Source organism: Pristiophorus japonicus, chromosome 17, assembly GCF_044704955.1.
Source record: "Pristiophorus japonicus isolate sPriJap1 chromosome 17, sPriJap1.hap1, whole genome shotgun sequence".
In the NCBI taxonomy this organism is placed as follows: Eukaryota; Metazoa; Chordata; class Chondrichthyes; family Pristiophoridae; genus Pristiophorus; species Pristiophorus japonicus.
In genome coordinates this window covers 113,868,660-114,157,017 of record NC_091993.1, presented here as the reverse complement: position 1 = coordinate 114,157,017, position 288,358 = coordinate 113,868,660, and the positions used below count along the sequence as shown (strand labels likewise).

Below are 288,358 nucleotides of genomic sequence, written 5' to 3'. Positions count from 1 at the left end.
ATGGTATATATGATGATTGCTGTGGATGCTGAATCGTTGAGTATATTCAATGCCAAGATAGATGGATTTTTGAATTCTAGGGGAATCAAGGGATATGGAGATAGGGCAGGAAAGTGGAGTTGAGGTCGAAGATCAGCCATGATCTTATTGAATGCAGGCTCGAGGGGTCATATGGCCTACTCCTGCTCCTAATTCTTATATTCTTGCATGTTGCATAAGATTGATAGATAAATGAATAGAACAATTGTTGAATGCTGTAAAATGTGATTTTGTAATGCTATGATGAGGGTGCTGAAAGATAAGATTGCTGGGTGCTGTATAATAGTATTCTTGGATGCTGTACAATGGTTAGATGCCGTATAGTATGATTGCTAAATGCACACTATGATTTCTGGATTCTGTATATGATGCACACTATGATTTTTGGACTTTGTATATGATTTCTGGGTGCTCTATAGCAATGTGCCCTTTAATTGTTTTTGGATGCGTGGCCCCTTTAAGGTGCTAGGCAGCCCATTCAAATACCCCGTGGGTGCAGTTTTCCCCATTGAAACGGTGGTGAGCCGGTTACACGGGAGCTTCAGAGCATGGCACGGTTCCGCAGCTTAAAGGGAATATTAGTGTACGGTAAGATTGCTGGATAACGTACAGTTTATTTGCTGGATGCTTTCCATTATGGCAGCTGAATATGGTACATTTTGATCACTGCATTTTGTGGTGCGATTTCTTGGAGCCATATTGGTACGATTATTGGATTCTGTTGGAGCCTGTTTAATAATATTGCTGCCTTTCTTACATTGTGCTAGTTGCTGTACAGTATGATTGCAGGATGCTTTATATTAGCTTGGTTCTGCAATCGAGTGTTATTGCCGGATGCAGTATGGTGTAATCACTAAATGCCATGTGGCATGATTGCTTAATACATTTGAGGGATGCTACTTTGGATGACTTCTGTATAAAGTACAAATTGATTGCTGATGCTGTACCGTGTGATTGCTGGGTGGTGTATAATATGAATAATATATGATATGTTTAATTGATGTTATATAGGATGATTGGTGGAAGCTGTATAACAAGTTTGGTGGATGTTGTATGAAAGAGTGGTGGTTCTCAATGTTCTATCTTACTTTTTTGGGGGTGCACAGTCCATTGCCCATTCAAATTTTCGCGTATGCCCGGTTTCTCCCATAGAAAAGCCGGTGAGCGCCCTGCGTGGGACCTCCAGACCGCTTGTGGGAACATTGGCTGTTGTTGTATAATATTCCCAGATGGTGTATAATGTGATTGCTGGATGGTGTATAGTGTGATCGCACTATAGCGTGGTGGCCTCGATCTGCGAGAGACCATTAGCGGCAGGTCGGGGCCATAAAAGGAGCGGCAAGTGGTGGCCTGGAGCAGCGTGGCCGCGTACCACTGCAAGGTACAGCGCGAGCTGGTGCAGGAGGGCGACGGCAATCACCGAGGGACATCATCAAGATCCAGGTCGGTGATTGGAGCGTGGGTAGATACAGCAGGAGCGGCGAGGTCGGGGCAAAGGAGCGGCGAGAGATTGTAGAGGGATGTGATCAGGGCCCAGGTCCGTGCAGCATAGCTGATCTCCAGTCGTCCTGGTTAATCCTTGCCACTGGACCAAGACCTAGCTCTGTCAAGCCCGTGCGGTGGCTGGTGTGCAACGGCCACCACACGTTAAAAAAATCCACGCACAGGCATCTTCCACCCTTCAGGATGCAGTTCGGGACCTGGAATATTAGGTCCTTCATTGAAACACCTGTGAACTCATCCTTTTTTGGCATGGAAGCAAGTTATCCTCATTTCGAGGGACTGCCTTTGATGATGAATGTGATCGCAGTATAATATATGATGTGATTGCTGGATTCTGTATATCATCATCATCATAATCATCATCATAGGCAGTCCCTCGAAGCAAGGATGACTTGCTTCCACGCCGAAAAGGGATGAGTTTACAGGTGTTTCAATAAAGGACCTAATATTCCGGATCCCGAACTACATCTTGAAGGGTGGAAGATGCCTGTGCGTGGATTTTTTTAATGTGTGGTGGCCATTGCACACCAGCTTGACAGAGCTAGGTCTTGGTTCAATGGCAAGGATTACCCAAGATAACTTTGTCTTCTGGATTCTGTATAATATGATTGCTGGACGCGAGATAACGTGATTGCTGGATGGGGTATAATATGATTGCTGGATGGGGTACAATATGATTGCTGGATGGTGGATGATATTTTCATTGGATTCTGTATAAGGTGTTTGCTGCTGCCGAACATCACATTTGTGAGTGCTGTATAGTAGGAACTCCAGCTGCTGTATCTGCAGAAAAACATTATACAAAAACATCCTTATAAAATAACGGTCTATTAATAACATATCAAAAATTTTGTCTTTCACAGACAGAGACTGTGCCCACACTTCCTGGCACCACAAGTTAGGGCTCATTCATCAGAAGATTACATTAAAATGACTTATGTTTTTTGTATTTTTTACTAAAAAGTCCCTTTTGAATAATCAGTCATTTCTTAAATTGAAAAAATTACAAAAAAATTCTCAACTGGTAAATAAATACACCCACCTCAAAATTTTCCATTGTGACAAGCACTGTTGGTACAGAAAGTACCTCTGTACCTTAGGTATAAGATTAACGGCATAGAGTTTCATAGAGAGAACTCCTCTTCACAGCTGTAAGTCTTTCACTGCAAACACAAATAGGAGAATCGGTTTGAAAAACAGTTTGGCTAAAATCTTCCATAACAACTTGTCATTAAATACAAAAGCTAAATACTGCGGATGCTGGAAATCTGAAATAAAAATGGAAACTGCTGGAAATACTCAGTGGGTCAGGCAGCTTCTGTGGAGAGAGAAACAGTTAACTTTTCAGGTCGCTGGCCTTTTGTCAGAACTGGAAAAAGTTAGGGATGTAACAGGTTTTTAAGCAAGTACAGAGGCAGGGAAAGGGGGGAGGAGGAAAGAACAAAACGGAAGGTCTGTGATTGGGAGGAAGGCAGGAGAGATTAAATTGCAAAAGGAGATTGGAGATGCTGGGTCTGTTTTCTTTGCAACAGAAGAGGCTGAGGGGAGACCCGATTGAGGTGTATAAAATTATGAGGGGCCTGGATAGAGTGGATAGGAAGGACCTGTTTTCCCTTGGCAGAGGGGCCAACAGCCAGGGGGCATAGATTTAAAGTAATTCAGGGAGATTTAGAGGAGATATGAGGGGGAATGTCTTCACCGAGAGGGTGGTGGGGGTCTGGAATTCAATGCCTGAAAGGGTGGTAGAGGCAGGATCTGATCTGAAATGATTAAATAGTGGCTTTCGTGTAGAAAACATTCCAAGGCATGTTATGGAAAGGGGAGGGATGGGACTTACGAAACAAAATAGATAATGGCCCCGAACTTGATGGGAGCTAAGTGCCACGGTACTTTGAGCGGCAGTTTGTGGAAAAGTCCTGGAAAGACCGCCCGGCGGCAAAAAAGCGACTTACGCCCGGAATGTGGGCGGCAGCGGACAGGACCTCCCAATCTCAGCGCCAAATGCAATCCTCGGCAAAGTGTCACCGAGGATTGAGTCGGGCCCGGGGTGGGGGGGGGGGGGGGGGAACCGATAAAATTAAAAATTTCCCCCCCAAAAAACACTGGAAAACCTTGAGGGGACCCCATCCACCTGAATCTCTGGAAAAAAAATGTAATTAAAGAAGTTTACTAACCTTTTTTTGCAGGTCTTCATACTCACCGTTGAGGTTAGACCTGCCTCCACATGGCGGTCCTTCCCCCTGCCGCCGCCGACTCCCGCCCGGACCAAACTGGCAGCTCGGCGGGTGGGAGGACACTTACGTGAGTTGCACACCGACGGACATTAGCGGGCGGTTCCCAGCGGTCTTCCCTCCCCGCCAGCGGGAGGCCGCCACAAAACTCGCTCGGAGGAGGAGACTGCCCAGAAAACTCGGTGGCAACGGGCGGTGAGTCCACCAAGTTCGGCCCCAAAGAAACAGGAGCCAAATTGTGGAGGGAGAGTTAGAGGAGGCGGTGAAAAGCATGGTCATAAAAGAGGGGGGTTTACGAGATTATTAATGGCGGTAAGGGAAGTGGAGAGGTGGGAAGTTTTAGGGAGGGAGTTTCAAAGAATAGGGCTGAGTTGGATGAAGTGAGGGAAGGGTACACGAAATGTTGGATTCAGAGGACTGATGGATGAGGGAAGGCATATAAAGCTAAAGGATTCTGCCGAGATAAAGTGAAGTGAAGCTGTGGAGGGATTTGCAGACGAGGCTCAGGATTTTAAATTCAATGTGTTGGGGGATTGGGAATCAATGCAGGTGAGTAAGAACAGGCATGATGGACAAGAAGGACTCAGTGCAGAAGAAGATGTGGACAGCTAAGGTTTAAACACGCAGGGTCAATTTATACATGTTGAACCTCCCTTATCCAGAACTCCCTTATCCAGAACCACCCCTCGTCCAGGACCATTCCCGGCCACCGGGTGGCGCCTGCGCAGAACTCTGAACAAATTGAAGTCCTTCCTCGCTGCCAACTACCGCAATCGCTGGCATGACCACGCGATCCACCACTCCCTCCCCCCGCCATGATCTATCTGCCACACTCCCAGCTCCAAGCCAGCCAGCCCCGATATCCCCTTGCTCAGTATCTGTACCATCCAATTTAACGTGATCACCCCTCGTCCAGAAAAATTGCTTATCCAGAACAGGCCAGGTCCCGAGGGTTCCGGATAAAGGAAGCTCAACTTGTACAGTTAAAATGGAGCAGGGCACTTACCCAACCCTTTCCGCTATGATAATTTTAAATTGCAGGCTATAAGGACACCCGCTCCAAGCCAGAGGGGTCCTCTTTAAATATGCAGAATGGACTCTGATGATGTCACTGTGGCCCGATCTGCCAGTTTAACCTGAAGCCCGAGCAGGGGAGCAATGGTGGCTTTCCCAGCATTCAAAACCTGCCAGGGCAGGCAAAGTAAGTGTTTACATTTGTTTTCCCATTTCCTAGTGGACCAGGGAAAGCAGGAATGCTCCTCCGGGACCCCCAAGGAAACTTCATGTCTTCCGTGGTCCAGATCACCGCCCTCCTCCGACCGGCATTCCCCTGCTGGAGAATGTACCTGGATCTGGGGATTATCCCCCAGGCGGAGGCTCCTGCTACTCTATTTTAATGGCCGGGCAGCCGCTTCCCGTTGTCTTGGTCGTGAGGTCAGCAAGCAGCTTGCTAATGAGGCCCTGCTGTTAGAATTTGCTGAGGCTGCCTGCTGGCACTCGTGGTGGGCAGAGCGCGCGCTTTGCAATTTCCCACCTGGGAGTTAAACTCGAGCCCACAGTGGTGTCTTAATGTTCATATTTCTTGACTCCACATCATGTTGGGGAAGTCCAGAACCAGGGGTCACAGTCTAAGGATAAGGGGTAAGCCATTTAGGACCGAGATGAGGAGAAACTTCTTCACTCAGAGACTTGTGAACCTGTGGAATTCTCTACCAGAGAAAGTTGCTGAGGCCAGTTCGTTAGATATATTCAAAAGGGAGTTAGATGTGGCCCTTACGGCTAAAGGGATCAAGGGGTATGTAGAGAAAGCAGGAATGGGGTACTAAAGTTGCATGATTAGCCATGATCATATTGAATGGTGGTGCAGGCGCGAAGGGCAGAAGGGCCTAGTCCTGCACCTATTTTCTATGTTTTTATGATCAGGTTACAACAGCATGTTTTTGTTCTTTTTAACTAAGCTTGAATAATCAGTTATTTCTTCAACAAAAAAAATCATCAACAGGTAAATAAAAATCCCATCACGAAACTTTCCATTGTTGGAGTTTATGGGGATTGGACAATGTGAAATCAACAAGCGGAATATTGGAACAATCCAGTCCCAAGGTGACAAATGTTTCGCTCAGAGTTTCAGCAGCAACGGAGACGAAGGAAGGGGCAGAGATGGGCAGTGTTTTGGAGGTGAACATAAGCAATCTGGTTGAAGGAAAGAAGGTGGAGTTTGAAGCTCAACTCTCAGTCAAATGGGATATCAAGATTTTGTGGAGTTGGGTTCAACTGGAGCATGTGGCCGGGGAAAGGGATGGAATCAATGGAAAAGGCTGGAGTTTATGGGGGAATCCAAAAACAATGACTTTGGTTTTCCCAATGTGCAATTTGAAGAAATTTGCTGAGGAGCAGGAGGATAACAGTGGCAGTTTTGAACAAGGTGGATGGTGCCTGATACAATATCAGCAACCATGGGGCCAGGAGCAATCACTGAGTAGTCAAGAGCTGAATGGGGGTGGGATCAAGGGAGCAGGAAATCGGTTATCATGGAAGAGATAAGCTTGTAGACAGCGGGAGTTAATGGAAGAGAAACTGCAGTGCTGGGGGATTGGAGGTACATTCGGTGGAGACTGGGGAGGTCACGAGCAGGAGGGAAAGAATGGAGCATTAGTGGCAGAAGCACAACGTTCAAATGTTTTTAGGCCTGTGATTGGAGAAACTAGTCTGATATAATACTTTTGCCTCATATTTATAGCAATGCTTGGGAGATTAATTTTGCTCCACACAGATTGGTTAGTAGACGTGCATACTGCACAAAGTGCTTTGACTTGCCCTTCGGTGAATAGGACCAAAAGGCCTTTTGATCCAACAGTGTGAGAGAGCATTGCAATTGAAACAAGCCAAAATATTTATCGAAACACAAAATCAAACTCCAGTCCCGAGAGTCCAGTGTGACGTTTTCTTCCCTGTTTTTGCGGGGGGGGAGGGGCGGGGGGGGGGGAATAAAAGAAAACGGAGATATGCGGTCCTTGAAGTTCCACGACTGATATCTATTTTCCACTGCTGCTTCCAACATGGCTGCCAACGCAGAGCAGAGCAAAGCACAGGCTGTGTCCCTGCACACCTGTTACACGAACGTATCGTAAGAATATCGGCTCACCCTGGGAGGTGAAAGCATCATATGTGCTGGCATAAAAAGCTCAACCGAAGGCACCATTAAAATAGAACTTCTATCATTCCTATTGTGAGCTTACAGTAAAGGTACTGATGAAGCTACAGGATTAATTCAGTGTGTTGTTCCTCTCCATTGAAGGACAATCTAGTTGAGCATTGAAGGGCTGAGACCCATATCCCAAACTAACCCTTGTTTGTTAACCCCGTTACTTGTTTGCCATTTGCAAGAGCAGGGGAGTTATCCCCGGTGTCCTGGCCAATATTTATCCCTCAGTCAACATAACAAAAAGCAGATTATTTGGTAATCATTAAATTGCTGTTTGAGGGAGCTTGCTGTGCCGAAGAATCAAGAAAAGGTTAATTTTTATGACTGTACTAGCTCAAGGAATCAAAAAAAATTACAATAATTCTGCTAAGTACTTTTGCATGGACAGTCACATTGTGGTGTTTCTAACAGCTTTTGATGTTGTACCTGTGTTGTGTGACATATTTCGGACTGGAGAATATTCACAGAATCAAAATATCACATGGCCATGTTTGTAATGGTATGTCTATCTCTGAGCAAGTAAGGAACAAGGTGTCTTTAGGGCGATGGCTCTGTCTGGGCACTGCCTTTAACCATGAATTTCCCCACCCTCCACAAGTCAGCAATGGCTCTTCAGTCATTAAGCTGATGGTAGAACAAAACTGAAACTAGTAAGTTATGAACAATTGAGACAAATATTGAAAGTTGCAGAAGTTATGCACACAAATAAATGGGGGCAAAAGTCAATACTGAGAAGGACTGCAACAAATTACAGGAGGACATTAATAAACTTGCAAAATGGGCATATAATTGTCAAGTGAACTTCAACATAGATAAATGTGAGGTATTACCTTTTGGTAGGAAGAATATGGAGGTCACTTATTACTTGGAGGGTACGAGTCGAGGTGGGGGAGAGGAACAAAGGGATCTCGGAGTACAAATACACACATCGCTAAAAGTTGCAACACAGGTTCGCAAGGCCATAAAAAGTAAACCAAGCACCAGGGTTTATTTCTAGAGATGTAGAATTGAAAAGTAGTGATGTTAGGCTAAACCTGTATCAAACCTTGGTTAGATCACACTTAGAGTACTGCGTACATACCTCTATAAACAGGATATAGAGATACTGGAGAGCTTACAGAGAAGATTTACAAGGATGATACCAGAAATGCGAGGGTATACATATCAGGAAAGGATGAACAGGCTGGGTATCTTTTCTCTTGAAAAAAGGCGGCTGAGGGGGTGACCTAATAGAGGTCTTTAAAATTATGAAAGGTTTTGATAGAGTAGATACAGAGAGAGTGTTTCCACTTGTGAGGAAGAGCATAACTAGAAGCCATCAATATAAGATAGTCACCAAGAAATCCAATAGGGAATTCAGAAAATTATTTACCCAAAGAGTGGTGAGAATGTGGAATGGGGAGTGGTTGAAGTGAATAGTATAGATGCATTTAAGGGGAGGCTAGACAAGCATATGAGGGAGAAAGGAACAAAGGGTTACACTGATAGTTAGATGAGGAAAGACGAGAGGAGGCTCGAGTGGAGTATAAACACTGGCATGGACTGGTTGGGCCGAATGGCCTCTTTTTGTGTTGTATATCCTATGTAATCCATGAACTAGGGCCAAGGGTTGAGTGATTGGAATGAGGATTTATGCCTGTTATTTGTGATACCAGTACATATAGTTCCTGGTCTTGTACAGAGCTAGCTAGCTACCTGTCTCTCAGTGGGTATGTTGAAGTTCAACCTACCTATATAGTTTTGAACCTTAATAGCCATTAGTGTTTCTTATCTGCTAACCACATGCCCTTTAGCTTGAGGCTAAAGTCCCCACCCAACCCTAGTTGAGACTTATTCTTGGTATTGACATTGCCTAAAGCCCCTGTTTCACTTTTGATTGGATTTCTTTTATGTCTTTAAGTGTTTGAATTTCCCTTACCATAGTCTGTAGCGTTGAAAAGATCCTCCCCTCAGACAACACTTTTGAAATATATTTAAATTGTCTTCTTTCTGTGCCTGAAGGGATAGTTGAAAAGATGCCAGCTACCCTCTGGTGCTTTGTTCTCGATCAGGCCAACATCCCCAGCATCGAAGCACTGACCACACACGACCAGCTTCGCTGGGTGGGCCACATTGTCCGCATGCCCGACACGAGACTCCCAAAGCAAGCGCTCTACTCGGAACTCCTTCACGGCAAACGAGCCCCAGGTGGGCAGAGGAAACGTTTCAAGAACACCCTCAAAGCCTCGCTGACAAAGTGCAACATTTCCACTGACACCTGGGAGTCCCTGGCCAAAGACCACCCTAAGTGGAAGAAGAGCATCCGGGAGGGCGCTGAGCACCTCGAGTCTCATCGCCGAGAGCATGCAGAAAGAAAGCGCCAGGCAGCAGAAGGAGCGTGCGGCAAACCAGACTCCCCATCCTCCCTTTCCTTCAACCACTGTTTGTCCCACCTGTGACAGAGACTGTAATTCCCGTATTGGACTGTACAGTCACCTGAGAACTCACTTTTAGAGTGGAAGCAAGTCTTCCTCGATTTCGAGGGACTGCCTGTGATGATGATGAGGTGCTTTGCCCAAGCAACCATTCTTCAGATGTGAACATGGACGATGTCTGTCAGCAGGAGATGGTTCTAGCATGGAGTCAAAGCTATTCCCGTCTTCATCCAACATTCATACACTCACACACCAACTTTCCCAATGTACACCGCACCTTTTCAAATAATAATGTAGCAAGTCTTTGACCACTCAATGAATTTTTCAACTTTTAGGATATTCGCTTTTTTTTCCATCAAATAACTTATCTATGTCCCTACCTTTGAGTTACTACTGTTCTATCTTTTGTTGCTCACAGGCAGTCCATGCTCCCAACCCTAATTGCTAAAGTGGCCACAACTCCTGTTAATCTCCTGACATGGCCCCCAACTTTCACTTGCCCTCCCACCTCCCCAACAGCTCGCTAACTATTTCTGACTCTCTCTTTCTGACTCTCCTTCCATTTCACTTCCCTTTCTCTGTCTACGTAACGAGCTACCTCTCATGTTTCTATTTCTCTCATTATCTATTTCTACATTAGTTTTTCTGTCTCTATATTGCTCTCTCTCTCTCTCTAATATAATTCTCTACCGATTTATCTTCATATTTTTCTCCTGATCTATTTTTTCCACTGTCTATATATTTCTCCATTTCACTTTATTTCTATCTTTGTCTCTCTGTCTATACTGAAGTGGCCAGGCAGTGGTCATCTTCAATTGACATGAACCTGATCAAGTCTATCCTTGGAGCTGAGAGTATCAGACGCAGCAACTTTAGAGAGTTGACTTCTGCACTCTCGGAATAATTGGCGTTAGGCTTCCTGCTGCCTTATTTGGGACCATTACAGACCTGCATGAATGAAGTGTTGCCCTCAGAGCTAGAAAGCCAATCCTTGCAGTAAGGATGGTGCAGCCTGCAGAGCTTTGTACAGCAAGTAAAACGAATTGCATTTTAGAAAGCGTTCGTGACATTGGAATGAGAAGTCAAAGCATGAGGCCAATTAAGATCAGAACATTCGGAGGGAAACGCAGAGGAAATGCCCAGATGAAGAACGAGAGGTTGGGGAAGGAGTAGGGCAGGCTTTTCAGGGGGGAAGTTATTGCCAGCATTGGAAGATGAGAGGGATAAGTTTATGGGTAAGTGTTAGTTTCTTTAGTTTATTCTGTTACAAATGTTATGCTTCAAGGTCATTGCTTCATGAATGGATTTTTTAAAATAACAGATAAAGTAAATGTTTTCTTAAGACAGTGATTCTTTTACATGTAGTGCTTTTGATTTTCGTTAATGAGAAATGCGAAACAATTAGCGTGCTTTGCACCCTGCAGACTCAGAGGGGAATAAATTCGGTTGGATAGCGCCCCTCCGTGAGGGGAGCTGAAGGGTTAACTTCGGTGTGCCGGTACCGGCGGCGCTGAGGAGTATCGCCCGGGAGCGTAGCGCCGGTAACGACACGGAAGCAAACTTCGGTTTGCTCGCCAGTCTTAGCGACCCGCGGTGATCTCACCAGAGAAAGCCTGGCGTGCAGAGCTGTCCCGGGGCGCTACGGGAAGGCAGGGCTGCATCAGGTGGGTGAGCTTGATTTTGGGGATTTTTTTTGTTGGGATTTAACTTTATTTGGGGTGAGTAATGAATAGGGAATGTTTTTTGTGAATTTTGGTCCGATGTTTTTTTTGCTGGGAGGCCTCTCTCGGGGCGCTACGAAGCTGGTTCTTTAGCGCGGGATATTCAGTTGCTCACCCGGCCTAGCACCCTAAGAGAAGTGTGGAATGCCTCCTTTCACGCTCCGCTCAACTCTCAGGGCGCTGAAACTGAATTTTGCAGGGCCCGGCGCTAAGGATCTTACGACGTGAAATTTAGCGCCCGGGCGATATTAGTGCCTTCGGAGCCCTCCAACGGAATTCCTAGCCCTCGCTTGCCTATGCCCTACAGACTCAGTGGACACACACCCCATGCAAAACTTTCAGTTCTAAATATTTTCTATTTTCTTTTACGTTCCATCAACTATTCCCTCGAGAAAGATCATGGGCAGTCAAATTTCTCTCGATCACTTTGTTTACTTCGCTCATTAGCCAGAGCGAGGAGGTGCATTCGAGTGGTTTAGGTTGAAGTTGCTGAACTGACTGTGAGGAAGTGACTAACCTCTGCTTGATGCTTCCTACTAATGGTACGGCCAATATTAGGAACTCAAATGTGGGAACCGTGGTTGAGTGCCCACGTACACCCGGTCTGTGCGCACAGTGTATTGATACACAGAAACATTCATCAAGGCAGTTCCCATCCTTGTATCTGACAATGGCTTCTCATGGCTCTGTGAGTAGCACACTCACCTCTGCGTCAAAAGGTGGTGAGTTCAAATCCCACCCCAGGAACTTGAGCACGAAGATCTCGGCTGACATTCGAGTGCAGTGCTGAGGGAGTGCTGCACTGTTGGAGGTGCTATCTTTCGGATGAGATGTTAAACCCGTCTGCTCTCTCAGGTGGGCATAAAAGATCCTATGGCACTATTTCGAAGAAGAGCATGTGAGTTATCCCTGGTGTCCTGGCCAAAATTTATTCCTCAATCAACATTACTAAAAAACAGATTATCTGGTCATTAACACATTGCTGTTTGTGGGAGCTTGTTGTCTGCAAGTTGGCTACCGTGTTTCCCACATTACAACAGTGACTATACTCCAAAAGTATTTCATTGGCTGTAAAGTGCTTTGAGACGTCTGGTGGTCGTGAAAGGCGCTATATAAATGCAAGTCTCTCTTTCTTTTGTACAGCCACAATCAGCACTCAACTGTCGGGAATCACACACTGTGCTCCACGGCACAGTGCATTGGACCTCCAACTGCTTTGCCATCATGTAAGCTGCGTGTGGTATAATTCTGTAATCGCTACTAATCTTGGATGGAACTTGTAGCCCTGACTTGAGTGTTGAAATAGTGCTGCGGTTCTGAGAGGGTTCGAAGAAAAACCCAGGTGCTTTTTTTCAACGGAATAGATAATGAACATGAAGAATCATTGTTGAAAGGTTTGGCTGAGTATAAATTCCCAATATAAATTACCCTACGTTATAAATCATTTACAGATGAAGTGTACACACAAGGTGTCAGGACCGATGCAGGTACAGTGTGGAGAATATGAGGGAATTGGGTACTTTCCATTTCAGGAGTTCATGCTGGATTTCTGTGGAGCATGCTGATAATTGCAATTTATGAATGAGCTCACTCAGTCCATGTATAGTTAGCACCCGAGGTGTGAGCTGTACTATCCATGGGATGCAATTAGTTGCTTTAAAGTAAGCATTCAGCTAAAGTTGAACAGAGCTGGTGATGCCTTACGAAGGTTTTCTTTTCAAAAATTCATCTGATTTTCTTTTCTTTCCCCCTTCCTCTCTCTGCATTACCCATCTTCCCCAGCCAAAGAAAGACTTGCATTTATATAGCGCCTTTCACGACCACCGGATGCTCCAAGTCACTTTACAGCCAATGAAGTACTGTTTGAAGCGTAGTCACTGTTGTAATGTAGGAAACGTGACAGCCAATTTGTGCACAGCAAGCTCCCACAAACAATAATGTGATAATGACCAGATCATCTGTTTTTTAGTAATATTGATTGAGGGATAAGTATTGGCCAAAACACCGGGGATAACTCCCCTGTTCTTCTTAGAAATAGTACCATGGGAATCTTTTACGTCCACCTGAGAGGGCAGACGTCAGGTTAACGTCTCATCCGAAAGACAGCACCTCTGACAGTGTAGCACGCCCTCAACACTGTACTGGAGTATCCGCCTAGATTTTTGTGCTCAGGTCCCTGAAGTGGGACTTGAACAAACCAAGAGCACAAGCTTGAAATCTTCTCCCTTACCTCCATCACTGTTGTTTAACAGTTTGCTGGGAGGTATGTGAGAGCAGACCAGAGCCTCTGGTCCTTCCATTCTCTTTGTAGATACGCCTGGTCTTGGTACTAGGTGCAGGTCTTCTCAGCTTCCTTGTATTTTTTATTTGTTATTGAATGGTTATTTTTGTGCTTTATTTTGTGCTTGGTGCTTTAAATGTACTTATGCTTCTTCAATGTTGTTGTGAAGATGTTTAGTGCTTTGCAAAGTCCTTTCACTTCCCTTCCCCCGCCCCACCACCCCCCTCCCCGGCGCCATCTCTGGCTACCTGCGCTGATTTCTTAGCTCACCGCAAGATTTTTCTGTGAAGACACAAGTGGCCACATACGCTGGCCTAAGTTAGTTTGGAGTAACTTTTAGCTGTCTAAACTTGCTTAAATGGCCAAAACAGGCATAAGTGGCTGGTAACGCCCCCTTTTGAAAAAAAAAACTAACTTAAAAAAAACCTAACTAACTCACTTACACTGGAGCAAATTAAATAGGCAGAATTGCGATTTTTAAGATACTCCAAAAAAAAATCTAGTTCCCAAAAAAACAGAGCAACTCCTGGGGAAACTTGGACCCAATGAACTATATCTGGGAATTCACCACATCATGGGAATCGATGAGAACAAACTTGTATAGTACTCCCGATCATACTGCATTGGAATTGTACTGTCCAATCCTCTATTGTTCTAAAGAGAGATCAGAAGGTTATAAACATGGAAATAGGTTTTGAAAGTAAATATTACTGTGATAAAGAAACTCCTTCTACAACTGTAATATTTAGTACAACGCTATCCAAATTTTAAAAAGTAGAACCACACCCTTTGTTATTTCTCTTGAACGCAATAGTGAGCGTGTGCAATAGTGAAAATGTGTACAGCGAGAATGTGCATTTGTGACAGTGTGAATTAATATATAGAATATATTTTCTTCTAACCCTCTCAGAACTGCTGCACTATACAAAATTAAAGATGACATTTTTAGGATGCATTTCCAAAATACCATACATATTAATTTCAGTGTGATGTTAGTACACAGAGCTGCAGAACAAAGCACCAAGTGTCTGTGTAAATTCTTAACACAAGGATGCACCTATTGGAAGAGTATACATAGAACATTACAGTGCAGTAAAAATGCATTTGGCCATCAACTGTACAGCATTGTTTATCTCCATGAGCTATCTCGTCGAAACTCATTCTCCTCCTCACTCCCCTTACCCTTGTAGTGTCTCTCTTTTTCGAGCAACTATCGAATCCTCTTTTAAAGGTATTTGTGCGTTCTAATTCAGTAGTGTGTGGCAGAGAATTCCACACTCAAACTTCCGTGTAAAGATTTTTAAAAATCTAACCTCACCTCTAATTCTTCTTGTGCCTGTCTTAAGTTTGTGTCCTCTCATTCCAGTCGTCTTCTCTCGTATGGTGGCAGTAAAGCAAATCAAACGTCAATATCCAAGTCAGATATCCAGGCTAAAGCTTCCGGTGTAAGCGTGGATATCTTGTAGGCTGCCTGCAAATTCCCTCTGAGGGCATTGCTCGATGATGTGCTCCAGGGTCTGATTAGGAGCTCCACAGTCACATGATCTCATAGAAACATATAAAATTCTGACGGGATTGGACAGGTTAGAGGCAGGAAGAATGTTCCCGATGTTGGGGAAGTCCAGAACCAGGGGTCACAGCCTAAGGATAAGGGGTAAGCCATTTAGGACCGAGATGAGGAGAAACTTCTTCACTCAGAGAATTGTGAACCTGTGGAATTCTCCACCACAGAAAGTTGTTGAGGCCAGTTCATTAGATATATTCAAAAAGGAGTTAGGTTAGATGTGGCCCTTACAGCTAAAGGGATCAAGGGGTATGGAGAGAAAGCAGGAATGGGGTACTGAAGTTGCATGATCAGCCGTGATCATATTGAATGGTGGTGCGGGCTCGAAGGGCCGAATGGCCTGTTCCTACACCTATTTTCTATGTTTCTATGATGGGGATGCTTTAATCTTCCAGCTAATGGCAGCATCTACCGTGACCAGTTCTGAGATGGTTGATGGTTGTCCACTGTTTGCGAGGAAGGTTTGATCCTACAGGTTGTTTGGTGGGGTCATTCCAGCAGAAACAACCGATAACTTTTGAACTTAAAGCCATTCTTTATCTTGAGGATTTCTGTCAGGTCACCACTTAATCTCCTCAGTGCCAGTGAACAAAGCTCTAAATTCTGAAGTACCTTCACAAAGCCCTCATCCTTGCTGGCTTCCAAAACAACCTACAACTGTAACCTCTCAAAATTGACAATCCTTTTACTGTTGGTATTTATTTGAATATCTACATTACAAAATGTATTATGTATCAATTATAATTATTTTGATTTTTTTTTAAAGTCCAGTTAACAAAATAAGACTTAGTTTAACTGAATGACTCTTGTGAAAATGATAATTATTGTAATTCCAGGCTTACAGGAATACAATCTTTGTTCTGTCTGCTTTGATTTGCGTGAAGGAAGTGGAAACACTCAGTTCTCACTTCGTCCGTTTTCTATTGTCACCAAATAGGTAAAGAAAAACTGGCAAAATGACCAGCGATCACATTGTCTTAATATTCTGTAACTATTTGCTATTTTGACCGACAGATTCCAAACTAAGTTTATCCCTAGGTTAAGTTTGTGCTTCAACAGCAACAACAACAACAACTTGTATCTATGTAGCCCCTCCCTATCTCTGCAATCTCCTCCAGCCCCACAACCCCACCCCTGTCCCGAGATATCTGCGCGCCTCTAATTCTGTCCTCTTGAGCATCCCTGATTATAATCGCTCAACCATCGGTGGCCGTGCCTTCTGTTGCCTGGGCCCCAAGCTCTGGAACTCCCTGCCTAAACCTCTCCGCCTCTCTACCTCTCTTTCAAGACGCTCCTTAAAACCGACCTCTTTGACCAAGCTTTTGGTCACCTGCGCTGATTTCGACTTATGCAGCTCGATGTCAGTTTTTAAAATCTCATAATACCCCTGTGAAGCGGCTTGGGACGTTTCACTAAGTTAAAGGTGCTATATAAATACACGTTGCTGTTGTTAACGTAGTAAAATGTCCCAAGGCGTTTCACAGGAGTATTATAAAACAAAATTTGACACCGAGCCACCTAAGGAGATATCAGGTCAGATGACCAAAAGCTTGGTCAAAGAAGTAGGTTTTAAGAAGCATCTTAAAGGAGGAAAGAGAGGTTGAGAGTGATGTTCCTTCTAAGTTGTGCAGTCACACAGCTCTCTGCCGCGACCCGGGACTGGCTTTTCCAACGTTAAGTTTCATGCATGCAAAACTGTGAATGGGCTGCGCAGCCCCTTAAAGAAGCCACACACCCAAAAAAAATTAAGGGGAGCATTGGTAGAGAGGCAGAGAGGTTTTGGGAGCTAATTCCAGAGCTTAGCGCCTGGCAGCTGAAGGCACGGCCATCAGTGGTGGAGCAATTAAAATCAGGGATGCTCAACCTATCAGTGATTTAAAAAGCCATTTAATCAAATGCCATAGAATGGATTAAATGGTTTGTGTAGCAAGTAGGAATTGTGTAAACTAATGGTGTGTGCATTCCATTTATATACAACATGTGTTGTTAAATTTGAAAGTGATATCTAGATCAATTGGTAGGTAGCACAGATTACTGGATTTTTGAATGGAAATGTCATCACTGATTCTGGCATTTAGATTTCTGTTCTTCAGTAGGGTAGGTGATTCTGGAGTGCAGCCATTTGGGGATTATTTGTTGGGAATAGTACAGCCGGTGTCACAAATATTATTTAAAATTATTTTTCATTCGTGGGATGTGGGCATCGCTGGCAAGGCCAGCATTTATTGCCCATCCCTAATTGCTCTGGTAAAGCTGGCCGCCATCTTGAACCGCTGCAGTCCGTGTGGTGAAGGAGCGCCCACAGTGCTGTTAGGTGGAAATTTCCACGATTTTGACCCAGTGCCGATGATGGAATGGCGATATATTTCCAAGTCAGGATGATGTGTGACTCAGGGGGGGAACTTGGAGGTGATGGTGTTCCCACCATGGAACCGGAGTATAATTGTCAGCAAGACAAAGATTCACGGTGACATCAGAGACTGCAGACGCAATACCCCAAGTGGCTTGTACACATGACTAAATGTTGTTACCATCTCTACCCCTGTCTCCTGACACTTATTATTTCCATCCGACATAATTATTATTTATAGAGGCTGTAAATGATTGTGACTCACTGCCATTCTCGCTTGAGTCAGCTCAACACATGTTTTGAAGCCTTTACAATACCAAAGTGTGACACAGACTTGTCAATCTTTTGTATTTAGTCAGAGATTCCAGTTTTTTAAGTCAACTCCGAGTCTCGGAGCTTTCTCTGAGTTTCTCCGTGCTTGTAGTGTGAAGCAGATACACTGTGCGAATTTGCGATCTTGAAATTGGAATGTTGCACTGCAAGTTATATAGCGCTGGACCTTCGATGCATTGCTGCCTCTGTTTTCACCCCGGAAGGGCGGCAATGGCGGCGGTAAGCTCTTCCGGGCGGGCGGCCAGCTTCCGGCTCCCCGCCAAGATTTTCGAGGCCGGTTTCGGCGGGGGCGTGGAGCATTACCGCCCGGAAGAGGCGAGCCGGTGTGCAACGCCCCTGGTTGTGACACTGGCTCGATGTTTGGCTCCCGCCCGACCCGTAGCGTCCCGCAGCGCCCCCTGCTGGGTTTGCCTGTGAAAGCGGGCGCTCCAAGCTATAGCGGCTGCAGTGAGGTAAGTAATGTCCGCCTCAGGTAAGTGTGATTGTTTATGTATGTTTTTTTTTTGCGATTTATGTTGTGGTGACACAGGTTATTTATTGGGAATGTTTTTGGTGGATTTTTTCAAGTTATTTTTTTTCTACCCAGACCTCTCTCAGAACGTTCCGAGGCCGGCTGTTTAGCTCAGAATTTTCGCTTACTCAGCCGGCCTAGCGCTCTAAAAGAGGTGTGCAACGCCTCCCTTAGCGCTCTGCCCCACACTCAGGGCCCAGTTTCCAAATTTTGCTGACTGAAGCGCAAACTGTCCCCGGGCGCAAACTTTACCGCCCCGCCGCCATTACCGCCCTGAAATGAACAGAACCGAAAATCCCGCCCCATCGCCTCTAGCATGAGGGGCAGCAATAGAGGTATGCAAATACCACAATGCAAAGTGAGTCAGAAAATGTTCTGGGGCTGAAATTCTGCACAAGCTCCACCGGTTACGGTGGGAAATCAGTGAAAGTACTGCGGAATTTCAGTGCCCCCGACTTCTAAAGTGGGCTGGATTGCGCCGTGTGAAAGCATTCTGTATTGGCAGAAGTTAGGAGTTTGCCAGCCATGGCCTGATCCATCCCATTGCTGGTAATGACACCCGCTCCTTCCCATCCGCCATGTTTTGTCCATTATCAAGGTCTTGGGGATGAGAATACGAGGGAGAAAAGGCAGAAGGGTCGGGAACCAGAGGAGACAGATTTACGGTGATTGGCAGAAGCACCAAAGGCGACATGAGGGAAACCTTTTTTACGCAGCGAGTGCTTAGGATCGGAAATTCAGTGCCTGATAGGGTGATGGAGAATGATTCAATTGTAGCTTTCAAAAGGGAATTGGATAAGTACCTAAAGTAAAATAAATTGCAGAGCTACGGGAAAGGGAGGGAGGAGTGGGACTAGCTGAAATACCCTTACAGAGAGCCGGCACGGGCTCGATGGGCCGAATGGCCTCCTTCTGTGCTGTAACCATTCTATGATTCTATGAAAAGGAGAATTACACAATGACTGCCCTTCAAAGGTAATTGATTGGCTGTGAAGCACTTTGGGGTGTTCAGAAGGCGTGAAAGAGGCAAATTATTTCTTTTGCTGCAGCTATGAAAAGTTGAGGTGAGCAAGGATGGCAAAGAGGTGCAAGAAATAGTGTTGAAATCTTTTACTGCAAAAAGAGAGAGTAAATCATTGCCAAGATAGGAAAACCTATAGGAGCCTATAGGAGCCACAGTTTATATTTAGGTGTGTTCACTTACAACAATGTATTTGACTGGTACCAAGGAATGTAAATATAAATGTCCAATCCATCTGTCCCCCTTCATTATCATTCATTTGCCGTATTCAAATACCATTAATTCCTGCCCCCTACCCAGCTCAGTCCCACCTCTACCTGAGCCCATTTGCTAATATACCAGACTGTATCGTCCTCTCCTCTTAGTGCTGCTGCTGACACTAGAGAAGGGATAGCCAAGTGTCCATACCATATAGACAGGAACTCTTGTTCTCAGGACACCTCCCGTAGTCAGCAGCTGGAATCGGGTCGAGTTGCGGGGCAGGCGGGGGGGGGCGGGGGGTGGGGAGTGGGGGACTAGAGGGGAAACAAGGGCCTGTTTTGCACTAATTCTATTCTACCCTTGATTCTATTCTATGATTGATGATTCTATCCTATGATTAGGATTTATTCTATGATCTCATTGAAACATACGGAATTCTTACAGGGGTTGACAGGGTAGATTTAGGGAGGATGTTTCCCCTGGCTGGGGAGTCTAGAACCAGGGGTCACAGTCTCAGAATAAGGGGTCGGCCATTTAGGACTGAGATGAGGAGAAACCGCTTCACTCAGAGGCTGGTGAATTTTTTTAATTCTCTACCCCCAGAGAGCTATGGAGGCTCAGTTGTTAATCTCTGTCTTGGATATACTCAATAGATATTAAGGGAATCAAGGGATATGGGGATAGTGCAGGAATGTGGAGTTGAGCTAGACAATCAGCCATGATCTCATTGAATGGCGGAGCAGGCTCGAAGGACTGAATGGCCTACTCCTGCTCCTATTTCTTATGTTCTTAAATTGGGTTAACAGTTTTGCAAATATTTGTCCTAGATCCGTGGGTATGTTAAGTGGTATCACTGCAAAAACAACTGTAACTGGAAACTAAACTTTCACTTTTTAATGATTTTCACTCTCCCGGGAAGAGTTAAGGGAAGTTTCTCTTGTCTGACAATGTTCCTCTTGGATCTTTACCTGCAGAACAATGGCATGAAATTTAACAAGGAAGCAGAAATCTACATGCCCAAGTATACAATTCCTACTCTTTTCATTTAAGAACAATCCTTACTGCATCATATCATCAGTTAAATCACATCACCTTCGATGTTCCCATAATAAGAGACTACCCCTTATATTCCCAAGCTATTGCATTACAATTTAACACCATCAGTTACCTGTGTCCCATCATGAAAGGCTGCCCCTCAAAATCGAGGAAGACTCCTGTGTCTATTCTGATCCATCAGCAACATGTCACCCTTGTACAAACTGAGTTTAGGCGCTCTTTACTTTGGCTTTAGGGTCGTGGATGTTCTCAATGGTAGTCAGATCAGGATTGGGCAGTTTGCAGTGTCCTTTAGCTGGAGATTACAAGAGCTAAAATTTGTAACTGTGTTGCAGACAAGCACTTTCTTACCAGCAGTTTGTGCCTGATTGTACCCATCCCTCAAAACATTTTCAGAACTTCCCTTCCAGCTACCAGCAGACATACCAATGAAATGTTCGCTTTACCTCGGGTGTGGGGTTGACAACTACAGGGGCAGGCAAAGTTCTTCCAGCTGCAGAATTGGGCAGCAGGTTCCTGCTGGGTGGCTTAGTGGGTGGCTAGTGCAGCTCCAGCCAGGAGAAATAGCAAAAAAGTAGAAAGAAATCAAAAGCTGACGTCACAGCCAAAGGGGTAAGTAATTGGCTGGTGATTGGTGAGTAGCTTTTCTTTTTCTTTTTTATATCAGTAAGTAACCTGTTAACATTGTTGTTGCCAAATTAGTGTATCTAAGGGTTAAGTCATGGCAGGAGAGCTCGGACACGTGATATGCTCCTCCTGTACCATGTGGGAACGCAGGGACACTTCTGGTGTCCCTGACGACTACGTGTGCGGGAAGTGTATCCACCTCCAGCTCCTGACGGACCGCATTGTGGAACTGGAGCTGAGGGTGGATTTACTCTGGAGCATCCACAATGCTGAAAATGATGTGAGTAGCACGTGTAGCGAGTTGGTCTTACCGCAGGGAAAGGGTCCACAGCCAGATAGAGAATGGAAGACCAGCAGGAAGAGTAGTGCAAGGAAGGTAGTGCAGGGGTCCCCTGTGGTCATCCCCCTGCAAAACAGAGACACCGCTTTGAGTGCTGTTGGAGGGGATGACTCATCAGGGGAGGGCAGCAGCAGCCAAGTTCAAGGCACCGTGGCTGGCTCTGCTGCAGAGGAGGGCAGGAAAAAGAATGGAAGAGCGATAGTGATAGGGGATTCAATTGTAAGGGGAATAGATAGACGTTTCTGCGGCTGCAACCGAGACTTCAGGGTGGTATGTTGCCTCCCTGGTGCAAAGGTCAAGGATGTCTCAGAACGGGTGCAGGACATTCTGAAAAGGGAGGGTGAACAACCTGTTGTCGTGGTGCACATTGGTACCAACGATATTGGTAAAAAACGGGATGGGGGTCCTAAGAGACGAATTAAGGAGCTAGGAGCTAAATTAAAATGTAGGACCTCAAAAGTAGTCATCTCAGGATTGCTACCAGTGCCACATGCTAATCAGAGTAGGAATCGCAGGATAGCTCAGATGAATACATGGCTTGAGCAGTGGTGCAGCAGGGAGGGATTCAAATTCCTGGGGCATTGGAACCGGTTCTGGGGGAGGTGGGACCAGTACAAACCGGATGGTCTGCACCTAGGCAGGACCGGAACCAATGTCCTAGGGGGAGTGTTTGCTAATGCTGTTGGGGAGGAGTTAAACTAATATGGCAGGGGGATGGGAACCAATGCAGGGAGACAGAGGGAAGCAAAATGGAGGCAGAAGCAAAATGGAGGCAGAAAGGAGATGAGTAAAAGTGGAAGTCAGAGAAACCCAAGGCAAAAAACAAAAAGGGCCACTTTACAGCAAATTCTAAAGCGTCAAAATGTATTAAAAAGGCAAGCCTGAAGGCTCTGTGCCTCAATGCGAGGAGTATTCGGAATAAGGTGGACGAATTAACTGTGCAGATAGCAGTTAACGGATACGATGTGGTTGGCATCACGGAGACATGGCTCCAGGGTGACCAAGGCTGGGAACTCAACATCCAAGGGTATTCAACATTTAGGAAAGATAGACAGAAAGGAAAAGGAGGCGCGGTGGCATTGCTGGTTAAAGAGGAAATTAAGGCAATTGTAAGGAAAGACATTAGCTTGGATGATGTGGAATCGGTATGGGTGGAGCTACGGAATACCAAAGGGCAGAAAACGTTTGTGGGAGTTGTGTACAGACCTCCAAACAGTAGTAGTGATGTTGGGGAGGGCATCAAACAGGAAATTAGGGGTGCATGCAATAAAGGTGCAGCAGTTATCATGGGTGACTTTAATATGCATATAGATTGGGCTAACCAAACTGGAAACAATACGGTGGAGGAGGATTTCCTGGAGTGCATAAGGGATGGTTTTCTAGACCAATATGTCGAGGAACCAACTAGCGGGGAGGCCATCTTAGACTGGGTGTTGTGTAATGAGAGAGGATTAATTAGCAATCTCGTTGTGCGAGGCTCCTTGGGGAAGAGTGACCATAATATGGTGGAATTCTACATTAAGATGGAGAAGGAAACAGTTAATTCAGAGACCATGGTCCAGAACTTAAAGAAAGGTAACTTTGAAGGTATGAGGTGTGAATTGCCTAGGATAGATTGGCGAATGATACTTAAGGGGTTGACTGTGGATGGGCAATGGCAGACATTTAGAGACCGCATGGATGAACTACAACAATTGTACATCCCTGTCTGGCGTAAAAATAAAAAAGGGAAGGTGGCTCAACCGTGGCTATCAAGGGAAATCAGGGAAGTGGCATACAAATTGGCCAGAAATAGCGGCGAACCCGGGGCCTGGGAGAAATTTAGAACTCAGCAGAGGAGAACAAAAGGTTTGATTAGGGCAGGGAAAATAGAGTACGAGAGGAAGCTTGCAGGGAACATTAAAATGGACTGCAAAAGCTTCTATAGCTATGTAAAGAGAAAAAGGTTTGTAAAGACAAACGTAGGTCCTCTGCAGTCAGAATCAGCGGAAGTCATAACTGGGAACAAAGAAATGGCAGACCAATTGAACAGGTACTTTGGTTCAGTATTCACGAAGGAGGACACAAACAACCTTCCGGATATAAAAGGGGTCAGAGGGTCTAGTAAGAAGGAAGAACTGAGGGAAGTCCTTATTAGTCAGGAAATTGTGTTGGGGATTGAAGGCTGATAAATCCCCAGGGCCTGATGGTCTGCATCCCAGAGTACTTAAGGAGGTGGCCTTGGAAATAGCAGATGCATTGACAATCATTTTCCAACATTCCATAGACTCTGGATCAGTTCCTATGGAGTGGAGGGTAGCCAATGTAACCCCACTTTTAAAAAAAGGAGGGATAGAGAAAATAGGGAATTATAGACCGGTCAGCCTGACATCGGTAGTGGGTAAAATGATGGAATCAATTATTAAGGATGTCATAGCAGCGCATTTGGAAAGAGGTGACATGATAGGTCCAAGTCAGCAGGGATTTGTGAAAGGGAAATCATGCTTGACAAATCTTCTGGAATTTTTTGAGGATGTTTCCAGTAGAGTGGACAAGGGAGAACCAGTTGATGTGGTGTATTTGGACTTTCAGAAGGCTTTCGACAAGGTCCCACACAAGAGATTAATGTGCAAAGTTAAAGCACATGGGATTGGGGTAGTGTGCTGATGTGGATTGAGAACTGGTTGGCAGACAGGAAGCAAAGAGTAGGAGTAAATGGGTACTTTTTAGAATGGCAGGCAGTGACTAGTGGGGTACCGCAAGGTTCTGTGCTGGGGCCCCAGCTGTTTACATTGTACATTAATGATTTAGATGAGAGGATTAAATGTAGTATCTCCAAATTTGCGAATGACACTAAGTTGGGTGGCAGTGTGAGCTGCGAGGAGGATGCTATGAGGCTGCAGAGTGACTTGGATAGGTTAGGTGAGTGGGCAAATGCATGGCAGATGAAGTATAATGTGAATAAATGTGAGGTTATCCACTTTGGTTGAAAAAACAGAGAGACAGACTATTATCTGAATGGTGACAGATTAGGAAAAGGGGAGGTGCAACGAGACCTGGGTGTCGTGGTACATCAGTCATTGAAAGTTGGCATGCAGGTGCAGCAGGCGGTTAAGAAAGCAAGTGGCATGTTGGCCTTCATAGCGAGGGGATTTGAGTACAGGGGCAGGGAGGTGTTACTACAGTTGTACAGGGCCTTGGTGAGGCCACACCTGGAATATTGTGCACAGTTTTGGTCCCCTAACTTGAGGAAGGACATTCTTGCTATTGAGTGAGTGCAGCGAAGGTTCACCAGACTGATTCCCGGGATGGTGGGACTGACCTATCAAGAAAGACTGGATCAACTGGGCTTGTATTCACTGGAGTTCAGAAGAATGAGAGGGGATCTCATAGAAACGTTTAAAATTCTAACGGGTTTAGACAGGTTAGATGCAGGAAGAATGTTCCCAATGTTGGGGAAGTTCAGAACCAGGGGTCACAGTTGAAGGATAAGGGGTAAGCCATTTAGGACCGAGATGAGGAGAAACTTCTTCACCCAGAGAGTGGTGAACCTGTGGAATTCTCTACCACAGAAAGTTGTTGAGGCCAATTCACTAAATGTATTCAAAAAGGAGTTAGATGTAGTCCTTACTACTAGGGGGATCAAGGGGTATGGCGAGAAAGCAGGAATGGGGTACTGAAGTTGCATGTTCAGCCATGAACTCATTGAATGGCGGTGCAGGCTAGAAGGGCCGAATGGCCTACTCCTGCACCTATTTTCTATGTTTCTATGTTTCTATGAACACACCTCATTTCCTTGACAATAAAAATAAGCAAACACAATCGGATTTAGCCTGGTCTGTATGCCAGTGTTTGCTGATAATTAAGAACATAAGAAATAGGAGCAAGAGTAGACGGTTCAGTCTTTCGAGCCTGCTGCACCATTCAATGAGACCATGGCTTATCTTCTACCTCAACGACTGAGCCTCCAAAGCCCTTTCGGGTTGCGATTCACCACCCTCTGAGTGAAGAAATTTCTCCTCATCTCAATCCTAACTGGCTGACTCCTTATTCTGAGACTATGTCCCGCTGGTTAACACATTGAACATAAGAACATAAGAAATAGGAGCAGGAGTAGGCTAATTGGCCCCCTCGAGCCTGCTCCGCCGTTTAATAAGATCATGGCTGATCTGATTTTGGGCTCAGCTCCACTTCCTTTCCCACTCCCTAAAAACCTTGACTCCCTTATCGTTGAAAAATCTGTTCATCTCCACCTTAAATATATTCAATGACCCAGCCTCCACAGCTCTCTGGGGTAGGGAATTGCATAGATTGCCGACCCTGAGAGAAGAAATTTCTCCTCATCTCAGTTCTAAATGGGCAACCCCTTATTCTTAAACTATGACCCCTAGTTCTGGATTCACCCACGAGGGGAAACATCCTCTCTGCATCTACCAGGCTGAGCCCCCTCAGCATTTCATGTTTCAATAAGATCACCTCTCATTCTTCTAAACGCCAATGTGCATAGGCCCAATCTGCTCAACCTTTCTTCATAAGTCAACTCCATCATCTCAGGAATCAACCTAGTGAACCTTCTCTGAACTGCCTCCAATGCAAGTATATTCCTCCTTAAGGATATCCCTCCTTAAGGATATCCCTCCTGAAGAAGTGGCAAGGTCGGGACAAATGAGCGGCAAGAGAGGGATGTGATCGGGGCCCAGGAGAGGCGAGAGTTTGGGGCCCAGGAGAGGCGAGGGCCCAGGGGCAGCACGGGCCTGCCCACACTGTGCTGTGTGTACTCACTAGGTCCGTGCAGCAGAACTGGTCTCCAGTCGTCCTGGTTAATCCTTGCCACTGGACCAAGACCTAGCTCTGTCAAGCCCGTGTGGTGGCTGGTGTGCAACGGCCACCCCACGTTAAAAAAAATCCATGCACAGGCATCTTCCACCCTTTAGGATGTAGTTCGGGATCCAGAATATAATTGAAACACCTGTGAACTCATCCGCTTTCGGCGTGGAAGCAAGTCATCCTCGTTTTGAGGGACTGCCTATGATGATCCCTCCTTAAATAAGGAAACCAAAACTGTACACAATACTCTAGGTGTGGCCTCACCAATACCCTGTACAGTTGTAGCAGGACTTCCCTGCTTCTATACTACATTGGTCTTCCTGATCACTTGCTGTACCTGCATACTAACTTTGTGTGTCATGCACAAGGACCTCCAGGTCACTCTGTACTGCAGCATTTTGTAATCTCTCTCCATTTAAATAATAATTTGCTTTTTTATTTTTCCTGCCAAAGTGGATAACCTCACACTTTCCCACATTATACTCCATCTGCCAAATGTTTGCCCACTCACTTGGCCTGTCTATATCCCTTCGCAGATTCTTTGTGTCCTCCTCACAACTTGCTTTCCCACCCATCTTTGTGTCATCAGCAAACTTGTCTACATTACACTCGGTCCCTTCATCCAAGTCGTCATTAATATAGAATTTACTGAAACGTTAGTGAATTAATATGTGAAAAATATGAGTAATTCATTCTAAATCAGAGTGTCTTTAAATCTCTGCGTACTGTATTTTGTTTTCCAGGGCACTAGTATAGAGCACAGGAGTTGCAAAGCACATGTTCCTTCGAACACTCATCCATAGAAAAATCTTAGTATTTTGATATATTTAATGTTGGTGTCTCTCTTCATGTTAATTATTTATCTCATGATAAAGATATTCTTATTTTAACTAAAGATATATTATTTCCACATTGTGTACAGTGCATTGACCTACATATGATATAAAAATCCCCCCAAAAATTATAAAAATATTTTTTAAATGTAAAAATATGTTCTCAGGTGATACGGCAAATCTGCATTTAAGCCCCATCCCTAGTTGTCCTGAGAAGGTGGTGCCTTCTCCTTGAACCGCCGCAGTCTTTATGGCGATGGTACTCCCGTGATGGTGTTAGGCAGGGAATTCCAGGATATTGACCCAATGATGATGAAGGAACGGCAATAGATGCTCAAGTCAGAATGCTGTGTGACTTGGGAGTGATATTTGGAGGGGATTGCTGCTGAAAACAACATTGCTGCATTTGTAAAAGGAACACAAGAAAGACTTGCATTTATATAGCGCCTTTCACAAGCACCGGACGTTCCTAACGCTTTACAGCCAATTAAGTACTTTTGGAAGTGTAGTCACTGTTGTAATGTGGAAAACACGGCAACCAATTTGCACACAGCAAGCTCCCACCAACAGCAATGTGATAATGACCAGATAATCTGTTTTTTTAGTGGTGTTGATTGCGGGATAAACACTGGCCAGGACACTGGGGATAACTCCCCATGATCTTATTCAAAATAGTGCCATGGGATCTTTTACGTTCACCTGAGAGAGCAGACAAGACCTCGGTTTAACCTCTAATCTGAAAGATGACACCTCCGACAGTACAGCATTCCTTCAGCACTGCACTGGAGTGTCAGCCTAGATTTTTGCGCTCAAGGGTGGGACTTGAACCCACAAGCTTCTGACTCAGAGGCGAGGTGCTACCCACTGAGTCACAGCTGTAGCTCTCAGCAGTTGAGGTCACAGGGGAGATAAGCTTGGTTGGGTAAATTGACACCAGATGTGTTATGTTCAGAATAACTCCCCAAAACTGTGAGCTGTAAGCTCAAACTCTTGTGACCTTGGTCTCTATGTAAGAATGAGGAGGCAGCATGGTAGACTGCCTTTTATACCTGCTTGCCCAGGGTGTGCAGGTGACCCTTGGATCTCCCACAGGTGTGCCCACTGGTGGCAAGTCTGACACATTAGTAAAGTTTACATACATAACATCACTCCCCACCAAAGTCTGAGATACAAGTTATTTACAAGTTGAGGCGATCCGGGGCTCTGCGTTCCCTGGTTGATCGCCTGAGTTGAAGTCCTGGCAAAGGGTGAGTCGGTCGGATCATTGCTGCACTGCGGTGTGGCTGGTCTGATCGGACTGTCGGGCCTGGTGGGTTCATCCTCGTGGTTGACCGCGAGGTCGATTGCTGGTTGGGTGTGTGTAGGTGGATCAATGATGGTAATGTCCTCTTCAAACTGTTCTTGGTTGTCAGTGAATCGCAGTTTGGCCTGATCCAAGTGCTTTCTGCACATTTGTCCATTCAAAAGTTTGACAACAAACACTCTATTCCCCTCCTTGGCTAAAAACAGTGCCAGCAACCCATTTGGGACCATGACCATAATTAAGAACAAACACAGGGTCATTAACCACAATGTCACGCGATACAGCCACGCGATCGTGGTACACGTTATGCCGGTGACGCCAGGTTTCTATATGATCACTGAGATCCGGGTGGACTAAGGAGAGCCTGGTTTTGAGTGCTGTCTTCATTAGCAATTCTGCAGGGGGAACACCAGTAAGCGAGTGGGGTCACGTACAGTAGCTGAGCAGAATCTGAGATAATCGGATCTGCAGGGAACCGTCCATCACGCATTTCAAGCTCTGCTTGATAGTTTGGACTACCCATTCTGTTTGACCATTGGATGCGGGCTTAAACGGGGCAGACCCGACAAGCTTGATGCCATTGCGGGTCATGACCTCGTTGAATTCTGAGCTGGTGAAACATGATCCATTGTCACCAACAAGGACGTCGGACAAACCATGGGTGGCGAACATGGCCCGGAGGCTTTCAATGTTGGCAGTAGACGTACATGATGACATTATTATACATTCAATCCATTTAGAGTAAGCATCCACTGCTACTAGGAACATCTTTCCTGGAAAGGTTCTAGCAAAATCTACATGGACCCTGGACCACGTTTGGGAGGGCCATGACCACAGACTCAGTGGGGTCTCCCTTGGTGCATTGCTCAACTGTGAGCAAGTGTTACATTAGTGTACGCATGACTCCAATTCCGAGTCAATGCCAGGCCACCAAACGTGCGACCTGGTGATAGTCTTCATCATGACTATGCCTGGGTGGGTACTGTGCAGGTCGCACAGTATAAAAGTTTCCCTACCTTTTTTTTGGCAAAACTATGCGATTCCCCCATAGGAGACAATCCGAATGGATGGACATTTCATCCTTGCGTCAGTGGAACGGCTTAATTTCATCTTGCATTTCCCCGGGAACTGCCGACCAGCTCCCATTAAGGATAGCACACGGTCCTGGCTAGTCCAGGTCCTGATCTGGCGAGCCGTGACTGGTGACCCCTCACTCTGAAAAGCATCCATTACAAGAAGCAAGTCTGCGGGTTGTGCCATTTCCACCCCGGTGGTGGGCAATGGTAGCCGACTGAGGGCATCAGCACAGTTCTCAGTGCCTGGTCTGTGGTGGATGACATAGTCATGCGCAGATAACGTTAGTGCCCACCTTTGGATGCGGGACGAAGCATTGGTGTTAATACCTTTGCTTTCTGAGAACAGCGAAATGAGCGGCTTGTGGTCGGTTTCAAGCTCGAACCGGAGTCCAAATAGGTATTGATGCATTTTCTTAGCCCCGTATACGCATGCTAAAGCTTCTTTCTGAACCAAACTGTAGGCTCTTTCAGCCTTAAATAAACTTCTGGATGCATATGCAACCGGTTGCAGTTTGCCTGTCACATTGGCTTGCTGTAACACACAACCGACCCCGTACGAAGATGCATCACAAGCTTGTACGAAATGTTTACACGGGTCATACAATACAAGTAACTTGTTAGAACATAGCAGGTTTCTGGCCTTATTAAAGGCTGTCTCTTGAGATTTACCCCAAACCCAGTCGTCACCCTTGCGTTGCAATAAATGCAAGGGTTCCAGCAAAGTGCTCAACCCCGGTAGAAGGTTATCAAAATAGTTGAGGAGTCCCAGGAACGAATGCAGCTCCGTCACATTCTGTGGTCTGGGTGCATTCTTGATGGCTTCCGTCTGAAGTCCGTGGGTCTGATGCTGTCCGCCGCAATCTTTCTCCCCAGAAAGTTGACCTCTGACGCTAGGAAAACACACTCAGAACGTTTCAGCCCGAGTCCCACTCTGTCCAGTCGCTTTAGAACCTCTTCCAGGTTGTGCAAGTGTTCGGTGGTGTTGTGACCAGTGATCAGGATGTTGTCTTGAAATACCATGGTGCACGAAACCGATTTCAGCAGACTCTCCATGTTCCTCTGGAAGGCATCTGTGGTATATGAACAGTCCTTTGTGCGTGTTGATGCACGTCAATTTTTTCGAAGGTTCAGCCAGCTCCTGTGTCATGTAAGCAGAGGTTAGATCCAGCTTGGTGAACGACTTCCCTCCTTCGAGCATTGCGAACAGGTCATCTGCTTTGGGTAGTGGGTACTGGTCCTGTAACGAGACTCGGTTTATCGTTACCTTGTAGTCCCCGCAGATTCTGACCGTCCCATCATTTTTCAACACTGGAACAATTGGACTGGCCCACTCGTTGAACTCAAGCGATATGATTCCCTCTCGTTGAAGTCTGTCCAGCTCGATCTCGACTTTCTCTCGCATCATGTATGGAACCGCTCGGGCCTTGTGATGAATGGGTCATGCATCAGGGACTAGATGGATTTGCACTTTGGTGCCTGTGAAGTTGCCGATGCCTGGCTCGAATAACGACGGGAATTTGTTTCGCACTTGGGCGCACGAGGCGTCATCCTCAGAAGACAGTGCTTTGATGTCATCCCAGTTCCATCGGATCTTTCCTAGCCAGCTTCTGCCGAACAGTATTGGGCCAGCGTCTGGTACAATCCATAGTAATAAATCATGCACAGTTCCATCGTACGATACCTTCACTGCCACAGTGCCAATGACTGGTAGGAGCTCTTTGGTGTAAGTGCGCAGCTTGGTGTGGATTGGGCTTAGTTTTGGCCTTTGTGCCTTGTTGCCCCACAGTTTCTCAAAAGCCTACTGGCTCATAATTGACTGACTCGCCCCAGTGTCCAACTGCATGGAAACTGAAATGCCGTTTAATTTGACTTTTAACATTATCGGAGGGCTTTTGGTGGTGAAGGTGTGTACCCCATAAACTTGCTCTTCAGCCTCGGGTTGAGTTGCCTCTCTTACTCGTTCAGCATGATCCTCACCGGATCGGTCATCTTCTGCCGACTCTGCCACGTGGTGAGTCGCAGCGCGTCTGCACATTCGCTGGAGGTGCCCCATTGTTCCGTAGCCTTTGCACACGTAGTGCTTGAATCGGCATTGATGGACTCGATGTTTACCCCCGCAACGCCAACATGGTGTTAATGGATTCACATTCACGCCCCACAGCAGACTCTGAGTCATCCTAGGTCTGGCCTCTTCAGGCGTGTCGGCCCTGCCAGGTACAGTTCTGCCTGCTGAAGGTGTTATTTTATGCACAGTACTTGCCGGTGAACTTTGATGCTGCAAAGATATCTGTTTAGTGTTATCATTCGTGGACATGAAAGCCTGGGCTATCGTGATGGCCTTACTCAGATCTAGGGATTCGGCAGACAGCAGTTTGCGAACAATGACCTCGTGGCCAATTCCAAGCACGAAAAAGTCCCGCAACATTTCCCCCAAAAATCCAGCAAATACACACTGTCCCATAAGGCGTCTTAGGTCGGCGACATAGCTCACCACGTCCTGGCCCTCGGAGCAATGGTGCGCATAAAAGCGATACCCGGCCATTAAGATGCTCTCCTTCCGCTTGAGGTGTTCCCGAACCAGCGTGCACAACTCTTCATATGTCTTCTCCGTTGGTTTCGTCGGTGCTAGCAGATTTTTGATGAGGCCATATATCGTGGACCCGCAAACAGTGAGGAGAATCGCCCTGCGCTTGACCGCGGTCTTTTCCGTATCCAGCTCGTTGGCCACGAAGTACTGGTCAAGACGCTCAACGAAGGCTTGCCAATCATCACCCTCAACAAATCTCTCAAGAATACCAACGGCAGCCATAACCGCGTGAAAGTTCATGATCTGTTACTCGTCGCCAATTGTTATGTTCAGAATAACTCCACAAGCCTGTGTGCTGTAAGCTCAAACTGTTGTGATCTTGGTCTCTTTAATGTAACTCCAGAGTGAGGAAGCAGCATGGTAGACTGCTTTTTATACCTGCTTGCCCAGGGTGTGCAGGTGACCCCCTTGGGTCTCCCACAGATGCGCCCCCTGGTGGCAAATCTTACACACTAGTAAAGTTTACATACATAACAAGATGCAAACAAAGTTGATGAAAAGCCATTTGTATAAAGAGCCTACATTTCCCCTTTTGTAACTTTGTGGCTAATTGGGATTGCTGATAAAGACTGACCTCCCTGCAGTCTGACTCAAGCAGTGCTGCAATGGAGTGGCACATCATTGTTTCTCCCTGCAGAAAACCATTAGTAAGACATGTTCTTGCAATTCTTAGCTTCACAATGTGCTTGAGAGACAGAACTTTATTCCAATGATATCAAAACAGAAAATGCTGGAAACACTCAGCAGGTCAGGCAGCATCTGTGGAGAGAGAAACAGAGTTAACGTTTCAGGTCGATGACCTTCCGTCAGAACTTTATTCCAATGATACTGGGAATGCGGGGAAAATGTGACCTTTCCACATGTGAACCTTATCTATTTTGTCCAATTCCAATATTATCAATCCCACTGCTATTAGTGGTTGAATGGACTGAGATTGTTTTGACAACAGTTACACAAACTCATGACATTTCTTATGGAGATAAGAGGCAATCATTTATAAAGTTTTACAGAAAGCAGTAATAGATTCTGCCCTCAATGTTTTTCCCATGTCCGTCACATTTTCCAAAATTCTAATTCCCTCCTTTCTCCACCCTCATCAGTCAAAATGGAAGCACGTTTTTGTCTGTTATTTCCTGAAGAAATATTTATCCTGGGTAAACCAAGCATGAACCATTTATTCCAACACCATTCTGAAGAAACGTGAACTCTAACATCAGTCATAAAACCTGGAGGGCATGTCCTTTGCAGTCACTCAGCAACAGTATTTACACTGTTCAGCACCATTAGCAAGATTGATGGCTTGAGCTATGTAACCGTTGGTGCGGCCATGTTAATCATAAGAAAGACAATAGTATATATTTCTAAAATAAATAGGTAGATATTCTCTGTTTCTCCAGCAGGCTGGTATCATTGAGCATCCAATCACCTCTTGGTGGTAATTTTGGTATAGAATGCAGACTAATCCAAAACTGATGCCATTTGACAGAAGGTAGGCTTGAAGTAGGGGCAGCTAACCCTCACTTTACTTTAATCCCCCTAATGGATGGTGTCAGTTTGCCATTTCACCTAATGGTTAGGCCAAGAGCTGGTGAAACTCATCATCAACGATGAAGGGCCAGCTTGAGTGACAGGCAGCAAGAAGGCACAAACCCAAGACTTGTGTTGTTCTGCCTCTAATAGACAAAACATAGCAGCAGTATCCTTCCAAACAAGGCTTAAAATGGAGAGTAGTTTGTTCTTTTTATTAGTTTGACTGAAGTATTAGAGCCCAAATTTTCCTCTTCTTACCACCCCCAATTTCAGGAGGGCATGTGAGATGGGGCAGGGGTCCTTTATGGGGCAGCCCACTTAGCTACTGCCATTTCAGGAGGGCGACCGAACCATCCATACTTAAATGGGCTGGTCCATTTAAGTGCAGTAGCAATGACGCATTGATGTCATATCATCCATTTTCTGTCATTAAGGCATCAAGTATGCTCGCTGGTAATCACGCCTATATATCATCCATGGGCTAAGCCGTCTCCTATCTGGCACCCAATACCTCTATGACAGCAGTCTAAGCATCCATAACGGAAGCACTGCCCCAGGGACTCTGGTGTAGGGGACCCCACTGCAACTATGCCTGCACCTCCCAAAAGCTTCAAGTGGACTGCATTGCTGCATCACCATGCTGCACATGCACTTGTGCCATCTGCAGCACACTCTCTGCCATAGCCCCACATGCCTGCACATACACCCGATACTTTGCACGCATCATTCTTTTAAATACAGGCCTCATGAGATCAGGAACATCTTCCTTCTCACGTCCCCACCTCCAGCTGCCCCTGTTCACTCATGCTTTATGTAACATAAGAATATAAGAAATAGAAACAGGAGTAGGCCATTTGACCCCTCGAGCCAGCTCCGCCATTTAATATCATGGATGATCTGATCATGGATTCTCCACTTCCATACCCGCTCCCCATAACTTTTTATTCCCTTATCGCTCAAAAATCTGTCTATCTCTGCCTTAAATATATTCAATTATCCAGCCTCCACAGCTCTCTGGGCAGAGAATTCTATAGATTTACAACCCTCTGAGACGAGAAGAAATTCCTCCTCATCTCAGTTTTAAATGGGCAGCCCCTTATTCTGAGATTATGTCCCTAGTTTTAGTTTCTCCTATGAGTGGAAATATCCTCTCTGCATCCACCTTGTCAAGCCCCCTCATTATCTTATATGTTTCGAAAAGATCACCTCTCATTCTTCTGAACTCCAATGAGTATAGGCCCAACCTACTCAACCTATCTTCATAAGTCAACCCCCTCATCTCCGGAATCAACCCAGTGAACCTTCTCTGAACAGCCTCCAATACAAGTATATCCTTCTTTAAATACAGAGACCAAAACTATAACTATAAACAGTTCTCTAGGTGTGGCCTCACCAATACCCTGTACAGTTGTAGCAGGACTTCTCTGCTTTGATATTCTAGCCCCCTTTGCAATAAAGGCCAACATTCCACATGTCTTCCTGATTACTTGCTGTACCTACATACTAACTTTTTGTGTTTCATACACAAGGACCCCTAGGTCCCTCTGTACTGCAGCACTTTGCAATTTTTCTCTATTTAAATTATAATTTGCTTTTCTATTTTTTCTGCCAAAGTGGATAACCTCACATTTTCCCACATAATACTCCATCTGCCAGATTTTTGCTCACTCACTTAGCCTGTCTCTATCCTTTTGCAGATTTTTTGTGTCTTCCTCTGAATTTGCTCTCCCACCCATCTTTGTATCATCAGCAAACTTGGTTACATTACACTCGGTCCCTTCGTCCAAGTCATTAATATAGATTGTAAATGTTCCAGCCAGTGCACTCAACTCTAGCTCATACTTTAATTCCTCAAGACTGATCTTTGTGGAAAGATCACAGGACCGAAATTCAGGCCCTTTATTGCCGTTTTGCGGCGGAATCGAGTGTCCGCTACGTTGCAGTTGATGGGCCGCCCCAACCCAAATTTAACTCGGGGATTTTTCGGCCTGTCCCCACTTCCGCCCTGCTGCTGCCGACTGCCGCAAGCATGTCATCAAAACACGCATCGCCGCTTCCCCGCACCTCCAGAACACTCGGACCCAAATTCAGCGACAACAATCACCGATCCGCCGCGCAGTGTCCCCGACAGCTTTCTCTGTCAGTGCAGCTTCTCTTGACTGTGTGGCCTGGCAGCGTGCGGCCCGTCAAAGGGCGGGCACACTGCCGCAGCCGGCATGTATTTATTTTTGCCGGCTGACTTCGCGATCGGCCGGCCAATTATTATCCCGGGTTCAGCCAGGCTTACAACAGGTAGCCTGGCAGCCCCTCTTGGTCCGAAGGCTGCCTCATCCCTCCCGGCAGGAACAAAAAACAGATAAAAAAATGGTTGGAGCACCAGTTTTCTGGTGTGCCTGAATTTCAGCCCCCCAAATTTTCCCACCATTCCCAGTATTACGATTAGATTTTAAACTTGCTGACTAGGCGTAAAATTGGCGTTGCAGATTGCCCGCCCATTATCGAAACCGTCCAATTTTCATTTCCATTGTGAAAATGAAAATCGATCAGTTTCTATAAAGTATGGCCAATTCACAATGTCAGTTTTACATCTGGGCGGTGGGTTGAAATTCTACTCCAATGAATGTCTCTGGATTGGTGCTTGGGAGGGAAAGAGTGAACAGCATGCTTACTCTGAAGTGCTGGTAGGGCCAGATGCAGAATGGACCTGGCTGTTCTTCTTTTGCTTCTTCTTCCTTTGCCACATCAAGAGGAGGAAGAGAGATTAGTATTGGCTCCCGAGAGTCGGAATTAACAGCGGAGGTTGTCCAGGGCCTGTGCCCAGCTGCACTGAATAGCAGAAAATCGGGCAGCCGAATTAAACCAATGGCAGGAAAATCAGATGCTCTCCTTTACAGGAATGTGCTTTGATCGATTTGATTTTCTGCTATTTGCTGTAGTCAGGTAACCCGATGCACCTGGGCACTGACCCAGGAAAATGCTCCCTTTCAGTAGAAGTGATGTGAAGGTTTAATGAAAGTTTCCTGATGGGTAATGCAAGGTGGAATAGGGTGAGAAAGAAGAGAAGCAGAGCTCCGCAATGAACCTGGAGCTGCTATCTGCCCTCCTACTCCCCCCATCTCCGACTCCCTCTACAGCCTCGTTCCCTAGAAGCTCTAATGTTCCCTCCTCGTAGGCATGAGAAAGTGGAGGTTTGAGGGCTCATCCTTTATCAATCTCTGCTGCTATGGACTGGTTTCTCCTTTAAAAAGGATGCAAAAAGTGACACCGACCTGTGGTTGCTATGAGAGTCAGTCAAAGCCACGTCTCCGATTGGGGCTGATGGCAGGTGCATGAATCAAACAAACAGTTTGATACTGTGTGAGATGTTTAGTAGGTTGAAAGAATGCAAGGACGTGAGTAAAAGAAGACATGCAGGTGAAGGCTGGGGGTGTAAAGGGCGCCGTGCTACCTCATGGGCAACGATGGAAAACTAGTCAAGCATTGTAACAGTGAGGGGGAGTCATTGTAAGTTGCAAGCATGTGTGTTCTTTGAAAGTATGGGTGACCTCTTTGTCAGACCTGATATGCTCATTAAAGTTTTTCTCGCACTGAGTTGCTGGGTGTGGGGTCATAAGATCACAGGATATTATGGATAAGGCTCAGTCCATCTGATTTAAACCCTCCAATTGGTTCTTTAATGATTCCAGGATTTTCTTCCCAGCTACTCTATCCAGGAATCCATTCCATCTCTTGATCGTTGTTTGTGAAGAACTTTCTGATATCAGTGCTAAATGTGCCTTTTATTAGTTTGACCCTGGGGCTTCTTAGCAGGAACATAGGAACAGGAAGAGGCCATTCGGCCCCTTGAGCCTGTCCCGCCATTCAATTAGATCATGGTTGATCTGCATCTTAACTCTGTCAACTTGCTTTGGTTCCATCATCTTTAATACCCTTGCCTAAGAAAAGTCTATCAGTCTGAGTTTTGGAATTTTCAATTGGCCCCCAGCCTCAGTTTTACGGCGAACAAAGTTCCGTATTTCCACTGCCCTTTAAGAACACAAGAAATAGGAGCAGGAGTAGGCCATACGCCCCCTCGAGTCTGCTCCGCCATTCAATAAGATCATGGCTGATCTTCTACCTCAACTCCACTTTCCTGCACTATCCCCATATCTCTTGATTCCCTTAGTATCCAAAAATCTATCAAACTCGGTCTTGAATATACTCAAACACTGAGCATCCACAGCCGTGGGGTAGAGAATTCCAAAGATTCACCACCCTCTGAGTGAAGACATTTCTCCTCATCTCAGTCCTAAATGGCCGACCCCTTAGCTTGAGATTATGAACCCTAGCTCTAGTCTCTCCAGCCAAGAGATATAGCCTCTCAGCATTTGTGTGACCAATGCTTGCAACTTAATTTAAATTTGGATTTACCTTTTCCGTACTTTACTTATCTCGATAACTTCACCTCTCAGAGACCTCCTTTCAAAACTGAAAGCCCAAAGGACTAGTATTTCTAGTCGTAAAGGGTCAGGGCAGGACTTCCGTTCCAACCATGTCATTACCCTGACCCGGTTTCATGGGTCAGGGGTCATTAGCTGTTCATGGTTGGCTCCAGACAGGATTCTGGCCAGAGGAGCCATGGACTATCCAGGCAGTGCTCCAGCAGAACCACCATTATGGCAGCTGAAGAGGCAAGACGAACATTAAAGGAGCCAAAGTGCCCCAAAGGGTGGAGGTGTTCAGTGGCCGAAGGCCTCGACTGAAACCAAGGCTTCCACTAGGTAAACAGTCAGAAGAAGAGGTGCTCTACCTCCACTTGATGCATGCGAGGCCAATCCTGCCACTATCCTGGGACCACCACCACGGTTCATGTTTGGTCTTGTTCCATCAATTTAAAAACAATTATTCAGAAAAAATCCAGAGCTGATCTGCTGTTCTTTACTTTTTACTGGATTCTGAAATCAGTTCAGACTTAAAAGCTGGTGAGTATTTGGTTTATTGCACAACATAAAACTCTATCGGAGGGGTAAGGGTCAGAATGACATTCCATTACGAATGGGCAATATGAAATCAATTCACTGTGTCAGTAACAAGGATTTAAAAAAATTCCCAACACTGTTCTACCTCTGGAGATCGAGTGAGAGCCTTGTATGTTAACAATTCTACAATTACGTGTTCTAACTCGCACCAAGTCCAGCTCACCAATCATCCCTGAGCTCGCTGACCTACATTGGCTCCCGGTTAAGTGAAGCCTCGATTTCAGAATTCTCATCCTTGTTTTCAAATCCCTCCATGGCCTCGCCCCTCCCTATCTCTGTAATCTCCTCCAAGCCTCACAACCCCCCCCTACCCCCGAGATAGCTGCACTCCTCTAATTCTGCCCTCTTGAGCATCCCTGATTATAAATCGCTCAACCATTGGTGGCCGTGCCTTCTGTTGCCAAGGCCCTAAGCTCTGCAATTTCTTGCCTAAACCTCTCTACCTCTCTTCCCTCCTTAAAATCTATCTCTTTGACCAAGCTTTTGGTCACCTGTGCTAATTTTTCCTTCAATGGCTCGGTGTCAAAATATTTTTTGTCTTATAATACTCCTGTGAAGCGCCTGAGAACATTTTACCATGTTAAAGGTGCTATATAAATACACGTTGTTGTTGTAGAATTAGTCAAGGCTTCTGTATTCTATTTCTCTACCTGATTTTGAAAATAAATTTGATTCGGTGTTTTAACCTGCAAAATTTCCAGACTGTGTGTAATAAAGTGCGATTATAGTGCAAGACCATGTTTAATTCAATAGCAGAATTGTAAGTGGGAAATGAACTATATGGAAAAGAACAGGAAAAGACCATCCAGCTGGTGTTATCCAGACAAGATCCAGCTTACATGCACCATATAGCAGGCCCCTCCCCTCCAGTCATATAATATCCTGAGAGAGGTAAGCTTAGGTCAATTGCAGAAAAACCTCTGGCCAACTCCTCTCCAGCCAACAAAGGCAATCAAGCAAACTGCAGGAGGCTGTAATATCACTAATTACCTACCTTCTACAACTCACGATGATCTCAATGCTCAGGATCTCCCTTAAGAGCCTTAATTCCATCAGGGATTATTTGTGCGTTGACTTGCAAGAATTCAATTCTGTTAACATTTCTATCGGTCATCACTGGTAAGCATCAACTTTGGTAAAGAAAGTGGGTGTAAAATACCCATTTAACACCTCAGCTCTAACTTGGTAGTTTAGCTTATTCTGCCCTGCAGAATCTCTCAACGATCCTTTGTGGTCCTCGATTTCTTACATAAACTGAAAAAGACCACATTGTAACTGCCGCGCCTTGCCTCAGTTCTCTTTTCCACTGCTCTTTTGGCCATTCTAATAGTAGATTGTTAACCTCAACTGAATTACATAGAAATTACAGCACAGAAACAGGCCATTCAGCTCAACTGGTCCATGTCAGTGTTTATTCTCCATATGTGCCTCCTCCCACCTTACTTTATCGACCCTTCTATTCCCTTCTCCCCCATGTACTTACCCAGCTTCTCCTTAAATGTATCTATACTATTCACCTCAACTACTCCGTGTGGTAGTGAGTTCCATATTCGAACCATTCTCTCGGTGAAGACGTTTCTTGAATTCCCTATTGGATTTATTACTGACCATCTTATATTTATGACCTAGTTTTGGACTGCCCCACAAGTGGAAACATCTCTATGTCTACCCTATCAAACCCCTTCAAATTTAAAAGACCTCTATTAGGTAACCCCTTTGCCTTCTCCTTTCTCGAGAAAAGAGCCCCTTTGAATATGCCTATCCATATTCGCCATCTATTATCTTTCTATCTGGTAAAATACTCAAGCTTAATTGTATATGAATATCCCTAGTAAGCTATTTGGGTTTTAGAAACATAGAAACATAGAAAATAGGTGCAGGAGCAGGCCATTCAGCCCTTCTAGCCTGCACCGCCATTCAACGAGTTCATGGCTGAACATGAAACTTCAGTACCCACTTCCTGCTTTCACGCCATACCCCTTGATCCCCCGAGTACTAAGGACTTCATCTAACTCCCTTTTGAATATATTTAGTGAATTGGCCTCAACTACTTCCTGTGGTAGAGAATTCCACAGGTTCACCACTCTCTGGGTGAAGAAGTTTCCCCTTATCTCGGTCCTAAATGGCTTACCCCTTATCCTTAGACTGTGACCCCTGGTTCTGGACTTCCCCAACATTGGGAACATTCTTCCTGCATCCAACCTGTCCAAACCCGTCAGAATTTTAAACGTTTCTATGAGGTCCCCTCTCACTCTTCTGAACTCCAGTGAATACAAGCCCAGTTGATTCAGTCTTTCTTGATAGGTCAGTCCCACCATCCCGGGAATCAGTCTGGTGATTTTACTTCACAATATAGCTGCCGTTTAATGCAAGTCATATAAATGACTTTCCAGTCCCTGAGTTTTGCCTTAAATAAACTCCTTGTTTCTTCTGTACTACAGTTATGCCTATCCAACAACATTCCCTAATTAACCTTCCCCAAAAGTTGTAGACTGCAGGAAGATATCAGTGGACTTGACAGCTGGGCAGAACAGTGGCAAATGGAATTCAATCCCGAGAAGTGCGAGGTAATGCATTTGGGGAGGGCTAACAAGGCAAGGGAATACACAATAAATGGTAGGACACTGAGAAGTGTAGAGGAATAGAGGGATCTTGGAGTGCATGTCCACAGATCCCTGAAGGTAGTAGGACACGTAGATAAGGTGGTTAAGAAGGCTTATGGGATACTTGCCTCTATTAGCCGAGGCATCGAATATAAGAGCAGGGAGGTTATGCTTGAACTGTATAAACCACTAGTTAGGCCACAGCTAGAGGGCTGCGTGCAGTATTGGTCACCACGTTACAGGAAAGATGTGATTGCACTGGAAAGTGCACTAAAGCGGGTACAGAGGAGATTTACGAGGATGTTGCCTGGACTGGAGAATTTTAGCTATGAGAAAAGATTGGATAGGCTAGGGTTGTTTTCTTTAGAACAGGAGGAGGCTGAGTGGAGACCTAATTGAGGTATGTAAAATTATGAGGGACCTAGATAGAGTGGATAGGAAGGACCTATTTCCCTTAGCAGAGGGTGGTAGAAGCAGAAACCCTCGCCGTATTTAAAAAGTACTTCGATGTGCACTTGAAGTGCTGTAACCTGCAGGGCTATGGATGAAGAGCTGGAAAGTGGGATAAGGCTGGATAGCTCTTTGTCGACCGACACGGACACGATGGGCCTCCTTCAGTGCTGTAACTTTCTATGATTCAATGAAGTACCCTCTAATTCTTGAAAAGTGAACCTCCTGAAATCAACAACAGCTTATCTTCAGCAGTAACATGCCTAATCAACTGAAATCTGACGATGCTATGATTATGTTGCCCAGATGTTCCCCCACATGGAGGTCAGATACCATTGCAGGGTCACGGCGAAAAACTACATCCAGTAAATGATTTTCCTTTGTATTCTCTCCTGACATGCTGAGTTAATCCCCGGGTTCACACACTTCACTAGGACAGAGAGTGAAAGGACACAGATTTCAGAGTGTCGAGATCACAGTTTGCTAACAGAAATTAGTCGAAAATAACCCAAAACAACAACAGTCTGCAAGAAACACAAAAGGATACTCAAAATGAAATTGAGGGAGGGAAGATTAGAGCAAAGATGGTGAAAAAGAAGCAATTTAATGTTAGATACAACAAATGAAGGTGCTCCAACAGCAGTCTTGAAATCGCATTAAACGTTGTGGCTTATTTTTATTTGAAGTCAATACTCCTATATGTAACAAAAAAAGATTTTGAAAGAAATTTCTTCAAAGTGATAATCGTGTTCATCAGGTTACACACTCGTCGCTGCTACAATTGAAGCTAGTCATCCTTGCTGGTTTGGCTTATTTATATTCCTATAAACTGTTCAATACAATTAATCTCCAAAACAATCGAGTGATAATCGTTACCAGTATAGCTCCACACTTTTGCCTCCTTGCTGTCATTTGTCATTCTATCTTCCTTCAGCCTGATATAGATCTGATCAAAGCTGGTATCATTAATGATTTGATGGGGTCCAGAAGGTTTTTCGTAAGTTTCTCCTCTTCTGTGGAGGCCGAGCCATTGAATATATTCAAGGCGAAGATAGACAGATTTTTGAACTACAGGGGAGTCAAGCGTTATGGGGAACAGGCAGGAAAGTGGAGTTGAGGCCAAGATCAGATCAGCCAGGATCTTATTGAATGGCAGAGCAGGCTCGAGGGGCCAAATGGCCTACTCCTGCTCCTATTTCTTGTGTTTGAGATGGAATGCCCCAGTGCCACACAAAGTTACATCAAGCAGCTTGGAGACGAACTGACCAAAAGAAAACTTAGATGAGGTACCAGATGGCAGAACACTACTGCAGTAGAAGCCTGGAGTAAAGGAAGGCAGAAAATTGGAAACTAAAAAATAAATTCAACACCAATGTAGCCAGGACTGGAGAATTTTGGCTTTGAGGAAAGATTGGAGATGCTTGGTCTGTTTTCTTTGGAACAGAGGAGGCTGAGGGGAGACCTGATTGAGGTGTATAAAAGTATGAGGGGCCTGGATAGAGTGGATAAGATGAACCTGTTTCCCCTGGCAGAGGGGCAAACAACCAGGGGGCATAGATTTAAAGTAATTGGGGGAGGTACAGAAGCGATATGAGGGAAAATTTCTTCACCCAGTGTGTGTTGGGGGTCTGGAACTTACTGTCTGAAAGGGTGGCAGAGGCAAAAACCCTCACCACATTTAAAAAATACTTGGATGTGCACTTAAAGTATCGTAACCTTCAGGGCTACGGACCAAGAGTTGGAATGTGGGATTAGGCTGGATAGCTCTTGGTCACCGGTGCGGACACGATGGGCCAAAATGGCCTCCTTCTGTGCTGTAAATTTCTATGATTCTATATATGATGACAAGTTAGCCCAAACATCAGCCTGGACCAAGAGGCGCAATAAAAATTTGGGCTTAACAAAAATGATCTGTCGTTGGAAATGTGAGCAGAGCTTAAACCATTGAAGGAACAGTAGGTTTTTTTCTATGTTTCTTCCAACCAACTGGGAATTAGGAACATTCGGGGCACGGAAAGGCCATTCAGTCCCTCACGCCTGTTTCGCCATTCAATTAGATCATGGCTGATCTGCACCTCAAATCCATTTTCCTGCCCTTGCTCTATATCCCTGGATACCCTTATCTAACAAAAATCTATCTATCTCAGTCTTGCATGGCCTCATTTGGTCAAGTTATTTTGTGCCATATCTCTGGAGTGAATGGAAAGGCATAATGTTTCCAAACTATCAGAATTATCATTTTGTACTCCACTGCGCACACGTGTCCAAAAGGTCCTTTTCCATTGAAGACGCTGCCAATACTACGAGCAAATACAGACCATCAGTATCAGAGTGGCATTTCTGGCCATCAAAGTGGACCAATGCACACTGGAAGGGCTTTTTGTTCTCATCTGTTCGAGTTGTTTTTGACACCACTTAGACCCTCAATTGCATAACCATTGCATCATTCAGCCGACTGCTTTCAGAAGAAATTTCTGGCCTTAGCATTTGTAACATAATATGAGAGGGATTTAAGAACTACATTTAACTCAAAACAAGCTAGACTGATGGTAAAAAACAGAGTACTACACACTGAAGCTTCTCTTAGAATATGCTGAATATGTGAGATAACTAGGTATATCATATAAACAGTCAGTTATGAGTAATTGAAGCTGCTTCACTGAAAGAATAAAGGTTGTGACAGATACTTCCATATATGATAGCCTTTATTGGCGGATTTCAGTTGCTTCATCTGAAGTCCGTATTCCTAAAGTTGAAATATTGGGGTATTACTGCATCCAAGATAAAGAAAAAAATATAGACAAAACTTGCATTTATATAGCACCTTTCACAACCCCAGGACACCCCAAAATGCTTTACAGCCAATGAAGTACTTTTGAAGTGTAGTCACTGTTGTAATGTAGGGGAACGTGGCAGCCAACTTGTGCACAGCGAAGTTCCCCAAAAAAACGCAATGAGATAAGCGACCAGATCATCTGTTTTTAGGTGTTGGTTGAGGATTAAATATTGGCCAGGACACTGGGAGAACCCCCCAGTTCATCTTCAAATAGAATCTTTTACGGCAACCCAAGAGGGCTTAAGTGGACTCTGTTTGATGTGCGAGATAGTTTGACATCTCATCTAATGGTTGGCACCTCGGACAGCGCAGCACTCCTTCAGCACTGCACTGACTTGCCAGACTAGATTATGTGCACAAGTCTCTGGCTCAGAGGCACGACTGCCACCAGTGAGCCAAGCGGAGACTCAATACAAGGGGGACGAATTGATGGCCTTACCTCCCACTGCCGCCGAGATCCGCCAACATTCTTCCTCGGGTTCCGCCCTGTGCGAGTTTCCATTTGGTCTGGAGCGGGGGGGGGGAAGGGGAGAACCGCTCGCTGACGTTAGCGGACAGCCAAGTGGCGCGAGTGACCTCCCACCCACCGAGATGCCAGATTGTGCGGGCAGGAGTTGGCGGGAGTTGGCGCCAACATGGGGAAGGACCGCCGCGAGGAAGCTGGTCTATCCCCGACGGTAGGTATGAAGTTTAGTAAACATTTTTAAATGTTTTCTTTACAGCGACTTACCTGGATGGGGATCCCCTGAAGGTGTTCCGATGTTTTTTTTTAAATGATTTTTATTTCCAGCTGTTCGACCCTCCCTGGGCCTGACTCCATCCTCGGTGGCACTTGGACGGCAAGTGCCTTTGCCGCCGAGAATGAAAGCTCCCGCCCACTGCCGCCCAGATTGACGGCGTAAGTCCCTCTTTTGCCGCCGGGCACCCTTTGAAAGGACCTTTTGCCGAAACTCCCGCCCAAAGTACTGTCCGGTATATCGGCGGCCATTGACGGTCCTTTAGGTGGCACTTAGCCTTCACCAATTTCGGTCCCAAGGTTACTTTTCGGAAGCAAAAGCTTTTTAAGCAAGAGGTGAAGTTTCCTTCCATTTGCTTCCAAATATTTCAAAGTCAGATCTTCCTTTATGAAGCCGCTGCAAACCGGATAGAGCCAAGCGGCTTGTGTTCTTGGCAGTGGTATCCTTTCCACTGGGCAGGAAGACCACATAGAGAAGCCCACTTCCTTTAGGCCATTCTATTCTTAGTGTCACTTGCTGCAGCCATTGCATTCTCCTATTACCCTGCACTTGAGGAGAAGGGATATGTCATTCCATAACCAGTGGCGGTGTATCAAATTCAGCAGAATATTCTTTAAATGTGAAATTGACAAGAGAAACACTCAGCTTTTATTCCACTTTTCATATAAACAGTCAATGAGCTACTAATGTAATGTATGCACCTGTGAGTATGCTCACAGCTTTGTAGAAGTGTTGAGTTCAGCCTGACTACCTGCCTCGCTTCCGCGGTTACATCTGAGTCAGGGTGCCCCTGGAGATGGAGCACGCGGTGTCCACGTTATGCTTGCGGCCTTCCGCGAGAGGTGGGCGCCGGAGGGACTGGAGTGCATCATCACCCCCAGCAATCAAGTTTTAATTTGATCCATTAATCATGGGGCACTTGATTTACGTTTCAATTAAAATAGTTGGAGAGCTGTTGAATCGTGAGTGGCTTAGCCAGTCACATGATGTTCACAAGATTCAATAAAACCCCAGCCAGTTGGGTTCAGGCATCCACGATGAGGCTTGCAGTTGTGAGCTTGGTAGAGGAACGGGAAATGTGCAGTGTAAATTTTGAATCTTTGCTAATAAACCAACTAGTTCTTAGCAACACATTGCTATTATGAATTCTTAAGCAAAGAACCCATGAAACAAATACATTACAACTAAGTACCTGGAATTCTGATCGTCAGAAATGTTGATGACTTCATCATCATCATTATCATAGACAGTCCCTTGGAGTCGAGGATGGCTTGCTTCCACACTAAAAGTGAGTTCTCAGGTGACTGAAGAGTCCAATGCGGGACCCAAAGTCTCTGTCACAGGTGGGGCAGACAATGGTTGAAGGAACAGTTGGGTGGGGAGCCGGGATCTCCTAGAAAAAGATCCTCTCGGAATGAGTGATCACAGTATGGTTGAATTTGTAATAGAGATTGAGGGTGAGGAAGTAGTGTCTCAAATGAGCGTACTATGCTTAAACAAAGGGGACTACAGTGGGATGAGGGCAGAGTTGGCTAAAGTAGACTGGAAACACAGACTAAACGGTGGCACAATTGAGGAACAGTGGAGGACTTTTAAGGATTTCTTTCATAGTGCTCAACAAAAATATATTCCAGTGAAAAAGAAGGGCGGTAAGAGAAGGGATAACCAGCCGTGGATAACCAAGGAAATAAAGGAGAATATCAAATTAAAAACCAATGCGTATAAGGTGGCCAAGGTTAGTGGGAAACTAGAAGATTGGAAAAATTTTAAACGACAGCAAAGAATGACTAAGAAAGCAATAAAGAAAGGAAAGATAGATTACGAAAGTAAACTTGCGCAAAACATAAAAACAGATAGTAAAAGCTTTTACTGATATATAAAACGGAAAAGAGTGACTAAAGTAAATGTTGGTCTCTTAGAAGATGAGAAGGGGGATTTAATAATGGGAAATGTGAAAATGGCTGAGACCGTAAACAATTATTTTGCTTCGGTCTTCACAGTGGAAGACACAAAAACCATGCCAAAAATTGCTGGTCACGGGAATGTGGGAAGGGAGGACCTTGAGATAATCACTATCACTCAGGGGGTAGTGCTGGACAGGCTAATGGGACTCGAGGTAGACAAGTCCCCTGGTCCGGATGAAATGCACCCCAGGGTATTAAAAGAGATGGCGGAAGTTATAGCAGATGCATTCGTTATAATCTACCAAAATTCTCTGGACTCTGGGGAGGTACCAGCAGATTGGATAGCAGCTAATGTAACGCCTCTGTTTAAAAAAGGGGGCAGACAAAAGGCAGGTAACTATAGGCCGGTTAGTTTAACATCTGTCGTAGGGAAAATGCTTGAAACTATCATTAAGGAAGATATAGCGGGACATCTAGATAGGAATAGTGCAATCAAGCAGACGCAACATGGATTCATGAAGGGGAAATCATGGTTAACTAATTTACTGGAATTCTATGAGGATATAACAAGCATGGTGGATAGAGGTGTACCGATGGATGTGGTGTATTTAGATTTCCAAAAGGTATTCGATAAGGTGCCACACAAAAGGTTACTGCAGAAGATAAAGGTACGTGGAGTCAGAGGAAATGTATTAGCATGGATAGAGAATTGGCTGGCTAACAGAGAGCAGAGAGTTGGGATAAATGGGTCCTTTTTGGGTTGGAAATCGGTGGTTAGTGGTGTGCCACAGGGATCGGTGCTGGGACCACAACTGTTTACAATATACATAGATGACCTGGAAGAGCGGACAGAGTGTAACAAAATTTACAGATGACACAAAGATTAGTGGGAAAGCGGGTTGTGCAGAGGACACAGAGAGGCTGCAAAGAGATTTAGATAGGTTAAGCGAATGGGCTAAGGTTTGGCAGATGGAATACAATGTCGGAAAATGTGAGGTCATCCACCTTGGAAAAAAAAACAGTGAAAGGGAATATTATTTGAATGGGGAGAAATTACAACATGCTGCGGTGCAGAGGGACCTGGGGGTCCTTGTGCATGTATCCCAAAAGATTAGTTTGCAGGTGCAGCAGGTAATCAGGAAGGTGAATGGAATGTTGGCCTTCATTGCGAGAGGGATGGAGTACAAAAGCAGGGAGGTCCTGCTGCAACTGTATAGGGTATTGGTGAGATCGCACCTGGAGTACTGCGTGCAGTTTTGGTCACCTTACTTAAGGAAAGATATATTAGCTTTGGAGGGTGTACAGTGACGATTCACAAGGCTGATTCTGGAGATGAGGGGGTTACCTTATGATGATAGATTGAGTAGACTGGGTTTTTACTCATTGGAGTTCAAAAGGATGAGGGGTGATCTTATAGAAACATTTAAAATAATGAAAGGGATAGACAAGATAGAGGCAGAGAGGTTGTTTCCACTGGTCTGGGAGACTAGAACTAGGGGGCACAGCCTCAAAATACGGGGGAGCCAATTTAAAACCGAGTTGAGAAGGAATTTCTTCTCCCAGAGGGTTGTGAATCTGTGGAATTCTCTGCCCAAGGAAGCAGTTGAGGCTAGCTCATTGAATGTATTCAAATCACAGATGGATAGATTTTTAACCAATAAGGGAATTAAGGGTTACGGAGAGCGGGCGGGTAAGTGGAGCTGAGTCCACGGCCAGATCAGCCATGATCTTGTTGAAAGGCGGAGCAGGCTCGAGGGGCTAGATGGCCTACTCCTGTTCCTAATTTTTTTTTAAACGCTCCTTCCACTGTCTACGCTTGGCTTCAGCATGGTCTCGGCAATGGGACTCGAGGTGCTCAGCGCCCTCCCGGATGCTTTTTTTCCCCCACTTTGGGCGGTCTTGGGCCAGGGATTCCCAAGTGTTACATTTTTTCAAGGAGGCTTTGAGGTTGCCCTTGAAGCATTTCCTCTGCCCACCTGGGGCTCGCTTGCAGTGTTGGAGCTCTGCGTAGAGTGCTTGTTTTGGGAGTCTCGCGTCGAGCATGCGGATAATGTGGCCTGCCCAATGGAGCTGATCGAGCGTGGTCAATGCTTCAAAGCTGGGGATGTCCCAAAGGGGGGGGGGGATGAGCCAAAGGTGGGCAGAGGAAACGTTACAGGGACACCCTGAAAGCCTCCCTGAAAAAGTGAAACTTCTCCACTGACACCTGGGAGTCCCTGGCCAAAGATCGCCCTAAGTGGAGGAAGTGCATCCGGGAGGGCGCCGAGTACCTCAAGTCTCATCGCCGAGAGCATGCAGAAATCAAGTGCAGGCAGCGGAAAGAGCATACGGTAAACCAGTCCCACCCACCCTTTCCCTCAACGACTATCTGCCCCACCTGTGACAGGGACTGTGGTTCTCGTATTGGACTGTTCAGCCACGTAAGGACTCATTTTAAGAGTGGAAGCAAGTCTTCCTTGATTCCGAGGGACTGCCTATGATGATGATGTTAGGGATGATGGCCTGAGCGAGAACACGAATGTTGGTGCATCTATCCTGCCAGTGACTTGCTTTGTCATTAACTGCCTCCTGACTCCCTGCAATTGAGCTTTTATCTTCTCTCACCACTTCAAGATAGCAACTGTGGCTGTCTTCATGCCTAACAAAGGGTATTGTCGCAATGAGACGGAGGCCTGCAACGTAATTTTCAACATGCAGAAAGCTCCGTAGCAGCATGAGGGAAAAAGATTTTCAGCCTTGGCTCAGTGGGTAGCACTCTCGCCTCTGAGTCAGAAGGTTGTGGGTTCAAGTCCCACGCCAGGGACTTGTGCACAAAAATCTTGGCCGACGCCCCAGTGCAGTGCTGAGGGAGTGCTGCATTGTCGGAGATGCCTTCTTTCAGATGAGACGTTAAACCGAGGCCCCATCTGCTCTTTCAGTTGAATGTCAAAGATCCCGCGGCACTATTTCGAAGAAGAGCAGGAGAATTATCCCCGGTGTCCTGGGCCAATATTTATCCCTCAATCAACATTACAAAAACAGATTATCTGGTTATTATCACATTGCTGTCTGTGGGAGCTTGCTGTGCGCAAATTGGCTGCCGTGTTTCCCACATTACAACAGTGACTACACTTCAAAAATACTTCATTATCTGTAAAGTGCTTTGAGACGTCCGGTGGTCGTGAAAGGTGCTATATAAATGCAGGTCTTTCTTTCTTTCATGATTGGACAGGTCTCTTGATGAGTTGTTATTTAAAAAAATAAAATTAGCTTTCCACTTGCTCAAAACTGGGGCTTGACTGTAAACTGTAGAGAAGAGAGAGAGAAAACAATGATACAAAGGAACTTGTGTACGTTTGGTCGAAGGGAAGACAAAAAAGGAATCAATGCCAGCAGGAAAGGGGAGAAAGAACAATGAGGAATCAGAGATGGAAGGATAAAGGCACTAATGCAAGATGATGGGTTGCTTCGTGTTCTAGCTCACCAAAGCTGGAATGTCACTTGCCTCTGGCTCGCAGGTCTGTGGAATGTTTCCAACCTTGTCCCATCTACCAGTGCATGGTGTTACCCAAGGTTAACGGAAGTGGAGGGATTGTAAGTTCTCGCCATTATTTTTTCTTCTAAAGCCAGCCTCCATGGATTCAGCGGTAGATTGTCCAGATTTCTAACCTCGGGCTAGCTACCTAATACTTCGGCCCCAATTTAAAAGATATGGAAATTTGTTTCAAGTCTAAAGATCCAGATGTATGCAAAGAGAAAAGTTTAGCCTGCAATCACTGGTGAATGGCACATCAGCAGCCTAAAACTCATGCAGTGCCAGATTATACATTAGCAAATCTACATTTATGCTGGCGATGTTCAATAAAGCAGAATTTAAGGATTATAGTATTCTGTTCCCTCCCTAATCATTAGGGTTTGAGTGTTAAATAGCCCGAGGTAGCCAATCTGGATGGTTTTGTAACTCCAGAGTAAAAAGGTGATTATCTGCACGAACGGGATCCGCCCCTAACACCCACCGGACCCAACCACAAACCCCCATTCTCACGCTTATTAGCAAATCATAAGTGGAACTAGCTCATCAATTAGCACTTGAAATGGGTATCATCCCACCTCGAGGACAAAGACTCTTTAGCCTGCCCCCAAAACAGAGCATTCATTATTCATCTTGTAATTATGCCCATGGAAATGATATCAGCTTGATTTAATCCCGAAGTGTCAGGAAACTTAAGCTATTTCTGCCTGGAAGAGTTCTTTCACATACTTTTAATAACCATTAGATTCATCCGCAAACATTGCTATTGCATTTCACTCTGTAGTAACCTTATTATTGTGTTACATTCATATTAAAAGTTTTAAAAACATCTTGAATTATCCTCCCCCAAAAAAAGAAACTTATCATTTTTACAACTCCATTCACTTCAAGTTAATGCTCAAAAAAGGCTCAAATTGAACCGACCATTCTTTTCTGATGAAAACAGACCTAGCGTGCATTTCTTAATATTGTCTTTTTCCCACTCTCATCTCCACAGGGGGAAATTACAGCATAAGTTTAAATAGGCTGTTTCTAATATAACTGTGAACATAGGAATCTATAATGGATAAACTTGCGTGCGGACATAAGATTTTTAATATTTATATATAAATGCACATTTTCTGTACACTCAAGCTCATCATTTATGAAAACTAAATAAACATGCTATTGTAACAGAAATTTAAAATGCAATTAAAACTACTGATGTAAATTCAGTTCATTAAAACAGCCCACATTTTTGGAAAACGATATAATGAGAAAAGCAAGATTAGAGCAATCACTGGAATTGAAGGTTACAGAGATATTTTAACACTGCTTGAATTTTTTCCTGGAGATGCAAATTGGTGTTAATTAATGTAGGTGATCAACAGATGGTATGGAGGGCAGTCCAAACGAGCCTAAACAACAATCACTTGCATTCATATAGCGCCTTTGACATGGTAAAACGTCCCAAGGAGCGTTATCAAACAAAATTTGACACCGAGCCACGTTAGGAGATATTAGGACAGGTATAAGGAGCATCTTCAAGGAGAGGGAGAAGGAGAGGTTTAGGAAGGGAATTCCAGAGCTTAGGGCGCAGGCGGCTTAAGTCACGGCTGCCGATGGTGGAGCGATGGAGATTGGGGATGCCTCAAGAGGCCAGAAATGGAGGAGCGTGGAGATATCGGAGAGTTGTAGGGCTGGAGGAGGTTGCAGAGATAAGGAGGCTTGGTGAGTTGAGCAACCTGGCTTTTCTCCATATTTTCTTATGTGTCATTCAAATAAATAATTTTGTTATAATACACTCAAACACTCAGCTTTAAATTAAATATCAGTCAATAAACTTTCAGGGCTACCCACAGCAAAGTAAAACCAACAACAACAACAACTTGTATTTACATAGCGCCTTTAACATAGTGAAACGTCCCAAGGCGCTTCACAAAAGTATTATGAGACAAAAAATTTGACATCGAGCCGCATAAGGAGAAATTAGCGCAGATGACCAAAAGCTTGGTCAAAGAGATAGGTTTTAAGGAGCGTCTTGAAGGAGGAAAGAGAGGTAGAGAGGCGGAGAGGTTTAGGCAGGGAGTTCCAGAGCTTAGGGCCCAGGCAACAGAAGGCACGGCCACCGATGATTGAATGATTACAATCAGGGATGCTCAAGAGGGCAGAATTAGAGGAGCGCAGATATCTCGGGAGGGAGTTGTGGGGCTGAAGGAGATTACAGAGATAGGGAAGGGGCGAGGCCACGGAGGGATTTGAAAACAAGGATGGGAATTTTGAAATTGAGGCATTGATAACCGGGAGCCAATGTAGGTCAGCCACGTTGTAAAAACCAATGAACACCTAGACACAAAGAATTATATCAAACTAAAGTAAAATGTAGCCCCTTGATTGCATGTAGTTTCTGATTATAGTCAGTCAAAGCATTTTAGATATTATGAGTATTTTGCATATTTTTAGCAAAATATTATTACTGGACATAGCTTTCATCAAAATTTCAAATGTACACTGAACTTCTACAGATCTGAAGTTTGGCCTTTCTAACTTCTCCATTTACTGCCCCACCCCCTTTTGCTCATTTCTGGGCAACTTGGCACTTCCCTCAAGTTTTCTCCCTTTTCTCTAATAAACAGACATTACAGGGGAAGCTTTAACCCATGATTATTGCATTTGTGAGCCCTTTTTTATTTAAAGTTCTAAGCTTGAGTTAAGACCTAAATGCTTCAGTGTTAAACAATTCCCCTTCACAACAAAATGGAACAGAAATTCACGCCGGGTCAGGTAATCTGGTCAATATCTCCAACCTGGAATCCTGATTCACAAGGATAATAAATGAAGGATTGAAATAAAAACAGAAAATGCTGGAAATACTCAGCATCTGTGGCGAGAGAAACAAAATTGGAAAACGTTAGAGATGTGGCAGGAAAAGGGGGGAGGGGACGAAAGAACAAAAGGGAAGGTGTGTGATAGGGTGAAAGGCAGGAGCGATTCAATGACAAAATATTTGATGGTGCAAGGCAAAAGGAGATGATAATTGAACAAGTAAAGAAACAAAAGATGGGTCTAAATTGGGTGTAAATGGGAATGGCAGAATCATCAACAACTACCGTGTGAAAAAATAGGGGCCGAGGTTATGGTTTGAAATTGTTGAACTCGATGTTGAGTCCAGAAGGCTGTAAAGTGACTAATCAAAAGAGGAGGTGCTGTTCCTCGAGCTTACGTTGAATGTTGTTGAAACAGTGCAGGAGACCAAAGACAGAGAGGTCAGAGCGGGAGTGGAGTGGAGAATTAAAGTGACAGGCGACCGGAAGCTCGGGGTCACGCTTACGGACTGAACGGAGATATTCCGCAAAGCGGTCACCCAATCTGCATTTGGTCCCCCCAATGTTTTTTTTGAATCAGAGATTGAAGCTTCTTATCAATATTATCCAATAAATTTGGAAACAGCAAACAAAATCAGAGATGAGTACGAAGTTACTGAGGGTAGACACAAACTTAATTGAGAATTGCAAAAAGATCAGCATTGTTCAAAACTGCTTTTCTCCCTCGATTGCCCAGCAGGTAAATGCCTGGCCTGTGATAGATTCACCCATCCCACCTAGGACAGCAATTAGCCTGGAGTTCAATGTGGGGAAGTGTGAGGTCATCCATTTTGGATCCAAGAAAGACAAATTAGAATATTTTCTTAATGGCGGAAGACTAGCAACTGTGGCGGAGCAGTGGTTTGGGTGTCAATGATACACTAAAAGCCAGTGCACTGGTACAAAAAGTAAGGCTAATGGAATGTTGGCCTTTACCTGAAGAGGGCTGGAATACAAATGGAGAAAATTGTGCTTCAGTTGTACAAAGCCTTGGCTCGATCCCATCTGGAGCATTACATTCAGTTTCGGGCATCACACCTCAGGACGGATATATTGGCCTTAGAAGAGGTACAGCGGGGATTCACCCGAATGGTATAGGGCTTAAAATTATGAGGTTGCATAAACATGGCTTGTATTCCTTTGAGTTGAGAAAGTTGAGGGGTGATCTAATTGAGGCGTTTAAAAATGATAAAAGGATTCGATAGGATAGATACAAAAAAATGATTTCCTCTGGTGGGGAATCCAGAACAAGCATATAATTTAAAATTAGAGATAGGCCATTCAAGGGTAAAATTAGGAAACACATTTTCACACAAACGGTAGTGCAAATGTGGAATTTACTCCCCCAAAAGGCTATGGATGTTGGGTCAATTAAAAATTTCAAGACTGAATTTGACAGATATTTAACCAGGTAAGGGTACCAAGGGATATGGATCCAATGGTGTTGAGGTACAGATGATTTAACTGAATGGTGGAACAAGCTCAATGGGTTGAATGTCCTACTCCTATGTTTCTATGCTACATTTGGGCTCAGGGCCTTTGGGCTAGGGAGGGGAGGGATGAAAATCAGACAGAGCATTCATTCCTAATCAGCATTGACTAACTCCTGCTAGTGTGTGTCTGTGCGCGCGCGTGTGTGTGTGTCTGTGTCCACGACAACATGCAGGTCGTGATCCTTACCAACATGATCCATCACAGGCCAATCCAGGTCCGGACCGGGAGTCAAACAGGGCTGTGTCATCACCCCAACCCTCTTCTCAATCTTTCTCGCCGCCATGCTCCACCTCACAGTCAACAAGCTTCCCGCTGGAGTGGAACTAAACTACAGAACCAGTGGGAAGCTGTTCAACCTTCGCCATCTTCAGGCCAGATCCAAGGCCATCCCAACCTCTGTCGTCGAGCTACAGTACATGGACCATGCCTGCGTCTGCGCACACACAGAGGCTGAACTCCAGGACATAGTCGACGTATTTACTGAGGTGTACGAAAGCATGGGCCTTATGCGAAACATCCGTAAGACAAAGGTCCTCCACCAGCCTGTCCTCACTGCACAGCAATCCCCCCCCCGAAGTCATCAAGATCCACGGCGTGGCCCTGGACACCGTGGACCACTTCCCATATCTCAGGAGCCTCCTATCAACAAGAGCAGGCATCGACGATGAGATCCAACATCGCCTCCAGTGCAGCCTTCGGCCACCTGAGGAAAAGAGTGTTTGAAGACCAGGCCCTCAAAACTGCCACCAAGCTCATGGTCTACAGGGCTGTAGTAATACCAGCCCTCCTGTATGGCTCAGAGACATGGACCATGTACAGCAGACACCTCAAGTTGCTGGAAAAATATCACCAATGATGTCTCCGCAAGATCCTATAAATCCCCTGGGAGGACAGGTGCACCAACATCAGCGTCCTCATTCAGGCTAACATCCCCAGCATTGAAGCACTGACCACACTCGATCAGCTCCGCTGGGCAGGCCACATAGTTCGCATGCCAGACACAAGACTCCCAAAGTGCTCTACTCAGAGTTCCTTCACGGCAAACGAGCCAAAGGTGGGCAGCGGAAGCAGTACAAGGACGCCCTCAAAGCCTCACTGATAAAGTGCAACATCCCCACTGACACCTGGGAGTCCCTGGCCCAAGACCGCCCTAAGTTGAGGAAGTGCATCTGAGAGGGCGCTGAGCACCTCGAGTCTCAACGCCGAGAGCATGCAGAAATCAAGCGCAGGCAACGGAAAGAGCATGTGGCAAACTTGTCCCACCCACCCCTTCCCTCAACGACTATCTATCCCACCTGTGACAGAGTCTGTGGCTCTCGCATTGGACTGTTCAGCCACCAAAGAACTCACTTCAGGAGTGGAAGCAAGTCTTCCTCGATTCCGAGGAACTGCCTTTGATGATGATGACGACAGCAGAAAGGATTGAGCTTGGTTGCAATATGCATCATCGTACAATAGTTGTATCGAATCAAATTCTGCTGACACTAGCTGTCTAGATTTGCACAGGAACAGTGGCCATGTGGATGTGGTACCTGTTATATATGCAGACTACAGATACACTCTCTGTGTAGTCACTGTATAGTTGCATAAGATGGAGACGTGTTACCTGATGTACTATCAATAAGGTTTACACTGTGTATATACTATACTGGCACCACAAGAGGGTGCAACTGGTGGAGACCAGGGTTTCCTGCCCCTGTGGCAGAGGCTGTCCACCAGAGGGCACTGTGGTGGGAGACCTGAGGGTCCCCCTGCATAGGTGTGCAGGGCCCAGTATAAAAGGCTGCTCTTGTGCCTCACTCTGGAGTTACAAATAAAGAACCAAGGTCACTACAGTTTGAGTGCAACACATTGCCTCGTGGAGTCATTCATAAGTGCATTGCAGACATAACAGTACCGATGTATCTTACCCATGGAACTGTACCCCTGCAAAAAGTCAATAGGGCATATTGTTCCATTATTGCACTTGGTGCAAAGTGTTTCCTGGGTGCAATACATAAAAGGAAAATAAAGGGGAAATATTGCACGCTGTAAGAGTGTCTGTCTCATTTTCTATGCATTTAAAAGAATGGATAGAAGGTCTTCCTTATCCTGAATTTCCTCTACACCAAGTGCAATAACAGGAAAATCTGCCCCAATATCTTCAGGAGAGGAAGGGAGGAAATTTAATAAAAAGTAGACATACTTTGCTATTTTGTTCACTTCCTCAGATTCTCCTACCTGTGGTGAATCACGGAAACTTGAGCGTAATTTTGTGCAAAAACAAAATTAGTGAATTTCAATTGTGCTGAAACTTATTTCACAAATGTTATTCATGCAGCATATTGTTCCCACTGGTCTGTGTTTGTGTGTAGTCTTTTCTCTTTTCAGATTTTCTATCTTCTGAATATATTTGAAGTCTCCAGTATAAGTTTAAAATGGAATAACTTGCGAACTCTGAGATAGCCAGGTTTCACAGAGGAATGCTTTAAACAGCAATTTAAAAGGAAAATAGGATGAAATAATTGGGAGATAGCCAACCATTCAGCCAATGTGCTTTTATTACTGCTGTTCCTCACAATATGAATGTCCAATTTCTGTTAGGCTACATTGAACTGAGTGAAGACACGACATTTCCCCCAACGAACTGGTGTGAAAATTAGAGGGTGAGTCGCCACGTATTTCTCCGATTATATATGGTTGAAAACAGTATGGCTCAGTGGGTGTCACACTTGCCTCTGAGTTGGAAGGTTGTGGGTTCAAGTCCCACTGCAGGAACTTGAGCACATAAATCTAGGCTGACACTCCAGTGCAGTGCTGAGGGAGTACTGCACTGTCTGAGGTGCCGTCTTTCAGATGAGAAGTTAAACTGAGGCCCCATCTGCTCTCTCAGGTGGATGTTAAATATCCCATGGCACCATTTCGAAGAAGAGCAGGGGAGTTATCCCCGGTGTCCTGACCAATATTTATCCCTCAATCAACATAACAAAAACAGTTTATCTGGTCATTATCACATTGCTGTTTGTGGGAGCTTGCTGTGCGCAAGTTGGCTGCCGCGTTTCCCACATTGCAACAGTGACGACATTCCAAAAGTACTTCATTGGCTGTAAAGTGCTTTGAGACGTCCGGTGGTTGTGACAGGTGCTATGTAAATGCAAGACTTTCTTTTATTCTTTCTTTTTTAAGAGCGTCTTCGCTATAGGACACGGAGTAGGTCAGCTAAGTCTACTCTCAGTTGGGGAATGTTGGAGATTGTGGAGGGAGCTTAAAGAGAGCGAGAGAAAATATCGGAGCAAAATAGTGGAGAAGGATTTCAAAGTTGCCAAAGAAGGACTGGGAGAAAGCAGGCAAGTTTGTAAAGCTTCAGGGAGGAGGGGGGCGGAAAACTCCACTGTCAAATCAAAAAAAAAAAGTGAACCATTCAGGGTTTCGCAGCCTTTGAAGATTTAAGCCTATGTGTTATTTGCTTCAGTAAATTGCTGTCATCACTACTGTGTGATGGTTTTCCATGATCCTGTGTTCTGGTACAGTTGAATACTGAACACTAACGAGATGCAAAGGAGACAGAAAACTGTAAACATTTGCAATTTTTGGCAAGTGCATTCGTACCAGGATACTGGTGGAATTCACCGTTGGTTCTTGCAATAGAATTCATTTTAAAGCAAGTCTGAAGGCAATTTAATTGTGACTCTTATTAAATACCGAGGATATTTATTTAGGGTCTCCGTGAAGCCAGGCACTTGATCAAATTTAGCCAAATATGGCCCGGACAACTGGCATGGCTTAGACCTTTAGTCTGCTGCTGTTAATTTGTATTTGTTCCAAATTTACAACTGTTTAGAATCCAGATACATAGTGAATATGATGCACTTTACACGAGTCGCCACAAAGCTGTTTGATATACAGTTCCATAATCTCACATATAAAGTATTCTTCATGGCTTTGTGTCTGAGTTTCTCTACATACGTCCCCTTCACTACGTTTGTAAGGATTTGCGTTATTCATGGCAGACCGCTTGCGTTTGGAAGCTGCCGCTGAATCAAAATCTAGCTACATTGGGGGACTTTTAAAGGATGGATCAAGTTGGACCTCAGGCGACTGAGAGCCATTGTTAGTGCTTCACCAATACAGCTTTTTGGGCTGTACATTGAAAAGCCTTACCCTGCAGAATATAGTTGAGTTCTTAAATAAAACTTAAGTAGGTCAAGAAATGTAGTGCTGAATCAAAGTCACCAAGTGTTCATTCCTAATGAAGGGCATTGTCATATTTCAAGATTGTTTATTTTGGCCTAGAAGGAATTTTGGGGTTATGATATTAAGGTAAAAGCAATCCACAAGAGGATAACTGTCAGAAAAACACTAGCTACCTGGAACGTGGCTTAGATCCATTAGCTGGGGTCAGATAAAGTAGCTCATAGAAGTGTGTTTCTTGCATATCATATCAGTTTGAGTCCATTTTGTACATTCCATCATCATAGACAGTCCCTCAAAATCGAGGAAGACTTGCTTCCACTCTAAAAGTGAGTTCTCAGGTGACTGAACAGTTCAATACGGGAATTACAGTCTCCGTCACAGGTGGGACAGACAGTGGTTGGAGGAAAGGGTGGGTGTGGTGTCTGGTTTGCCGCACGCTCCTTCCGCTGCCTGCTCTTGTTTTCTGCATGTTCTCGGCGACGAGACTCGAGATGCTCAGTGCCCTCCCGGATGCTCTTCCTCCACTTAGGGCCGTCTTTGGCCAGAGATTCCCAGATGTCATTGGGGATGTTGCATTTTATCAAGGAGGCTTTGAGGGTGTCCTTGAAACGTTTCCTCTGCCCAGCTGGGGCTCGCTTGCCATATAGGAGTTCCGAGTAGAGTGCTTGCTTTGGGAGTCTTGTGTCGGGCATGCGAACAATGTGGCCCGCCCAACGGAGCTGGTCAAGTGTGGTCAGTGCTTCGATACTGGGGATGTTAGCTTGGTTGAGAATACGAATGTTGGTGCGTCTGTCCTCCCAGGGGATTTGCAGGATCTTGCAGAGACACCGTTGGTGGTATTTCTCCAGTGATTTGAAGTGTCTGCTGAAGATGGTCCTTGTCTCTGAGCCATACAGGAGCCATTACAGAGAGGAATTGGCTATAATGCTAACATGGTTTCGTTCATTTCAGCACTCCAGGAGTTGGGTGAATGGGCAATACAGGTGCCATGGGGAGCAGGCTCCGCATTGGAGGTGGTAGTTTTGATGGGCAGCACAATGACTACACACAGAACTGGAGGAGGGGCAGAGAATTAACTTTTATTTATCGATCTTTTTCTGGGTGGATAAAATGCAAGTCTGAAGTAAGCTTAAATTGAAAACAAATCAATCAGTGAAGTAGAGAAGTCACTTTTTAAAATGAGCCAGGGAGAGATGGAATTTATTGGTTGAACTCTGAACAGATAGCGTACAGTAAATGAGGGTTAGTTCCAGGCAGTTTCAGGGGTTGGTATCCTGTAAAGTCAGATAATCCTGTGAACAGTGGCAGAGTGGTGTACTTTACCCATGTTATGAGTAGTGATATGAAATAGATTGAATTTAACTGAAAACTATATTCTGTTCAGTCATGTACTTCACGTAAAAGAAACCAGTTACTTTGCTTTCAGTTGGCCTCATCTCACTGGGGTGCTTATCAGTCGTTTTAAGGAATATATGTGAAATGCACATGGGGCATGTGGAAGATCATGGAATCCAATACTCATGTCTTATTGCTTTGACCCTAAGCTACATCAAATAACTAGATAAGGGGCAGTAAAGGTTTACACTGATTAATCAGGAACGCAGAATCCACTAACAGGGAGACCGACGATGTTAAACTCGAGAGAATATCAGGTGCGTGCCCGGAATTTGTAACACGTGTCACAGAGAAGCGTCACTGTTATCTGCCTCAAAGAAATATTGGAGTTAAACTCCAATCTCCTGAAATTGGTCCTAAAGCAATCACAACAACAACAATTTGTATTTATATAGCACCTTTAACATGGCACTTCACAGGAGCGGTATCTGTGTTTGCCTAAAACCGGCTACATCCATCACATTTTCCAGTTCTGACGAGACGTCACAGACCCGAAACATTAACTCTGCGTCTCGCTCCACAGATGCTGCCTGACCCACTGAGTATTTCTAGCATTTTACTGCTCATCGCCCATATAGTTTCATAGAAATCCACTGAGGAAATAAGGAGAAACTCAGAGAGTGGTTACTCACTACCTCAAGAAGTGGTTGAGGCAAATAGCTCAGATGCTTTCAATAGGAGGGTAGACGAGTACACGAGAGAAAGGAAAAGAGAAAGATTTGCTGAAAGACTGAGATGAGATAGATGGAATGGAAGGAGACTCGTGTGGCTTATAAACACCAGCACAGACTAGTTGGGCCGAATGGCCTGTTTCTGTGCTGTATATTTCATGTAATTCTATGTAATAATGACTTACATAAATGTATAGAATCACAGCAAGACTTTTCCATTTTGTCGTCAATTCTGAATTTTGTCCACTTATTATATTGTCCAAAACGCACTGCAACACAGTCATCACAGGGTTAATTGTTTTAGCGGCCACTTCCTTTATCATTCGAGCCACAATAGTATGTGAACAATTTACCTCATCAAATCAGCATCAGTGGCAACCCTGCAATTCGGCCCTCGTCACTGGGCAATAAATGCAAAAGTCTGCCAAAGCAGGCATCTGTTTGGGTTAGAAACAATGTGAAAATTTGTCAGGTACGGTCCACGTCTGTTGATGCACACCACATTTAGAGAATCGGAGCTTTGAGGATCTGAGCTGCATCTATCTCCGGGACAAGTGGATTCCTGCACAGCAGTCAGGTTTCAAAGGGAGATTTGTCACAGGGGTGAAAGGCCAGGTTGTCTTTGAGTGAATTAATGGTGAAAAATATTTAAAAGGTCAATAAATCAGTTTTGTATTGATAGTTCTGTGACACTGTTTCCTGACATTACGCAGGTTTTGAGTCCCGGGCAATTGCTTTCTCTTTGCTTGAGTAAAGGGTTTGGTTTTGTTTCTGCCCGTGCCTGAATTTCACGTGGTTCCCATGAAGAGAACACTCGGCTTTGGTGGTAACTTTTAGAACTAGAAAGACGAGCATTTATAGAGCGCCTTTCAACACCTCAGCACGCCCCAAAGTGCTTTACAACCAATCAAGTACTTTCTGCAGTGTAGTCACTGTTGTATTATAGAAAATGTGACGCAGCCTCGGTTTAACGTCTCATCTGAAAGACAGCACCTCCAACACTGCAGCAATCCCTCAGTACTGCGCTGGAGTGTCAGCCTAGATTTATAGTGCTTACGTCTCTGGAGTGGGACTTGAACCCACAACCTTCTGACTCAGAGGAGGGAGTGCTACCACACTGAGCCACAGCGGACATCGGTGCTGCACCACTAAGCCGTTTGGGCTGGATTTTTGGTTGGAGGATTCTTCGGGCGCTAATGATGATCGGTTGTTGATTTTTACGCTGGGAAACTGTTTGCGACGAGAGCCAACAAATTCGGTTGTTGCGCCTCGAGAGCGGAGTGGAGCACTAAGGGAGGTGCCTCTCTCAGGGCGCTAGGTCGGGTGAGCAACTGAAAATCTGTTGCTAAAGAGCTGGCCTTGGAGCGCCCCGAGAGAGGCCTCCCAGCAAAAGAAAAAAAAAATCGAGGCACAAGGCACAGAAAATATTCCCAATATATTACTGACCCAAATAAAGATAAATCGCAAAAAGAAAACAAATAATCACACTTGCCTCAGGCACTCATTCCTTCTCTCACCGTCTCGGACCGCCCGCTTTCCCAGGCGAGGTCTCACCACGGGGCACTGTGGGTGCCGCTCCAACCAAATCTCACACCGCTGCCGAAAGCGGGGGTCTTTGCACACTGGCGCCATGCTTCCGGGCGGTACTGCTCAGCACTGCCCCAAAACCGGCACCGAATGTCCGGTGTGGGGCGCTGGAAGCTGGCTGCCCGGGCGGGAGGGTAACCATTTCCAGACCCATTACCTCCCCTCCGGGGCACAAACAGAGGCGCAGTCACAACAAAAATCCAGCTCAAAAAGGATAATTCAAGATTCAAAGTAAATACGCAGCGAAACCTGCCCGTTCAATAAAACAGATGAATTATTGAAGACGTCGACATTTCTCTCAACCAGCGGGGGTTTGATTTATTTAAAGTTGCAGTGTCCCTGTTTGGGGAGGGGGGGGTTGGGGAGCTGTGCGTACTGTCTGCTATATAAAGCCAAATAATCGAGAGGCAGGTCGTCATCAACTTGTATTTATATAGCACCTTTAACGTAGTAAAACATCCCGAGGCGCTCCACAGGAGTATTATGAGACAATAAATTTGACACCGAGCCACACAAGGAGAAATTAGTGCAGGTGACCAAAAGCTTGGTCAAAGAGGTAGATTTTAAGGAGCGTCTTGAAGGAGGAGAGAGAGGTAGAGAGGCAGAGAGGTTTAGGCAGGGAGTTCCAGAGCTTGGGGCCCAGGCAACAGAAGGCACGGCCACCAATGGTGGAGCGATTATAATCAGGGATGCTCAAGAGGGCAGAATTAGAGGAGCGCAGATATCACGGGGGGTTATGGGGCTGGAGGAGATTACAGAGATAGGGAGGGATTTGAAAACCAGGATGAAAATTTTGAAATTGAGGCATTCCACTAAAATGGAACTATTCCGTCTATTTCCTAATAACCATTTCTTTAACAATTTTGCTGGCAAAATATTGAAACCTAAATTTCTTATTTTACAAATTTGTCTCATGCAATCGGTATGTAATAAATAAACCTCATAAAATGACTAGGTGCAACCTAGTGATAGTAATCTTATTTAAGACAGATACCTGGATGAGATAGGAACCAAGAAAATTGACTGGCAAAGATATACAGTCAAATCCTGTCCTGTGAAGTTAGTCATAATGCAAAAGTGCTACAAAGCCTGCAGAGTTGCCGTTGAGCAAGTGGCCGTTACAGACTATTACCAACATCGGCTGTGTGAGCTGCAACATTGTAAACTATTTGCATATATCTGAACATTGCTTGGAATTTACTCAAATAACATAGCAGCGAACAAAGAGGCGAAAAGTCAAAATAGCAAACACTGAAAATCAAACAACAACAGAAAATGCCGGAGGTGCACAACACGTCAGTCAGCCTCTGAAAGAGAAAGGTGGGCTAATGCTTCGGGTAGGATGCTCCATCAGAACTGGTGAAGAGTTGTGCTTACAATGTTAGCTTATCTTTGTCTTTCAGGCGCTGTCTGACCTGCCAAACATTCCCAGCATTTTCTATGTAACAAACTGAAGCGCTATTGCCTGCAAGTATTTCAATCATCATTGGGTGACTGCAGGTTTGCTTTGCATCAATGGGTAGCACCCTCGTCTCTGAGGCAGGGATATAGAAAGGCTAAGTGAGTGGGCAAAAATTTGGCAGATGGAGTATAATGTGGGAAAATGTGAGGTTATCCACTTTGGTACTAAAAAAGCACATTATTATTTAATGAGGAGAGATTACAAAATGCTGTGGTACACAGAGATCTGGGGGTCCTTGAACATGAAACACAAAAAAGTTAGTATGCAGGTACAGCAAGTAATTAGGAAGGCAAATGGAATGTTGGCCTTTATTGCAAGGGGGATGGAATATAAAAGCAGGTAAGTCTTGCTACAACTGTACAAGGTATTGCTGAGACCACACCTGGAGTACTGCGTACAGTTTTGGCCTCCTTATTTAAGAAGGGATATTCTTGCATTGGAGGCAGTTCAGAGAAGGTTCACGAGATTGATTCCGGAGATGAAGGGGTTGTCTTACGAAGAAAGATTGAGCCTATACTCATTGGAGTTCAGAAGAATGAGAGGTAATCTTATTGACGATTCAGAGGGGGCTTGAAAGGGTAAATGCAGAGAGGATGTTTCCCCTTGTGGGGGAATCTATAATTAGGGGGCATAGTTTCAGAAAAAGCCCCTTTAAAACAGAGATGAAGAGGAATTTCTTCTCTCAGAGGGTTGTGAATCTGTGGAATTCTCTACCCCAGAGAGCTGTGGAGGCTCAGTCATTGATGATATTTAAAGGTGGAGATAGACAGATTTTTGAACGATAAGGGAGTCAAAGGTTATGGGGAGCAGGCAGGGAAGTGGAGTTGAGGCTAAGATCAGATCAGCCATTGGATCAGTCAACTTCCGGAAGGCATTTGACGAGGTGCCACATAAAAGGGTACTGCACAAGATAAAAGACCACGGGGTTGGGGGTAATATATTAGCATGGATAGAGGATTGGCTAACAAACAGAAAACAGAGAGTCGGGATAAATGGTTCATTCTCTGGTTGGCAACCAGTAACCAGTGGGGTGCCGCAGGGATCAGTGCTGGGACCCCAACTATTTACAATCTATATTAACGACTTGGAGGAAGGGACTGAGTGTAATGTAGCCAAGTTTGCCGACGATACAAAGATGGGAGGAAAAGCAATGTGTGAGAAGGACACAAAAAATCTGCAAAAAGACCTAGACAGGCTAAGTGAGTGGGCAAAAATTTGACAGATGGAGTATAATGTTGGAAAGTGTGAGGGCATGCACTTTGACAGAAAAAAAATCAAAGAGCAGGTTATTATTTAAGTGGAGAGAGATTGCAAAGTGCTGCAGTACAGTGGGACCTGGGGGTATTTGTGCAAGAAACACAAAAGGATAGTATGCAGGTACAGCAAGTGATCATGAAGGCCAATGGAATCTTGGCCTTTATCGCAAAGGGGATGGAGTATAAAAGCAGGGAAGTCTTGCTACTGTTGTACAGGGTATTGGTGAGGCCACATCTGGAATACTGCGTGCAGTTTTGGTTTCCATATTTAAGAAAGGATATACTTGCTTTGGAGGCAGTTCAGAGAAGGTTCACAAGGTTTATTCAGGGGATTGTCTTATGAGGAAAGGTTGAGTAGGTTGGGTCTCTACTCATTGGAATGCAGAAGAATGAGAGGTGATCTTATCGAAATGTATAAGATTATGAGGGGGCTGGAGAAGGTGGACGCAGAGAGGATGTTTCCACTGATGGGGGAGACTTGAACTAGAGGGAAAAATTTTAGAATAAGGGGCCGCCCATTTAAAACTGAGATGAGGAGAAATTTCTTCTCTGACGGTTGTGGATCTGTGGAATTCGCTTCCTCAGAGAGCTGTGGAAGCTGGGACATTGAATAAATTTAAGACAGAAATAAACAGTTTCTTAAACGATAAGAGAATAAAGGGGTTATGGGGAGCGGGCAGGGAAGTGGAGCTGAGACCATGATCGAATCAGCCATGATCTTATTAAATGGCAGAGCAGGCTCGAGGCGGGTATGGCCTACTCCTGCTCCTATCTCTTATATTCTTATGTTCTTATGAAAACAGATTATCTGATCATTATCACATTGCTGATTGTGGGAGCTTCCTGTGTGCAAATTGGCTGCCGCATTTCCTACATTACAATAGTGACTACACTTTAAAAAAAAGTATTTAATTGGCTGTAAAGCACTTTGAGACATCCTGAGGTTGTGAAAGGCACTATATAAAATGCAAGTCTTTCTTTCTGAAACTGGAGTAACAGAATAATTCTGTCCTTGCCACTAAATCACAACATGTGCTTAGGTGCTAATCTTGGGAAATTAGACAAAGAACTGGTCGTTGCCAAGTTAATCACTCCCTGATACCCAGACGGCAAAATGAACATCTACCCCTTGTTGTCTAGACTAATGCATGAAGAATGGACACTTGAATGAGGTACCTGAGAGTAGCCAGTGCCAGTGGAATCATATCTCTATATGAATCAGCGTCTTCTCCCCCAAATCAGCAAATGTAGGCTAAGTTTTATTGAAGCATGCTAAAAGTCATAAAGAAACCAATTGATTGGAGTTTCAGTTTCTCCAGTAAACACACCCCAGACTATAATGATGCTGATGTGGTTCTCACCCTGACAAAAGGCTATGGGAAAATGCCTTTTGAAGCATTCTTCAGTGCTTGCATTTTTGTGACAATGTCAAAAGTGCCCAGCTGACCTGCACTGAGGTAATAAGTTAGAGATTACATATTCTGTGAGACCATTTTCTTGAGCCAGCACCTGCGATTAAGAAGGGCCGTTTTACATTCGTTATCAGCATTGAATAATTTAGCCTTTGCCGAAACTGATACTTACGGGCTACAAAGGAACTATAACTTCAAATGCTAAAAGATGCTTAAACAAACCAATCTATCTGCAAGCAGGTGTCAGCCGTGACTCAGTGCTAGCGCTCCTGCCTGTTGAGTCCCACCCCAGGGTCTCCAGCACAAATTCGAGGCTGACACTCCAGTGTAGTACTGAGGGAGGGCTGCACTGTCGGAGGTGCGCTCTTAGTAAAAGATGTAAGGATCCCATGGCACGATTTTGAAGAAGAGCAAAGACCTTTCCCCCTCGCGTCATTTACCATTCTCCATAAAATCCTACACATTGAGGATGCTTACAACAGTGACCACATTTTAAAAGTACTTCATTGGCCGTAAAGCACTTTGAGACATCTGGTGGTTGTGAAAGACACTATATAAATGCAAGTCTTTCTTCTTTTTAGGGGGCATAATCTTAGAATAAGGAGCCGCCCATTTAAAACGGAGATGAGGAGGAATTTCTTCTCTGAGGGTTGTAAATCTGTGGAATTCGCTGCCTCAGAGAGATCTCGGAAGCTGGGACATTGAATAAATTTAAGACAGAGATAGACAGTTTCTTAACCGATAAGGGAATAACGAGTTATGGGGAGCGGGCAGGGAAGTGGAGCTGAGTCCATGATCGGATCAGCCATGATCGTATTAAATGGCGGAGCAGGCTCGAGGGGCCTTACGGCTTACTCCTGCTTCCTATTTCTTATGTTCTTAAATATATGCATTTCTGCCGAGATCTAAAGATTTGACTATAATTTTTAGTTTATTATACTGCACCAATAGGCAACTCCACACACACACACACACACACACACACACAAAAAACTGAAAGAAAATAATTTTCGGCGAATTCATTTAAAAAAAATAAGTTTTTTTGTTTCTTAAAGGAAGTGAAGCATTCAGGTTCCCCCTTTCCCTCCCTTGTCACACAGCAATTTGTAGATGTCTGTAAGCTCTCCGCTTACTATGCAAGTTGCAGCAATTGTGCATGCAACTCAGTGGTGCAATGGATAGGACTTCACAGCTCTGTGGTCACATGGCCCGACACCTGAATCCACCAGTCGCAATCCTGGCGAGTGCCGTCTGTTCTTATTCATACCACCAGGGGGACATCTTGTGATATTACCTGTGTAAACAGCCTCAGGGAAGGAAACCTTGGCACATACTGCCTTGGCCCATACCTCACACGCCTGTCGTCCCCACTTCCCCTGAAGTCGTGTATAGATCTGTGCCTTCCTTGCTTGCCCTCTCATAGATAGAAGAAATATTGGCCGGTAACAACAAAAAAAATCACCAAATAAGCTGGAAAACAATGCCACAACTATATTGTGTATTAGTCCAAATAGGCAATATATGTGTGTATTTTTTAATCTATTTTCTCATCTGTCACTCTCTCTATTTGTAGGTTTCTTTCCACATTATTGAACTTATTTTTTAAAACAATTGATCCTAGGAGGCCGAGAATTCCCACCACTCAACTAGCTTGTCACATAAGAACATAAGAATTAGGAACAGGAGTAGGCCATCTAGCCCCTCGAGCCTGCTCCGCCATTCAACAAGATCATGGCTGATCTGGCCGTGGACTCAGCTCCACTTACCCGCCCGCTCCCCGTAACCCTTAATTCCCTTATTGGTTAAAAATCTATCTATCTGTGATTTGAATACATTCAATGAGCTAGCCTCAACTGCTTACTTGGGCAAAGAATTCCACAGATTCACAACCCTCTGGGAGAAGAAATTCCTTCTCAACTCGGTTTTAAATTGGCTCCCCCATATTTTGAGGCTGTGCCCCCTAGTTCTAGTCTCCCCGACCAGTGGAAACAACCTCTCTGCCTCTATCTTGTCTATCCCTTTCATTATTTTAAATGTTTCTATAAGATCACCCCTCATCCTTCTGAACTCCAATGAGTAAAGACCCAGTCTACTCAATCTATCATCATAAGGTAACCCCCTCATCTCCGGAATCAGCCTACTGAATCGTCTCTGTAACCCCCTCCAAAGCTAGTATATCCTTCCTTAAGTAAGGTGACCAAAACTGCACGCAGTACTCCAGGTGCGGCCTCACCAATACCCTGTACAGTTGCAGCAAGACCTCCCTGCTTTTGCATTCCATCCCTCTCGCAATGAAGGTCAACATTCCATTCGCCTTCCTGATTACCTGCTGCACCTGCAAACTAACTTTTTGGGATTCATGCACAAGGACCCCCAGGTCCCTCTGCACCTCAGCATGTTGTAATTTCTCCCCATTCAAATAATATTCCCTTTTACTGTTTTTTTTTCCAAGGTGGATGACCTCACATTTTCCGACATTGTATTCCATCTGCCAAACCTTAGCCCATTCGCTTAACCTATCTAAATCTCTTTGCAGCCTCTCTGTGTCCTCTACACAACCCGCTTTCCCACTAATCTTTGTGTCATCTGCAAATTTTGTCACACTACACTCTGTCCCCTCTTCCAGGTCATCTATGTATATTGTAAACAGTTATGGTCCCAGCACCGATCCCTGTGGCACACCACTAACCACCGATTTCCAATCCGAAAAGGACCCATTTATCCCAACTCTCTGCTTTCTGTTCGCCAGCCAATTCTCAATCCATGCTAATACATTTCCTCTGACTCCGCGTACCTTTATCTTCTGCAGTAACCTTTTGTGTGGCACCTTATCGAATGTCTTTTGGAAATCTAAATACACCACATCCATCGGTACACCTCTATCCACCTTGCTCGTTATATCCTCAAAGAATTCCAATAAATTAGTTAAACATGATTTCCCCTTCATGAATCCATGCTGCGTCTGCTTGATTGCACTATTCCTATCTCGATGTCCCACTTCCTTAATGATAGCTTCAAGCATTTTCCCCACTACAGATGTTAAACTAACCGGCCTATAGTTACCTGCCTTTTGTCTGCCCCTTTTTTAAACACAGGCGTTACATTAGCTGCTTTCCAATCCGCTGGTACCTCCCCAGAGTCCAGAGAATTTTGGTAGATTATAACAAATGCATCTGCTATAACTTCTGCCATCTCTTTTAATACCCTGGGATGCATTTCATCAGGACTAGGGGACTTGTCTACCTTGAGTCCCATTAGCCTGTCCAGCACTACCCCCCTAGTGATAGTGATTATCTCAAGGTCCTCCCTTCCCACATTCCCGTGACCAGCAATTTTTGGCATGGTTTTTGTGTCTTCCACTGTGAAGACCGAAGCAAAATAATTGTTTAAGTTCTCAGCCATTTCCACATTTCCCATTCTTAAATCCCCCTTCTCATCTTCTAAGGGATCAACATTTACTTTAGTACTCTTTTCCGTTTTATATATCTGTAAAAGCTTTTACTATCTGTTTTTATGTTTTGCGCAAGTTTACTTTCGTAATCTATCTTTCCTTTCTTTCTTGCTTTCTTAGTCATTCTTTGCTGTCGTTTAAAATTTTCCCAATCTGCTAGTTTCCCACTTACTTGGCCACTTTATACGCATTGGTTTTTAATTTGATACTCTCCTTTATTTCCTTGGTTATCCACGGCTGGTTATCCCTTCTCTTACCGCCCTTCTTTTTCACTGGAATATATTTTTGTTGAGCACTATGAAAGAGCTCCTTAAAAGTCCTCCACTGTTCCTCAATTGTGCCACCGTTTAGTCTGTGTTTCCAGTCTACTTTAGCCAACTCTGCCCTCATCCCACTGTAGTCCCCTTTGTTTAAGCATAGTACGCTCGTTTGAGACACTACTTCCTCACCCTCAATCTGTATTACAAATTCAACCATACTGTGATCACTCATTCCGAGTGGATCTTTTACTAGGAGATCGTTTATTATTCTTGTCTCATTACACAGGACCAGATCTAAGATAGCTTGCTCCCTTGTAGGTTCTGTAACATACTGTTCTAAGAAACAATCCCGTATGCATTCTATGAATTCCTCCTCAAGGCTACCCCGTGCGATTTGGTTTGACCAAACGATATGTAGGTTTAAATCCCCCATGATTACTGCTGTTCCTTTTTCACATGCCTCCCTTATTCCCTTGATTATTGCCCGCCTCACCATGAAGTTATTATTTGGGGGCCTATAAACTACGCCCACCAGTGACATTTTCCCCTTACTATCTCTAATCTCCACCCACAATGATTCAACATTTTGTTCATTAGAGCCAATATTGTCTCTCACAACTGCTCTGTTATCATCCTTTATTAACAGAGCTACCCCACCTCCTTTCCCTTCTTGTCTATCCTTCCGAATTGTCAGATACCCCTGTATGTTTAATTCCCAGTCTTGGCCACCCTGCAACCACGTTTCTGTAATGGCCAGCAAATCATACCCATTTGTAATGATTTGTGCCGTCAACTCATTTACTTTATTTCGAATGCTGCGTGCGTTTAGGTAGAGTGTTTTACTACTAGTTTTTAAACCATGATTTTTAGTTTTGACCCCTCCTGCAGCCCCTTTATATTCATACATATTGTCCCTTCCTATCACCTTGTGGTTTACACTTACCCCAGTGCTACTCTGCTCTGTTGCCTCCTGCCTTTTGCATTCTTTCTTGGGGTCCTGTTCATCTGAGCTCTCACCCATTCTAACTAGCTCAGAGCCCTCTCCTGGGTTCCGAATACTCCTTGCATTGAGGCACCGAGCTTTCATGCTTGCCTTTTTATTACACTTTGACCCTTTAGAATTTTGCTGTACAGTGGCCCTTTTTGTTTTTTGCCTTGGGTTTCTCTGCCCTCCACTTTTACTCGTCTCCTTTCTGTCTTTTGCTTTTGTCTCCATTTTGTTTCCCTCTGTCTCCCTGCATTGGGTCCCATCCCCCTGCCATATTAGTTTAACTCCTCCCCAACAGCACTAGCAAACACTCCCCCTAGGACATTGGTTCCGGTCCTGCCCAGGTGCAGACCGTCCGGTTTGTACTGGACCCACCTTCCCCAGAACCAATTCCAATGCCCAAGGAATTTGAATCCCTCCCTGCTGCATCACTGCTCAAGCCACGTATTCATCTGCGCTATCCTGCGATTCCTACTCTGACTAGCATGTGGCACTGGTAGCAATCCCGAGATTACTACTTTTGAGGTCCTACTTTTTAATTTAGCTCCTAGCTCCTTAAATTCGTCTCGTAGGACCTCATCCCTTTTTTTACCTATATCCTTGGTACCAATGTGCACCACGACAACTGGCTGTTCACCCTCCCTTTTCAGAATGTCCTGCACCCGCTGCGAGACATCCTTGACCCTTGCAGCAGGGAGGCAACATACCATCCTGGAGTCTCGGTTGCGGCTGCAGAAACGCCTATCTATTCCCCTTACAATTGAATCCCTTATCACTAGCGCTCTCCCATTCTTTTTCCTGCCCTCCTGTGCAGCAGAGCCAGCCACGGTGCCATGAACTTGGCTGCTGCTGCCCTCCCCTGATGAGTCATCCCCCTCAACAGTACTCAAAGCGATGTATCTGTTTTGCAGGGGGATGACCGCAGGGGACCCCTGCACTACCTTCCTTGCACTGCTCTTCCTGCTGGTCTCCCATTCCCTAACTGGCTGTGGACCCTTCACCTGCAGTAAGACCAACTCGCTACACGTGCTACTCACGTCATTCTCAGCATCGTGGATGCTCCAGAGTAAATCCACCCTCAGCTCCAATTCCGCATCGCGGACCGTCAGGAGCTGGAGGCGGATACACTTCCTGCACACGTAGTCGTCAGGGACACCAGAGGCGTCCCTGATTTCCCACATAGTACAGGAGGAGCATAACATTTGACCGAGCTCGCCTGCCATGACTTAACCCTTAGATTAACTTAAATTGGCAACAACAGTGCTAAAAGTTACTCACTGATATTGAAGAGAAAAAAGAAAAACTACTTACCAGTCACCAGCCAATCACTTAGCCCTTGGCTGTGACGTCACCTTTCTATTTCTTTCTACTTCTTTTTGCCTTCTCCCTGTAGCTGCACAAGCGCGGCCTTTTGTCGGCCTCTCTGACTCACGGACTCCCGACTCAGCAACGCACCTCCCGACCTCACGGCCTTTTGTCGGCCTCTCTGACTCACGGACTCCCGACTCAGCAACGCACCTCCCGACCTCGCGGCCTTTTGTCGGCCTCTCTGACTCACGGACTCCCCACTCTGCGACGCACCTCCCGACCTCGCGGCTTTTTGTCACGCAACTCCTTCCTTTGAAAGACCTCACGAACAGTTTCATATGTATTTATATGGATGAGCACTTAAAAGAAAGACATTTCCTTCTCATGAAGAGTGAGTAACATTATCTCATTCTCCAGGAATCTGACCTCAGGTCCTTTCCTCACAACTTAATCCTTACACTGTCAACAGCATTTGAATCCTCGTTGTATTCGATGTTCTCCCCGATATTCCTAACATTTTACAGTTTGAAAAGGAAGAAGAATAAAAATGAGGCGAGTGAAAGGGTTTATAAACAGCAACTAGACTGGAGGCTGAAAGACTGACGTGAACCATCAAACTGTGTAGGTTTCGTGTATGTACTTGTGCATCATGAAGAGTGAAACACTGGCAGGAATGGTAATATTTATTCAACTTTGTTCTTGATAACAGCATAAATACTCACTGACCTGTGCTGGCACATCGCTCGTCAAAAGTTACACCTTCTCCAACAATGCAAGAACTTGCATTTATATAGCGCCTTTGCTTGACCTCAAGACGTCCCAAAACGCTTTAGAGTCAATGAAGTACATTTTGAAGCGTAGTCACCATTGTAATATAGGTTAACGCAGCAGGCACTTTGCACACACCAAAGGATAATGACCAGGTGACCTGTTTTAGAGGTTGGTTTGAGGGATAAATATTAGCCAGGACACCAGGAAAACTCCCCTGCTCTTCTTCGAATTGGACCTTTTGCATCCACCTGAGGTGGCAAACAAGCCTCGGTTTAACGTCTCATCTGAAAGACGGCACCTCCGACAGTGCGGTGCTCCCTCAGCACTGCACTGGAGTGTCAGCTTAGATTATGTGCTCGAGTCTCTGGAGTGGGGTTTGAACCGGCAAGCCGCTGACTCAAATACGAGAGTGCTACCCGCCAAGCCACGGCTAACAGCTCAACCCAGATTTTAGAAAACCATCTGAAAACCATTGTATGATCTGCAAATTTTCCTCAGTGTCTATCTTTATGACTGACCTCCCTGAAATAGTATTACAAAAAAACCTACTTCTAATATAGAGGGCAGGTTTGCACAGTGAATGAATGACTACCAGCAACGGAACTGAGAAACCCAGTTTCACTTCACATAGGGTCCTCAAAAGGACAAAACTTGTTGCAACAAATGAATTTGCTCATTGGTCAGTCGAAAGGCAATATTCTCAAGTTCTGAGTGATCCAGCCTTCTCATAAAGTAGCCTTTAATAGCAGGCAGTATTGCAGTCACTAGGGAACTCGGTAGTTTTATTTTAGTCTCTGTTGAACATGACACTTCAGCCCATTTATTCTCAGGAATAAAAGACTTGCATTTATATAGCGCCTTTCATGACCACCAGATGTCTCAAAGCGCTTTACAGCCAATGAAGTACTTTTAGAAGTGTAGACACTGTTGAAATATAGGAAATAGCTGAAGACATCACCTTAGAGAAAAGAAAGCAAGAAAGACTTTAATTTAAAAAGCACCTTTCATGACCACCAGACGTCCCAAAGCGCTTTACAGCCAATGAAATACTTTTAGAAGTGTAGTCACTGTTGTATTGTAGGGGGGAAAAATTGGACGATAAAAGAGATTTGATCCTTATACTGTCAACAGTGTGTGTCACTAGAGCACTCCTCTGTCAAAAAGGAAAGTTAATAGCCTTGGACATAATCTTTAGGTTCAATGAGGATGTGAAGAAATTAGTAAGATGCTGGAAGAAGAGAGAATCGCAGTCAAGTCAAAGGATCTTTGGATCAAAAGCTCATCAGGAGCGGAATTATTTTAATAATAACTAAAGACCTCCTGTGTCATTGCTCATGCAAAGTTACATGATGCGTTGTTTTTAAATGAGAGGAGCATAGAATCATAGAAATTTACAGCACTGAAGGCAGCCACTTGACCCATCATGTCCGTGCTGGCCGACAAAGAGCTATCCAAACTGATCCAATTTTTCAGCTCTTGGTCCGTCGCCATGTAGGTTGCGGCAACCAAGTACTTTTTAAATGCTATGAGGGTTTCTGCCTCTACCACCCTTTCAGGCAGTGAGTTCCAGACTCCCATCACACTCTGGTTGAAAACATTTCTCCTCAAACTTCCCTCTAAACTTCCTATCAATTACTTTAAATTTATGCCCCCTGGTTGTTGACCCCTCAGCTAAGGGAAATAGGTCCTTCCTATCCACTCTATCCAGGCCCCTCATAATTTTATACACCTCAATTAGGTCTCCCCTCAGCCTCCTCTGTTTCAAAGAAAACAAACCCCAGCCTATCCAATCTTTCCTCATAGCTAAAATTCTCCAATGCTGGCAACATCCTCGTTAATCTCCTCTGTACCCCCTCTAGTGCTATTACATCCTTCCTGTAATGTGGTGACCAGAACTGCATGCAGTACTCCAGCTGTGGCCGAATTCGTGTTTTGTACAATCACACCATGAAATGCTCCATCTAGTATTTGGTGCTTGGAGGCAGCGGTGATGATCTTCAGCCATCCTTCTAAGCCTTATTGCTTACATTGATGGGCATCCTGAAGTCAATTATACTTTAATTGTTATTGATGCAGGAAGTTTGCAGAATGGCAGGTGCTTGTAAATGTCTGGATCCAGGTCAGAAGAAAGTAGTATAAAATGACTGGTTTTCCTTCTCCTTTTATTACTTTTAACACTTTGAACTGTGGTATCTGAAGTGTGGAAGATTCAAAAGTTATATCATATTTGTAGCTTCAAGGAAGGTCTAAATAAAACTAAATTAAGAGAAATTATTTAGCTGCCTAAAACAAGCCTCCTTCATGTCGGTGATGTCACCATTGGAAGCTTGGCAAGGTATCTGCAATTTATCCGATAGAGAAATGGAATCGATTTCAAGCTATATTAACAAATATTTGTAACTATTATCAATCATCCTGGTCTACTCAACCAATCAAGAACCTCTTGGAGTGGCGTAAAAGACAGCTCAAATCACTGGGACATGAGAAGCTCATCCGCACTGAAGAAGATTGAGAAAGCAGGATAAAGGTTAAAGACCCAAGGTATCGGATAGCACCAAAGCTGAAAAGAATAAAAAGAGAAGACAAGATAAAATGAGGAAGCAGGGTTCACTTTGCACAATACATTAATATATATATATATATCCACAATTGCAATTTTAGGCAACACTTTCAGAAAATGACTCAATGTTTCTGCACACATTTGATGCTCTGCTTTATGCTATTGGGGAAATGCAAATATTGTCACTGTTGATTTCTGTAATGTATTTGCTTCATGGATTCTTTGCTTAAGAATTCATAGCAACAGATTGCTATTAAGAACTAGTTGGTTTATTAGCAAAGGTTTAACAATCACACTGCACATTACAGCTCATCCACCAGGCTCACAATCACCTGCCTCATCGTGGATCCCCAGAACCCAACTGGCTGGGGTTTTATTGAGTCTTGTGAATATCACGTGAATGGCTGAGCCACTCCCAACTCAACAGCTCTACAATTCTTTTGGGGAAAACATAATACATTAAATCAAGTGCCCCCCCGATCTGGGGGACACTCCAAACACTTTTCACGTGCCCTTTTTTTTGTTGGTTTTTTTTGGTGATTTTCAACAGCTCTACAAGCCCATGAGCATACACACAGGTGCATACATTACAATATCACTGTGACCAAGACAAATACGATGGTTGAAGCATTGTGATGGAACGAAGCAAGCTCGGCAGCAACAACCAGGCTGTTACAAGATTACTTTTCGCAGTGTAAAAGCAGATGTATCACTACTTTGTATAGGTCATAAAATTATATCACAAGATTTCAGGTTCCCTAAGCAGCGATATCCTCAGCTACCTGAGTTTTTATTGCAACCCCCGCTTGCTTGTGTTTCTCATTGAATTAGTTGTGAATGGAGTGTTGTAAACAGTTTGCATGCTTGCTTTAAAAAAAAAACAGTGCACAAAGGCCACTAATTAGTAAGCGGAACTGTAGCTTTATCTTATTGGGATAAGTATATTTACAAGGAATTACTGATAGACAGTAGTGATGCAGAGGTAGCAGACTATACTGGGGCAGCAATTGCACTGGGAGCAACAGGGGTCATGAGTAAAAGTCTGCAGAAAGACATTGTTATCTTAATTGGGAGGTTCTAAATCCACATGTTTTTCTAAACTATCAAATAATGTGATTGAACAAAACTGATACAATTCCTGCACTATAAAGAGAGTGAATGAAACATAGATTGGACGAGTTTGGTATCTTTAATAGGTGCTATCATATCACCCTGTACCCCATTTATACTGTCAGGTTTCTCATGGAACTATAACACTTTTTGTAGGACTCTAGGATAAACTGAGTTTTAGAAATCCACCAAATTTTATACTCAGAAAAAAAAACACACCCCTCCACTGGACTAGAGGTGATGCCCGCATGAGTTAGCTTGCTATTGTGTAAAACATTGCAAGTCTCCCAGGCGGTAAGTCTATCAAGTCATTCTCTGGAAAAGAGAAGCTGGAAGTAAGAGAGCGAACCGCAGGAATAGAAGATAGAGGATAATGATGAAAATGCATGAACATAAGAAATAGGAGCAGGAGTAGGTCATACTGCTCCCTGAGCCTGCTCCGCCATTCAATAAGGTCATGGTTGAACTTCTACATCAACTCTACTTTCCTGACCAATCCCCATATCCCTGAGATTCTCTTTGTGCCCAAAACCGATCAATCTCAGTCTTGAATATATTCATCGACTGAGCATCCACAGCCCTCTGCGGTAGAGAATTCTGGCATAGTACTGACATAGGTCTTGTTATTAGAAAACATGTTGAACTGTAAAAATACCTGAACCAATGTTTCACAGACATACTTGTTAACTAGAAAATTTAAAAAGTAACTCAATGATAACATCCTATCAGCAGAAAGGACAAGAAAAATAAGATCTATAGCAAAAAATTTGTGGAATGAGAAGTTTGTCCTATAAGGAGATATTGAGTACATTTGGCCTATAGTATCTGGAGTTTAGAAGAATGAGAGATGATCTCATTGAAACATATCAAATTCTGAGGGGAATTGACAAGGTAGATGCTGAGAGGTTGTTTCCCCTGGCTGGAGATGCTAGAACTAGGGTGCATAGTCTCAGGATAAGGGGTCGGTCATTTAAGACTGAGATGAGGAGGAATTTATTCACTCAGAGTTGTGAATCTTCAGAATTCTCTGCTGCAAAAGGCATGGATGCTGAATATATTCAAGGCTGAGATAGATAGATTTTTGGACTCTAGGGAAATCAAGGGATATGGGGATTGGATGGGAAAGTAGAGTCGAGGTCGAAGATCAGCCATGATCTTATTGAATGGTGGAGCAGGTTCAAAGGGCCCTATAGCCTACTCATGCTCCTAATTCTTATGTTCTTATGCAAAAGTGATTCAGAAAGCAATACGGAGAGTACTTCTGAACACAGGAGGTGGATAGCTTAGACAGAGTCAGTGTGCTTGCATTCCAGGCTGGTGAACCATGCTCTGTAGCAGTCTCTGAGTGCGGAACATTGTGCTGGAGGGGGTAACTCCACTTTAATCTGTTCCAGCAAAATGATTTCAGAGATTGAATTAAACCCCAGGTCTCACTGTAAACAAGGTAGAAACTAGAAAGGTATGATCAACATAAATTACATGTGCTATTAATGGACAGACGCAGGTTCATTTTACTCTCACTAATCTTGTGCACAGTTCAGGTACTTGGAATCATCAATCACTATTATTTTCAGGCTTTACAAGGACGGAGGACCAAGCCACAAAAATCACCATCACTAAAACAGATTATCTGGTCATTATTACATTGCTGTTTGTGGGAGCTTGCTGTGCGCAAATTTGCTGCCACATTTTCTACTTTACAACAGTGACTGCACTTAACTGTATTTCATTGGATACAAAGCACTTTGGGGTATTCGGAGGTCATGAAAGGCGCTACATAAATGCAAGTTCTTTCACTCGTTCACTCTTGATTTTCACCTCCATTTCTAATGAGGCCTTAAACAACTCGTGACTAAAATATCCCATCCATCGGTGTACGTGTGTGTGAATGTATGTGAAAGAAAGAAAGAAAAGATAGATTTGCATTTATATCGCACCTTTCATGACAATCGGACGTCTCAAAGTACTTTACAGCCAATGAAGTACTTTTGGAGTGTAGTCACTGTTGTAACGTGACATCCAATTTGTGCACAGCAACTCCCACAAAAAGCAATGTGATAATGACCAGATAAACGGCTTTGTTATGTTGATTGAGGGATAAATATTGGCCAGGACATTGACGTGTGTGTATAACTGAGATTGATCATGGATCTAATACTGGATATTAAAACAAGAACTTGCTAAGACAGTAAGTAGGTTATTATTATATATATATATATATATATTTGTGTATTATTCATCTTGAACAATGTTTATGGTTGGGTAGATGTTGATGATGTTTTAAAGGGATTGATTTACCTGGAATTGTCTCACCAAGTTAATGTTAGAAAATATCCCGAAGGGTGGGACTGTGCATTGAGTCCTGGTGCCCCAGAGAAGAATGTAGATTTGGAACTGAAGCACTGAACTGCCCAGACAGTTATCTCGAGTGGATGGCCTGCAAGGTCGAGATGTTGAATACATCTTTGGTATCAAAAGTGCCAAAAAGATAAAAAGAACTCAACCAAGTTTAATAGTCTGAAAGTATCACGATGTTCAGCATGACCAAAGGCACACGCTGATGCTGAGAGAATGGGGTTATTTAGGAGCATATTATAAAGCACTGGCATTTAAGAATTGTATTAGTATCAGAATTAATACATGGATCCAGAGTTAAAATGGTATAGCATGAATAGTTCATTTCAAAGTCACTTTTGCAGTTTATGAGGATTTTTTCAAGCTGGCATCTGTGTTATCAGTTTCGGATAAAACAAGGGTTTCATGCCTTGCAACTCCTCTGCATTTATTTTATTCCTATTAACGAAAGAAAGGCTTGCTGTTAACATATTCACATTTGTAGTTTGCTCCCTCAGCCATGGATTGCAAAATCAGCTATTATAGATTTTAAAGGAAGTTGTGTGGAAACCACTGTGGGACTGAAGCCCAGATGTCACGGCGTTTCCTATATTTTAGAGTGTGTCAGTAAAGGCAGCAGTACACGTGGCAGAATTCACCGAGACCTGCACATGCTGCCATCGAGGCGAAGAATGTCGGTTTTGGAACTCTACCATTGGGCGGAGAAACCAACGAGGCAATCTTTCTTGACGAGAAATGCAGCTCTTTAGTTACTTCCACTGCCGTTCCTGCATCTGCTTTCTTTCGCTTTATGCATTCGGAGCAGAACAAAATTGGTTAGGGACAAGGTGGATTTAGAAATTGCCCTCCCATTTTAAGTGACCAATGATTTGCAGTTGGAGCTTGCCATGGGGTTTATGCTGGTGAGTAGTGCTGGCATGACATCAGACCACTTTGAGCACATTATAGAAATGGAGGGGTGCCATTTGAAGATTTTCATCCTTGACTGTCAAATTTGATATGGTGCTTTGTGATATTCTCTCTCATTGTCTCACTTTGTCTTTTAATTCCTCTGCCTGTCTTTATTTATATGTGCACCACTTTCACTCAAGTTCCTTCCTCTTTTGTGGGAAGTTACGTGACTATGTTTTATCATGCAACAACACTTTCATTCACAGGGTGGGGACAAGGACTTTTTCGATTCCTTCCGAATTCACTTTTTTTTTTAAATTGAAGTTTTCTTCTGCAACAACCTATCAAAAAAAAAGCTTCCAAGTGGACACTGATAAAACAAAGCTGTTACAAGGCACATCAGTGAAAGTGGTCAGGGCCAAAGAACAGTCAGCTATTATCCTCGGTTACGTCCTCATGCTCATCAAGGTGAGGAGCGGACAGCGCAGGGGAATGAAAACGGTCTCCACGTTTCGCCAAGTGAGTGCGACACACATTCTCAGGTCAGGTACCATTTGTGAATTACAGCCAAAGCGGTTTCAACTCCTGCACAGCTCCAGCAACGCGCCTCCAACCAATCTCAAAAGGAGTACCCCATATTGCGACAGTGTGACATTTCCATTTTCCACACTCTTTATTCATGCAGCCTCTTGGAGAGAAATTTCCAAATGAGAATCTATGACAATCAGTGCCAAATTTTGGATTTTTGTGTTTGTTTATGGATTCTTGTCCCCAGGGAAGTGGATTAAGATTATCACAGCAAGTGTCAAATGCTTAATTTTATTGGCTGACTGTTATTTTTAAAGGGAATGTATATTCTTATCCTCCTGGTCTTTTTCTTAAAAACAGGTTTTTAAATATAAATCTGCACATATATAATCTGTTAACTTGTAATTGCCACCATGATCGCAACATCTGTAATTTTAACCTGCTCTCCGGAGCAGGCAGCCAGGACACACACCCGGAGCCAACAGGGTCCTTCTTTACATTTGCATGTTGCACCCCGATGACATCATTGAGATCCGACTGAAATTTCAACTCAGGCCTTGGCGAGGAATCCACCTGGAGTTAAAATCAGGGCCGTTTATGTTAAAGGAGCTATATGAATGCAAGCTGTTGTTATAAAAATACCTGTATATAGGCTGAGGGAGCGCTGCACAGTCAGAGTTGCCATCTCTCAGGTGGACGTAAAAGATCCCATGGCATTATTTCGAAAAAGAGCAGGGGAGTTATCTCCCGTGTCCTGGCCAATATTTATCCCTCAATCAACATAACAAAAAAGGACAGATTATCTGGTCATTATCGCATTGCTGTTTGTGGGAGCTTGCTGTGCGCAATTTGGCTACCGCGTTTCCTACATTACAACAGTGACTACACTCCAAAAGTACTTCATTGGCTGTAAAGCGCTTTGAGATGTCCGGTGGTCGTGAAAGGCGCTATATAAATCCAAGTCTTTCTCTCTTTCTTTCTACCTAGGGTCCTTAGCCTGCACTAACTCTACTGTTTCCTCCCCCCTCAACCGCCCCCTTTTGAAAAGGCGCTATATAAATGCAAAAGATAGATAGATTTTTAACCAATAAGGGAATTAAGGGTTACGGGGAGCGGGCGGGTAAGTGGAGCTGAGTCCACGGCCAGATCAGCCATGATCTTGTTGAATGGCGGAGCAGGCTCGAGGGGCTAGATGGCCTACTCATGTTCCTAATTCTTATGTTCTTGTTCAATCTATAGTACAGAAGCAAAATACGATGTATGTTGGAAATCTGAAATAAAAACAGAAATTGCTGGAAACACTCAGCAGGTCAGACAGCATCTGTTGAGAGAGAAACAAAGTTAATGTTTCTGGTCGATGACCATCTGACAAAGGGTCGTCGACCTAAAATGTTAACTCTGTTTCTCTCTCCACAGACGCTGCCCAACCCGCTGAGTATTTCCAGCATTTCCTATTTTTGTTGTATATTTTAAACCTTGATCCAGAACATCACACTAGGTTACTTATAGTGGGAAAAATATTAGCCCCGATATTTTTCTAACACACCCGGCAGCAACAGGCCACCCAGATTTTGCACCCTGTCCAATTCAAAAAAAGAAAAAGAAGAAAAGGAAAAATTTATATAGCGTCTTTCACAACCACCAGACGTCTCAAAGCGCTTTACAGCCAATGAAGTATTTTTGGAGTGTAGCTACTGTTGTAATGTAGGAAACACAACAGCCACTTTGTGCTCAACAAGCTCCCACAAACATCAATGTGATAATGACCAGATAATCTGTTTTTTGTTATGTTGAATGAGGGATAAATATTGGCCAGGACACCAGAGATAACTCCCCCTGCTCGTCTTCGAAATAGTGCCATGGGATATTTTATGTCCACTTGAGAGAACAGACGGGACCTCAGTTTAACGTCTCATCCGAAAGACAACACCTCCGACAGTGCAGTGCTCCCTCAGTAGTGCACTGGAGTGTCAGCCTAGATTTTTGTGCTCAAGTGCCTGGAGTGGGACTTGAACCCACAACCTTCTGACTCAGAGGCAAGAGTGCTACCCACTGAGCCACAGCTGAAGGGCAGATTGGGTTAAAATCAGGGCTGGAATATTCAAACCCAGCTGCTGATGACGGGAAAAGAAGACTGAGCCCCAGTCTTTCAGGTATTTCATATTTTCTTGCTTGGTCTGTTGACACACAATGCACCATTTCACAGTGAGGAGGGCAGGTGGGTAACTTACTTCACATCCCGCACCAATGCTGTTCTGTAACAAGACACTAGAAAGGACGCAACGACTCTCTGGGTTAACTCTCCTTCTGGTTTTCCCTCCCTTCCCTGAGGAAATCCTGTGGAATCTAACTGCGCGCAACATACCACCACGTTGGTGCAGTGGAGACTCGGGAATGGTGAGCATCAATCCACATTAGATGTCGTGCTCACATCCTCCATCACCTGGCTTCCTAATCCTCAACTTCTAATGACAATTATCTTCAAAAACCAAAGCCTCTGTGGGGAGTGTTTTAAAACGACGAAACATTTGTTCCCGTGGACTCCCTCAGAATAGTAGCCGCATTCGTCCACAAATTGCTTCGTACCACTTTCAGCGAAAGGGTTAAAGCAATCGAGCTTTCCTGAGCAAAGTGGCGTGGTGCTTCTGAAGATTTTCTGTGTCCGCTTATTTTAAATCCAGATGAAAGGGGCCCAGCCTATCCTGATGGACACAAGACAAAAGATTGCCCAGTGCACAGCAAAAAGCAACTGTGAAATATTGATAAGCTTGTCCCAAAAGCCCCGAGAGCAATTCACACTGCCAGAAATATTCCCAGTGGCTATAGTGTGCTGGTGACAATATCCAGCCACCAGCATGCTGCAACTCACAAAGCTGCTATGGTGCTTTGAATCAATTAAGTATTTCTTTAGTTCTACAGTGACAGTGGGACTAACAAGCAACTTACTGCCACTTTTGTTCGCGATGAGTCTTTCATACGCTTGAAAGAATACTTGTATTCATCCATCAGCGATGGTATATGTTATATGATTATATGGACTATCAAACTTTGTTCTGTTGCATTCTTGTGTGTGAAATGCATGCGAAGAACAGATAATTCAATAAACTTCTATTGCCGAAAACTACAAAACAATTAATAGCCATAATTCAAACACAACTTCACAGTAAACAAAACATTTCAGAATAATTGATTTTCAGAAACCCTATTAACAGCATTGTTAATAACTATTTTACACTGTTTCCTTTGTAAGCTGTAGGCACTTTAACTTTTCAAAGCCCACATGGATAAATGATCCGAAAACCAATAGTCTAGAAGGTAACGCACATCCCTGATTTTTGGAGATACAAGTATTCGGACAAAAGGTTCTGACCTAAAATGTTAACCCTATATTTCTCCTTCTGCCTGTCCTATTGAGTGTTTCTTGCATTTTCTGTTTTTATTCCATTCAGAACTTATTGTCCAACATTTGCCCCGATTTCCCCCTCTTTCACGGAGCATGCTTTTCTTCTTTCAGTCCATGTTAGAGAAGAGGGTATAACGCTTCTGATAGTTGCACTGCTGCCCAGCGCTCCATGCCAGAGTAAGAAGTCCAGTCAGTGGGTGTGCGGGTGTGTGGCGGCAGGGGGAAGGAAGGGAACTGGCGCTGACCATTGCCTGAATGAATCGTTACCCCTACCACTGTGAAAGCCATTTATAAAAGGCTGTGTGAGAGTCAGTGGTCTAGACTTTCTCCTCTCCGAACAGTGGGCAAGTGAGGCAGGGGGCAACAGGGGTTCTGTGTTTGAAAACTGACAATGCTTGAGAAAAAGGAAAATCAGCAAAATATCAATGCAAACATTTTGGGGAACTGGAAGACACAAGTCTCGTATCTGGGGACCAATACCATCCAATGATTTGCTGTTGGAGGCACAATTATAAAAAGGGGTCGAATGGATCCAGTCAGTTTTTCCCTTGCCCGATTATTCTCCACCAGATCAAGAGCTACCTGAACTTACCTTAACTTGGACCAAGGTCAGACAGCCGAGGGAGCTGTGCTGTGCGACACATTTCACAGAAATTTGACATTTTTAGTTGTCTGTGTAAGTGGTTGTTACTTCCCTTAAAACAAAAAGAGTTACTTTCACCTCACAATTGGATTGCATTAGAAACTAAGGAATGGTGACTTGGTACCAATGGTCCTAAAAAGTTCAGCTCCCAACTTGGAAACTGGAGCCTGAATCCCAGCCCTCCGATTTCTCCTAACCCACAGGGGGAGTTTTGCCAGTCTCTGGTGGGTTGTTTGTGGAATTGTGAAACCCCACCCCCCCCCCCCACTGTTTCCCATAAAGCAGACGTAATACCTGTGAAAGGCTGACCAAGGAGTGACATTTATGATGCCCAGGGAGATATCTTTAAACCTTGATGTCCCACCCACCCAATTGAGGAGGATAGCGTAGTCATGGGAGGAGAGCTTGTGAAAGGGAAAGTAGTAAATGGCGAAAAAGGGTGCAACATTGCTATAGATCAATTATAGTCTTAATGCATTTATTAGAAGTAAAATAAAGCAAGACCGTTTGAGGATAAAATGGTTTCCCTGAAGAATTCCGTGTTGAAAGAGTCCAGGAAACACTACGGAACTCTGTTCGGAGAGCACTGAAGAAGAGCTTGTGTAAATCAGATTCCACCAGGTTTAAAATACCGCCCGTGTTGACTGACAAAAAGGAATACTGCTTCTTTAAGCGGAATTGACTGAACAGACACTTTCCTCTTGAGTGCATTGATGCTGTAACCTGCAGGCTGGTTCAGAACAGCAGCAAGAAGGATACTTGCCAGCTGCCACTTCTAACTTCCTCTCTTAGCTCAACTTGCCAACTGTCTTCCTGGCCTTCGCTTAGGATAAGGGTTGGTACGTCAAGCAACACTGTACATCAGCTGAAAGGAACTGGTTACCTCATAGCTTGTTCAAAAGTGAAGAGAAACTTACAAAACTGGTTTCGTAAAACCGGCACTTTACAAAGCACCCATTATTTTTTTTTAAGTAATAATAATTCTGATTGGGGGAAGGAATTTTTCCATTTTAAAGGGCTACAAATTTGCGAACGTCACTTTGGTCTAAGCCAAAAATAACCTGCTCTTGTGAATTGTACAGTTCTTGTATTTAATCTGGTCACTCACAATTTAGCAATAGGTGGTCTGATGACAAGGCTGCAGTTGCTGTCCATCATATATGTAATACCATCGCCAGACACTTGCCCATGCTACTTATCTGAGAAAGATTTGGGGCTTCTCAACCATTGACCATGCTTCAAATTTCCAGCTATTGATAGTCAAGTGTGGTTTGGACCATTTGACAATCTCTCAGAGCTATCTTGTCTGCTAAAACTACCATTTGTTTCTTTTTGCAAAACCCCAAACCATTATTTTTTTTTATTTCGAGTCTATTTCGAGCTTGGTTTATCTGCATACTCTTCACATGCGTAGCAAGCATTGGCAATTGATGGGCGCTAGCACCGTCATACTGCAGCCTGCCAGTAGGGGTGCTGAAGCACAATCTGAGGCAGCATGTTTCCCATGTACCTGTACACAGGCCCATACAGGTTTACAACACAGAAAGAGACTATTCAGGGCATTGTGACTGCGCAGGCTCTTTACAATAGCATTCTAAAACTATTCCCAACGCCCTTCTCTTTCTTTATAGCCCTGTATCTTCCGATACTTTAAAACCTTATCACTTTCCTCTTAAAAGATGCAATGCTCTCTACCTCAACCATTCCCTAGGGCAAATCATTCCATAATCCAACGACTCTAAAAAAATGAGTTTCTCCTAATTCCTTATTCTCTGATGAGGTTCAACACCACCACAAGTGCGCCAGTGCAGCCTTCGGCCGCCTGAGGAAAAGAGTGTTTGAAGATCAGGCCCTCAAATCTGGCACCAAGCTCATGGTCTACAGGGCCGGAGTAATACCCACCCTCCTGTATGGCTCAGAGACATGGATCATGTACAGTAGACGCCTCAAGTCGCTGGAGAAATACCACCAACAACATCTCCGCAAGATCCTACAAATCCCCTGGGAGGACAGATGCACCAACATTAGCGTCCTCGACCAGGCCAGCATTGAAGCACTGACCACACTTGATCAGCTTCGCTGGGCAGGCCACATTGTCCATAACCCAGACACGAGACTCCCAAAGCAAGCGCTCTACTCGGAACTCCTTCACGGCAAACGAGCCAAAGGTGGGCAGAGGAAACATTTCAAGGACATCCTCAAAGCCTCCCTGATAAAGTGCAACATCCCCACTGATACCTGGGAGTCCCTGGCCAAAGACCGCTCTAAGTGGAGGAAGTGCATCCGGGAGGGCGCTGAGTACCTCGAGTCTCATCGCCGAGCGCATACGGAAATCAAGCGCAGGCAGCAGAAAGAGCATGCGGCAAATCTGTCCCACCCACCCTTACCCTCAACGACTATCTGTCCCACTTCTGACAGGGACTGTGGCTCTTGTATTGAACTGTTCAGCCACCTAAGGACTCATTTTAAGAGTGGAAGCAAGTCTTCCTCGATTCCGAGGGAATGCCTTTGATGATATTCTCTTCATGACAGTTTTTTTTTAAACTTTAATTTATTTGTTCCTGGAATGTGGGCGTCGCTGGCAAGGCCAACATTTATTGCCCATCCCTAATTGTCCTTGAGAGGGTGGTGGTGAGCTGCCTTCTCGAACCGCTGCCATCCTTGTGGTGAAGGTACTCTCACAGTGCTGTTAGGGAGGGAGTTCCAAGATTTTGACCCAGCGACGATGAAGGAACGGAGATATACTTCCAAGTCAGGATGGTGCGTGACTTGGAGGGGAATTTGGAGGTGGTGGTGCTCCCATGCGTTGTAAATTGATGGTCCCTCTCATCGCTGACTCCCTAAGCAGAGACTACACACGCGCATTTAAGTTTTCACCCTTCTATCGGAACGTTTCAGCTTAGCACTGCGGCTGACAATTCAGCTGAATGATAACTCAGTACCTGGAGTAAGCCCAAGCATGAATCCAGTTCTCCTAGGCTACAGCACATCAAACTAAGACGTTCAGTCACTAGCCTGCTGAATCTATTCACAGCTTACAAGAGGCCATGCGCAAAAATTGATTTCTTTCATAAGAATACAAAGGCTATCCTTTTGCTCACTTTATCCCCTCTCAAAGAGCATTCTGTAGAATTTATTAAAAAAAAGTCATCATCCTTTGTTCCGTTATAACAAATTCCGTTAGTTATAAGTGGCTGATAGCATCATCTCTTTGGGAGCAAAATCACACCTTCTCAAGAACGTGTTGCTACGAGAGAACATACTGAGGCATAGCATTGAAAATCAAGCACAATCAATTAGATATTAGCCTAGAAATTGCTATTGGTAATGTCATGTGACATTCCCCTGTCAGCCATTTGTAATGCAAACCTTATGGCATATATTTTAAATGGGTTAATGCCTTCAAAGGAATCTCAAAAGAATGCTTTAAGCTTTTGTCCAACAATATTGCCAATAGTCATTTTTAGGCTATTGCGAAGTATTGCACAGGTATTAGCATATGCCAAAACAAATCATTAGGACGATTGCTATTTGTTGATATGGGTTTAGCTGAAGCAAAACTGGAGCAAAGATGATTCTCCTCCAGTTACAACTTCCTTATCACAGAGTTTTCTCCTGCAATAACCACAGGATAGTAATTTTATCTGGTTTTCTTCACTAATATTTTCTCATGGAGAAGTATAACTAATCGCATCTTCTGTCCCGTCTGCTCTCTCAGGTAGACATAAAGATCCCACGGCACTATTTCGAAGACAAACAGGAGAGCTATCCCCGGTGTCCCGGCCAATATTTATCCCTCAACCAACATCACTAAAACAAATGATCAGGTCATTATCACTTTGCTGTTTGTGGGAGCTTGCTGTGCGCAAATTGGCTGCCGCGTTTCCCACATTACAACACTTCAAAAAGTATTTCATTGGCTGTAAAGCACTTTGGGATGTCCTGAAGCCGTGAAAGGCGCTATATTAATGCAAGCCATTTAAAAAATATATATTTTATTGGAGATGTGCCATCAGCAAGGCTAAATGCTAACGGTTTAAATATTCCTAATGACATTATGTTGAGAGTGGTACTTGAGGGGTCTCCCCTCCCCATTCACTATAAGGACCATCTTTTAGATAAAATCTCTGAATGGTCATTGTGCACAGGCTTTTTACTGTAGTTATGGCATGCACTGCAGGTTAACCAGGACTATTGTGGATCTGGGAAAGCAATCACTGCCTTGATTTGGGACCATTTTACCCGGAGTGATGTGAACAGGGATCTTCCAGCTTCACTAAGTTGTTACTGGCACATACCGAGGTTGGCAAAAATCAAGTTAGTGGTGTCCATGCTCAGTGTTAGAAATGTTCTGTCTGCTTGCTGGTCTCAGCCAGGATACCAATTGATACGCCACAATTGATGTCAGTCCCCTGGACTGGGGAGAGGAAAGGTCAGTCGGGTTCATAAGAACATATGAAATAGGAGCAGAAGTCGGCCATACAGCCCCTCGACCTGCTCCGCCATTCAATAAGATCATGGCTGATCTGATCTGATCTTGGCCTCAACTCCACTTCCCTGCCCGCTCCCCATAATGCTTGACTCCCTTATTGTTCAAAAATCTGTCTATCTCCACCTTAAATATATTCAATGACTCAGCCTCCACCACTCTCTGGGATAAAGATTCACAACCCTCAGAGAGAAGAAATTCCTCCTCAGCTCAGTTCTAAATAGGTGACCTCTTATTCTTAAGCTATGCCCCCTAGTTCTAGATTCCCCCACAAGGGGAAACATCCATTCAGCATCTACCATGTCGAGCCCCCTCAGAATTTTGTATGTTTCCATAAGATCACCTCTCATTCTTCTAAACTCCAATGAGTATAGGCCCAATCAACTCAACCTTTCCTCGGCTCCTGATCTAAAGTACCAAGTGATCACTATTGGAAAGAGCATATGTTAAGTGCAAACAAGATTGGACTCATAAGAACATAAGAAATAGGAACAGGAGTAGGCCATACGGCCCCTCGAGCCTGCTCCGCCATTCAGTAAGATCATGGCTGATCTGATCATGGACTCAGTTCCCCTTCCCTGCCCGCTCCCCATAACCCCTTACCGTTTAAGAAACTGTCTATTTCTGTCTTAAATTTATTTGATGTCCCAGCTTCCACAGCTCTCTGAGGCAGCGAATTCCACAGATTCACAACCCTTTGAGAGAAGAAATTTCTCCTCATCTCAGCTTTAAATGGGCGGCCCCTTATTCTAAGATCATGCCCTCTAGTTCTAGTCTCCCCCACCAGTGGAAACATCCTCTCTGCATCCACCTTGTAAAGCCCCTCATAATCTTATATGTTTCGATAAGATCACCTCTCATTCTTCTGAATTCCAATGAGTAGAGGCCCAACCTACTCAACCTTTCCTCATAAGTAAACCCACTCATCCCCGGGATCAACCTAGTGAACCTTTTCTGAACTGCCTCCACAGCAAGTATATCCTTTCATAAATATGGAAACCAAAACTGCATACAGTATTCCAGGTGTGGCCTCACCAATACCCTGTACAGCTGCAACAAGACTTCCCTGCTTTTATACTCCATCCCCTCAACTGTGATGCGCTCTATGTTAGAGTAAGCGGGTATCAATCATTGCCTAGACACACACTGAAAGAATGATCCTTTAGGTGAGGTACCATAGGGTTGCTAGTGTCTGTGGGACCATTGTCCCTTCCAGATAATAGTGAGAAAAGGGGAATAAACACATTGTAAACGTTGTGTCTAAAGTTTGGCAGGGGGACACTTTGGGTGTCACAGGGAGAATCCAAGCAACAACCTTGGCAAAAGAACCAAAAGTAATGCAAGAAAAAGCTTTTTTTATGCAGCAAGTGATCTGGAACGCACTGCCTGAAAATGTGGTGCAGGCAGATTCAATCCCATCTTTCAAAAGGGAATTGGATAAGTATCTGAAGGGAAAAAAAATGCTGCAACCATTCTATGGGCTAGAATTTTCTGTCAGCTCACCAGCGCCTGATCACCGCCCAAAAGACCACTAAGACTGGGAAGATTAACGGCGGCAAAAACTTACCCCCCCAAAAAATCAAAAAATCCGCCCAGTGAAAAACATGGGCCTTGCACCCCCATTTTGGGCGACCACGTGCAATTTAGGGTCGATTGGGCGGTTCGTAAACAAAATGGGCGATAAATTAAAAAATCAATAAAAATCTACCCCGAGGCTGCGGGTTGGGCCTAACAGCAGAAAAACAATAAAAATACTTTTTTAAAAAAACATTACCTAAAAAAAATCAAAAAGCATTCCCAAGACACTTTAAACTAAATCACCACAATAGATTTTTTAAAATAATTAGTAAAAAAACAATCACTAACCTTTTTCTTGAAGAACTACTCACCTACTGCCCAGCTCTGCTGATCCTCATGGGCATTTTTTCATACTCACCTACGGGTCACCGTTGAGCCAAATATCGCACCAGGGCGATCTGAGGACGATGCACACCGACAGTCCGCTCCCTAGCGGAACCTCGAAACCCCCGGCGTAACTCAGGTAAGGAATTTCTCGCTCACCTGATTACCGCCCACAATGGCCAATACTGCCCAGAAACCGTGCGGTAAGCCGTTGGAAATTCTAGCCCTTTGATTCTATAAAAGACAGGTATATGGAGTTAGGTCACAGATCAGACAGGATCTCATTGAATGGTGGAACAGGCTTGAGGGCCTACATATTCATAATCTCAGGATAAGGGGGTCAGTCATTTAGGACTGAGATGTGGAGAAATTTCTTCACTCAGAGGGTTGTGAATATTTAGAATTCTCTACCATAGAGGGCTGTGGATGCTCAGTCATTACTCAATAATGAGATCAACATATTTTTGAACACTAAGGGGGAATAGATGGGAAAGTGGAGAATTGGGTCTGGAACTTCATGCCTGGAAGGGTGGAAAGTAGCCTGGATGGCAGTAGCTTGCCGACAATCCAGGTCACTTAGAGCAAAGGAAACAGTAGCAGAAGGTCGCACCATGTCTTGACTCCATTTACATCAGCCCATCAATTGGGCAGACAAACCTTCCAACTGACCCTTCTCCCCCGCAACACCAAAATGAATTCCCAGAATGACCTCTTTGAGGCAGAGTCCTGGCATTTCTAGGTCCTTCCCTATTTTCCGCTCCTGTTACTTCTCTCACACCTCTTTTACACTGGAACCCTACCCCAAGTTCGAAGGAAATTCAAGATCGCTATGTTCACTCCAAGACAAACATTTATAACTTTATAAAAAAGATACTAACTAAAGCTAAGCTTACCAGGCTTGATTGGCAAATTGATGGAGTTATCCCATTGCCAATCATAGCCTTTTTCCTATTTACTCATCCACTATCTACCAGAGGAAAATGGTTGAATAAAATAGGACCCTAGACTTCCTTTCCAGCTGTGCCAGGCTATTCTAAGGCCATTTCTATTCTCCTGCATTGCTTGTAGATGCTATGCACTTGCAAGTTATTTACATGCATCGGGATTGTGGGACTGCAAGTGATAGGATTGTTGTCTTTTGGCCAAGTGCAGAGAAATGTTGCAATCAAATAATCACAAGCCCTCCCTGCCCTGTGATCCTTCCACTGTGGTTGCTTGTTGCTCAACATGGCGAATGTTACAGGGATTTTTAATTTGTTTCATGCTTACTTATTTTTGCAAGAAAACACTGCTATTTCCTTGGCAAAACTTTAAAAATGGCCATGTTAATTTGACGGGTTACTCTTTGACAAATTAGGTCAACTAGAATGTTCCAAAGCAGCGCGTCATGACTTCCACAAGGAGTTAGGATGGCCAAGTGGTCTAACGCACTGCCCTGGAGATGAAGGTTCAAATTCCACTTCTGCTATTCAGTCCTTCATCATAGAATGGTCACAGCACGGAAGGCGGCCATTTGGTCCATCGAGCCTGTGCCGACTCTCAACCAGTCGCTTTCCCCATAGCCCTGCAATTATTTTTCCCTTCAGAACTCCCAACTCCCTTTAGAAGGATAAAATTGAGTCTTCCTCCACCAGCCTTTCAGGCAGTGCGTTCCAGATCTTAACCACTCGCTGTTACATATACAAAACTATTATCATTGGATTTCTCAATCGCAGAGGGCTGTGGATGCTCAATCGTTGAGTATATTCAAGGCTGAGATCGATAGGTTTTTAGATTCTAAGCGGATCAAGCAATATGGGGATCGGTTGGGAAAGTGGAGTTGAGGCCGAAGATCAGCCATTGAATGGCAGAGCAGACTCGAGGGGCCATATAGCTACTCCTGCTCCTATTTCTTATGTTCTAACTTACCAAACTGTTCCCCTTACACAGGGTCAATAACATGACACATACACACAGGACATTTCTCTAAAAACCTGGAAGTAGCAAATGGTTGACAATAAATGTAAATTCCCCCAAAATACCAAATACAAGTTCTGTTTGCGCTGCACTCTTTTTTCTAAAATTAGAGTCTAGGATACAAAACATCAACGAACCTCATCATCATTATCATAGGTAGTCCCTCGAAACGAGGATTACTTGCTTCCAAAAAAGGATGAGTTCACAGGTGTTTCAATGAAGGACCTAATATTTCAGGTCCTGAACTACATCCTGAAGGGTGGAAGATGCCTGTGCGTGGATTTTTTTTAACGTGTGGTGGCAGTTGCACACCAGCCACCACACGGGCTTGACAGAGGCTAGGTCTTGGTCCAGTGGCAAGGGTTATCCAAGACGACTGGAGACCTGCTCTGCTACACGGACCTGGTGCGCACACATATCGCAGTGTGGGCTGGCCCGTGCTGCCCCTGGGCCCCTCGTCTCTTCTGGGCCCGACCTCACGCCTCTCAATGCAGTTATCCTGCGAAGCACAATGATCCATCCCCAATATTCTGCAAATGTTCTGCATAGCCACACAGAGAGGCCTGCATTTGGAGGAGGCAGAGCAACAGCAGCAGACCTCATCAGATGAGGAAGACCAAGGAGAAGGTAAGCAGTGTCTGTGCTGGTGCTTGGGATGGATGGAGCACATGACAGTGCATCTTCAGGAAGATTGTCCTCCTGACAAGGTGTCTTCTTCAGGAAGCTCTTACTGCTGAGAGGACCCAAGAACGTACACTGCGACCAAACTCAATTAGTTGGCAGAAAACTGGGTCGGAGGGCCTGCAAGGGTTCAAAGTGCAAAGTCGCAATAATAGTTTTCAGGAGGCGGTGACTACTGTTTCTAGAAAGTCAATGTTTGAGAATTAAAACAAATAAAAGCAGTAAATATCCTCCTAAAGATTCTACCCAGTCACAACTTTACATTGGACAGAATATGTGCAGTGCGGCTGGGCTGATTTCTGACAAGATTTCCAACAGAACCTTGCTCGTTGTGAAGTGTATGGGTCCCGTGTACAGGCTTGGTTCAGTATTAATGGAGGTCCCCTAATCCCCAACAGCAACAAACAGATTGTGAGCACTCCACTGGGAACATGAATGAGTAGACACTGTAGGTATTTATCTTGGTTTTCAATCACCAAACACAAATTAAATAGCTCCATCCCCTAGAGCTATTGCCACTGATTAACACCCACATATCCCATTCATCATTGCTTTCTAATGACATTTGAGAGGGTGGAACCATCAACCACGGCAATAAATTTGTGGTTTTAAAATACCGTCGTATTTATTGGACTTTAATGGCATTTCTACTACATTATTATTAGGTAAAACCTGTACAAATTCTTTTTTTTGTGCTGGGAAATAGCATGTTGTATATATTTTTCTATCAAGGGGTATGGAGAGAAAGCAGGAAAGGGGTACTGAGGTGAATGATCAGACATGATCCTAATGAATGGTGGTGCAGGCTCGAAGGGCTGACTGGCCGAACTCCTGCACCTGTTTTCTATGTTTCTATGTTTCGAATTCATCAAGTCAATTTAAATTAAAGTCCCCCAAAAAATGAACAGATTTATAATAAATTTAAATGTTATAGTAATTGAAACATAGATGTACGACCAATTCTTTGCATCAATTGTAGTGGACCATAACCCCACCATTGAACATTATCAATTTTGCTTCTAACATCCAACCATCTCTTACCTTCATGTGCCACCTTCCACAGCAGAACTTCAAAATGTCTTCCTTTTTCCTCAGCCAAGGAATCCCTTCCACTGTGGCTGACTGTGCCCCTGATCATGTCTGTCTCATTTCCCACACTCCCCCCTCCCACCCCTGCCCTGCCCCGCCCCCACTCCTTCTCCCTTCATGCCAGGGTACTTAAATTCCAGTTCACCCGTCTCCGTATTCAACAGATTATCCTCCGCCATTTTGGCCAGCTCCAGCTGAATGCCACCACCAATCACATCTTCCCCTCCCCTTTCAGCATTCCTCTGTGACCCCCTAGTTCACTGTCCCATCAAACCCAACAAGCGCTTCCCTTCCCAGGCAAGCGCTGGAGATGTAACACCTGCCCTTTCACCTCAGCCCTTCCCACCGTCAAGAGCACCAAACACTCCTTCCAGGTGAAGCAGCGATTTACTTGTGCTTCTTTCAATTTAGTATACTGTATTCGCTGCTCACGTTGTGGTCTCCTCTACATTGGCGAGACCACCTTCTTCTTAGCCAGTTCCCTGGAGTCGAGGATGACTTGCTTCCACACTAGTATGACTACTAAGGTGACTGATGAGACAATGCGGCATCTACAGTCTCTGTCGCAGGTGGGGTAGACGGTGGTTGGAGGGACGGGTGGGTGGGGTACGCTCCTTCCGCTGTTTGCGCTTGGCTTCCGCGTGCTCCCGGCGAAGAGACTCCAAGTGTTCGGCCCCTTCTCGGATGCTTCTCCTCCACTTTGAGCGGTCTTCGGCCAACAGTCGGTGGGGATGTTACATTTTTTCAGGGAGACTTTGAGAGGGCCGTTGAAGCGTTTTCTCTGCCCTCCTGGGCTTGCTTGCCCTGGCGTAGCTCGGAGCAGAGTTGGCGAGACCAAACACACAGATTGTTTGATCACTTTGCCGATCACCTCCATTTAGTTTGCAAGCATGGAACAAGAGCTTCCAGTCACTTGCCACTTTTTATTCTCCGCCCCACTCCCACTTGGACCTCTCCGTCCATGGCCTTCGACAGTGTTACAATGAAGCTCAATGCAAGCTTGAGGAACTGCACCTCATCTTTCTACTCAGCACTTTACAGCCTTAACATTGACTATAACAACTTTAGATCTTAACCACCGCTCCCGTTTTCTCTCATACAGCAGTTGCTGGTAACGCAGGATGGGCACACCAGAGCCAGAGGGAGGTAGTGTGAGCTGGTGCTTGGGGTGGGGATCTCCTCTCAGTACAAGGCTGATGGGCTGGTCCACACCCCTGGGATATGCCCCACTTTCTTTCAGCATGTTCCTGGGCCACAGGAATTTTCTCCTCTTCACCAGATTTCTCATGCTTCTTTCATCCTCAGCTATTCTAACCATTTAGCCATCCTCCAGACCCAACTTATGTTTCTATACTGGCCTTACTATCACCTCCATTTGACTTGCACCATCATCACTTTCGTCCTGTATAAATGCCAGTTTTTCTTTCTTTAATCACTCCTGCCCTCCACCCTATCACAGACCTCTTTGTATTCTTTTCCCGCCACATTTTCTCTGAATATACTTGCTTAAAAGCTGTTCATCTCCAACATCTTCCAGTTCTGATGAAAGGTCATCGACCTGAAATGTTAACTCAGTTTCTCTCTCCACGAATTTCAGATTTCCAGCTTTTGTTTTTTGTTTAATTATAGCGTGATTTTTAAAAAATACCACACTGCCAACTTCTGTGGCTAGGGTCATGCGACTGTTTATACACGTGCTCACTTCCTGAAAACCAGTAATTACCTTGAGTGCAAGTACTTGTGACATTTAGCAAAGTATGTGGTGTTCTCTGCCCTTAATCCGTATGAAATGTTTTGTGCTAGATTTGTATACGTGTCTGTGTAATACTATGATTCAGTTTTCCCTTCTACCTCAAAAGTAAAATTTGTTTAAATGTTTTTAAACTTGATTCTCCTTGGGAGTTTCTCTATTTTTTATAAAGATACTTATCCTCTAATTCTGCCCTCTTGAGCATCCCTGATTATAACTGCTCAACCATTGGTAGCCGTGCCTTTTGTTGCCCAAGCCCCCCAAGCTCTGGAACTCCCTCCCTAAACCTCTCCGCTTCTCTTTTCTCCTTCAAGCCACTCCTTAAAACCTACCTCTTTGACCACCTGCCCTAATTTCTACTTATGCGGCTTGGTGTCAAATTTTTATCTCATATCACTCCTGTGAAGCGCCTTCGGACATTTCACTACATTAAAGGTGCTATATTAATACAAATTGTTGCTGTTATTGTGTCAATCTCAGTGACTCAGATTCTCACTGGAATTCAGCAGCTCAGTACTACCTGGTGTGGAATTGGACCATACAGAGCAAGAAGGCTTCGAACTCGATCACCTTCGTTGGCGGATACTGGCCAAGGTGATATAGCAGTAACCCCAGGTCTGATCTGGAGTCCGCAACTCACTTTTTGTTTCGGGGGCAGATTTCCCTCCCAGCCCCCCACTCTCTTCCTCAGGCCAAGTTGGACAATGTGCGTCCACCTGACAGGATTTGAATCCGCCCTTATTGGTGAGTTCGGGAATTACATTGGCCCAGATGCTCCCCAATTGCAGGAACACGTGCTGTCAAAAAGGGGCGGTTCGGGGGTAGGAACCTTTAGTGTTAGTGCAGGCTGAGGGCACTGGAAAGGAACAAAGACTTGGATACATATAGCGCCTTTCACGACCACCGGACGTCTCAAAGCACCTTACAGCCAATGAAATACTTTTTGGACTGCAGTCACTGTTGTAATGTGGGAAACGCGGCAGCCAATTTGAGCACAGCAAGCTCCCACAACAGCAATGTGATAATGACCAGATTTTTTTTTTAAGTGATGTTTGTTGAGGGACAAATATCAGCCCTGATCATATTGAATGGTGGTGCAGGCTCGAAGAGCCGAATAGGCTAATCCTGCACCTATTTTCCATGTTTCTATGTAACGTCTCACCTGAAAGACAGCATCTCTGACAGTACAGCATTCCCTCAGCACTGCACTGGAGAGTCAGCCTCGATTTATGTGCTCAAGTCCCTGGAGTGGGACTTGAACCCACAACCTTCTGACTCTGAGGCAAGGCAAAAGAAAATCATGTAGCATTATTGCAGGGGAGATAAAAGGGCTAATTTTATACTGATTTGACTTTGGAGTAGGTTCGATTCCCAGGCACAAAGCAGAGGAACAAAGGCAAGAGACCTGCAATGGGACTCTGCCCCCTTTGGCACTTCACGTGCCTGTGGGAGTTGCTTTGAAAGGGGGTGTGGAGAGCTTTTGCGTGGAACAGGAGGAAGCAAGTAAATAGATTGTCAGCACACCTCATTTCCCTGGCTTCCTGCTGGTTGAGGCCCAAATGGAGCAGTGCTCACAGGAAGCAATCCTTCGTGTTTGCCTCCAGTGTCTTTCGGATGAGACGTTAAACCGAGGTCCCGTCTGCTCTCTCAGGTGGAAGTAAAAGATTTCATGGCACAATTTCGAAGAAGAGCAGGGGAGCTATCCCGGCGTCCTGGCCAATATTTATCCCTCAATCAACATCACAAAAACACATTATCTGGTCATTGTCACATTGCTGTTTGTAGGAGCTTGCTGTGTGCAAATTGGCTGCCATGTTTCCCACATTACAACAGTGAATACACTTCAAAAAATACTCCATTGGCTGTAAAGTGCTTTGAGGCGGTCAGTGGTCGTGAAAGGCGCTATATAAATGCAAGTCTTTCTTTCTTTTCTGGCCTTTGACAGGGCCGTAATGTAGACATTTTTTCATTAGTTTTCTTGAACACCATTTTAGATAGGGGCAAGGCTTATAGTGGTACAAAGGGACAAAAGACTGTTACCATATTCCAACATCCTGGATTTCTCCCAACCTCCTTCATCGTTAAAATTAACTCCATGGGGAAAAATCCTTCCCCAGACTTTAAAAGGTGGGCTTCACAAAATCTGTAGAATCACACTCCTGTAAAGCGCCTTGGGACTTTTTCCTACGTAAACGGCGCTGTGACAATGTACGTTGCTGAATACATGCTACTGAATTTTAAGTAAGCTTTACTTTATTTGCTTATTTATCGAGACTGTACTTCCACTGGGGGAAAGAAAATCAACGAGAGTAAGTTATAGGTATTCTCCACCCAGTTTCGCGATCTTATCAGTAAGTTTTCTGCAAAACGCAACAGGTTGAACTGTAAAAGGTTTATTGAAATTCAGCTCGATGTTGACAAACCTCTCCAATTCAACAGTAAACAAGATTTGTATTGATTGCTTTTATTTCTGAATATTATCTCCTAGCAGTGCAACTGTAGAGATTTCCTGCTGTGATGCACACATCCGACCTCTGCTTCCTCCCACACACACGCATATCCCCACACCCACATATTCCTCTCCCCACACCCACACACACGCATATCCCCACACCCACACACACACACACACATATCCCCCCATACACACCCCCCCATACATACACACGCATATCCCCCCCACCACACACACACACACACACATATACCCCCCCCACACACACACACACATATACCCCCCCCACACACACACACATATACCCCCCATACACATACACGCATATCCCCCCCATATACACACACACATATTCCCCCCCCATACACACACACACACACATATCCCCCCCACACCCATTCATATCCTACACACACACACACACACACAGGCAAATCCCCATATATCCTCCACACACACACACACAGCCCACACCGCCCACACCAACAAGCATGCGATACACCCACATACACTCGGGAACACCTGGTCTAAAAACATAAAATGCTGGAAATGTCAGTAGTTCAGGCAGCATCTGTGGAGAGAAACAGAGTTAACATTTCAGGTCTGTGACGCTTCGTCAGAACTGGCAAAAAAGTTCGAGATGTAACAGATTCTTAAGGAAGTGCAAGGGGCAGTGGAAGGGGGAGGGGAGGGAAGAACAAAAGGGAAGGTCTGTGATTGGGTGGACGGCATGGAGAGATTTGAGGCAAAAGGGATGATGGTCCAAATTGAGATGGTAATGGGACAAGTTAGGAAACAAAAGATGAGTCTAGATAGGGGGTGAAAGGCAGGATAATTACCAGCTGTCATGGGGAAAAAAAAGAGATAAAAATAAAAAGGGGAGGGGGGCTGGTTGTGCGAGTGATATGCTTCCTTGGGAATCTGTTACATTTCGAGCTTTTGACGAAGGGTCATCGACCTCAAACATTAACTCTGCTTCTCTCTCCACAGATGCTGCCTGACCCACTGAGTACTTCCAGCACTTTCTGTTTTTATTTCAGATTCCAGCATCCGCAGTATTTTGCTTTTGTATTAATCACCTGGTCGTTCGACTACACAAAGAAGGCAAGAACCATTGCCGTATCGCAGTCCATATGATGACTAGCGCTAAATGATATATAGGCTGTGAACCCTTTCGCACTCAAATGCCCTGCCAACACTCACCATCTAGGCTTATAATTGTCAGTTGAGCAAGGTACATCCCAGCGTGAATCAGCATCCTCAGGAGAGGAAAGCAACAAAAAAAAACCTGAAGGGCGGCATTTTAGAATCGAATGTCCGTCCAAGAGTTAGTGGTAAAGATGTTTAAATTTAGCAGTTTGCCTCAAGGTATCGTGCATTAACTTTGGCGTTAGTTCCAAAAGTTCCTCCTGAAAATAAAGTAGTGCAGTGCACAGTAATGTTTTTTTTATTCCTTCACGGGATGTGGGAGTCACTGGTAAGGCCGGCATTTATTGCCCATCCCTAATTGCCCTTGAGAAGGTGGTGGTGAGCCGCCTTCTTTGTACAGTTTTGGCTTGCTAGGTCATTTCAGGGGAGAGTTAAGAGTCAACCACATTGCTGTGGGTCTGGAGTCACTTATCAGACTGGATGAGGCAGATTTCCTTCCCTAAAAGTGAACCACATGAGTTTTTACAACAATCCAGTCATTTCATAGTCACCATTACTGACACCAGTTTTTTTTTTAAAAGCCAGATTTATTTAATGAACTGAATTTAAATTCCCCAACTGCCACGGTAGGATTTGAACTCACATCTCCAGATCAGACTTCTGGATTACTAGCACAGTCACATTAGCACTATGCTACTGTTGCCATGTACTTTTTGTAACATGTAACATGAACAGTTTCTCCATTCCCTGCCTTTTATGCTGTATTTGCATCACATTTGCAGATGAAGTCAAGTTGACGTCTCCTTGGGCCACCTTTGACAAATATAAGCAACGTCCATATATAGCTATATTGCTTAATTGTAAAGCAGATCCATATATTGTAATGTAATGTAATTATCCTTGAAACCTATGTATTGATAAGTAAAATAATTATGACACAGACCCATATATAGAGGATAGAATTTTCTCTCATCTCTCCATAAATAGCAATATCCAACATCCATTCATGCAAACTTCTTCTGTGCACTATTGCTAGTGAATTATAAGTTACCCACAAAAGGAAGATTATGATTTTGTGTGAAGTACCAAAAACAGAGAATCGTCATGAACAGATTTACTGCGTCCTTACACAAAGTAATCAGAGGAATTCTTAACCCACCAGAGTGCAAGATAAGCAACGGTCATACTTACTTTGGCATTTTTCTTCAGATCAGATATCTTCTTCCAGATACCTCCTATGTGTGGTGGCTGAGACATCAGATGACTCCTGTTGTTTATTAGCTTCCGTACCTTCTGGACCCACTGTTTGTTTTTATTGAAGTATAGTATAATGTGGATAAATGTGAGGTTATCCACTTTGGTGGTAAAAACAGAGAGACAGACTATTATCTGAATGGTGACAGATTAGGAAAAGAGGAGGTGCAACGAGACCTGGGTGTCATGGTACATCAGTCATTGAAGGTTGGCATGCAGGTACAGCAGGCGGTTAAGAAAGCAAATGGCATGTTGGCCTTCATAGCGAGGGGATTTGAGTACAGGGGCAGGGAGGTGTTGCTACAGTTGTACAGGGCCTTGGTGAGGCCACACCTGGAGTATTGTGTACAGTTTTGGTCTCCTAACTTGAGGAAGGACATTCTTGCTATTGAGGGAGTGCAGCGAAGATTCACCAGACTGATTCCTGGGATGGTGGGACTGACCTGTCAAGAAAGACTGGATCAACTGGGCTTGTATTCACTGGAGTTCAGAAGAATGAGAGGGGACCTCATAGAAATGTTTAAAATTCTGACGGGTTGAGACAGGTTAGATGCAGGAAGAATGTTCCCAATGTTGGGGAAGTCCAGAACCAGGGGTCACAATCTAAGGATAAGGGGTAAGCCATTTAGGACCGAGATGAGGAGAAACTTCTTCACCCAGAGAGTGGTGAACCTGTGGAATTCTCTACCACAGAAAGTAGTTGAAGCCAATTCACTAAATATATTCAAAAGGGAGTTAGATGAAGTCCTTACTACTCGGGGGATCAAGGGGTATGGCGAAAAAGCAGGAAGGGGGTACTGAAGTTGCATGTTCAGCCATGAACTCATTGAATGGCGGTGCAGGCTAGAAGGGCTGAATGGCCTACTCCTGTTTTCTATGTTTCTATGTTTCTATGAATGCTCTTCAGATTCCTAAAGGGGCATTCCTTTTCACTGTCACACTGTTAAACACAATCTGCAGGGCATCATCAGTAAGCCTAGCCTTTTCACATTTCATCCCTCCACTGCATTTCAGATTTGCAGGTTCCACATCTCTCGTTACTCACTGTGCATTATTTGTAACCCTTCCATCCCAATTGTGCTGATCAAAGGCCAATTAAGCAATTGTGCAGCATGTGTGAGCCGACTGGCTGTTCACCTTGAGGAGGGGCTGTTCACCTGCTCCGTGTGTGGGAAGGGATTCACTCAGTCATCCAACCTGTTGACACACCAGCGAGTTCAAAAGTGATGTCGGGGTTTGGATTCTGCTGTTAATCGCATCCAGGACTGAGTCATGTTCATTCTGACAGTTGGAGCTTGTTTCTGCTGATGTTAAACTCCAGCCCAGTGATAGGGTTATTAATATTCTGGTAAATGTCAAATAAATCAGCTTTATTTGTCCATTCAGCAAAATTCTAAAGGGGCAAAGTATGTTAGAAAGATAAGCCTGAAGGCTCTGTGCCTCAATGCGAGGAGTATTCAGAATAAGGTGGACGAATTAACTGCGCAGATAGCAGTTAACGGGTATGATATAATTGGCATCACAGAGACATGGCTCCAGGGTGACCAAGGCTGGGAACTCAACATCCAGGGGTATTCAACATTTAGGAAGCATAGACAGAAAGGAAAAGGAGGCGGGGTGGCGTTGCTGGTTAAAGAGGAAATTAATGCAATAGTAAGAAAGGACATTAGCTTGGATGATGTGGAATCGGTATGGGTGGAGCTACGGAATACCAAGGGGCAGAAAAGGCTAGTGGGAGTTGTGTACAGACCACCAAACAGTAGTAGTAAGGTTGGGGACAGCATCAAGCAAGAAATTAGGGATGCATGCAATAAAGGTACAGCAGTTATCAAGGGTGACTTTAATCTACATATTGATTGGGCTAACCAAACTGGTAGCAATGCGGTGGAGGAGGATTTCCTGGAGTGTATTAGGGATGGTTTTCTAGACCAATATGTCAAGGAACCAACCAGGGAGCTGGCCACCCTAGACTGGGTGATGCATAATGAGAAAGGACTAATTAGCAATCTTGTTGTGCGAGACCCCTTGGCGAAGAGTGACCATAACATGGTAGAATTCTTTATCAGGATGGAGAGTGACATAGTTAATTCGGAAACTAGGGTCCTGAACTTAAGGAAAGGTAACTTCGATGGCTGGAGGCGTGAATTGGCTAGAATAGACTGGCAAATGATACTTAAAGGGTTGATGGTAGATAGGCAATGGCAAACATTTAAAGATCACATGGATGAACCTCAGCAATTATACATCCCTGTCTGGAGTAAAAATAAAACGGGGAAGGTGGCTCAACCGTGGCTAACAAGGGAAATTAAGAATAGTGTTAAATCCAAGGAAGAGGCATATAAATTGGCCAGAAAAAGCAACAAACTTGAGGACTGGGAGAGATTTAGAATTCAGCAGAGGAGTACAAAGATTTAATTAAGAGGGGGAAAATAGAGTACAAGAAGAAGCTTTCCAGGAACATAAAAACTGACTGCAAAAGCTTCTATAGAAATGTGAAGAGAAAAAGATTAGTGAAGAAAAATGTAGGTCCCTTGCAGTTGGATTCAGGTGAATTTATTATGGGGAACAAAGAAATGGCAGACCAATTGAACAAATACTTTGGTTCTGTCTTCACGAAGGAAGACACAAATAACCTTCCGGAAGTACTAGGGGACCGAGGGTCTAGTGAGAAGGAGGAACTGAAAGATATCCTTATTAGGCAGGAAATTGTGTTAGGGAAATTGATGAGATTGAAGACCGATAAATCCCCGGGGCCTGATAGTTTGCATCCCAGAGTACTTAAGGAAGTGGCCCTAGAAATAGTGGATGCATTGGTGATCATTTTCCAACAGTCTATCGACTCTGGATCAGTTCCTATGGACTGGAGGGTAGCTAATGTAACACCACTTTTTAAAAAGGGAGGGAGAGAGAAAGCGGGTAATTATAGACCGGTTAGCCTGACATCAGTGGTGGGGAAAATGTTGGAATCAATTATTAAGGATAAAATAGCAGCGCATTTGGAAAGCAGTGACAGGATCGGTCCAAGTCAGCATGGATTTATGAAGGGGAAATCATGCTTGACAAATCTTTTGGAATTTTTTGAGGATGTAATGAGTAGAGTGGACAAGGGAGAACCAGCGGATGTGGTGTATTTGGACTTTCAAAAGGCTTTTGACAAGGTCCCACACAAGAGATTGGTGTGCAAAATCAAAGCACATGGCATTGGGGGTAATATACTGATGTGGATAGAGAACTGGTTGGCAGACAGGAAGCAGAGAGTCGGTAAAAATGGGTCCTTTTCAGAATGGCAGGCAGTGACTAGTGGAATGCCGCAGGGCTCAGTGCTGGGACCCCAGCTCTTTACAATTTATATCAATGGTTTGGATCAAGGAATTGAGTGTAATATCTCCAAATTTGCAGATGGCACTAAACTGGGTGGCGGTGTGAGCTGTGAGGGGGACGCTAGGAGGCTGCAGGGTGACTTGGACAAGTTAGGTGTGTGGGCAAATGCATGGCATATGCAGTATAATGTGGATAAATGTGAGGTTATCCACTTTGGGGGCAAAAACGCGAAGATAGAATATTATCTGAATGGTGGCAGATTAGGAGAAGGGGAGGTGCAACGAGACTTAGCTGTCATGGTTCATCAGTCATTGAAAGTTGGCATACAGGTACAGCAGGCGGTGAAGAAGGCAAATGGTATGTTGGCCTTCATAGCTAGAGGATTTGAGTATAGGAGCAGAGAGGTCTTACTGCACTTGTACAGGACCTTGGTGAGGCCTCGCCTGGAATATTGTGTTCAGTTTTGGTCTCCTAATCTGAGGAAGGACATTCTTGCTATTGAGGGAGTGCAGCGAAGGTTCATCAGGATGATTCCCAGGATGGCAGGACTGACATATGAGGAGAGACTGGATCGACTGGGCCTTTATACATTGGAGTTTAGAAGGATGAGAGGGAATCGCATTGAAACATATAAGATTCTGACGGGACGGGACAGGTTAGATGCGGGTAGAATGTTCCCAATGTTGGGGAAGTCCAGAACCAGGGGACACAGTCTTAGGATAAGGGGTAGGCCATTTAGGACTGAGATGAGGAGAAACTTCTTCACACAGAGAGTTGTTAACCTGTGGAATTCCCTGCCACAGAGAGTTGTTGATGCCAGTTCATTGGATATATTCAAGAGGGAGTTAGATATGGCCCTTACAGCTGAGGGGATCAAGGGTATGGAGAGAAAGCAGGAAAGGGGTAATGAGAGAATGATCAGCCATGATCTTATTGAATGGTGGTGCAAGCTCGAAAGGCCGAATGGCCTACTCCTGCACCTATTTTCTATATTTATATGTTTCTATGTATTTAACAAAAGATGAGCAGACTGGTTGCTCCTTCTTGCATTAGTACTAAAGCAAGATATGGATACAGTATCGTTTTAAGTATTTCATAGGATTCACTCAGTTATTCTCCAGTGAGTGATAACTGAGTGGATCCTATGAAATACTGGAAACGATACTGTATCCTTATCTTGTGAGGCAGGTCTCTTGTTCTGTGTATGCCTGATTATTTATTTCTAAGCTCTTTTCAACAAGCAATAGCATTGTGAAGAAATAAATAGAGGGCTCGAAATAAAAACCCGAATAAGATGTAATGAAATTTGAAAGCAACAGAATGTTTCTAGGTAACTATTTCCTCTTAGCAGACTGTGCAAAGGTAGTCCATTATATAAACGTATGCAGAACATGACATTGCTTTAAAGAAACAGGAGCTGCAAATAATTTGTTTAACCTTCATGCATTCACAGTTTGCTAAGAGGAAATATTTACCTAGAAACATTTTGTTGCTTTCAAATTTCATTACATCTTATTCAGGTTTTTATTTCGAGCCCTCTATTTATTTCCTCACAATGATATTGCTGTTGAAAAGAGCTTAGAAATAAATAATCAGGCATACACAGAACAAGAGACCTGCCTCACAAGATAAGGATACAGTATCATTGTAAGTATTTCATAGGATCCACTCAGTTATTACTCACTGGAGAATTTTAGCTATGAGGAAAGATTGGATCGGCTGGGGTTGTTTGCTTTGGAGCAGAAGAGGCAGAAGAGAGACCTTATTGTGGTGTATAATATTATGGGGAGCCTAGATAGAGTGGATAGGAAGGACCTATTTCCCTCAGCAGTGATGCCAACAACCAGGGGGCAGAGATTTAAAGTAATTGGTCGGAGGTTTAGAGGGGATTTGAGGGGAAATGTTTTCACCCAGAGGGTGGGGGGCGTTGGGGAGGGGGGGGGGCGGGGTCTGGAACTCACTGCCTGAAAGGGTGGTAGAGGCAGAAACCCTCACCACATTTGAAAAGTACTTGGATGGGCACTTGAAGTGCCGTAACCTACAAGGCTTTGGACCAAAAGCTGAAAAGTGGGATTAGGCTGGATAACTCTTTGTCGGCCGGCATGGACACGATGGGCCGAAATGGCCCCTTCCGTGCTGTAAATTTCTATGATTCTATGATTCATGATAGTGTGCACGTGGGTGGGAGTACGGTAAAAGTCTTAATGTTAGGAGTTTGTATCATTTTATAAATCATAACAGACCAGTAAAGTTCGTGGCAATGCTTCAATTTTTGAAATACTTAACTTCACTGTTAATGCCCACCTCAATGTAACATTAGAAAAAGAAAGAGTCTGCATTTAAATAGCACCTTTCACATCCTCAGGACTTCCCAAAGCTTTTGAGATGTAGTCACAGCAAAGAAGATGACTGACGAATTAATCAGTTTTGCTGGTGTTAGTTCAGGCATGAATATTGGCCAAGACACCCGGAAGAACTCTTGGCTCTTTCTCGAAAAAGTGCAATAGAATCTTTTGCAAGAACTTGAACACGCACACAGGGCATCAATTTAAAGTCACATTTGAAAACTTCATCTATTGAAATAAAATCTGTTGCAGCGCTGATAGCTTAACTAGTTTATCCGGTGAGTCGATGCACCATGAAGACTAGGAAACTCACAGATTTAATTCTTGATTTGTGTCCAGTTAGGTCTGTGCTGCATTGGCCTCAGTGTCCCTGCGTTGAGGGAGGGGGAAATCAGCCAGCGTTCTCTTTCCTGATTCAGTGGAAGAAGTGCACAGATGAAGATAGGATCAGACTTGGCTGTGGTGCCCTGTGGTTGTATAGCTGACAGCCATTATTGAGCCCCACACTGGAATAATGCTCACTTGGGAGAGGTACCAGAGGGTAGTCAGTACCCATGGAACCATATCCCAGCAAGGAGTCAATGGCTGCCGGAGAAAAGGGAAGGAGGGCAAAATTGGCGAGAGAAAAAAAGGTGATATTTTTGGCTTGGCGGAGGAGGAGGCGGGCGGGGGGGGGTTGATGATTCCAGGGTTATAACTGAATGTGGTTCAAAGAAAGAACGAAAGAAAGACGTGCATTTATATAGTGCCTTTCACGACCACCAGACGCCTCAAAGCGCTTTACAGCCAATGAAGTACTTTTTGGAGTGCATTCACTGTTGTAATGTGGGAAACGCGGCAGCCAATTTGTGGCAAGCTCCCACAATGTGATAATGACCAGATAATTTGTTTTTTTGTTATGTTGATTGAGGGATAAGTGTTGGCCAGGACACCCTTGCTCTTCTTCAAAATAGTGGCATGGGATCTTTGACGTCCATTTGAGAGAGCAGATGGTGCCTCGGTTAAACATCTCATCCAAAAGGCAGTGCAGCACTCCACTGGAGTGTCATCCTAGACTTTTTTTTTTGCTCAAGTCCCTCAAGTGGGATTTAAACTCACCATCATCCCAATTTACAGGTGAGTGTGTTACCCACTGAGCCACAGTTGATACTATTGGTTTCCTTTCTTGATCCAGTGACCTCTGGTAGAAATACACAGATGAGGATAGGCTCAAGCTCGCCTATGGTGTCCTGTGGTTGTATCACGAGTGATATCCGAGTGAATGCAGGCAAGTCTTTAGTATGTAAGCTGCAGGATGATGACGGTATGAAAGAACGAGAACAGCCAACATTTTCAGGGGAGATGGGAAAATGAGGAAATTAGGGACAAAGAGAGAATTATAGTAAATGCTGTCATAGATAATGTCACTGCCGATCATTTGGCTGTAATACCCTTTATATCCCATGCTAGGGTGATTCATGAATAATACCAAAATCTTGAGCTCATTCACCACAATTGTACTGAATCGATTTACAAACTACTAAGGAGTTTCAAATAATGACTTCAGTAACATGGAAATCGCTTGTCATTATTAGTTACTTCTTCTATCTCTAGTCTGCAAATATGCAGCATTTAAATATTTACAGCAAGAGTATGATGGTGCAGCAGGAATCGTGTAAGCAACAAATTTGACGAGGAAAGTGGAACAGGTATGTCTTTAACTTTAAAATGTATCACGTTGCCTGAGCTACATTGTGAGAAACAGGGCTGAAAAACTAAGAAGGAGATGGGACAATTCTCCATAATGTAGCTACATCCAAGGCTGCCACCACTGTTTAATACAAAACATTAAACTGTTGGCAACAGGATGGTTGGAGCAGCTGAGTGATGACTGAATGTGGTTCAAAGTAACATATTTCCAGTGAATTCAACATTTAAAAGAAAGAAAGACTTACATTTATATAGCACCTTTCATGACCACCAGATGTCTCAACGTGCTTTACAGCCAATGAAATACTTGTAGCACCTGTTGTAATGTGGGAAACGCGGCAGCCAAATTATGCACAGCAAGCTCCCACAAACAGCAATGTGATAATGACCAGATAATCTGTTTTTGTTATGTTGCTTGAGCGATAAATATTGGCCAGGGCACCAGGGATAACTCCTCTTGCTCTTCTTCGAAATAGCATCAAGGGATCTTTTACATCTACTTTAGGAGCCTTAGTTTAACATCTCATCTGAAAGACAGCACCTCCAACAGTGCAGCACTCCCTCAGCACTGCACTGAAGTGTCATCTAGATTTTTGTGCTCAAGTCTCTGGAGAGGTACTTGAATGCATAACCTTCTGACTCAGAGACGAGGGCGCTGCCCACTGAGCCACGGCTGACACTATCGGTTTGATGCAACTGACTAGTTTGCTTGGCCACTTCAGAGGACAGTTAAGAGTCAACCATGTTGGTGTGGGACTGGAGTCACATATAAGCCAAGGCAAGAACGGCAGGTTTCCTTCCCTAAAGGACATTAGTGAACCAGTTGGGTTCTGACAGCTTCATGGTCACTTTCACTGATGCCAGTTTTTTGTTAATTTCCAGGGACTTTTTCTTAAACAAAATTCAAATTCTCCAACTGCTGAGATTTGAGTTCACGTTTTCTGGATTCTTAATCCAGGCCTCAGGATTACTTGTTCAGTAACATAATTACTACACTGCCGTATCTCATCTGGCACCACGGCAGGATCAGTATAACTATTGGGCCCCACTAAGTATGGCCAGATTGTACAGCAGGATTTTGCACAGCACGCCATTTAATTTGCTAAGCTGTAAAGCAGTAGAGGGTGGTTCCTTGTTTAAATGGTGCATTGGCTCAGCCCATTGAAGGAACAGCTGGCTCAATTGGCACTGCCAGTGGCCAAATCATGAACACTGTGCTCCCGCAAATCAATAATCTGCCAAATAAAAATCTACAGTTCATAATAATCCTTTGTTTTTAATTCCACCCTTGTGAGTGCCAGTGTTTTTTATCTGGTAGGTTTGGCAGACTGTAGCTATTTGATCCCATTCAACCACAGTTTGACCCCATGTCCCCGAGGAGCATATGCCACAAGAACAGATGTGGTGGGTATACTATCATGTCTGTCACTTCAACTAATCTGTGAGGAGGAACGACCAGCTGGGTTGAGGCCCACAAGAGAAAGGATGTCAAAAATAGATCTCAACTTAAAAAATAGCAGGGGGGTGAATAAGGATTCAATATTCCATTTTTATTTTCTTTTAAACCAGTTATTGTGCATTCATCTGTGTATCTGTGAAGGAAACAGCTCTGTCATTTATTTTTATTCATTCACGGGATATGGCACGTTGGCAAGGCCCAGCACTTATTGCCCATCCCTAATTGCCCTCGAGAAGGTTGTAGTGAGTCGTCTTCTTCAACCACTGCAGTCCGTGTGGTGAAGATACTCCCATAGTGCTGTTACGGAGGGAGTTCCCACAGCAACGATGAAGGAACAGCGATATACTTCCAAGTCAGGATGGCGTGTGACTTGGAGGGGAACTTGCAAGTGATGGTGCTCCCATTGTCCTTTGAGGTGGTAGAGGTCGTGGGTTTGGGAGGTGCTGTTGAAGAAGTCTTGGCGAGTTGCTGCAGTGCATCTTGTAGAAGCACTACAGCACTTCATAATAATATATACTTAAAGAGCAAGTGTCACAATCAATTCCCCTTTAAAAAAAAACCTTTAAAGATTCACATTAAATCGAGTAAACTTTGCTTTAATCCTGTCTTTCTTTTCTTTTAAAGCTGATTTTATTTAAGTACTGAGGGTTAGTGAGGTGACAAATTGGTTGAGAGGAGTTGCTGAATCCGATGGTGTGAAGGAGCTGAATTAACAGTACCTATTAATCTAGGCTGTTGCAGAATGAGCACTATGCGTTAGTTCATCTCCACTCCCCTCACACACGAAAACTCCTCCCACGTAATGCTCCAATGATGTCCGTAGCGTACCGTCCTTAAACAAAATTATTCCAAAAAAAGTCAACAGAACAACAGAAATAAATATAAGGATGTTAAATTTAATGATAAGTGTTTGATTTTCTAAAGGGGGTACAGACAGTGATACTCACTCTTTTAAGAGCTACCAGGAGCGACAGCTTCAGAATCAACATCAGTAACAGTGAGTCAAAGTATGATAGTTCTTCTCTGGATTTAGGTCTAATTTTATTTTAATTGAGAAACCTGCACAAATGGCCCGGGCTCATAGTTCAGTCCGCCACTGAGGTCGCAAGGAGTAGAAGACTCGATGATTTGAGCAGGAGTGATGAGATGACATCAAGCCTGTAGGCTTTAGGAGGAAGGGAATACTAAGGTAAGGAGCTTGGCAGTTTGGAGCCCTGTAGAAGAATGAGTTAGAATGTGAGCGAATGTGATGAGTCTTGATTTATTACATTGCAACAAGGGTCCCACATGATTTACAAGTTATCCCATTAAAATCATATGGGATTCAGGTTATACTGTAGGTTCTGATAGGATGGGTGATATTTCCAAAGGATGCTGAAAGGGACTGTTGAATGTGCTGTGTTGAAGAGTTTGACCTAAGGTTTAATGACGCACTATTTAACCAATTATAAATGACCAAGTTTAGCTTCTCTTCACTAAACAGTGCAACGACCAAAATTGTTTCCATCCATTCTTTAAAAAGTAATTTGCGAACTCCCTCTTGATCGAAGTTTACACTTCCAGCAATGATGCTGGTTTTTCATGTATTTATATTGATATAGGTACATTGCATAGCAGATACCAAAATTAAAAATTAAACTTGAAGTAACAGTACTTAAAAAGAACAATATATTCTAATCCACATACTATTGGGATTGATAGATGATGAATGTGCTATATTATAAAAAGAAAGAAAGACTTGCATTGATATCGCCACCAGATGTCCCAAAGCGCTTTGCAGCCAATGAAGTACTTTTGAAGTGTAGTCACTGTTGTAATGTGGGAAATGCGGCAGCCAATTTGCGCACAGCAAGCTCCCGCAAACAGCAATGTGATAATGACCAGATAAGCTGTTTTTTTTGTTGTGTTGATTGAGGAATAAATTTTGGCCAAGACACTGGGGATAACTCATAAGAACATAAGAACATAATAAGAATTAGGAACAGGAGTAGGCCATCTAGCCCCTCGAGCCTGCTCCGCCATTCAACAAGATCATGGCTGATCTGGCCATGGACTCAGCTCCACTTACCCGCCCGCTCCCCGTAACCCTTAATTCTCTTATTGGTTAAAAATCTATCTATCTGTGACTTGAATACATTCAATGAGCTAGCCTTAACTGCTGCCTTGGGCAGAGAATTCCACAGATTCACAACCCTCTGGGAGAAGAAATTCCTTCTCAACTCGGTTTTAAATTGGCTCCCCCGTATTTTGAGACTGCGCCCCCTAGTTCTAGTCTCCCCCACCAGTGGAAACAACCTCTCTGCCTTTATCTTGTCTATCCCTTTCATTATTTTAAATGTTTCTATAAGATCACCCCTCATCCTTCTGAACTCCAACGAGTAAAGACCCAGTCTACTCAATCTATCATCATAAGGTAACCCCCTCATCTCCGGAATCAGCCTAGTGAATCGTCTCTGTACCCCCTCCAAAGCTAGTATATCCTTCCTTAAGTAAGGTGACCAAAACTGCACGCAGTACTCCAGGTGCAGCCTCACCAATACCCTATACAGTTGCAGCAGGACCTCCCTGCTTTTGTACTCCATCCCTCTCGCAATGAAGGCCAACATTCCATTCGCCTTCCTGATTACCTGCTGCACCTGCAAACTAACTTTTTAGGATTCATGCACAAGGACCCCCAGGTCCCTCTGCACCTCAGCATGTTGTAATTTCTCCCCATTCAAATAATATTCCCTTTTACTGTTTTTTTTCCCAAGGAATACTTTCTGACATTGTATTCCATCTGCCAAACCTTAGCCCATTCGCTTAACCTATCCAAATCTCTTTGCAGCCTCTCTGTGTCCTCTACACAATGCCCTTTCCCACTAATCTTTGTGGCATCTGAAAATTTTGTTACACTACTCTCTGTCCCTTCTTCCAGGTCATCTATGTATATTGTAAACAGTTGTGGGCCCAGCACCGATCCCTGTGGCACACCACTAACGACCGATTTCCAACCCGAAAAGGACCCATTTATCCTGACTCTCTGCTTTCTGTTCGCCAGCCAATTCTCTATCCATGCTAATACATTTCCTCTGACTCCGCGTACTTTATCTTCTGCAGTAACCTTTTGTGTGGCACCTTATCGAATGCCTTTTGGAATTCTAAATACACCACATCCATCGGTACACCTCTATCCACCATGCTCGTTATATCCTCAAAGAATTCCAGTAAATTAGTTAAACATGATTTCCTCTTCATGAATCCATGCTGCGTTTGCTTGATTGCACTCTTCCTATCTAGATGTCCCGCTATTTCTTCCTTAATGATAGTTTCAAGCATTTTCCCCACTACAGATGTTAAACTAACCGGCCTATAGTTACCTGCCTGTTGTCTGCCCCCTTTTTTAAACAGAGGCATTACATTAGCTGCTTTCCAATCCGCTGGTACCTCCCCAGCGTCCAGAGAGTTTTGGTAGATTATAACGAATGCATCTGCTATAACTTCCGTCATCTCTTTTAATACCCTGGGATGCATTTCATCAGGACCAGGGGACTTGTCTACCTCGAGTCCCATTAGCCTGTCCAGTACTACCCCCCTAGTGATAGTGATTGTCTCAAGGTCCTCCCTTCCCACATTCCCGTGACCAGCAATTTTTGGCATGGTTTTTGTGTCTTCCACTGTGAAGACCGAAGCAAAATAATTGTTTACGGTCTCAGCCATTTCCACATTTCCCATTATTAAATCCCCCTTCTCATCTTCTAAGGGACCAACATTTACTTTAGTCACTCTTTTCCGTTTTATATATCTGTAAAAGCTTTTATTATCTGTTTTTATGTTTTGCGCAAGTTTACCTTCGTAATCTATCTTTCCTTTCTTTATTGCTTTTTTAGTAATTCTTTGCTGTTGTTTAAAATGTTCCCAATCCTCTAGTTTCCCACTAACCTTGGCCACCTTATACGCATTGGTCTTTAATTTGATACTCTCCTTTATTTCCTTGGTTATCCACGGCTGGTTATCCCTTCTCTTACCGCCCTTCTTTTTCACTGGAATATATTTTGTTGCGCACTATGAAAGAGCTCCTTAAAAGCCCTCCACTGTTCCTCAATTGTGCCACCGTTTAGTCTGTGTTTCTATTCTACTTTAGCCAACTCTGCCCTCATCCCACTGTAGTTCCCTTTGTTTAAGCATAGTACGCTCGTTTCTGACACAACTTCCTCACCCTCAATCTGTATTACAAATTCAACCATACTGTGATCACTCATTCCGAGTGGATCTTTTACTAGGAGATCGTTTATTATTCCTGTCTCATTACACAGGACCAGATCTAAGATAGCTTGCTCCCTTGTAGGTTCTGTAACATACTGTTCTAAGAAACAATCCCGTATGCATTCTATGAATTCCTCCTCAAGGCTACCCCGTGCGATTTGATTTGACCAATCGATATGTAGGTTAAAATCCCCCATGATTACTGCCGTTCCTTTTTCACATGCCTCCATTATTCCCTTGATTATTGCCCGCCCCACCGTGAAGGGGCCTATAAACTACGCCCACCAGTGACTTTTTCCCCTTACTATCTCTAATCTCCACCCACAATGATTCAACATTTTGTTCATTCGAGCCAATATCGTCTCTCACAACTGCCCTGATATCATCCTTTATTAACAGAGCTACCCCACCTCCTTTCCCTTCTTGTCTATCTTTCCGAATCGTCAGATACCCCTGTATGTTTAATTCCCAGTCTTGGCCACCCTGCAACCATGTTTCTGTAATGGCCACCAAATCATACCCATTTGTAATGATTTGTGCCGTCAACTCATTTACTTTATTTCGAATGCTGCGTACGTTTAGGTAGAGTGTTTTAATCCTAGTTTTTAAACCATGATTTTTAGTTTTGATCCCTCCTGCCGCCCCTTTATATTCAGTAGCCCTTTTTGTTTTTTGCCTTGGGTTTCTCTGCCCTCCACTTTTACTCATCTCCTTTCTGTCTTTTGCTTTTGTCTCCTTTTTGTTTCCCTCTGTCTCCCTGCATTGGTTCCCATCCCCCTGCCATAATAGTTTAACTCCTCCCCTGTTCTTCTTCAAAATAGTGCCATGAGCAGACAGAGCTTCAGTTTAATGTCTTACCTAAAAGACAGCACCTCCAATTGTACAGCAGTCCTTCAGCACTGCACTGGAATGTCAGCCTAGATTTATGTGCTCAAATCCCTGAAGTGGGACTTGAACCCACAACCTTCTGACTCATAGGCAAGAGTGCTACCCACTGAGCCACAGCTGACATTATGAGCATAGCTAAAAATATCCAATGTTTTCATTTGCTCTGTGATCAAAGAACATAACTTCGCTGAAAGGAATGATCGGGTTCCAAAGAAACGGTTATAGAACTGCTGTTTGTTTGTTCAATTTGATATTGCAAATTTCTACAATAAAGAAATTAAGATTTTTATAGTATGTAAACTATTAATGTTTCAGATGAATTACAGTATGTTGTACATTACCCCGGGGCAGAGAGAAACAATTGCTAATTGTTCAATTTAGCATCGAGATAAATCTCACAAATTCACGTTGTTATTTTCTTTCCAGGTGTTTTCAATGATTTCCGTTAATTTTAGTATTTGCTTGGTTTCTCCTCTCTGTAGGCTGACTGCACACTGAAACAATAATATCTCATGCTCCACTACACTGGACTGTTAGAGGCTCTCTTGCATAATGCATCACTACTTTTTCTTCAGCCAAACATACCTTCAAAGGATAAACATCTTCATTTGGGAAGGGAGGAGGGAGGGAGATCTAGGTCAGTTTTAATGGACGACTTTGTATGGACCACATATTTACTTCAATAATTAAAGAAGTAATGGTAAGAACTAAGATGTCTTATTACAGATTCACAGGTTTTTCTTTTTCTTTATATTTAAATTATTTTCAGATTGTAATAAATATTACCTGAACATAATAATGAGTCCCTCAAGCCTGTTCTACCAATTAGTTAGATTATGACTAATTTGTACCTCAATTCCAGGTATCCCTTCGTGCTCTTACATAAGAATCTGTTGAATAAAAAATCTGAAAATGCTAGAAATACTCAGCGGGTCGGGCAGCATCTTTGGGGAGAGAAACAGAGTTAACGTTTCAGGCCGATGACCTGTCGTCAGAAAAATCTGTCGAACTCAATCTCAAAAACGTCAATTGATCGAGCATCCACAGATGGGGGTGAGAATTGCAGATTTCCAGTACCCTATTTATTAAAAAGTTCTCCATGATTTCACTCCTGAATGACCTAGCTCTAATTTGTGCTCTCTTGTTCTGAGGAACCAGAGGAAATAGCGTTCCTGCATCCATTCTATCAAATCCCTTCATCATTTTAAATACCTCAATTAGATCACCGCTCCATTTTCTAAACTAAAGGAAACACAAACCAATATTGTGCCACCTGGCCTTATAACGTAACCCTTTAAGCCCCAGTAACATTCTCGTGAATTTGCGCTATACTCCTTCCAAGGTCAATATATTCTTCCTGAGATGCAGTGCCCAAAACTGAACAGTACTCCAGATGGGGTTTGACCAAGGCTCTGTACAACTTTTATTTCATTCGTTCCGGGATGCGGGCGTCGTTGGTAAGGCCAGCATTTATTGCACCATCCCTAATTGCCCTTGAGAAGGTGGTGGTGAGCCACCTTCTTGAACTGCTGCAGTCCATTTGCCACATTATTTCCTCCCCGTTGTATTCCAGCCCAATTGAGAGAAAGGCCAACATTTCATTGGCCTTTTTGACCATTGTTTGTACCTGTGAACTAACTTTAAGTGATTTATGTATCTGGACACCCAAATCCCTTTACTCTTCCACAGCTCCTAGTCTCTCACCGTTAAGAAAACATTGCGATTTTTCTCACACTTCCCCACATTGAACTCCATCTGCCATATTTCTTGCATAATCACTGCTGACGAACTCTTGCTCTTTGCTAGTCATCGAAGTTATCTACATTTCCCATCAATAATGGGAGAGTTTTTGACTGTCTTTTCATTTTTTTTCTCAATACAAGTAAGTAAATGCCACATCTCTACTCATACCCAAGCCTGATGACATGACTGAGATAGGGAACTCTCTATATCTAGAATCCCAGAAGCAAACTTGAGCTTTAGCATTCCATCATGCACCAATGCATTGTGCACCAAGATATCATATGAAGCCATTTTATTATTTTTGCAAGGATATGTTGTTGGTCAATAATCATCCATAACGATCTATTTGAAGCCTTGTGTTTAACTCTATATTGTTTTTCTATTATGGTTTGATATATTTGTACACACAACAGTAAACAAAATTGCTTTGACTAAGCCATCTTTTAAGACACGGAGGGGGCGAAATTGCCCCGTGTCCCCTTTGGATGCAGTAACCTTCCGGGTCTGGGACACTTACCAATGGTCAAAGTCTATTGTCCACTCTTCAAGGACTAAACCTTTTGGCAGTCGCTCAAATGGGGCGATAGCAAATGGGCTTTGAAGTCAATGGATAGGAAGCCAGTGGGGTTAAAGCAGACTTCCGATTCGCTAGCACCTGTTTTGCACTGACGCCACAGACAGATTTTACCCCCTTTACATTTTATCCAAATCTGTTTTGTTTGCAAAGGCAGTTAAACTTACCGCCACTAATTTTACTCATGAGAGGTGCCTTCTGTTGCGATCCTATTATATCAAGATTATTAGATACTTAATGAGTTGTGAAGATGGCCTGAACTGAACTGTGAATAAAGTAACTGCTGCAGCTTTTAAGTCTGTTAGAGAACCTCGGACAGATGTTTATCGGTCCTTGTCATTGGAGGAAGAGTGTGGGTTATAAAGGGTTAAGTCTGGGTTCTGGTTGAACTGCCCCAAACTTTCTGAAGCATTAACCAGCAAATGCACATAAAACCAATGCATCCACGGGCAAGGTTGGACAGTTTCTACCAAAACAATGTAACAGCAAATGTGTTTTTTTAACAACATGTCTTTAAAATATCCTCAATATTTATAATTCTGGACTGAGAGTTATGACACACAGTTTATGTAAAGGTGTTCATGGTTTGATTTGAAAGAGGTTCACTTGATAATGTAGAATGGTCGCAAGCAAGATGGCTAACTGAGCATGCGTCAGATTACTTTCTGCCACTGGGTTTGTGAATGGGCAGGCTTCTGGGAAAAGAAGAAAGAAAGAAAGAAAACAAGAAAGAAAGAAAGACGACTTAATTTTTCAATTGTGCTGTTTGACTGATTCTGCCAACTTAGTGTCAATTAGCACAGAATTCAGGGTGCTTTGTGTTTTGTGCTGTGAACCAACAGCTACTAGGAACTGGAGTAAAAGTGACCAACAATCTTCCTTAATCATTAAGATTGTTTATTTAAATGTTGACCAAAGCTGCTAACCACCTTCTCATAAATTTGTAAATGTAAACCTTCTTCAGTCATTAGGTTTTTGACCTATGAGGTTGGAGTTCCTTTATTTCATTGGTGTGAAGAAATTAATGATCTATAAAGACCTTGGTGGTTTTATTAGCATTTACGAACACTTGTATTTATTATTTTAATAGTTGTTAATGGTTTTGTCAAATCTTCTGTCACCTGTGCAGTGTTCACTGAGGTGAGATGAGGAGAATGTTTTTACGCAGCGAGTATTTGTGATCTGGATCGCGCTGCCTGAAAGGGCGGTGGCAGCAGATTTAATAGTAACTTTCAAAAGGGAATTTGAATAAATGTTTGAAGGGGAAATCATTTGCAGAGCTATGGGGAAAGGACAGGGGAATGGGACTAATTGGATAGCTCTTTCAAAGAACCGGCACAGACAGAACGAGTCAAGTGGCCTCTTTCTGTGCGGTATCATTCGATAATTCTAAAACTTACTGATCCACAAACCTGAGAACGAGGAGAAAAACTTAAATGAACAGTCTAGTTGCACAGCATATGATGAACTCCTGCATTTCACGACTTAACCAAAGTTTGATGTTACAAAAATAAGTAAGCTGTGCAAAACCCAGTGGGCAATTTAAGAATGAAAATTTTTGGCCATTTTTTTCAAATTTTTTCCCAAATTTTTCTCTAAGGCACCTTCTACTATTCAACGAATTCTCTGTATCTTTCAACAAATCTAATGAAAAGAAACAGAGGAAGTATAACCCTTTCATCCCATCACCACCCATCACCGATATCACTGACGCAACTGGCACGATATGTTAATGCCACAAGGTCACACTAAATAAATTATTAACCATCGGCACATGCAAGAGGTTCTCCAAAGGCATTTTATACCCTGTGTAATTTTATAAGTTGGCTCTAAAATCTGAATCTGTGCCTCCGACCACACAGAGCACTGTGGGAAGGTACTGAGAGGCAAGACTATAAGAAGGCATGGAAAATAAAGCTGTTTGGCTTAGTTTTTCCCTTATCACTCATTTGGGGAATAATTTGTGACATAGGTAGGGAGGGGGGGGAGAAGAATTTAAAAGAGGAACGGAAAAAAACCTTTATCTGGGGAGAAAGTAAGCTTTCAAAATTAAAAGGATAAAGATTGCTCTGGCTGAAGTTTTACATTGTTCCTTGGAACAGAGTTAACACCAGAAGATTGAAAAATCCCATATGTGATATAAATTTTTAGCAAAGTACAGAAGCGCAGGCAATCTAACTTGCTTGACATCAGTCATGGCGAAAAAGCAATTGGAAAAAAAGCCAGTCCAGACTATGAATCAAGACTGAATGTAATATATAAAAGCCAACATGGACTTATGAATGTGAAGTATTGCCTAACAGACGCTACAATTTTTGTTGGATGAAACTAGGTTCATGAATTAAGGAAATATAGTCTATTATTTATTTTGCACTTCCAGAATGCCCTTGGCACAGTTTCTTGAAAAATTTTCGTAGCTAAAAAGAAGGCTGATAGGATCAAGAGGGGCAGAGGGACAGAAATTTGGCTTGACAACAAAAAATAGAAAATGTTTTAAATAGTAATTATTTGAATTGGATGAAGGAACCAGTGGAATCCCTCACAGATCAGTTCTTGGGCCTCTTCCATTCAAAACATTTTACCTTAACAAGCAGAATATTTAAGTTGTCTAAGTTGCGTAGGATGTCAAGACGTGCTGAGAATTTGGAAATTAATTAAATATATTTACTTAGTGCATGGGCAAATGAATAGAAAATAGCACTTAGTGGTTTTAAGTGGAAATCAATTGACATAACGTGCTAAAAATATGACAAGATTAAGCTTTTGGGATGTGCTACACTGAATTATTTTGCTATTCTGAATTGTGGGTTCGTATTACATGTTTTAGGTGGGCTATCTGAATTATGTTGTGATTTTTTTTTTAAACTGGCATCCAGTGGGCATGAAAGGCACTATATAAATGTAAGTCTTTCTTTTATATGACATATTTCTTCTCTATTTTTACTTGTACAAATTTTTACTTGTACAAAACGTTTCTAATACATAAGAAAGTAGTATCAGAGGAGTGCAAATGTTAAATAATATTATTGTTACATAAGTAAGTTAACCTTTTTCAAACAAAATCTTGATGTAAAATTCCATTTGAGTGATTTTGTTTTCATTGTCAGTAAAGATCACAGGTATTTTTGCTAACCTGAATGGGAAAGAATTAGTCAGACTTGTTTGGGCAAACACCACTGTCTTAAGTGACTCCTAAAGCTGCTGAATCTGCCGTCTGGCTCACAAGAAAAATTATTTTGCTAAGTTAGGCTGTGGCCTTGCATTGAGCAATTTGACTAACTGTGAAATTAACTCTTCGTGCACTTCATTTTTCCACAAGGCTTCAATTTTTCAATCATATAGAACATCTGAAAAAACATGAATTCTGCAAATTAGAGGGTTCTCCCACCTCCTTCTCAGGGCATGTAGGAATGGTCAGTAAATGGCACATTTGCCAGTGGCATCCACTGAATACATTTTAAAAACTTTTGTGGGTTCCTGGTTTTGTGGATAATGGTATTTCAGAAATGCCCCTGAGGGTAAGCAATTGACCCCTACACAGGGATTAGGTTTGGCCATTACCCACAGGCCATTAATTAATTAAAAAAAGAAAAAGAAAAGAAAGACTTGGATTTATATAGCGCCTTTCACGACCACCGGACATCTCAAAGTGCTTTACAGCCAATGAAGTACTTTTGGAGTGTAGTCACTGTTATAATGTAAGAAACGCAGCAGCCAATTTGCGCACAGCAAGCTCCCAGAAATAGCAATGTGATGATCTGTTTTTTTGATTATGATAAATATTGGTCCAATACACTGGGGTTAACTCCACCTGCTCTTCTTCAAAATAGTGCCATGGGATGTTTTATGTCTACTTGAGAGAGCAGACAGAGCCACAGTTTAACATCTTATCCGAAAGACCACACCTCCAACAGTGCAGCACTCCACTGGAGTGTCAGTCTAGATTTTTGTGCTTAAGTTCCATAGAATTGGACTTGAACCCACAACCTCTGACTCAGAGACAAGAGTGCTACCCACTGAGCCACAGCTGACACAAGTTGCTCCTTTATATGACGTACAAGCTCCTTGAGTGTCAGATCAAGCATGCTCCCGTTTTACTATAGAAGATTCTTGTAAACTTGGTGAAATCTTGAAGTGTGTTTTTATTTATTTATTAATCCAGTACTCCCTGTTTATTCATTATCTTCCCTTGCTGGCATGCACCATTTCCCCGGTCATGCTAACGACTTTTGGAAATCCTGCTTCTGAGGTGACCACACAAGAGTTGTGTAACTTGAGATAAAAATCAACCATCCTCCAATTATCACTCCCTCTATGTGGGCATGTGCCGACCCTGGGTCCTGCAACTCGCCAGTGTCCCAGGCAAGAGTGGTAACTCACCGGGTGAGGAATCTCAGGCCTGAAACCCATCTGCCGTCTTATCTATGACATTTTTCTTTGATGTAGTCAAAATATAGTATATCAAAGATCATGGTTTTCAACAGCAATTACAACAACTTGTAGTTATATAGCGCCTTTAGCACAGTGAAACTTCCCAAGGCGCTTCACGGAAGAGTTGTGAGATTTAAAAATTTGACACCAATCCGCATAAGTAGAAATTAGCGCAGGTGTCCAAAAGCTTGGTCAAAGAGGTAGGTTTTAAGGAGCGTCTTGAAGGAGGAAAGAGAGGTAGAGAGGCAGAGAGGTGAAGGCAGGGAATTCCAGAGCTTGGAGGCCAGGCAACAGAAGGCATGGCCACCAATGGTGGAGCGATTATAATCAGGGATGCTCAAGAGGGCAGAATTGGAGGAGCGCAGACATCTTGGGGGGTTGTGGGGCTGGAGGAGATTACAGAGATAGGGAGGGGCGAGGCCACAGAGGGATTTGAAAATAAGGATGAGAATTCTGAAATAATTAACAAAAGGTAGTGCACAAGCTGTCATGTAAACGTGTTGTTACAAAAATCATCAAACTTACACTTAGTTATCCATTAGCCTCACTGTAAATATATAAACTAAAGGAAAACAATGCTAGAAATCGGAAATAAAAACAGAAAATGCTGGCATACACTCATCGGATCGGGCAGCATCTGTGGAGAGAGAAACAGAGTTAACGTTTCGGGTCGATGACCTATCATCATATTATGTAAAGACTTGTGAGACCTATCACAGTGCCTCACTCATTCAAACTCCAGAGTGTGACACAAATAAAGCTAACCCAAGACTGTCGGAGGCATGAGTGAGTGATGCTTCTGTTTAGCGTTCACGAATTAAAAACATTAACAATGCGTGACAGGTGTAATATTCTCTAATGATGTCAAACTAAATATGAAAGTGCATCCGGGAGGGCGCTGAGCACCTTGAGTCTGATCAGCGAGAGCATGCAGAAATCAAGCACAGACAGAGGAAAGAGCATGCGGCAAACCAGTCCCACCCACCCCTTCCCTCAACGACTAGCTGTCCCACCTGTGAAAGGGACTGTGGTTCTCGTATTGGGCTGTTCAGCCACCTAAGAGCTCATTTTAAGAATGGAAGCAAGTCTTCCTCGATTCCGAGGGACTGCCTGTGATGATGAGTAAATATGAAAGAAAGAGTGCATTTTATACAGCGGTTTGTCACATCCTCAAATCATAGAATCATGGAATCATAGAAAAATTACGACACAAAAGGAGGCCGTTTGGCCCATCGTATCTGTGCCGGTTGAAAAAGAGCTACCCAGCCTAATCCCACCTGACAGCACTAGCCCTGTAGATTATGGCTCTTTGGGCCCAAGTTTCCACATGATTTGCGCCTGATTTTTAGGAGCAACTGGTGGAGAACGGACTATCTTAGAAATCGCAATTCTCCACATTTCTTTTTCTGCAGTTCTAGTCAGTTAGAACAGTTTCACTTTGGAACAGAATTTTTTCTTCAAAAAGGGGCGTGTCCGGCCACTGACGCCTGATTTGAAAGTTTCCACAGTGAAAACGTACTCCAAACTAACTTAGAATGGAGCAAGTGAAGATTTTTGTAGAACTGAAAAAACCTTGTCTACGCATTAAAAAATTAGGCGCAGGTTACAAATTAGGCGTCCAGAACGAGGTGGGGGGGAGGGGGGGAGGGGGGGGAAGGGAAGTCATTAAATTCTATAATAAATCCTTATTTATACTTATACAAATATTATACAAATAAATCCAACCTGAATAAACATTTATAAGCAAAGAAAAGATTAAATAAACCATCTTCCTACCTGTGTGAAAGTGCTTCAGCCAGGGAGAATGCTGCAGGAAGCCTCACAAGTTGAGCAGCCGTTCCCGACAGCAGGCGGGGGAGGCCGTCGGGAAACGGCTGCCTCAACTTTCTGAGGCTTCCTGCAGCCTTCTCACTGCTGCAAGAAGCCTCAGTGCTGATCATGGAAGGGCAATGTGCTTTTATTAAAAAATGTTAAAAAATTGAACAGCTACAAAGAACTACAAAAATGGCCGAGTGCCAATGTTTCCTTCACACTGCGCGTGCGCGAACGCTCCAACGCGCATGCGCAGGGTTGCCGGCAGGAAAAAAACTAATTTAAATGGTACCCGCCCCCGCCCACTTACAAAATCGGTGCGAGTGGTAGGCTCCGCCCCCCTGGGCGCCGCGCCAAGCAGACAAGGAGCTGCAGGGCGCTCCAGAATCGCGCGGTTTTTTTCCGCCGCCGTTTTCGGCGCGAAAAACGGGCGCCCAGCTCGGAGGGGCGCCCGTTTTTTATCGTGTGGAAACTTGGGCCCTTTAAGTGCACATCCAAGTACTTTTTAAATGTGATGAGGGTTTCTGCCTCGACTTTTAGGCAGCGCGTTCCAGACCCCCACCTCTCTGGGTGAAGAAATGATTCCTCATCTCCCCTCTAATCCTTATACCAACTACTTTAAATCTATACCCCCTGATTATTGACCCCACTGCTAAGGGAAATAGGTCCTTCCTGTCCACTCTGTCTGGATCATCCCAAAGTACTTTACAATTGATGTATCTTGGATTCCCTCCACTGCAAGAACCTGACCTGGAACACTAAAACACAGTTGATTATTGCATTTTAAGCATTTCATTTGCCAACCTAAATTGTAACATACAAAAAACTAAGAACCCAAGGCCCTTGAACAGAAATAAGAGCATACCAGGCAAGAGGGTGGGTGTGATCAAATTGTTTCTGGCCAGTGACTACATTGATAGGAAATAATCTCTGTGTATGCAGCTGGCATTCTCTCATATGCACTCACTTTTTATTAAACAATACAGGGTGTTAGGATCATTATCGTTCTCCACTCTGCATAAACTTCAGCTCATCCAAAACTCTGCTGCCCATATCCAAATCCTGCATGAAATCCCACTCACCCATCACCTCTGTCTTGCTGAATTAGATTGGTTCCCGGTCACCCAATGTCACAAGTTAAAAAGTCTCATACTTTGTTGCCTCACCCGCACTATTTATGCACCCTCCACCAGCCCTACAACCGCTCCCCCCCCCGCTCCCCCACTCTCAAAGCATTACTCTGACTCAGAATTCTTCTGCATCCCCCCCTCCCTTCACTCCGCCATTGATGGCCATACTTTCAGTCATACACTTCTTTACCTGTAGCTGTATCTCTCTATGTAGTGTGATTGTGTTCTGGAGTAAAGTATAAAGAAAGAAAGTCTTGCATTTATATAGTGCCTTTCATGACCACCAGATATCTCAAGGCACTTTTCAGCCAATTAAGTACTTTTTGGAGTGTAGTCACTGTTGTAATGTCGGAAACGCAGCAGCCAATTTGCGCACAGCAAGCTCCCACAAACAGCAATGTGATCATGACCAAATAATATGTTTTTGTTATGTCGATTGAGGGTTAAATATTGGCCAGGATACCAGGGATAACTCCCCTGCTCTTCTTCAAAATAGTACCATGGGATCTTTTACATCCACCTGAGAGAGAAGACAGGGTCTTGGTTTAATGACTCATCCGAAAGATGGCACCGCCAACACTGCAGCACTCCCTCAGCACTGCACTGGAGTGTCAGCCTAGATTTATGTGCTCAAGTCTGTGGAGTGGGACTTGAACCCACAATCTTCTGACTCAGAGGCGAGAGTGCTACCCACTGAGCCACAGCTGATACCGTATTCCACCCCCTCCTCTAACCTGTGTTCCAGCTCAATGACTCTTAGCAGGAGTGACTCAAGACACCGACACTTCCCACAGGTCTGGATATCCCCAGATACCTTAAATTTGAAATTCTCATCCTTGATGTCTTATCCATCCATGGCAAAGCCTCCTCCCCCAAACTCTCTGTTCCTCTGTCTGCGGCCTCTTGTGCATTCCACCTTCCATTCACTCCACCATTGGTGGTCGTGCCTTAAGCTCTCTAGGTCCTGCTATCTGGAATTCCCTCCATAAACCGCTCCATCTCACTACCCACCTCTCCTTCTTTAAGATTCTTTTTAAAACCCACCTCTTTGGCCTTACTTTTAGCAACTCCTCCTACTATCTCCTTCTTTGGCTCAGAAACATTTTTTATCTGCTTGCTCTCCTGTGAAGCATTTTGGTACATGTTTCTCCATTAATGGCGCTTTGTAAATGCAAGTTGCACTTAATTAACCTGTTTTGAAATGTAGATGTGAGATTAAAGATGAACAATCGATCCAAACACACTGTTTACTGCCCAAATATTCTCTATTTGGGCGAAAAGATGAATGCATTTGAATTTTACAGTATTGGTGAATATTTTATTTAGTTTTATAATAACATACACCCATAAGAAGTGCCAACTTTAAAATTAAGCTCTTGTCTAGGTATGATCAAATGTTTGTAAGGAAAGCTCGAACATTTGAGCATAACATGTTGTTGTCACTTTTTCCAATCCCCAGCAAAATATTGATAAAGCTTTAAGACCAAGGAAGACCTTTCTAAACAACATTGTTGCTGTCATCACTTTTTCATAAGAACACAAGAAATAGGAACAGGAGTAGGTCATACGGTCCCTCGAGCCTGCTCCGCCATTTAATACGATCATGGCTGATCCGATCATGGACTCGGGTCAACTTCCCTGCCCGCTCCCCATAACCCCTTATTCCCTTATCGGTTAACAAACTGTCTATCTCTGTCTTAAATTTATTCAATGTCCCAGCTTCCACAGCTCTCTGAGGCAGCGAATTCCACAGATTTACAACCCTTTGAGAGAAGAAATTCCTCCCCGTCTCAGTTTTAAATGGGCAGCCCCTTATTCTAAGATTATGCCCTCCAGTTCTAGTCTCCCCCATCAGTAGAAACATCCTCTCTGCATCCACCTTGTCAAGTCCCCTCATAATCTGATACATTTCGATAAGATCACCTCTCATTCTTCTGAATTCCAATGAGTAGAGGCCCAACCTACTCAGCCTTTCCTCATAAGTCAACCCCCCATCTCCAGAATCAACCGAGTGAACCTTCTCTGAACTGTCTCCAAAACAAGTATATCCTTTCTTAAATATGGAAACCAAAACTGTACGGAGTATTCCAGGTGTGGTCTCACCAATACCCTGTATAACAGCAACAAGACTTCCCTGCTTTTATACTCCTGAGGCTGGATTTTTCGGGCATCTGCCGCCCCTGTTAGCGCCCCGGAGGGGTAGCAATGTCGGCGGTAAGCACTTCCGGGCAGCCATCTTCCAGCGCCCCGCTGTGACTTTTGGTGCCGGTTTAGACGGGGCGCGGAGCATTACCGCCCGGAAGAGGCGAGCCGGTGTACAACGCCCCTGGTTGCGACAACGGCTTGATATTTGGCTGCCGCCCAATCCTTAGTGCTCTGTAGAGCGCCCCCTGCTGAAACGGCCTGTGAAAGCTGCCGGTCCGAGCTGTAGCAGCCGCAGTGAGGGAAGTAATGTCGACCTCAGGTAAGTGTGATTGTTTTTTTTGGGGGCGATTTATGTTGCGGTGGTGTGGGTTATTTATCAGGAATGTTTCTGGTAAGTTTTTGTCAGGTTTCTTTTTGCTGTCCAGGCCTCTCTTACAGCGCTCCGAGGCCGGCTATTTAGCTCAGGATTTTCGATTGCTCAGCCGGCCTAGTGTTCTAAGAGGGTGTGTAACGCCTCCCTTAGCGCCCTGCCCCACACTCAGGGCCCAGCTGATGAATTTTGCTGACTGAGGCGCAAACTGTCCACCGGTGCAAACTTTACCGTCCCGCCGCCATTACCGCCCCGAAATGAGCAGAACCGAAAATCCCGCCTCGTGGCCGGACATTGGAAGGCTTTTTGAAGAAACCAAGGTATCTTGGATTAAATAAATGTCACCTCATAGAATACGAGTCGGGTTCATAGCTGCAGAGTCTTCTTCCAGTTTTGTCAAGATGTTCGTTGTCATAGCAGACATCAAGGACGCTTGGGCTTCTGAATCAATTCTCGTGATTGGGCCTCAAATGCTATTATAACTGCATTGATATGGAGATTTATGTCACTGCTTGTTTGAGGGAATAGCACGCACTGTATATATTAAAAGAACATCAAACGGATAACTTGGTGAAATTGGAAGTCCTTAGTTAGCCTCACTGTAAACATATTGGCCAGAAGTTTCCACTCGGTAGTGCTGGATTTTTCGGCCCAATTTGCCCAAAATCCGCCAAACCAGCGCAAAAGATCATGGCGTTTTAAGTGCAAATTACGGTCAATGCAAATCAAGTTTCCGCGATCTTTTACGCTCGACTAAAAATCAGTGCGCTAGAAGTCGGCCCCGCCCACAAACCTGACCCCGCCCCCAGATTGAATTCATCACCATTGGGAGCTTCCATTAATTGTACCCCATTTGCGGGCCTTCAAGGAGGCTCTAAAAATGAAGCTTTTTTTTAGACACAAGAACACTAATATGCATGTTTTAAAAGCTTTTGAATATAATTTGTTTTAATTTACTAAGAAACTGACTACTGTACCCCCAATGTAACTAGCAAATGGTACTGTATCATTTTTTAAAGTCATTTTCAGTTATTTAAAATCAGGTTGCTCACAGGTGGTGGACTAGACACTTTGAAATGTATATTATTTTGTGATAGACCCATTTTCAATTGTATTAATCAAACTGCACCAAGCTACCATTCTTAAATACGTCATGGAATATTTAATAAAAAAGATAGTTTTGAAAACAAATTACGTTTGAAAATGCTGCCCAATTGCGCTGGTTCGTGGCAAATTTTACATTCCGGCTATATGCAAATGAGTTTGAGCAGAAACTTGAGAAAAATAACACTTCTCAAACTAGCATAATTCTGGGCACAGTTTGTGCCCGGGCCATCAATCGTGCACAAAGCAGAAACTCGACCCCATTATATCAAGGCCTGTGAAACACATGATAGTATGTCACTCCTTCGAACCCCACGCGTGACACAGAAAAAAATAACACATGACTATCACAGGCATGAGTGAGTTATGTTCCTGTTTTTCATTCATGAATCTAAAACAGCAGCACACCATTACAGGGGTAAGGTTCTCTTTACTGAAGAAGATTAAGAAAGAACGCAATAGCACTTTATCATGTCCTCAGGATGTCCCAAAACAATTCACAGCCAATCGTGTACTTTTGACGTGCAGTCACTTGTTATGTAGGTAAACATGGCAGCCAACTCTGTGGGAGCTCTAGTTGTGTGAGGCTTTGATTCTAGCATTGCTCAGTTCCTGTTCTCGAGTTCCCGACAGGAGTAATGAGCCAGGTTCCCATGCAGCCAAAACTCTGACCCGATGGTCTGGGTGGAAGAGAAGGGCAAATTGAAGACTGGTACAGGAGAAAGGCATCAGAACAAGTGTTAGGAATCCGGGCACAGACCTCATTATCAGCCGCCTGAGGTCACACTCCAGCTACACATTCAGAGAGTGGAATCCCTTCCTGTTCATGAATACTCTGGGGTCTTCATGCTGAAACATGTGTGTGCAGTCAATTACTCCTGCACTTCTCGGAAGCCCACGATTCAGGTGAATCTCAGAGCTCTCTCCTGTTGCTTGCTAGGCTCCATAGGGAAGATGATGAAATTGTTCCCCCAGGCCACACCTGGAGTACTGTGTACACAGTTCTGGCCTCCTTACCTAAGGAAAGACAAAGGTGCCTTAGAGGGAGTGCAACAAAGGTTCACTAGACTCGTTCCTGCGATGAGGTAATTTCCCTATGAGGAGAGATTGAGTAGACTAGGCCTATATTCTCTAGAGTTTAGAAGAATGAAAGGCGATTTAATTGAAACATATAAAAATCTTAAGGATTAATGCTGAGAAAATATTTTCCCCGGCTGGAGAATATAGAACACGGGGTCACAGTCTCAGAATAAAGGGTTAACCAGTTAGGACTGAGATGAGCTGTGGGTGCCCCTACACGGCAGGGGGGCCCAAGGTGGGTAGAGGAAACGTCTCAAGGACACCCTCAAACCATCCTTAATAAAGTGCAACATCCCCACCGACACCTGGGAGTCCCTGGCCAAAGACCGCCCCAAGTGGAGGAAGTGCATCCGGGAGGGCGCTGAGCACCTCGAGTCTCGTCGCCGAGAGCATGCAGAAATCAAGCGCAGACAGCGGAAGGAGCAAACCAGGCTCACCACCCACCCTTTCCTTCAACGACTGTCTGTCCCATCTATGACAGAGACTGTAATTCCCGTACTGGACTGTTCAGTCAGTTGGAGTGGAAGCATGTCTCCCTTGATTTCGAGGGACTGCCTATGATGATGATGATATTCAAGACAGATATCGATAAATTTGGGAGAATTAAGGGATATAGGGATAGTGCGGGAAGGTGGAGTTGAGGTAGAAGACCAGCCATGATCTAGTTGAATGACAGAGCAAGTGCGAAGGGCCAAATGGCCTACTCCTGCTCTTGTTTCTTAAGTTCTTAAGTTAAGTTGAAGAGTGCATCCGCCACCTGCCTTTTCCAGCAGTGCAACGCAAATTGACTGATAGTGTTGATTTCATCTGTTGCAGCCTGGCATGATCCTGAAGCAGAGAAATTGTGGGCCACCATTACTTTAAGAGCCGCAGGTAGTGTGCGATGCTTAACCTGCGGCCCGGTTCCGGCCTGCAAGACCATCAGCAGGCCGGGGCTATTGGAGGAAGCAGCGTGTAGCGGCATACCACTGCAGGGAGCAGCGCGTGCTGCTGCAGGAGGGCAACGGCTGCGAAGCCAGGTCGCTGATTGCAGTGCGGGCAGGCACAGCAGGAGGGGCGAAGGAGCGGCAAGAGTCTGTAGAGGGAAGTGACCGGGGCCCAGGAGAGGCGAGGGCCCAGTGGCAGCAGATGCCAGCCCACACTGCGATATGTGTGCGCACTAGGTCCGTGCAGCAGAGCTGGTCTCCAGTCGTCCTGGTTAATTCTTACCACTGGACCAAGACCTAACTCTGTCAAGCCCATGTGGTGGCTGCTGTGCAACTGCCATCACACGTTAAAAAATCCACGCCCAGGCATCTTCCACCCTTCAGGATGCACTTCGGGACCTGGAATATTTGGTCATTCATTGAAACACCTGTGAACTCATCCCTTTTTGGCGTGGAAGCAAGTCACCCTCGCTTCGAGTAACTGCCTATGATGATGATGCTGCTGGGCTCCAGTTGTTGCTGCAACAGGTGACATAGCATAGTCGCTGCTGAAGCAGGGGCAGGGGACACGTAGCTCCTCAGTCTTGTTGAGGTGGGAGATCCTGTTGCGGAAGACCCGCGTGCTGTAAGACGTCCTGAGACCTGCCCTCCTTCGCCCTCTTGTGCCAACAACTGTAGTCCTCCGCTGTCTCGTTCGCTACGAAATTCGTCGCTCCTGCCCCTAAAAGCAGGCGCGAAGCAGCTTAATTTCTCCCCCAAAGTGTCACGTTAATAATTTTAACATTAAATAAAGCTAATAAGAAGTTTTAGAAATCAGTGCCAAGTCAGACATTGTATTTTGTATAAAGCAAATTTGCATAGATGGTCTAGAAATGGCACTTGAATCTATTTGAGATAATTCTTCACTTAGGGGGTTTCCAAGGGTTGGGTTACTAGTCTGCAATTCTGCAATATGCTATAGATAAAGTAAAATAGGAATTAGTATCTACATCGGACATCTGAACTAGGTTTATGAGAATTAAAGTCTCCACTTTTTGGTCGATGATTCAAATGAAATATATTTTTTTTAAGTGTTGCTTGTCTTACATTTTTACAGACGTAATCTCCCTCTCTAGGACCTTTCTTCTGAACTTCAAGAAATGAATCAACAAAACTATTTTCTGTACTTAGGCTGTTTTCCACACATTGTAGAGAAAGAGAGACAGAGGAGGTGCATCAATAAATATAAGGGTTGGTTCATTTTGAACTTTGGGAAATTACCAACTGTAAAATTAGCTGGAATAAGGGAAGGAGCTCACAACCTGAATTCTGTTTTTTCTTCTTTTGTCCTGCAGATGATTGATGGTATATGTCTGACAAAAAGGACCATCGTCCATTCATTTTTAATATGTCATTTCTGAAATATATACCTGAGGTGTAGTGCATTATATTCATGATTTATGCAGCATTAATCCAACAAATTGGGTATTTTGTCTCTTTAAAAATGGTTTCCTTGCTCGTTACAGGCTGTGGGGCAATGTTTTATATTTGTTTGAATCACACTTAACGCAGCAGTGTGAATGTAATCACAATTATCGTTCTGTCACTTACACATAGTAAGATAACGGTAGAAGTACCTCAAAGAAAGGTCCTTCTGGCTCTCTTGCCTCTCCAAACTGAAAAGGACATTTTTCATTAAAATTTCCTCATGGGTATGCTTTTAAAATAATTAATTCCATTTCTCCTTCCTTACTTACATTCCTATTGCAAGCCTACTTGCTTCTGTAATTAGAAAGTAAGAAATCCAGAAACAATGGATGTTACTTAAACTGTACAGAATTTGTAAAGTTGTCTTCTCATCAGGAACCAGGAGATGAGAAACTACTGGATGTAAACTCAAGTTAAGTTGAGGAAAGGGTCTAAAATGATATCCACAATAAAATCTGTGGTAATGTTCAGCCATATTTGTTGCACAATTCAAATGTACCACGTAAATAATAAAATAAGTATCACTATTGTAACAACTACAATGGACTTCATTATGAACCATGATTCATATATGCCCAACTTAGTCTCACTTGTTTAACTCACTCTAAAAGATATTTGCTTTCTTTAGAAAGTAGGACAACTCTTTATTTCACTTTACATGCAAGAACAGATTTGATCACTTGTCTCTAAAAGTTGGTTTGAGCACATCTGCATCATCAGGAAATTGCACATTCAATATTTTGCAAATGAGGCAGCTCCAAAATGATTATTGTTTTACTTATTTTTGCATTCAATTTATCTGATCAACTTTAGCATATCTTGTGCCACAGACTATTTTTGGTCCAAAGAGCACATGGGACAAGCTGTTTCCAAGTCTTTGCCTTTTCTCTCTCTGGAATAACGTGTGCAAGAGATGCCTGGTTGACATGATTTTGTTGCTCTCCTCATAAGGTGAACCATTCCCCATTCTTTGAGATTACTGGGTGCTCACTATATGTTGAACCATGATCTGAAGCTCCATGGCACTGTACGACCACTCCGATGGAGCTCACCAATTTTATAAACTTACTGAAAGAGAATTTACATTTTCAGTTGATTTCCCTTGCTATTTTACTCATTTATTCCCCCCCCCCCCTCCCCCCACAACTCTCCTGAAGATGTTAACTCTCTGCTGGGGTATGCTTACATGATCACTCTCTGGTACCTTGCCCACATCGCCATTATTATGAGGCTTGGCAGTTAACGTCACAGGCTATACATACAAGCCAAGCATTATCCTGTAACTATAATGTGATGCCCGCACACATGCATTTCCAGCACTGGTTGTTGGTTAATGATCGGGGGTGTGTGTGGGGAGAGAATCCTGCTTGATTTTATCCTCCATGACCCAGAGCACGACTGCCACACTGGTTAAGATTAGCGAACAAAGTACACACTTCAAACTTGGGACCTTTCTGGTTTCGGGACTCAGCTACTCAGCCCGATAAACTTGCTGAGCCTCTCACTAATACATATAGGTTACCACAGATTTTATTGTAGATATCATTTTAGACTCTTTCCTCAACTTAACTTGAGTTTACATCCACTAGTTTGCCATCTCCTGGTTCCTGATGCAAAGACAACTTCACAAATTCTGTACAGTTCAAGTGACATCCATTGTTTTCTCTCACTTATACATATAGATCTTTCGCAGACCCAGAATTAAGTTTATAAACATAAAATTGCAGCAGAATGGGTCATTGGTGCATGACAATATAGCTGCAATGCGCTGTGGAACAAATTGAATAGCTGCATATTTGCATCCGAATACCTCACATAGTGGGCAGAGTTACTCTTTATAGAGCTAAAACACATGCTAAGTCTGCATGTGTACTAATTTGGTGTGTTAGTAACAACAGAGCATTCATGTATTTTTGCCCACGCTCCCAAAATTCCTCCCAGCACACAGGCTTAACGTTACCGGTTTTTGGCTTGTTAAGCATCCGTTAAAGGCAATCGTGCAAATTTGCGCATGCTGCCTTTCCAGCCCACATTGCATTAAAGATCCCCCCATTAAGCTGGCGTTAAGGCATCAAAAAAACAAGCAGTTTTGCAGCACCTATTCCAGGAAGAGCGACCCAGCTGTTTCAATCCACACAGCAGCATGGATGCATCGCAAGGTCCTATTTTTCCAAACACGTTGGAGGAGGAGATGGTGGATGAACATCAGAAAAGGACCAAGGAAACCTAAACCATAAGAGGAGAACCCCTTTGAGATCCATTACTACTGCGCAGGGCATGGTAGCATAGTGGTTATGTTACTGGACTTGTAGTGATCCAGAGGCATGAGTTCAAATCCCACCAGGACAGCTGTGGGAATTTCAATTCAGTTAATTAAATAAATCTGGAATTTAGTATCAGTAATGGTGACCATGGAACTACCAGATTGAAACCCATCTGGTTCACTGGAACCCCTTTAGGGAAGGAAACCCGGCCTACATGTGACTCTTAACTTCCCTCAGAAAGCCACTCAGTTGTACCAAACTGCAATGACAAAGTCAGCACTGTGGGAGTACCTTCATCACATAGACTGCAGTGGTTCTCCCAGGAGATCACATGGCTCTGGTTGGGGTGGAGTGTAGAATGTTTCAGTGTAAGGGGTGTTGCAGTTGTGTGAGGCGGACTGGTTGGGCTGGCTGCTCTTTACCTTTCCGCCATTGTTCATTGTTCGTAGGTTTATGTGTAACCTTCAGGGCTGCTGACCGAGGGCCGTGCGGCTCTTTGTTGGCCGGCGCGGACACAATGGGCTGAAATGGCCTCCTTCTGCGCTGTAGATTTCTATGTGCAAGAAGGTGGCTCACGACCTCCTTCTCAAGGTCAATTAGTGATGGGCAATAAATGCCGGCCTTGCCAGAGATGTCCATATTCGGAGAATGAATAAATAAAAGAAAAACAGGTAATATGGCTGAGGTATATCAACTTCACTGAGGAGCACTGTGCAATGGGAAGCGATAGGTGAAGTGGTGCCAGCTTCTTGGAAGCCAATCGGCAACACTGGCACCACATTCCCAATAGTGGAAAACGACGCTCAGTATTTTTGCTGCTGGCTTCTTGCAGTCAGTTTGTGATTAACGCTTCATAAAGTGCCTTGTTTCGACATGCTGGTGAACAAGTTAAGATTAGTGCAAGCAAACTACAGTGCCAGCAGGAGAGGTTGAGCAGGTTTTCCGAATTATATTGTATTCTCAGGGTGTTGGGCACTATCAGCATCACTCATTGACCATCGAAGTATCTGTGCTACATTGCACTCTTTTGCAGCGCTACTCAATGAACATCCAAATGAACAGCGAACACCAATAAATAATTATGCGTGTGGTGCAGTTTCCAGGAACTACCCACAACATTCATGTTTGAAGGGAATTATAATCTACTTACTTATCCAGGTGCAGATAAATTCCGTGGCTTTCTCCAGAAATGAATTGATTACCTGCTGGGAAAATAGCCCCCCTCGCTGCCTCACAACCTCCTCCTCAGTAAGGAATGTACAGCAATGCATATTTCAGAGGTATGGCCATAATCAAGCAGAAACTTGTTGTGCTCAAACATTGATTTCAATATTTGCATCAAAGCAAGGTGCTCTACGATATATCCCAAGGCGGAATGGTAGTGGTGTGCCGTGTGCTAAATGCTGCACAAAGTAGCTATCAAATGAGGCATGGTGTTGTGTGTGGAGAATGAACAGCACCAAGGCACGGTGAGAAGACCCGGGAGGTTGATGATGAGAAGCCAACACAAATTCAACCGCCACCGCGGTAAGTAGCAAGGATTTTCTAGGTTTTAATTGAACTGGTCTTTCCTTGATACCTACCTTTATGCGTCATTTGATTTTTAAATATATATATAAACAGCTATTAATCAGCAAAGGGAAGGAAGAACTTGCATTTATATAGTGCCATTCATGACCTCAGGACGCCCCAAAGCACTTTATAGCCAATTTAGTCCTTTTGCATTGTCGTCACTATTGTAATGTAGAGAAATGTGGCAGCCAATTTGTACGCCTCAAGGCCTCACAAACAGCAAGGAGATAAATGACCAGATTATCTGTTTTAGTTGGTAGAGAGATAAATATTGACCAGGACACCAGGAGAATTCCTTTGCTCTTCTTCACATAGTCCCATTGAATCTTTTGTGTCCACCTGAGGGGGAAGGTGGGGCCTGGTTTTAATGTCTCATCCAAAAGGCGGCACCTCCAACAGTGCAGCACTCCATCGATTCAGCGCTGGAGTGTCAGCCAACATTATGTGCTCAAATCTGTGGAGTGGTGATTGAAGCCACAAGCCTTCTGCCTCAGAGGCAAGAGTGCTGCCACTGAGCCAAGGCTGACACAGTAGTGCTGTTTGGAAGCCACTAATTTCAAAATGAAATAATGATCGTAGGTTTAAGATGAAGTTGGAGGATGTGCTTAACGTGATGTCCTGTTATGCCTAATCCTTGTGGTACATGAATGAGTTCACTGCAGTATTTCTATTCTACTATTCCTATCTGATGTACTACTGGAAGGAATAGGCCATCTGAGAGATTTGATGTGGATCTAATTCAGCTGGTTGCCATCTCCAACCTCACCGCATAGGCAGTCCCTCGAATCGAGGATGACTTGCTTCCACGCCAAAACTGGACGAGCTCACAGATAACAATTGTACATTCCTGTCTGGCGTAAAAATAAAAAAGGGAAGGTGGCTCAACCGTGGCTATCTAGGGAAATCAGGGATAGTATTAAAGCCAAGGAAGTGGCATACAAATTGGCCAGAAATAGCAGCGAACCTGGGGACTGGGAGAAATTTAGAACTCAGCAGAGGAGGACAAAGGGTTTGATTAGGGCAGGGAAAATGGAGTACGAGAAGAAGCTTGCAGGGAACATTAAGGTGGATTGCAAAAGTTTCTATAGGTATGTAAAGAGAAAAAGGTTAGTAAAGACAAACGTAGGTCCCCTGCAGTCAGAATCAGGGGAAGTCATAACGGGGAACAAAGAAATGGCAGACCAATTGAACAAGTACTTTGGTTCGGTATTCACTAAGGAGGATACAAACAACCTTCCGGATATAAAAGGGGTCAGAGGGTCTAGTAAGGAGGGGGAACTGAAGGAAATCTTTATTAGTCGGGAAATTGTATTGGGGAAATTGATGGGATTGAAGGCCGATAAATCCCCAGGGCCTGATGGACTGCATCCCAGAGTACTTAAGGAGGTGGCCTTTGAAATAGCGGATGCATTGACAGTCATTTTCCAACATTCCATTGACTCTGGATCAGTTCCTATGGAGTGGAGGGTAGCCAATGTAACCCCAATTTTTAAAAAAGGAGGGAGAGAGAAAACAGGGAATTATAGACCGGTCAGCCTGACCTCAGTAGTGGGTAAAATGATGGAATCAATTATTAAGGATGTCATAGCAGTGCATCTGGAAAATGGTGACATGATAGGTCCAAGTCAGCATGGATTTGTGAAAGGGAAATCATGCTTGACAAATCTTCTGGAATTTTTTGAGGATGTTTCCAGTAAAGTGGACAAAGGAGAACCAGTTGATGTGGTATATTTGGACTTTCAGAAGGCTTTCGACAAGGTCCCACACAAGAGATTAATGTGCAAAGTTAAAGCACATGGGATTGGGGGTAGTGTGCTGACGTGGATTGAGAACTGGTTGTCAGACAGGAAGCAAAGAGTAGGAGTAAATGGGTACTTTTCAGAATGGCAGGCAGTGACTAGTGGGGTGCCGCAAGGTTCTGTGCTGGGGCCCCAGCTGTTTACATTGTACATTAATGATTTAGACGAGGGGATTAAATGCAGTATCTCCAAATTTGCGGATGACACTAAGTTGGGTGGCAGTGTGAGCTGCGAGGAGGATGCTATTAGGCTGCAGAGTGACTTGGATAGGTTAGGTGAGTGGGCAAATGCATGGCAGATGAAGTATAATGTGGATAAATGTGAGGTTATCCACTTTGGTGGTAAAAACAGAGAGACAGACTATTATCTGAATGGTGACAGATTAGGAAAAGGGAAGGTGCAACGAGACCTGGGTGTCATGGTACATCAGTCATTGAAGGTTAGCATGCAGGTACAGCAGGCGGTTAAGAAAGCAAATGGCATGTTGGCCTTCATAGCGAGGGGATTTGAATACAGGGGCAGGGAGGTGTTGCTACAGTTGTACTGGGCCTTGGTGAGGCCACACCTGGAGTATTGTGTACAGTTTTGGTCTCCTAACTTGAGGAAGGACATTCTTGCTATTGAGGGAGTGCAGCGAAGATTCACCAGACTGATTCCCGGGATGGCGGGACTGACCTATCAAGAAAGACTGGATCAACTGGGCTTGTATTCACTGGAGTTCAGAAGAATGAGAGGGGACCTCATAGAAACATTTAAAATTCTGACGGGTTTAGACAGGTTAGATGCAGGAAGAATGTTCCCAATGTTGGGGAAGTCCAGAACCAGGGGTCACAGTCTGAGGATAAGGGGTAAGCCATTTAGGACCGAGATGAGGAGAAACTTCTTCACCCAGAGAGTGGTGAACCTGTGGAATTCTCTACCACAGAAAGTAGTTGAGGCCAATTCACTAAATATATTCAAAAGGGAGTTAGATGAAGTCCTTACTACTCGGGGGATCAAGGGTTATGGCGAGAAAGCAGGAAGGGGGTACTGGAGTTTCATGTTCAGCCATGAACTCATTGAATGGTGGTGCAGGCTAGAAGGGCTGAATGGCCTGCTCCTGCACCTATTTTCTATGTTTCTATGTTTCTATGTTTCTATGAAGGACCTGAACTACATACTGAAGGGTGGAAGATGCCTGTGCGTGAATTTTTTTAACGTGTGGTGGCCGTTGCACACCAGCCACCACACGGGCTCAACAGAGCTAGGTCTTGGTCCAGTGGCAAGGATTAACCAGAGCGACTGGAGAACAGCTCTGCTGCACGGACCTAGTGCACACACATATCGCAGTGTGGGCTTGCCCGTGCTGCCCCTGGGCCCCTGGCCCCAAACATACGCCTCCCCTTGGCCCCGATCACGTCCCTCCACTGTCTCTCGCCGCTCCTTTGGCCCGACCTCGCCACTCCTGCGGTATCTGTCCACGCTCCAATCATCGACCTGGACCTTGATGACGTCACACTTCACTGCCGTCGCCCTCCTGCGCCAGCTCCCACTGCTCCCTGAAGTGGCCTCCATGGTGCTCCCTGGGGCCCCCACGCTGCTCCCCAGGGCCTCCACACTGCTCCCTGGGGCCTCCACGCTGCTCCCCGGGGCCTCCACGCTGCTCCCCGGGGCCTCCACGCTGCTCCCTGGGGCCTCCACGCTGCTCCCTGGGGCCTCCACGCTGCTCCCTGGGGCCTCCACGCTGCTCCCTGGGGCCTCCACGCTGCTCCCTGGGGCCTCCACGCTGCTCCCTGAGATCTCCACGCTGCTCCCTGGGATCTCCACGCTGCTCCCTGGGGCCTCCACGCTGCTCCCTGGGGCCTCCACGCTGCTCCCTGGGGCCTCCACGCTGCTCCCTGGGGCCTCCACGCTGCTCCCCGGGGCCTCCACGCTGCTCCCCGGGGCATCCACGCTGTTCCTGGGATCTCCACGCTGCTCCCTGGGGCCTCCACGCTGCTCCCAGGGGCCTCCACGCTGCTCCCTGAGATCTCCACGTTGCTCCCTGGGATCTCCACGCTGCTCCCTGGGGCATCCACGCTGCTCCCTGGGATCTCCACGCTGCTCCCTGGGGCCTCCACGCTGCTCCCTGGGGCCTCCACGCTGCTCCCTGGGGCCTCCACGCTGCTCCCTGGGGCCTCCACGCTGCTCCCTGGGGCCTCCACGCTGCTCCTTTTATGGCCCCGACCTGCCGCTGGTGTTCTCACGCAGGTCGAGGCCTCCACGCTGCACCTCCAACCAGCAGGAGCACCATTACAGGGTGACAGACTCTGACAGCCCTGCCTTTGTGTCAGGAATAGAATCTCCTGTTCCTGCTATGGACGATTTCAAAGGCTTCTCACGTCACTTGTCCAAAGGCAGCTCCAGGCAAAGACTAGGCAGCCACTCCCCTACTAAAAGCCAGGGCTTACAATCAGAGATTGCTCTGTTCAAACATATTGCACAGTCTTGTGGCTTATGAATTCTGTACTCATGATTCGCTGGCATCTATCTCCAAGCTCTTTCCTCAATGACGGTATTATACACCTTCAACACCCATTGCACAGTATGATTGGTGAGGCCTGGGAGCACATCACCTTCCTGTTCTGTCAGCCTGATGGAGCATGGTGTGGAGAAATACAGAAAGGGGAAGGAACAAATAATATACAATACTGGTAGTCTTAAAAATTATATTATACATACTTCTATGTTATCTTGGAAAACTATTACTCAGTTTTAGGGCAAAACAAAATTAATAGTTTCCCAGTTTCTTCCGCATTAAATCCACAATTTTAAGAGTTCAGTAGAACCCTAATTACTGTCAACAGATAAGAAATATTCTCAGATTACTACTTTAACTAGAAAAGAACAGATGACACTACTTGGCCAAGACTCTAATATCTTGTTCTGTTTCCTGTATTGACTGCTGGCTCACATTCCATTCTGTACCGTGTCCCCCTCACCTCAAAATGAAAGGTTTTAAAATCCAACATCCAATCATTTGCGCACCCCGCCCCCCTGCCACACCCCCATGATCGTTGATGATCTTGACAACATGTGACACCCTTGTATGATCATTTTATCTCAATGTCCCATTTGCTCTCAATGTTTTGATTTGTGTATTGATTACCTCCTCAGCACAGGTTGATCTAGACTACTAGGCTCAGAAACGTCAGCAAAGTTTGGATTTATTCATCACACTCTCCAGCCATCACGACAGAATGGACTTTGCTGCAAAGCCTAAAAGCAATATTGAACTTGTTCACACTTGAGTGTTGACATTTATGCCAGGGAACTATAATCCTAGATTCCTTCTGTATAAATCCATTTCATATTTTGATATATCTTTGTCTTGGAGATGTTTCAGTTCTCCTTTTTCTGAACGTTACCCTTCCTTGCTGTGCATTAATGAAATATCTTTCTCTCTCTCTCGCTCGCTCTCTCCCCCTCTCATTGTCAGGGCAGGCATCAGAGAATCATTTTGAATCTTAGAATGATACTGCACAGAAAGAGGCCATTCGGCCCACCATGCCTGTTTCAGCTGTTTGAAAGAACTATCCAATTAGTCCCACACCCCTGCTCTTTCTCCATAGCCCTACAATTTTTCCCCTTCAAATATTAATCCAATTCCCTTTTGAAAGTTACTATTGAATCTGCTTCTACCACCTGTTTAGGCAGCACGTTCCAGATCACAACAATTCACTGCATAAAAATGTTTTTCCTCATGTCGCCTCTAGTTCTTTTGCCAATTATCTTTACACTTTGCTCTTATGGTCACCATGAGTAAGATTTCCTCTATGCTTTATGTATAGAGAAATATTAAATATAAAGACAGAAAATGCTGGAAATCTCAGCGGGTCAAGCAGCATCTGTGGAGAGAAAAACAGACTTAACGTTTCAGGTCGATGACCCTTTGTAACGTTAACTCTGTTTTTCTGTCCACAGATGCTGCCTGACCCGTTGAGATTTCCAGCATTTTCTGTTTTTATTTCAGGTTCCAGCATCCGCAGTATTTTGCTTTTGAAATATTAAATATATTCTTTATAAATGCATTTATAGAAACATAGAAAATAGGTGCAGGAGTAGGCTATTCAGCCCTTCGAGCCTACAGCGCCATTCAATGAGTTCATGGCTGAACATGCAAATTCAGTACCCCATTCCTGCTTTCTCGCCATACCCCTTGATCCCCCTAGTAGTAAGGACTGCATCTAACTCCTTTTTGAATATATTTAGTGAATTGGCCTCAGCAACTTTCTGTGGTAGAGAATTCCACAGCGCCTTCCCAGATGCTTTTCCTCCACTTTGGGTGGTCAGGGACTCCCAGGTGTCGGTGGGGCTGTTGCACTTTTTCAAGGAGGCTTTTAGTGTCCTTGAAACATTTCCTCTGCCCACCTGAGACTCGCTTGTCGTGTCGGAGCTCCAAGTAGAGCGCTTGTTTTGGGAGTCTCATGTCGGGCATGCGGACGATGTGGCCCGCCCAATGGCGTTGATTGAGGGTGGTTAGTGCTTCGATGCTGGGGATGTTGGCCTGAGCGAGAACGCTGATGTTGGTGCATCTGTCCTGCCAATGGATTTGCAGGATTTTGCGGAGGCAGCCTTGGTGGTACTTCTCCAGTGCTTTGAGATGCCCGTTGTACATGGTCCATGTCTCTGAGCCATACAGGAGGGTGGGTATCACTACTGTTCTGTAGACCATAAGCTTGGTGCTGGGTTTGAGGTCCTGGTTTTCAAACACAGTCTTTCTCAGGTAACCGAAGGCTGCACTGGCACACTGAAGGCGGTGTTGGACTTCATCATTGACATCTGCCCTTGTTGACAGTAGGCTCCCAAGGTATGGAAAATGGTCCACGTTGTCCAAGGCCTCATCGTGGATTTTGATCATCGGGGGGGCAGTGCTGCGTGGCGGGGGCAGATTTGTAGAGGTCCTTTGTCTTACGGATGTTTAGTGTAACGCCCATGCTCTCGTATGCTTCGGCGAAGGTGTTGATGATGACTTGGAGTTTGGTCTCCGAGTGAGCACAGATGCAGACATTGTCTTCATACTGTAATTCAGTGACAGAGGATCGGACGACCTTGGATCTGGCAGAGGTTGAACAGGTTCCCGTTTGTTCTGTAGATTAGCTCCACTCCAGCGGGGAGCTTAATGAGGGTAAGATGGAGCATTGCAGCAAGGAAGATCGAGAAGAGCATAGGTGCGATGACACAGCCTTGCTTGAGCCCGGTCTGAACGTGAATTGGGTCTGTGGTGGATCCGTTGGTCAGGATCATGGCTTGCCTGTCTTATTCATATACCTATATCCATATGGTATAAGATTATAGTACAAGCAGGTATTGTACTGTTTTGCCATTACCTTTACACAACAGGTTGCATGTGGTTAAACAGTCATTTAGATCCCTAGCTGTGAGGTATAAGTGGTTAAGACCAAGAAGTTGGAAAGGGAGGAGCCTGTTCAGAAGGTAGAAAACGCAGGTTTCCAGTCAGGAGCCACATATCTTTTTTTTTCAAGTCTCACCACTGGCAACAGCCACTTTCCCAGGACATTCCACAGAGGTGAGCTGTTTAACCACTGAGGTGACTCCTATTGTCTCACACAATGCTCTACCATTTACTACAACACAGCAATTACCTCCAGGGTTTAGAAATAATCTTTTGCTTAATCCTTTGCCACAGTCGCGCAATTAGAATGTCATTCTAAGAACATTATACAGATGCACAAAGTTGGCAGATACAAAAGCTACAATTGTAGAGTTAATACTCAACAATGGTGGAGAATCAAAATTGCAATCTCACTGTTTGAGAAAAATATACATTGGAAAATTCAGTCAACGCAGCAAATTAAGTCAATGTAACAATTGGAAACAACGTAAATCTGTGGGAGAATTGTGCAGTGGGATTTTGCAGATGTTCTGAGCAGCATATACACACATTTATTGTTGACCATTGCTCCCAATGTCATTACTGCCACTGGCAGCAAACTCCTGGCATAACCGTAGGAGAGTTCCTGCCATTGAAGGTGACATGCACCATCAAAGTAAGTGGTTTTCTGCTTTTCCTCAATTAGCATCACTATCTCAGCCTTTAACATCACCGTTTGGATGGGTCTTTTTACACAGAACGTGCAGCCCAGAAATAGGCCATTCAGCCCAACCAGGCTGTACGTGTTGACTCCACATGAGCCTCTTCCCACCCCTGTCCATCTAATACTATCAGCATAACCTTCTATTCCTTTCTCCCTCGTGTGCTTATCTTGCTTCCGCTTAAATGTTATTGGTCTCAACTACTCCCTGTGGTAGTGAGTTCCACATTCTAACCACTCTCTAGGTAAAGGAAATTCTCCTCAACTCCCCATTCGATTTATTAGTGACCCAGTTTTGGTCTCCCCCCAAGTGGAAACATCTTCTCTATATCTGCCCTATCAAGCCCTTTCATAATCTTGAAGACCTCGATCAGGTCACCCATTAGCCTTCTCTTTTCTAGAGAAAGGAGCCCCAACCACTTTAGTATTTCCTAATAGGTATAACTTTTCAGTTCTGGTATCATCCTTGTAAACCTGTCTTGCAACTTCTCCAGTACCTCTATATCCTTTTAGTAATATGGAGACCAGAACTGTGCACAGTACTTCAAGTTTGGTCAAACCAAGGTTCTATACAAGTTTAACATAACTTCTCTGCTTTAATATTCTGACCCTCTAAAAATGAACTCCATGATTTGTTTACTTTTTTTATGGTCTTAGTAACCTGCGTTGCTACACTTCTCTGAACAGGCAAACAGGGTTTCATTAAGCTGAGATCCATCTACTTGGTCAGGTAAATGTTGACGATCCTATGATAGTACTTGAGGGAGAGCAGAGGGTTCTCCAATACTTCTGAAAACAAATTCAGATGAACTGCTTAGTGACAAAACAGGATTTTTTTTTGGTGTTGAATTTTTGACTCATATTTCTTATTATTGGAAATTGCATGCAAAATGAGTGACGGGATATAGTCTTCCTCAGAAACACTGCTTAGATATCATTCTAATTCAAAAGACTAGCTGCACCTCCACACCAAACATTCGCCGAACCTCCGTCACGATCACCCACCACATCTCAGCCACGATCCCTCATCACTCCTCCGCCCTGGTCACTCGTCGCAAGTCCGCCACGATCTTCCATGCTCCTCTGCTTTACCAAGGCCCAGCCAATGCTCCTGCCCACGCTATGTGATAATGACCTGTTTTTTGTTGTTATGTTGATTGAGGGATAAATATTGGCCAGGACACCGGGGATAACACCCCTGCTCTTCTCCAAAACAGTGCCATGGGATCTTTTACATCCACCTGAGAGAGCAGACAGGGCTTCAGTTTAACGTCTCATCCAAAAGACCGCACCTCCAACAGTTCAGGGCTCCCTCAGCACTGCACTGCACTGCACTGGAGTGTCAGCCTAGATTTTTTCGTGCTTAAGTCCCTGGAGTGGGACTTGAACCCACAACCGTCGAACTCAGAAGTGAGAGTGCTACCCACTGAGCCACAGCTGCCCACCAGAATTTAAAAGACCAGCGTAAACAGGGCAGGATCCTGACAGTTCTGTCCCAGATTCCACACCCACTCCCCGAGCAGTAATCAGGCTTCCCGCCTTCCCCAGCCCCAAGAGCTTTGGGGCCTGAGGCTTTTGCGGGGTGACAGGACATAAGCCAGATGGCTAACCAAACTTTTGATTCAATAAACAGCATTTAGTTAAACTGATCATGCAGCCACACTGATGTACAGCAGCTTAGGAACAATATTTTTGTCGGCAGTCACAATCACGCAGAAAAATAAAGACCCGATGTTTTGGTTTCCCTTTTGCAATAATCAATGCAATAATTGGTCAGAGTCACTGCTTCATTGTGTCAACAGTACTGTTACCCAAGCAGAGGCCTTTCTGCACTTTCAAACTTACTTCCAGATAACGTCGCCTCAGGTTGATCCCAGCAAAGGAAAATGATCTATCAATACTCCCTTATTGCTCCTTCGCTGCTGAAGATGAGAAGGCTTTGCTAGTGTCCTTTGCTGGCAGTATTCACACAGGCACCCATCCCTGTGAAGCCCAGAGTGCGTCAATTTCATAATACTCCTTTCTTATCGTCAGTCTGATGCACCCACCATGCACGTCACTTCAGTTTGTATACTTTGCCGATTCACGCTGATGTCACATGTGGTGCTGACAGCATGCATTAGTGGCTCTTTACAGAGTAGAGAGACTGATTAAAGTCACATACAGATGTCACATTGACTCATGCAGTAAGCTAGAGGTTGTAGGTGGGGGCAAACAGCTTCTTTTCACGAAGACACCTCGGTCCACCCCCCCAACCACAAGAGTAGTGAACAGATTATATTTGCTATCATGCAATTGATGAGTCAGTGAGCTGGAAAGTACAAAGTCCTTCACAACACTAATAGTTTCTCAGCATCACTTGGCCAATACTGTCTGTTCTAAAACTGAAGATCAGATCATGATTTATTAAACCTTTTATCACAAAGAAACTACGTTGATCTCGGGACTCAATAGGAAGAGAAAGCACAGTAGCATTTCTGAAATAGTTACCCTTCCCTGTTCATTTATGTATAACTTTTGGCATCAAGTAGGTTTTCAAAAACACTCCATATTAACTCTTTTCTGCATTCAAAAAAGCATTTATGGATAACCTTTGTAGTTTTTGCTTGTGATATCTTCCCAATGGTAGGTGTACTCCCACTTCAAAACTTGATTTTCTTTTATTATTTCTCCATGGTTTCCTTGCCATTTTAATACTTACTCCACCCCAGCCCAATGTATCTTTCATTCAGATTACAGAGGATTACATAGGATATACTGCACAGAAACAGGTCATTCAGTCCAAACAGTCCATGCTCCACTCGAGCCTCCTCCCGTCTTTCCTCATCTAAATCTATCAGCATAACCCTCTGTTCCCTTCTCTCTCATATGCTTGTCCAGCCTCCCCTTAAATGCACCTATACTATTCGCTTCAACCACTCCCTGTGGTAGCAAGTTCCACATTCTCACCACTCTCTGGATAAAGACATTTTTTCTGAATTCCCTATTGGATTTCTCGGTGACTATCTTATATTGATGGCCTCTAGTTGTGCTCTTCCCCATTAGTGGAAACACTCTCTCTGTATCTACTCTATCAAAACCTTTCATAATTTTAAAGACCTCTGTTTGGTCAACCCCTCAACCTTCTTTTTTCAAGCGAAAAGAGACCCAGCCTGTTCATCCTTTCCTGATATGTATACCCTCGCATTTCTGGTATTATCCTTGTAAATTTTCTCTGCATCCTCTCCAGTGCCTCTACCTCCTTTTTATAATATGGCGACCAGAATTGTACGCAGTACTCCGTGCAGTCTAACCAAGGTTTGATACAAGTCTAGCATAACCTCCCTATTTTTCAATTCGATCCATAGTGCCTGGTTTGCTGTTTTTATGGCCTTGTGTTAACATGTGTCGCTACTTTTAGTGATTTGTGATCCTCTGAGATCTCTTTGCTCCTCCATCCCACCTGAATTCTCATTGTGACTGGAACTGCTTGACAAGCAGCTGAGCTTTACGTTTTACCCATTCTCAGAGAGAAGATGAATGGTCGAGGGTTTGTCCAATACGTTCGGCAAAATGCCACTTAAAAAAGAAAATGATTTTCAAAATAAACAAAGCCAAGCCTCATTACATGTAAGGTGTATTTGCTCAGATAGCTCAAACTGACTACAGAACAATGACAATTTTAAGTCTGGTGCAGAAGCTGTTGCCAGGAAAAGAGATACTGACAGTAATGGTACTGTGTGCGACTGCTAAGATTGCGGCGTGCTGCTACAGGTTGAGACAGATGGTGGGAGTGCCATTTCCTTTCCCAAGGTACAGGGCTTCACCTGAAGGCACAACGTCCCACCTAGCAGCTTGGCTGAGAATGGGTAAAGCACAGTAGCTTGTCAAGCAGTTCCAGTCACAATGAGAATTCAGGTCTAAAACCACAAGAATGCAGGGCAAGGCGAGAATACTCTTTGAGGGGGAGCAAACTTTATATCAAACTCAGCAAACAGAAGATAAAAATAGTTCAGAACTTTGGATGGTTACCTCCAGCTTAGTAAGGTCGTACTAATAACTGGTGTTTAACCTATTTGATCTGTGTGATATTCTTTTGTCATTTTAACCTGTTTCTTTTTTTGAAATAAAATTAACTCATTCAACAGCATTCAAACTCAAGCAGCCGTTTTCTGTCAAAGGAAAACAAAGCAACAGGCAAGTTTTGAGAATTCGTCAATAAATTCCCTGAACTAACTAAGTGAATGAATCAATCCCATGTCATTGTATCATCCATGGCCACCATCAGCTAAGCCACCAAAATGAACAAAGTGGTGGAGAGAAAATCTCGTGCTCTGTGACTTAAATGGGGCCAGTCTTTCTCTTTCCTTTTCCTGTCGTTTTCTTCACTGCCCCATCTGATATCTTTCTGTGAATATTTCCAGCCGGAAGAGTAGGCTAATGAGTGACGGTGTTAGCTACAAGTTTGATACCCATGAAGCACCTGAAATGTGACACAACTGCAACACCCTGAGCCATTTTCCATTAGATTTCTCCTTTTGACACCGAAACCGCCCTGGATCTATCACCTGCCGCCCACGCTGGAACAAGAAAGAAGCCTTGCACAAGCAAATTATTTTTAAGTTAACACAAAGTCAATCTACGGATATAATTTCAGAATTTGCACAACACGGAGGATATAAATTGTGTAGCCTTAAAAAGAACTTACATCTTACTAAAACAGTCAGAGTGCATTATTTATCAGTAAAATACTCTTTTAATTTCACAAATAAAGTTTCCAATAAAGGGTTATCAGAATATTGTAAAAATACGTTCTTCTTGTCATGTGACATGATGTACATTTGGGCACGGCAAACTTTGGCAGCAACAACAGCAGGAGTGAAAACTCAAATATGCAAAAACCCATTAAAGCAAACTTGAACACATTATAATTGAATAGGCGTGTACATGCTCCAGACTGCAACAAAGGCTTTGGGACCTGATGACTTTCATAAAGCATTCGAGCTTCGCTGTCTTCGTTAATGATGTTAGACTTGTGACACAATGCCGGTCATCTATTATACTCCACTTGCACAACTGTAGTCGAAAACAAATAATAATACATTGTATTGATGCTTTACAGCTATTTGCAAATTGGTTGGTTAAATATAGAATCTGTGATGCATGCACAACTTTTCTTGGCAATTTGGTATTGATCTATGAAGATTCAACTGTATAGATCAAAGTTATCATCACTGACCTCATTTATAGAAACATAGAAAATAGGTGCAGGAGTAGGCCATTCGGCCCTTCGAGCCTGCACCGCCATTCAATGAGTTCATGGCTGAACATGCAACTTCAGTACACCATTCCTGCTTTCTCGCCATATCACTTGACCCCCCCTAGTAGTAAGGACTACATCAAACTCCTTTTTGAATATATTTAGTGAATTGGCCTCAACAACTTTCTGTGGTAGAGAAATCCACAGGTTCACCACTCTCTGGGTGAAGAAGTTTCTCCTCATCTCGGTCCTAAATGGCTTACTCCTTATCCTTAGATTGTGGCCCCTGGTTCTGGACTTCCCCAACATTGGGAACATTCTTCCTGCATCTAACCTGTCTAAACCTGTCAGAATTTTAAACGTTTCTATGAGGTCCCCTCTCATTCTTCTGAACTCCAGTGAATACAAGCCCAGTTGATCCAGTCTTTCTTGATATGTCAGTCCCGCCATCCCGGGAATCGGTCTGGTGAACCTTCGCTGCACTCTCTCAATAGCAAGAATGTCCTTCCTCAAGTTATGAGACCAAAACTGTACACAATACTCCAGGTGTGGCCTCACCAAGGCCCTGTACAACTGTAGTAACACCTCCCTGCCCCTGTACTCAAATCCCCTCACTATGAAGGCCAACATGCCATTTGCTTTCTTAACCGCCCGCTGTACCTGCATGCCAACCTTCAATGACTGATGTACCATGACACCCAGGTCTCTTTGCACCTCCCCTTTTCCTAATCTGTCACCATTCAAATAATAGTCTGTCTCTCTGTTTTTACCATCAAAGTGGATAACCTCACATTTATCCACATTATACTTCATCTGCCATGCATTTGCCCACTCACCTAACCTGTCCAAGTCACTCTGCAGCCTCATAGCATCCTCCTCGCAGCTCACACCGCCACCCAACTTAGTGTCATCCGCAAATTTGGAGATATTACGTTTAATCCCCTCGTCTAAATCATTAATGTACAATGTAAACAGCTGGGGCCCTAGCACAGAACCTTGCGGTACCCCACTATTCACTGCCTGCCATTCTAAAAAGTACCCATTTACTCCTACTCTTTGCTTCCTGTCTGACAACCAGTTCTCAATCCATGTCAGCACACTATCCCCAATCCCATGTGCTTTAACTTTGCACATTAATCTCTTGTGTGGGACCTTGTCGAAAGCCTTCTTAAAGTCCAAATATACCACATCAACTGGTTCTCCCTTGTCCACTCGACTGGAAACATCCTCAAAAAATTCCAGAAGATTTGTCAAGCATGATTTCCCTTTCACAAATCCGTGCTGACTTGGACCTATCATGTCACCTCTTTCCAAATGCGCTGCTATGACATCCTTAATAATTGATTCCATAATTTTACCCACTACCGATGTCAGGCTGACCAGTCTATAATTCCGTTTTCTCTCTCCCCCTTTTTTAAAAAGTAGGGTTACATTGGCTACCCTCCACTCCATAGGAACTGATCCAGAGTCTATGGAATGTTGGAAAATGACTGTCAATGCATCCGCTATTTCCAAGGCCACCTCCTTAAGTACTCTGGGATGCAGTCCATCAGGCCCTGGGGATTTATCGGCCTTCAATCCCATCAATTTCCCCAACACAATTTCCCGACTAATAAGGATTTCCCTCAGTTCCTCCTTCTTACTAGACCCTCTGACCCCTTTTATATCCGGAAGGTTGTTTCTGTCCTCCTTAGTGAATACCGAACCAAAGTACTTGTTCAATTGGTCTGCCATTTCTTTGTTCCCTGTTATGACTTCCCCTGATTCTGACTGCAGGGGACCTACGTTTGTCTTTACTAACCTTTTTCTCTTTACATATCTATAGAAGCTTTTGCAGTCCGTCTTAATGTTCCCTGCAAGCTTCTTCTCGTACTCTATTTTCCCTGCCCTAATCTAACCCTTTGTCCTCCTCTGCTGAGTTCTAAATTTCTCCCAGTTTAGATAAATTGCAAATATCGCTAGCTGAAGGCTGCTTCTTTGTTTGGCTGGAATCATGACCCAAAATGCAGTCATTTTAGCTCTGCTACTTTTTGGCAAATTCTATTTAATTCCTCTGAAAAAGCATAGACACATCATCTTATTAATCAAGCAAATACGCTTTTAGATCATAAGAACATAAGAAATAGAAGCAGGAGTAGGCCATTCGGCCCCTCGAGCCTACTCCACCATTCAATGAGACCATGGCTGATCTTCTACCCCAACTCCACTTTCCTGTACTGTCCCCAGATCCTTTAATTCCCTTAATATCCAAAAATCTATCGATCTCTGTCTTGAATATACTCAACGACTGAGCCTCCACAGCCCTCTGGGGTAGAGAATTCCAAAGATTCACCAGCCTCTGAGTGAAGATATTTCTCCTCATCGCAGTCCTAAATGGCCGACCCCTTATTCTGAGACGTGACCCCTGGTTCTAGACTCCCCAGCCAGGGGAAACATCCTCCCTGCATCTACCCTGTCAAGCCCTGTAAGAATGTTGTATGTTTCAATGAGATCACCTCTCATTCTTCTAAACTCAAGAGAATATAGGCCTAGTCTACTCAATCTCTCCTCATAGGACAAATCCCCCCATCTCATGAATCAGTCTGGTGAACCTTTGTTGCACTCCCTCTATGGCAAGTATATCCTTCCTTAGGTAAGGAAAACAAAAGTTTTTAGAATCTCCATATCATGTGATGTTTCCAACTAAAAGCTCCCTGGTATTTTGACATCTAACACATTAGACCTGTGAAGACCAGATTGTGGGATTTGGTTGCAATAATATTTTCATATACTAGTTATCTGCTTTTTCTTCAGTTAAAATAAGGACATAGTCAGATCGCTTTCCCAAATAAATATGTTAAACTCACTGTTCTACATTCAACACATTCCCTGTTACATTTGAAAAAAATAACTTTGGCTCAATATAGTATTTATTCGTCATATCATAATTTCACTTACTGCTGCAAACAAGCATTCCTGTCTACCCTCTCAGGTGGACATAAAAGATCCCATGGCACTATTTTGAAGAAGAGCAGGGGAGTTATCCCCGGTGTCCTGGGCCAATATTTATCCACTCTCCAGAAAACACTCAGTGGATGACTTGTTCTAAACAATGATTATAAAAGCGGGAGTTGAAAAGTATGCTGCTGTGTCACAAGCCCAGGACTAGTTGAATCCATTGGTCCAGATTGCATAATATCATTAGCTTTTTTTACACCTATCTGTGTTGCTGTCTTTGAAGGTAATATCTCCAAGTTTGCAGATGACACTAAGCTGGGTGGCAGTGTGAGCTGCGAGGAGGATGCTAAGAGCTGTAGGGGGACTTGGACAGGTGGGCAAATGTATGGCAGATGCAGTATAATAAATTTGAGGTTATCCACATTGGTGGCAAAAACAGGAAGGCAGATTATTATCTGAATGATGACAGATTAGTAAAAGGGGAGGTGAAAGAGACCTGGGTGTCATGGTACATCAGTCATTGAAGGTAGTCATGCAGGTACTGCAGGCAGTAAAGAAAGCAAATGGCAGGCTGGCCTTCATAGTAAGGGGATTTGAGTATAGGAGCAGGGAGGTCTTACTGCAGTTGTGTAGGGCCTTGATGAGACCACACCTTGAGTATTGTGTGCAGTTTTGGTCTTCTAATTTGAGGAAGGACGTGCTCGCTATTGAGGCAGTGTAGTGAAGGTTCATCAGACTGATTCCCGGAAATGCAGGATTGACATATGAGGAAAGACTGGATTGGCTAGGCTTATACTCACTGGAATTTAGAAGAATAAGAGGGGATCTCATAGAAACTTATAAAATTCTGACGGGACTGGACAGGTGAGATGCAGGTAGAATGTTCCCAATGTTGGGGAAGTCCAGAACCAGGGGTCACAGTCTAAAGATAAGGGGTAAGCCATATAGGACCGAGATGAGGAGAAACTTTTTCACCCAGAGAATTGTGAACCTGTGGAATTCTCTGCCACAGAAAGTTGTTGAGTCCAGTTCATTGGACATATTCAAAAGGGAGTTAGATATAATCCTAACAGCTAAAGGTATCAGGGGGTATGGAGAAAATGCAGTGGTGGGGTACTGAGGTTGCATGATCAGTCAGGTGGTGCAGGCTCGAAGGGCCGAATGGCCTGCTCCTGCGCCTATTTTCTATGTTTCTATGTTTACTACCCTTCCCTCAATGACTATCTGTCCCACCTGTGACAGAGTCTATGGCTCTCGTATTGGACTGTTCAGCCACCAAAGAACTCACTTCAGGAGTGGAAGCTAGTCTTCCTCGATTCCGAGGGATTGCCTATGATGATGATGGTGATGACTACCCTGCCCAACACTACCACTATTTTCTTACATCTTCATCTCTTTTGACGTTATATTTGCCTTTGTGGATAAAGGTTAATTTAAAAAGAGTAAAGATGAAAAAATCTGGTAGAAGGGCAACAAGTTTCCTTTGGTTATTTTCTCCACTCAGAATTTTGCTAATATGCTCAAATGTGGTTGCAAAAATGATCTCCGCAAAAGAACAAAAGATTCTTCTTGTTAAGTGTCAGCTGTGGCTTAGTGGTAGCATTCTCTGCCTCTGAGTCAGAAGGTTGTGGGTTCACATCCCACTCCAGAGACTTGAGCACAAAATCTAGCCTGACAAGCCAGTGCAGTGCTGAGGGAGTGCTGCACTGTCAGAGTTGCCATTGTTGGAATGAGACGTTAAACCATCTGTTCTCTCAGATGGATGTAAAAGATCGCATGGCACTATTTCGAAGAAGAGCTGGGGAGTTCTCCCCAGTGTCCAGGCCAATATTTATCCCACAACCAGCATTACCAAAACCAGATTATCTGGTCATTATCACATTGCTGTCAGTGGGAGCTTGCTGTGTGCATAAGGGTTTCCTCGTTTTCCACATGACAATGGTGACTGCAGAAAGCACGTCATTGGCTTTGGGTCATCCTGAGGTCATGAAAGGCGCTGTGTAAATGCAAGTCTTTCTTTCTTTAAGTGCTCGTGTCCTTATTACAGAAAAATCATGAGAAACCCAAGCAGTTTTGCTCAAATGAAACAAAGATTGTGTTCATTATTCCCAGATACACTGGAATTAGTTTTGTGAAGCAGAGTCTAGATATTGAAGTTGAAACAGTAACTGACAGAAGCAGCAGCAGACTTGAGGGGAATGTGAGAAGCAACTATATTTTCCTTATTGCGTCCACTGCGAAAGTGTCAGCTGTGGCTCAGTGGGTAGCACTCTCGCCTCTGAGTCAGAAGGTTGTGGGTTCAAGTCGCACTCCAAGGACCTGAGCACATCAATCTCGGCTGACCCCCAGTGCAATGCTAAGGGCGTGCTGCACTGTTGGAGGTGCTGTCTTTCGAATGAGATATTAAACCAAGGCCCTTTCTGCCCTCTTAGGTGGACATAAAAGATCCCATGGCACTCTTTCGAAGAACAGCAGGGGAGTTATCCCTGGTGTCCTGGGCCAATATTTATCCCTCAATCAACATCACTAAAGCAGTTTATCTGGTCATTATCACATTGCTGTTTGCGGGAGTTTGCTGTGCGCAAATTGGCTGCCGCGTTTCCCACATTACAACAGTGACTACACTTCAAAAGTATTTCATTGCTATAAAGCACTTTGAGATGTCTGGTGGTTGCGAAAGGTGCTATATAAATGCAAGTCTTTCCATCTTTTTCTTTTATTAACACAATTTAAGTTGGCAAGCCTCATCTGAGTCGACTCCTAAACCAACTGAATCCAATTCCACTCCCAGTGTAAACTGACACAATCAAACAAGCTTACAGTTGACTAGTCCACCACTCTTAATATGGAGAAGATTGACATATATGAAGATATATTTTTAAGATATGAGCAAAATAAATAAAATGCTAACGCAATTGAATGATTTTACAAATGTGAGTATTTTATTTATACCTTAAAAATACTGACACTTATAACTTCATAAACCATTTATGTGCATCCTCTCTATGTTAAGATTGGTGGATTTGTCATTTATGAATTCATTCACTGCAGTATGTGAGCTGACCCTGGCATTTGCTGGGGGTTAAACTTGGCAGTTGCAGTTAAATCTAGTCAGGTTGGGATTACCATCAGGAATCAGGTAAGGTCAGGAATTTGGAAAATCCTTATTGCGCTTTTATGACTAAAATTTACTCACACGTGGATCAGGAAAAAAATCTTTAATTTATATTGCACCTTATGTCAGGTTATCAAAATGTTTTACAATCAATGAATTACTTTTTGAAGTGCAATCACTAGGATTATATTGGCAAACTTGGCAGCCAATTTTCACACAGCAGAACCCTACAAAGAGCAAATAGATGAATAACCAGGTCATCAGATCTTGGTGTTTTTTTGAAGAGGGAAGAATGTTGGTCAGGATTACAGAAATTTTCAGCAGTTTTCCCAATAAATAGCAAATTGGGTGATTGGATGTAAAAGCAGATTTTTTCATATGGCTCCTAATTGGTTAGTTTGCATTTGTTAACAATAATGGATTTGAACTGTGAAAAGTTTGAAAGCAAAATGCTTAATCTTTCACTTTCCCTTTTTTCACAATTGACATTATCTTCTTTACTTCAACTTTGATATTCCATTTCTTCACATTGAGGTACATATGTTGTTTATATACACTTTTTATGTGTATGTGGATGGTTTATTTACTGAATGGGCATGTATGTACTGTTTAAATTCAGTAAACAGTAAACTAGATTTTAACACCTTTTTAAATGAATGGATTAACGCCAACATTAGCATAATGCCAATAAAAAAATCAAGAGCTGTGTTTATAGTGTAAATGCCTAAATCAGTTTTATATGTTGATTGAGTGTGTATTGATTGTTTCTGTTATAAGCAGATGGCTATATGGTTTTATATATTCACTGGATGGGTATGCATTGCTTAAGTTCTGACCAAAGAAGTATATATGTGCTACGACAGTATATGCTGTTCATATTGTGAAGGTGGGTATACTGATTCTGTTCCGAGAGCATTCATACTGTTTGCATAGCACTGAGCGCACAGTTCGCTCCCAAAAACTGAAGTTTGTTTTGGAATTAAACAAAATCTAATTATCGAATAATAAGAATTAAGCAACTGGAATAAAGCAGCAATTCAGGATTTTTAGCACAATTCAAATTTGATATTACAAATGATACAGTTTATTGTGGGGGGGTTTTATTCTCACAATGTGACATTGCTGCCAAGACTGGCATTTAGTGCCCATTCCTAGTTGTCCTCAGAAGGTAGTGGTGGCTATGGCTCAGTGGGTAGCACATTTGCCTCTGAGTCTATAAGTTTGTGGGTTTGAGCATATAAATATAGGCTGATACTCAGTGCTGTACTGAGGGAGTGCTGCACTGTTGGAGGTGCTGTCTTTTGGAGGAGATGTTAAACTGAGGCCCCTGCCATCTCAGATGGATGTAAAATTATCACATTGCTGTTTGTGGGAGCTTGCTGTGCGCAAATTGGCTGCCACATTTCCTACATTACAACAGGGACTACACTCCAAAAGTACTTCATTGGCTGTAAAGTGCTTTGAAATGTCCACTGGTTGTGAAAGGTGCTATATAAATGTAAATATTTATTTTCTTTTTGAAGCAGTTTTGATGCAACTGAGTGGCTTGCTAGACCATTTCAGAAAGTAGTTAAGAGTCAACCATGTTTATGTTCTGAGGCTGGATTAGGTGTTTGTACTTTGACCAATGATGGATATGATGCATATAGTCTAACCAATGGTAAATATAATGCCAAACATTAGTTGGCAGATATGCTATTTATTCTCTGACAAAGGGCGGGGGGGGGGGTGCAGTATTTATACTTGGTGTGGATATCCTGCTTATAGTCTGACTGAGATTGGATATGCTCTTTATACTGATGGAGGGTGGATATGCTGCTTATCATTTGGGTGTGGGTGGATATAGCATTTATATGGGTGGTTGTAGTCTATATTTGGATTGAAAGTGAATTTGATGTGTGTACTCTGGGGATGGCTGTGGTGCTATACTTTGACTGAGAATGATTATGGTGCTTATACTGCAAATTATGGTGGATATGATGTTATACTGTGATTGAAGGTAAACTTGATTTTTATACCCTGAGGGTAAATATATTGCTTATACACTGACTGTGGCTGGATAAGGTTTATACACACTGTGGGTGGATATTGTGTTTATACACTGACTGGGGCTGAAAATTGTGTTCTTAGACTGATGGGTGGAAATATCATTATTCCGCTGACTGGGGCAGAATTGGTGTTTATATGCTGATTGTGGATGGATTGTGGTGTTTTTACTCTGAGGGTGGATATGGTGCTTATCTATGATTAAGAGGGATTATGGTGTTTATACTTTGACTGAAGGTGGATACGTTGTTTCTACTTTGAGAGGTGTTATATTCTGATTGGTAGTGAATAACACGCAGCTGTGATGTTTAATCTCTGAGGATGGGTGTACCCTGTCTGAGAGTGTTTATGATGTTTATAATCTGTGGGATGAATCTAGTGTTTATTCCTTCACTGACATTTTATATGGTGCTTCTGCTATGTCGGAGGAAGGATATGATGTTATCACGCTGACTGAAGTTGGATATGTGTTCATTCTTTGGGATGTGTTTATATTTTGATTGGGAGTGAATAATGCATATTCTGATACACAGAAATACGTAGAAGTTACAACAGGGAAACAGGCCAATTGGCTCAAGCAGTCCTTTTTGACTTATACTTTCCATGCAAGCAAATAGTCCTAATCACATTTACCCACCCTGTTCCCATATCCCTTCATTGCCTTTTCCTTTCACTCACCTATCCAAACTTGAATGTCGACACGTTAAGCTTTGTTCCCTGCACCATTAATGCACGGTTTACTGGGTGTATGTGTGTGTAGGTAAAAAGTACAAAATTCTCTAAACCAAAAACGGGACACCAGACTTCAGGGACACCCTTATGATTTTCAGTTCTCTGTATCACTTTGCTGCGGTCATCTGCCGGGGTGCCATAAGAAACCATTGCCGAGAAGGGACTAAAACAAATACTGATTCTATTTCTATTCTTTTTCATTACGTGCTGCTATTGTTGTGTGGTTTTGCTTCTGGATATTATTTCAACTGTACATATATCTGACCAAATAGATTTAGCCTGTCCAGTTTGATTTGTCAACTTGTTATTTTCTGCCTTTGAAGGTTGCAGTATGAAGTGGTGGGTAACTGGACACCCCACATAATCTCCAGTAAGCAGTTTGCCATGATTCATGGTTTATTGTTACACTTGGTCACTCTATCCAGTACACATTGGTGAATAGTGATGTAGGAATTGGTTCTTATAGAAAAGTAAGCATGAGTGCCAATGTTGGGGGATACGTCTCAACTGTAACATCTATGTTCATTTTTATTTTAACAAAGATCTTAATTACCAAAACAGAGATAGTTCATGGGACATACATAATGGTAGCCTTTATGGTACATTATTATTCATTGCATGATTGCTGTTATTTAAGCCTTTTTTCAATGCATTACAATTAACTGTACAGCTCAATTGAATATCACTATAACAATTGCTGAGGCCTATGTAGCAGAAGACTGTCTTTGTAGTTCAAAATATGCCAGCATTCAAAGGACAATCAAAATGAAGATGTGAGAATTTTTTTGAAGGGAACTTATGCTTTTGTCAAAGGGGGTTATTCTGCTGCTGAAAACTAATGTAACAAATTTAACCATTTTTAGAATTAGACTATCAACGCCATCTTTTCACCATATAGCTGTGGCCAGCTGACACCTGTTGGAAGTACTTCTGGTGTGACACTGGAAGTACTTATCCTTTCAATATTTTTTTCAATGAATAAACTTTATCGGTGCAATCATATCTGAAACTAAATTCCAATATTCACGTTCAAGCTATAATTCAGTTGACTGGCATCAATGCAAGACAAATATTGCAGACAATGCAAGTCCTGCACCTATCATGACTTCCTGTCCACTGTTACATCACCACATCTACAAAAAAGGAGGCAAACCAGTCTTAGGGAAGGAGTCTCATGACCTGAGCTTCTTTTAATTCTCATTTCTAAATATTTATTTGTTGATTTTTAATTTTTCTTTCTTTTATCAGTGATTATTGATTACATTATCCGGATACTGTTTGAAGAAGTCACCAATTGTTAAAGAAAGAAAGACTTGCATTTATATAGCGCCTTTCATGACCAGTGGACGCCTCAAAGCGCTTTACAAGTACTTCCGGTGTTACACAGGAAGTACTTTGCCTTTACATTTTTTTCAATTAATAAACTTTTTCGGTGCAATCATAAATGAAATTAAATTCCAATGTTCCAGTACTCCAGTACTTTTGGAGTGTAGTCACTGTGGTAATGCAGGAAACACATTAGGGAGATAAACTGACATTATTAGAAACGTAGTAACCCAGTCACTGCTCCAAACTACTGCCCTCAATATTATCACATTCTACTCAAACAAAAATATTTAAACATTATACATATCAAAAGGATAACAAATTTGTTCCACCCACTTTTGTTGACTTTTCGTTTTTCTTTTATCAGTGATTATTGAGTACATTATCAGGATGTAATTATTAATTAGAAATCAACTTTGTTCATTAGTATTTAGCATACTTTTTAATAATGGTTATTTTTTTTTAATTGTTCCTAAAGTATGAAATCCCTTTTTCGATAATCCCACAAAAAGGACCTTTCAGCACCATTAAGATAGGTCAGCTGTTCAGCATCCAACATAGAATATTCCATGTATTAGCTTAGGCAAGAAATAACATTCTGTTTTCATTTTCCTTGCATTTTTAATCTCCTAAAATGTTATCATTCAAAATACAACAAATGTTTTTAACCATTGAAAAATAGTATCAAATTTAAACTTAAAATAAATCCACATTTTCAAGAAGCCTATTTGTTATAATTTATTTCAAAATCATGAAGATATAAAAAATATATGGCATTGAATTATGTAAATAAAATACAGTTAACAGGTTACTTTATAAATTAGAAATCAATTTTGTTAATTCCAATTTATTTTCTTGCTGACTAAATTATACGAATGTTTAAATGTTCAATAGTTTTAATTTAAAAAAATCAAATAAACATCAACATTAAAAGAACAAATTACATTTTCATTGCATTTATGTTAGCTACATGCTTCAATTTTAGTACATAATTCGTTAAGTATATACTAATTATACCTTCTGTATTCTAATTACAACTTAGTATTAAAAATAGTATTTAGACCTTGAAATTCTTGGAAAAAATAGAAACGAAAACCCCTCACTCTATAACAAAATGGTTAAGAAATATCTAAGCATATTTACATTCTTATTTACATTTGTATTTAAATGTTGTTAACATTTAAGCCTGCACAGAAAATGGATAGAATCAGACTAATTCTGAGCTGTCTTCAGCAAAGACGAGTCAAATGTGGTAATAATGTGGTGTACTTTATTAAGTGTATATTTTCTTAGAATTACAGATGATGTTTATTTCACTTTATTTTGAGCATGTAAAAGCATGTAGGAATTCCCCTCCCAAAATAATGAATTGCCCAGTCTTCAGTGATAGCGAAAGGGACGCCATTATTTATCATTTCTGTAACTGTACAAAAAGTATTTGTTTTGCATTGCCAAAATAACTCCTGCAAAAAGAGAGCAATTTGTACTTTTTAATGTGCCTGCATTGAGTAATAAGCCAGTAGTACCCTGCGCTTTTACGAAAAAGTTGACAATTAATGATGCCAACACATATTACTGTATTACTGGAGCAATTAATCTTTGCAAAAAGACAAGTAAACATCAAAGTTGTACAAAAACAATCAAAAAATGTATCATCATAGGCAGTCCCTCGAAACGAGGATGACTTGCTTCCACGCCAAAAAAGGGTGAGTTCACAGGTGTTTCAATGAAGGACCTAATATTTCAAACTAGATTGTGAAGGGTGGAAGATGCCTGTGCGTGGATTTTTTTTAACATGTGGTGGCCGTTGCACATATAAAATATAATTGACTTGATGGCTGCAGCTTTCAAGTTAAACGAATGCGTCTGTGACATGTATTACCAGTAAAAGGCTAAGTGGGGCAACTTATGGGGAAATTATTGACTCAATAACCAAAAACCAGAGGAAAGCTGAAATCTAACTTTCCGTGGGATGCTATGAGTATGCATTCAAATGTCATTAATCATGCATAAAGCTATGTGGGTGAAGCACTCTCTCTTTCCCCCACCACCAGCACCACCAGCGCCCACCGCCTGTGCAAGCTGGCGCGCCACGGCACGTGCACCAGTCGCGCGGGCTGGCCGGGCAGCGGCGAGGACGCCGATTGGCCGGCTGGCCGGGCGGCGGCATCCAATCAGCAAGCGGCGATTGCATTGTGACATCTTGTTCCCCCCCCCCCCCCCCCCCCGTCATCCCCCCGTCCCCGGACCCGGCGATTGGTCGGGCGCCGCGCGATGGAACGTCGGGGTTGCCGGGTGACGGCAGCGCGTTCCAGGCGCTCTCCTTTCTCTGTCCCCGGGAGGGGGAGCTGTCAATCAATCAATCAATCAAGCAAGGGGGGGGGAACCGCACGCGCGCAGGCGCAGGCGCCAGCTCGTGTCCCCTCCTCCTCCTCCTCCTGCTGCTGCTGCTGTTTCTGCTTCTTCTGCAAAGCTTGTGTTCCTCCCCTCCTCTCTCCTCTCTCCTCCCCTTGTCTGTGCACAGTGGGAGCTCCTCACGGCCCCCCCCCCCCCCTTAAAGTGAACGGGAGAGCTCATTCGGCCACTACCGTCATATGCATGCACGCACACACACATACATACACACACACACAGACAGACAGACATGGAGCTGCTCTGCATGGAGAATGTCCCTAAAATCCAGCGAGCCTTCCCGGACCCCACACTCCTCTCTGACCACCGAGTCCTCCAGAACCTGCTGCACACCGAAGACAGATACATCCCCAGGACCTCTTATTTCAAATGTGTGCAGAAAGAAATCGAGCCCTATATGAGAAAAATGGTAGCATTTTGGATGCTAGAGGTAAAAATATATATATCTTGCTAGTACAGCAATTTCCAATTAATGCAGCATTATTATTGTGTAATTGTCTCGAGAGCTTTGCAAAAGTATTTGGGGTGGAGTGCTGTGGAGTATATAGCGGTGTCACAAACTTAATTTTATTTTTTTTTAAGTTATTTAAAAAAAAATTTGCTGCTGAAAGCAAATCAGAAAAGGCGTCGCTTTGATCTAGCAACTGCGTGCAAGTTTTAACAAGCGTTTACAACTAGAGAGAACTGTTTAGGATCGAATGCAAAATTATGCTGAATTTTTAAAAGTATTTTTTCCAAAATTTATAAGAACTGATGATGGCTGATAAACAACATGCTGTCGCCATGTTGACTCGACTTCAAAAAAAACTTTTCTCTGTTGGGCTCATCAAACGTCGCTTCATTTTCTTAATGCGAAAAGCAACAACTGACATGTTATTAATGAGGGTTTTAAGATGTTGCATTTGTATTCTGCGTCTCACAAATTGTCTTTTGCACTGAGTCCGCCGTCTCTTAAGTCCTGGGCTCTTAAATGGTTGGTGCAGGGAGCGAGTTAGACCACCCAAAATTCTTGCATTATACCTTAAATTTCCCCCCTCTAGCAACACTGGTCGTTGTCATCTGCTGACCCCAACTAAACTTCAGGATTTCTTCTTTATTTACATGTGCAAATTGTCTCTGCCGGGGCAATGGTGTAATTTAGCCGATTTTTTGAAACTTTATTGCGAACAAAAGGTAACTCTGCTGGCAGCCACGCGATATTTTTTATTTAATTTAATTTTAATATTTTTAGAAAAGACGCAGCCGTCAGGGGGGAAAAGAGGGCTGTTGCAGAGAAATGTCCAATCTTGCAAAAAGCAAATTTTAGGCAAGATACTGTATGTTGTGGGGGGGAAAGGGCAGTGTTTTTTTTTTACTTGTTTTGCAAATTGTTGGGGTTTATTAGTTAAGTTTGCAATGGTGAAAAAAAATGCACAGGCTTGAAATGATTGAGGCTTTTTAAAATCAAATGGATGTATTGGCTGATGACCTTACTTTTTGTCGTTTTTTTTGTGTGTTGCCTATCCTAGGTGTGCGAAGAGCAGAAATGCGAAGAGGAAGTCTTTCTGTTGGCGATGAATTATCTGGATAGATTTTTATCTTCGGTTCCTACCAGAAAATGTCACCTCCAGCTGCTAGGGGCAGTCTGCATGTTTCTAGCGTCAAAACTGAAAGAGACGATCCCCCTGACAGCTGAGAAACTCTGCATTTACACAGACAATTCAATCACCCCAGAAGACCTCCTGGTAAATTCACCAATATTTCAGCAATTTGACAGTTTATTTTGTGCACGTTTAAAAAAAAAAATCTATTACAGAACCACGCTGGGAAAGACAGGTTAAAGATAGATTTCATTGTAATTCGTTTAACTTTTTTTTTTAAATACTCAAATGCATAGGAACTGTACGTGCTAACTTTATGCCTGAGGTGGAAAGTCTCCGACTGTATATTTTTTTAAAAAGGACCCTCTAAGTTGAGCAATTTATGCAGTCGGTGGCAGCAGTCATTGATCAGAATACAGCCGAGAGCGACACTCACCACTAAGCTTTTGTCGCCCTCTAGTGCAAAGTGTGCAAGCCCACCCTGCTTGCACCTACGTGCTTTCAAATCATGCAGTGCGATAATAATTTTACAATTAATAATCCTTGCTTCGAGTTTATCCTTTGCAGTGAAATATGATTCATGCAATCATATCAGCAAAAGCTACAGAATATGGATAGTACAAGATGCATTGGATATTGGAATATTTATATTTTGCAACCTTCGATATTATAATATATTATATTACGCATATTCTATAGAATCGGGATGGAAAAAGTCAGTCTAATTCTTTTAGATATGTTAAGTGTTGAGCTGTTCAAAGGTTACAGGCCTACGAATCTGCTTATGCAGGGTTTAAATTTATAAGTGAAGGCTTTTATCAATTAGCAAATGTACATGGCCACTAGAAGTCATTTTCTGGGGCTTCCAAGACTTGCAGGCATATATTTTTTGCATTAAAAGTACATTTTTAGGGTCGCACTATCTTAAGGCAGCGGCCCGCCCACCTCTGGTTCCCCAGAGACAATTGTGGTAGAGAGCCTGTTGCATCGGTGTGTGTACAACGCACTACTATGGTAACTGGGTCAGCAGGACCACGCAGATGCAGTTTCCTCCTTTTTTAAAATGGGAAGCGGGGTTTATTTTCTTGTTTCCTCGATAGAGTCGTGTTCTTGCATGTTTTTTTGCATTGCTGTTCTTTCAGGATATTTTCAGTAACTTTACTTTGGAAAGAGTTATAACTGCTTCGGTAAGTTTGCACCAGCGTTGCTGCTTGCACTAGTTAAATGGATTTTTAGAAACGTGAATTACTGGATGCTGAAACAAATATCAGCTGCTGGACCTCTTGAATGCATGGTCTGTGACGTTCTGCTCCTTCAACCCTTGCAGTACCAAATAAAGTGAAGCTTGTGATTGCAGTGAGCTGCAGGCCTGCAGAGCTTCAAGTGTTGCATCAAAACTAGCAGTAGGAGTAGGCTATGCGGCCCCTCAAGCCTGCGTCGCCATTCAATAAGATCATGGCTGAAGTGTCAATGCAGCGCTTGACAACACCAAGGCATGATGCTGGATCTTGTGTAAGAGATAAGTGACTTGTGGTTATGTGGCCATTTACATGGCACATTCTTTTGCTTGGAGTCCTATCACAATTCTGCATACGTGTCAAATTTGGATGACGTTCCCTAACTCCCCGGTCCTTTTTATCTACTTTCATTTGCTGCTGGTGCTATCCAGGGTCTATACCGCAGAACCTTTGTCTGTGAGCAAAACAAAAATGTAAGATTCTGTTTCCCTGGTAAGTAATAATTACTAGAAAAGCACAGTGCCTGAGTCGGTTACTGTGCCCTCTCTCTGTTCTGTTACATGTGAGCTATCCAAAGAAAATCATGGTAGCACTTATGAACTTATTTCAGCGCCGTTTCATTTTATGGACCCATGTCCAAAAGGACTTCCAGTTACTATGTCCCTCAGTTCTCTAGTTGGATGCAGTAGATGTATTCATACCTGTGTGTTGATTGTGGGCACTCTGCATGTACAGAATGGTTCGCAGCAGAGGAGGTGTCTGAACAGTATGACTTGGTGCAGATGAACGTCAATCCAATAATTGTCCATATTAATAACCAGACTAGCTCTCTTAATAGCTAAGTGGGTAACTGCACTGCAGGATGTGGTGCCGAGCTGCACAGAATGAGTTAGTTGAACTCATTTGGTCTCTGCCCCTGTGTTAAAGAGGGGAATCACCTATTCTTCCCATTCCTGATCACAATCCAGTGACTTTTGCTGGGAAGTGAGCATGGGTCAGTACAGGATTTGTCCCACGAGCTCCCTAACTCCCCCGGTCCTTTTATCTACTTTCATTTACTGCCAGTAATATTCAGGAGCTATATTATAGAAGTTAACTTGCAGGACTGGTGAATTCAAGGGACAAACTGCTCTCTTGGGTAGGGCATTATTCAACTTGAGAAAGAAACACCAATTTTTTTATGGTGAATGCAAGTATTTAGTTTACATTTTCCACGATGGAATGGCCAAGTGTTAATTCCCATTCAGAGTGACTCAGTTATGAATCCTTGCCTCAAGTTTTATTCCCACTCATCAGGGACTGCCGTTTCTCTCAGGATACTGGTTTGAGTGCTTTTCAATAATGGAGTGCTTCACTGGGAAATCTGAAGTCCACGCACCCTCGCCTCTGGCTGCAAGGATCAGAATTTTCCGATTTTGTTTTTAATGTATTTTTCCCCACTTCGTTTGGGTCTCTCCGAACAGCATATACCTTCCCAGACCTCTGTCAATATCACTTTGTAGCCAGCTGTTAATGGGTGTGCAAGAACACGCTGGCCTCGCTCGCAACTGACACTTTCCTTCCCCTTTTTAAGAAAGCACTTGCCTCAATGACTGAGCAAATGCGAAAGAGCTCCGTGTGTTGGAAACTAGACATGAACCCCCATCCTGCCACTTCTCTAGTGTGAGTCTGTTGTCCGCGGATTCGCATTCTGTAATTCTGAAGTGCTGCCACTTGTCTCCACATTATAAAAAGGATAGAGGGGCACTGGAGAAGGTACGAAAAAAGTTTACTGCGATAATGCCAGAAATGAGAGGTTATACTTATCAGGAAAGATTGTGAACAGGTTGGGGCTCTTTTCTCTAGAAAAGAGAAGGTTAAGGGGCGACCTGATGGAGGTCTTTAAGATTATGAAAGGGTTTGATAGGGTAGACGTAGAGAAGATATTTCCACTTGTGGGGAGTACAAAACTAGAGGCCATAAATATAAAATAATCACAAATAAACCCAATTGGGAATCCAGGAGAAACTTCTTTACCCAGAGAGTGGCCAGAATGGGGAACTCATTACCGCAAGGAGTAGTTGAGGTGAATTGCATTTATGCGTTTAAGTGGAAGATAGATAAAGACATGAGGGAGAAAGGAATATCAATTTATGCTGATAGATAGATGAAGGGGGTTGGGAGGAGGCTTGTGTGGAGCATAAACACCAGCATGGACCAGTTGGGCCAAATGGCCCGCTTCTACATTCTCTGTAGTTCTACCTGAGTTGCTTATGAATGACAATAGAGACATCTAATGATTAGGAAAGGCCACTGCATCTGTCATCATGAACGGCACCTTCAGCAGTCAGCGCTGTTATCTTTGGATACTGTTTTTCCTTTCCTCTAAGAGATGGAAGGAAATTAGTGTTCTATAAATAGATCATCAAATGGCATGGGTGTGAAGTCTGGTAGAATAATCGTATATGGGCTCTGGATAAAGCAGGCTTGATGACTTTATCTTGCTCCAAATATAAAATTACTGGAATTTTGTCTCCAGCTATTTTTTTTTCAATAAAGAATCAAATTCTTGTGACAAAATGTTTAAAATATTCTCATAATAGTGGCAGCTTTGACTCATTGATAGCAAATTTGCCTTGGAGTCAGAAAGATGTGGGCTCAAGATGCATTCGAGTCTTGAGCCCATAATCTAGGCTCACACGTCACTGTAGTGCTGGTGTATGTCTTCTGGATCAGACCAAGGCCTCTTAGGTGGACATACAAGGCCCCATGGCAATATTCTGAGAAGAAGCGGGGAGTTCTCTTGGTGTCCTGGCCAACATTAATACCTTAACTAATATCATTAGAACAGATGATCTGGTCATTTAACTCATTGCTGTGTGCATACTGTCTACACTTCAAATGTACTTATTTGGCTGCAAAGCATTTAGGACATCCTGAGGTTGTGAAGCAGGTTTTAAATGCAAGTTCTATTTTTCTATTTGTAATTTATTAATGGTGAATGTATTTTCAACAAGGGACTATATTTATTAAATATTATTGATAGAGCTGAGGATTAATATAAACTTAATTATTTTCTGCTGCTCTGAGCTTAGAACTGTTGTCTCGTATTTTCTCCAAACTGTTGCAATGTAAGTGCCATCTATTCTAACCTTGGTGTAATATTTTCAATCAAGTTAATGGCCAGTGGTTTCCTAGCACAGTAATAACAGGTGGAAAAAGGGTGGCTGTAAATCTGTATATGATATATCGATAATCTATTAAACACTCACATCTGTGCACACTTCCTGTCTGAGCCACTTGACTTCCTGTTGTCAAGTTTTTGTCACACTTATGTCAACTTTCTCCACTTTCAATTCTATGACCACATCTGTAATCAAAAATGCTTGTCAACTTGCCACTCTGCAATCTGGCCACTAGGTTCCCACAATGCTCTCAATACTTTGTGAAAAAACATTTAATCTGCCATTTTTTTTCTTCAGTAACTGAAAATTCTAATGCCGTAAATAAAGATTAAACCGACATTTTTTAAAATACATATTTCAGAACAATATGATTAAACTCGTCCATTGAACTGTATCTTGTGTCTTTTAATCTTCATTACCTTTTTTTTTTGCTTGAAGGCCGCAGCCTCTCCCAAAAGATGGGTTTGGAGTTGATATTTTTGTCCAGTGCTGTAATGTGGTGAACTGAAATTGGATTGTGCAGTCTGAGCATGTTAAGTGCATCATATTCTTGGGATGCTCCAGTGTTCAGTTAGTTGTATTGAAGAATATTTTTCTTTACCTTCTTACATTCTCTGCTAAAATCGCTTCAGAAATTTTGAAAAAAGTCTAGATGCCAATTTACTCAGGTAAAATTGATACGTTTTTTAAAATGAGATAGGCTAAGTGTGTGAGTGAGCGTGATAAATGACTGCTCAGAATACACAACTGTCATTTATTTTATTTTCTGTAAACTAGAAAGTGAATGAGACAGAGAAACTCTGGTCAGGGAGAAAGAGTGAGTGAGGAGAGAGAGAGTGAGTTCATGTAATGTTACTTCATTTTCAAAGAATAAAACACCAATTGAATTTTGAAGCCAGTTAATTTCCTCACCTGTTTTGTTAATTAGAAAATGGTAATGGTTTACATCTGACACAGGTTCTATGAGATAGAGGGGGGAAGAGACTGAGAGAATCACGCAAACAAAGAAAGACAGTTAGTCATTTTCTTTCCTCATTCTAATGTGATTTATTTTTTTAAGTAGAATTTTGAATGCCGACAAAGCCCCTTTGAAGGCAACAGAAATAGAGAGTCGAAGGGAAATTGGCTGATGGTTAGAGCCTCTGATCATCATCCGCTCAGAGGAGAAGGAATAGATGAAGGGTTAAGAGTTAGTTGAGTGACATTGGAGCAAGGGATAGTGTAAGATAAATGGGTTGAGTGGGTAGTTCAAAGGGGAAGGAATGGGGTAGTGTTGGGAAGGATGGTTGTAAGGAAGGGGATTGGGAGGAGTTAAGGGGCACAATTGGAGCAAGGGGGCAGTTGAGAGTAAAAATAATGGTGGGTTGAGATAGACAGACAACGGCGGATTAACAGTTTCTTGCCTTACTATCTTTTGATTTCTCTTTTTTTGGCAAGTTGAATTTTGAACCAAACAAACCCTCTTTGAGGGAAATAAATGTGGAGGGAAAGTAGAAGAGGGGAGCATGAAAACTGACATTTAGAGGGAGTTTTGGCATCTTGCAACCTGCATTAGGGAGAGCGAGTTGGAGGAGAGCCAGTGGACGGAGGGGTTAATGCTGCAGTGAGTGACAACAGAGTAAGGTGTGAGTGGGTACTTCAACGGTGAGGGATGGCGAGAAGGGGATGAGGTAGTCGGAACATGAAGGGTTGGGGGAACCCATTGTGAGCAAGGGGGTGGGTGGAGCATGAGTCGTTGAAGGAAGGGAGCTGGTCAAGGCCACATTTTTCCTGCAACCCCCCCCTCCCAGCCCAAACGCAGCCTTCAACTGCTGCCGGCTCCTTTCAGTACCACACCTTGGCCCATCCACCACCTGAATGGAACTAAGAAACAAACAATAAACGAGACCAAAGCAAAACAGGACAGAGAGAGAAGCAAAGAGAGTAAGAAAAGAGATGTACAGAAGTGGGGATGTTGTCGGGGCGGGGGGGGGGGGGGGGGTGGGGGTGGCACAGGGAGGAACAGCAGCACAAAGACATTGGAGATGAGTAAGAATTACACTTTCTCTGACATACCAGGGCCAACAGCAGGAGAAATTGACTAGTATGTTAAGTGTTGCACTTTCCACTTTCCAATGTCCTGATTATAGGTAAATTCGTAGCCAGCATTTACAATAGAAAAAGCCTATGTAAACATTTAGTCCATTCATCATTTAAAATTTTTATTCATTTTTTTTAGTTAACCTGTCATTCAATAAGATCGTGGCTGATTTGATCTTGGCCTCCATTCCACTTCCCTGCCCACTCCCCGTAACTCTTGACTCCCTTATCGTTCAAAAATCTGTCTCTCTCCACCTTAAATATATTCAGCGACCCAGCCTCCACAACTCTCTGGGGTAGGGAATTCCAAAGAGAGAAGAAATTCCTCCTCATTTCCATTTTAAATGGGCTACCCCTTATTCTGAAACTATGCCCCCTCTCTTTGTGATCACCTTGACTCATCAGTGTTTCCCCATATCTGACATGACCATGTCTTACCACCTCTCAGCTTGCATGCCTTTACCTGTTTATCTCTAATGCTATGTCTCCTGCTGCTTACACCACTGTCTGCCCTCAAGTCTCCCCTGGCATCTTATGTTCTTAAGGGAGCACTTGCCTGTCACAGTGTAATTATGTGCTAGTGAGTTCACTAGCCTCCCCCATCCATCACCAAACTGTTGAGCCTATTCTGGTTGGCTGCCTAAATTTCTAAGCCTACTTGCCTACTTTTTCATCCTGTAAATTTTGTTTGCTTTATTTCCTAACCTTCCTGCATCTTAGCTGCACACCACCTCTTCCTTCCTGATCCCAAGCCGCAGGTGACAGAGCATAAAACCGGGCAGGGTATGGGTGGTGGGACATGCCCATGTCAGACCAGGGGAGACATTGATGGCTGCCCTTCCCAGTCCCGCCTCTGATGTTCTCCACCCCAAACATTGGCCCTGTTCTCCTTCCCGAGCCAATATCTTTGCAAGCCCTGCTCCTTTGAGTCTCTTGGCATTCTAGGGCAAGGAAGACAGGGATACATGGGGGATTAAAAGACAGAACTGCAAATGGGCAGAGAGATAAACCGAACACGTAAGGGAGAGAGCCGTGGAACAAGAGAGAGCGAGAGAAATCGGACAAATGGAGAGGGGTTAGTGAGAGAAAAACAGACGAGGACAGCGAGATGCCAGGGGAGATACGAAGGCAGACAGTGGTGTAAGCAGCAGGAGACAGAGCATTAGAGATAGTCATGCAAGTTAAGAGGCGGTAAGACATGGCCATGTCAGATCAGCGGCCACACTGAGTGGAAGTTACACCACAGAGATACGAAGATACAGCGTCATTGATGCAGAAAAAAACATCTCGAGATGCCTTGCAGAGGCATTAGAAAAACAGGTGCTGATCCAAAGAAGGAGACATTAGGAGGGATGATCAAAAGCTTCTGCAACAGATGGTTTTTAAGGAGGGTCTTGAAGGTGGACTGAGTTCTCGAAAGTGGAACGAAGGCAGCGGATGGCACGGCTGCCATTGGTGGGTCACAGGGAGGGGAGAAACCTACAGGTGGTCCAAGTTTGGGTTGGAGCTATAGGAATTTAGAGACAGGTAGGAGTGAGACTATGGAGGGTTTTGAACACCGGGATGAGGATTTCAGATTTGAGGCATTGGGAGACAGTGTAGGGCAGTGAGGATGAGTGCGACGGGTGAGGATGACTTGGTGTGGGATAGGATGCAGGCAGCAGAGTTTTAGATGAGCTGAAGTTTACAGATGCTGTGGGGGGGGGAGGATGGGAGGCCAGGGGAGCATTTAATCAAGTTTGAAGGAAGCAAAAGCCCGTCTCAGTTTCAGTGTATGGCGGGCTCGGGGAGGAGGGGAGACGGGCTCGGGGAGGAGGGGAGACGGGTGATGTTTTGAGGTGGAAGTAGACAAAACTTAGTGATGGCGAGGATAGGAGGTTGGAAGCTCAGGACAGGATCAAACACAACATCGAGACTGCAAACGTTCTAGTTCAGCCTATTTCCATCTCCGTAACATCGCCCGTCTTCGCCCCAACTCAGCTCATCTGCTGAAACCCTCATCCATGCCTTTTGTTACCTCTAGACTCGACTGCTCCAACACACTTGTGGCTGGCCTCCCACATTCTAGTCTACGTAAACCTGAAGTCATCCAAAACTCAGCAGCCCGTGTCCTAACTTGTACCAAGTCCCATTTACCCATCACCCCTGTGCTCACTGACCTACATTAGATCCCAGTTAAGCAACGTCTCGATTTCAAAATTCTCATCCTTGTTTACGAATCCCTCCATGGCCTCGCCCCTCCCTATCTCTAACCACCTCCAGCCCCACAACCCCCCCGAGATGTCTGCGCTCCTCAAATTCTGCCCTCTTGAGCATCACTGATTATAACTGCTCAACCATTGGTGGCCGTGCCTTCAGCTACCTGGGCACTAAGCTCTGGAACTCCCTCTATAAAGCTCTTCGCCTCTCCTATCTCTTTCCTCCTTTTAAGACTCTCCTTAAAACCTCCTTATTTGACCAAGCTTTTGGTCATTGTCGTAATTTCTTCTTATGTGGCTCGGTGTCAAATGTATTTGTTTTGTCATCAAACATTCCTGTGAAGCACCTTGAGACGTTTTACTACATTAAAGGCGCTTCTATAAATACAAGTTGTTGTTGTAATAGTTGCCAGGGAGAAAGTACAAAGTTGCATTTACAGAGTGCCTTTCAGGCTCAAAACACTTTACAGCCAACAAAGTTATTTTTCTAAGTGTAGTCACTATTGTAGCGGAAGAAACGCAGCACCCATTTTGCAAACAGTAAGGTCCCCCAAACTGTAAGGAAATACATGACCAGATCACCTTTTTTAGGTGTTAGTTGGAGAGAGTTACTGGTGAGAGTACAGGCTTTGTGTCAGGAGCCAAAAGACGCTGGCTTCAGTCTTCACCACGTTTTAGCTGGAGGAAGTTATGACTCATCCAAGATGTCAGACGAGCCGCCTTGGCACCGCAGAGGCAGTGGAGGGTTCGAGAGATGTAGGGAAGACACTTCCGAGCAAAGAAACCGGGAGGCCACGGAGGAAAAGACAGAGACGAGCAATAGTAACAATATCTCAAAAAGCAGCCAGATGGTGCAAATAGATCATGGGAGGGACAGATGGATGCAGCAGATCATAAACAGTTGTGTGAGAGGACAGGGAGATTATTGGATCAAAGAGAGGGAGCGCGCACAATATTGGAGGGAGAAGATCACGTGGTTGTATCAAATACAAATGGGGGATATATTACACCATTTACAAGCAGATGTCAGCACTGTGCAAATGTCATAAATAAGACGACAAATTATGTATCAAACTGCAGACTTTAGTCTGTAAATAGAGTGTGAATCTCTAGGATGGTTGCCATTCAGGAACCAAAAAAAGGAAACCTCTTAAATGGTCTGTGACATGCAGAAGCATCAAGGCATGTCCTTTCTTCCTTTCTTTTGTTTCCTGGCTTGATGGATGTTGGGATCTTTTTTTTTAAACATACTTGGCAGTGTGTCTGTGCAGATGCTGGGCTCCGCACACTATATTTGCAGGTTGTTGAGATCCGTTTGCTGGTAAATGCGTGTGGAGCAGCGTGACTCTGTTGCCGTTGCACCAAGTAGTGTGTGCATTTAGTGTCTGGGTAAACCGCCCCGCACTGTACAGACCGACAGCGGGAGGATGACCATGGCTTTTCAGCTCCTTGAAACCAGTATGTTCTCTTCTGTGTCTTTAAAGTTTCATTTGTTCTCAAGATGCTTAATGGGGAAGATCGGACAGATAGGCTTGACTCATCCATCCGCCCAATAAAAATGAAAGTGCACCACTATTAATACTTTGTACAGTTGGAGTGCATTTAGAAAAGTTAGTGCTGGTCCAGTGAAAGATTTATTGCTGGTCATTCAGTTCCTTCAGTAGTAGAGGCCCTATACTCTGGACTCGCTCCCTAAACCTCTCCACCTCTCTTGCTTTCCTTCTTTAAGACTCGCCTTACAACCTACCTTTTTAACAATCCTATAATATCCCCTTCTTTGGCTCGGTGTCAATTTATGTCTGATTATGCTCCTATGAAGCACCTTGGGATGTTTTCCTACCTTTTTTAAAGGAGCTATATAAATGCAAGTTATTGGTCCCTACTGCTGTCCAAGCGTGGTACCTCTCACTGGGATAAGGGGATTTCTCTGAGGCAAAATTGAGTAGACTAGGCCTATATTCCCTAGCGTTTAGAAGTGATCTAATTGAAACATATAAAATTCTTCAGGGTCTTGATAGGGTTAATGCTGAGAAAATGTTTCCCGTGGCTGGGGAATCGAGATCACGGGGTCACCAGTCTCAGAAAAAAAGGGTCAACCATTTAGGACCGAGATGAGGAGAAATTTCTTCACTCAAAAGGTAGTGAATCTTTGGAATTCTCTACCCCATAGAGCTGTGGATGCTCAGTCAAGTATATTCAAGACAGATACATTTTTGGGAACTAAGGGAATTAAGGTATATGAGAATAGTGCGGGAAGGTGGAGTTGAGGGACAAGATCAGCACTGCTCTCATTAAATGGCGGAGCATGCTTGAGGGGCCGAATGGCCTACTCCAGCTCCTTGTTATGTTCACTTGCTGAAGTCTGATATCTGGATGATTGAATAGAATTTGGTTGTCAATCATATTGAACTAACTTGGTCATTGTTGATCTCGCTGTGCTAGGGAGGGTAATTTGCATAATGTCTTTGTTCTTTTGTATATCTGCAAACCATTATTGGCATGTTAATCATTTTAAAAATCGTTTAGCTGACTGAGTGAAGCAGGATTCAGTGTTGGCTGCATTACTTTGCCATTCGACTTCAACAAGGAACCAGTCCAAGTGACCCTTTTGTGTGACTGTTCCTGACATTGTGCCTCTCAGTTGCCCCTTACAACTTGAGCCGTCACTAAATTTATACCAAATGTAACTCCTGGACTTCACTAGCAATTCTTTCTAATTACGGTGAAATTCAAAGTGGTCCAACTCCGATCATGTTGGCTTTCGGTTCGGAAAACTGTCTCAGGTTTGCAACAAGTCCACTTTTGGTGAGTCTGGCTATGGGGGTAACGATTCACAAAAGTGATGCTAGCCCACGGAAATTCAGCAGTAGCCATCACCAGCTGTTTGGTTTCCAGCGATAGCCTCAGTGTTTTATTAAACGACTGAAGTGGGTGGTGTCCCTAATTAGAACTGGTGGTCATCAGCATCTTTATGTGGCATAGCATTGACGGCAAATTATGAAATAATGGGGAATTATTTTCCCTCTTGCCCCACCTTCCTTTTTCTTCCCCGTCATGAAAGGTTATGTCTGCAGAGGCCACCAGTCCTTGAAGTGGATACTGGTTTTATACCTACAAAGTCCTTGCATTTATATAGCGCCTTTCACAACCACCGCATGACTTAAAGCGCTTTACAGCCAATTAAGTACTTTTTGGAGCGTAGTCACTGTTTTAATGTGGGAAAAGCGGCAGCCAATTTGCGCACAGCAAGCTCCCACAAACAGAAATGTGCTAATGAGCAGATCATCTGTTTTTAGTGACGTTGATTGAGGGATAAATATTGGCCAGGACACCGGGGATAACTCCCCTGCTCTTTGAAATAGTGCCATGGGATCTTTTACGTCCATCTGCGAGGGCAGACGGGGCCTCAGTTTAACATCTCATCCGAAAGGCGGTACCTCCGACAGTGCAGCACTCTCTCTCTCAGTACTGCACTGGATTTGTGCTCCAGTCTCTGGATTGGGACTTGAACCCACAAACCTCTGACTCCGAGGCGAGAGCGCTAACCCACTGAGCCACAGCTGATGAGAAATGTTGCCCCTCTTCTGTTCTATTCTGTTCACACTTTTGGGATAATCCTTCCCTCTTAATTGTTAGTGCGGGTACTCTGTTCCTGTGTGGTCTGACACAATCGAGCAACATGGTTCTATGCTGTGATTCAAGTGGTCCCATGAGACATCAACTGGAGCTGATAGTAAAGGGAAGGTCATAGTACAAGCCAAGGATACTTGCTGGCTGTCAGTGACATACAAAACAGTAATCTGGTCTGGGCGTTCAGATGGTGAAAGTAAATGGCTCTTGTGGTGTAAGATATCCTATACATTGGGTGATCACTTTAAATTCACTGACTGTGAGGGCCAGTATCTTTTGTTTTTTGTTCTGGTGCAGTGGACAACACTGACGAGACATTCCTAGGTGCCCTGAGGGCATTATGGCTCAACCACATCGATGGAGTTACATGTACGTTAGACCAGGTAAGGGCAGCCGGTTCCCTTTCCTGAAGGATATCTGAGTTAGGCTTTTAAAACAATCCTTTCATGGTCATTTTCCAATGCTAGCCCACATTAACAAATTAACAGCTTTTTGGAATTCAGATTCATAACCTGCTACGAACTCCGTTCCTCAGCCACTGACTCCATCCCTCTCCCCAACTTCTGTCTGAGGCCGAACCAGACTGTTGGCAACCTTGGCGTCATATTTGAGCTTTCGACCACATATCTGCAGCATGACTAAGACCGCCTACCTCCACCTGCGTAACATCGTCCTTGCCTCAGCTCATCCGCTGCTGAAGCCCTCAGCCATGCGTTTGTTACTTCTAGACTTGACTATCCCAATGCACTCCTGGCTGGCTTCCCACATTCTATCCTACATAAAATAAAGGTGATCCAAAACTCTGCTGCCCGTACCTTAACCCGCACCAAGTTCCGCTCACCCATCACCCCTGTGCTCGCTGACTTTCATGGTTCCCGGTTAAACAACACCTCGATTTCAAAATCCTCATCCTTGTTTTCAAATCCCTTCATGGCCTCGCCCCCCCCTCCCTATCTCTAGAATCTCCTCCAGCCCCACTCCTCCCCCGAGATGTCTGCGCTCCTCTAATTCTGCCCTCTTGAGCATCCCTAATTATAATCGCTCAACCATTGGTGGCCGTGCCTTCTGTTGCCTAGGCCCCAAGCTCTGGGACTCCCCGCCTAAAGTTGTCCGCCTCTCTACCTCTCTTTCCTCCTTTTTTAAGATGCTCCTTAAAACCTACCTCTTTTGGTCACCTGCCCTAAATTCTCCTTATGTGGCTCGGTGTCAAATTCTTTGCCATAATACTCCTGTGAAGTGCCTTGGGATGTTTCACTATGTTAAAGGTGCTATATAAATACAAGTTGTTTTTGTGGGATTTGAACTGCTGATTGCTTGTCCAGTACTCTAGCCACAAGGCTACCATTCCTGTCATAGTAAACATAATGGACTATATACAGCAGACACCTCAAAGCGCTGGAGAAGTGCCTCCGTAAGATCCTGCAAAACCACTGGTAAGATAGACGTACCAATGACAGTGTTCTCGCTCAGGCCAACATCCCCAGCATCGAATCACTGACCAGACTCGATCAGCTCCGTTGGGGCGGGGGGGGGGGGGGGGGGGGGGGGGGGGGGGACATCGTCCGCATGCCCGACATGAGACTCCCAAAGCAAGCGCTCTACTCCGAACTCCTTCACGGCAAGCAAGCCCCAGGTGGGCAGAGGAAACGTTTCGAGGACACCCTCAAAGCCTCTTTGATAAAGTGCAACATCCCCACCGACACCTGGGAGTCCCTGGCCCAAGACCACCTTAAGTGGAGGAAGCGCACCGTCCGGGAGGGCGCTGAGCACCTCGAGTCTCATCGCCGAGAGCATGCAGAAATCAAGCGCAGGCAGCGGAAGGAGCGTGCGGCAAACCAGGCTCCCCAGCCACCCCTTCCTCCAGCGACTCTCTGTCCCACCTGTGACAGAGACTGTAATTCCGGCATTGGACTGTACAAGCCACCTGAGAACTCACTTTTTAAGAGTGGAAGCAAATCTTCCTCGATTCTGACAGACTGCCTATGATGATGAATGCACAGCGCATTTTCTTTCTCTTCAATTATGCTTTCTCTGAAGATGACGACGTCTCGTGCTACTTCCTGGTTCCATTGGTGCCAGCAGCCCAAATGGCTACCCTTCACGTATCAGCCTACATGGTGAGCATCGGCACACGGCTTGACTTCTGGGACCATCCTGGGCAAGCCTGACCCTGCCGCATCCATTTTCCAGCTCGATCACTATGGAGTGACCAACAGCAGCAACCCTGGCTGAATCCCGGCCTCTGCTAGTCAATTATAGAAAAATACCACGCTCCAGGAAACCTTCTCTTCGAATGAAAACGGGGATAAAAGCTTTATTGTCTCGCTTTTTTTTCTTAACTAAATTCGAATGTGCATCTACATGATCTAGTGGCACATTTCATTCGTTACTTGTTCAGGAAAAGGAAGACGTGCTCGAACGGGAGCTTTTTGTTTCCTGTTGAACCGGAGATTATTTAGAGATTCGTCATTTTCTGACTTGACAACTGCATGGACTTGTAAGGATTTATAAATGAAATGGTTGATGCAGCCTCTCACACAAGATGGGAATCAATGCAGACCTCTGCTGCTTCCTCCAGGGCCACTTTGTCTTCTGTAAGGAGCGCTGGGATGGGAGCCACACCCATGTACATTTGATGTAGTGCAAACTTTTTGAATTATACCCAAATAAGGGTGTAAATAGTGTCGATCTCTCACGGCCTTGCTCACAGTTAACGCTCTCACTCCCTGTGTGCCTCCTGTCCTGTCACCTCACCTCGCTTTCTCTACCTATCAATCTATTTGTCTCTTTCACCTCGTGTCCGTTTTCGAAACATGTTTATCTATTGATCTGATATATCTCCATTTTGAGTGCTCTTTCTCATTGTCCCTCTGATATCAATCCCCCTGCTCTTCTGTCCCCTCATTTTTCTCCTCCTGGACCTCTGTATCTGTCATTCAATACTTATCGCTGTCCCCGTCTCTCTCTCTGCCTTGCGTGATCTCTCCTCCCTTTTATGTTCTTATGATCATGTTCTTATGATTTCTGTCATCACTGATCTATCTATCTTACTGATGTTTTCCCTTTTTGATCCCTCTACTGATCTGCCATTGTGTTCCTTCCTCTCCCTCTACCTCCATGCTTCATTGTATCTTTAGTCTCCTAGACACCTCTCTCTGATGTCTCCTTCCAACCCATTACCCCCCCCCCCCAATCACACGTTGGCACCCAATCTGATCCCCTCTTTCGGTGTCACCCGGAACTCACTCACTCACTCACTCACTGCCATAATCGATGTTGGCAGCTGTAGTGTAAATGGCAGTTGCAGTGTAGCCGATGCATGGATGAAATTGGCCAGAAGTGCAAATGGGGCTGGTTCATTGTTTTTTAATTGGGCTGCAACAGACAAACCTGGCACTGACAGGCAGGCTACGTGTTTTTTTTAAATATAAAAACAAGAAAGAAAATCTTGCATTTATTTAGCAACTTTCCACCAGATGTCCCAAAGAGCTTTACATCCCATGATGTACTTTTTGAAGTGTAGTCACTGTTGTAATGTAGGAAACGCAGCAGCCAATTTGCGCACAGCAAGCTTCCAAAAACAGCAGTATGGTGATGATCAGATAACCTGTTTTGTGATAATTGATTGAGGGATAAATATTGGCCAGGACATCAGGGATAACTCCCCGGGTCGTCTTCGAAATAGTGCCATGGGATCTTTTACATCCACCTGGGAGAGCAGACAGGGCCTCGGTTCAACGTCTCACCCGAAAGACGGCACCTCTGACAGCGCAGCACTCCCTCAGCACTGCACTGGAGTGTCGGCCTAGATTGTTGTGCTCAGTCCCTGTTCTTTTAAATTGAATGGGCTGCGTGTGAAAAGGTTGCCAGAGCGAGAAAAGACTTCTGGTCAGCAAGTTGGGTGCCACAGCAAAGGAAAAGGAGTTTTTGGACCGTTAAATCAGGAGGCAGGACGAAGGTGGAAGATTGTGGGCGGTCAAACGGGGAGGTGAAGTGGGGTGAAAGACTTTCAGGCTGGAAATCAAAGCACATGGGGTCACTTGCCATGGTGGCAGTTTTCATGAAGTGGGATCACATTTTTAGAATCATAGAGATTTACAGCACAGAAGGAGGCCACTTGGCCCATCATGTATGTGCCGGATGGAAAAGAGCGATCCAGTCTCGTCCCACCTTCCAGCTCTTGGTCCGTAGCCTTGCAGGTTACGGCACTTCAAGTGCACATCCACCAAGTGCATTTTAAATGCGATGATTCAAGGAGAGTTGATGCGAAAAAATCTCTCCTCGACTCCCCTCTAATCCTGGTTATTGTTTCTTTTTAAATTTGAGGAAAATGCTGAAAATAAATCTAAATATATAGTTATGATAAATACCCTGAAGAAGTTGGGAGTGAGGAGATGGACCTGTTGTGAAGACAGCTGGGAGATGGACATGGGTAGCAATGCCATTTAGTGTTGCAAGGACTGTAAGGTAAGTATGGATAGTTTAGCTTGTTGGAGTGTTATTTATAGCATTACACAGGGGCAGGCATTACTCGGGCGTGAAAGGTGTCATACGAGGCATGACTAAATCGTGGCACAGGATGTGTCAGAGCATGAAGTGGTGCAGTCACAAGACTTTTTAAAATAAATGTGTAGAGGCATTTAGCAATTGTGTTAACATTTTAATTTGTTTTTCTTCCTCCAGGACTGGGAGATAGTTGTCCTTGGGAAGCTGAAGTGGGATCTCTCAGCCATAACTCCAAATGATTTTATTGAACATATCCTGGGGAAGCTGGCTTTTCCAGTGGACAAGCTGGAACTGATTAAGAAACACACTCAAACATTCATCGCCATGTGTGCCACAGGTACTTTCTGGTTTTACAGAAATAAAGGGAATTCACTTTATAAATGCTGCGATTGAGCTGCTAGTTTTTCTCATTTAAGATCAGACGCAATTAATCTCTAGGGGCGGATATTTCCACGTGTGCTCCGTGTAATAAAATTGTAAATCCATCCTTTACAAATTATTTTGTTGCACATCCTGATACAGAATAATATGGTATAATCACAACTCCCTATTTTTCCTTTGGCTGCAGTTTTTACTATCCTGGGAAGATATCCACTATATTGGGAGTGATGCTATCACTGGTAAAGATTTCCGTCCTCCTTCCCTTCCCGGTCGAGTGCTGAAAAGGAAAAGGAGCAAGGCTGCTGTCTCATTGCCAGATTTTCCTTTAATTTGGTTTTGGGTTTAATTCATGAAAGATGCACGGACAAATGAGAGTTCCTTGCCTCCCCTGCTGCAACACAAAAACCCCATTCTCTCGGTTACTCTGAATGCTGCACTGCCTGGGGGCCACATACTGTTCAGCAATTGAGGGGGATCAGCACTCGACTTGCTGCCAGCCCTCTGTGAATCCCACTTTGTTATCGGCCTCGAGGAAGTGTGTAAAAATGGCTCCGAGTGATTCAGTCATTTCCCTTCTATACAGCAAATGCCTGGCCTCTATAATCGACCCTGTTTCCTTCCTACTAATGGTGCAGCTGAAATTGGAAGCGTTACCGTAAGGTGCTTGAGCCATCTTGCCGCGCTGTGTCGTACTCGACGGTCAGTATGGAATAACACCGCTCCAAAACAAAGACCCGAGGTCTGGTCCCCCATTTTTAAACGTTTCCTGTTTGCCTGTGTGTCTCTTCCAGAAAAAAGGAATGAAACCGTTTGCCTTACATAAGAACATAAGAAATAGGAGCAGGAGCAGGCCATTTGGCCCCTCGAGCCTGTTCCGCCATTCAATAAGATCTTGGCTGATCTGATCTTGCCCTCAACTCCACTTCCCTGCCTGCTCCCCATAACCCTCGACTCCCTTATCTTTCAAAAATCTGTCTATTTCCGCCTTAAATATAATTCAATGACCCAGTCTCCACAGTTCTCTGGGGTAGAGAATTCCAAAAATTCAAGACCCCCTGAGAGAAGAAATTCCTCCTCATTTCTGTTTTAAATGGGCGACCCCTTATTCTGAAACTATGCCCCCTAGTTCTAGATTTCCTCACGAGGGGAAACATCCTCTGCATCTGCCCTATCAAGCCCCCTCAAAATCTTATACATTTCAATAAGATCATCTCCCAGTCTTCTAAACTCCAATGAGTATAAGCACAACCTGCTCAACCTTTCTTTATAAGACAACCCCTTCATCTCAGGAATCAACCTTCTCTGAACTGCCTTCAATGCAAGTATACCTCTCCTTAAATAAGGAGATCAAAACTGTATTCAGTACTCCAGTGCGGTCTCACCAACGCCCTATACAATTGTAGCAGGACTTCCCTGCTTTTATACTTGCAGATGCCTCTAAGAATGAGGTGCAAGCTGTCCGTGGAGTGGTGCAGGAACATGGTGGACCCCAAAACCCGTTTGGCATCACAAACCAGACTGAGTCAGGCAAAGCCTGTGTTTGGATGATGGCAATTCAATTTGGATTTCAGGAATCAGTGCTTTAAGCGTAATAACTACTGGACCACAATCTTCCCAGCCTAGCTCACTTGACCCTTACCTCTGAGTCAGATGATTGTGAGTTTAAGCCCCAATGCAGGAGTTGAGCACATAATCTCAACTAACGCTGCAGTGTAGTACTGAAAGATGCTGTACCTTCAAAGATACTGTGTGTAAGACAGACATTAACTGAGAACTTGTCTCCCTTTTCCAGTGGTTCTGATGGATTTTAAATATCCAATGGCACTGCTGAAAGAGCAGAGTTGTCAGTGTTCTGGCCAACGCCACCAAAACAATGAAAGTAACTGATGATTCATCTCATTTTTGCCTGTGGAATCTTGCACTGCTCACAATGTTGTGATTTAATGTATTTAATATATGCAAATGAACTATTTGTGGAATAGCTGTTGTTACACGCCTCTGGAGATAAGGAATAATAAGGGGGGGGAAAGTCGCTAATGGGCGTAGTCTATAGGCCCCCTAACAGTAGCTACACTGTTGGACAGAGTAAAAATCGAGAAATAATGGAGGCTTGTAATAAAGGAACAGCAATAATCATGGGCGATGTTAACCTTCATATTGAGTGGACAAAGCAAATTGGTCAGGGTAGCCTTGAGGAACTGTTCATAGAGTGTATCCGGGATAGTTTCCTTGAACAGTACGTTGCGGAACCAACCAGGGAGCAAGCTATCTTAGAATGTCATGAGACAGGATCAATAAATGATCTCGTAGTAAAGGATCCTTTAGGAATGAGTGACCATAACCTGGTTGAATTTCAAATTCAGTTGGAGGGTGAGAAAGTTGGATCTCAAACCTAAGCTTAAACAAAGGAGATTACAAAGATACGAGGGCAGAGTTGGCTAAAGTGGACTGGGAAAATAGATTGAAGTATGGGACGGTTGATATATTCAAGAGGGAGTTAGATGTGGCCCTTATGGCTAAAGGGATCAAGGGGTATGGAGAGAAAGCAGGAAAGGGGTACTGAGGTGAATGATCAGCCATCATATTGAATGGTGGTGCAGGCTCAAAGGGCCGAATGGCTTACTCCTGCACCTATTTTCTATGTTTCTATGAGCAGTGGCAGACCTTTAAGGAGATATTTCATAACTCGCAACAAAAATACATTCCAATGAGAAGGAAAGACTGTAAGAGAAGGGATAACCATCCGTGGCTAACTAAGGAAATAAGGGATACAATGTGGCCAAGACTAATGGGAGGCCAGAGGATTGGGAAACTTTTAAAAGCCAGCAAAGAATGACTAAAAGAATTATAAAGAGAGGGGAGATAGATTATGAAAGTAAATTAGCACGACATATAAAAACAGATAGTAAGAGTTTCTACAGGTACATAAAAAGGAAAAGAGTGGCTAAAGTAAATGTTCGTCCCCTAGGGAATGAGACTGAGGAATTAATAATGGAGAACAGGGAAATGGCAGAGACGTTGAACAAATATTTTGTATTGATCTTCACAGTAGAAGACACTCAAAACATCCCAATAGTGGATAATCAAAGGGCTATAGGGAGGGAGGAACTTAATACAATCACTATCATTAATGAAGTAGTACTCGGTAAAATAATGGGACTAAAGGCGGACAAGTTTTGGTCTCCGTATTTAAGGAAGGATATACTTGCATTGGAGGCTGTTCAGAGAAGGTTCACTAGGTTGATTCTGGAGATGAAGGGGTTGAGTAGTTCAGAAGAATGAGCGGTGATCTTATCGAAACATATAAGATAATTGGAGTGATGTCAAGGTGGATGCAGGGAGGATATTTCCAATCATAGGGGAAACTAAAATGAGGAGGCATAGTCTCAGAATAAGAGGTCGCCCATTTAAAACTGAGATGAGGGAAATTTCTTCTCTGAGGGTGTAAATCTATGGAATTCTCTACCCCAGAGAGCTGCGGAGGCTGGGTCATTGAATATATTTAAGGTGGAGATAGACAGATTTTTGAGCGATTTATGGGGAGCGGGCAGGCAAGTGGAGCCGAGTCCATGGATCAGATCAGCCATGATCTTATTAAATGGCGGAGCAGGCTCGAGGGGCCAGGTGGCCTATTCCTGCTCCTATTTCTTATGTTCTTATGATTAGATTATCCTATTTCGTTGATTCAGGTTTTGAAAGCCCTACAATGACCTTTTTGTGTATCTGTTTCAGATTTTAATTTTGCCATGTATCCACCTTCAATGATAGCAACAGGAAGCATAGCAGCAGCAATCCGTGGACTTGGCATTTCATGCCGTTCCCTTTCAGACGAATCTTTGACAGAGCTGCTGGCCAAGATCACCTGCACAGAATTGGTGAGTTTGGAACACAGCATCTAAGAGACAGGACAAAAGATCTGGAATAAATTCATTAACAGATCACCTAGGACCTCGTCGACCTATGAGCTAAACAGGGAAAGCAGGGGGATGTAACTTGTTGTTAATCAGCCATACTTTCCTTTTTTTTTTAAAAACACTTTCTTTTCACTTTCCTCTCCTTTCGAGTTGGATGTAAAAGAAAGAAAGACTTGCATTTATGTAGCGCCTTTCACAACCACCGGATGTCTCAAAGCACTTTGTAGCCAATGAAGTACTTTTGGAGTGTAGTCACTGTTGAAACGTGGCAGCCAACTTGCGCACAGCAAGCTCCCACAAACAGCAATGTGAAAATGACCAGATAATCTGTATTTTTGTTATGTTGATTAAGGAATAAATATTGACCAGGACACCGGGGATAACTCCCCTGCTCGTCTTCGAAATAGTGCCATGGGATCTTTTACGTCCACCAGAGAGGGCAGACAGAGCCTCGGTTTAACGTCCCATCTGAAAGACGGCAGTGCAGCACTCCCTCAGCACTGCACTGGAGTGTCAGCCTAGATTTATGTGCTCAAGTTCCTGAAGTCGGACTGGAACCCAATAGTAGCTTACCAACCTCTGTCGCAACTGCATCAGTGAAGATGCAGCCTAAAATCCTAACCTGCTACTCACTTGGTGAGATGAGGTTTGTAAGTATTGATCTGGATAAGTGGTAGCCTTTGAACCGCTGTATAGTGTCCCTGACTCATCTCTGGAACAATTGCTGAGCCACAGTTTGCTGGAACATCTCCTCTTGAGAGTAACTAATTAACCACACTTCGTGTCAGTTGGGTCTCATTGACGTTGCAAATCAAAGGTGTCCACAGCAATCAGCGACTCTGAAGTTATATTTTGTGCTCCATTTATGGCTCTCTTATTGATAAATTTACTTGCTGATTCGTGATCTTGGGATCCACGTACAGTAGCATCTGGAAGAACTTGTGTTCAGTGTAATACTGTGCCTATGGAGGGATAGTTTTAATTTGTTGGGAAGCAAGGCTTTTACTTAACAGAAAAGGGGAATTACAGAGTAAGATTAATTTCAGCATTGCTATTAATCACCATTATTACTCTCCTTAAAATCTAACTCTTTAACCAAGCCTTTTGTCATCTGTCCAAATATTTCCTTATGTGGCTCGGTGTCGAATTTTGTTAACGTTCCTGTGAAGCGCCTTGGGATGTCTTACTACGTTAAAGGTGCTATATAAATGCAATTGTTGTAAGGTGATATTTTGATGTTTGATCTATAACTGTTCATCTGTGGGGGTGGGGGGGGGAAGCGAGCCTTTCATTGTAATGAACTTGAGCACATAAATCAAGAAACGTTTAAAAATGGGGGGGCTAAATCTCGTTTTTTGTTTCGGATGAGACGTTAAACCGAGGCCCCGCCTGCCCTCGCAAGTGGCCGTTAAAGATCCCATGGCACTAGAAGAAGAGCAGGGGAGTTATTCCTGGTGTCCTGGCCAGTATTTATCCCTCAATCAACATAACATAAAAACAGATTATCTGGTCATTATCACATTGCTGTTTGTGGGAGCTTGCTGTGCACAAATTGGCTGTCGCGTTTCCCATTTACAACAGTGACGACACTCAAAGTACTTCATTGGCTGTAAAGCGCTTTGAGACGTCTGGTGGTCGTGAAAGGCGCTATATAAATGCAAGTCTTTTTAATGAAAACTTGTGATGCATCATCAATACTTTAAATAATGATTGATACAGTATCAAGGTGTTACTGATCTGTGACTTTATAAATGTATAATTTCAGCATCTGCTGAAAGAACAAGTTGAAGTTTATTATTCCTCTTGCAAGACAAACAAGAGTTTGGGTCACTTGGGAGTTCCTGTGTTGGAGCTTGAATAGAAAGATTGTAGTGTAGATCTTGTGTTGTACCTCCGCTGGGCACTTTCTGAGCTGGATATAGTGGAATCTTGTGATGGCAATAGGAGCTGGAATGCAAAATATAAGGCTCAAACAGGAAAACTATCTTCGGTAACCGCGATAGCAGGTTTGCCAAAAGCTTGTTGTTAGAAACCAGGCCAAAGTAACCTGCAACTTTTTTTTAAAAAAACTTGCGCTTTATCTTTTGCCAATTGCATGTCTGGTCAATGGTCATTAATGATCAAGGATAAATTCTCCAGCATTTTCTGTTCTTCACACCTTGTGTTTTTCCTGTTCGAGGAGATTTCAAAATATTGAGACCCAAAATAGTATGTGACATCTTTCACGTTTTAGTGAATACAGCATTAGGTGAGAGTGTAGAGGAACAGAGCGGCCTTGGAGTGCTTGTCCCCAGATCCCTGAAGGTAGCGGGACAGGTAGATAAGGCTATGAAGGCATAATGGGATACTTTCCTTTTATTAGCTGAGGCATAGATTACAAGAGCAGGAAGGTTATGCTAGAACTGTATAAAGCACTAGTTAGACCATATTCTGGTCACCGCATTACAGGAAAAATGTGATTGCACTTGAGAGGGTACAGAGGAGATTTATGAGGATGTTGCCAGGACTGGAGAATTTTAGCTGTGAGGAAAGATTGGATAGGGCGGGGGTGTGCTTGGAACAGAGGAGGCTGAGGGGAGACTTGATTGAAGACGGGTCAATAACCAGGGGGCATAGATTTAACATAATTGGTAGAAGGATTAGAGGGGAATTGAGAACTTTTTTTATCCAGAGGGTGGTGGGGTCTGGAACTCACTGACTGAAAGGGTGGTCGAGGCAGAAACCCTCACCACATTTAAAAAAGTACTTGGCTATGCATTGAAGTGCCGTAACCTTCAAGGCTACAGGCCAAGAGCTGGAAAGTGGGATTAGGCTAGATAGCTCTTGGCCGGCCGGCACAGACACAGTGGATCAAATGGCCGCCTTCTGTGCGGTAATTTTCTATGATGACAAAATGCTGAGGGACAATATGGGTTTGTGCCTGATTTCCCACAGGGTGTTCTTGATCTCAACATCAACTTGCACCTTTTAATGTAATAAAACGTCCCAAAACGCTTCACAGGAGTGTTAATTTGACACCGAGCCAGATAAGGAAGTATTCAGACAGGTGATCAAAAGCTTGGTCAAGCGGGTAGGTTTTAAGGAGCGTCCCGAAGGAGGAGAGAGCAGCAGAGCGGCTCGGGGAGGGAATTCCAGAGCTTGGGGCCTAGGCAGCTGAAGGCACGGCCGCTAATGGTGGAGTATTGGAAATCAGGGATGCACAAAATTGGAGGAGCACAGAGGTCTGAGAGAGTTGTAGGGCTGGAGAGAGGTTAGAGATGGGGAAGGGTGAGGCCATGGAGGTATTTGAAAACAAGGATGAGAATTTTAAAATCGAGGCATTGCCGGACCAGGAGCCAATGTAGGTCAGTGAACACACGAGTGATGGGTGAATGAGACTTAGTGCGAGATAGGATATGGGCAGCAGAGTTTGTGCCCTTCAGTAGCCTTTTTTGTTTGTTTTGACCATGTTGAGCATAAATATAATTAATGCATGCTCACCTTTCTGTTGACTGGCTTGTTTGGCCCTTGGGGTTTATTATTTCCAATGAAGAAGATCATGGTTGTCCTATTGCCCAGTGGCATTTGGCTAGAGTCTGTGCTACCTCGAGTTCACTGTCAATCCCTCGGTATAATCTGGTATCCCAGCCAATTACAGAAATTGGGAGTTTTTGGCTCCGATCAACCTGGTTCTTAGTGCACCTGTGTGAGACAAATCTGAAAGCAAATTCTGGGTAGGGTTAAACAATAAAAGCTGAACTCTTGAATGTAACGAGAGTAAATCTCAGTATTGGGTGACATTTGTACTTGAGCTTTCTGTACATAAAAACACCAATTAAAAAATATGGTCGTTCATTGCAACACAACATCTGTAATTTTATTTTACTGTCATAGACTCTCACAAAGCTTGTGAAGATCACCTGTAAAGCTTCCAAGCAAACACTGCATTTTTTTTCCCTGACTCCAAGATAATAGATATCAGTATAACATTGTTATTCAACCCTGACCAATTGCATTCTGCAGGTAATCACTCCTTTGCCACAGCATTATAAACAGGATGGCCCATCCAGTATTTTCTTGTCTATCACTACATTTATCCCATTCAGCTCCAATCTGACTTTAACCACATACTTGTCCCGTTCTGTTGTAAAGTTAATTGATGTAATAGTACCTCCTTTTGACGGGAGCCTGTTCTATAGCCAATGAAATGTAGTCACTGTTGTAATGTAGAAACGCGGCAGCCAAAATGTGCACAGCAAGATCCCACCAACAATGTGATAACGAGAAGTTTTTCAGTGATGTTGGTTGAGGGATAAATATTGGCCGTTGCTCTTCTTTGAATAGTGCTATGGGATCTTTTACATCTACTTGAGAGGGAAAATAAAGCCTCGGTTTAACATCTCATCCAAAAGACGGCACCTCCGACAGCACAGCGCTCCCTCAGCACTGCACTGGAGAGTCAGCCTAGATTTCTGTGCTCAACTCTCAGGAGTGGGTCTTGAACCCACAACATACTGACTCCAGGCGAGAGTGCTACCCACTAAGCCACGGTTGACACAGTTGTTGGACACCCCATCCTGCTGTTTTGGGGGCAAGGACCTTTTAATGGTTACACAAATGCGTAAATAGCCGAGACTGAACAAATATTTTGTATCTATCTTCACGATAGAAGACACTACAAGCATCCCAATAATTGATAATCAAGAGGCTATTGGGAAGGGGGAACTTAAAACAATCATTATCGCTAATGGGACTAAAGGTAGACCGATCTCCTGGACCTGATGGCCTGCATCCTCGTGTCTTAAAAGAAGTGGCTGCAGAGATAGTGGATGCATTGGTTGTAAGGGACCAAATGTCCCATTCCTGCCCCTATTTCTTATTTTTATGTACTCCTGAAATGTAGCACTGACGAGTGTTCCAGATAATTCAGCAAGTGAGTCTGAAAGTGAGCTCCCTTAATATTCTGGAGTGCTGCAGTAAAACTTTTTTTAAAGGGAATGTGTTGCCATGTTTGAATGTTTTCACAAGATCTCTGTTCCTAAAACACCATCTCCAAAATCTGTGCTGTGCGGTGGGTGAACAAATACACTACGTTATCAGTGGAATGGTACTGGTCAGGGTTGAAAGCCATCATTGCAACAAACGCTCTTGTCTGTTGGAGCAGCAACTTTTGCAAATGGACAATCTCGATAACTTTAAAATTATAAATGTTTTGAAATGCCAGATGTGTTTTGTCCTTTTCCCTGCTCTTCTGGGCTAACTGATTCATGTTGGGCACAGTTCCAGAGGTGTTGGCCCTTTGATGCCTTGCCCCCACGTGATCTCAGGGCATGTGTAGACTATTTAACTATGGAGGGGATCAGATCACCCCGATCGCATCCTTACCTGAAGCATGCGTGCATTTTTCAGCATGGAACACATTGGATAGCAATCCTGAACCGTAGTTGATTCCTACCCCCTCCTCTCCACCACCCTTCCCCCTCTCCTCTCTTCCCAGAGGCTTTGGCGCCGATTTTTACATCCCGGTGAACTCAACACCAACTGGAGATTGAACCCGGGGTGCTGTCTGATCTGCATCACAGACTGGCTTAGTATCATTCGCGAGTGATGCATAAGAACATAAGAAATAAGAGCAGGAGTTAGCCATTTGGCCCCTCGAGCCTGCTCCACCATTCAATACGATCATGGCTGATCTGATCTTGGCCTCAACTCCACTTCCCTGCCCACTCCCCATAACCCTTGACTCCCTATCATTCAAAAATCTGTCTATCTCCACCTTAAATCTATTCAATGACCCAGCCTCCACAGCTCTGAGGTAGCAAATTCCAAAGATTTACGACCCTCAGAGGAGAAATTCCTCCATCTCCGTTTTAACTGGGCGACCCCTTATTCTGAAACTATGCCCCCCCTAGTTCTAAAATCTCCCACGAGGGGAAACATCCTCTCAGCATCTACCCTGTCAAGCCCCCTTAGAATCGTATACATTTCAATAAGATCACCTCTCATTCTTCTAAACTCCAATGAGTATAGGCCTAACCTGTTCAACCTTTCTTCATAAGACAAACCCCTTCATTTACCCACCAGGCCGTTAGGGGATGGATGTACCGGATATATCCAGCTATTCAAGCGCCCTCCTCTGCGACATGCTTTGGAAATCAGATTACCACGGCAACAATTCCCCCATTTAAAGCTGAATCTGGTGCGATGGCTCATGCAAATTAGGATAAAGAAGAGGTCACTATTAGCCTGTCGAGGATGATGCGTTGCTCCGGCGCATAAAAAGCATCGGCCCTGCAATTTGAGTGCAGAGATTGTATGCAAGTAACTCCTTTTGGCACGGGAAGCAGCGAGTATATACTCACCCTACTATCCTGGAGATATTTATATTTTGTACTGAACTCTTCTGAAGGTGATTTTTCACATGTCCTTAAACTGGTTGCTTTATTGCTTACCCCTTTGTGATTTTTTTTTAACAGAGGTGGGAGGGAGGGAGCGGGGTGGGGGGGGGGGGTGGATTGGAAAGAAGTAAGAAATAGACAAGCTGTTAGCTGGATAGGCTGCTCAGAGTCGAGTTTCCTGCTTCTCCTTTGATCCTGGTAATTGGAACCAATTATGGAGCGACTGGCCCTAAAGGCCCTTGTTCTGCTATTCATTCTCCAGCAGAAAGACTGAGATGAGTTTACTGCAGTGTATTATTCTCTTGCTTTGATCTTGCTTTCTGTCAGGCACTCAATACTACAGCTCCGCAGCAGTGTTACCTGCACTCCAGCTGCCTTTATTATTTTTTTTCTCTCCCAAACTTGTTGTTCCGTTCGGTTTTCAACTGCTTTCCTCCTCGACAGCTGTTGAAGATAAAAAAAAAAAGGGGCTGCTCTTTGAGGGATGTGCCTCAGCATTGTGGAGTGGAAATCCTGGAGCGAGTGGTGTATAATAGATGGCAATAGGTGAAAGGAATCCGACTACTTCTAAGTTACTGCAACTGCATAGATGCAGACAAAACCAATAGCTTAGGTATTTGTACACTGCCTTGTGGGGCAGACTGGTTGAAAGAGAACAGATGGGAGGCTGCATTCATTTCTTTAGTGAAGCCCGCTCGGTATCTGACGGAAAATATCAGACGATTAACCACTATGGCTTTTTCTTTTCCTCAGCACAAAAGACATACAAAGATTAAAACATATTACTGTAACAGGACTTCAGTGTGTGCGCTGCTGGCCTGCCCCTGAATTAATAAAATCTGCAAAGGAAAGACCTGCATTCCTACAGCGCCTTTCATGACCACCGGTGGTCCCAAGACGTTTACTGCCAATGAAGTACTTTTTGAAATTTAGTCAACTGCTGTAATGTTGGAAACGCGGCAGCCAACTTGCACGCAGCAAGCTCCCACAGACAGCAATGTGATCATGACATGATCTGTTTTAGTGATGTCATATGAGAGAGAATTTTTGATATTGATAAATTTACAAATTAATAAAGCGATAGATTTTTGAATATTAAGGGAATCAAGCATATGGGGATAGTGCAGGAAAGTGGAGTTGAGCTAGATCAGCCATGGATCAGGCTCGAGGGACCAAATGGCCTACTCCTGCTCCTAATTCTTATGTTCTTATATTGGCCAGGATGTCTCCTCTTCGAAATAGCGGCCGGGGAAACTTTTGCGTTGGAGAGGGCAGAAGGGGCCTCGTTTTAACGTCCCATCCGAAAGGTGGATGAGACGTTAAACCAGTGGAGGGTATGAATTTGTTCTGGATTGAAAGCCTGCTTCATGCTTTGCATTTTGTTTTTTGTCATTTACAAGCAGCATTTTAGTTATAATAAGTGTTTTAGTGAATAAGTGGTGGGGCTCTGGACTCTTAACACTTAATTCTGTTGTATAACAATTAGGATCGATGGTTTCAATCACCGATGTTTCCATTGGTGCGGGAGGTGAGAATTCTTGGTAATGACATAGTGGAGCTACTATTTTAGTTCACCACTTCCTCTGCTGTGCAATTTGAACCTCGAAGCATTTATTTTAAATTCCTAGTAAGAATAGACTGCCCTCGTTTTTTTTTAATTGTCTTCCTTGTGAGGTAAAGTACTGTTAACTTTTGTCACTCGGTAAGCCATTGCTACGGCTCCAGAATATCCTTGCCAGTTTCTTTGAGTATTTTACTTTCTCGTTCCTATTGACCGTTTATACCACAAATCGCATCTGCCAAGTGATGGGGCTGGAAAGTTTCTCCCAGCATGATTCACCTGTCAACACTCTTGCTTTGCAAAGTGTCAGCTGTGTCTCAGTGGGTAGGACTTCTGTCTCTGAGTCGGAAGGTTGTGGGTTTAAGTCCCACTCCAGTGCAGTGCTGAGGGAGTGCTGCACTGTTGTAGGTGCAGTCTTTCGGATGAGAGGTTAAACCTCTCTCAAGTGGACATTAAAGATCCCATGGCATTATTTCGAAGAAGAGCAGGTGAGTTATCCTCAGTGTCCTGGCCAATATTTATCCCTCAATCAGCATAACAAAAACACAGATTATCTGATCATTATCACATTGCTGTTTATGGAAGCTTGCTGTGAGCAAATTGGCTGCCGCGTTTCCCACATTACAACAGTGACTACACTCCAAAAGTACTACTTTGGGACATCCAGTGGTCGTGAAAGGCGCTATATAAATGCAAGTCTTTCTTGGCGGAGGGCAGAGGAGGGCCAGTACTTGGCCTCCACTCAGCAGCCACACAAAGACATTAACTGTGGAGAGTGGTGGCAATGAACTCATTGCCTCATCCCCAGTGCACTCGGTCGTTATATTTTAAGGTGTGAAATTATATTGGTGCCTGCGGCTTGCCTGTAAGCTGTCCTAAAGGCTAAAGAGGAAACTCAACAAATACAATCGCAACTCCGAAAGATTGGAAGGTCTGCAATCCTAGATTTGACTTTCTGCGCAGGTCCGAAATGTTCCTAGCTTTAAAGTAAATTTGGTTGACTGATTTTGTTTTTGTAAGCGATTGCGGAAAATTTAAATTGTGAGCATTTTATTTACACATCCGTTTCTGATGGTTTGTACAATTGGCAGAACGTAATTCAGGGTAGCATTCTCTATAATGAAAAGTCCTGATTTCATTATTTCAAATGGTTTGTGGAACAAGTGAAAGTTAGGGTCCGTTGGTAGTAAGGAAATTGTTGTCCTTTGGCAGTCAATACAGTGTGCATCTTACATAAAATCAGGTTTGGGCCAAAGATGATGTGTACTGCCTGTAGAAAAGGTGTATTCCACATTCGCACCGTTTGTACCGAGCTATCAGCGATGCTAAACCCAGAAATTGGTGGCACTGCGTGCTGGGACACTTGCTTTAATCCAGCCATGCTGCTTGGATGAATACCTCATCTCTCTCAGGCCTGTCGAGGTCTTGTATGACGAGGAGTTGGGCCTGTCTCCATCTAGTTCTTGGCAGCCCTGATGGATCCATAGGTATAGTTCCACAAATTGGCACCACAGTGGTAATCTCATTCATCACGGCCACAGGGACGAGCTGTGTGGGAAGAGGAACTATGATGCTGGCGTGGTAGGGATGTTGTTCTGAAGCTGGGAACAGAACATGAGAATTAGGAGCAGGAGTAGGCCATTTGGTCCCTCGAGCCTACTCTGCAATTCAATGAGATCATAGCTGATCTTCTACCGTAACTCCATTTCCTGCACTATACCCATATCCCTTGATTCTGTTAATATCCAAAAATCTATCAATCTCTGTCAAGGACTGAGTCTCCACAGCCCTCGGGTAGAGAATGACAAAGATTCACCACCCTCTGTGAGTGAAGAAGTTTCTCCTCATCTCAGTCCAAAATGGCCAACCCCTTATTCTGAGACTGTGACCCCCTGGTTCTAGACCGAAGTACATCAGGGCACAAAGTGGAAGGAGTTTTATTCTGCATTCGGGATTGATGAAATGGAAGTGCTTCAGGCCGAGAACTTTCTGACTTTCCGGTCCTGGTTGAGGATCTTTCCCTGTGGAAGTAGAACGCGATTAATGTCCTCTACTTTATTAAGGTGTATGTTCTGGTTGCACTTCCACAGCACATTGCTCTAATATTGAAGTACAAAGAGCTGCAATAGGATGTTCCCTCCTGTGTTTTGAAATAATGTTGAAAGCTGCATTGCAGGGTGACAATTCCTTCTCCCTCAGGAAGGAAATATCTGCTGCTAAACTAAGTCAACTGTAGGGGTTTGGGCAGTAGAATTGTTCCATTGGATCACACTGTGGGAAGGGGGGGGAGCGGGGTTGTATTGCAATTAAGGAGACCCCTTGCAGCTTGGAGCAGTGGGGTACAAGGCCCCCTTTCCGTAGATTTTAAGGCAGAAGAATGTGCTGACTTTTCACGGCCTAGAACTGGTCCTACTGTAAGAACATAAATTGGAGCTTGAGTAGGCCATTTGACCCCTCGGGCCTGCTCCGCCATTCAATAAAGATCATGGCTGATCTGATCTGGGGCTCGACTCCACTTCCCTGCCCGCTTCCCATAACCCTTCACCTTTATTGCTCAAAAATCTGTCTATCTCCACCTTTAAATATATTCAATGACCCAGCCTCCACAGCTCTCTGGGGCAGAGAATTCCACAGATTTACAACCCTGAGAGAAGAAATGCCTCCTCATCTCCATTCTAAATGGGTGAACCCTTATTCTGAAACTGTGCCCCCGAGTTCTAAATTCTCCCACGAGGGGAAATATCCTCTCTGCATCTACCTTGTCAAGCCCCCATATCTTGTATGTTTCAATAAGATCACCTCTTATTCTTCTAAACCACAATGAGTATCGGCCCAACCTTTCCACCACCCCATCTTCCCTCAGGTATGCAATGTCTACCTAACTGTAGGCTAGGGAAGGGAAGGGAATTCATAGGTGGCTGTAACCATGTTCAGTTGTGCTAAGAAAATCCACTCCGTCTGTCTGCACCATCTGAATTCAGAGCCTTGGCTGGAGCTGGCCTTGAGGGTACACCTCTTCCCTCCATTTTCCGACCATCTACGATTGTAAAATCATGCGCCTGAATATTCGATAGGAATTTCCAATGAGTGAGATTCCTTTTGAGGAGTGCAAAGTTCGTATATTATCCCTTGGGTTCCACCTCACCTTTTTAATAAGCACAAATAAATTATCTAAAAATAGTATCTTAAGATGTTGTGCCGCCTTATACAACTGAGTGGTTTCCAAGGCTATTTCAGGGGGCTGCCCATCTCCTAACTCTCACCAAGTCCCGCTCGCCCATCACCCCTGTGCTCGCCGACCTATAGTGGCTCCCTGTTAAGCAACGCCTCGATTTCAGAATTCTCATCCTTGTTTACAAATCCCTCCATGGTCTCGCCCCTCCCTGTCTCTGTAATCTTCTTCAGCCTCAGAACCCCCCCAGATGTCTGCACTCCACAAACTCTGCCCTCTTGAGCATCCCTGATTAAAACTGCACAACCATTGGTGGCCGTGCCTTCTGCTGCCTGGGCCCCAAGCTCTGGAACTCTCTCCTTAAACCTCTTCGCCCCTCTACCTCTATTTCCTCCTTCAAGACACTCCTTAAATCGTCCCTCTTTGACCAAGCTTTTGGTCATCTGCCATAATTTCTGATGTGGCTCGGTGTCAAATTTATTTGTTTTGTCTTAAAACACTCCTGTGAAGCGCCTTGGGACGTTTTATTACGTTAAAGGTGCTATATAAATACAAGTTGTTAAATCAATAATGGAGCAGGACCCTCAGCCTATCCTAATCTGAAGATTAGCTTTTTGTTGCATAACTGGTGTATAAGCTTTGACTGTCAGATGTATGAGCACTGTACAGTACCAGTTCGGGGATGAGTTACATGTACAAATCTTTCACATGGCGTATACTGTAGCTGAGTGAGCTCGAAAGATTACACTTGTTCAGTGACCACTGCAGCCACCTACTCTTGTTTAAAAGGTCACCTACTTTTGTTATGCTTGTTCCTGCAAAGTGCGGTGGTTCGAAACACTGCAGTGTGCTGAAAGTGGGGAAATTTGGTTAATTTCAGAGACTAATTCAGTAACCTTTGCTGGGAATGTGTTTCTGTAGTTGGTAAACGCTGCCAAGCTTTTTGAGAAACCCTAATGCTCGACACGACATGAGTGGCTTTCTTGCAAACTGCTCTAGAGTATATGTGGGAACCTGATGGGGAAACCTGTGGTTGGGTGCCTCACTCATTACAATCAGAGACCTGGGTGTCATGGTACATCAGTCATTGAAGGTTGGCATGCAGGTACAGCAGGCGGTTAAGAAAGCAAATGGCATGTTGGCCTTCATAGCGAGGGGATTTGAGTACAGGGGCAGGGAGGTGTTGCTACAGTTGTACAGGGCCTTGGTGAGGCCACACCTGGAGTATTGTGTACAGTTTTGGTCTCCTAACTTGAGGAAGGACATTCTTGCTATTGAGGGAGTGCAGCGAAGATTCACCAGACTGATTCCCGGGATGGTGGGACTGACCTATCAAGAAAGACTGGATCAACTGGGCTTGTATTCACTGGAGTTCAGAAGAATGAGAGGGGACCTCATAGAAACGTTTAAAATTCTGACGGGTTGAGACAGGTTAGATGCAGGAAGAATGTTCCCAATGTTGGGGAAGTCCAGAACCAGGGGTCACAGTCTAAGGATAAGGGGTAAGCCATTTAGGACCGCGATGAGGAGAAACTTCTTCACCCAGAGAGTGGTGAACCTGTGGAATTCTCTACCACAGAAAGTAGTTGAGGCCAATTCACTAAATATATTCAAAAGGGAGTTAGATGAAGTCCTTACTACTAGGGGAATCAAGGGGTATGGCGAGAAAGCAGGAATGGGGTACTGAAGTTGCATGTTCAGCCATGAACTCATTGAATGGCGGTGCAGGCTAGAAGGGCTGAATGGCCTACTCCTGCACCTATTTTCTATGTTTCTAAATGTTGATGCTTTTTCAAATGTATTCGTTCAGGTGGCGTCGCTGACAAGGCCAGCATTTATTGCCCATCCCTAATTGTCCTCGAGAAGGTGGTGGTGAGCCACCTTATACAACTGAGTGGTTTGCTGGGCTAGTTTCAAATCACCTAGTTTACGTAGGGTAGAATGTGGGAGGCTAGCCAGGGGTGCGTTGGAACAGTCAGGCAAATAGTATCTTACTGCGAGTTAGGACCCGGGCAGCCCCCTGAACTAGCCTAGGAAACCACTCAGTTGTATAAGGCGGTATAACATCTTAAGATAGTATTTACTGCACTCACTTTTTGTTTGTTCATTCGCGGGATGTGGGCGTCGCTGGCAAGGCCAACATTTAGCGCACATCCCGAATTGCCCTCGAGTAACTCGCTAGACCATTTCAGAGGGCAGTTAAGAGTCAACCACATTGCTGTGGGTCTGGAGTCACACATAGGCCAGACCGGGTAAGGATTTCAGATTTCCTTCCCTAAATGACATTAGTGAACCAGATGGGTTTTTACAACAATCCAGTAGTTTCATGGTCACCATTACTGATAGTTTTTTTTAAATTCTAGATTTACTTAATTAACTGAATTTAAATTCCCCAGCTGCCATGGTGGGATTTGAACTCTTGTCTTTGGATGATTAGTTCAGGCCTCTGGATTACTCATCCAGTACTTGGTACAGGTTAGCAGTTTTGGATGAGCTCAAGTTTATGAAGGGTGGAAAATGGGAGGCCGACCAGGAGAGCGTTGGAATAATCGAGTTTGGAGGTAACAAAAGCACGGATGAGGGCTTCAACTGCAAATGGGCTGCGGCAGGGGCGGAGACTTGCAATATTATGGAGATGGAAGTAGGTGGTCTTTTTTTTATGGAGAAGATATGTGGTCGGAAGCTCAGCTTGGGGTCAAATAGGTTGCGAGCAGTCTGGTTCAGCCGAAGACGGTGGTGAGGTGGGGGTGAAATTGCTGGTGAGGAGTTGGAGTTTGTGGCGGAGGACAAACACTTTGGTCTTCCCAATGGAGGAAATCCAGGACTGGATGTCGGACAAGCAGTCAGACAAATGGAGGCTTCGAGAGAGGTGGTGGTGAGGAGATAGAGCTGGATGTTGTCAGCGTACATGTGGAACCGGACACCATGCCGGATGATGTCGCCGAAGGGCAGCATGTAGATGAGAACTAGGAAGGAGCCAAGGATAGATCCTTGGGATCCTCCAGAGGTAACAGTGCGGGGGAGGGAAGAGAAGCTGTTGCCGGGTGTTTTACAGTCTGGCTATGACTATAGGCAAGAGTAGATCCAGGCAAGGGCAGTACCACTCAACTGGTCAGTGGAGGAGAGGTGTTGGAGGGGGATGATGTGGTTAAATGTGTCAAAGGCTGAAGACGGGTCAAGAAGGATGAGCAGAGTGAACCATGGTTACATAGAATGTCATTTCTGACACTGATTAGGGTCATTTCAATGCTGTAGCAGGGGTGAAAACATGTTCGGAGATGTTCAAATTTGGGGCTGGGGGTAAGATGGACATGGATTTAGGAGGCAACATCATGTTCAGGGAGGTTGGAGATGGAGCAGTAGTTTAAGGACAAAAGGGGTCCAGGGTGGGACTTTTGAAGAGGGCAGATTTGAAAGAGAGGTGTGAGAGTTTGCAATATCAGCCAGCATGAGATGAGAGAAGGTGGATAGTAAGCAGAGGCTGGGATCAGAAAAATGATCGAATGAGAAGGTGGGAAACAGGATTTGAAATGTAATAATCAAGGATGGTGAAAGTAAAAGGATTAGATGCCACTACAGGCTTTGGACATTACTCTTTACTTTTTTGACCCGTCATGCAAAAACGCTGTGGCCCCAAAATTCCGATTGATGTCTCTGCCAATGAGAGTGTGGTGGGTCAGGCCGAGCTGTTAGTGCACCCAAATGGGAGAAAACCCAGACCCCATCCTCAGTTACAGGGGTGAGGTGATTCGCATACATGCCGTGCGCATATTGGGGGAATTTTAAACACCACAACCCCTCCCCTGGGGGTGGGGGGAGGGGGGGGGGGGGAGATTTTAATTCGATATGCGACCCCAACCCCTGTGTTGCAGCACAGTGTTATGTCAAAGAAACTGCGTTATGAACTGGTAGGAGAGCAACCGGTCAGGGCTTGTGTTCAGTTCTCAATCTGTGCCATGTCAACCTTGGAGGTGCTTCCCTTCCCCGCCCCCCCTCTCGCTGGAGAATGCAACACCATTATTAGCAACACACCTTGAAAGATGAATTGCCTGCTTGGTTAAGTGTGTACTGTATAAATTGTTTAATGGCATGCTAAGTATTCCTAATCAATGTCTAATTCTAAACTCGAGCATTGCAACCGAGCCACAGCTGTTGAAAATTTGCAGGCTTGAGGTTAATTGTGTCCTGGATATTTTTCTCTCCGTGCACACATTGTTTTTGAGGACCTTGGTCTGTGTTGGGTGTGTAATCAAAACTAATTACACACACTGTCTCGTTTTACGAATCAAATGTCAATTGATGTATGAACTGAAATGTACTGGTAAAACTTTAGTTTGATTTCAGAAATTCTGATTTATTTTTATTGGGGCTGGGCAACATCATCATCACAGGCGACCCCTCGAACGAGGATGACTTGCTTCCACACCAAAAGGGATGAGTTCACAGATGTTTCAATGGAGGACCCGATATTCCAGTCCTGAACTCCAGGGGTGGAAGATGCCTGTGCGTGGATTGTTTTAACCGTTGCACATCAGCCACCGCACGGGCTCGACAGTGGCAAGGGTAAACCAGGACGACTGGAGACCTGCTCTGCTGCACAGACCAATTGTGCGCGCACACCTTGCAATGTGGGTTGGCCCTGGGCCCTTGGGCTGGGCAACACGCTCCTTACGGGTTACCTGCACCGGGATTGCATTCAGTCATCACAAGATGACCCCTATTGACGCTGCTGTAGTGCCTTTGCAGCCAACCTCCCTGAGCCCTGCTCATTATGGCTGGCAGTGTCTGATGGGGAGTGTAGAGGGAGATTTACTCTGTATCTAATCTGTGCTGTACGAGCAGCGAGACATTGCAGAGCGACGTGATCGGGAACCAGGAGAAGCGCAAGTTCAGGGCCTAGAAGAGTTGAGGGCCCAGGGCAGCAAGGGCCAGCCCACACTGCGATATGTGTGCGCACTAGGTCCGTGCAGCAGAGCTGGTCTCCAGTAGTCTTGGTTAACCCTTGCCACTGGACCAAGACCTAGCTCTGTCAAGCCCGTGTGGTGGCTGGTGTGCAATGGCCACCCCACATTAAAAAAAAATCCACGCACAGGCATCTTCCACCCTTCAATATGCAGTTCGGGATCTGGAATATTAGGTCCTTCATTGAAACGCCTGTAAATTCATTGAATGCATTCCTTTATGGCGTGGAAGCAAGTCATCCTCTATTCGAAGGGCCGCCTAAGAGAGAACACCTATTGTATCGTTATCACCACTGCATTTCTCTCTACAATTGATGGCTTAATGAAAAGAAAAAGATAGACGCATTTATATAGCACCTTTCACGGCCTCTGGATGTCCCAAAACGCTTTACAGCCAATTAAAAGTGCAGTCACTTTTGTAATGTAGGAAACGTGGCAGCCAATTTGCACAAAGTAAGCTTCCACAAACAGCAATATGATAATGACCAAATATTTTGTTTGTGATGCTGGTTGAGGGATAAATATTGGCCCAGATCAAGTGCTCTATGGTCTATTATTGCATCACTTTGTTCTCGGAAGCTCTCCGTCTGATCAGGGACTGATCCATTTTGGTGGGTTTTTATAGATGCATGATCTGATTTACCTGTTCATTTAATGTCATTGTTCTTTATACCAGGACTGCCTGAAGGCTTGCCAAGAACAGATTGAAGCTGCCCTGGCAGAGAGCTTAAAACAATCTCAGCAACAACAACAGGAGCAAACCATGTCCTCAAAGACTGTACATGAGCCAGACCAAACCAGCACTCCAACAGATGTAAGGGATGTCAATCTGTGATCATCATCGTGCAATTTAAAAAAAAATCTAATGCAGCTCTGCGAATTCCAATTTAGTACTCCGATGCTAGAGGGAAAAAAAGAAAAAGACCTGAACCAGATCCTGCTTATTTCTATATGTTGATGTCATGTGGGGTGAAAACACTGAAGAAGGCACAACTTGAAAAATAAAACAATTGTGAAGAAAGAAATGTAGCAATGATTATCACCATGTGAAATTGCCGAACCCTGCGACTCTGGTTTTATATAGAAGGAAGTTTGATTGCGATTTGTTCACCATCGAGTACTGAATACAGGAGCAAATTGTGAGCTTGGCCAATTGTAATAAATATTGAGGGGTTCTGGCTTCTAAATGTTTTTTCTTAGTGCCTTCCTAAAAATGTAGGTCGAGAAATGCAAGGTACATGCTTTCATAGCCATTCTGTTGCTTTTAACTTATTTGGTACTAGTCACACAGTTTGATAACATCCAACTTTTTGTACACAAACAATCAGGCAGGGGCTACATGAAGAATGCCTCCTCCGATCTAAACTGAATTGTCTCCAGTTCATCCCACAATTTAAAAATTAAGGATATTTCCACTGCTTTGCCGCAAAAAAAATTTAAGTACAATTAATACGGACATTCATTGAATGAGGAAATGGTTGAACACCATCTGATTCACTGTGTGTTTAAATCAGTATTGGTATTTTGCTTAATGGAGACAATCTGATAAGTGGGACATTTTCATTTTATGTTATGATGTCCCAATTAACAGACTTTGACTATTTTGCACAGTTGTGTACAAGAATATAGCTCCATAATATATAGATCAGTACTGGTATTTTGCTAAATGGGGGGAATCTCACAAATGGGACATAATTTGATATGATGTACCAATTAACAAACTTCAGTTCTGTTTTACACGGTGTACAAGGTTTTAATTGTATATAATATATTTAAAATAGGGCTGCAACAGGAAGCGAAATTTGTTTTTTCTCGAGGGTGGGAAATCTGGACATGAGGTGGTGGGGGGGAAAAGCTGACGCAAATTCTGAAGCAAAATGTTTCAGCTTCAATCCCAGATGGAAATTTTGAGACTGCCGCAGCCCTTATTTAAAATATATATATATTTACACACATAACTATAAATGGAGTACTGGTTTCTTGATAGAATGTATACCAGCTGCTTTGTGTCTAATGAAATATATTTAACAACCTTTAACACATCTTCATAGAAACCGCAAATTCCTAGCTATCAACAAAAGGACTATCAGAAAGGGTCATAAAAGTTCCCTACAATCTTTAAAACGCGTGTCAAGATTTTACAGTTCAATCTTCAAAGCAGATCTATTTTTTTTTAATTGTGAAGATTACAGTAGACTTATCAATTCTGTTATTGATTAAACAGAGCCACCCACATTGTTCTGAGCTGTTGCATGTTACCCTAACAGTGGGATGAACATAGCTACACATTATTATGTACGTAACAATTATCCCTCAAAATACAATGGCACCCGTTGGTGCACAGTGATACTACAGGAAATGCCTTGGTTGGGACACAGATTCCTTAATATTTGCGCCTCCCGTGGGGCAAACGCTCTTCACTTCCAGGATATCAACCTGTGGCGTGTCCTCCATATCTAAGGAATCTATTGCGGATGTATTAATGTTTTTTGCAAGGGAAGCTGCAGCCACAATGGCTGCCTGCAGCATCAAAACTTCTCTAGTCTGATTCACCAAACAAAGCTGTGTTTTTGAATCGTAAAAAGAACAAAGTCTCCAAAGCCACATTCACTTGCTAATGAGAGGGACACTGGTGTGCTGGTGGAGGTATGAATGTGCTTTGAGTGTCCGTGTCGATAAAGGCACTCAATAGCAGGGGCAAAGTAACAGTGGTGCATCACGATGGCCAAAGGGTGTGTAGTAGCAAATCACCTTAACTTATAGTTCAGTCTTCGAGCAAATGACTAAAGTGATTTCAGCAGCTTTTGTAATTATTGCTTCCTTCTATAAAATGCATTGACTGAAGAAAAAGGTCTTGGTCGGCCCTTGTCAGATCAAGCCTTTCCCAGCTAAGGCCCACACTTTTTAATTGAGAATTTGGCTTCTAAAGAGTGAGCTTTCCACTGTCCATTAGTATAGATTTCAACTATCAGATGTATGATGGGCAAAATTGTCATTTTGGTGTATGTGTGTGTATAAATAAATATAGCTGTAAAAAAACACACGGGCAGAGAATTATAAGCCATGCGCTCCCCTCCAAAAAAAGGCTTTAGATGCTTTTCATAAAAGGTTATATTTGCGAGGGAGTGGAGGGTAAAATTTGGCAGCATGTAAAGCAGCCATTCAGCCCAACAACATGCATTTATATAGTGCCTTTCCTAACAGAAAAATATCCTGAAGCACTTCATAGAATTTCCACCAGTTTCTGGTCGAATTTTTAATGGACCTCTGCATTTATTTTTTTAAAAATGCTAACTTCTGACTTTGTTCTTTTTCTTCATAATCTTACATTTCTGCCCTCTTACTGACTCAGCAACTAGTGGAAATAGCTTATTCCCATTTACTTTATCAAAAACCTTTTGTAATTTTGAACACCTCTATCAAGTCTCCTCTTGCCTGTTCTATTGAATGAGCTCCAATGTTCATTCTCCTTGTGGCTATAGCTTCTCAACTCGTGTATCATCTTAGTAAATCTCTTCTGCACCTGCTCCATGGCCTTAACATCCTTTTCAAAAGTAGGGCACCCAAACGTAACATAATAGTCTAACTCTGCCTAGGCAATGATTTGTGGTTATACAGTAGTATTTTTCAGTGTTCTTATCATACAGTCAAAAATGAGACTGTAGTTTTACCTGTTCTTTTGTGGGCCGGATTTAAACCAAACTTTTGAGGTTTTTGACCATTACATATTACGCCACCTTATCCATGTAGATAAAATTTAGTAATGCCATAATAATGCTTTAAACAGCATATGTTTCTTTCATACCCTCGATTACTTGGTAAAGTGTTCGAATTGAGAGTATAATATTTAAGTTTTGCTTTAAGAGTTTGTGAACACAGGCATAATATGCGTTGCTGCATTTTATTTGACCTAACTGCTTTATAGTTACGTGTTTTTTAATTCCCTCAATTAGTAAAGGGTCTTGTTTGCCAATTTTTGCTAAGATTTTTTTTAAATACTAAAGAAATTTGCTGATTAACCATAATGCTTTAGCAAACTGGGGGTGAGCAGAAGTATCCAAGAACTACACCGATTTTAACAGAAGAATTAAAATAAGTTTCGGAATCTGTCATGAATGCAACCAGATATTTAGTATGGGGTTGTGTCACCATGCAAAAACGCCTTGCAACCCAAACTAGATGGGGTGAAATTGCCAATACTAATCATGACATCAGTCATTTAATCCACTGAGTTTTATTTCAAATTGTATTTCTTTAACACATTCATCCTCCACATTCAGATAAATCAGGGCTATTATCGTTCAATGGAAGGGGGAAAATTGTACAACGTTGTACCTCTTCAGAATTATACTTGCTGTAACATTCTGAGAATGCGATTCCTCCTGCTCCCATACTCCATATAAGGACTCAATTTGAATTTTTATTTAATCCTTACTAATACTTCTAGTTTGGCCCCATGGAGTTTGTGTTTTGGAACATGCTGCAGTCCCCTTTGAGTTATATATGCTGAATTAAGTTTTTTTTTAAATGAATGCACCCTCATTTCTTCTGCAGATGCAATCTTTTATTAGGTAATTGGTTCTTTAATGGGGTTGGTCCTGCCGCAGTGACAGCCATGATAATGAACCTGTCATTTCGAACACTGCCTCAGAAATGGTCTCAGGCTCCAGCTGAATGGGAAACGTGGCTGTGTGCTCTCCTTGGCCGACATTTTAAATTGCAGCCCTGCGTTAGCAGCCACTTCATTTCAAACTAACTTATGTTGCTGATCTGTGTTCAATTAGCCTACTGTTGGAAATATTACAGATTCATCAGCTTTGCCACCATTAAGGTGCACCACACTTATTTAACCAGTGCAGAGTATTAATGGCCTGATTTGTTGTGTTAAGGCTGCAACACAGGGAATTATTTCCTAGAGTGTGCGCCTTGCCTGCTGCCACCCATAGTGGAAAATGCTGGACATTGAGATTCCCACTGGTAAGGATGAACTCAGAAAATCGTCCTCAAATTTGGTACACTCTTGCACCAATCTAGTGCTGCAGGACTGTCCCAGAAACGGAGTGATGTGCTTTAGTCCCTTTTGTGTTGTAAAGGTTGTAAATCTTTCTGGACATATTAATCAAATCTTGATTAGTTTTTATCAATCTCCTTCCTTACGGAATGTTATTGGACAAGTGATTGGTTAACGGTTCCAGACTCTCGCTGGCAATATGCAGCTTTAATAAATGGCTGCGATCTAATTTCCCAATGTGGCAGATCATCAATATTACAGGGACCTGTCGAGCTAAAATTGACAGTATTTTGACATAGGATCAGCTTGTACACTAATTATTTATGCCACACGAAACTTGTCGGTTGTGAATGACCAAGTGCAAAGAGTTTCATCATTTCTGGGGCACGTGTTATATTCACCAGTAGTAAACCATGACACCTATAATTCTTTTTTTTTTCCCCCTCTTGATTGGGGCACTTTTAATAAATTTTCTCTGCATGTCAAAGCATATAAATATATATCCGAAAATACAGTTCTGATTGTGAATTGGGTTTTCACCAAGAAAAATTTAAACTGATTTTAAGAGAAAAAGTAGCAAAATATGGAATCTTATTGAAATTAAGCAACTTTGGCAGTCTCTGGTTAGAGGTTGGTACCTGTGGCCACTTCTACAGTAGACTGAGTTTTAAGCATTTTAACCTTTGTGCATTGCTGTTGCTGAGTTTGGCAAAGCATGGAGTGAATTTTTTGTTATTTCTGCGCTGCTAAAAGGATGGGCCGATTGTTTTTCACAGTTTATTTTCTTAGTTGTATTCTTTAATGAAACTTGCTGCTATGTTTTTTTTTGTATACAGGGTTGTACAGACAACTGAACTGAGAGTCTCTGTTGGTTGAAGAGACAGCCAGACTTTTATCTTGGCCTGACAAGGTTGTAGTCTAAAACTATTGAAAACTCCATAATTAAGCGATCCAACCTGTTTGAAAACCTCTTCTGTTTTCAGAATAATGTTGAATGCTGCAGTGGTTTTTCGGGAAGGAGGGGAAAATCAGTAGAGTTCGCACAGCAAGACCTTGAGATTGACCTACAATAATCTTGGGTGTTTGCGACGTGTTAAATGTTACGATTCCTCCCACATTTATTAATTATTAGTGAGGAGGGCATATGGTCTCTACTGACTAGTTGTTCCCTGAAAATAATTGGATGTCCGAGACCAAATTAGAACTAGTTCAGTTGATTGTGCAGCACACTGTTTTATGTTTGGGGGAAAAAAATCAAAGGTTTTTGCTGCTTATGTTTAAGGTCATACAATAAAATAGGGGTTGGGGGGATTACATGTACTCAAATGTAAATTTGACTGTTTGTTCAGTTAACTTTTTTGTGTCTGCAGATGTTCCACTTACAGTATCTCAGGTTACTAGACAGTTTCTACAGTGCCTCAGCTTTTAAAAGATCACAATTACATAACGTCCTAAGGAGATACCATTGTCTATAGTCCTTCCTTAAGGACAGGAATTGGTGTAAATGTTTTTATCCAACAGGCAAAGCGCTAGTCTTTGGTGATCCTTGTGGGCATCTGATTGTCTTCAGTACTCGTTTCAGATCAGATGTTTTTTTTCCCCTTGTTTGGTACTGGCTTTATTGAAGACCAAACATTTTGATATTAACATTTTTGTAAACGAAAAGTATCCTGAACTTATACAGCATGCATTTCTTTTGGTTTCTTTTGAGACTATATAATGAATTTCTACAGCAGCAATTTGTTAGTAAATGCGACATTGTGTAAAGTTAGGGCAAGTTACAATGCTTTGTCAGTGAAAACCGTTTGAGAGATAATTGGTCCAAACATGACACTACTTTGACCAAAGTTTAGCAAATGGTTGGATAGCTCTTAATGCAGTAATTGTATGTTTAACGGTAACATTCTCCAACCATTTCACTGACTATTATATAAACGCAAAGCTCCAATTAATTGCTCGGAAATGGCAATCATACAGAATTAATTTCTGTAACTCTGACTTCTGTTTGTGAAACTCGAGGAAATAAATGTTAGTCCTTTTGAACTGTGCTGTTGGCTTTTGGAAATGCTGAGCATGTTTACAAATCCACTGTGTAGTATTTTCATGGGAAGTTACGCGCATAATATGTCGAGTACAGATGACTGGGTGTGCACTGTATAGATAAAGTTTTAGTTCACGAGCTTTTCATTGGTAAATGCACCCAGTGTGGAACTGAGCCATACAGACCAGCAAGGTCGGTTGGGGGGAGGAATAGTCAGGCTCAAAATTGACCCCATTACCTTCGGTGGCGAAAACTCAACCAGTGCTCCTGTTCCCGATTGCTGCTGTTACCCTTGCTAGGAAGTGCAACATGTACCATATTGGGTGAGGACAGAATTGGGCTAGGTTGTGGTGTCCTCTCCTGCGTTAAATGCACTGCTAACACTCATCACCAAGGCTCATACTTAAAGAATTGCTAGTTGGACAAGGCACGAGAGGGTGGTTGATAACTTGCAGAACCTGGTCCCAACATTCGTCGGTGCCTTTGTGAGTGAAGGGCAGAAAACTGAGGATGGGGTAGAGTAAGTAGTGAAGCTTGTTCCCTCATTTTTGGATGACTTACAAAAGCAGTGACAATGAGCCAACTGTAAAATTTATATTGGTAGTTTTATCCAGTATTAATCGTGAATAACTAAAGAGTTTTGAATAATCATTCACTTTTTCATTTTATCAAAAGGGGACACTGCATCTGCAATTTTTGTGCTTTTTTTTAATCTAAGAAGTATCCAGTACTTTTTAGCTGATTATTTGCAAAATTTACAGCATTGTTGCATCTGATGCTAAAATTGTTGGACCATATTCTAACATCAGTACATTATCTGACTTGTATTAAGGTGTCCATCTTTGGTGTAACAATGTTTTGAGTCTTGTCAATAATATGGTCAAATTCTTTGCCAGAATACTGTGCAAGAACAAATATTACAGTTATTCACTTCGTGAAACATAAAAGCACATCAGTTTCAAGAAATCACGTGCTTAAGTTACTTTACAAGTCATGACAAAAAAATCATAGTGGTTAACTGGAGGACAAAAATAATAATTACAACCGGGTCTTAAGGCAATAGGTGTTTGGAAGTAATTACTTTAGGATTTCAGTCTATGCTTGTTGTATATACTTGAGTATAAGACTAGAAATTTATCTCCGTGTTGAGCTAGAAATAGGAGTGATCATATTATCTGTGGGTTGTAGCCATCTTTAGATTTTGCTCATGGCTGGTATCCTTCCTGGACGACCGGACACAGCAGTAGCACCATACCATTGTTGCGATCAGCTGTTGCTCTGCCTTAATCTTCCAGCACTGAGATATTTAACAGGCAACTTAACCTCCGACTCAAATCGGAGACCGCCTAGCAGTGCAGATACAGCAGAAGGCGGGATTTAAGTTGAGCGAGAGTGAGTTTCCATTTAAATATCAGCGCTAAAGGAGTGGAGCAACAGCTAACGGGAATAAACTGCTTCAAGTGAGAAAGAATAGAAGTATAGTTTCAGACACCAGCCAACGTGAAAGTCAGAATTTTGGTGCAGGGAGGTTTTGTAATATGAAGTATTGGATTTTTGGGGGGGGTGTTTCTGTACTGGTTATTTTAATGCAAATTCCTTAAAAAATGCTAAAATTGCTGCAGTAATTTCCTCTCTTTTTAACCTTAAACCCTCATTACAATCTAGTGTTAATTCATGAAATTTACAGCGAAAGGCTTAAATGAATTTAAGTAGGTGACTCAGTAGTCTAGTGGTTACAGCACTGGCTACCCAACTAGATTGAGGGAGGGGAGGAAGGGTAGAGTAGTGCTATCTACCTAGAGCAGCTAAGATGAGTGGTGGTAATCCTCAGCCAAGCTGTTCGGTGGATGTATGGTGGAACAGATATGACCCTATCAAGCTGCTACAGGAGAGCCTCCTTTGGTTAATCATAGTGTAGCTTTGGCAATAATGATAAAGAATCTTAACCTGGATCAGAATGTTTTGTGTTCCTGATTGAGGGAGAGCTTCTGTATGTAACAGGATTGGGGCAAGCTAGAGTTGGGGGGGTGAATGTGGGGAAATTACTTCCTTGAGTTAGCTTGATTCTTCTAAAGATTATCTATGGGGAAAATATACTCAGTAATTTTAAGCAGGATTGAAGCATTAACAATACATTGAAAACACCAGACAACTAACTGCATGATCAGGGCGCCCCCCCCCCCCCCCCCCCCCAGACTCACAAGAACTAAGACGTCCACTACATTAGGCGACGACTAAGACCAGAATTAGCTGTAATGCACCTTGCACTGGGGTGATCTTGAGCGTAGACCCTAAAACAGCCATGAGGTAGGCGGAGCGGCCAGCGTCTGGTTATGGATCCAGGCAGGAAATTGGTCAACGCCTACGCCGAGCCAGCGGGCAGGTCAAGCAAGTGGGTGGGGAGGGGGGGGCAGGGGGAAGTCATTCATGGAGGAGAACAAGTGTGAGATGCGCTCTTCCTGGTCCCACAGAGAGAGATATCCAGGGCCCTTTTGTTCTTAAAAATTGCAGTCAGTGTCCTACAACTTGTTTCACCGATTTAAACAGCCTCTCACTTGAAACAGGCAGGAGTCCTGTGCTCCCATTTACAGGCCCACCTGAAAATTACATCAGGCAGGCCTTGAGCATCCACAGAGCAACCCGGGGTTCCTTCCCTCTAAATTTTCCTTAGCTGGCTGTATTTTAGACCTCAAATAGGAGGGCGGCAGTTAAAAATCTCCCCTCACTAGCTCTCTGGGGTTTTACCTGAAGAGTGGGCGATCGACAGAAGCGTGGAATTGTATAAAAACCTTCGCCAGCAAGATTTTCAGTTAAGGGCCATTCTAAGTTCTGATAAGGGATTATCTAAATATAAGTTTAGTACAAATCAAACTGTACATGAGAGTTAAACAGGTAGTAGACTGCATTGAGTGGGGAAAAATAAATATTTGGGATGACATTAAAAATAGCTGAGCCCAAGCAGCAAACTAGTTGATCGATTTCTGTGTTGCTACAGTGTAAGATTTGGTTTTAAAAACCGAATTGCTCAGTAAAATGAGTGCAATAATTTCCACTAGTCATTAGCAGTCAGAAACCTATTGTGCAGTTGGGTTGAATTATGCTAACGTCATGAAGTTTGATTTATGTAGATGTTAAGCCTCTGTCTTGGTTGCCATTAAAGTATTTTTATATATCTTTGCTTGTTCTCTCCAAATGTCCAGCAATTACATTAACATTTCTTTGTAAATACTGCAATCTCATGGAGTTTTGAACTTCTCATTTAATTGTGTTGCTAGATGTATTTTTCCAACAACTCTGGGGTCTCTAGAATTGTTCATTAGTCATTAACGTTGGCTGCCCAACAGGCAGAAGTGACAGTTTTGTCTAATCTGGGTATTAAGTAGGGCGAGGATTTGTTTTTTACCAGTTAAGCAAATAATTTGTTGAAGGTCATTGAAGTGCCAAACATGATTTGAAATGTTGCTGACTGAGAAAGCAATGGAAACATTTGGGGAGTTAAAACTGCATTTGATGGCACCTCTCAAATCTGCAAGACTAAAGAGAACACATTGGGTTCGGGCCCCACAGTTGCCATTTGTTTAACTTAGATTTAGAACACTGATGTGTTCTCTTTTTTTAAATCTTCATTAATTCTGATTTTTTTTATATTTGATTTTTTTAGGCACTCTCCACAGTGCCAATGTCATGATTAATTCTTCGGTCCTTATTCATATTTTGTCACCTATACCTAATGAAGAAATGTTTTTTTTTGTTCATTGTTGCATGCATTAGGGGTGTCATGAATACCATGTTTTCACCAACCAAGGTGTAGTAGCTATGTGCTCTTAACCGCTTACCTTAGCAATCGGTTTGTTAAAAAATCTGATTAGATATGCAAATCTAAATGAACTCTGTGGGGGAAAAAAAAAGAAAACTTTCAACTGATGACTTATGAGGCCTGTTGCTAGGCTGGCGTTACAATGCCCCAATTTGATATCATCAAGAACCCTTTTCAAAAGGGTTCTAGTGGTTGCCTGCATCACAGGTAAGGAGTGTTAAGGCATCACATTTCACAGAATTCTTTCTGCCATAGCTCTTCCAAGTGTTGTCGCCATGATGGACACGCGTGTACTTAATGGTCACTCCTTGCTAAAAATAGAATCTAGCTCAGCTTTCCCACCTAACAATGACATAAGCCTGGAAACTACTGTGAGTGATTTTGTGAGAACCTTCAATGCACTTGTTTGAAATTACCTCCATTACTTTAATAACAATGTTGACCTTTTTATTTTTAAATGGGTTTAGCGTTCAGACAATATCGTCACTCACAGTAATTTCAATTAAAATGTTTACTGTTGTAGGAATAGAGCTGTCACCAGAAGTAATGGGTATATTTTGAAGGGTTAGTTTATTTGGCTTTAACCTAACTTTAATAAACCTGAAGATTTAAGCTAAGCTGGAGTGAAATACCACAATAGTTGAATATGTGGTGACATCCCTAGTCAGCTACATGATTTCACTGTTCCATTGAAGGATCTTTGTGAGATATGTGCAGAGGAAAGCACTGAACAATAAATGCAGATTTTCGAAACTACATGTGTGATTGTATTTTGTTTCTTTTTTGAGGTGGCAATTTTTTTTTTAAAGAATGCAAGTGACCTGATATCTCGCTTCTTTACTTCACACCTCGATAGACTTGGGTTTCAGGCAAGGTGTCTCTCAACTGCCTCCGCCTCCCACGCATCTCTGGATACATACGTCCGTAGTGCATCAGGGTCCAGCATGATTTACACTAAGGGACACACGTCTAGCCTTCAGCTCAAGATAACCTACAGTAATCTTTCATTGAATAAGGCCCATTCCCTCCTCCCAAAAGGAAAAAAAGGTTTAAAGAAATTTCTGCTATATTGTTGCCTGGTACCTTTGTCTTACTTGTCAGGTTTGTGATAAAATAGTACTTTTTTTTTTCTCCACCATATATATTAAACAGAAGAAAAACAGAAAGCACCGGTGAAGTGGGAAAAAAAATGGCTGAAACATCAAAAAGCAAAACCTTCTGGTAAGGATCACATGCACTCACTAATTATGGGTTTGAAGGAGACCAACAGTGAAGGACATTGCAGTTTAATTTTCATTATCAAAATGAAACTTTTATTTGTGGGAGACTTAGAATAACCCTTTGAGCAACATAGCTTTCTCCGCTGTAATCTGTAGTATATCCAAGAGTGTTATGCTGTTGCCAAACAATCTCAATCCTTAATTCTTTATCAACTGACCCTATCTCATCCCTGATCTTGTATCATAATATAAAACACCCTACTTTTGAACAATACGATATGGAAAACAGCAACATATTAGTGACACAAGATCAGAATTGTGAAACTATTGGTGGATTGCCCTGAAAAGGCCAGCAGTAGTACAGCACACAATTTTGTTTGAGGGTATAAAACCTCTCTTTCTCCTTGTACCTGTCACACTGGGATGATAGCTTCTGCAGCTTTGAAAGCAGTCTGGAAACCCACTTCTAGATCTACAACAGTGCTGTTCTTCAGCAGCCTGCTGGAAAACACACAATGTTCCAACAACTCTCCTCTCAGTGTGGGGAGGTTGCCTCCCTATGGTACTGCAGCCAAGATCTGGAACTCCACTATCGAGCTGAAATGATATCTGGCTTTCTACTCTGTGATACATTGATGCTGATACATACTGCACCACCATACGAATTATTCTCTCGTGTGTATGTGTGTGTATATATAATATATATATCATTTGGGGTGTTTTTACAGCATTGGCACGCTTTCTGGATCAGGGTGATCATACGTTGCTTGAGCTATTAGTGCTTTTAGTGTCTCAAATAAAGTAATGATATTTGGATTGGAACTAATCATTTTATTGTCACTCAGGAGTTTCATGCGACCTCAAAAGTCCTTCACCAATGTGTGACAGCAACTACAGAATAGTACGTTACATTTATCTTCCGAACACACTTTTTTTTTATAAAGGAGTTATCTGCATAATTAAACCAACTAAAACTTTACTGATTTGATGCTCAGGCCTTACCTGAAGAAATCGCTTCTCTAAACAGCTTGGCTATCCATTCATTGATACTGGTGTGGTGCACAATTTTTTTTTGAACTCTTCTTATTTGCTTGATTAGAATTACAGCTTCTTTCTTCAGGTTAAAAAAGCTAAGCACTTCCAATGGTTTAGTGGGATAATGCACTATGTTGTGCCACAAAGCATCCAAATAGACCAGGTTTAATCCCTCTTAGGTGCTAAACTAGCCTATGCACATTGGAAACGAAGGGTTTAAAAAAGTAACTGTACCCACTCTGGATCATATTCCAAAGACACTTGCTGGAACTGTGTGTGTACGAGATCTATTTGCTATGCATTTTAAGCATTTTTTCATTTCATGTTACCAATTAATTAAAATAGAATTCTCTCAATTATATAATTTTACTGAGTACAGATGTAATACATGCACCAGGCCCACAAAGCCTGTGAAAGGTACTGAGTAAGAAAACCAATGAATGATTAAGATTGAGTGGAGGTGTGAATCTTGGCTCATAATTGGCTAAAGCTATTAGACAGAGTTGATATACTTTACCAATGTACTTTCAACTAATTGATTGTACTTGATGTAGTTTTGAAGATGTGTAATAAGCTTAAATATAATATGGCAACATGTTGCAGAGGTAATGTGGTCAACTTTCCTCCATTTTGTACATGTGCCCCTGTTTTTTAAAAAAAATTGAGCAAAGCAATATTCAGATCTAATTTGAGCAATTCCTTAGTTGGGTGATCTGATGGGGAGGTATTAGGATGCACAAATTAATGCCTTATTCGAATAGGCACTACATGAAAATGCATTTTTTTTAAACTGCCTTAAAGAATCTCTAGAAATTCAGTTACAGTTGAACCTTTTACAGGAAACCAGAGCAATAGGAAAAGTTATATACGGACAGGGATTTTGTCAGGACTTCAGGTGGTTGGTAGTCATTCAATTGTAACATTACAAATATCTCTGCGCAGACGCAACCATCGTCCGCGTACTGTAGTTCGATCTAGCCTGGAGGTGACGAAGGTTGCACAGGTTCCCGTTGGTTCTATACTTTAGTTCCACTCGAGCGAGGAGTTTGTTGAGCTGAGATGGAGCATTGCAGCGAGGAAGATCGAGAAGAGCTTTGGCGCAATGACACAACCGTGGATTGGGTCTCTGGTGGATCTATTGGTCAGGATCACAGCTTGCATATCATCGTGGAGCAGGCGGAGGATAGTGACAAACCTTTGGGGGCAGCCGAAACGGAGGACGACGCTCCATAGTCCCTCGCACCAAGCTTATGGTCTACAGGGCTGTAATGATACCCACCCTATATGGCTCAGAGATGTGGACCATATACAGTAGACACCTCAAAGCACTGGAGAAATACCACCAAAGTTACCTCCACGATCCTGCAAATCCATTGGGAGGATAGACATCAGTGTTTTCGATCAGGCTAACATCTCCAGCATCAAAGCACTGACCACACTCAACCAGCTCCGTTGGGCGGGCCCCATTATCTGCATGCCTGACAGGAGACTCCCAAAGCAAGCGCTCTACTCGGAACTCCTACACAGCAAGTGAGCCCGAGGTGGGCAGAGGAAACGTTTCAAGGACACTCTCAAAGCCTCCTTGATAAAATGCAACATCCCCACCGGCACCCGGGAATCCCTGGCCAAAGATCGCCCTAAGTGGAGGAAGAGCATCCGGGAGAGCGCTGAGCACCTCGAGCCTCGCCGCCGAGAGCGTGCAGAAAACAAGCGCAGACAGCGGAATGAGCATATGGCAAATCAGACTCCCCACCCACCCTTTCCTCCAACCACAGTCTGTCCCACCTGTGACCGAGACTAATTCCCAAATTGGACTGTACAGTCACCCTAGAACTCATTTTTGGAGTGGAAGCAAGTCTTCCTCGATTTCGAGGGACTGTCTATGATCATGATGATGACGACATGACAAATATAAAGCGAGTTTTCAAAATTCCATATGCATAGTTATTACATTAAAAATTTAGTTAATTAAATAATGCTACTGTACCACTCCTGTTCCTCTCTATCACAATCTCAAAAGCCTGGACCAGCTGAAATGGGCCATGTGATGCTGGCTTTTTTAGGAACTTTGCCATCATCTTGGGAAACCCTATAGAAATAGAAGAACAACAAGTAACAGACTGACAAGTGATAGTGGCAGCAAGAAATCTCTTCCAACAGAAGTTACATGTGCTATCGTGGAAATGTACTTGTATGTATTAATAAGTGAGTGAGCATGTGGGGGAAGAAGAATAAGTAAAGGACTATGGTTCCATTCACTCTGATCCCAGGATATATCGTAAAATGACAGAATAATACGGCACAGAAGGAAGCCATTCAGCCCATCGAGTCTGCGCCGGCTCTTTCGAAGAGCAACCCAGTTAGTCCCACTCATCCGTTCTTTCCCCCTGTCCCTGCAATTTATTTCTCCTTCAAGTATTTATCCAATTCCCTTGTGAAGGCTCCTATTGAATCTGTATCCACCACCCTATCAGTGCATTCCAAATGATACTTCAGTTATGTGGATACATTGGAAAAGCTGGAGTTGCTCTCAAAACAGAGAAAGTTGAGAGGAGATTTGATAGAGGTGTTCAAAATCATGATGAGTCTAAACAGAAACTGTTCCCATTGGCAGACTGGTTGAGAACCAGAGGACTCCGATTTAAGGTGATTGGCAGAACCAAAGGCGACACGAGGTCAAACTGTTTTATATAGTGAGTGGTTAGTGTCATGTATACTACATGGTTACTGCTTGTACCATTACAAGGTGTGCCACCACAGCACACTACAATGGGAGACTTGTAGGTTAACTGTACACGTGTGCCAGGCCTAGTATAAAAGGCAGGCCACCATGTGTGATCCTCACTCTGGAGTTACATTAAATGGACTAAGGTCACTAAAGTTCAAGCATAACACATTGTCTCGTGGAGTCATTATTAGAGCATCTGAAGACATAACAGTTAGGATCTGCAATGCACTGGCTGAGAGGGTGGGGGGAAAGCAGATTCAATCGTGGCTTTTAAAAGAGAATCGGATAAGTAGCTGAAGGGAAAAGAATTGCAGGGCTGCGGAGAAAGGGAGGGGGAAAGGGACTCGCTGAAGTGCTCTTGCAGAGAGCCGGCATAGGCTCAGCAGGCCAAATGCCCTCTTTGTGCTGTGACCTGGCTGGCCTCCCATGTTGTACCTTCCATAAACTTAAGGTCCTCCAAAACTCAGCTGCCCATGTCCTAACTCGCACCAAGTCCCGTTCACCCATCACCCCTGTGCTCACTGACCTACATTGGCACCCGGTTAAATAATGCCTCGATTTCAAAATTCTCACCGTTGTTTTCAAATCCCTCCATGGCCTTGCCCATCCTTATCTCTGTAATCTCCTCCGACCTCACAACCCCCTGAGCTATGGATCCTCCTCAAGGGATATGGGGCTAGTGCGGGAAAGTGGAGTTGAGATAGAAGATCAGGCATGATCTCAGTGAATGGCGGAGCAGGTTCGAGGGGTTGATTGGCCTACTATTGCTCCTAATGCTTATGTTTTTATAGGATATCTGCACTCCTCTAATTGTGCCCTCTTGAGCATCCCTGATTATAATCGCTCAACCACTGGTGGTCGTGGCTTCTGATGCATGGGCCCTAAGCGCTGGAATTGCTTCCCTAAACCTCTCCGTCTCTCTACTTCTCTTTCCTCCTTTAAGACGCTCCTTAAAACATACCTCTTTGACCAAGCTTTTGGTCATCTGCTCTAACTTCTCCTTATGTGGCTTGGTATCAAATTTTTTGTCTTATACTTATAATAGAGCCGTGGGACGTTTTGCTACGTTAAAGGCGCAATATAAATACAGGTTGTTGTTGACCATTCTATGATTCTCAATCCTAACCACTCGTCGTGTAAAAAGGATTATCCTCATAGCGCCTTTGGTTCTTTTGCCAGTCTGTAAACGTCCAATGATATCACCCATATAACTGTGACACAGTTGGTAGCACTTTCGCTTCTGAGTCAGAGGTTATGGGTTCAAATCCCACTCCAGGGTCTTAAGCACAGAAATCTAGGCTGGCACTCCAGTACAGTGCTGAGTGAGTGTTGCATTGTCGGAGGTGCCACCTTTTCAGATGCGACGTTAAACCGAGGTCCTGTCTGCTCTCTCAAGTGGACATAAAAGATCCCATGGCACTATTTCAAAGAAGAGCTGGGGAGTTATTCGTGGTAAAAGTAAAAGTGGAGGGCAGAGAAACCCAAGGCAATAATCAAAAAGGGCCACATTACAGCAAAATTCTAAAGGGACAAAGTGTGTTAAAAAGACAAGCCTGAAGGCTCTGTGCCTCAATGCGAAGAGTATTCGTAATAATGTGGACGAAAGCAGCTATTAACGAATATGATATAATTGGGATTACGGAGACATGGCTCCAGGGTGACCAAGGCTGGGAACTCAACATCCAAGGGTATTCAACATTCAGGAAAGATAGACAGAGAGGAAAAGGAGATGGGGTAGCGTTGCTGGTTAAAGAGGAAATTAACGCAATAGTAAGGAAGGACATTAGCTTGGATGATGTGGAATCTGCATGGGTAGAGCTACGGAATACCTAAGGGCAGAAAACGCTAGTGGGAGTTGTGTACAGACCACCAAACAGTAGTAGTGAGGTTGGGGACAGCATCAAACAAGAAATTAGGGATGCGTGCGATAAAGGTACAGCAGTTATCATGGGCGACTTTAATCTACATATAGATTGGGCTAACCAAACTGGTACGAGAGTATATTAGGGATGGTTTTCGAGACTAATATGTTGAGGAACCAACTAGAGGGCTGGCCATCCTAGACTGGGTGATGTGTAATGAGAAAGGACTAATTAGCAATCTTGTTATGCGAGGCCCCTTGGGGAAGAGTGACCATAATACGGTAGAATTCTTTAATAAGATGGAGAGTGACACAGTTAATTCAGAGACTAGGGTCTTGAACTTAAGGAAAGGTAACTTCAATGGTATGAGACGTGAATTGGCTAGAATAGACTGGCAAATGATAATTAAAGGGTTGACGGTGGATAGGCAATGGCAAACATTTAAATATCACATGGATGAACTTCAACAATTGTACATCCCTGTCTGGAGTAAAAATAAAATGGGGAAGGTGGCTCAACCGTGGCCAACAAAAGAAATTAGGGATAGTGTTAAATCCAAGGAAGAGGCATATAAATTGGCCAGAAAAAGCAACAAACCTGAGGACTGGGAGAAATTTAGAATCCAGCAGCGGAGGACAAAATGTTTAATTAGGAGGGTGAAAATAGAGTATGAGAGGAAGCTTGCTGGGAACATAAAAACTGACTGCAAAAGCTTCTTATAGATATGTAAAGAGAAAGAGATTAGTGAAGACAAACATAGGTCCCTTGCAGTCAGAATCAGGTGAATTTATAATGGGGAACAGAAAAATGGCAGACCAATTGAAGAAATACTTTGGTTCTGTCTTCGCGAAGGAAGACACGAATAACCTTCCGGAAATACTAGGGGACAGAGGATCTAGCGAGAAGGAGGAACTGAAGGAAATCCTTATAAGTCAGGAAATTGTGTTAGGGAAATTGATGGGACTGAAGGCCGATAAATCCCCAGGGCCTGATAGTCTGCATCCCAGAGTACTTAAGAAAGTGGCCCTAGAAATAGTGGATGCATTGGTGATCATTTTCCAACAGTCTATCAACGCTGGATCAGTTCCTATGGACTGGAGGGTAGCTAATGTAACACCACTTTTTAAAAGGAGGGAGAGAGAAAACAGGGAATTATAGACTGGTTAACCTGACATTGTAGTGGGGAACATGTTGGGATCAATCAGTAAAAATGAAATAGCAGCGCATTTGGAAAGCAGTGACAGGATCAGTCCAAGTCAGCATCGATTTATGAAAGGGAAATCATGCTTGACAAATCTTCTGGAATTTTTTGAGGATGTAACTAGTAGAGTAGACAAGGGAGAACCAGTGGATGTGGTGTATTTAGACTTTCAAAAAGCTTTTGACAAGGTCCCGCATAAGAAATTGTTGTGCAAAATCAAAGCACATGGTATTGGGGGTAATGTATTAACGTGGATAGAGAACTGGTTGGCAGACAGGAAGCAGAGAGGCGGGATAAACGGTCCTTTTCAGAGTGGCAAGCAGTGACTAGTGGGGTGCCACAGGGCTCAGTGCTGGGATCCCGCTATTTACAATATACATCAATGATTTAGATGAAGGAATTGAGTGTAATATCTCTAAGTTTGCAGATGACACTAAACTGGGTGGTGGTGTGAGCTGTGAGGAGGATCCTAAGAGGCTGCAGGGTGACTTGGACAGGTTAGGTGAGTGGGCAAATTCATGGCAGATGCAGTATAATGTGGATAAATGTGACGTTAACCACTTTGGTGGCAAAAACATGAAGGCAGAATATTATCTGAATTGCGGCAGATTAGGAAAAGGGGAGGTGCAACGAGACCTGGGTGTCATGGTACATCAGTCATTGAAAGTTGGCATGCAGGTACAACAGACGGTGAAGAAGGCAAATGGCATGTTGGCCTTCATAGCTAGGGGATTTGAGTATAGGAGCAGGGAGGTCTTACTGCAGTTGTACAGAGCCTTAGTGCTGCCTCACCTGCAATACTGTGTTCAGTTTTGGTCTCCTAATCTGAGGAAGGACGTTCTTGCTATTGAGGGAGTGCAGCGAAGGTTCACCAGACTGATTCCTGGGATGGCTGGACTGACATGATGAGAGACTGGATCGACTGGGATTCACTGGAGTTTAGAAGAATGAGAGAGGATCTCATAAAAACATATAAAGAATGTTCCTGATGTTGGGGAAGTCCAGAACCAGAAGCCACAGTTTAAGGATAAGGGGTAAGCCTTTTGGGACCCGAGATGAGGAGAAACTTCTTCACTCAGAGAGTTGTGAACCTGTGGAATTCTCTACCGTAGAGAGTTGTTGATGCCAGTTCGTTAGATATATTCAAGAGGGAGTTCGATATGGTCCTTACGGCTAAAGGGATCAAGGCATATGGAGAGAAAGCAGGAAAGGGGTACTGAGGTGAATGATCAGCTGTGATCTTATTGAATGGTGGTGCAGGCTCCAGAGGCCGAATGGCCTACTCCTGTGCCTATTTTCTATGTGCCCTGGCCAATATTTATCCTTCAACCAACATCACTAAAACAGATTATCATGATCATATTGTTGTTTGTGGGAGCTTGCTGCGCAGATTAGCTGCCGTGTTTCCCACAGTGCAACAGTGACTACACTCAAAAAGTACTTAATTGACTATAAAGCGCTTTGGTCATGAAAAGTGCTATATAAATGCAAGTATATCTTTTTTCTTCCATTTGCACCTGTGACCTACTTCTTCCTGGGAGGGCCTGTTGGCATGGCAAAGAGCAGCAGTTGCATTCCAATTTCACTTCTCTTCCCCACCCCCTGCAACCCCTGAACCCCGACCCACTCAGCAGCCAGGCTCAGCCTCTGCAGCAGTGGCGGGGCGCAGACCGCGTGGCCCAGGAGGAAACGCACATGTGGCAAATGGCAACAAGGGAGCAGGAACGCGCAGGCGCGAGTAGGAGAGCCGCCTGACCGTGCTCTCGCAAACACGTCACCACAACACCATATATGGAAGGGGGCGCGGCTCTGCCGCACTTCATTCTGAGGTCGCCGTCAGGACACAAGTCTGCCTGGCAACAGCTGGGCTGGAGCAGCCACGCCTGCGCAAAGCGCCCCGGTTGCGATGGACGTCATTGGCAGTGTAGCAAAATCGCAGGATTTGCCAGAGCCTGGCACAATTGTAAATTGTATCATATATATATGCAACACTTGGAGTTTTGTGTTAGTAATTTTTCTACTTTTTAAATAATTTCGCTACTTTTTAAAAATAATGTCTCTACTATTTTAATAATTTCTCTACTTTTGAAAACATTTCTCTACTTTTTAAATAATGTCTCTACTTTTTAAATAATGTCTCTCTTTTTAATAATTTCCCTACTTTTTAAATAATTTCTCTACTTTTTAAAATAAATTCTATACTTTTGAAATCATTTCTCTACATTTTAATAATTTCTCTTCTGGTGAAGATTATATTTAATTAAACCCTCATTTGTACTCGACAAATGTAGAGTTTAATGTGCACGAATTGTTACATGGAAGAAGCTGTCCACTGGATTTCGTGTCCGACTCTTTAGCCCCTTATCTGGAAACAGCTTTCACTGCTGCAATCGAGATAATTATGTTAATGTTTCAGAATTACGGCAAACTGAAAATGATCAATTAGTTCAAAACTATAAAGTGCGATGTCATATACAATGAGGTTTTGTATAAAACGTTATTTAGCACCTTTTTTTAAACGTTTATTTTTCCCGACATTTTTCCCAGTTACATTTTCTAACCAGAAATAAAGTAGCATTTTTGCCAGGAGCACAGGCGTTGTTGTTAAACAGGGAAAAGGTGCCATCTACTGGTCCCCTTAACAACTACCAAAAGCAACACATAAGTGGCATTACCTCATCTTTGCACAATGGAAAATACAATCTCATAAAACTGAGAAGTGAAGGCTATAGTTCGAAACACTCATTTATCGACTATCATGATAATTATTACTTCTATAATAATGAGTGAAATGAAAGTTTTTATTTAATACCTGAAGGGAATTACCATTTTGTTTTGCAACCACCAAACATTATTTTCGTCTTCAAGTTAGTGAATAATAGACTTGAATTTATATAGTGCCTTTCACAAACAATGTGATAATGAACAAATAATCTGTTTTTGTTATGTTGATTGAGGGATAAATATTGGCGAGGACACTGGGGATAACTCCCCCGCTCTTCTTCGAAATAGTGCCATGGAATCTTTTACATCCACTTCGGATGTCTTCTTTCGTATGGTAGCAGCAAAGCAAATCAAATCTGTCAATATCTAACTTGGATATCCAGGCCAAAGCTTCCAGTGTAACAGTGGCTATCTTTGTAGGCTGCCTGCAAATTTCCTCTGAGGGTAGTGCTCAATGATGAGGGGGCTCGACAAGGTGGATGCAGAGAGAATATTTCCACATAGAGGAACTAAAAATAGGGAACAGTCTCAGAATAAGGGGCCGCCCATTTAAAACAGAGATGAGAAAGAATTTCTTCTCAAGAGGGTTGTAAATCTATGGAATTCTCTGCCCCCGAGAGCTGTGGAGGTTGGGTCATTGAATATATTTAAGGTGGAGATAGACAGATTTTTTGAGCAATAAGGGAATAAAGGGTTATGGGGAGCGGGCAGGAAATGGAGCTAAGTCCATGATCAGATCAGCCACAATCTTATTAAATGGCAGAGCAGGCTCAAAGGGCCAGGTGGCCTACTCCTGCTCCTATTTCTTATGTGCTCCATGATCTAATTAGGAGTTCCACAGGCACATGATGGGGAGGCTTTAATCTTCCACCTATGGAGAAGGTGGCAGCATCTACCATGACCAGTTCTGAGGCGATTGATGGTTGTCCATTGTTTGAGAGGAAGATTTGATCCTTCAGGTTGCACTATGGGGTCCTCTACAAGGAATCCATTCCATATGTCGCAGTTCTTCCAAGCATTTCGTCATTGGTCGTCAAGGTTTACCTCGGTTTAACGTCTCATCCGAAAGACGGCACCTCCGATAATGCAGCACTCCCTCACTAGTGCGCTGGAGTGTCAGCCTAGATTTTTGTGCTCACAACCTTCACCCTTCTGACTCAGAAGCGAGGTTGCTACTAACTCAGCCACAGCTGAAACCCATGGTTAATGGTATTAAAATGTAGTGTATTTGTATTAGAAGTACTGGAAGTTATTTTGAACTGTAGTCAAATGTAGACTTAGACAAGATGGCTTTTGTCTTTTCCAAGATTAATTTGCAGCCCATCTTTAAGCGTTCAATAGTTTTTTTCCCAAACATGCATATCAGATGTGATACACATGTCTCCATGTTCTGTGTTGTTTTAAATATGGGTCGTTTCCAAATAAAGCCACATTATTTCAATAGAATGGGAGGGAAAGCAGTACAATTATTGGATGTATCTGAATAGCAACAACAGTTCTTCAGTCATATTTTAATAGTCATCTACGCCAAACCACACTGTCCATGAAGCAGCAGGTAGGCATTTTGATCAGTGGCCTCTATCATTGTTATTCCATAACCTGCCATCCCAAACTCTCTCTCTCTTTCCTTTCTGCTTTGCACCTGACAAATTAAGCCAAATGTAATAGGGAATTTGCAATGGTGAATCATAAGCAGAAATTCACATCCCAACGTCTATCGCTCAGCATGTACACAAATCTGATGCCACTGGATGTGCTCAAATGATGCAGGAAGGTGTCCTCTCTATAATAAACTTGCTCCATAGGAAAAGGCAAAAGATGATATTCAAAATTTCTATTGGAATTTCCAAGGTCCACATTGTAGGTATTAAACCTTTGAGAATTGCAGATTTTAAAAAAATGTACAAAGTTGGATTTTTTTTTTTTACTTACATTGCTTTGATAACCTTGTTACCAATTTCAGTGCTGTATTTGCATTTTAAGTAAGCCTGCCTTGAAAGGATTCATTATAAAGTCTCAGTCAATTCATAGAATCATACAGCGCAGGAGGCCATTCGGCCCATCATTCCAGTTCCAGCTCTTCAAAAGAGCTATTCAATTAGTTCCACTCTTTCCCCATAGCCCTGCAAATCTTTCCTTCTCAAGTATATATCCAAATCCCATTTGAAAGTTACGATTGAATCTGCTTCCACCACCCTTTCAGGCTGTGCATTCCAGATCATAACTCGATGTGTAAACAAATTTTTCACCTCCCATCTGGTTCTTTTGCCAATTATCTTAATTCGTTGTTGATGCTGATAATTGGCGCTGTAATCGGGGGCCAGAGTTAGTATATTGTTGTGTGACTGTGAGTGATCTTCCAAATGTCACTCTCACCCACCTCTGAGCACCTGTTCTGAGCTTCCGAAGAGCTGAGACCATGCTGGCCACCTGCACTCTTGACCCCAGGCCACGTAGGCAGGAGAGTATAGAATATGGGAGGGGATGGATAGGTTTGAACTACGTGCAGATGGAGTAAAACTTCCTATTTGAACACATCATAAATATATATCTATCCACAAATTTATTTTCTTCCATGTACTTTAATGTGTTTACTACGCTGTTCTAACGAATAACGGTGTTAAAATAGCAGATAGGAATTTAATGCAAACACGACTAATAGTTTGCTGAAGAAATTAAACTCTCAAGTGTACATTATGCCAATTTATTCAAAACCAGACTTGATGCTCAACAATAAATATTCATTATTCCCCTTTTCTCTATGGAGCTGGTTGGAAAACACCTTTAAAAAAATAAATCAGGATATCTCCAAAGCTTGTTTCCATTTTGCAATTGCATGTCAAGTGCTACCACTTTACTTGAGCAAAAACATATTTGAAACTTTATTATATTGTTAGAAATTAACAAAGGGATCGTTTCTCACCAGCAGCATAACTAAGACCACATATTTCCTCAGCTCATCCATGCCTTTATGTTACCTCTCGACTTTACTATTCCAATGCTCTCCTGGCTGGCCTCCCACATTCTACCCTACGTAAACTGGAGGTGATCCAAAACTCGGTTGCCCATGTCTTAACTTGCATCAAGTCCCGCTCACCTATCACCCATGCTTGCTGACCTACACTGGCTTCCGGTTAAGCAGCGCCTCAATTTCAAAGTTCTCATCCTTATTTTCAAATCCCTCCATGGCTTCGCCCCTCCCTCTCTCTGCAATCTCCTTCAGTCCCACAATCCTGCTCTCTTGAGCATCCCTGATTATAATCACCCAACCACTGGAGGCCGTGCCTTCTTTGCCTAGGCCCCAAGCTCAAACTCCCTGCGCCTCTCTATCCTCCTTCAAGACGCTCCTTAAAACCTACCTCTTTGACCAAGCTTTTGGTCATCAGCGCTAATTTCTGTTTCTGCGGCTCGGTGTCATTTTTTTATTTCATAATACTCCCGTGAAGTGCCTTGGGACGTTTCACTACTTTAAAGGCGCTATATAAATGTACCTTGTCTGACATGCATAGAAACCCATTGCCTAACGTTGTTTCTTCAAAACAAGCTCCTGTGAAGCCCCCACTCCCAGACATACTGCTTGTTCAGGAGTGCATAAATTGTACTATTTTCCCCAATAGGGACCAACCTCACCCATCCAAGTTCAAAGAGCTTAGGTGCAGGTTGGCAACAGTCAAGGCACAGGGGGCCTCACTTATGCATTGGGGTACTGCCGGAATTTAATACACTGAAGCCACACAGCTCATCACTACGGAGCCACTTGTCTTTCAGGGCATTGTTGTGTCGAGTCATCTAAAGCCAAGGGGGATGATTTTAAGCACCAGTGGCAGGTCTACCCCTTCCAGGTCCAATCATTAGTGAGGCTTATCAATCATCATTGACATCCTGGAGTATTACAAACCTGCTTGCCTCAAGAATTAGATTACTGGAAGCTTGATTCAGTTCCAATTTTCTGTCGGTTAACGTATTTAGAATCCAATATTTTCAATAAAAAGAAAAAAAAGACCTACAAATAGTGGAAGTCTAAAATAAAACAGAAAATATATTGCAAATATTTTAAACGTTGAATACTGCAAGTTAGTGTTTATATATAGATTTACAAATCCATGGTCTGAAGCACTGAGTGCTCATTTTCATAAAGGAATTAACAACCTGCATTGAAAACATCTTTAACATAGACAAATGCCCCAGTGTTTCGCATAAATCGCCAAATAAAAATATGTATAATTTTCCTTCCCTCTCCTGTAGGCACCAGATTCCCTCATTGGACCCCCTGTTCATTGTGTGGCAGTGCCTTCAGTACTTCTCCCAAATAGCCGTTATTCATGTGCGAGTCGCTGCAGCCAGTGCTGGCAGCTTATCTGACCATTGAAAACATCACAACCAAGCCCTATTCTGAACTCCACAAAGGTCCACTTCACATAAAAAATCTCCATACAGGAAACAAAAGCAGGAATCTTAACCAAATTTCACATCTCTTATCCAGAGCACTGTGACAATTGTAATGCCTTTACTGAAATCAACAAGGTTTTTGAATAAAAGCTGACAAAATACTGTTTATTGCGGATCTGCACACAGGACATATGGATAGTTGCAAACCAGTGTGAATGGACAAAGGATGGGACAAATTCCTCTCCCCAATTTTGCTGAAGTGAATAAAAATTAATCTAATGACTGTACTCCAATGTAATGAATACTTGGATAAATTTCAATATCTGTGTTGCATTTTTTTAAGTTGTGGCTTCTGTGAACAACAGTAAATTGTTGGATCTTTAAGATCAGATGTAAATCGGCAAATATTGTTGTGCAAGAACTTTTTTCTTTGGACCCACAAACTTCACACACACTTTAAATCTTTGCCATGCTGGTCTTAAAGAAAAAGAAAGGATTTGAATTTATATCGCAGCTTTCACATCCGAAGGACGGACCAAAATACTTTATAGCCAATTAAAATTTATTTTTGAAGTATAGTCACTGTTGTAATGTAAGGGAAACAGCAATTAGTTCAGGGCATTGTTAAAAGTCTCACGAACAATGAAATAAATAACCAGATAATTTTTTTTGCTTGAGAGATAAATATGTCCACAGAGGACAGACACGGCCTCTATATAACATCTCATTCCAAAGACAGAACCAGCAACAGTGCAACACTCCACTGAAGTGCCAGCCTGGATTGTGTTCAAGATCTCTGGAGTGAGGCTTAAACCCACGAGTTTCTGATTCAGAGGCGAATGTTCTACCAACTGAGCCAAGGCTGACACCTACTCTATTCTGTCATTGTTGTGCATCTCTCCTTTATTGAAAACTAACGTTTTATACTGGCTAAAATAATAAGTGCAGTAAAATCCTATAAATGAGTTAACTGATTTGAAGTTAAGTGACATTGAGGTAGGATCTTCTGCACGTAGGAAATATTCCCTAAAATTCTACTGCAGAAGTCATTCAATCCCACCTGCGACAGTGGATAAAGTCGCTTGTGTGTACAGAGTTAGCCACGAACCTACAATTGGCATCGGCGGGGAACAACCTACCTTTCTTTACCCAGTGATCCCTGTGTGGCTCTGTGAATGTCAGGTGAGCACAGCATTAGGCTGGTCTATGAATGACCACTTGGGCTAGGTACCAGAGGGATGATAGTGCCCACAAAGCCATAAAACAGCAGTTTCTTTAGCAGGGGGAAAAGGTTGAAGGAAGCAGGGGGAAAAAAACGAGTGGGTGAAAAAAGAAATCATTAATCATAAGTGATGTGTAAACAATTATTTGTCTCCACTTCCTAGTGACAGAACATATGAATTAGGAGGAGTAGTAGGCCATTCAGCCCCTCGAGCCTGCTCGGTCATTCAATAAGATCATGGCTGATCTTCTAACTCAACTCCACTTTCCTGCACTATTCTCATATCCCTTAATATTCAAAAATCTATTGATCTCTGTCTTGAATATACTCAAAGACTGAACCTGTGCAGCCCTCTGGGGTAGCGAATTCCAAAGATTCACCAGCCTCTGAGTGAAGAAATGTCTCCTCATCTCAGTCCTAAATAGCCGACCCCTTATTCTGAGACTGTGACCCCTGGTTCGAGACTCCCCAGCCAGGAGAAACATCCTCCCTGCATCTACCCTGTCAAGCCCTGTAAGAATTGTGTATGTTTCAATGAGATCACTTCTCATTCTTCTAAACTCGAGGCATAGTCTACTCAATCTCTCCTCATAGGACAACACCGCCCCCGCATCCCAGGAATCAGTCTGGTGAACGTTCGATATTAAACAGAGACCAAAGCTGATCCGGTAGAATAACCTCACTTCAAACACAGATTTTTATTCACACAAGACTACACAATCAGTAGGAAACACGATACCGGTATGTCATTCCACTGCCATTCCCACTTCGACATCCCTCGATTTGGAGTTGACCAGTTCACGCCTGATCTCGGGTGAAATATGTGGATGGCAGTGGATCCTCAGCAGTTCCAGTAACGACTCCTTCTGTTCCGAGGACAGATCCTCCTTATACCGCTGGGCAAAGGTAAGCAGACATTGGTGCCACAGCACTGGCAGGTTTCGCTTATCAGTCCTGAACTGCAGGAAATGAAAAACCAGAGCGTCGATAACTCGGAAGGGAAGCGCATACTTCTTGTCGATCATCAGTCGAAGGAAGATGCTGTTTGCTCCATTATATTCCATTTCGGCAATCTTCAGCATTGCAGCACTATTAACAGAAGATTGTGGTAAAGATATAGAGATACTGATATCATTAAACTGCAGATTATTAAATGTATGTATAGCTGCACCATAGGAACCATCTGAGTCACCACTGAAACTTATAATTGTTTAATTAATTTAGAGAATACCCACTGATACCGGAATTTGTATTTTTTTTTTTACACAGGACCAAGATACAAACTGCATTTCATTAATTGTTTGTCTCCCTCCACGAAAGTACTATTTAAGAGCGGAAATTGTTCGCTGTTTACTGATCAGTATCAGCTGTGGCTCAGTGGGTAGCGCCCTCGCCTCTGAGTCAGAAGGTTGTGGGTTCAAGTCCCCCTCCATTGACTTGAGCTCAAAAATCTAGGCTGACACTCCAGTGCAATGCTGAGGTAGTGCTGCACTGTCTGAGGTGCCGTCTTTCGGATGAGACGTCAAACCGAGACCCCTTTCTGCTCTCTCAAGTGGATGTAAAAGATCCCATGGCACTATTTCCAAGAAGAGCAGAGGAGTTATCCCCAGTGTCCTGGCCAATATTTATCCCTCAATCAACATAACAAAAACATTGCTGTTTGTGGGAGCTGGCTGTGCACAAATTTGCTGCCGCGTTTCCTACATTACAACAGTGACAACACTTCATTGGCTGTAAAGCACTTTGAGACGCCCAGTGGTCGTGAAAGGCGCTGTATAAATGGAAGTCTTCCTTTCTTATTTTAAAACACATAATTGGGTGGGGAAGACAGAAGATAGAGGAAGAACTGCTTTAGTCGCTATGGGTAGCAACAACAACTTGCACCTTTATGTAGCACCTTTAACGGAGAGAAAAAATGTTCCAAGGAGCTTCACAGAGATGTCATCAAAAACAAGATGACAGCGAGCCGGAGAAGGAGAGATTAGGAAAGTTGACCAGAAGTGTAAACAATACAAGGGCTAATAGTGTCACAATTTCATAAAGGAGTAAGAACCTGTATTTAAATAATACCTTTAATGTAGATAAATGTCCCACAGTGTTTCAAGCATGGATCACCAATTTAACATTTCCCTTCCCTCCCCTGCACTTAGGAAGCACCACACACAAACCAACAGTTACCTGGTATGCAGAACTGGGATAGAGCATTTTGTCAGAATGCTGCCAATAATGATAGCTTCTCTTAGTGTGCATGTGCCAGATTCACACAAAGGAAGAAGAATACCTGGGGAATGGGGAAAAGAAAGTTAATAAAATTAATTATTGCAATTAAGCATCAATTCCTGCCTTTTCCTCGCAAATTATATATTTGTTTCCGTCTCACTCTTGCACAATGAAAGTTCGAAATTCACTTGAGTCAGGAATGAATTGACCTGCTGACATTTTCTCTGAGTCTTTTCGTGTCCCTAGCAACCACCAGCATCAGACTCATAAGGTACCTGTCCTTGTTATAATAGTCTCAAGTTGTCATTTTGTTGTTGTCATTAATTAAGTAGAATAGTAGGAGCCGCACGAACAGCATTTGGCATATTCGTGCCAATACTCAATGGGGTGGGGGTAGAATGCATTAATGTAAATGCATAGCGCTCTAAAATGAACGCCTTAAAATAGGATGTCTTCACAAATAATCTGCCAACACTCACTGCCCAGACTCATGTGAAAAAATGGTCTTTCGATGAGATAGCAAAGTGCCGATGGCTCCCATGGAACCATAACCAAAGCAGGTTCCAGTACCTTCAGCACAGGAGAGGAAAACATGTGTGCTTTTAAATATGAATAGTCTTTCGCTGAAACCATTGGTACAGGTTGAACCTCCCTTATCTGGCACCCTCGGGACCTGGCCTGTCCCGAGTGAGGGATTTTGCCGGATGAGGGGTGGTTACGTGTTTGGGTGGACTGCGCCTTTAAGTGCTGTTGCTGGGGTAAGTAGTGTGTGCACTGATTGGCTGGCTGACAGTCGGTGTAGCCAATCAGTGTGTAGGGGGCCTCAAAGTGCCGGCGGACCGAGAAGCACTGGCGGGCCACGAAGAGTCAGCCTGACTCCCTGGAGGGGGCGCTGTGGGGAGGAGCAGCCGGCCCGAGGACTGTGGCTGCAGGAGTTCCAGCAGGGCGACGAGGAGGAGGCAGCCGATTGAGGAGAAAGATTATATTGGGGAGTAGGATTTTGACGGTCGCGTTCTACACATGCGCCACCCGCCGTCCAGGAATGGTCCCAGACGAAGGGTAGTGCCAGATAAGGGAGTCCCGGATAAGAGAGGTTCAACCTCTACTTCATCCTCGCATTCTACAGCTCAAGATGCTCTCCAATCACAACTCAAGTTCAGAAGAACAATCTACAATTTACTTCTACACATTCTTCACAGTTCAAGTTAAGAAATGTCACCTGTCCTGTGCCCCCAATGCCACTATACTGAAGTCCCAATGCTAATCTGTGTACACATTCGACGACTGGGAAAGGATTCTACAAAACTACAAATCAACCATTCTCTGCTGATCGGAGGTGCGGAGACAAAAGCTTCCAGGTCTAATTTATCTACCGTTGCATCACATGGAGGTCAACTAGGTAATAAAAGTCGCAGAGTTAATTTACTAATGAGTTAAAACAGAACTATACTTATCTCTACATCAGCTTTCTCAATTGCCTTTACCAGAGGAAAGCTATCTTACCTTTAAACCAAGCTCCAGGTTTGAAAAGTGCTTTTTTTAAGGCCATATAAAGGTGAAAGTTCAGGCGTTTGTATTCTGCAATGTCATCTCTCGCTCGAGGCAAAAGCACCAAGTTATAGAATCGCTGAGCCATCCTGGCCTTCAGATTAGCAGAAAAAATCCTGTCGGAGATTTGGAGGGAGAAATTACACAAATCAGTATTACACACTTTTATTTCTTTAAAAATCAAACATGGTGAAATCACCCTGAAACACTCCCCTTCGTAAAGACACAACAGTTTGGCAAAGTGAAAATGCTGGAAACTCAGCGGGTCAGATAGCATTTGTGGAGAGAAACAGAGTTAACGTTTCAGGTCGATGAAGGGTCATCAACCTGAAACGTTAACTCTGTTCTCTCTCTCCACAGATGCTGTCTGATCCGCTGAGATTTCCAGCATTTTCTGCTTTTATTTCAGATTCCTGCATCCGCAGTATTTTGCTTTTGTATTATTGTTGTAGCTCGGCAAACTGGTTGCTTTGGATACTGAATCTCCAAACTAAGCTAATGATCATGAATATCACAAGCAACTAACCCCAACACAGCAGCATGGCTCCCAAGCTCGGCAGCAGTGAGTAAATCCACAATGCAAGCTTCTTATCAGTAGCGGGGGAGGGGGAGGTTAAACCTAATCAAAGTGCTCTTTAGAGTGGGTTGAGCAGAAAATAATTGCATTTAAAAAGACGACACCATCTCTATAATCTCCTCTCAACAAAGCCTAATGGCCGAACTGCCCACCGTGTACTTCATTGGCTGTAAAGCACTTCAAGACGTCCGATGATCGTGAAAAGTGCTATATAAATGCAAATTTACATAAATGTATTCCCCCACCCCACGTCCCATACCTGCTAAAAGAGAGCAAAAACAACAGAAAGGGCACTTGGGTTCTCAAAGCGTTACAAACATGCTGACTTCTTACCTCGTCGCCTGATACATGCCTGCTGCTGTCCAGGTCTCTGGTTCGGTGATGTATAAGATCTGCTCCCAGTTTGACAAGGCCGGGATAATCTTGAAGGCTTTGGGAAGTTTCCCACTTCTGTACTTGCACAATACCTTTTGGGAAGCAAAATGTAAAATTTAACAAGCACGGCCACTGTTATATCCACAAAATACAGTGTGGGGTTCTCATTTTATTTGTGCATCAAATGATTAAAAAAAAGGGGTTAATTTAACAAACCATATTTGCAGAACACTCTAGTCAAATGCACTAACAATGGACACTGAAAGTATTAGAGAAAGGAGATTCTGGTAGCGAATGGTTCAATGGAAAAATGGTAGCATACAAGTTTTCCCACGTGACTCACCACAGGCCACATTTCCTCTCTCAAGAGAAGCACTTTCCCCCAGAAATAAGGGGTATGGGAAAGTAACAATCAACTTAAGCTATTTCACAGATGTTAAAACTCAGTTGTAGAGTGATAGCAACTCACCCCGTTTTCCTGAGATCAATACATAGGACAGACAAGAGGTAAAGATTATTTAAGTAAAATATTTAGAGAACACATATTTTTCTACTTCTAAACATCTTTTTGTATCTAACTTTTTAACCTTTGTACAATGGCCCCCTTTTTTTTTAAAACAATTAACTCATTGCTTTCTAACCACTTTTTTAGGCTTTGCAAAGAGTAGGGGGTAAAAGGAAATGTTTCGAACAGGAAAGGTTTGGTGAGGGTGACCACTTATTTACTACATACATTAATTAGAAATTGAGGGAAGGATTGTGAAAGACAGCAGGAGGAAATAGATGGGCTAATGGGATGGGTGGCAAATGCACGTCAATGTAAAGAAACTTGAAGGGATATCTTTTTGAAATGAGAACAGGGAAAGGAAGCACACCTTAAATCTTAAAATTTCAAATGGAATGGAGAGACCAATAAGTACCAGTTTAAGTAGATGCTGCAAATGGAATCATTGGTATTTAGAGGCATAAACTGCAAAAGCAGAGGCAATATTAAACTTCTACAAGGCCTGAGTTAGGCTACAATGAGAGCAAGAAAGACTTGCATTTATATAGCACCTTTAACAACCACTGGACGTCTCAAAGCGCTTTACAACTAATGGAGTACTTTTGAAGTGTAGTCACTGTTGTAATGCAGTTTGACGTGTCATTATAGGAAGGATAAAAATGTTTTTAAATGTTCAGCTTAGCTCCAATGGATGTTCCCACAGATGAGAAGTTTCAGTTAGGAAGAAAGACTTGAGAAGTTAGGATTATCACTAGAGCCGAGTAGGTTAAAGGACTCGTTGATAAGAGTCCCTCAAGATTATGGAGGGTTTTGATAAAGTGATAGATTGTTGCCACTGGTCAGCAAGATGCAGAAGAGGTTTACTAGAATGGTTCCAGGGATGAGGGAATACAGTTACGTGGCTAGACTGGAGAAGCTGGGGTTGTTCTCCTTGGAGCAGAGAAGGCCCAGAGGCGATTTGATGGAGGTGTTTAAAATCATGAAGGATTTAGATTGAGTAAATAAAGATAAACTGTTTCCAATGGCTGAAGAGTCGATAACAAGAGGACACAGATTTAAGGTGATTGGCAAAAGAGCCAGAAGCACATGAGGAAAAGTTTTTTACACAAGTGGTTAGGATTTGGAATGCATTGCCTGATAGGATGGTGGATACAGATTCAATAGGAGCCTGCAAAAGGCAATTGGATAAATACTTGGAGAAAAAATTGCAGGGATATGGGGAAAGAGCGGGGGGAGAGGGACTAACTGGATTGCTCTTCGAAAGAGCCACGCAGACTTGCCTCCTTCTGTGCTGTACCATTCTATGATTCTATGCAATAAGAAGGCACTTGATTGAGATCGTCACAAGAAGAATTAAAGGGGAACAATTAGAATTTGTTTTATATAGACGACGGTTAGAATGTGGAATTCTCTACCACAGATCATTTGTTGCTTGAAAAAGAGGAATATTAAAAGGCTTTCGTGCAGAGCTGATGGGACAAATAGCCCATTTCTGTGCTGTTACATTCTATATTCAATGCTTAGCACGTAAATATACCACGGAGACCCAAGTAAGTCTCGGGTTCAATTTCTGGTCTTTGCAGAATTAGTGCAGCCGAGTTGTACAGTGATTGGGACACTTTAATTGCCATGTGAAGAGGGTGGGTTAAAAGCACATGGCCAGGGTCCTAACTCCGATGTGTTGTTCCGCAATCCCAGTTGGAAATCATATGCTCACTGAAAACAGGATCAACTTGGCTGTGATACCTTCCCACCCCCATGGTTCAATATGCTTACTGACACTCACTGCCTGGCCTACCCATGAAGAACAGCTACTAGGGCGAGGTACCAGAGGATCACTGCCTCCATCGGAACCATACCCCCTCAGTCTTCAGCAAAAGGAGAGAAAAACTGGAAATAAAAAAAAATGAAATATTTTACAACAACTTGCATTTACATAGAACATTTAACATAATTTTTTTTTGCACCCCAAGGCGTTCAGAGACACGAAGGGAACAATTGGATGCTAAGCCAAAGAAGAAGCCAGGAGGTGACAAAAAGCTCAAGTCAAAGAGTTGAGTTTTTAAGGAGCAACTTAAAAGTAGGTGGAGAGGGTTTAGGGAGGAAATTCCAGAGTGAGGGATCTAGTTGGCTGATGGCACAGCTGCCAATGGTGGGACAAAGGGTGAGGAATGCATCATCATCATAGGCAGTCCCTCAGAGTCGAGGAAGACTTGCTTCCACTCTTAGCATGAGTTCTTAGGTGGCTGTACAGTCCAATACGAGAACCACAGTTTCTGTCACAGGTGGGACAGACAGTGGTTGAAGGAAAGGGTGGATGGGGAGTCTGGTTTGCCGCACGTTCCTTCCGCTGCCTGTGGTTCATTTCTGCATGCTCTCGGCAACGAGACTCGAGGAGCTCAGCGCCCTCCCGGATACACTTCCTCCACTTAGGGTGGTCTTTGGCCAGGGACTCCTGGGTGTCAGTGGGGATGTCGCACTTTGTCAGGGAGGCTTTGAGGGTGTTTTTGTAACGTTTCCACTGCCTGCCTTTGGCTCATTTGCCGTAGACGAGTTCAGAGTAGAGCGCTTGCTTTGGGAGTCTCGTGTCTGGCATGCGAACTATGTAGCCTGCCCAGCGGAGCTGATCAAGTGCGGTCAGTGTTTCAATGCTGGGGATGTTAGCCTGGATGAGGACACTACTGTTGGTGAGTCTGTCCTCCCAGGGGATTTGTAGGATGAGGAATGCACAAGAGGATGGAAATCGACAGAACTGAGTTCGGGGGGGGGGGGGGGGGAAGTGAGGAGAGAGGATAGAGGGATTAGTGGAGATGGAGGAGATAACATAGATAGCAGTCTCATATTGCACTATGGCAGAGATAGAATGCAGGTTGAACTCCTTGCACCCACTCAAGATTGTGGGGAGACACACGTGCTTCCTGTGAAGAAAAAAAATTAATCTATCTCACAGATACCCATTGACAGGTGACCCTAGCAAGATATCTACAAGGGTTCTCAGCTGGAAGTGGTGTATGCTTCTGAGAAAGTGTCAAGAAAATAAACTTAATTAAAAATGGAAAATTCTTGAGAAACATGCTTCACTTAAAAGGTATTTGTTGTTATACAGAAAATCATTCAGGTCCCAATTACCACCATATTTATTTCTTCATTAAAAAGTGTGAGGCGGTTTTAGTCATAGCTATCCACTTGTCTCACTCACTCTCTAACACAGCACTCCCTCTAGTGGCATGACTGAAAAAGAGTAAAATATAACAAATGACACCCAAGATCAGAATGTGTGCCCTTGAGGTACAATATAATCATAGAGCAGTGCAGAAGTCGGCGTGGCTCTTTCGAAGCGCCATCCAGTTAGTCCTGTTGTGTATCTGTAAAGCATGCACTCCCATGTTCCGTCACCAGGGAGTTCATCCCTTGGGAGCACTGTATATAAGCCGGCCCCGAAGGCCTGTTCCTCACTCTGGAGTGTCTTATTAAAGATTGAGGTCACTGTTATTTTAACCTCCCTGTGTTAGGAACACAATAACTAGTGACGAGAACACGAGTCCAACGCAAAGATGCAGCAAACTGTGGGCATCCTGGAGAAGTTCTCGGAGGGTGAGGACTGGGAAGCCTATGTCGAACGGCTCGACCAGTATTTTGTAGCCAACGAGCTGGACGGAGAAGGAAGCGCTGCAAAAAGGAGAGTGGTCCTCCTCATAGTCTGTGGGGCACCGACTTACAGCCTCATGAAGAATCTTCTGGCTCCGGTGAAAACCACAGATAAGTCGTATGAGGAGCTGTGTACACTGGTTCGGGAGCATCTTAACCCGAGGGAGAGCGTGCTGATGGTGAGGTATCGGTTCTACACGTGCCAGCGACCTGAAGGTCAGGAAGTGGCGAGCTACATCGCCAAGCTAAGGCGACTTGCAGGACAATGTGAGTTTGATGGCTACCTGGAGCAGATGCTCAGAGACTTTTTTGTCCCGGGCATTGGCCACGAGACCATCCTACAAAAACTTTTGAGTGTAGAGACACCGACCCTCAGTAAGGCCATTGCGATAGCACAGGCGTTTATGTCCACCAGTGATAACATCAAAAAAATCTCTCGAAAAAATCTCTCAGCACACAAGTGCTAGCAATGTTTATAAATTAACTGGAACTGTGTTTGCGAGCAGAAATGTACAGGGCAGAACCCACGAGTCTGCAACTGCCAGCAGGCCTCAGGTGACCCAGATGACTCAGAGTCCCCAACAAAGGATGAATGCAAGGCAATTCACACCTTGTTGGCATTGTGGAGGCTTCCATTCAGCCTATTCATGCTGCTTCAAAGGGTATGTTTGCAAGAACTGTGGAACAATGGGGCACCTCCAACGAGCTTGCAAACGAGCTGCAAGCTCTGCAAATCCTGCTAACCACCACATGGCAGAGGAAGATCAGTCCATAGTGGATCAAAGCAATTTCGAGCCTCAGAGAGAGGAGGCAGATGCTGAAGTACACGGGGTGCACACATTTTCGACGAAATGTCCACCTATAATGCTAAACGTAAAATTGAATAGCTTACCCGTAGCTATGGAACTGGACACTGGCACTAGGCAATCCATCATGAGTAAAAAGATGTTTGAGAGACTGTGGTGCAACAAGGCATTCAGACCAGCCCTGAGCCCCATCCACACAAAACTGAGAATGTATACCAAAGAGCTTATCACTATCCTGGGCAGCGCCATGGTCAAGGTCACCTACGAGGGCACGGTGCATGAACTGCCACTCTGGATTGTCCCGGCCGATGGCCCCACACTGCTTGGAAGGAGCTGGCTGGGCAAAATCCGCTGGAACTAAGAGACATCCGAGCTCTATCACATGTCGATGAGGCGTCATGTACCCAGGTATAACAAATTTCCTTCCCTTTTTGAGCCAGGCATTGGAAACTTTTCCGGGGCGAAGGTGCAGATCCACTTGGTCCCAGAGGCACGACCCATTCACAAGGCGCGAGCGGTACCTCACATGATGAGGGAAGAGAGTGGAAATCGAGCTGGACAGGCTGCAACGCGAGGGCATCATCTCCCCAGTGGAATTCAGCGAGTGGGCCAGCCCGATTGTTCCAATACTCAAAAGTGATGGCACAGTCAGGATTTGCAGCGATTATGAAGTTAATCGTTTCTCGCTACAGGACCAATACCCGCTACCTAAGAGAGACGACCTATTTGCGACACTGGCAGGAGGCAAGACGTTCACCAAGCTCGACCCGACTTCGGCCTACATGATGCAGGAGCTGGAGGAGTCTTCGAAGGGCCTCACTGCATCAACACGCACAAGGGACTGTTCATCTACAACAGATGCCCATTTGGAATTCGGTCGGCTGTAGCGATCTTCCAGAGAAACATGGAGAGCCTACTCAAGTCGGTACCGCACACGGTGGTCTTTCAGGGCAACATATTGGTCATGGGTCGGGACACCGCCGAGCACCTACAAAACCTGGAGGAGGTCCTCCAGCGACTAGATCACGTTGGGCTGCAGCTGAAGAGGTCGAAATGCATCTTCATGGCAACAGAAGTGGAGTTTTTGGGGAGAAAGATCGCGGCGGTTGCGTATCTGTAAAGCATGCACTCCCATGTTCCGCCACCAGGGTGCTCATCCCCTGAAGTCCCAAGGGATCCCAGCATCCCTTGGGAGCATTGTATATAAGCCGGCCCCCTAAGGCCTGTTCCTCACTCTGGAGTGTCTTATTAAAGACTGAGGTCACTGTTACATTAATCTTCCTGTGTGCAGCCTCATCTGTGTTAGGAACACATTAAGTCCCACTCCCCCACTCTTTCCCCATATACCTGCAAATTTTTTCTCCTTCAAGTAGTTATCCAATTCCCTTTTGATAGCTGCTATTGAATCTGTATCTGTCACCCCATCAGGCAGTGCATTCCAAATCCTAGCCACTCGCTGCGTAAGTTTTTCTTCATATCGCCTCTGGTTCTTTTATCAATCATCTTCGATTTACACCCTCTGGTTATCGACCCTTCTGCCATTGGAAACAGTTTCTCTTTATTTACTCAATCCAAATCCTTCACAATACTCCATTGCTAAACCTACTGCCATGGTCAATAAAATATCATTTACTATGAATGTGGCAAAACCCTTTACCTCACGAACTCCCTTATACACGTCCAGGACTCTGGGGTCGAGCTGAGGCATAGGCCGGCCAGAGATTTCAGACATGGCCGTTTCCACTTCAGTCTGTTTCTCCGTGATCTTCTCCATAATGATGTCAGCCAGAGTACGCCTTCAGTGCAAAACAAGAAAGTTAACTGACAAGTGCAGACATGCAGCCAAAATACATTTACATCCATCCGTTTGGTTGATAATTATTTGACAACATCTTCCAACTCAACAACTAGTGATAGGAGAAAAAAGTGGCGCTGAAGGGCTCAAGTACATTATGTCATATGAATAATTAGCCCTCAATCCTCAAAACAGTTGTATGGATAAATTCATTGCCCAATGTGGTACTGAGCCACATAGGCCAGAGGAGCAGAAAAGGCCAAGTTCAACCCCTGCTCTGTGCTGGATTTTCCAATCCGCAAAGAGGTACTGCATTTAGCTTCAGTATTCTGGGGTTGGCAGTCAACCAGTTAGTGAACATTCCTGATCGCCAGTGACCTCTGCTGGAAACTGTACACGCGCACACATCAGATAAGGACGCAACCAAGCTGAACTTTGATGCTCACCCCATTGGCCCCCCTCCCTCCCCTTTCACAAATAGTCTGCTGTCTGTCTGACTTGCACCCAAACAACAAGTATTTACGATTAAGAGTTACATTGACTCCCCAAGGGGGCAGAGAAATCAGACAAGGCCACACTCCGTCAGCTCCCCCTGATCCCCAGCACCTCCAAGACTTTCCACGACAGGTGATGGGGGAGCAGAAGGGACACACACACACACACACACACATATATTCGCCTTATTATGGTGAAGCATATTCAAAACATGTATGTAAGTAACATAGAAAACATAGAAAATAGGTGCAGAGAGTAGGCCATTCGAGCCTGCACCACCATTCAATATCATGGCTGATCATGCAACCTCAGTACTCCATGCCTGTCTTCTCTTCATACCCCCTGTGATAACATACTTAGCATTTAGAAAAGCAATGCTGTGAGCTGGAAACATTGAAGCAGGGTGGGGGGTGGGGGGGGTTGATTATTTCAACTTCTTTCCCTACAATTCACATTTTAAAAAAACAATTGCCTCCCCTCTCTGTCTACTCCACAGGTCACTGACCACGCTACACCGCGGCAGGCTCCAGAAATCTCCCTCCCCACCTCCCGAGGTTGGAGCTGGGAATCCTGCTTAACAATATTCAAAATTAGCCCACAATCGGGAAAATCGGACGGCATCAGGAGCGCTGAACTGGAGCAGGCACAAAGCACAACACGCAGAGTTTCCCCAATGAAATAACAGCCACTTTCACAAATACGAAAAGGTTGCGGACGGGCATTTACTTGACATTACCTCAGTGGTGGATTTTTGCTCATGAACATATCGATGGCCTTTTCATCCTCGGGGTTTACCACGACGTCCTCGCAATACTCTTGCTTCGCGATCGCCGCAGCTCTGTCCAGCGTAGGCCATTCATCGTCCGAATCAGAGTCAGAACCTCTAGCTTTTGAACTCGTGCCTACAAAATCAAAACAGATTTAGTAACCACCTGCACCCCATGGGGCTCCTCTTCAGGTATCCATCTAATTACTTTTTAAATTTATTTTAATAGTCCCTTTTTATTTTCACCCCCTTGGTTTCGCTTCCTCCATTCTTTAGCAGAGGTCAGCCAGTGACCCTTTCCAGCCATGCTTCTTTTGAACCAAACCGCTGGAGGTGTGCGAGGATCATTTGCTTTGAAGAATACAGCTGCAACTGATAAGACAGCAGAGATGGGAAAGTGTCAGAAGCCAAGATGCCAATTTGCCATATGAATACGTAGCTGCTGAGTTTATATCTGGCTGTGTGAATTTTCTCGCAGTCGCCTGTATTAAATATGGCAAGTTGGCCTTTCTATTATAAGAAATAGGAGCAGGGAATAGGCCATTTGGCTCCTGGAGCCTGCTCTGCCATTCAATAAGATCAAGACTGATCTGCTCTTGGCCTCAACTCCACTTCCCTGCCCGCTCCCCATAAATCTATCTGTCGCCACCTTAAATATATTCAATGACCCAGCTTCCACAGCTCTCTGGGGTAGAGAATTCCAAGGATTCACAATCCACTGACAGCGCGACCCCTTATTCTGAAACTATGCCCCCAAGTTCTAGATTCCCCCACGAGGGAAAACATCCTCTCTGCATCTACCCTGTCAAGCCCCCTTATACGTTTGGTATATGGAATCCTGCAGCCCGTCTGTTGAAGCCTTTCCAACATTCATTACAGTGGTGCTCCTCCTGTCTTTTAGACCATATTTAGCAGTTTCATTTCCAGCTCTGGATAACATTAAAAATAAATATGATCGTTACATCCTGTACTGCAAAACACACTATACTGGTCTCTGCCTCTGCTACAGACTGGAGCTTTTAGCATTATTGCTCCAGGTAACTGAAAGCAGTTTAGCAGCTGATGAAATTGCTCTTGCTGTTTTTCCAAGATTACCTGAAACTGGTTAAACAGATAGTGCAAATGACAAGACTATGTTTTTGCCCAAGTACTGCACCGCACCCATAGGGATCTTGTAATCCACAAGCAGTGGGTCAGACAGGAACCACTAGTGAGTTTAGTACCAACATTACCACCAATGCTTCAGGACTGGTAAATAAATTGGCTCAAACTGCTTCGACTCTGAAATAAAACAGACAACGTTGAGATTACAAAGAAGTTACGTCAGCATCTGAAAAGAAAAGGCAGGTTAACATTTTGGGTAAACCCAAAACCTTCACCAACCTTTTCAGATGCCGAGACCCCTACTGTGTAGTTTTTTTCTCCACTTTATCTATGCGCTTTGCTTCCCTGTTAGTCCAATATTTCCTAAAACAATGTGAGACCAAAGAAATATATCGTTATTTAAAGAATTTTTTTATACGTAATAAGGAAATACATCTGTAAATGATTACATCTTCCACCTTTCATTTTACTTAAGGTATTTAATATTAAGGGAATCAAGGGATATGGGGATAGTGCAGGAAAGTGGAGTTGAATGGCCAAGCAGGCTCGAGGGGCCGAATGACCTACTCCTGCTCCTATTTCTTGTTATGTTCTTATGAAATAAAAGCAGCTGAACACCAAACACAGATTTCCCTTCCCATTCTTCGGAAAGTTCAGTAATACAGGGGTACAATTCCACAGGCACTGCAACCTCACCACATTCTCCACGTACGTGCGTCCCACCATGTATAACATGCCATTTTAAAGTATACAAGACCAGTCTGAATCAAGTCACTGTAATTTTGCCTCCTGCTTTCGGTTTCCCCTAAAGAAGGTGTCACAAATATGTCTAAGATATTCTCTCGGGTACAGCAGGGCTGGTCGCTCCCATAAGTAGTCTTCCATTTTGGAGCTTGCCCAATTTCTAACCAAATACTTGGTAATACGAGACCAGATACAAATTGTTAAGCTACTTCATTTCACAGACAGCAACGTATAAAGCAGCAGTTAAGACTGGAGTCACTTTTATTCAATCAGTACAACTTGTCTTTGGTTTTGGGTGGGTTGGAGTGTATATGTTGTGATACACAAGGTATCGCAATTGTGTGGGACAGGCTTGATGGACCAGGTGGTCTTTACCTGTCCGTCATTTTTTGCATTCGTATTCTTCAAACAATACCAAATAATGAACATATTACACTTCCCCTCATGTCTTGCTTGATTTAAACAGAATATAATTTAACTTCTCTCTTGCATTGTAACCTTGGAGTCTGGATGAAAGCCTACTCTCGGAGCTTTTTTGTTTGCAGCCCAGTGTCTGTCTTTGTCCTCATTTTTAACTCAATGTTCACAACTAAAGAAGGGTGGAGGACCAGGGACTTCCAACACAATGGTTAGGAGATGTTGATCAGTTACCAAGACAGGGTAACGGATTGCTTATTGTTTGGTTTGTGGAACCAGTGTCAAAGTCTAACTTATTAACTAACATTTATCCACCTTTTGTCTCAGTACTTTTTTTTTTTTTAAAAAGTGAATATACTTAACTTTAAAGCCCCAACATTTAAAGTCTAACTCTTTCAAAATCCCATGGAAAAAAGAAAATGATCAAAAATCACAAAAGGTGACAGGCGGTCTGGCAAAATTGTGTACACTGACGCAATCTCACCTCAACCAGTTGACAACATACTGATGCATCAAACTATAAAATGGTAGGTCACAGTCTCCAGCTAAATTTGTTCCATTCCTTTAGTTGCTGACTGACCTGTTATACTGCTCTACCATTTTTCTCTTATTAGTGCAACAGAATTATGTATCGTTTCAAATAATCAGAAGGAATACACAGAAAAAGTGTTGTTTATACTGGTCAACTGTAGTCATTCAATCGCTACGTCGCACAGAAAATGTTGCATATACATAGTAGGGCCTCAGTTTCTGTAAAGAAATGGGTTAATATTTCGAATGGACACACTTTACATAGAAGTTATAGCACAGAATTAGGCCATTCGGCCCAACTACTCTATGCCAGTGTTTATGCTCCATACGAGCCTGCTCCCACTTTACCTTATCTAATCCCATCAGCATATCCTTCTATTCCTTTCTCCCTCATGTGCTTATCTAACTTCCCCTTAACTTGGTTAGAATTCCATCTCCTTGAAAATTCAAACACTTATCTTTTAATTAGTTGAAACCAATTTCAGAACTACTTTGACAAGCTGGTGTAATGCTGTTACAACGACTGTCCCCCTCAGCACCGCTCTGGAGTGTCAGCCTAGATTTTTGGGATCAAGTCTCCGGAATCTTGGAAATTTACAGCACAGGAGGCCATTCAGCCCATCATGTCTGTGCCAGCCGAAAAAGAGCTATCCAGCCAAATCCCACTTTCCGGCTCTTGGTTTGGAGCCTTGTAGAATCACGGTTATCTCTGTAATCTCCTCCAGCCCCACAACCGCCCCTACCCCTGCCAGAGATATCTATGCTCCTCTAATTCTTTCCTCGAGCATCCCTGATTAAAATTGCTCAACCATTGGTGTCTTCTGTTGCCTAGGCGCTAAGTCTAGAATTCCCTCCCTAAACTTCTCCACATCTCTTTCCTCCGTTAAGACGCTCCTTAACACCTACCTCTGACCAACTTTTTGGTCATCTGCCCTAATTTCTCTCTATGTGGCTCAGTGTCAAATTGTTTTTTCCTGTGAAGCACCATGGGAGGTTTCATTATGTTAAAGGCACTATGTAAATTCAAGTCGTTGTTGTAAAAGGCACTTCAAGTGCATATCCAAGTACTTTTTAAATGCGATGAGGGTTTCTGCCTCTGCCACCCTTTGGTGTGTATAGCATGGCTGAAGAACAGTCAAAAGGGTGTCCGTTTGGTTCAACGGTGGCATTTTATGTCACAAGGTTCTGCATTTAAGTCCTATTCTTAAGCACATCCCATTGGCAGAAGGGTCGAGAACCAAAGGACACAGATTTAAGGGGATTGGCAAAAGAACCAACGGCAATGCAAGAAAAAACTATTTTACGTAGCGAGTGGTTAAGATCTGGAATGCACTGTCTGAAAGGGTGGAGGAGGCAGACTCAATCTTAGCTTTCAAAAGGGAGCTGGATAAGTATTTGAACGGAAAAAACTTGCAGGGCTACGATGAAAGGGTGGGGAGCGGTATTAGCTGAGAGTCAGCATGGGTTTGACAGGTCAAATGGCCTTCTTCCGTGCTGTAACCATCCTATGATTATCTAGGGATGAGGTCCTACAAAATGAATTTAAGGAGCTAGGAGCTGAATTAAAAAGTAGGACCTCAAAAGTAGTAATCTCGGGATTGCTACCAGTGCCACGTGCTAGTCAGAGTAGGAATCGCAGGATAGCTCAGATGAATACGTGGCTTGAGCAATGGTGCAGCAGGGAGGGATTCAAATTCCTGGGGCATTGGAACCGATTCTGGGGGAGGTGGGACCAGTACAATCCGGACGGTCTGCACCTGGGCAGAATCGGAACCAATGTCCTCGGGGGAGTGTTTGCTAGTGCTGTTGGGGAGGAGTTAAACTAATATGGCAGGGTGACAGAAAGGAGATGAGGAAAAGTGGAGGGCAGAGAAACCCAAGGCAAAGAACAAAAAGGACCATTGTACAGCAAAATTCTAAAAAGACAGAGGGTGTTAAAAAAACAAGCCGAAAGGCTTTGTGTCTTAATGCAAGGAGTATCCGCAATAAGGTGGATGAATTAACTGTGCAAATAGATGTTAACAAATATGATGTGATTGGGATTACGGAGACGTGGCTCCAGGATGATCAGGGCTGGGAACTCAACATCCAGGGGTATTCAACATTCAGGAAGGATAGAATAAAAGGAAAAGGAGGTGGGGTAGCATTGCTGGTTAAGGAGGAGATTAAGGCAATAGTTAGGAAGGACATTAGCTTGGATGATGTGGAATCTATATGGGTAGAGCTGCAGAACACCAAAGGGCAAAAAACGTTAGAGGGAGTTGTGTACAGACCTCCAAACAGTAGTAATGATGTTCGGGAGGGCATCAAACAGGAAATTAGGGGTGCATGCAATAAAGGTGCAGCAGTTATAATGGGTGACTTTAATATGCACATAGATTGGGCTAACCAAACTGGAAGCAATACGGTGGAGGAGGATTTCCTGGAGTGCATAAGGGATGGTTTTTTAGACCAATATGTCGAGGAACCAACTAGGGGGGAGGCCATCTTAGACTGGGTGTTATGTAATGAGAGAGGATTAATTAGCAATCTCGTTGTGCGAGGCCCCTTGGGGAAGAGTGACCATAATATGGTGGAATTCTGCATTAGGATGGAGAATGAAACAGTTAATTCAGAGACCATGGTCCAGAACTTAAAGAAGGCTAACTTTGAAGGTATGAGGCGTGAATTGGCTGGGATGGATTGGTGAATGATACTTAAGGGGTTGACTGTGGATGGGCAATGGCAGACATTTAGAGACCGCATGGATGAATTACAACAATTGTACATTCCTGCCTGGCATAAAAATAAAAAAGGGAAGGTGACTCAACCGTGGCTATCAAGGGAAATCAGGGATAGTATTAAAGCCAAGGAAGTGGCATACAAATTGGCCAGAAATAGCAGCGAACCTGGGGACTGGGAGAAATTTAGAACTCAGCAGAGGAGGACATAGGGTTTGATTAGGGCAGGGAAAATGGAGTATGAGAAGAAGCTTGCAGGGAACATTAAGACGGATTGCAAAACTTTCTATAGATATGTAAAGAGAAAAAGGTTAGTAAAGACAAACGTAGGTCCCCTGCAGTCAGAATCAGGGGAAGTCATAACGGGGAACAAAGAAATGGCGGACCAATTGAACAAGTACTTTGGTTCGGTATTCACGAAGGAGGTCACAAACAACCTTCCAGTTATAAAAGGGATCAGGGGGTCTAGTAAGGAGGAGGAACTGAGGGAAATCCTTATTAGCCGGGAAATTGTGTTGGGGAAATTGATGGGATTGAAGGCCGATAAATCCCCAGGGCCTGATGGACTGCATCCCAGAGTACTTAAGGAGGTGGCCTTGGAAATAGTGGATGCATTGACAGTCATTTTCCAACATTCCATTGACTCTGGATCAGTTCCTATAGAGTGGAGGGTAGCCAATGTAACCCCACTTTTTAAAAAAAGGAGGGAGAGAGAAAACAGGGAATTATAGACCCATCAGCCTGACATCGGTTGTGGGTAAAATGATGGAATCAATTATTAAGGATGTCCTAGCAGTGCATTTGGAAAGAGGTGACATGATAGGTCCAAGTCAGCATGGATTTGTGAAAGGGAAATCATGCTTGACAAATCTTCTGAATTTTTTGAGGATGCTTCCAGTAGAGTGGACAAGGGACAATCAGTTGATGTGGTATATTTGGACTTTCAGAAGGCGTTCGACAAGGTCCCACACAAGAGATTAGTGTGCAAAGTTAGAGCACATGGGATTGGGGGTAGTGTGCTGACATGGATTGAGAACTGGTTGTCAGACAGGAAGCAAACAGTAGGAGTAAATGAGTACTTTTCAGAATGGCAGGCAGTGACTAGTGGGGTACCACAAGGTTCTGTGCTGGGGCCCCAGCTGTTTACACTGTACATTAATGATTTAGATGAGGGGATTAAATATAGTATCTCCAAATTTGCGGATGACACTAAGTTGGGTGGCAGTGTGAGCTGCGAGGAGGATGCTGTGAGGCTGCAGAGCGACTTGGATAGGTTAGGTGAGTGGGCAAATGCATGGCAGATGAAGTATAATGTGGATAAATGTGAGGTTATCCACTTTGGTGGTAAAAACAGAGAGACAGACTATTATCTGAATGGTGACAGATTAGGAAAAGGGGAGGTGCAAAGAGACCTGGGTGTCATGGTACATCAGTCATTGAAGGTTGGCATGCAGGTGCAGCAGGCGGTTAAGAAAGCAAATGGCATGTTGGCCTTCATAGCGAGGGGATTTGAGTACAGGGGCAGGGAGGTGTTGCTACAGTTGTACAGGGCATTGGTGAGGCCACACCTGGAGTATTGTCTACAGTTTTGGTCTCCTAACCTGAGGAAGGACATTCTTGCTATTGAGGGAGTGCAGCGAAGGTTCACCAGACTGATTCCCGGGATGGCGGGACTGACCTATCAAGAAAGACTGGATCAACTGGGCTTGTATTCACTGGAGTTCAGAAGAATGAGAGGGGACCTCATAGAAACATTTAAAATTCTGACGGGGTTAGACAGGTTAGATGCAGGAAGAATGTTCCCAATGTTGGGGAAGTCCAGAACCAGAGGTCACAGTCTAAGGATAAGGGGTAAGCCATTTAGGACCGAGATGCGGAGGAACTTCTTCACCCAGAGAGTGGTGAACCTGTGGAATTCTCTACCACAGAAAGTTGTTGAGGCCAATTCACTAAATATATTCAAAAAGGAGTTAGATGAGGTCCTTACTACTAGGGGGATCAAGGGGTATGGCGAGAAAGCAGGAATGGGGTACTGAAGTTGAATGTTCAGCCATGAACTCATTGAATGGCGGTGCAGGCTAGAAGGGCCGAATGGCCTACTCCTGCACCTATTTTCTATGTTTCTATGTCTATGTTTCTAGACTGACTGTACTGCATTCATAGAATCATACAAATTTACAGCACAGATCATTCGGCCCATCATGTATGTGCCGACCAAAAAAAGAGCTATTCAGCTTCATCCCACTTTCCAGCCCTTGGTCCGTAGCCCTGTAGGTTACGGCACTTCCAAATGCATATCCAAATACGACGAGGATTTCTGCCTCTACCATCTTTTGGTGTTTATTGCATGACTGAACTAATAAAAGGGTGTCAGTTTGGTTCAGTGGTGGTATTCTGAATTAAAGAAAAGACTTGAATTTATATAGCGCCTTTCATGACCACCGGATGTCTCAAGAGCTTTACAGTCAATAAAGTACTTTTGGAGTGTAGTCACTGTTGTAATGTGGGAAATGATGCAGCCAATTTGAGCACACGCAAGCTCCCACAAATAGCAATGTGATAATAAGCAGAAAATCTATTTTTTTGATTATGTTAATTGAGGGATAAATATTGGCCAGAAGACCGGGATAACACCCCTGCTCTTCTTTGAAATAGTGCCATGGGATATTTTACGTCCACCCGAGTGTACCCTGAGTTAACGTCTCATCCGAAAGACAGCACCTTCAACAGTGCGGCGCTCCCTCAGCACTGCACTGGAGTGTTAGCCTAGATTTGTGTTCAAGTCTCTGGAGTGGGACTTGAGCCCACAAACCTTCTGACTCAAGAGGCAAGAGTGTGCTACTCACTGCGCCATGGCTGAAACTATGCCCCCCGAGTTCCAGATTTCCCCACCCCCCCCCCCCCCACCACGAGAGGAAACATCCTCTCAGCATCTACCCTGTCAAGCCCCCTCAGAATCTCAAATAAAAACAGAAAGCACTGGAAATCTCAGCGGGTCAGGCACCATCGGTGGAGAGAAAAGCAAAAGTTAACGTTTCGGGTCGACGACCCTTTGTCAGAACCCGACGATATGCGTGGAAGCAAGTCTTCCTCGATTCCGAGGGACTGCCTATGAGGATGATATGATGTTTCAGAATCTTTTATGTTTCAATAAGATCACCTCTCATTCTTTTAAACTCCGGTACTTTTTATAATGTGCTGTGAGGGCTGCTGCCTCTGCCAGCCTTTCAGGCAGTGAGTTCCAGATCCCCCCCCACCACCACCCTCTGGCTGGAAAGATGTCTACTCAACTCCCCTCTGGCCTTGCCTGGGCTGGTCCTCGAACCCACCGCCGGCTGCCCCAGAGGCCAGGCTGCTGCCCCACCGAGCCCCGGGGCCTCACCTACCCAACACGGTGGTTTTCGGCCTTTTGGCTTGCGAGTCCCTGCCCAGCCCGTGCTCTGCCTCCAGCTCCTGCTGCTGGGCGCGGGCCTGCTCCAGGATCTTGCGGGACAGCCTGTCGTCCACGTACTCATCCCCGGCCTCCGCCTCCGCCTCGTCCTGCTCCCCGCGGCCTCGCCGCTTGCGCCGGCTGACCGGCTTCACGGCGTCTCCCTGCAGGATCTGCTCGGCCAGGCCCAGGCCCAGGCCCCGGGCCTCCGCACAGCCCTTGCCCGCCTTCGCCTTCGGCATTTCCGATTCTAATCGCCTCCGCCCCGACTTTCAAAAAATTAAAAAAAAAACGATCCGCGCCTTCCAATCTCAACCGCCGGGCCCGGGAATGTGCGCTGTCCGCGAGCTGCTCCACATGGCCGCCACCGCGCCTGCGCCGCATTAGCATAGTCAATCTCATGCAAATTAGGCCCGCTGCCACTTCCTGCCTTGAGCTCAGCTGGTCAACCCCACCACTCAGCCCCTCCTCCTTCTCCTGCCCCCCAACCCCATCCCTCCTCCAACCCCTCCTCCCCAACAACCCCATCCCTCCTCCCCCTCCAACCTCATCCCCTCCTCCCCTTTCAACTCCATTTCCCTCTCCAACTCTACCCCTTTCCCCTCCAACTCTACCTCTCCAACTCTACCCCTTTCCCCTCCCCTCCAACTCTACCCCTCCAACTCTACCTCTCCAACTCTACCCCTCCAACTCTACCTCTCCAACTCTACCCCTCCCCCAACTCTCCCTTTCCCATCCTCCCCCCACCTCTCCCCTCCCCATCCTCCCCCACCTCTCCCCTCCCCATCCTCCCCCACCTCTCTCCTCCTTCTCCCCACCCCTCCTCCTCTCCACCCTCCCCCGACAAACCTAGTTCTCTCCTACTACACTTCAAAAACTACTTCATTGACATGGGATTGGGGGTAGTGTGCTGACGTGGATTGAGAACTGGTTGTCAGACAGGAAGCAAAGAGTAGGAGTAAACGTGTACTTTTCAGAATGGCAGGCAGTGACTAGTGGGGTGCCGCAAGGTTCTGTGCTGGGGCCCCAGCTGTTTACATTGTACATTAATGATTTAGACGAGGGGATTAAATGCAGTATCTCCAAATTTGCGGATGACACTAAGTTGGGTGGCAGTGTGAGCTGCGAGGAGGATGCTATTAGGCTGCAGAGTGACTTGGATAGGTTAGGTGAGTGGGCAAATGCATGGCAGATGAAGTATAATGTGGATAAATGTGAGGTTATCCACTTTGGTGGTAAAAACAGAGAGACAGACTATTATCTGAATGGTGACAGATTAGGAAAAGGGAAGGTGCAACGAGACCTGGGTGTCATGGTACATCAGTCATTGAAGGTTAGCATGCAGGTACAGCAGGCGGTTAAGAAAGCAAATGGCATGTTGGCCTTCATAGCGAGGGGATTTGAATACAGGGGCAGGGAGGTGTTGCTACAGTTGTACAGGGCCTTGGTGAGGCCACACCTGGAGTATTGTGCACAGTTTTGGTCTCCTAACTTGAGGAAGGACATTCTTGCTATTGAGGGAGTGCAGCGAAGATTCACCAGACTGATTCCCGGGATGGCGGGACTGACCTATCAAGAAAGACTGGATCAACTGGGCTTGTATTCACTGTAGTTCAGAAGAATGAGAGGGGACCTCATAGAAACGTTTAAAATTCTGACGGGTTGAGACAGGTTAGATGCAGGAAGAATGTTCCCAATGTTGGGGAAGTCCAGAACCAGGGGTCACAGTCTGAGGATAAGGGATAAGCCATTTAGGACCGAGATGAGGAGAAACTTCTTCACCCAGAGAGTGGTGAACCTGTGGAATTCTCTACCACAGAAAGTAGTTGAGGCCAATTCACTAAATATATTCAAAAGGGAGTTAGATGAAGTCCTTACTACTCGGGGGATCAAGGGTTATGGCGAGAAAGCAGGAAGGGGGTACTGAAGTTTCATGTTCAGCCATGAACTCATTGAATGGCGGTGCAGGCTAGAAGGGCTGAATGGCCTGCTCCTGCACCTATTTTCTATGTTTCTATGTAAAGCGTCTTGGGACATCCGGTGATCATGAAAGGCACTATATAAATGCAAGATCCTTCATTTTTCTTTTAATGAAGTACTTTTGAAGTGTATTCACTATTGTAATATAGGAAACACAGCAGCCAATTTGAGCACAGCAAGCTCCCACAAACAACAATTAAATCATGACCAGATTTTAAAAAATGTTTTAGTCATGTTGATTAAGAGATAAATATTGGCCAGGACACTGGGGAGAACTCCCCTGCTCTTCTTTGATATTATGCCATGGGATCTTTTACATCCACCTGAGAGATGGTGCCTCAGTTTAACATCTCATCCGAAAGACGACACCTCCAACAGTGCAGCACTCATTCAATATTGCATTGGAGCATCAGCCTAAATTTTTGTGATCAAGTCTCTGGAGTGGGTGACTTGGTAGAATCATACAGCACAGAAGGAGGCCATTCGGTCCATTTTACCCGTGCCAACTCTTTGGAAGAGCTATCCAATTAATCCCACTCCCCTGTTCTTCCCTTGCAAATTTTTCCCCTTCAAATATTTATCCGACACCCTTTTGAAGGTTGCTATTGAATCTGCTTCCACCACCCTTTCAGGTAGTGCACTCCAGATCATAACAACTCACTGTGTTAAAAAAAATCTCCTAATCTCGCCCCTGGTTCTTTTGCCAATTACCTTAATCCGTAAGGATGATACTGGGTTACTAACATGCCTGCTGAAGGGCAGGAAAGTTCTTGTTTCCCAGGAAGTAGTTTCTTAAAAGTGGCAATTTCATTACTGCAACCAAGATGGTGAATATGGGTACACCTTCCTCTGTTCCTGTGGCTTATGGAGATGGAAGAAGCAAGGGATTGTCAGAGAGGTTCATGAGCATTGAAGTCGGTCCTTTTCTTGTCCACTGACCCATGTTTATAGACCCAGGTACAACTACCTGGGCCTGTCAGAAGAGGACTGCCATCGCAAGCTAAGGATCACCAATGAGTCAGTGATGGAGTTCTGCCATCTACTACAGACTAATCTGTTGACAATCTCTAGTGCAGGGATGGCACTGTTGATGGCTGTCAAGATCGCAACTGCCTTCAACTACTATGCATCCCGCTTCTTTTGATTGCACAGAGGAATAACAACAATGTCAATCAATTTGTAGTGTACAGATGCATCAGGCCAGTCACTGATGCTTCATTCACTCGGGCAAACAGCCCTAAGGATAACAGCAGCTGGTTCTAGTTTGCTCCAATCTGTGGTGTGCCAACTTGTCCTATAAGTGGAGAGGTAGTGTTAAGCTGTTGGAAGTGTCAGGTGCATATAGTGGCATAAAGCCCCTCCTGCAGCACCATTTTGTGTGTGTATATATATGACCATGTATTGTGCAGCTAGATTTTGTTCAGATATCAACATGCCAAGAATTTGAGATAAATTGCAAACAGAATTGGTTCTCTTCTATTTTATGGCATGCATGGTAACATTTGCAAGGTCATCTGAGTGTTTTATCTGGAGCAGCAATCGATTTGTAACAATGGATGGGAACACATTCATACTTTGTCTATCTACTTGACCAAAACATGCTTGTAAATGGGCTTACCTTGGCTGACGTCTTCAGATCTGTTCATTTATGATTTGGTGCCATCCGTTAGTTGGTCCAGACTACATTGACTTGTTATGCCTCTTTGCGCAACACTACATTTAAGAAGGAAGCCATTGTTTATTGTCAATGGAACAATAGCCGAGGGGGCTTGTTTTATTCAAAGTTTTTCACCTGATTTTGCTATATATTATAGTTTTTATTTCCTCCAGTGCACTTTTCCAAGGTGCAAAATTATTGACAGCTTTTGCTGCATTGTACATCTTTCCTACAGAGAGAACAGATATTTTTCCCCACAGAATAATATGAATCCAGAATAATCGCTGGGAAAAAGAACATTATGTGGATTTTTTAATGAAAATCTGTATACATTTCAGGTCAAGATGAAATTAAAGGTTCTAGGGAACAGATGAGACGTCTCGGATGACGTGTTAAACTGAGGTTTCATCTACTTTATGTAAAAGATCCCATGGCACTATTTCAAAGAAGAGTAGGGGAGTTATCCCCGGTGTCCTGCCCAATATTTGTCCCTCAACCAACATAACAAAAAAACAGATTATCTAGTCTGTTATGTATGCAATAAAGGTTCAAACTGAGTACTGTTTAACTCAGCAAGATACAACCTTGCTTCTGCTTTATTTAGGCCCAAAGTGCCTGACTCACAAAATGGCTGGTCTTTTATACCAGAGTAGCACCATATGCGTGCTGCTCAGTGGCCTCCAACAATGGCACCATCTGGTGGCTACAAACAGCATGTATATACGTGACATAGTCATTATCTCTTAGCTGTTTGTGGGAGCTTGCTGTGTGCAAATTGGCTGCCGTATTTCCTACATTACAACCCTGACTACACTTCGGAAAGTACTTCATTGGTTGTAAAGTGCTTTGGGACATCCGGTGGTTGTGAAAAGCGCTATATAAATGCAAGTCTTTCTTTTCTTCTTTCATTCTTTGATGAAAAACTAGTCAGTGTTACAGGATTTTTGCTTTTGTGCTGAGTTATGTAAATGTCACTTTGGAAAAATGTCAATCATGGTTCAAATGGAGGTGGAAGATAGGTAGATATTTTGTAGTTTTGCACCATTTCTTTGGGGAATTGGGAGAAATGTATCTGAAAGTCACCTCCCTTTTGAGGTTTGAAAAATCAGTCTGTGATGGGGCAAATAGTCACCACCACCATAGGCAGTCCCTCGAAATGAGGATGACTTGCTTCCACACCAAAAAGGGATGATTTCACAGGTGTTTCAATGAAGGACCTAATATTCCAGATCCCGAACTACATCCTGAAGGTTGGAAGATGCCTGTGCGTGGATTTTTTTAAATGTGGGGTGGCCATTGCACACCAGCCACCACACGGGCTTGACAGAGCTAGGTCTTGGTCCAGTGGCAAGGGTTAACCAAGATGACTGGAGACCAGCTCTGCTGCACGGACCTAGTGCGTACACATATCGCAGTGTGGGCTGGCCCGTGCTGCCCCTGGGATCCTGGCCCCGAACTCACGCCTCCCCTGGGCCCCGATCACGTCCCTCTACAGTGTCTCACCGCTCCTTCGCCCCGACCTCGTGACTCCTTCGCCCCGACCTCGCCGCTCCTGCTGTATCTGCCCACGCTCCAATCACCGACTTGGACTTTGCTGACGTCAATATTCGCACCAGCTCGCAATGCTCCCTGAAGTGTTTCCCACATTACAACAGTGACGATACTTCAAAGAAAGCACTTCATTGGCTGTAAAGCGCCTGGAGACAGCTGGTGGCCGCGAAAGGCACTATATAAATGCAACTCTTTCTTTCACTATTCTATGATTCTTGTACCTCTGCCTAACTTCATTTTATAAAAAAATTTAATGAAGTTAGGCTATTAGTAGCTGGTTTGCATCTGACCTTGTTGAGGTGAATAGATTTATCTCCTCTACCTTACCTACATTACAACAGTGATAGAGTGACTATTTCAAAAAAGTACTTAATTGACTGTAAAGCGCTTGGTGAAAGGTGCTATATAAATGCAAGTCTTTCTTACTTTGCCTATATTTTTGTGTTCTTAAGAGAGCTCTTGTGAAAATAACAATACGAATTGTCCTTCGCCTGTTTAAGTTTTAACTGCAGTCTCTTTGATCATTTTTACTTTGCTTTCTGCTTCACTACCCTTTCAACTTTTGTCCATCAACTTCTACACATTTAAACATTTGAACCAAATTATTTCATAGCAGCTGTAACCATCTGTAGTCTGTATATGTCTTGTGATTTTGAACATAGTAATTATCATCATAGGCAGTCCCTCAGAATCGCGGAAGACTTGCTTCCACTCCTGAAGTGAGTTCTTTGGTATCTGAACAGTCCAATACGAGAGCCACAGTCCCTGTCACAGGTGGGACAGATAGTCGTTGAGGGAAGGGGTGGGTGGGACTGGTTTGCCGCACACTCTTTCCGCTGCCTGCGCTTGATTTCTGCATGCTCTCGGTGTTGAGACTCGAGGTGCTCAGCGTCCTCCCGGATGCACTTTCTCCACCTAGGTCGGTCTTTGGCCAGGGACTCCCAGGTGTCAGTGGGGACGTCGCACTTTATCAAGGAGGCTTTGAGAGTGTCCTAGTAACGTTTCTGATGCCCACCTTTGGCTCATTTGCCATGAAGGAGCTCCGCATAGAGCACTTGCTTTGGGAGTCTCGTGTCTGGCATGCGAACTATGTGGCCTGCGGAGCTGATCGAGTGTGGTCAGTGCTTCAATGCTGGGGATGTTAGCCTGGACGAGGACGCTGATGTTGGTGCGCCTGTCCTCCCAGGGGATTTGTAGGATCTTGCAGAGACATTGTTGGTGCCATTTCTCCAGTGACTTGAGGTGTCTACTATACATGGTCCATGTCTCTGAGCCATACAGAAGGGCAGGTATTACTACTAACCTGTAGACCAAGATCATAACCATGACCATAAGTAAACTGGCTAAATATTTGACAGTGTCATATTTGACCCTGAAATGAGTTTCTAGCCAAATATCCACAGCATAACTAAAACCGCCTTTTCCCACCTCTGTAACATTGCTCGCCTCTGCCCCTGCCTCAGCTCTTCGGCTGGTGAAACCCTCATTCATGCCTTTGTTACCTCTAGACTTAACTACTCCAACTCACTCCTGGCCGGCCTTCCACATTCCACACTACGTAAACTTGAAGTCATCCAAAACTCAGCAGCCCGTGTACTAACCCGCACCAAGTCAAGATCACCCCTGTGCTTTCTGACCTACATTGGCTCCCAGTTAAACAACGCCTCGATTTCAAAATTCTCATCCTTGTTTACAAATCACTCCATGGACTTGCCCCTCCCTCTTTCTGTAATCTTTTTCAGCCTCACAATCCCACAAGATGTCTGCGCTCCTCAAATTCTGGCCTCTTGAACATCCCTCATTATAATTGTTCAACCATCGGTGGCCGTGCCTTCAGCTGCCTGGGCCCTAAGCTCTGGAACTCGCTCCCTAAACCTCTATGCCTCTCTATCTCTCTATCCTCCTTTAAGATGCTTGTTAAAACCTACCTCTTTAAACAAGCTTTTGATCACCTGCCTTAATTTCTTCTGTGGCTTGGTGTCAAATTTATCTGTTTGTCTGTAACACTGTCGTGAAGCGACTTGGGACATTTTACTACGTTAAAGGCGCTATATAAATAAAAGTTATTATTATAATAAATATTCATATTTATAATAGCAGGAGTTTTATGTCATGTAATGCAACATATTCTGTTACTAATGTAGAGCTATACTTAAATCATTCTATTCTGTTTAAGGTATTAAAGCCTAATTGCTATAAATCCTGAAGTCAGTTAAAACTTAACTGTTCATTGGGAAACTTTCAGCCATTTGTTAATTTTCAGGGCAGAAGAAACCAGTATGAAACAACTGCCCTTTCACTTAAAAAAATACTTTTGACAAGTGTGAAGGATTTTTTTTAATATACATGTATAACAACTTAAAGTAAAAACAGAAAATGCTGGAAATACTCAGCAGGTCAGGCAACGTCTGTGGAGAGAGAAACAGAGTTAACGTTTCAGTTTGATGACTTTTTGTCAAATGAATGTAAAGGATCTGCTGATTTTCACTAGTTTTAATGGTGGTTTTGAACCCTATAGAATGCCAAATTTAATTCTATTTTTACAAGTAATATCCAATCTTTTTTCCTGAATTATTTGCTTGCAGGCATTATTTTATACAATATACTCAAAAGCACTACTTGGGACTTGTTGAGCAGGTATTGATTACACACTGTATTTTCTGTACATGAAATAAGTTCTTATAATTTTCTAAATTTGAATGAAAGACTTGCATTTATATAGCAGCTTTCACGATCACCGGACGTCCTAATGCGCTTTACAGCAAATGAAGTACTTTTTGAAGTGTAGTCACTGTTGTAATGTGGGAAACGCAGCATGCCAATTTGCACACAGCAAGCTCCCTCAAACAGCAATGTGGTAATTACCAAATTATCTGTTTTAGTGCTATTGAATGAACGATAAATATTGGCCAGGACACTGAGAATAACTCCCCTGCTCTCCTTCGAAATAATGACATGGGATCTTTTACGTCCCGCCTGAAAGAACAGACGGGGCTTCAGTTTAACATCTCATCCGAAAGATGGCACCTCCGACAGTGCAGCGCTCCCTCGGTTCTGCACTGGGGTGTCAGCCTGGATTTTAGTGCCCAAGTTTGTGTTTGTTTTTTCTTTAAATAGGCTCCTCACTTAGCAACCATTTGGTTTAAAAAAAACGTTTGCCTTTAAAGTAGGTTTGCAACCTGCTTTGGTTGTGTGATCATAAATTGTAATGCTGGAGGCACAACTCGGTCCTCCTGTCCAGTAGGGGAGCCGTTGTCGAACAGTCAATGCGAGCAACGTTAGGAATCCAAAATCCTCTCTTTCAGGATGTGTGACCTTGTTTGTGGAGAGACAGCCCTTGGGGGGAGGATGAAGGAGCTGAGAGGGGGAAGGAAGCATTTGATCTGGTCTTTTGGAGCTGGAGGTGGCTGAGGAGCGAGTTTAGCGCTGGTTAAAAAAAAAGGGGTGTTGACGAATTGCGGAGGTTGGATGAAGAGCCGGAGCTGAGAGAATGGGGGTTACCTGGTGAGAGGCGCCTTCTTAACTCTTTCTCAGACATGGCAGGAAGGGTCAAAGCCCAGTCCAGGGAAAGGGCCCCTAGCAGCAACTCCCCTCTCCCATATCCAGACCTGAATTCAAGTGCATTCAGCACTCTAGGGCTCCAAAATCATTTTCCAAATGATAAATTAGTGCTTTTTAAACAGATGTGTGTGTCTGTCAGCAAGTAGCCACTGGGCTGCTCCAGCATTTCTGAAATGTTTAATTTCTGTTTGCAATTTGAGGGTATGGTGCAGTTTAAGAGAATGCACGTGGAAATGATTTTATTTTCAATGATTTTGTTTCAGACACGATACAGACTCAGGCCAGTTGTGCTGTGAGCAAGGGTCGATGTGCCTGTTCACATTTAGGCCCACAGAGCCAGGAGGGATGCAGGTCCAATTCCTGCTCCCCTTCTGTTTCTGCTCGGGTGTATTGGAAAGGGAGTCTCTAAGCAACAACAACTTACATTTATATAGTGCCTTTAATGTAGTGAAACGTCTCAAGGCACTTCACAGCAGCGTTATAAAGCAAAATTTGACACCAAGCCACATATGGAGATATTAGGGCAGATGACCAAAAGCTTGGACAAAGAGGTAGGTTTTAAGGAGCGTCTTAAAGAAGGGAAGAGAGGCGGCGAGGTTTCGGGAGGGAATTCCAGGACTTGGGGGCCCAGGCAGCTGAAGTCTCATTCTGGAGGAATTAAAATCAAGGATGCTCAAGAAGCCAGAATGAGAGGAGTACAGAGATCTCGGAGGGTTGTGGGGCCGGAGGAGATTACAGTGTTTGGGAAGGGCGAAGCCATGGAGGGATTTGAAAACAAAGATGAGAATTTTAAAATCATGGCATTGCTTAACTAGTAGCCAATGTGGGTCAGCGAGCACAGGGGTGATAGGTGAACGGGACTTGATACAAGTTAGGATATGGGCAGCCAATTTTTGGATGATCTCCAGTTTACGGAGGGTAAAATGTGGGAGGCCAGCCAGGAAAGCGTTGGAATAGTCAAGTCTGGAAGTAACAAAAGCATGGATGATGAACCGACTCTTTGTTACTCGATTTGATGATTCATGACTGTCAGTCAAACAGCCAATTTTCTCATCGCCAATATTTTTACAACTACTAAATGAAAGTGCTGAAAGAAAATTAAAAGACCATATAATTTTTTAATGCCATGATGATATTTCTCCAGGGTTGTTCACAGCAGTGTCCTGGCGATTAATCGTTCATTCCTGGAGACTCCAGGCCAATCCTGGAGGGTTGTGTAGATTGGGCCGATATTCTCTGGAGTTTTGAAGAATGAGAGGTAATCTCATTGAAACATATCAGATTCTGAGAGTGAAAAAATAGATCAGTGTCATCAACCTCGCTCCCTCTTCAAACTAATTGAAACATACAGTGTAAGATTCTGAGGGGGATTGACAGGGTAGATGCTGAAAGCTTGTTTTCCCCCTGGCTAGTCTCAGGATAAGGGGGCGGCCATTTAAGACTTGAGATGAGGAGGAATTTCTTCACTCGGAGGGTTGTGAATCTTTGGAAATCTCTATCCCAGAGCACTGCAGATGCTGAATCGTTGAGGATATTCAAAACCGAGATCGATAAATTCTTGGACACTAAGGGAATCAAGGGATATGGCGATCAGGCAGCAAAGTGGAGTTGAGGTCGAAGATCAGTCGTGATCTTATTGAATGGCGGAGCAGGCTCTAGGGGCCATATGGCCAATCCTGCGCCAAATTCTTGTGTTCTAATCCCAAAGCACTTTGGGACTAAAATTCTGCTGATTCTGACTATTTTAAATGAATGTTTTCTTTTTTGAAGCTGCTTTGTGAGGAATAAGGGTGTCAGTCTCTTGAAAATACAAACTTCAGATCTAAGTTCAGATTGAGGGCTGACAGCTGCATCCTGGGTTGGTTATTGTACAAACTGCTGTGTAATTCAAACATTCAATATTTGGAAACCTTAAACCATGAGGCTGGAACTTGTTATCGGCACTGATAATCTATTGACGGTCTTGTTTATCTGCTACTTTGAAAGACTTATTAACTCATTTGAAATAAACATGTATAACGCCTTTAATGTAGTAAAATGTCCCAAGGCGCTTCCAGGGAGCATTAATTGCGAGCTCGAATTTCTGGCCTAGATGGTTCTTTTGACGGTTTATTTTCTTGTGCTGGGATTAAAAATCAATATAATTGCATTTTTTTAAACTACACTGCATATTTTAAACTGTAGTGCGGAAAGGTATACTTTGCAGGACCTGGATTTTGGATCTGGCTGCTTTCCATCCCGGATTTGCACTCTTATACTGCATTTTTCCCCTCCAGTGAATGTCATAGATGGTTCAGGCTCTCTTCGTCATGGTTACTGATATGTCCTTATCATACAGTATAAATGCACACGAGGCCCATACTTGAGAGAAGGTCACTCTGTGACCAGTTACCTTTATTACCAAGACCTCAAATGATGAAGGTGGGTGGAGCTTCCCCTTTTTATACCTGAAAGTCCAGGTTAGGAGTGTCTCCCACAAGTTCATCTTGTGGTCAATGTTCTCAAGGTGTACAACTTAGGTCAGCTTATACATGGGTTACAATGATAATTGAATACATGACATCACCTCCTCCCAAAGTCTTATTGGGATCACAGGTTAAGTGTCTCTAGTGGTTTACGCTCCCTTGTAGAGCACCTGAGTTGGGGCTCCGGTTATTGGGCGCTGGCCTGAGTGTCTGCTGTTTGCGGTGCCTCAGGCCTGTTTGGACTGCCCACAGTGACTGGGCTCTCCTCCACTTGGTTCCGGTGTTCGGTCACCTGTGGTGGAGTAAACTCTACGTCGTGTTCTTCCTCTGCTTCTTCTATGGGGTTGCTGAACCTCCTTTTAGTTTGATCCACGTGTTTGTGGCAGATTTGTCCATTGGTAAGTTTAACTACCAAAACCCTATTCCCCTCTTTGGCAATCACAGTGCCTGCAAGCTATTTGGGCCCTGCTGCGTAATTAAGAACAAAAAACGGGTTAATGACATCAATACATCATGCCCTCGCATTCCTGTCATGGTAGTCACATTGTGACTGATGCCTGCTCTCAACAATTTATTTCATAGTAGGGTGTATAAGGGATAACCTGGTTTTGAGCGTCCTTTTCATTAGCAGCTCTGCGGGTGGAACCCCTGTGAGCGAGTGTGGTCGGGATCTATTGGCCAACGGGAAGCGTGATAAGCGGCTTTGTAGGGAACCCCCTTGGATTCTGAGCATCCCCTGTTTGATTATCTGCACTGCTCGTTCCGCCTGGCCGTTTGAGGCTGGCTTGAACGGTGCCGTTCTGACATGGTTGATTCCATTGCCTGCCGTGAAGTTCTGGAATTCAGTGCTTGTGAAGCACGGGCCATTGTCACTGACCAAGACATCCGGTAGACGATGGGCAGTGAACATTGCCTGTAGACTTTCTACCGTGGCAGAGGATGTGTTTGAATTTAAAATGGCACACTCAGTCCATTTGGAGTAGGCGTCTACTACAACCAAAATCATTTTTCCAATGAAAGGACCTGCGTAGTCCACATGGATGCGTGACCAAGGCTTGGTGGGCCAGGACCAGGGGCTAAGGGGGGCTTCCCTGGGTGCGTTGCCTAGCTGAGCACACATGTTGCACTGCAAACACAAAGTTCCAGGTCTACATCTATCCCTGGCCACCAAACGTGTGACCTGGCAATTGCCTTCATCATGACACTGCCCGGGTGCTCATTGTGAAGTTCTCTTGATAAACACCTCTCTGCCCATCTGGGGCATGACTACTCAGTTTCCCCACAGTCGGCAATCGGCCTGAATCGAGAGTTCATCCTTGCGCCTATGAAACGGTTTAAATTCCTCAGGGCATGCCCTGTACGTGGCTGCCCAGTCCCCATTCAGAACACATTTCTTAACTAAAGACAGCAGCGGGTCTTTATTTGTCCAGACTTTAATCTGACGGGCTGTCACAGGTGAGCCTTCGCTTTCGAAAGTTTCAACAGCCATTAACCATCTCGGCATCATGCTCAGTTGCCCCCTCAGTGGTGGCTACTGGAAGCCTGCTGAGTGCATCGGCGCAGTTTTCAGTGCCCAATCTGTGCCGAATTGTGTAGTCATAGGCGGCTAACGTAAATGCCCACCTCTGTATGCGGACCGATGCATTCGCATTTATGACCTTGTCGGCCAAAAGGGGCGTTAGGGGTTTGTGATCTGTCTCCAGCTCAAATTTCCTGCCAAACAGGTACTAGTGCATTTTTTTTACTACATATACACATGCTAGCGCTTCACCATCCCGTAGCCCCTTTCTGCCTGGGACAGACTTCTGGAGGCATAAGCTACCGGCTGTAACTGACCCTTGGCATTCACATGCTGCAACACACACCCGACCCCATAGGACGACGCAGCGCACGTTAAAACAAGTTTCTTACATGGGTCATATAGCATTAACAGATTGTAAGCATGCAAATTGTTATGCTCCCCCCAGACCCAATCACGACCTTTGTGTAGGAGCACGTGTAGCAGCTCTAACAGCGTGCTCAATTTGGGAAGAAAGTTCCCAAAATAGTTCAGGAGCCCCAGGAACGAACGCAGCTCCATCATGTTACGGGGTCTGGGTGCTCTCGGGATTGCTTCCGTTTTGGATGCAGTAGGTCTGATCCCGTCTGCTGCTACCCTCCTCCCCAGGAATTCTACCTCTGGGCTAAGAAGACGCACTTCGCCTTTTTCAATTGCAGCCCTACCCGGACCAGTCTGTGGAGGTGTTCTTCAGTATCACGACCCGTGATGAGGATGTCGTCTTGAAAAGCCACCGTCCTTAGAATCGACTTGAGGAGGCTTTCCATATTTCACTGAAAGATCGCGGCGGCCGATCGAGTCCCGAAAGGACATCTGTTATACTCAAACAACCCCTTGTGTGTCGTGATGATGGTCAGCTTCTTCGGCTCACTCGCCAGCTCCTGGGTCATGTAAGCTGAGGTCAGGTCCAATTTTGAAAAGAGTTTGCCACCGGATAGCGTCGCAAAGAGGTCCTCCGCTCTCGGTAGCGGGTACTGGTCTTGGAGTGACACTCGATTGATGGTGGCTTTGTAATCACCACATATCCTGACCAACCCATCTGCCTTGAGAACCGGCACGATCGGGCTCGCCCAGTCACTGAATTCGACTGGCGAGATGATGTCTTCCCTCAGTAAGCGGTCCAATTCGCATTCTATCTTTTCCCGCATCACATACAGCACCGCTCTGGCCTTGTGATGTACTGGTCTGGCGTCCGGGTTTATGTGAATCACTACCTTGGTCCCCATGAATGCCAATGCCAGGTTGAAATAATGAGTCAAATTTGTCCAGGACCTGTGAGCATGATACTCACTCCACAGAAGAAATTGCATTGACATCGCCCCATTTCCAGTTCATGATAGCAAGCCAACTCCTCCCCAGTAGTGCACGACCGTCCCCCGGGACAATCCAGAGTGGCCACCTGTTCTCCGAATCTTTGTGGGTCACGACTACTGGGGGGCTGCCTAGCACCGGAATGATCTCCTTTGCATATGTTTGCAGCTGTGCATCAATTGGCAATAATTTTGGCCTCCTGGCCTTGGACACCCACAACCTTTCGAATTGTTTGATACTCATCAGGGACTGGCTGGCCCCCGTTTCAAGCTCCATTAATACTGGGATGCAATTGAGGAGCACTTTCATATTTATCGGTGGCGTCCTGGTATATGAACTGTATATGTGCTCCACATGAACCCGCTGAACTTCAGCTTCCAGCGATTTTCCCCCAGTATTCATTAGGCCTCGTAGGGCTTACATTGGGCCCGTCCTCCTTGTACATCAACCTGGCTGCAAGCTTCCTGCACATATGCACCAAGTGACCGCTGACGTTGCAGTTTCTGCAGGTATGTTGCTGATACCTGCAACCTCTGGCTGGGTGTTTGCCTCCACACCTCCAGCATGAGCTGGAGGCCCCGTTGTTAGAAACAAAAGGTCCATTACCAGTCGATCATCTCTGACTGTCTCTGTAACTGTCCTTAAGCGCACCATTAACAGGTGTTGATGGCCCCATTACTGGCCACATTGTCCATTGCGATGGCATGAATCGCCGTTCAGCTAGCCATTGTCTCTGTTGAATTCCCCCTTTGGGTTCGACTACATGCTGGGGCATGTCCAATTGCCCTTGCCTGCCTAGAGAACTGTGTGCCGCGTTAACAATGTTGACTCTCTGGTCGTTTGCCGCATTTGAGCGAAGATTTTTGTCATGCATCATTCTGGTCTCTTCCTCCCCTGAGATAAATTTCTGGGCTATCAGAGCCGCCGCTTCCAAAGTCAAGTCTTTGGTCTCAATCAGTTTCCTGAAAACCCCAGCGTGATCGATGCCCTCAATAAAAAAAAAAAGTCTTGCAGTATCTCCGCTCTGCATGTATCTGGGAACTTACATAGGCTCGCCAGTCGGCGGAGATCTGCCACAAAGTCTGGAACAAAGCTTTGCCCTTCTCGCCACCGGTGCGTGTAAAACCGGTGTCTTGCCATGTGCATGCTGCTCGCCGATTTAAGGTGTTCCCCAATCAACTTACTGAGCTCTTCGAACGTCTTGTCCGCCGGCTTCTCTAGTGCTGGGAGGTCCTTCATCAGGGAGTACGTTCTGGATCCACAAACCGTCAGGAGATGAGCCCTGCATTTGTCTGCCTAATCCTGTCCCAACCATTCTTTAGTGACAAAACTTTGCTGTAGTCTCTCAATAAAGTCGTCCCAATTATCACCAACACAGTACCTCTCTTCTGTGCTGCAAGTGGCCATGCTCGTGTGGTTTAAATCCCAGTTTCTCCTCGCCAATGATATGTCCTTACTATACAGTATAAATGCACACGAGGCCCATTATGAGAGAAGGTCACTCTGTGACCAGTTACCTTTATTATCAAGACCTCAAGTGATGGTGGGTGGAGCTTCCCCTTTTATACCTGAAAGTCCAGGTTAGGAGTGTCTCCCACAAGTTTGCCCCTTGTGGTCAATGTTCTCAAGGTGTACAACTTGGGTCAGCTTATACATGGGTTACAATGAAAGTTGAATACATGACGGTTACAGCACAGTAACAAACTGATCTCGTGTTCTGATAGTGTAAAGAAACTAAAAATAACTTTGACAAACTTAAACGCTTTCAAAAATACAGAAGTGGCCCCTGAAACCTGCCACCAGTCTGCATCACTCATCGTGCTAGTGGTACACGAGTACCGTCCTAAATATGGCAATCTCCATGTGGTTGCTTTTGGATCACCCCAACACCAATCCGTGGTTTGTTTCTGATTTATTCTGCGAGGGCAGTGACTGGAATATTCAGATAAAGCCAGTTAAAGCATTCCCGCCAAGGAGCATCTCGCATCTTAACAGAGGTGTTTTCTTTGGAACAGAGGGGAGGCACGATGAAGGATTATAAAATTATGAGGGGACGAGGTAGAATGGATAGGAAGGACTTATTTCCCTTAGCGGAGTGATCAATAACCAGGGGGTATAAATTTAAAGTAATTGGTAGAAGGATTAGAAGGGAACTGAGGAGAAATTCTTTCACCCAGAGGGTGGTGGGGGTGGGGGTTTGGAACTCACTGAGAGGGTGGTAGAGGCAGAAACCCTCATTGCATTTAAAAAGGATTTGGATATGCACTTAAAGTGCCGTAACCGACAGGGCTAAGGACCGAGTGCTGGAAAGTGGGATAGGCTGGATAGTTCTTTTTTGACCATCGCAGACACGATGGGCCGAATGGCCTCCTTCCGTGCAGTAAATTTCTGAGATTCTATGATTCCATGAACTGTAGCGTAGCGAGTCTTGGAGCTAGTGATGCCTTCGCATAAGATAACAGCCATGCTGGAGAAAATTGCTTTTCAGGGAAAGGAAAAGATTTTAAAACCTGAATTTTAGTCGGTTGTTATTGCCTATAAATTTCTTTGGGAATAAATACACCAACCATCGAGCCAAGTTTTTGACCTCAAGTGCTTGAAGTCGGAGAAAATAATATCTTGATTCAGGCAGATTGCAGCTTCGCCCTCATCTGATTGGTTCTGTCAGATTGTATTCCTATGCTCTAATTGATCTGATTGGATCAGACAGTCCTCATTTCCTGCCTTCCAACGACCACAAATCTGGTGATTTTTCTTCTCGAATAGGTTGAGATGCTGAGGGTTGCTGTGTATGTGGAGCTAAGGGCCTGCCCTAGCAGCGGGGCAATGGCAGCAACTTGTACTGTACTGGGCTGTACTGTTTGGCTGTGCAAGATTCAGGCCTAATTTTGAAATCAGTGCAGAGGTACGATAACTGTTAGAGCTGGGTAAGATGGTTGTTATGGTACTGGGCTGGCAACCCAGAGGTCCTGCATTCAAATCCCACCGTGACAAATTGCGAAATCGAGTTTGTGGACAGACAGCAGGGGACAAAAGTGACTGTGAAAGCTGCAGGGTTGTAATTTTAAACCCCCCCCCACATCCTTCAGGAGAGAAAGCCTGCTCACCCTCTGTGTGACTCCTGTCCCACATGATGCAATGGATTAATAGAAACATAGAAAATAGGTGCAGGAGCAGGCCATTCGACCCTTCGAGCCTGCACCACCATTCAATATGATCATGGCTGATCATGCAACTTCAGTCCCCCATTCCTGCTTTCTCTCCATACGCCTTGATCCCTTTAGCCATAAGGGCCACATCTAACTCCCTTTTGAATATATCTAACGAACTGACCTCAACAACTTTCTATGGTAGAGAATTCCACAGGTTCACAACTCTCTGAGTGAAGAAGTTTCTCCTCATCTCAGTCCTAAATGGCTTACCCCTTTTCCTTAGACTGTGACCCCTGGTTCTGGACTTCCCCAACATCGGGAACATTCTTCCTGCATCTAACCTGTCCATCCCGTCAGAACTTTACATATTTCTATGAGATCCCCTCTCATTCTTCTAAATTCCAGTGAATATAAGCCTAGTCGATCCAGTCTTTCTTCATATGTCAGTCCTGCCATCCCGGGAAACAGTCTGGTGAACCTTTGCTGCACTCCCTCAATAGTAAGAATGTCCTTTCTCAGATTAGGAGACCAAAACTGTACACGATGCTGTTAATAACGCCTCAATTTTAAAATTCTCATCCTTGTTTTCAAATCCCTCCATGGCCTCGCTCCTCCCCTCTCTAATCTCCTCCAGCCCCGCAATTACCCGCGATATCTGCGCTCCTCTAATTCTGCCCTCTTGAGCATCCCTGATTATAATCGCTCAACCGTTGGTGGCCGTGCCTTCTGTTGCCTAAGCTCTGCCTTGCTACCCCTCTTTCCTCCTTTTAAGACACTCCTTAAAACCTACCTCTTTGAGCAAGATTTTGGTCACCTGCCCTATGTGACTCGGTATCATTTTTTTTTATAATGCGAATGTGAATGGTCGTGGGATGTTTTACTGTGTTAAAGGCGCTACGGTACAGTTGTTGTTGAAGTGGCCTAGCAGCCACTATGAAGCAAGAAAGCACCACTCTGGATGGGCAATAAATGCAGAGCATTCTCAAGGGCAGTTTTCTTTTAAGAACACTGATGTGTCTGTCACTTCAGCTCAAGCAAAACTGGTAAATTATAAAATCGACTAATAGTTCAAAAATTGTCTCCACAGTCAATGTAACTCCTCCTCTTGCATTCTTCTCACAGTGATCAACAACAACAACTTGTATTTATATAGTGCCTTGAACGTAGTGAAATGTCCCAAGGCGCTTCACAGGAGTATTATGAGACACAAAATTTGACACTGAGCCACATAAGTAGAAATTAGCACAGGTGACCAAAAGCTTAGTCCAAGAGGTATGTTTTAAGGAGCGTCTTGAAGCAGGAAAAAGAGGCAGAGAAGTTTAGGCAGGGATCTCCAGAGCTTGGGGCCTAGGCAACAGAAGGCATGGCCACCAGTGGTTGAGCGATTATAATCAGGGATGCTCAAGAGGGCAGAGTTAGAAGAGCGCAGAGATCTTTTTGGGATGGGGGAGGGCGGGGGTTGGAGGAGTTAGGGAGGAGCAGGGCCATGGAGGGATTTGAAAACAAGGATGAGAATTTTGAAATCAAGGCGTTGCTTAACCGGGAGCCAATGTCGGTCAGCGTGCGTAGGGGTGATGGGTGAGCGGGACTTGGTGCGAGTTAGGACACGGGCAGTCAGACTTGGGATGGACCTCTGGGTCGGGTAGTTCTGATAGAAGCCCTGGGAACGTTTAATATCGAGCTGGGTGTTGTGATTGGGGGCGGTAGGTTCTATCTGGATCGCCGGGGTTGCTATTGGGAGATGTGCAGGAATGGTCTGGAGGTGAAGACCTACATATTTTCTCTCCCCTCACCCCTGGTAACTCCAGTGGATGTTTCCCCAACACAACGCAGGTTGGTAAGTTGGTAGTGTGAGAAATTGGAAGGACTTTCTGTCCCATCGCTCTTGAGTGTAGCGTATAGGTACTCCCACCATTCAACCAGTCTTGATTTCTAACTTCAATACTTTCGGTAGTGAAGAAACGATTTGGTAAGAGTATATGAATGTTGGTTGAACTGCAGGAGTTTAATGTTTTGTGAGCTTTATGCTAATCAAGGTGAAGGTTGTGAGCTGAAAGTGGAAAATGTCTGTTCTTCAGTTGGTTGTGGTGTCTGTCTTGACGAGCTGTCGGTCTGTGGGTAGATGTTATTTGAATGGCTACATTGGGTCCAGAAGGTTAGTGGGACCACTTGAAAAAATTAAGCAATGTTATTAATTGCAGCGTTTGAATTGGTTGCTTTTCTGTAGAATCTTTCTTGTTCTGTATATCGGGAATTGGAACAGTTAGCTTCCTTATCTGAGCCGATCAGAAAAATGTGATCTTTGATTTAAACCGATCTGGCAAGGCTATGATGCACCCTATGGTTGAATAGCCTGCCAACAGGTGGGGGAAATTGGCCCTTTGCGCCAGGTGCCAGACTATGCACCTGTACCCCAATCAGAATCTTCCAGAGAAGGGGTGGGGGGGGCGGCAAAGTGAGAAAATAGAAAGGAAATACAAAATTCACAACTCCCTCCAAAATACAATGCTTGAATTAATGCTGAGATTTGTTAATCTGCTGATTCTCCTTCGCAGTGTTTCCCAGATTCCAGCGGTCGAGGGGAAGAGCGTCCAGCAAGCGGTGGAGATGCTCACAAAGAAACTGGAAATTTTGGGTGCTGTTAAACAGGGAACGTTCTGTGTGGACTGTGAGACCTATCATGCCGGACCGACTGTGACAATCCCAGGTAACCATCACAAACATTGCAGATTCAGGAGTCCTGTCCTGTTGCACATGTCCGTCTTCATATCCGTTTGCGAGCATTCTTTCACAAACTTAAAATAGAAACAGATAAATATGTACAATTCTGTATTTCACTCTTTGAAACTTGATGTACAAAATAGGTAACCCTTTTTTGAAATATGTAATTTTTGTATTTTATAATAAGTGGAGCGATTCCTAAGAATCATTTAACAGAGTTCCCACAGTGGTTCAAGGTGTAAGTAGTTGAAACACAAGCCAGCAAAGGTCCCAGCTTTGCCTCCAGCCTCTGCAAAGTTAGTTGATCTGTACTGGGGCATTACCCTTGACCTTAGTGCCCTGGTGACAGGGAGGATGCGAAACAACACAGTGCCCCACTCCTTATTGCTAACCCGTGACGCCTGCTGGAAAGGCACTTGTGTGGGTGTCAGGCGAAGACAGAGTTTGGCTTGGTTGTGCTGCTTCTGTATTTGAATAGCCCACTGGCATTCACTATCCAGGCATGAATATGAACAATGGCTACTTGTTCAGGTCCCAGAGTAAAATTGCCAACTGTGGAAAGCCATTGCTTTCAGGAGAGTAAGGGAGGGTGAAAAGAGAACAATTTTCAACTTGCAGTACTGGTCCCAGTGCAAAGTAGATGTGATCGGGAGCCGGAACCTTAGCTGGATTTCCCCCCCCTACCCCAGCCCCAGCTCAGAAGCACCAACATTGATTCTAGCCCATTCACTGCCATCGAAGGAGCTTGTGTCCAGTTTTGACAAACTGCTTTACACAATACAGCATGAAGATCATAACCCATTGCCTGCCAAAGTTATGGTTTGGCTTCTCTGACTTTTTGGGGGGGCTTGGGACCCAGTGAGTCAGTAATGTAGAAAGAAGACGAGGAATCTCACTGTCAAAAATAGTTGATGAGCTAGAATTACCAAGACTCGCCTGAAAATATGTTAGCGAATTGAAGTTCAAATCGAGTCGTTGGTGGCAGCGCATCGAATTGTTCATTACAACTTTTTAAGCATTCAATTCTCTCTCCCTGATGAAGAGTATGTGGTGGGATACAGGTTTCCTCTCGAGCTACTGAATTTTCAATCTTAACCTTCTTGCTGACAGGAAGCAGTAAATGGACGCCAAGCAGTCATAGAAACATAGAAAATAGGTGCAGGAGCAGGCCATTCGAGCCTGCACCACCATTCAATAAGATCATGGCTGATTATTCACCTCAGTATCCCTTTCCTGCTTTCCCTCCATACCTCTTGATCCCTTTAGCTGTAAGGGCTATATCTAACTCCCTCTTGAATATATCTAACGAACTGGCCTCAATAACTCTCTGTGGCAGGGAATTCCACAGTTTAACAACTCGGTGAGTGAAGAAGTTTCTCCTCATCTCAGTCCTAAATGGCTTACCCCTTATTCTTAGACGATGTCCCCTGATTCTGGACTTCTCCAACATCGGGAACATTTTTCCTGCATCTAATCTGTCCAGCCCCATCAGAATTTTATATGTTTCTATGAGATCCCCTCTCCTCCTTCTAAACTCCAGTGAATACAGGCCCAGTCGATCCAGTCTCTCCTCATATGACAGTCCAGCCATCCCGGGAATCAGTCTGGTGAACCTTCACTGCACTCCCTCAATAGCAAGAACGTCCTTCCTAAGGTTAGGAGACCAAAACTGAACGCAATATTCCAGGTGAGGCCTCACCAAGGCACTATACAACTGCAGTAAGACTTTCCTACTCCTATACTCAAATCCTCTAGCTATGAAGTCCAACATACCATTTGCCTTCTTTACCGCCTGCTGTACCTGCATGCCAACTTTCAATGATTGATGTACCACGACACCCAGGTCTCGTTGCACCTCCCCTTTTCCTAATCTGCCGCCATTCAGATAATATTCTGCCTTCATGTTTTTGCCACCAAAATGGATAACTTCACATTTATTCACATTATACTGCATCTGCCATGCATTTGCCCACTCACCTAACCTGTCCAAGTCACCCTGCAGCCTCTTAGCGTCCTCCTCACAGCTCACACCGCCACCCAGCTTACTGTCATCTGCAAACTTGGAGATATTACACTCAATTCCTTCATCTAAATCATTAATGTATATTGTAAATAGCTGGGGTCCCAGCACTGAGCCCTGAGGCACCCCACTAGTCACTGCCTGCCATTCTGAAAAGGACCAGTTTATCCCGACTCTCTGCTTCCTGTCTGCCAACCAGTTCTCTATCCACATCAGTACATTACCCCCATTACCATATGCTTTAATTTTTCACAACAATCTCTTGTGTGGGACCTTGTCAAAAGCCTTTTGAAAGTCCAAATACACCACATCCACTGGTTCTCCCTTGTCCACTCTACCAGTTACATCCTCAAAAAATTCTAGAAGATTTTTCAAGCAAGATTTCTCTTTCATAAATCCATGCTGATTTGGACCAATCCCGTCACTGCTTTCCAAATGCGCTGTTATTTCATCTTTAATAATTGATTCCAACATTTTCCCCACCACTGATATCAGGCTAACCGGTCTATAATTACCCATTTTCTCTCTCTCTCCTTTCTTAAAAAGTGGTGTTACATTAGCTACCCTCCAGTCCATAGGAACTGATCCAGAGTCGATAGGCTATTGAAAAATGATCACCAATGCATCCACTATTTCTAGAGTCACTTCTTTAAGTACTCTGGGATGCAGACTATCAGGCCCCGGGGATTTATCGGCCTTCAATCCCATCAATTTCCCGTCTAATAAGGATATGCTTCAGTTCCTCCTCCTCACTAGACCCTTAGTCCCCTAGTATTTCCGGAAGGTTATTTGTGTCTACCTTCGTGAAGACAGAACTAAAGTATTTGTTTAACTGGTCTGCCATTTCTTTGTCCCCATTATAAATTCACCTGAATCTGACTGCAAGGGACCTACGTTTGTTTTCACTAATCTTTTACTCTTCACATATCTATAGAAGCTTTTGCAGTCAGTTTTTATGTTCCCAGCAAGCTTCCTCTCTCTCTATTTTCTCCCTCCTAATTAAACCCTTTGTCCTCCTCTGCTGTATTATAAAATTTTCCCAGTCCTCAGGTTTGCTGCTTTTTCTGGCCAATTTATATGCCTCTTCCTTGGATTTAACACTATCCTTAATTTCCCTTGTTGGCCACGATTAAGCCACCTTCCCCATTTTGTTTTTACTCCAGACAGGGATGTACAATTGTTGAAGTTCATCCATGTGATCTTTAAATGTTTGCCATTGCCTATCCACCGTCAACCCTTTAAGTATCATTCGCCAGTCTATTCTAGCCAATTCACGTCTCATACCATCGAAGTTACCTTTCCTTAAGTTCAGGACCCTAGTCTCTGAATTAACTGTGTCACTCTCCATCTTAATAAAGAATTCTACCATATTATGGTCACTCTTCCCCAAGGGGCTTCGCACAACAAGATTGCTAATTAGTCCTTTCTCATTACACATCACCCAGTCTAGGATGACCAGCCCTCTAGTTGGTTCCTCGACATATTGGTCTAGAAAACCATCCCTAATACACTCCAGGAAATCCTCCTCCACCGCATTGCTACCAGTTTGGTTAGCCCAATCAATAAGTAGATTAAAGTCGCCCATGATAACTGCTGTACCTTTATTGCACGCATCCCTAATTTCTTGTTTGATGCTGTCCCCAACCTCACTACGACTTTTTGGTGGTCTGTACACAACTCCCACTAGCGTTTTCTACCCTTTGGTATTCCGTAGCTCCATGCATACCGATTCCACATCATCCAAGCTAATGTCCTTCCTTACTATTGCATTAATTTCCTCTTTAACCTCAGTAACTCCACCATGCCTCCTTTTCCTTTCTGTTACCTGCAGTGAGGTGGCACATTAATGCAGATCTGAAATCAGATTGTCTTACAGCTGTGAAAGCTTGTCCCCCCGACCCCTGCCCCTGCCCCCATCGCCAGTCACCTCCTACACAGTGGCTGCATGACCTGAAAGAGGATAGATCACCCTCAAATAAATAAATAAATAAATAAATAAAATCTTACACAACCTGAAACTGATAAGTGTGAAAGAAAGAAAAATCTCCAGCTGTAACTCTTCCAACATTAATTAATTCAATTTTACATGTCTTCATTTTACTGTCTTCCTATAAAACCCAATAATTGAACTGCAGTTTCTTTTACACCATGGTGCAGACCCAGGAACTTTAGTTCTCTCTGTATAGATCTGGCTGGCCTCCCATATTCTACCCGACATAAGCTAGAGGTGATCCAAAACTCGGCTGCCCGTGTCCTAACTCTCACCAAGTCCTGCTCACCCGTCACCCCTGTGCTCGCTGACCTACATTGGCTTTCGGTTAAGCAACGCCTCGATTTCAAAATTCTGATCCTCGTTTTCAAATCTCTTCATGGCTTCGCACCTCCCTACCTCTGTAATCTCCTCCAGCCCCACAATCCCCGAGATGTCTGCGCTCCTCTAATTCTGCCCTCTTGTGCATCCCTGACTATAATCGCTCAACCATTGGTGGCCGTGCCTTCTGTTGCCTGGGCCCTAAGCTCTGGAATTCCCTGCCTAAACATCTCTGCCTCTCTATCTCTCTTTCCTCCTTTAAGATGCTCCTTAAAACCTACCTCTTTGACCAAGCTTTTGGTCACCTGCCCTAATTTCTTCTTGTGTGGCTTGGAATCATATTTTTTTGTCTCATCATACTCCTGTAAAGCGCCTTGGGGTATTTAAGGCGCTGTATAAATACAAGTTGTTGTATAAAAATTCAATTGAACCAAATCTCAATCCTCTGGTTTGTCTTTGGGTAGCTGATCTCTGTTAGGCTAGCAATAAAAATAATGAAAAAGACTAGTGGAATGTTGGCCTTTAACTCAAGGGGCTGAAATACAATGGGATGGAGGTTGCATTACAGTTATATAAAGCAAATGGTTAGACACCATTTAGAATACTGCGTTTAGTTCTGGGCAGGGAGGATATATTGGCCTTGGAAGGGGGTGCAACACAGCTGAATGGTTTAAATTCTGAGGACAGGCTGCACAGACTAGGCTTGTATTCCCTCGAGTATTGAAGATGATCTAATCGAGATGTTTAAGATGATTGAAGGAGCTAAATGGGGTAGATAAAGAGAAACTATTTCCTTTGGTGGGGGAATCAAGAGCAGGGGGGGTGGGGCATAACTCTAAAATTAGAGCTAGGCTGTTTAGGGGTGATGTAAGGAAGCACTTCTTCACACGAAGGGTCGTGGAATTCTGGAAAACTCGCCCCCAAAAGCTATTGAGTCAATTGAAAATTTCAAAACTGAGATTGATCGATTTTTGTTGGGCAAGGGTATTAAGGATTACAGAACCAAGGCGGGAAAATAGAGTTCAGATAAAGATCAGCCATGATCTAATTGAGTGGCTAAACAGGCTTGAAGGGCTGAGTGGCCTACTCCTGTTCCTAATAGGGGCATTACCATTGACTCCAACACCCCAAACCCCAATCCCCACTCCCATCATTGCCCTGCTGGAAAGTGTGTGCAAGTGTACATCAATGCAGGCTATATGATGTTCAGCTATGATTTAGCTCATTGGCAGAAGGGTCGAGAACCAGAGGACACAGATTTAAGGTGATTGGCAAAAGAACCAAAGGTGACATGAGGAAAAACTTTTTTTTACCTTATGATGATAGATTGAGTAGACTGGGTCTTTACTCGTTGGAGTTCAGAAGGATGAGGGGTGATCTTATAGAAACATTTAAAATAATGAAAGTGATAGACAAGATAGAGGCAGAGAGCTCAGGGAGACTAGAACTAGGGGGCACAGCCTCAAAATACGGGGGAGCCAATTTAAAACCGAGTTGAGAAGGAATTTCTTCTCCCAGAGGGTTGTGAATCTGTGGAATTCTCTGCCCAAGGAAGCAGTTGAGGCTAGCTCATTGAATGTATTCAAGTCACAGATAGATAGATTTTTAACCAATAATGGAATTAAGGGTTATGGGGCGCGGGCGGGTAAGTGGAGCTGAGTCCACGGCCACATCAGCAATGATCTTGTTGAATGGCGGAGCAGGCTCGAGGGGCTTGATGGCCTACTCCTGTTCCTAATTCTTATGTTCTTATGTTATGATTCCCCGACCGATGAATTGCTGCACTCACTGTCTGTAAGAATATTAGAACATAAGAAATAGTAGGCCAGTCAGCCCTTCGAGCCTGCTCTGCCATTCAATATCATGGCCAATGTTCTGCCTCAACTCCCCTTTCCTGCACTATCTCCAGATCATAGAATCATACATTCATAGAAATTTACAGCACGGAAGGAGGCCATTTCGGCCCATCGGCGTCTATGCCGGCCAGCAAGAGGCTATCCAGCCTAATCTCACTTTCCAGCTCTAGGTCTGTATCCCTGCAGGTTACGGCACTTCAAGTGCACATCCAAGTACTTTTTAAATGTGGTAAGGGTTTCTGCCTCTACCACCCTTTCAGGCAGTGAGTTCCAGACCCCTACAACTGCGTGAAGAAATTTCCCCTCAAATCCCCTCTCAACCTTCTACCAATTACTTTAAAGTTATGGCCCCTGGTTGCTGACCCCTCTGCTATGGGAAATAGGTCCTTTCTATCCACTATATCTAGGCCCCTGATAATTTTACACACCTCAATGAAGTCTCCTTTGTCTCAATGAAGTCTCCTTTGTCCCAATGAAAACACATCCAGCCTATCGAATCTGTCCTCATAGCTTAGATTCTCCACTCCCGGCAACATCCTCGTAAATCTCCTCTGTACCCCCTCCAGTGCAATCACGTCCTTCCCGTAATGCGGTGACCAGAACTGCACGCAGTACTCCAGTTGTGGCCTAACCAGTGTTTTGTCCCTTGATTCAGTTAATATCCAAAAATTTATCACTCTCTATGCTCAGATTAACTGTTTGTGAGATATTGAAGGATGTGTGTAGATGTAGAAAAAAAGAAATAACTTGCCTTTATATAGCGCCTTTCACAACCTCGGGATGTCCCAAAGTGCTTTACAGCCAATGAAGTACTTTTGAAGTGTAGTCACTGTTGCAATGCAGGAAATGTGGCAGCCAATTTATGCACAGCAAGCTCCCACAAACAGCAATGTGATCTGTTTTAGTGATGTTGATTGTTGGATAAATATTGGCCAGGAGACCAGGGAGGACGTCCCTGCTCTTATTCACAATAGTGCTGTGGGATCTTTTACGTTCGCCTGAGAAAGCAGAGGGGGCCTCGGTTTAATGTCTCATACAAAAGAGTGTCAGGCGAGAGTGCAACCCACTGAGCCACGGCTGCACAACCAGAATTCTGATTTCCGTTTGCTATCCATTGACTCCTGTTGACAATTGAAGAGTGAGGACAGGGTTGTGCTGCGGTGTGGTATCTTCCATGGTTGAATAGCCTACCAGCTCTTGCTGCCGAGCTGCACTTGTGAAGAACGACTACTGGGTTGAAGTGCCAGCAGGTGATCAATGTCCATGGAATTTTAAGCCAACATGAATGAGCGCCTTCAAAAGAGGAAAGTTGGGGGGGGTGGAGGTGGGGGAAGTTGGTCAATTAATAACTGATGTAAATCTCCTGCTGAGCGAAGTTAGAAATCTAAATACTGTGTGTGTTGGGTAATTTACAGCATCTTTGTTAGATAGCTGTAGCACCCAGCCTGAACTGAACGTGACCTCTTGTGGGGCTGGAAGTACAAATCTCTTCACGAGCCTTGTGCTCATTAGCTCTAATGAGATCCATCCTCTTTTTCATCAGGGCAGCCAGCTAAGTTCATGTACGTCATGCACAACACGGAATATCCCCTCAGCTGCTTTGCGCTTTTCGAAAATGGTCCCTGCCTGGTTGCGGACACAAACTTTGACACGCTGATGATCAAACTGAAGGGGTTTTTCCAGAATGCAAAGAGCAACAAGATAGAAAGCCGAGGACCTCGCTACCAGTACGCTGACTTCCTGGTAAAGGTCGGGACAGTCACCATGGGACCCAGTGTACGTGGCATATCTGTTGAGGTACGTTCATTATTTAGCCTTGATTTCAGCTGTGGATCCTTGGATCTTCAATCCTCTTACGTTTTTGTGGCACTTATTTAAGGGCATACCATTTATTTTAAATTTACACTTCTGGGGTAATGAAGGAAAAACAAAAATGCTCCCTTTCTCTCCAAAATCCAGTCTATCTTTCCATGTCAAGTGGGTTGGTATAATGAAAGCTGTGAAATGTCGTCATCATTACAGGCGGTCCCTCGTATCGAGGATGACTTGCTTCCACGCCAAAAAGGGATGAGTTCACAGGTGTTTCAATGTAGTCCTGAACTACATGTTGAAAGGTGGAAGACGCCTGTGCGTGGATTTTTTTAACATGTGGTGGCCGTTGCACAGCATCCACCACACGGGCTTGACAGAGCTAGGTCTTGGTCCAGAGGCAAGGGTTACCCAAGACGACTGGAGACCAGCTCGACTGCACGGACCTATTGCGCACACATATCGCAGTTTGGGCTGGCCCGTGCTGCCCCTGGGTCCTCTCCTCTTCTGGGCCCCGAACTCGCGCCTCTCCAGGGCCCCGATCGCGTCGCTCCACGATTACTCGCCGCTCCTCCTCCTCCTAATTCTTCTGTTCTTATAAGCTGTGAATGTCAAAACAAATGGTAGGCGATGTGCAGTTCTCCCCGGCCTCGACTGGCAAATCCTTCTTTCTCGGGGAAACCCGGATGCTTAACCACAGATAAGAATTTGATTTTGAATTGTGGTCTCCAAGCCAAAAGTTTCAAGCTCTGGCTTTGAAAATTCCTGAGTGATCGCCCCAGGTTTTCTCTCCCTCTCGGGTTATTTTCACGTGGACATTGCTGACCCCACCGGCAGTTTGTCTAAGTGGCCATCCTTAATCTGTGAGTCTGGGCAATGAAGCTTGTTTGTCCTCTCCTCGCCCACGCCCGTGACTTTCTCCGATCGTGATCAGAAAGGAGAACCCCGGTGTGCTTTGGGTATTTTTGCCCTTTCCAAACCCAAAGCTCTGAGGCCAATTAATCCACGAGTCCAATTGTGACTGGCTCGTTCAGTACAGAGCAGTGAACAGCCCTGTAAATATTCATATCTCAGTGAAATAAAACAGTAAACTTTTATCCATTAAGATTCCAAGAGACTGTATGAAGCTAGTTTAAAAAATATATATATATATAAATAATTCTACGGACTAGTAGAGTTGAGTGCTAGCAAATGTTCCCATTGATTTCTTCCATGAGCATGTTCCATGTATCATTACAAATGGGAAATACTGGAAACACAAAGCAGCTTAGGCAGCATGTGTGGAAAGAGGAATCACAAATTTACGGCACAGGAGGCCATTCAGCCCATCGTGTCTGTGACGGCCGAGAAAGAGCTATCCAGCCGAATCCCACTTTCCAGTTCTTGGTCCGTAGCCCTGTAAGTTATGGCACTTTTAAGTGCACATCCAAGTACTTTTTAAATGTGGTGAGGGTTTCTGCCTCTACCACCCTTTCAGGCAGCGAGTTCCAGACCCCCACCACCCTCTGGGTGAGAGAAGTTCTCCTCAACTTCCCTCGAATCCTTCTACCAATTACTTTAAATCTGTGTCCCCCTGGTTCTTGACCCCTCTGCGAAGGGAAATAGTCCTTCCTATCCACTCTATCTAGGCCCTTCATAATTGTATACACCTAAAGGAAGGTAGGGTAACGTTAGCCCGAGCTTCATCGCTTCACAGATGTCAGTGCCACCCATTGATGAGCAAAGATGAATTGCTCCTTGGGCCAAACAGAAAGTAGCTACGGAAACTGCAGTATGGCGATTACGTCGTGTTCGGGTCTTGTCAAGCTTGTTCCTAATTTTGGAATTCATCTTTTTTGAGTGGTGATTGTCGCATCTAAAAATCACACAGCCTAGCTAAGCAAGACACTTGGATTGTGGAGCTTGTTTTGGTTTTCCTGATTTTTAGATGGATTTAGCATCGCAGGTGCAGTGGGAAACGTGATACACATGCAGAACCGGTACGGAAAATAATCAAAAAGGCTAATGGAATGCTGGCCTTTATATTCCAGAGGACGAGAATACAAAGGGGGTAGATATTATTATGCTGCAGCTGTACAAAACCCTGGTTAGACCACACCTGGAGCACTGTGAGCAGTTCTGGTTAACCTACCTTAGGAAGGATATATTGGCCTTGGAGGGAGTGCCGCGTCGGTTTACCAGAATGATACCTGGACGCTAAGGGTTAAGTTACGAGGAGAGAGTACACAAATCAGGGTTGTACTCCCTAGAATTTCGAAGGTTAAGGGGTGATCTGATCGAAGTTTTCAAGATATTAAGTGGAACAGATAGGGTAGATAGAGATAAACTATTTCCACTGGTTGGAGGTTCTCGGACTGGAGGCATAGTCTAAACATTAGAGCCAGGCTTTCAGGAGAGAACTTAGTGTGGTATAAGTTTGGAACACTCTTCCACAAATGATAATTGATCACCTGTTAATTTTAAATCCGAGATTGATAGCTTTCTGTTAAGCAAAGGTATTAAGGGATATGAGCCAAACGAGTTAGGTCGCAGATCAGCTATAATCTCATTGAATGAGGAGCTGAATGGCCTACTCCTGTTCCTATGTTCCTAGATGGCATGTAATGAGGGCGGGAGGGGGTTGGGAGGGATGGAAATGATATTAAAAAAGCTTTCATCCTTTGTAGTTTTCTTGATAATGTTGTAGTTACCAAAATGAGACTGGGTGGTCTGCGATAACATTCAGCGTGTCTCTGACCCTTTAGTTTGAAGAGGGAGCTAAATTGATATCCCTAATCTCTCTTTTTTTCTCTTATTTCACTGAGATGTTATATTTTGTATTGGGCTTGAGTTCACTGGAGTTCAGAAGAATGAGAGGGGACCTCATAGAAACGTTTAAAATTCTGACGGGTTTAGACAGGTTAGATGCAGGAAGAATGTTCCCAATGTTGGGGAAGTCCAGAACCAGGGGTCACAGTCTAAGGATAAGGGGTAAGCCATTTAGGACCGAGATGAGGAGAAACTTCTTCACCCAGAGAGTGGTGAACCTGTGGAATTCTCTATCACAGAAAGTTGTTGAGGCCGATTCACTAAATATATTCAAAAAGGAGTTAGATGAAGTCCTTACTACCAGGGGGATCAAGGGGTATGGCGAGAAAGCAGGAATGGGGTACTGAAGTTGCATGTTCAGCCATGAACTCATTGAATGGGGGTGCAGGCTCGAATGGCCTACTCCTGCACCTATTTTCTATGTTTCTATTTTGGTCTTCACTTAGCACCTCCTAGTGATGACCTGACCAAGATCCAAGATCAAGAACCCATACTGTCGGTATAATTTGCAGTTAAATGGGGTCTATGTAAGAGGGTAAAATATTGTATGTGTTTTTCCTAATTCTAGGTGGAGTACTGTCCTTGCATTGTGTCAAACGACTGTTGGAATCTCATGATGGAATTCATGCAAAGCTTCATGGGAAGCCACACACCTGGGATCCCATCCGTATTCTCGGCAAAACACGACGGGATTTATGCACCAACAGACACGGCTGTTCAATATATGGAGCTGTTCAATAAGATTCGAAAACAGCAACAGGCCCCCGTGTCAGGAATAAGATAATCTGCTTTGATTTCGAAAATCTACGTCAAGCCATATATGGACTTTGTATTTTATATGTTTTATTTTAAAAAAAAATTCTAAACCTCCTTCTTAGATTGAATCGCAGTAAGAATACATTTTCAATATGAAATGTGTTTGGAATACTTTTTTTTTAAAAGAGTGGAATGTGGAGTCAAAAGAGATGGTTCTATCGCTACTGCCTCAACATCTGGGTGTCACATAAGAACATAGGAAATAGGAGCAGGAGTTGGCCATTTGGCCCCTCGAGCCTGTTCCACCATTCAATAAGATCATGGCTGATCTGATCTTGGCCTCAACTCCACTTCCCTGCCCGCTCCCCATAACCCTTGACTCCCCATGTAGTTCAAAAATCTGCCTATCTCCCCGCCTTTAATATATTCAATGACCCAGCCTCCACAGCTCTCTGGGGTAGAGAATTCCAAAGATTCACGACCTTCTGAGACGAAATTCCTCCTCATCTTCGTCTTAAATGGGCGACCCCTTCTTCTGGGCCCAATTTTCCCCAACCCTTTTTTTCGGCGCACTTACCCTTTGCGCGCTGGAAACGGCGCCGGAAAAAAGTGGCCCCATCGTGCCCGCACTGCCGAGTCTCTGGTGTCCCAGTGTGGCGTGAAGTCTGCGCGTGTGCTCCTCGCTCTCCCAGCGTGTCCTGTGAGCTGTGAGCAGGACCCGATGCTCGCAGCCCCTATCCCAGGCCGAGTGGCCTCCCACACAGGCCGGCCGGCCCGCTGACTTCCCGGGCCGAGGTAGGACTTGAGTTTTATTTTTTATTTATTAATGGTTATGCTTTGTTTAGTGAGGAGAGTTTTGATTGGGGCGGGGGGGGGGGGGGGGGAGGAGGAGAGTTTTGATTGGGGGGGGGAGGGGGAGAAAGAGTGTTTTGATGGGGGAGGGGATTTAAAATAAAACTTGTTTCTGGCATAAAGGTAGGACTTCTATTTTTTTTATTTGTTATTGATTGATTGCTTATTACTTTTTGTGGTTTGTTTTGTGCTTTGTCAGTCTTGGTGCAAGTCCTCTCAGCTTCCTTGTACTTTTTATTATTGAATGGTTATTTTTGTGCTTTGTAAGTCTTGGTGCTTTAAATGTACTAACCTGCGCCAAATTCTTAACTGCCCGCAATGTTTTTCAGAGCTGGCCACATACGCTGACTTAAGTCGATTTGGAGCAAGTTTTAGCTGGCCAAAGTGGCATAAATGGCCAAAACTGGCGTAAGTGGCTGGGAACGCCCCCTTTTTGGGGAAAAAAAACCTCAATTTAAAAAAAAAAAAAAAATCGGACCTAACTGAGTTACTCTGGAGCAAGTTTATTGGGGAAAATGGCGTTTTTTAACTTGGGCCAGAAAAACCAACTTACTCCAAAAAAATTGGAGCAAGTCGTGGCCAAAATTGGGCTCTCTGAAACTATGTCTCCTAGTTCTAGATTTCTTCACGAGGGGAAACATCCTCTCTGCATCTACCATGTCAAGCCCCCTCAGAATCTTATGTTTCAATAAGATCACCTCTCGTTCTTCTAAACGCCATTGTCACTGCCCTGAATTGGTCTGTGAAATTTTCTGTGCTTTATTAAAATCCCCCTCCCAACCTCCTTTGCTCTCCTCGTACTGACTTCCTTGTATAATGGGGGAATTTTTGGAGCAGCATCGTTTACTTTACTTTAAAACAAGTACAGCGTGATATGAAATCCGCTGACACAAATTTGCACCCACTGCTTCCACCATTTCAGCTGTACCACTGGAAAGGAGTGGTGAGCAGCAGCCATTTGCTCACAAGGATGCAGGGACGATCATCATAGGCAGTCCCTCGAAATCGAGGAAGACTTGCTTCCACTCTAAAAGTGAGTTCTCAGGTGACTGTACAGTCCAATACGAGAATTACAGTCTCTGTCACAGGTGGGGCAGACAATGGTTGAAGGGAAGGGTGGGTGGGGAATCTGGTTTGCCGCACGCTCCTTCCGCTGCCTGCGCTTGGTTTCTGCATGCTCTCGGCGACGAGACTCGAGGTGCTCAGCACCCTCCCGGATGCTCTTTCTCCACTTAGAGCTTACTGTTCTCGTGCATATCCAGTGGCCAATTTGAAAGTGGCATGAGTCATTGGTTAATTCAGACTTCCTGCCTGGCTGTGGTTCGTGTGTAATATGGAAGCAATAAGCAGTAGAGGAAGGTGCAAATAGTGAATAAATCTCTTGCTCCCAACAACAAAATAACCCTTGAACTAAAGCAGAATACTACAGATGCTGGAAATCTGAAATAGAAACTGAAAACGCTTAAAATATTCAGCCGGTCGGGTGGTATCTGCGGAGAGAGAAACGTTCTGCTGAAAGGTCACCGACATGAAACGTTTACTCCGTTTCTCTCTCCGCACAGTGTCAGCTGTGGCTCAGCGGGTAGCGCGCTCACCTCTGAGTCAGAAGGTTGTGGGTTCAAGTCCCACTCCAGAGACTTGAGCACAAAAATCTAGGCTGACATCCCCAGTGGAGTGCTGCACTGTCGGAGGTGCCGTCATTCAGATGAGGCGTTAAACCAAGGCACCGTCTGCGTTCTCGGGTGAATGTAAAGGATCTCATTACCCTTATTTCGAAGAAGAGCAGAGGAGTTATCACCAGTGTCCTGGCCAATATTTATCCCTCAACATTTAAAAAAAAAAACAGATTATCTGGTCATTATCTCATTGCTGTTTGTGGGAGCTTGCTGTGCACATATTGGCTGCTGCATTTCCTATCTTACAACAGTGACTACACTTCAAAAAGTACTTAATTGGCTGTAAAATGTTTTGAGACGTCCAGTGGACATGCAAGGCACTATATAAATGCAAGTCTTTTCTTTCTCCACGGATTCTGAGTATTTCCAGCATTGTTAGAACAAAATAACCCTTAATGTCTTCCTGTACGACTGCACAGATCTCAAACACAATGGGAAAATAAATGGCTTTGCTCTGGGTTCGGACTGATAGGTGGATTTGGCCTCAGCAAGTTTTTTTATGATGGTTTATTAGCTAAATACACTTCGTGAGCCTTGCAGCCCAGGAAGGTTAGAGATTCACATTTGGGCTTGTGCTTTAAAATCTTTGCCGGATCAGTTAAAATACAAAGGAAGCTAGTGTTCCCATTTCTGATCGCGGTCGATTGACTGCTGCTGGAGCTACTTGTGTGTGGCCTTCTGCAGAGGGCAAGCTCTGACTGCAACGATCCATGTGATAGCCTGGCAAATTTACACATGAATGCTCGCTTATGTGAGGTACCAGAGGACTGCTAGTACTGTGTCCGATTCCAAAGTTTGGTTCAGTTATGTATTTGAAAATCTCTACATTTGTATCTACTGTTGAATCTGTTCAATAATTTTTTTTTTTAAATGATTAAAAGAATTAGATGCTTTTTGCTTGTTGGGTGACCAATAGTGAACACAATTTATTCCCTAAAGTTAGGTAAAATAATGGTACAATGGTGATGTGAGGATTAACTGAATTTTTACATGCCTTCATTCCAAAACTCATTACAGCTCTCCCGATTACCTTGTTTAAAGCTAACCAGGTTGTGTTATGCAGCATGTTGTGTTTTTGTACAACAGTTAATGGTTTTTATGTGCTTTTTGGCAATGATAATTCATTGACTGGACGCACCACTCCACTACTAAGCAGAATATTGTGACCGAGGTTGAGATAATGTCGTAAACCACATGAGCTAAGCTACTGACATCATCTCTGTCTTGAGAGGCATTAATGCTTTGAAAGACACTCAAGTGTAATATTTACAGAGTGCTTAACCTGAAGATTTCTTGCTGATTTTGTGCTAAGGATTGCTGCAGTGGAATTGTTGGACTTATTAAGTGATATTGTCTCGCATGTTTTGAGGGATGATATTGGCTCCAATGAACAAAATGTTGAATCATTGTGGGTGGAGATTAGAGATAGTAAGGGGAAAAAGTCACTGGTCGGCGTAGTTTATAGGCCCCCAAATAATAACTTCATGGTGGGGCGGGCAATAATCAAGGGAATAATGGAGGCATGTGAAAAAGGAACGGCAGTAGTTATGGGGGATTTTAACCTACATATCGATTGGCCAAATCAAATCGCAGGGGGTAGCCTGGAGGAGGAATTCATAGAATGCATATGGGATTGTTTCTTAGAACAGTATGTAACAGAGCCTACAAGGGAGCAAGCCATTTTGGATCTGGTCCTGTGTAACGAGACAGGAAAAATAAACAATCTCCTCGTAAAAGATCCTCTCGGAATGAGTGATCACAATATGGTTGAATTTGTAATACAGATTGAGGATGAGGAAGTTGTGTCAGAAACGAGCGTACTATGCTTAAACAAAGGGGACTACAGTGGGATGAGGGCAGAGTTGGCTAAAGTAGACTGGAAACAAGGACTAAACGGTGGCACAATTGAGGAACAGTGGAGGACTTTTAAGGAGCTCTTTCATAATGCGCAACAAAAATATATTCCAGTGAAAAAGAAGGGCGGCAAGAGAAGAGATAGCCAGCCATGGATAACCAAGGAAATAAAGGAAAGTATCAAATCAAAGACCAATGCGTATCAGGTGGCCAAGGTTAGTGGGAAACTAGAGGATTGGGAAAATTTTAAGCAACAGCAAAGAATGACTAAAAAAGCAATAAAGAAAGGAAAGATAGATTACGAAGGTAAACTTGCGCAAAACATAAAAACAGATAGTAAAAGCTTTTACAGATATATAAAACGGAAAAGAGTGACTAAAGTAAATGTTGGTCCCTTAGAAGATGAAAAGGGGGATTTAATAATGGGAAATGTGGAAATGGCTGAGACCTTAAACAATTATTTTGCTTCCGTCTTTACAGTAGAAGACACAAAAACCATGCCAAAAATTGCTGGTCATCGGAACGTGGGAAGGGAGGACCTTGAGATGATCACTATCACTAGGGAGGTAGTGCTGGACAGACTAATGGGACTGAAGGTAGACAAGTCCCCTGGTCCTGATGAAATGCATCTCAGGGTATTAAAAGAGATGGCGGAAGTTATAGCAGATGCATTTGTTATAATCTACCAAAATTCTCTGGACTCTGGGGAGGTACCAGCGGATTGGAGAGCAGCTAATGTAACTCCTCTGTTTAAAAAAGGGGGCAGGCAAAAGGCAGGTAACTATAGGCCGGTTAGTTTAACATCTGTAGTGGGGAAAACGCTTGAAACTATCATTAAGGAAGAAATAGCGGGACATCTGGATAGGAATAGTGCAATCAAGCAGACGCAGCATGGATTCATGAAAGGGAAATCATGTTTAACTAACTTACTGGAATTCTTTGAGGATATAACGAGCATGGTGGATAGAGGTGTACCGATGGATGTGGTGTATTTAGATTTCCAAAAGGCATTCGATAAGGTGCCACACAAAAGGTTACTGCAGAAGATAAAGGTACGCGGAGTCAGAGGAACTGTATTAGCATGGATAGAGAATTGGCTGACGAACAGAAAGCAGAGAGTCGGGATAAATGGGTCCTTTTCCGGTTGGAAATCAGTGGTTAGTGGTGTGCCACAGGGATCGGTACTGGGACCACAATATACATAGATGACCTGGAAGAGGGGACAGAGTGTAGTGCAACAAAATTTGCAGATGACACTAAGATTAGTGGGAAAGCGGGTTGTGTAGAGGACTCAGAGAGACTGCAAGGAGATTTGGATAGGTTAAGCGAATGGGCTAAGGTTTGGCAGATGGAATACAATGTCGGAAAGTGTGAGGTCATCCACCTTGGGGGAAAAAAAACAGTAAAAGGGAATATTATTTGAATGGGGAGAAATTACAACATGCTGTGGTGCAGAGGGACCTGGGGGTCCTTGTGCATGAATCCCAAAAGGTTAGTTTGCAGGTGCAGCAGGTAATCAGGAAGGCGAATGGAATGTTGGCCTTCATTGCGAAAGGGATGGAGTACAAAAGCAGGGAGGTGTTGCTGCAACTGTATAAGGTATTGGTAAGGCCGCACCTGGAGTACTGCGTGCAGTTTTGGTCACCTTACTTAAGGAAGGATATACTAGCTTTGGAAGGGGTACAGAGACGATTCACTAGGCTGATTTGAGAAATGAGGGGGTTACCTTATGATGATAGATTGAGTAGACTGGGTCTTTACTCCTTGGAGTTCAGAAGGATGAGGGGTGATCTTATAGAAACATTTAAAATCATGAAAGGGATAGACAAGATAGAGGCAGAGAGGTTGTTTCCATTGGTGGGGGAGACTAGAACTAGGGGGCACAGCCTCAAAATACGGAGGAGCCAATTTAAAACTGAGTTGAGAGAATTTCTTCTCTCAGAGGGTTGTAAATCTGTGGAATTCTCTGCCCAAGGAAGCAGTTGAGGCTGGCTCATTGAATGTTTTCAAGTCAAAGATAGATAGATTTTTAAGCAATAAGGGAATTAAGGGTTATGGGGAGAGGGCGGGTAAGTGGAGCTGAGTCCACGACCAGATCAGCCATGATCTTATTGAATGGCGGTGCAGGCTAGAGGGGCTAGATGGCCTGCTCCTGTTCCTAATTCTTATGTTCTTATGTGGCCTGGTGAGCTGCAAGAGTGAGATTTATTTAACTGAACGAATCGACAGGCAGCATATAATCCGTCTGAGAAACAAAAAACAAAAACTGCAGCTATGCTTAAAATTTGATGCAACAAATAAATTGCTGCAAATGTTCAGGTTGTTTGCCAATTGTGGAGAGAATAGTTCTGATGAACAAAACAACAAGAAATAGGAGCAGGAATAGGCCATTTGGCCCCTCGAGCCTGCTCCACCATTTAATGAGATCATAGCTGATCTTCGACCTCAACTCCACTTGCCTGCACTATCCCCATATCCCTTGATTCCCTTAATCTCCAAAAATCTATCGATCTCGGTCTTGAATATACTCAACGATTGAGCCTCCACAGCCCTCTGCAGTAGAGAATTCCAAAAGATTCATCACACTCTGAAGAAATTTCTCCTCGTATTAGTCCTTACTGAGCAACGCCTTATTCTGAGACTCTG

The 288,358-nt window shown here is 43.9% G+C and overlaps 3 protein-coding genes and 1 long non-coding RNA gene across 6 annotated transcripts; 2 read left to right on the top strand and 2 right to left on the bottom strand.

Moving 5' to 3' along the window:
- Nucleotides 1–162,242: 162,242 nt before the first annotated feature.
- ccnd3 (cyclin D3) lies at nucleotides 162,243–202,070 on the top strand. The gene is made up of 5 exons (XM_070859104.1): nucleotides 162,243–162,552; nucleotides 163,631–163,846; nucleotides 180,695–180,854; nucleotides 184,631–184,773; nucleotides 201,560–202,070. Exons 1-5 carry the CDS (start codon nucleotides 162,355–162,357, stop codon nucleotides 201,716–201,718), a joined length of 876 nt encoding a protein of 291 aa, XP_070715205.1. The 5' UTR covers nucleotides 162,243–162,354; the 3' UTR covers nucleotides 201,719–202,070.
- LOC139227949 (uncharacterized) lies at nucleotides 193,844–221,397 on the bottom strand. Its single transcript, XR_011587489.1, has 3 exons — nucleotides 221,327–221,397; nucleotides 215,995–216,096; nucleotides 193,844–194,351 (listed from the first exon to the last, which is right to left on the bottom strand). It is a non-coding gene; the product is annotated as an uncharacterized lncRNA (long non-coding RNA).
- Nucleotides 202,154–282,190, top strand: med20 (mediator complex subunit 20). Of its 3 annotated transcripts, XM_070859105.1 has the most exons (5): nucleotides 202,154–208,258; nucleotides 212,905–212,973; nucleotides 269,605–269,756; nucleotides 277,501–277,754; nucleotides 281,143–282,190. In XM_070859105.1, the coding sequence occupies exons 1-5, from the start codon at nucleotides 208,245–208,247 to the stop codon at nucleotides 281,356–281,358; spliced, it is 705 nt and encodes a 234-aa protein (XP_070715206.1). In that variant the 5' UTR covers nucleotides 202,154–208,244; the 3' UTR covers nucleotides 281,359–282,190. The 3 variants fall into 3 exon arrangements, with proteins under 3 accessions (XP_070715206.1, XP_070715207.1, XP_070715208.1); XM_070859106.1 differs by lacking the exons at nucleotides 202,154–208,258; nucleotides 212,905–212,973 and adding an exon at nucleotides 258,332–258,506; XM_070859107.1 differs by lacking the exons at nucleotides 202,154–208,258; nucleotides 212,905–212,973 and adding an exon at nucleotides 259,735–259,821.
- On the bottom strand, nucleotides 228,812–250,184 carry bysl (bystin-like). Its single transcript, XM_070859103.1, has 7 exons — nucleotides 249,771–250,184; nucleotides 240,839–241,004; nucleotides 239,470–239,608; nucleotides 232,812–232,945; nucleotides 231,857–232,017; nucleotides 230,312–230,414; nucleotides 228,812–229,222 (listed from the first exon to the last, which is right to left on the bottom strand). The coding sequence occupies exons 1-7, from the start codon at nucleotides 250,054–250,056 to the stop codon at nucleotides 228,880–228,882; spliced, it is 1,332 nt and encodes a 443-aa protein (XP_070715204.1). The 5' UTR covers nucleotides 250,057–250,184; the 3' UTR covers nucleotides 228,812–228,879.
- Nucleotides 282,191–288,358: the final 6,168 nt, after the last annotated feature.

Coding starts and splice junctions, on each gene's coding strand:
- ccnd3 (XM_070859104.1), top strand. CDS start 162,355: ATGGAGCTGCTCTGCATGGAGAATGTCCCTAAAATCCAGCGAGCCTTC. Junction 162,553..163,630: donor TAGCATTTTGGATGCTAGAG/GTAAAAATATAT, acceptor TGCCTATCCTAG/GTGTGCGAAGAGCAGAAATG. Junction 180,855..184,630: donor CATCGCCATGTGTGCCACAG/GTACTTTCTGGT, acceptor TATCTGTTTCAG/ATTTTAATTTTGCCATGTAT.
- med20 (XM_070859105.1), top strand. Junction 212,974..269,604: donor TCAAAAAGCAAAACCTTCTG/GTAAGGATCACA, acceptor TCTCCTTCGCAG/TGTTTCCCAGATTCCAGCGG. Junction 277,755..281,142: donor TACGTGGCATATCTGTTGAG/GTACGTTCATTA, acceptor TCCTAATTCTAG/GTGGAGTACTGTCCTTGCAT.
- bysl (XM_070859103.1), bottom strand. CDS start 250,056: ATGCCGAAGGCGAAGGCGGGCAAGGGCTGTGCGGAGGCCCGGGGCCTG. Junction 241,005..249,770: donor GCCGAAAACCACCGTGTTGG/GTAGGTGAGGCC, acceptor TTGATTTTGTAG/GCACGAGTTCAAAAGCTAGA. Junction 232,018..232,811: donor GGCATGTATCAGGCGACGAG/GTAAGAAGTCAG, acceptor AATCTCCGACAG/GATTTTTTCTGCTAATCTGA.